This window comes from Sorex fumeus, unplaced genomic scaffold, assembly GCF_029834395.1.
Source record: "Sorex fumeus unplaced genomic scaffold, SorFum_2.1 ptg000131l, whole genome shotgun sequence".
Classification (NCBI taxonomy): Eukaryota; Metazoa; Chordata; class Mammalia; order Eulipotyphla; family Soricidae; genus Sorex; species Sorex fumeus.
The window spans coordinates 21757954-22046311 of NW_026606188.1; the positions used below are offsets into that span (position 1 = coordinate 21757954).

Genomic DNA, 288358 nt, shown 5'->3' on the forward strand with positions numbered 1-288358 from the left:
AGCGTGGGGCTCGAGCGCGCAGAGGAAGAGTCAGCAGGGACCGCGAGGTCCGCACCTAGGAGTCCCCGCGGGGCAGCCGCAGGTTTCCGCCGCGACGGCGCCGCCCGGTGACGCGCAGCTCTGGCTTTAAAAGCTCACACGGCGCGGCGCCGGCGCGCACGCGCGCCCCGCCCCGCCGCTGCGCACGCGCCCCGAGTTCCCGCCGCCCTCCGGGTCCGGCGCTGCGTGCGCGCCCCCGCGTGCGCGCGCGCTCCTGCCGTCCTGCTCGCGCTGGGCGCCGCTCGTGCTGCGGCGCGGCGGGCTGGGGGCGGCGGCGGCGGCGGCGGCGGGCGCGGGGCGGTCCGGCGGGTTCAAAGAGGAAACATGGCGGAAAACAAAGGCGGCGGCGAGGCCGAGAGCGGCGGCGGGGGCGGCGGCGGCGCGCCGGGCGCGGCCGGGGCGGCCGGGCCGGCGGCGCAGGAGGCGGAGCCGCCTCTGGCCGCCGCGCGGGCGGAGGAGGAGGAGGAGGAAGGCGGCCGGGCTGACGCCGAGGGCGGCGGGGCGGCCGCGGCCTCCTCGGGCCCGGCCGCCGCTGCCCCCGCGGTGCCCGGCGCGCCCGCGCCGCCCGCTCCCGCGCCCGCCCCGCCGCCCGCCCCGGCCCCGGCCGCGCCGCCCGCGCCGCCCGCGGGGGCCCCCGCGCCGCCCGCGCCGCCCGCGTCGCTGCTGGACACCTGCGCCGTGTGTCAGCAGAGCCTGCAGAGCCGGCGCGAGGCCGAGCCCAAGCTGCTGCCCTGCCTGCACTCCTTCTGCCTGCGCTGCCTGCCCGAGCCCGAGCGCCAGCTCAGCGTGCCCATCCCGGGGGGCAGCAACGGCGACATCCAGCAGGGTGAGCGCGCGGGCCCGGGGGGCGGGCGGCGGGGAGGGGCAGCTCGGGGGCTGGGAGGGCTTGGAGGCGGCGGGGGGCGGCGAAGCAGGCCTGCAGCGCCGGGGTCCGCCGCGGTCGGGGCGACTTCGGAGTTCGCTGTACGGTAAGGAGCCCCTATTGTTCTGGGCAGTGTGCTGGGAATGAATGAACTGGGGGCTGCGCACTGCCCTGCGCGAGGGGCACCGATGCAGAGGTGGTGCTCGGGGCCCCCGGGGAGAGGGCCCAAAGTGCCGGGGAGCAGGCTTCTCGCGGGGGAGACGCTCACGCCGGCCTGGGAAAGTGTTGGAGGGCACTCGGGGGCCTCGCGGGTCCCCGGAGCCAAGGGGGTGTGTGTGTGCTGAAGGTGCTGGGTTGAATTAATGGGGCTGGCTAATTACAGTGCCTTCAACCCCTTTTCTGGAACCTTTGGGACCAGGTGTGTTTTGGATTTTAGAGTAGTTTGGAAATTCTCGCTCTTTCTTGGGAACGTCTCTTACATAACACTCCAGCAGGTTCTGGGTTAATTTATTGTCAAGCACCTGAGTGTTTTGTGCAGTGAGACAGAAATACCAATGCTCGTGGGATACACAGCAGCCTCACATGGGTACAGGGCTCGAGTTGCGAATTCATAATAGAAAATTTCAGCGCTTTTACGTATTGGACCGTGACTGTGGAACTTTTTGTACTGAAGGGTCTGGGAACTCATCTGGTTGAATGGATTTTGCTCAGTGGAGACTAAAGGAGAGTTCCTGGATATAAAAGGACTTTATATCAAGAGGCTTAAAGGATCACATTGGTAATCCAGAACGATCACTTGGGATATCCTGTATGAGAAAGGAAGGCAAGATTGAGGGTAGGACCACATAGAATCTTGGTGATGGGGGTGAGAAATGTTTGGGGCAATCAGGGAAGGACTGAGAACTAGTATTAAAGAGCAGAACATTTGGGTGTCTGGTCTACCCCTCCTTATGGTTTGGACAGATTGATATTTGGTTACCCTCTTTTCTCATTGTGGAACAAGGATAAAATCCCACACATTGGAACCCGGAATGTGGTTCATCTCACTCTTGCATTGCATTGTGTCAGATCCTGAGTTTGATTCCTGGCACTGTGATAGACAAATTACTCACATAATAAGTAATTGTGAGACAGAAGTGTGTGAAGTGACTAGTTCTTGGTAGTTATTAAGGAAATGACAAACCAATTTTGGGGCCAGAGCGATAGCACAGTGAGTAGGGTGCTTGCGTTGCATGCAGCCGACAGGGGTTCAATCTCTGACACCCCAGATGGTCTCCCAAGTCCCACCAGGAGGGATCCCTGAGTACCACTGGGTGTGACCTAAAAACAAAGTAAAAGGAATGCAACCAATTTAGTAAGTGTTGCAGTTGTATTAGTAGGAACAAGTAAGAAAGTAACCAAGGACATGGAATGGGGATGGCTGAGCTTGGTGTGAATGAGACAGAGTTGCCCATGCTGAATTCTCGGCTTCCTGTTTGTTGGTTGCCACCTTATTCATGCACTCAAAACAGGTTTGTGTGTATGTGTAGGGTTGATGATGCTTTTAGTTTGGATTTGTTTTTGTTTTTTGGCTCACAGCTGGAGATGCTTAGGGGTTACTCCTGGCTCTGCACCCAGGGATGATCACTCCTGGTGGTGCTCTGGGAACTCTATGGCATCAAACCAGGGTCTGTGCATGCAAAGCAAGTGCCTTAGCCGATGTACTCTCTCTTTAGCCCCTAGTTCGGAATATTTGGAACTTGTATTATTGAGATACGGAGATGGGGATGTTAAGAGCGATGCAGAAGATACTGGTAATGGTGGTATATAGGGTGAATAATAGGCATATAACTGCTTAGGTCTCTTGGGCATAGTAACATATGGGATTTAGTGTTCTTGTGGAAAACCTGAATTAGGTGAGAGAGATAGAGGGAACACCAGGTAAAAACTTTTTGACAACAAAAACTGGCACACATCCAAAAGAAAAACACTCAGTGTTGGTGTAGATGAAGGGAGAAAGGGCTCTCCTTTATTGTCGGTGAGAATGCCGACTGGTCCAGCCTTCTTGGAAAACTATATGGACGTTTCTCAAAACACTAGAAATTGAGCTCCCATTTGACCCAGCAATACCACTTCTGGGAATATATCCTGGGGGCTCCAAAACACATAGCAGAAACGCCATCTACGTTCATTGCAGCACCATGGTCAGAACCTGGAAAGAACCTCAGTGCCCAAGAACAGACGAATGTGTAAAGAAACGGTGGCACGTCTATACCATGGAATACTATGCAACTGTTAGGAAAAATAAAGTCATGAAATTTGCTTATAAATGGAGGGACATGGAGAGTAGCTTAGTGAAATGAGTCAAAAAGAGAGGGACAGATACAGAATGACTGAATTCATTTGTGGCATATAAAAAATATGGAAGACTAATATCCATGACTAGGGATAAAAGGTTAGAAGGACTGGTCAGTGGTTGAATCTAACCACAAGTGTGTGGGGGCTGAGGGTAGATAAGATAGAGAAGAGACTGGTATGACAATAATAGCTGGGAATGATCACGCTGGACAAGAACTGAGTGTTAAAAGTAGGTAGAGGAATATTTTTGATAACCTTTCAGTGTCAGTATTGGAAATGACAGTGCTGAAAAAGGGGGTTGGAAAGAGAGGGAGGGGAGAGAGTGGAGGAGGGGAGAGAAGAGAAGCGCCTGCCATAGAGGCAGGTGGGGAGTAGGGGATGATGGGAGGGAACCTGGGGACACTGGTACTGGGAAATATATACTGGTGGAGGGCTGGGTATTGGAATACTGTATGATTGAAATCCAATCATGAGCGACTTTGATAGGGTCAATCACAACGATTTAATAAAGTTTTAAAAAGAACTGTGTTTGATGTGTCTGAGTGCCTGAGCTTAAGAAAATTGGCTCACAGATACGTAGGAGAAGATAGTAAATTTCCTTATCCCAGCCTTTGTTGAAGAAATAAGTAGATGGGACAGCATACTGGCAACCTTAAGGTAATGCTTTATTTTTGACTAGTATCTAAAATCAAGACTTTTTGTTTATTTATTTTTTGGGTTTTGATCCACACCTGGTGGCGCTTAAGACTTAATCCTGGCTCTGTGCTGAGGACTCACCCCTGGCAAGGCTTGAGGAACCATATGGGGTGCCGGGGATAGAACCTGATGATGTGCGAGGCAACCGCCCTCCCCGCAGCCCTCTTTCCAGCTCCAAAGCCACTATGTTTTTAGCCAGGGAATCTAGATTTAGATTTTTAGTTACCGTGAGTTACAGAATTATTCATGACTGAGTTTCAGTAGTGAGCACAGTGTTCAAGCGCCTATCTCTTCCCCAGTGTCCATTTTCCTCCCTTTGCCAGTGTCTCCTGTTTCTCTCCCCCACCCCACTTGTTTTTTTTCCTTTTTTCTTTTAGGCACTGTGTTTTGCAGCACGGTCACTGATAGGGTGTCATGCATATCATTTGACCTCCTTTCAGCACCCAGTTCTTGTCCAGGGTGACCACTTCCCTCCATCATTGTTATATTATCCCCCTCCCCCACTGTCACAAGCTTTCTATTCAGGACCAGTTCTGCCCTTCATTTGTATTGTCTTTGGGCATTAGTTATTTCCCTACTATGTTTTCTTTTATCCCATATATGAGAGAGATCGTCCTGTGTCTGCCCCTCTCCCTCTGACTCATCTCGCTAAGCATGTTACTCACCAGATCTGTCATTCATAGGCAAATTTCAAGACTTCATCTTTTCTAATGGCAGCATAATATTCCATTGTGTTTTTGTATCCTCGCATCTTTCAGTCATCTGTTCCTGGGCACTCAGATAGTTTCCTAGTTCTGGTTACTCTGAATAATGCTGCAGTGGATATAGGAGTGCAGAGGCCTTTCTTGCGCTGCTGGTCTGTGGTTCTCCAGACCTACTATTAACTTTGGTATGTATCCATTGCTTTACTCTTTAATTAATTTTTTGTTTTTTGGTGCCACACCCAGCGACGCTCAAGACTTACTCCTGGCTCTGTGCTTAGGGGATGACTCCTGGCGGGGCTTAGAGGACCACATGGGGTTCTGGGAATCAAACTGTGTTGAAGGTAGGTGTCTTTCCCACTGTATCATCTCTTTGGCCCTGTTCCTGAAACATTGAGCTGGGGTCTGGGAATAGAGCTCAGTGCTTACCTTGCAAGTATTTGACTTGATTGACATCAGTCTCTGGCATTGCACACAAAAAATAAGCAAGCCAGGGCTTGAGAGATAGTACAGTGGGTAAGGCAAGTAAGCGTATGTGGCTGTTCAATCCATGCCCAATCTCTGCCGCTGCCAGTAGTGATCCCTGAGCAGTTAAAAGTAATTCCTTGACATTTTTGGGTGTGTCCCTACCCTTTCGAATCTTCAACACCTCCCCACCCCGAAAGTAGTAAGTGTGCCGTTCTGGATGGAATTTTGGATTTGGAGTCAAGGGACATTTTTCTGCCACTTGTTTTCTCTAAAGTAGGTTCATGAACTGTGTCTGTTCTTCTGTTTACCTCTAAAAAATAGCTGATAATCCTTCACTTGTATCTCATCGAGTCACACAGAAATGATTGTGAAAATAAACTGAAATGCAAGGTATTAAACAACCTGTGAGTCCCGTCTGTGGTTTGGGGAATTCGATGTTATTTAATTTACCATCCTAAGAAGTTCTTAAATGGTAACATGAGCACATACCCTGCCTTCTAATTGGCTTTTTGTTGTTTCCTTTCTCTAGCACACAAGTTCCTTGCTCTTTGGGTTGTTTTCTCTCGGTCAGAGATCTCCAAACTTACTGGTCTGCTGTCCCTGTTTCAGGAAAACAAACAAACACCAATCAGTGCCCTCTGGAAATCTGCATTTTTAGCAAACAAAGGAGAGTGTCCCCAAGAGCCCCCAATGAGACTGCCTCCCCACCCACATGGTTCCAGTCACCCCATGGCAGCACCACCCACTGCAGAAACCTGCCCTGGAGATTTTCTGGAGTGGCATCTGCATCACCTGAGGTCTTCTTAGGAGTGCAGGTTTCTGAAGAGCTTTTGGAACAGGTTTTCCAGGTGATCTGATCCACACTTTGGTGCAAGGCCACCACGGCTCCTGAGTGAGGGGCTTCAAGTGTTGCTTTCTTAGAAAGGTGTTCTCTGGCATTAAAAAAAAATCTCTCTTTAAAGAGCAATTTCAAGTTTATAGTAAGATGAAAGGGAAGATATGGAGAATTCCTGTATTCTGTTCCCCGTGCTCCTCAGTACAGCACTCCGTGATCATTAAACCTCCCCAGAATACAAAAAAACTGCCTTTTTACAATTACAGATCACCCAAAGTTCATAGTTTATCACTGTACTATATAGAGTAGTATAACTGTCTAGAAATCCTCTTGACTTACTGTGTGTGTGTGTGTGTGTGTATTTTGGTTTTGGGTCACATCAGCGATGCTCAGGGCTAACTTTAGGCTCTGCACTCAGGAATCACGTCTGGTGATGCTTGGGCGACCATATGGGATGCCTGGAGTCAAATCTGATTTGCCTGCGTGCAGCTTCTTACCCACAGTACATGTTGATTTCTTCTTTGAAAGTTGTTCACCGCCGGCCCCCCCCCCCCCCCCTTTTGGGGGGTTATACCCAGTGATGCTCAGGAGTTACTCCTGGCTCATGCACTCAGGAATTACTCCTGGTGGTGCTCGGGGTAACTATAGGGATGTTGGGAATCAAGCCTGGGTTGGCCGCTTGCAAGGCAAACGTCTTACCTGCTGTGCCTCCAGCCCCTGAAAGTAGTTCTTCAGGTCACTGTTCGACAGATTACCATTTTGTCATAGCAGAGTGAAAATATCAATTGCTTGTTTGGTTTACTTGTCTCATATTTTCCATTAGAGTATTGTAGAGTGACTTCAATAAATGCCTTTTTGAATGAATAATGATCTGGAGAGTCTTTTAAAGTGGGTATTCCATTTGATATCGAGGTGACTCCAGGTGTTTATCTGATTTATTTTTTGATTTTTTGGGCCATACACTGCAGTTCTCAGGGGTTACTCTTGGCTCTGCACTCAGGAATTAATTCTGGCAGTGCTTTGGGAACTGTAGGTGATATTGGGGATTGAACCCTACCTAGTAAGGTGCCTGCAAGGCAGGTGCCCTACTTGCTGTACTAGCCCCAGATGTCTCTATTTAAGCAATGCCTTTTATGATTTGCTCTCTGGTACCTACCATGTTTTGAAACTTTTTTTCTTTTTTTTGCTTTTTGGGTCACACCCAGTGATGCACAGGTGTTACTCCTGGCTCTCCACTCAGGAATTAGCTCTGGCGGTGCTCAGGGGACCATATGGGATGCTGGGAATTGAAACCAGGTTGGCCGCGTGCAAGGCAAACGCCCTAACCGCTGTGCTATTGCTCCAGCCTCCAACACATGGATTTAACATGAGGAGAAAGGTTTCATCTGTGTGTTGGAGTGTTTAGAAATTCTGGACTAACTAGGTAATACTTTTTGAAACGCTAATGGGTCTTATTTTTATTTATTTTTGGAAACTACACCTGGCTGTCTCAGGGGCTACTCCCAGGCTTGAGAGACCACACAGTTCCTTGCAGAGATTGAACCCAGGACTCGAATTGGTCACCAGCATGCAAAGCATGTGCTTCAGCCTTTTGAACTATCTTTTTAACTCCTCAAGTGTGTGTGTGTGTGTGTGTGTGTGTGTGTGTACATAGATATATATAAAATTAAATACATTTTTTGGACCCCTCCCTTTTTTTTTTTTTTTTGAGAGGTGGGGGTAGGGGTCAGCCAGTGATGCTCTTAGGTTACTACTGGCTCTGCATTCAGAATTATTCTCAGCAGTGTTCAGGGGACCATATGAAATGCCAGAAATTGAACCCAGGTTGGCTGTGTGCAGGGCAAATGTCGTACCTGTTATACTGTTGCTCTGCCTCTCCATTAGTTAATATTTAAAAAGTGCTTTGTTGTTGTTGTTGGGGTTTTTTCCCCCTCAGTGCAGGTTGAGCCAGGACTAGTTCTTAGTAGCGAGTATCTATGAAACTATAACATACAATAAAATACAAATTTGTCTGCACACACACTAGAGTAGACAATAAGAAATGCAAATTTGCACACACACATACCCCAGAAGAACAAAAAAGGGACCAAGAACACAACCTGTGCTCAGAGGTATAGCACTTGCTTTGCATATGTGAGGCCCTGGGTTTGATCCCTGCCCCAGCAGAAACAAAAAACACATTTGTATGGAATCACCCAAGTAAATTTAGATGAGCATTTTTGTTTGTTTTTTACCATACCAGGCAGTGCTCTTGACTTCTGGCTCTGCGCTCAGGGATCACTCCTGGTTGGCTCATGGGACCGAATGGGGTGCTAGTGATTGAACCTGGTCTGTTTTGTGCAAGGATAGCATCCTAATTGCTGCAGTCTCTCTGGCCCCATCAGATCCAATCTTGATGAGACTTTTGTAGGAGAAGGCATTGGAAGCAGCTTAGTGATAAGGAAGACTTGATGAAGTGTGACTCGTGTTAAGGCTGTGCTACTAAATCACCTGTATAACCTCAGACATCCACGCCTCTTCAGATTTGCTACAGTACTACAGGTGGTGTTCCGTCCTGTAGAATTCTGATTTTACTAATTTTAAGCTATCTTAATATGTGTGTAAGCTTATTATTATTGTTCGTGGAAAAATCCACATGGTAAAACGTTTGTTTCTGAATCTTGAATTGTGGAAAGGCTGAGCTAAAAAGGCCTAGGAGAAGTTGGAGGGGTGGTGTATACGGTTACCATCCCCTCTCAGTGCTCTGCCTGTCTCACACCAAGGAAACGCTTTGGGTATCTTCTCTTTTAACTCTTGGGAAATTCTTCCTATTGGAGAGCATGTGCCTTGAATGGAAGTTTGCTAGTTTTATGCATAGTGTATTTGAGGATTTTTTTTCTTGTTTTTGTTCCTCATTTTTAATGCCTGTCTTTGACAGAAGAGAGTTTGAGGGTCTTTCTTCTCCCTCCCTCCCTCCCTCCCTCCCTCCCTCCCTCCCTCCCTCCTTCCTTCCTTCCTTCCTTCCTTCCTTCCTTCCTTCCTTTCATGTTTAGGGCTTGCTCCTGGCTCTGTATTTAGGGAAGTGAGTTGGGACCATATGCCATGCTGGGGATTAAATTTGGGTTTACTCAAATACAACTTCAAGGTAAGCACACTATCCACTGTACTCTCTCTCCAGGACTCAGCTTTCAGTTTTTTGTTTTGTTTCGTTTTGGGGCTATACCTGGCAATGCTCAGGAGTTACTCCTGGCTCAACACTCAGGAATCACTCCTAATGGTGCTTAGATGACCATTTGGGATGCTGGGGATCGAATTCAGGTCGGCCACCTGCAAGGCAAGCACCTTATTCGTTGTACTATCTCTTTAGCCACCCAACTTTGAGTTTTTGACAACAGTGATCTGTTGTCAGTCGCTAAAGCAGACCTATTTATTGCAGGGAGGGGGGTGATGCAGTTGTTTTGCTGGTGAGGGCAGTGCTCCCAAGCAGTGCTAAGAGGGCAAGTGGCTCTGCAGACCTAGTGGTTCAGTGGGGTCAGTACTCCTGGTAATGTGGGGATCCCAGGAGGGCCACACCTTGTCATGCTCTTGGGACTGCATGGAACTCAGCATGGAAAGTGTGTTACTAGCTATCTCACTGATAATGAAGTATTTTTTAAGTACTTATTTATTGTGTCACACCTGGCAGTGCTCAGAGATGACCCTTGGCTCTACACTCAGGAATTCCTCCAGGTGGTGCTCGTGAACCATATGAGGTGCCAGGGATTGAGCCTGGGTCGGTCGTGTGTGCAAGATAAACTCTACCCTGCCTGTGTTGTACTGTTATACTGTCTCTCCTGCCCCAAACCAGTAAAAAAAAAAAAAGAAATCAATTTCTAGCATTGTGATTAGTTATGCAAATATATTTCAGGGGTCAGACTACTTGAATCTACCCTATATTACTTGAATGGTTGTGGATAAATTTATGTCCGTCAATTGAAAATAATGATAACTATTTCATAATGCTGTTATGAGAATTAAATGAGTTAATTGCAAAGTGCTTCATATAGCCTGGCATATGGCAAATTCTCAGTGAACTGTAGTGCTTATATTGTCTTTTATTTGTTCCCCTAGTGTCTTGGTAACTTTCTCCCAGTTCGTGGAAGAAACATAAATTTTTGATGTTCTAGGCTTTTATGACATCTGTGGTGTATGCAGCATGTCTTTCAAAGTAATTTGCATGCCAAACCTCTCCAGCTACCTAAGCAGATTTTTACTTATTTATTCATTTTTTGGCCATATCTGCAGTGGTTGTGAGCTACGTCTGTTTTCGTTCAGGGATCACTTCAGGAGGTACTAGGGGATATGTGGTGCTGGTGGTTGAATGGGCTCAGCCATACTCCCACCCCTCCTGCCAGCTCTCTGGCCTGTGCTACCTAAAATTTATGTCAGACTTGTAAATTAGAGTGATGTAAAACTTGTAAACTAAGTCTTAAGTCTTTGCAAGATCTTTTTATCTGTACACTAAAACTTGTAGGCTACTCCAGCTGCTTTTTCTCATATGTACTTCTATTTTTGCACCCTTATAATAGTGATTCTCAAGGTTGGTCCTTGGAATATGGGGTTTTGGGGGGACAATCATCTGTGACGCCCTTTTCGGCACTGGCAAATTGAAAGCTGTTATTGTAGTAACAGTGATTCATTATTTGCTTTATTCACTGTTTTGACTTTTATATTAATGATGCAAAAGCAATGATGGATAAAACTTGGAATGCTTAAGACAATGCTTCCAAACTGCTGAAAGTTACTTCTTTACCAGCACACACTTAGAATGAAACCCAAAATGCGAGTAGATGATAGCTCAGACAGTAGAGCATAGGCCTAGCACATGTGAAGCCTTGGATTAGGGCCTTGCTTCTAGCACCACTGGATAATGCCTGAGCACTGATCTCACACACTATTAACAGCAAAAAAGAAATGCTAGCTTCAGTTGTCATTGATGAAACATCATATAATTATTTTACTAAATCTTGATCCTTAGTATTCTACATAATGAAATAGGAAGTATGCATAAATTGCTTTAGACCGAAGGGCAAGAAGAAAAGTACTTGTGCAGTTTGAATTCTAGGCCAAATCAGCTGCTCTTAAATATTTTTAATTTTGGGGGGGCTACACTTGTCTGTGTTTGTGGTTACTTCTGACTCTGTGCTAAGAGAATCATTCATTATGGGTTCAGAGAACCATGTGGGATGCTGGGGTTTGAACCCAAGTCAGCTCTATGCAAGACAAACGTCCTCCCTACTGTACAATTGCTCTGGCCCAACTGCTTTATTTTAATATGGGAAATAATTTTGCTGCTGAAAGAATAATTGACAAGCTGTGTTTTCAGTCTTAGGTGTTTGGCAGCCATTTTCTCAGAAGTGAATGAATTGAGCCTGTCATATAAGAAAAACTGACACACTGCACATGAGAGAGAAATTGAGCTTTTACATGTATATTAGAATTTTATGAAGTTTGTATTTGTTGATATGAACTTGATAAGCTACTCAGTATTTAAAGGTTCTTTGATGAGATTGGTAATGATATTAGTAGTTTTTAATGTGTAAAGAAATGTCAATAATTGAAAGATTTAATTATGGTGCAATATTTTTCAAATGACCAATGCATGATGTTATAACACCATGTGTCAGAAAAAGATTGACAGTGCAAAACAGATTGATAGATCTTAGTTGATGTAAGGGAATAGTAAGTCATTAATATGGTGTGAACTTCCATATTATAGTTGGCATTCAAGGAATATTCTTACATTTTGTTATTACATCAAGAATAACCACACATTACTCTCTAAAGGCTATTGAATCACTCCCAACTTTTTATTTTTTTTTAATTTTATTTTTAGAAAGTTGTTCACAATAATTGATTACATTCAATATTTCAACACCAATCCCACAACCATTACACCTTCCCACCACCATTATTTCAAGTTTTCCTAACACCACTCAAGTCTGCCCCACAGGCAGATGCTAAATAATTTATTTCGTATTGCTTGTTATTTATTATTTGTATTGGGCTGGAGTAATAGCATAGCGGGTAGGATATTTGCCTTGCATGCAGCCGACCTGGGTTCGATTCCTCTGTCCCCCTTCAGAGAGCCCGGCAAGCTACCGAGAGTATCCCGCCCGCAAGGCAGAGAGCCTGGCAGGCTCCCCGTGCCGTATTCTATATGCCAAAAGCAGTAACAACAAGTCTCACAATGGAGACGTTACTGGTGCCCGCTTGAGCAAATCGATGAACAATGGGAGTACGGTGCTACAGTGCTTGTTATGAGTATTATGAGAGTCGCGTGACTACGAAAATGGCTGTGTGCTCCTGTAATTCTAAAATTTTAAATAATTGGAGTCTGGAGGCATCCCTGAAGTGAGCTGCTGGGTTCTGAGATGCATTTGTGAGTCTCTGGATCATGGCCATTAACGCGCTTAAATGGCGTTGGAGGCAGTTTGTGGGCGTGCCTGCCAGGGCGGGAGATTGCGGGAGGAGCCTCTTCTGGACTCCATGAAGCCGGGGCTTCTCGGTCACTGGTCCCGCGTACCTGGGTCTTACAGCGGATTCATTGTCATATGTGGGGGGCTTGGGAGAGCCTGTGAAGATAGGCCATGAGTGTGGCAGTGATTGGGTTCATTTGGAGGCAGGCGGAGGGACTCCCAACTTTTCTTAAATACATAGCTGTATGAGGCTAGGTTTTCAATGTAGTTTTCAGTCAGCTTAATACAGCAGGTTAATTGCGGAAGCATATGTTCACCATTCTATCAAACCAGATAGTAACGAGAATTTAGAAAGGCTTTATTTTATTTTTTAATTGAGAATTATAGCTAACATAAACGGTAGACTACACATCTAATCTGTGTGAGACCTTGAGTAAGATTCCAGTATCATATTTCCCTCCCAGCCCTCCTCCCAGCAATACCTGAGCAGAGAGCCATGAGAGGTGGCTCCTCTTTCCCTCTCTCTTGCACACTTGTGTGCGCTCTCTCTCGCTCTCTCACTCTCTTTAATAATGTAGGAATACTGTTATTTGTTCAGCCATTGATTATCTCACTTTTTTTAAGTGAAGCAGGATCAGTTTTATTGGATGAAACTTTAGAAATATATGAGAGAGAAAGACTATGTATTCATTTTGTAGAACTTGGGCTTTCTCCAGAGTGAAAAAAATCAGACATAGAGTTAAGCAAGTGAGATATGTGCACAAGCTTTATTTTTAAAAAGTACAAGTGTGACGTGGACTGGGATTGGTGGGGAAAGGTACCTTCAGTTACTGCTGCTGGAAATGTTGACTGGTCCAACCTTTGGGAAAACAGTATGACTGTTGCTCAAAAAAAAAATACTAGGGATTCAGCTTCCTTAAGACCCAGCAATTCCACTCCTGGGAATATACCTGCTGGGCCCAGAAGCATAATGCGGAAAAGACCTCTTTTGTTCATTGCAGCACTATTTGCAGTAGCCAGTAGCCGTGACTGGGTAAAGAAACTGTGGCATATGCACACAATGGAATGGAAGCCTACGTCAGAAAGTTTGCTGGTAAATGGTGGATTCAGAGAGTATCATGCTGAGTGAAGTTAGCCAGGGAGAGGAGCAGCCACAGAGTGATCCCTCATGTATGGGACGTAAAGAGACAAAGTGAGGAAACAAATGCCCACAGGTCGTAGTGACACCGAGCGGAGAACTGGTTTCCAGTAGGAAGCAGAGGGGCAGTGGAGCATTGTGGGGGATGCATGGTCCCTGGTGGAAGGGTTTGTGTGGGACATTGCCTTACTGAAACTCATTCTTGAATAACTTAAGAACCTAGTGATTCAGTGAGGAAAAAAAAGTCAAAGCAGGGGCCAGAGAGAATGTATAGCTGATGTGGGGCTGGATTCAATTCAGTGTGACTTGGATTCAATTCCTGGCATAGCATATGTTGTCACTGTCGTGGTCTGTTAGGGAGCACCCTCCCTACCACCCCCAGCTTCTGCCAGGAGTTGGCTCCACAAAAGGTAAAATCAGCACCACTCTATTGAAAAAAGGTTTTGGAAGATAGTTATTTTTGATAAAGTGAACCTTTTGGGTTGGTTTTGTGTTGGTCACCCCTGACAGTGCTAAGGGGCTGCTCCCAGCTCCATGCTTGCTGGTCACTTCCAGCATTGCACAGGAGACCATGTGTTTCTGGGGATTGAACTTGGACCTCCTGTATGCAAAGCATATGCTCTGCTCCTTGAGCTGTGTTTCTGTTTCTTCTGATACAGTGCGACTCAACATGTAATGAATTGAAATTTAAAAAATTTGGAATTTCCCCTTTGTTCTTTAGTGACTAGGGATAGCACATTTGACGCGTCTGGCGGACACACATTGGTTGCAGTGGTTGCTGGTGATGCTTCTGTTTTATTAAACTTACTCTGTTCACAGTTTATTTATGTACTTTAGTTCTAGGGATCAAACCTCGGCTTCTCACACATGCCAGGGAAGTGCTCTGCCATTTAGTGACATCCCTGATGCCAGTGAATCTGCTTCTTCTCTTTTTTTTTTTAAATTATCTCATTCCTACTTTGGACAAACTGGCAGGCTGAATGTAACCTGCCCACACAGCAGAGTCTGGCAAACTCCCCGTGGCGTACCCAATATGCTAAATACCAGTAACAAAGATGGGTCTCATTCTCCTAACCCTGAAAGAGCCTTGAATATGGCACTTTTTAAAAAAATCTCAGGGCTAGGACAAAGGAAACATTACTGGGGTCTGCTCAAGGCAATCAACGAACAACAGGATGGTCGTGATTTCTTTCCCTGCCACACAAACTTGGAGTGCTCAGGCTTACGCTTGGCTCTGCACTCAGATCATTTCTGGTGGGGCTTGAGAGTTACATGGAATTCCACGGATTGAACCTTGGTCACTTTGTGTAAGGCAAGCACCCTATCTGCTGTACTATAACTCTGGCCCTGAATCTACTGTGTAAAAAATTAAAACATCTACTTTTATTTCATTATTATTAACTAATGAATATTTTTGGCCATACCTGGCGGTACTCAAATTTTGCCCTTGGCTTTGCATGCAGGGATCACTCCTGACAGCTGGGGGGACCATATTTGTGCTCGTGTTCAAGCCCAGGCCAGCTGCACACAGGGCGCGTACCCTTGCCCTCTATACTCTGGCCCCCAACATCTAATAAAAAGAGCAGACTACATTGCTACAGTATTGTAGTTTTATTTTATGAGTATTAAAATTTTTAGGGTTTCTTTGTGTTTTTTATGTTTTTTATTCTCTGGCCATACCTGGTGGTGCTCAGGGCTTACTCCTGGTTCTGTGCTCAAGGGATCACTCCTGGCAGTGCTCAGGGGACCATATGCTGTGATAAGGATCGTATCTGGGTCAGCCACATGGAAGGTAAGCACCCTGCCTGCTATACTATCATTCTGGCCTTAAAATTGGTAGTTTTTAATTTCCAATACTATAGCTTGATAAAATTTATGTAAACCAAAGCTCTTTTATGATCCTCAGAAATTAATAGTCGTTCTTTTTCAACACTCGTGGCAGAGGGTGACAGCCTTGAAATGAACCTGGATATCCCTCTACCACCCACTGGATGTACAAAAGTTCCCAGAGAAAACACAAATGTATTTTTAATTTTTTTGGTTTTGAGGTCACACCCACAATACTAAGGGGTTACTTCTGGTTCTGTACTAGGGAATTACTCCTGGTAGTGTTGGGGGGGGACCCTTTTCTAAGCTGGATATCAAACTTGGGTCGATCACTTGCAAGGCAAATGCCCTCCCCACTGTGCTATTGCCCTGGCCCACACTTTGCTTTTTAATAAGGATTTTCAGTGGTGCACTCAGCCACAGAACTCAACCATGGTCGCTTTTCCTGATGGGGCGCGTCTGTACACACTGGGTACACTGTGTCTAGTGCTCTCTGGGGGTTTTGTGCATCAGTAATGCTCACACATCTCACACAGGTCGCACTCCCTGGCCGGGCTCGTTCACACCTCTTTTAGTGTGTGCGCAAGGACTTGTACCTGTGGTGTGGTGCATCTGGCAGTAGCTGGTGGCACTAGGGAGCACAGGCTCCAGCAGTAGCAGTAGAGCCAGGATCTTGCTTGCTGCACGGCGGGTTCAGAAGCTGAGCTGGAGGCCTTAACGTGCAAGGCAGCTTCCAGCTATCTCCTATGCTCTCCATGAACATTATGATTTCTGTAAAGATTCTGCCAGGATGTCATTAACGAAAGGCCCTGAACAAACTAAGACTCTTAAAATCAAAGGTCTGGCGCGATTCAGCATCTTGTTAACCACGTGTCTGTCAACATAAAAGTGGTTATAACTCTGAAAGAGCAACATTTTTTTTTTTTTAAAGCAAGGAAGAGTTGGGTTAGAGTGATAGTACAGCAGTAGGGCACTTGCCTTGCCAGTGGCTAACCCAGGTTTGGTCCCTGGCCTTTCATATGGTACCCTGAACACTGCCAGGAGTGATCCCTGAGTGCAGACCAGGAGTCAGCCCGAGCATCTCTGGGTGTGGCCCCAAGCCAGAAAGCAAGTATTTAATAGCAGAAGTTGATGTTTTGTATCACTTGCTGTTCTAAGTTTTCTGTCTCTGTGTTTGTGGGGTGGGGTGGGGGGGCACACCTGCAATGCTCCGGTCTTACTCCTGGTTTTGCACTCAGCGATCACTCCTAGCAGTGCTTGGGGAATCTTAGGAGATGCCAGGATCGAACTGGGGTTGACCATATGCAAGGTAAACACCCTTCCTGCTGTGTTGTTGCTTCCCCGAGGTTTTTTTTTTTCCTCCTTGTATGGCTGATAAAATTTTATCGTTACTTACCTGACACCTAATTTATAATGTCCTTTACAGTAACCTCCATCTCTTTTGTGGCCACAAACTTTCCAATCTTACTTGGTCTACTGCCTCCTTTTCAGGAAAAAAGATTACTTAGCCTTCCTCACCTACTCCACCTCCCACCTACCTTCTCTCTGAAACAAACAGCCACCCTACCCCTTAACATCTCCAGCTGTACCCGAAGTCTTCTCATTGGTTCCAGGGCCATCCATGGGAGTTACTGCCCACTTCTGGAAGCACTGTTAATTGGACATTGGTCCCAAAAGAAGGAAGAAAAGAAAATAAGAACACAAATATATTTTGAGTGAAATATTAAAGTTGAAATCCTAATGAATAAATTATGTGACCAGGAGTAAGCCCTGAACTGAATATTTTAAAACATATGTTGCTGCTTATGTTACTTAGTATCTAGTTGTATTGTTTTTCTTTTCTTTTTTTTCCCCTTTTGCTTTTTTGGGTCACACCTGGGGATGCTCAGGGGTTACTCATGACAGCCTCAGGCATTACCCCTGGTGGTGCTTGGGGGCTATATGGGATGCTGGGATTTGAACCTGGGTTGACTGCGTACAAGGCAAACGCCCTACTTGCCGTGTTATCGCTCCAGCTCCTATTCTGTTTTTCTTTAGCTTGCTGACTTTAGTTTTGGTTCTGATTTATAAGGATTCTTGATTAAGTTTATATATGGATCTTTACTTGGTTTGGTGACCTCCTTCCAGTGTGTGTGTAGTGGTCTGTGGTGGGCCTTCCCTATCCAGTGCTCTGGCTCCTTAGTTGTGGGCTCTGGTTTGTGTTACAAGGGGAATGAGCTACATTAGACTGGGATTCTGAGGAGAAGCCTGAAGACGCAGACTCCCAACTCTTTGTATCTGTTGTTCCGGGTGAAAACAACTTTATCCAGCAGCCCTGCAACAGGCCAGTGTGGAGAACTGAGTTCAGCCCTCTGCAGCCTGTAATTGAGCTACTGGCAAGTGGGAGGAAGTAGATCCTTCAGCTTACTCAGACCCAGCTGACAGCTAATTGCACCTCCTTAGAGAGACAGCCAGGAGTCTTCTGCAGGTCAGTTCTCTCCCAGATTTCTGACCCAGGAGATTGTGAACCTTGGTGAATTGTTACTGTTTGAAGCTAGGTTTGTTACACAGCAATTGGTAACCAATACACTGACCTCCTAAATTGTTACTGTTTGAAGCTACTGTTATGCAGCAGTTGGTAACCACTGTAGTGACCTTGGGTGAATTGTTACTGTTTGTGGCTACATTTGTTACACAGCAGTTGGTAATCAGTACACTGGACTTTTTTATTCTCAAGAAAGCTATTTTTGGGGGCTGGAGCTATAGCACAATGGGTAGGGCGTTTACCTTGCTCGTGGCCGACCCGGGTTCGATTCCCAGCATCCCTTAAGGTCCCCTGAGCACCGCCAGGGGTAATTCCTGAATTGTTGGGTGTGACCCAAAAAGCAAATAAATAAATAAAATAACTTATCATTTAATCACTTAATCACTTAATCCCCATTATTCATCGATTTACTTGAGCGGGAGCCAGTAATGTCTCCATTCATCCCGGTTGCGTGCTAGTGTAGCCCAATGGCATCTGTTCGTTCTAGGAACATGCAGAGCCTCAAACCGATCATTCAGGGTCTTGACGAAGAAGTCTGACCATCTTGTAGGTGGGCGTCCACACGATCTTTTGATGTCCTGTGGAATCCAATCAGTAATGGCTCTAGTCCAGCGGTTGTCTGTAAACCTCATTACATGTCCAGCCCAGCCCATCTGATTTTTGATGCCTTGGCAAATGAGACAGCGTCCCTGATTCTTGAGCGTTGACGAAGATCAGAACTCCGGATTCTATCTCTCATTTGAGTGAATCATGATATTCCAAGCATAGCTCTTTCGATTCCTCTTTGAGAGACCCGAATAGCGTTCTCATCCTGTTTTATTTTTTTATTTAAAAAAAATAAAATAACAACAACAAAAAAGGAAGCTGTTTTTGGTATGCAGTTCGTTTCCCCCCTTTCAGGTTTTTCTGATTATTGTACTTTCACAGCTTTGTAATTAGTCATACCTTTTTGATTAATCGAGGTAACATTTCCTATATATATATATATATATTTATGTTGGTGAGGTTTTTTTTTGTTGTTGTTAGTTTTATTTTGGGGACTACACCTGGTGATGCTCAGAGGTGACTTCTGGCTTCTGTACTGAGGAATTACTTTGGTGCTTGGGGAATTATGGGATGCTGGGGGTTGAACCCAGGTGGACCACATGCAAGGCAAGTGCCCTGCCTGCTGCATTATAATTCACTGTGGCTCCCATTTTTAAATTTCTTTTTGCTCCTATGCATTTTAACACCATCTTGTGAAAGATTATTTTGAAAACTTGTTGGTAATTTTGTTGGAGTTGCTTTGAATATACAGATTAATCTGGGATAAAATGTTATCCATACAGCATGTCTCCTTTCTGTAAACATTGTATGGTTTTCCACATGCTTCACATTTCTTTGTTTTGAATGTTATCTAGATTTTTTCCCTTCTAAAGGTCCTTTTTATCTTTTGTTATTTTGGATGCTATATATTTTTGTTTTTGCTACTGTTCCTTGTTACATTTAGCTGCTTTTATTTTTTATTTTATTTTTTTTGGTGGGGGGAGGGTCATATCCTGTGGTGTTCAGGGCTTACTCCTGGCTTTGTATTCAGGGGTTCCTGGGATTGAACCTGCTTCATCCATGTTCAAGGAAATCGTCCTATCTGCTGTTTTATCACTCCTGCCCTGACATTCTTGAGGTCGTCTAACTGCAGGATTATGCCTTTTCTTGATTGTAGTAGATAGTGTTTTCATTTGCTTTGTAGTTTGGGGTCTGGGCATGTTCACCAATGCCTTATCTGTGAATCTTGCCAGATCTGGTTTGTGGGAATAAGCTAAAGAGTGATTTGCTTTTGCTTTTTTCAGTGTTACTAAGACAAAAGTCACTGAGTCAATTTTTAGTTTGACATTTCATTGAACTAGCAGATACTGACTTAAAGGTTTACTTTTACTCCCGCCCCCCCCCCCCCCCCCCAATGATAAGATGTTATTATTTGAAATGTAGGCTGAGCAACAAGAGTGGACCAGAGAGGTGAGTAACTGAGTGGCCCTGTCTCACCAAGGGCTGGCGAGCCTTGCAGAGCCTGGAGACTCCAGGGAGGATGTGCCCATCTGCAGTCCTGAGCAGCATGCAGTGGGCCTTGAAGCCCCCCTCCATGCATGTGGGGCAGCTTCACGGTGTACTTTCACTGTATGGGCTGCTCAGTATTAGAAATGCACTAAGGAGTATTTCCTCAGTATGCCAAACAGTAACAAGTCTCACAATGGAGATGTTACTGGGCTCGAGCAAATTGATGAACAGCGGGGGGCGGGGGGGGGGGGGCGACGGACACGACACAGGACTACCACCACACACGACACGGGACAGTGATTTCTCACTCTGATTCATTTACAGGGAGCTTTCCTTGCCTGCCTCCCTCCCTCCCTTCCCCAATTCCTTCCCTTCTCTCCCCTCCCTCCCTCTCTGTATTCCTCCCCTTACCTCTTCCTCCCTCCCTCCCTGTATTCCTCCCCTTACCTTTCTCCTCTCTTCCTCCCTTCCTCCTTCCCTCCCTGTATTCCTCCCCTTACCTCTCTCCCTTCCTTCCTCCCTTCCTCCCTCTCCCTCTCTCTCTCTCTCTCTCTCTCCCCCCTTCCTCTCCCTCCCTCCCTGCTGTGCTCAATAGAATCCACTGCCTCAGCATGCAAAACAACCCATGGCCAGTTCCCGTTCCATGCTCAGATTTGTTTTCTGTCAAAATGTTTCTAGTACATGTTTGGTGGGAGGTGGTTCTTGTTTACTGATGCACACTGAGGAGGGTATAGTCCTTCAGGTTTGCATTATGAAGTTTCTTAGTTCTAATCATTTTGTCCTCATCACTTTTTATCTTAGTATTTCCTAAGAGGGTAAAATTCCTTTTTTTGTTTCTGTTTTCAGGCCACACTTGGGGATGCTCAGGGGTTACTCCTGAGTCTGCACTCAGGAATCACACCTAGCAGAAGTGCTCAGTGGACCATATGAGATGCTGGGGCTTGAACCCAGGTTGACCATGTGCATGGCAAGCACCCACCCACTCACCCACTATACTATCACTTTGACCCCAGAACAAAATTTTTGAGTCTTCAATTAGATTTTTGTCATTCTCTGTTATTTTCTGCTTAAATTATAGCTTGTAGAGTAAAAACTTTTTCTCACAATTTTGTATGTATTAATGGTTTAAAGAATTTGGTGTTGCTTCTCTGGGTTTTATCCCCTTTTATGACTCCTTTTTTTTTTAAAGGGGGTCCACACCCGATAATGCCCAGGGTTACTCCTAACTTCACTCAGGAATCACTCCCAAGCCCCACTGACCATATGAGGTGCCAGGAATTGAACTTGGGTAGGCCACATGCAAGGCAAATGCTTTACCTGCTGTGCTGTCAGGTAGGGATTTGTTTTATTCTTCCTGGAGCCTTCTATTTATTCATAATTATTTATTTGTTGCCACACCTGGTGGTGCTCCAGGAGCTCCTCCTGGTTCTGTGCGTAGGTGGTGCTCCATGTTGCGCAGGGCCAGGAGAGCAGTGCTGGGGAACCTGCAGGCCCTGCTGCACTCCCTGGGTGCCCCCTCTTTAGACACGAAATGCAAACCCTCTTTTGCTCACTGCTTTATCCTTGTGTCGAAGTATAACCAGCCTTTTGATTTTTCATATATACATGTGGATGGCACACACCCAGTGATACTGAGGGTTACTCCTGGTTCTGCACTCAGGAATTACTCCTGGCCAAAATAATAAAGAGAATTACTTGGGGATCTATATGGATGCCAGGAATTGAACCATGCTTGACGTTGTTCAAGACAAATTCCCTACCCATTGTTTTACCATTCTGGCCGCAGGTTCTTCACATTAAAGAGTATTGTGCCCTTTATTTGCTTTCTAATTTCATTAGTTAAGAAAACTTCATGTGCAACATCTTTTCTGGAAGGATCCATTTTATCTCCATGCCTCGCTTCTGAGGCCCCAGGATATAGCGGGATGCTGAGGTCACCCTGGTAGCCCTAGAGGCTTTAGGACCATACCTGGTACTGCTTGGGGCCTTCTGGGACTACATTCTGCTGTGTTCAGGGGACTGTGGTAAAAGGAGTTGAACTAAGCGTGTGCCATTATATATCCCCAGATCCTTTATTATGCCATTTGATTTGCTGGCATGTTTGGTTTTGAGGGCATCACTGAGGAGTCAGGTTTATTTCAGAGAGGTGGACTCCCAAGCAGTGCTCAGGGACCATTTCCTGTTGTCTTGGCAGACCAGGCCAGATGATTCAGTGCTTGGGGCCAGCGCTGCTAGGGACCACACGTGGCAAACTGGATTGTGCTGAAGGATTGTAGGGTTATACCCAGTTTTGCTGGGTGGCCAGGTGGTGGCAGAGGTTGAACACAGGACCATTGGGTATGTGAGCTGTGGGTCCCATTGCTTTGCCCTGCGAGTCAGGGTTAAGGAATTTCTTTCCACTGTGTATCTAGGAAAATTCCTAAGATTTCTTCTGACATCGAGGATGACTGCAAAGTAAGGCTTTTGAGTGCTTCGACCTGTTATTTTGTGTGTGTGTGTGTGTGTGTGTGTGTAGATGCTTATACCAGTTGACTGGGAGATAACTTAGTGGTAACACACAGGCCTTGCACAAGTATCCACAGATACAGTTCACAAGCAGCACTGGGCTAAGATACAACCACAAGAACAGTAGCAACGCCAGACCACACTGTGCAACTTGATTGTTTCGTATTCTTTGTAGGCTATACCCAGCTCTGCTCAGGGGTCACTAGCAGGGCTTTAGGGACCATGTAGGATGGAACCTCTGTACTATCTCTCCGGCCCCCATTATGTTGCTTATTCTTGCAGAAGTTGAGGATATAGTGAATTGCTGTCACAGTTGTTTCAGTATGTAGGGCTTAAAGTAGTGAACTGCTCGCTCTTCAGGTCCATGTTAGGAGACACGGATCTCTTTTGTTTATGTTTCTTGCCTTGTTTCCACTCTGAAGAATCCTATGAACAAGTATCTTGGGCATATGCTTTCTCCTTTCTCTCCCCTCATGTTTTTCTAGGTAAGTTTCAACAAAACTATCTTGCTTAACCAAAGATTAAAATAGTAATGGACAGATTTTCTTATACAGAGGTAGTTTATGATGGGAGACAGTGAATACTCATTAAATAAACACACTCGTAAATTTAGCAACCAGAATGAGCAAACAATATTTACTATTAGTGCCTTATAAGCCTTTCGTATTCCCTTAGGTCCTGAGTTTTATAGTACGTTATGTTATATTAAGTCAATTTTGCCTATTTTTAAACTTTATATGGAACTAAGCAATTTGTATTACTTTGTGTCTGAATGCTTTTACTACTCAGTATTTTGAGATTACTCATGTTGGTGAACATTTGAGTCAGTGTTTTTGGCCACACTTAGTAGTGCTAAGTCTGGCTCTGTGCTCAATGGTGGAGTTGGGAACCATCCAGACCCTGGTCAGCTGCGTGCAAGGCCAGTGCCTTGCCCACTATACTGACTGGTCCTGAATTACTGTTCATTAGCTAATTGCTGTTTCTTACTCTGTATTTTTTGGTTTTGTTTTGGAGCCATACCCTTACTCCTGGTCTCTGATCAGTCTTGTTTTTTTCTTTCTTTCAGTGATCACACTTCGTGGTGCTTGTGGGAGTGTATGGGGTAGCATGATTAAACTCAGTTGGCTGCAGGCAAGGCAAGCACTCTGCCTGCTTACTCTTTGGTCCTTAAACCATGTCTTCGTGGACCTTCCTGTTGTATCTTAACATGAACTTGTTGAGACATAGGTTGTCTGCAAATTTAGTCTGGTAGAGAGACTATTGCCAAGCAGGATTCTGAACTGGTGGAATAAAATTACTCTTCTATCAGTAATATTTGAGATATTCATTCTCTTCATATTCTCGCTGATAAATACTTGGCATTACCTTTCTTCAATATTTTAGCCATTCTGATACAGTGTAGTGGTATAGCATTGCAATTGAATTTGCATTTCCTTGATGGTCTATAAATTGATTGTTTTGATTGTTTATTGACCTTTGGATATCTTTGACATGTCCAAATAGTGTCCATATTTTTGGGGAAGATGGGGGTGTGGGGTGGGGGACTGCCTGGCGGTGCTTCTGGGTCTTCCTGGCAGTGTTTGGGAAGCCATATGGGGTGCTGGGGATCAAACTTGGGTTGGTTGCCTTATAGTTGTACTATCTCTCGGGCACATTTTTTTTTCCTATAGGTTTTTTTATTGATTTACGGTATGTTTCAGAATACATCTCAAATGCGTATATTCTCGTCCTCAGTTACCACTGAAATTCTAGTACCAGTTATGCTGAAATTGACTCTCTGCCTCACTCACCCTGCTTCCTCTTCCTTCTGGTAACCGAGTCAAAAGTAATTTTCTCCACAGTGATATTTAATTTCTGATTAAAATGTTTTGGAGATGTTCTTTGCTCAGAAATCTTTGATGTTATTAATATATCCACTCTAAAAATACATGACAACTTTATTATTTCACGAGCCGTATGTATCTTTTACACATTTTAAGTCTAGTTTAATGGGTTTTAGTATAGTCACCCAGTGTGGTTGCATCACCACAGTCAGTTTTAGAGCATATTTTATTCCAAAACAGCAGAACGACCCTGTGCCTTTAGTAGTTCTTTCCCAGTCAGCCCCCAGGTCCCCTTCCTGTCCTCAGCACCTGCCACTCTGCCCTCTGTGTATGTGCTTATTCTAGAAGGGGGGCAGAGACTAGGTCACCCCCTGCTCTCTGTATGTATGCTCCTGTTCTAGAAGGGAGGCCTGGCGTTAAGTCACCTCTACTTTCTCTATGTGTACACACCTATTCTACAAGGGGGCTGAGGGCCAGGTCACCCCTGGCAGACTGGAGGATGGGGCTGAATGCTCTTAGGCCTCTGTGAAGAGAGTGCCCAGAGGCTGGAGATTGCTTAGTAATTCCTGGAAAAGGACTTAATCAACCATGCCTGCAGACACCCATGGGTCTGGAAACCCCTGAATTTGGATTTGGAGAGCTTCTGGTTGGTGCAGATGTGCCTTGCTGGGGGAGTTGGAGAAGGCTAGCTGGAGAGGACTTGTCAGCTCTTGGTTCCTCACATCCTCCCAATACTTTGTTCCTTGCTCTCCTCGATTGGGTTCTTTCTTTCTTGTATCTGTATAATAAACTGGTGGTAGTAGTAGAAAAGCACTTTGGTGAATTTTGTGGGCCATTCCAGTGACTTAAGATTCTGAAAAGGGGCTGTGGGAATTCCCTGAATTTTTGTACTTGGGCAATCCTGCAGTACCAGCCAGGACTCACTGCATGCAGATCGTGAGCTTCTCTTCAAGAGTTTCTTTGCAGTGTTTTTAATGTACTTTAGTATTCCCCCCTGGCTTTACTGTGTGTCCTTACACTTGTGCTCTAACGGTTATGAAAACATCCTTAACTTAATAATACAAGCTAATTTAGGTTAATACTGTGATTTCAAAAGCTTCACTTCATTTTTGTCTTCACCTCCCCTCATTGTTGGCATTGCAGCTCCTGATCAGGAGCTGTTCCATCTTGACTTGGCTGTGACGCTTGCACACTCGCCAAGTTCATAATCGGGGTTCAGTCATACAATGATCCATCACTGATCCCTCCACCAGTGTACATTTCCCACCACCAATATCCCCTGTTTTCCTCCCACCATCCCCCAATAGCCCACTCCCCACTCCCAGCCTCCCTCTATGGGAGGTACTTTCCTTTTTGCTCTCTCTCCTTTTCCTTTTGTGCATTATGATTTGCAATACAGGTGCTAGAAGGTCATGGTATTTGTTCAGGGCATTCGGTATTTTTATTGGGACTGTAAGGCTGAAGTAGCTTTTCAATTGGGTGGCAGCTTTGGGGTGTATGGGTACTGCCAAGGCTTCTGGAAGTACAGGGAAGTGGGGGGAGGTAGTCCATCCCAATCCCAAGAAAGCCTGGAGATTTCAGTCACAAAACTCGCATATCAAAATTTTCATCAGATTATATCTTGGTGAAGTTTGTCCTGAGAGGGTGGAGTCAGGCCAGGGGTATGGCAGTGATTTTGAATTGTGGAAGCAAGTGGCTGCTGGGGGCTTTGCTTTGCTTGAGCGGCCCCCAGGCCAATCCACTCCCTCCAGTTTACCCTGATCTATTCAGCCATGCTAAGATTAACTGCAGCTTTTGATCTCTTTAGAGATTTATGGGTCTCTGAAAGTAGGCCAATAAATGAGCTTATATAGCTGAGCTGGAGGTGGTTTGTGGATGTGGCTCCCACATGCCTAACTTTTGGCTGTTTAATTTCTTGGAAAACTTGACCCCAAGTTGTTGGGTCCAGCCAAAGGACAGCGGCAATTTTGGGGTATCAGGAAGCCTGAAGGCACCATCAGGCTGCTGATGCACTCACCCCACAGGTAGACATGATAGCGGCACCATACCCTCTATTTTAATTTTTTAATTTTTTAATTTCTTTTTGGCTTTTTGCGTCACATCTTGGCTTTGTATGCCGGATTTACTCCTGGTGGTGCAAACACCCTATCCTCTGTACTATCACTCTGGTACCTCCTAATTTTAAATGTGGAACGCTTTTCCTAATATTTCTAATGATTGTAATTGCATTTCTCTGAGAATTTCCCGCCAGCCCTTTTTTTCTTTTCTTAAAAAAAAGCCAAAACTCAGTTTCTCTGTTCCATTAGTTCTGCCTCATTAGAAACCAGTCAGGTAGTTTTGATTGTTTGCCTTGGTTTCTCTTAAGTTAATGAACCTGTTCAAATGGGATATGTTTGGTCTTGCCTATTCATGAGTATAATTCCCTTACAGGGTCAAGTTTGATGGTGTGTATAGCTAGAAGCCTGCCTCATGAGCAAAGGGGAGAAGACAACTGGAATAGAGAAGGGATCACTAAGAAAAAGATGGCTGGAGGAATCGATAGGGATGGGAGATGTGTGCAGAAAGTAGATAAAGGACCAAATATGATAATGTCTCAGGGTCTGTATTGCAAACCATAATGCCCAAAAGTAGAGTTTATGGGGAATCATGTCTCATGGAGGCAGGGGGAGGGTGTGAAAGGGAGGTATAACGGGGATATTGGTGGAGGGGAATGTGCACTGGTGGAGGGATGGGTGTTTGATCATTATGTGATTGTAACTCAAGCATGAAACCTTGTAACTATGGTGTCCTCCCGTTGTTCATCGATTTGCTCCAGCAGGCCCAGTCCATTTTGAGACTTGTTACTGTGTTTGGCATATTGAATACATCACGGGTAGTTTGCCAGGCTTTGCCGTGCAGGTGAGATACTCTCGGTAGCTTGCCCCAAGAGGGGTGGAGGAATTGAACCCGGCTATGCCGGGCTGGCTGTGCGCAAGGCAAATGCCTTACCACTGTGCTATCGGCTCCAGCCCATAACTATGGTGATTCAATAAAATTAAAAAATAAAAGAAAGAAAGAAAGAAAATTTGTTTCTGCTCTAATGGGGGGAAGGTATGGAACTGAAAAGAACCATTCTGGAGCCATGACCATGGAACAGGGTTGCATGGTTGCTTGGCTTCACCCACTGCACTGTGTCCTTTAGGAAGCCAACTGATTTCTGCAGAAGCTCCATCAGTCTCTGGATCATGAGAGAACTACTCCACCCCCAGCTCTGCTAGGGAGGAGAACAACAGTGTGGCTACTACAGGGAACTAGATGATTAACTGGAAAGTGCATCCTGGACCTGGCAGAAGAAACGAAGTTTTTCATGTCTTCCATGGTCTGCAAAGTTCCTCACTGACAATAAGCACACCAGCATACTTTTTAAAAATTTATTGAAATTTATCTCCTATACTGACCAGTTCCTCCAGCCATCTTTTTCTTAGTGATCCCTTCTCTATTCCTTCTCTGCCTTCTCCCCTTTGCTCCCGAGGCAGGCTTCCAGCTATGGAGCAATCTATCTGTCCCGTGCATCTACTAACCTTAGGTCAGAAACAAATTCTCATACAAGTTCATTGTATTCAGCACAGATAGGTGTAGTGACAAGTCCTCTTTCCTGTCACGTCACTTAGAAAATTTAGAATTCCTCTAATTTTGAATTTACCTGAATTCAAGGATAATGCTGCGGTTTTTGACTATAAAAAAATCTATGAACAACGGGAGGACAGTGACAGTGATAGTTACAAAATAATTTTAAAATGTTATTTGTACCCACAAATTTCTGTTACTGTTATAAAAACTATTTCAGATAATATTGAGTATCAGTAGCACAGGTAGGGCGTTTGCCTTGCACGTAACCAACATGGCAGACCCGAGTTCGATTCCTCTGCCCCTCTTGGAGAGCCTGGCAAGCTACCGAGAGTATCTCGCCCGCACGGCAGAGCCTGGCAAGCTACTCATGATGTATTCGCTATGCCAAACACAGTAACAACAAAGTCTCCGATGGAGACATTACTGGGCCTGCTCGAGCAAATTGATGAATGGGAGGACAACAGAGTATTGGATTTAGATAGATATGATTGCTGATTTAGTCATGATTTCTTTTTCTTCTTTTAAATATTTATTTTTATTAAAAAAAAACACCATGATTTACAAAGTTGTTCATTATACAGTCATTTCAGGCATTTAGTATTCCAACACCACCAGTGTGACCTTACTCTTGATTTCTCATTATGCAGATTTTCTGAATTTTATTTTATTTTATTTTATTTTTTTTTATTTATTGAATCACTGTGGGAAAAGTTACAGAGCTTTCGGGTTTAGGTCTCAGTCATGTAAATATCAAACACATTTCCCTTGACCAGTACTTATTTTTAACCCGAACCCCAATAGAACCCCACCTCCCACCCCTCCCAATTCCTGTGAGGCAGATGAGTTCTAGTTAATACTCTATCTACTTTGACTAGATACATTGTTTCGATAGAAGATGCACAATTATTGTTTAGAGTTTACGACCCCCCCCCCCCCCCCATCAGACATGCTGAAACAGCGTTGTGAAATGATTTGCTTTCTACAACTTGGTTTAAGAATAAAATGATGTTGCGCGGCCACAATAGCGGCCGCGCGGTTTTGGATTTCTGCTATTTTACTTATTAACCCTGGAAGAATTTCTATTAAAAGTTAGATAGTTAAGAGATTGGTTTCTGTGCTCTGGAGTCGTGGCCGTGCCGGAGAGCCGCTCGTGGGGGGCAACTGGCGACCTCGGTCGGGCGTGAAGGACGGCCCATTACGCCCCCCTTCCCATGAGGTCCCTGCCGCTCCCATCCCCGCCTCAAACCTGCTGTCCACAAGGCTCCCGTGCGGCCGCCATCTTTCTTTCCAGAGAGGAGCCGGCGAGTGGCTCAACACCCTTTCCCCTCCGGGCAGGCATGCTGGCGTGGTTTAACACATAGTCCATTTGCTTTTCTGCTCCAAGCGGGTGGCTCTCTGTGCTAAGTCCTTGTGCCTCTGGGGCCGTGGCTGTGCCGGAGAGCCGCTCGTGGGGGGCAGCTGGCGACCTCGGTCGGGCGTGAAGGACGGCCCATTACGCCCCCCTTCCCATGAGGTCCCTGCCGCCCCCACCCGCGGCTCAAACCTGCTGTCCACAAGGCTCCCGTGCGGCCGCCATCTTTCTTTCCAGAGAGGCAGATTTTCTGAATTTTAAAGGTTGATTTATCTTTAAGATTTAAATTAAACTTTTGTAATCAGTGCCAGGTTCTTTTTGTTTGTTTTGGAGCAGCTTGGCATTCCTTCTGGTTATGTGCTCAGGGATCACTCCTGGTCAGTTTGGGGGGCCATATATGGTGCCAGGTATTAAACCCAGGTCGGCCTGTGCAAGACCAGCACCTCATCTGCTGTACTATCTCACCACCCCAATCACTTAAATGATTATATTTGCAAATAAGAGCCCACAAATAACTATGACTTCAGTTTATTTTAGTGTTATGGTTAACGATAGCACTGTCCTCCCGTTTTTTATCAATTTTCTCGAGCGGGCACCAGTAACATCTCCATTGTGAGACTTGTTACTGTTTTTGGTATATCGAATACACCATGGGGAGCTTGCTAGGCTATTCCATGCAGGCAGGATACTCTCGGTAGCTTGCCGGGGTCTGAGAGGGATGGAGGGATTGAACCCGGCTTGTCTGAGTGCAAGGCAAACGCCCTACCTGCTGTGCTATTGCTCCAGCCCACTACTAAAGTATATTATAGAATTAGTGATTTTTATCTATTTCTAATTAATACTTCAACTCCATTGTTTTCATAAACAATGTGGAGTGATAGCACAGTGGGTAGGGCATTTGCCTTGTACGCCACCAAACTGGGTTCGATTCCTCCGCCCCACTCGGGGGGCCCAGCGAGCTTCCAGGAGTATCTTGCCTGCATGGCAAAGCCTGGCAAGCTACTGTGACGTATTCGATATGCCAGAAACAGTTACTGGTACCTGCTCGAGCAAATTGATGAACAATGGGAAGACAGTGCTACAGTTAAGGTTAGTGGTAAAATTGACCATGGAAGGAATTTTGCTGGATTTTTACCAGCACCATTTAAATACATATTACTGCATGGCATTATTTTGTAGGAGTTAAGATAATTCTGTTAAAAAATTTTATTTTCTGTATTTTTTCTCTGTATAAAAGTGTTTTTATTCTGCCCTGCATCATTCTTCCTTCTGTTTTCTTTCTTTATTGCATTCTTCTGTGTAAAACTGGCCACTGTATTTAATGTTTCATCTACTGTTAGTTACCCCATTGCCACCTTCTCTTGACAAACTCCATAATAGGTGCCTATCATATGAATGCTGAAAGGAAGAGAGATGAACAGAAGATTAGTGCCAAATGAAAGGAGGAATTTGCCTATACCTTTTGAACGCCTATATGTCTGGAGTTGCCTGATAATCTTATTCTTCCCAGACTCTCTCTTCTGCTTAAGTAGATGGGGCGGATGTGACTTTATCTTGGAGTTCCATCCAAGGGGGGTGCGGGGGGGAGAGGAAGGAAGGAGAAGGGCCCTCTCCTCCCCTGTCCCACAAGACTTGGGAATTTCTGTCACCGCCACTTGCACCTGTAGCTTCTTGCTGATTTCTAGAAAATGATGGCCGCCAGAGCTTCTAGAGGGCAGGTGGAGGGACAGCATCTGCCCCCCGTCTGGAGCGGCCTAGCAAAAAAGGCTTATTGCGAAGTCTCGGACCATCTCTGCAGCAAGTTGCTCGGGTCTGAGATTTATTTGTGTGTCTCCATTTTTATTTCTGAAACTTTAAACTTTTGCTTTTTCAAAGGCAGATGTGTATTTTTTGAACTCTGCTTTGATTATTTATGTTTTAGTCACTTGCGTGTTTGAGTGGGGAGACTGCTGGTCTTCGCACATTTGCTTACGTTCATTTTGTATGCCAGTCCACCGTCACCTTAATTCAACTAAATCATACTTTAAATATGTGGACATAGTTTGTGGGTCTGTATATATTGGACCTCTAAAGTATTTTATATATGAATTTATTAAAAAAAAAAAAACAACGTTCTGGGACCAGCGGGTAGGGTTTTCACTGTGCACACAGCTGACCCAGGTTCAATCCCTGAGCTTCCAGGAGTGATCCCTGAGCACTGCTGGTGTGATCCCAAAACAAAAACATCTTGTTGTTTTCTTTCTTTCCCCCAGAGATATAAATGCTAGTGAATTGGCACTTAAAGAAACTTAATAGATTTCTTAGAATTTCAGCTCTGAAGTAATGAAATCATATAATTTGGTGGGGGGGGGGGGCACTCTTGGCTCTCCACTTAGGAATTATTCCTGCTGGTGTTTGGGGGACCATATGGGATTCCGAGGATCTGGCCTCGTTTAGCCTTGAGCAAGGCAAGTGCTCTCCCCACTGTTCTGTTGCTCTGGTTCCTGAGATCAGATTTAAGTATATTATAGTTAAAATTTTTTAGCTTAGCTTTGGAATTCAGAATTTAGTTTTGTTTGTAATGAAGGAGAAACCTTGATGAGTAGCATCAAGTTACTGAGTTAGGAACAACAATCATTTGATACTCATGAACAGAATAATTTCAAAATTCATTGACAGTGAAATATCACAAAAAGATTCCCTAAGAAGCTTCAACTGTTCTTGACTTGGAAATAAGGTGTCATGGCTGCTGGGTAATCTGTTGGTTGTTATGTAGTCAACATAGGAATGGAGTGACTTTCATTGGTCTCTGCAGACAAGTTTATTCTCCTGTGTCTCATTGGAGTTACTTTTGTGTCTTATATTTCTGAATTCCAAGTTTCCCAGGAAATTGCTATGGCAATTTAGTCATTCTTAGATAAAACTCCATCATGTCATCCCCCTCCCCATCGCCATCTGTGCTCTGGGTTGTTTTTTCTTTATTCTTCAGGTATCCTTTGTGCCTGCATTTCTAAAAGTTGCTTTAGGCTGTACCCCTTCCACTTCAATTTGTTTGACTATTAGTCCTCTACATGTTTTGATATTTCAGTGGCAATTGATAATAAAACACTGTCAAACCGTCCTCCTGTTGTTCATCAGTTTGCTCGAGCGGGCCCAGTAACGTCTCCATTTTTTTTTGAGACTTGTTGTTACTGTGTTTGGCAAATTGAATATGTCACAGGTAGCTTGCCAGGCTTTGCCATGCGGGCGAGATACTCTTGGTAGCTTGCTGGGTTCTCCGAGAGGGGCTGAGGAATTGAACCCGGCTTGGCCGGGCTGGCTGTGCACAAGGCAAATGCCCTACCGCTGTGCTATCGCTCCAGCCTAGATAATAAAAATTTTATTACAAAATGATACCAGTTTTGCCATATTGAGTTAGAAAATAGAGAATCTATTTTGGGGGGGGGGTGGTAGGGGCCATATCTGGCAGTGCTGGGGATTACTCCTGGTTCTGTGTTCAGGGATTACTCCTGGCTGGCTTCGGGGACCATAAGGGATTCAGGGGATTGAACCCAGGCTACCTGCTGTGTGATATATCTCCCCTACCCTAGAATCGAGAATCAAGTTTTGCTAAATTAAAAAACAAAGCAACAAACCCAGACAAAACACTTAGTGTGGCTTACATCAGATTATTAGTTTACAGAGGTATACATGAGAACTTTTATAATATTTAGTATTCTTGCTAAGAACGGATTGTAACTCCATATTTTGTATCCTTCAAAAAATATTCCTTCATTTAAATGTTGCAGTTTTTAATTGTTCTCAGTATTTTATATAAATATGTTAATGCAGATGTGCTTGTAGCTGGAGGTTCTTTGTCCTTTTAGTTATTTCTTCAACGCTCTTGAAGGCATTCCAAGCCGCTCTCTTCCTCCTGCGCAGCTCGGGTGTCAGGTCATTTGTCATGTTGACTTCTCGACCTAGGTACACATAGCTATTGCATTCGGAGATGGTGGTTCCGTTGAGAGCGAATGGAGCATCAGGAACAAGGCTGTTTCTCATAAACATTGTCTTCGTAAGATTCAACTGTAGTCCAACCTTTCCACATTCACGGTCAAAGTCGTTCAGCATTTGTGCCGCTTGGCTAATGTTTGGTGTTATTAGAACGATGTCATCAGCAAAACAGAGGTGGTGTAGTTGCCGACCATCTATCTTCACTCCCATGCTTTCCCATTCCAGTCATCGCATGATGTTCTCGAGGGTGGCACTGAAGAGTTTTGGTGAAATGGTATCACCCTGCCGAACCCCTCTCTTGATATGGATGATTACTTCTTTGTAGAATGGTGAGATCTTGGTAGTGAATCCGCAATAGAGCTCACGAAGGATCCTGGTGTATTGAGTTTGTACGCCCTGATTGGCTAGGGCTTCCATAACCGCTTCCGTCTCAACAGAATCAAAGGCCTTCTTTAAATCAATGAACGTTAGACAGAGCGGCATCTTGAACTCCTGAGAAACCTCAATGAGCTTAGTAATCGTGTGGATATGGTCAATGGTACTGAATCCTTTTCAGAATCCGGCTTGTTCACATGGTTGTCCTTCATCTAGTGTTCTGCTAATCCTATTCAGGATGACTCGAGTGAACAGTTTGTAGATGACAGACAATAGGCAGATTGGGCGATAGTTGCCAATGTCGTGGATGTCTCCCTTCTTGTATAGTAGTACAGTCCTGCTGGTTTTCCATTGGGATGGAACCTTGCATTCAGACAGGTAGCGTGTGAAGAGTCGAGCTAATGTATTGATGAGTACTGATGGTAAGTTCTTCAGGTGTTCAGGTCTGATCTTGTCTGGGCCAGGTGCTTTTTGTTTCTTTACCGATGAGATGGCATGTTGGATTTCGGACGGGAGAACATTGGGAACGACATATCCATCATGTGGTATGTGGTATGTGGGCAAGTGGACGTGGCTATTAAAGAGATCTGAGTAGAAGTCATGAATAATCTTCTCCATTGCCCTTCTGGAAGATGTGATAAATCTATCATGATGTTGTAGGGCAGTCATCTTGGTTTTGTAGTTGGTGAAGGACAGGCGGGCATTACGAATGCTATTCCCAGCTTCTGCCGCATCTACCAGTACTGCTGCTCTCCTGTTTTTGAGGTCATCCTTGATGGCTTCTCTGCACTGCTTTGCCAGTTCGGGTGTTCGCTTGTGGTTGCCTGAGGCATGTGCCAAGCCACATTGGCGAATAAGTTCAAGGGTGTTTGAAGAAAGACGGTTTTTTGTGGTTATCTCTCTCTTGGCATTCCTCGCACAATCATGGAGGTGCTGAATCATTTGATCGTATTCCTCATTAATGTTGTCAATGACGGCATCTTCCCATGTTGCCGCAACAGAGCCAAAGAGCTCCCAGTTGGTGGTCGTTCTGGGAGTCTTCTTAAACCTTGCATTCTTTTCTCCTCGTTCTGTGAGGTAGAATTTTGCACGAAGAAGACGGTGGTCTGATCCCATTTGGAATTTTGGAACAACAGCAACATCGGTTAGGCAAAACCGCCGATTGAATATGATGTGGTCTATTTCATTGTGGAACCGTCCATCAGGAGACTCCCATGTCCAACGTTTAGATTCAGCCTTTTGGAACTGTGAGTTACCATGGAAGGTTTTGGTTGACATGATGAACTCAGACAGTCTGTCACCCTGTTCCAGAGACCTGGACCCTACGAAAACAGGATGAGAACGCTATTCGGGTCTCTCAAAGAGGAATCGAAAGAGCTATGCTTGGAATATCACGATTCACTCAAACGAGAGATAGTATCCTGAGTTCTGATCTTCGTCAACGCTCAAGAATCAGGGACGCTGTCTCATTTGCCAAGACATCAAAAATCAGATGGGCTGGACATGTAATGAGGTTTACAGACAACCGCTGGACTAGAGCCATTACTGATTGGATTCCACGGGACATCAAAAGATCACGTGGACGCCCACCTACAAGATGGTCAGACTTCTTCGTGAAGACCCTAAATGATCGGTTTGAGGCTCTGCATGTTTCTAGAATGAACAGATACCATTGGGCTACGCTAGCACGCAACCGGGATGAATGGAGATGTTACTGGCACCCGCTCAAGTAAATCGATGAATAACGGGGATTAAGATTAAGTGATTTAGTGATTTTATATAAATATAAATAAATAAATATATATATATATATATATATATTTCAGCGAGCCTGGCAAGCTACTGAGTGTATATCACCCGCATGGGCAGAGCCTGGCAAACTCCCCATGGTGTATTCGATATGCCAAAACCAGTAACTATAACAGGTCTCATTTCCCTGTAACTATAACAGGTCTCATTTCCCTGATCCTGAAAGAGCCTCCAACCATTGTTAAAGACCAGTAAGGAGCAGCTGGTAAAATCTCAGGGCTGGGATGAATAGAGACGTTACTGGCGACCGCTCAAGTATATTGAAGAACAACAGGATGACAGTGATACAGTGATATAATTAAAAATATTTCATAGCTTCAATTCTTTATTTTACCTTTCCCTTTGTTAGCTTTGCAGAAGCTATTCTTGGCTTGAGTGATGATTCTTTCTGAGTTGGCTGTTTCAGACTTAGTGATTCTCTCAGAGGTCTCGGCAGGAATTAGAATCTTGTCACTGCTCCTCGTGTGGTCGCACAGAATGCATGGTCCTCACTGGCAAGGAGAGTTCGCTCTGCTTCACCCCAAGGGGAAGGCATGAGGGGATCCCTCTAGTCCTCCAGTGTCCATGGTGTTTATTGAGTGGTCAGACCCTGGGAGTGCAGCCCCACCACAGAACTGACCACCACCTCAGATGCCTGCTCCACTCCCCAATCAGCATGTGTCGGCCTTGCTTTGGGTTTATACTGAAACCCTCTTTATCAGGCACAATATTCCAAGCATTTGAAGATCACCCGCCATGAACCAGTTCTGATGATGGTGAAGGGTTTGAGCGATTCAGACTAGTTAAGAAATTTCTTGCATGCTAGTAAATGCATGTTAATTTTTTAGACTATGTTTGACTCGCTTTTAATGAAAACTTAATTGATTGTCTGAAGTTACCTACTTTTGTATTTTTGCCCTTATGGTTTCATACACTTAACACCTCTGTGATTATTTTGTTTCTTGGTAGGTTTTAAACTCATACTCGAAATTATTTTAAAAATTGCAGTCTCTTTCCCCTTTTTACCATATTATTGCTTCCTTTGATTTGAAAAAGTACTTGAAAATTGTTTCATGTATTTCTCTTGAGTATTTTGATTATATTTTGCTTTCAAATATATAATTGTAAATTTGAATTTGCTGTAGCAGTGTAGATTTGTCTCCTGGGACAAAGATATTTCTGCTCTTAGGATTTTTTTTTTCCCCCATTTTCCATTAGGCCCACTGTAAGGTTCTGTATTTGTGTCCTTACGACTCTTGGGGATTGTTTTCTCTGTTACGGCATTTTTTACAGCTGTGCATGGTATAAACTAAAAATTTCAGGGGCCAGAGAAATAGTACAGTGGGTAAGGCACTTGCCTTGTTTGCTAACTGTGATTTGATCCCTGGCACCAGCATATTGCTCCTTGATCACCTTAAGGAGTGATCCCTGGGGTTGGAGCAATAGTACAGCAGATACAGCATTTGACTTCCATGCAGCTGACCCAGGTTCCATCACCAGCATCCCATATGGTCCCCCAAGCACCTCTAGGAGTAATTCCTGAGCACAGAGTTAGGAATAACCCTGAGCATCACTGGTGTGACCCAAAAAAGCAAAAAAAAAAAAAAAAGGCCAAAATAAAAAGAGTGATCTCAGCACAAACCAGGAGTAAGTCCTGAGTACCACAGGGTGGACGGAACCCTAAACATTATATACTAAGACTGGAGTGCAGCGGTTAGTATGCTTGCCTTGCACACAGCTAACCCAAGTTTGATCCTTGGCATCCTATATTGTCCCTTGAGACAGCTAGGAGTGATGAGTGCAGAGCCAAAAGTAAGTTCTGAGCACCATTGGCTCAAAACAAACAAAAATTATAGACTAGTCTTGAATGCCTTCTTGTCAGCAGGGGGGTGTCTTCTATGTTTTATGCTCAGTTTTGTGACTGATAATACGGTAGAGTCTTTGTTAGTTGACGGTATTCTTTCTTCGTTTGGGGGTGGGGACATACCAAGGATGCTCAGGGCTTATTCCTGGCGGGACTTGGGATCCTGTGTGGTGGCGGGGATTCACCTGGGTTGGCCTCATGTATGGCAAGTGCTCTGCCAACTGTACTTTTACTCCAGCGACGCCTCCCGTCCCCCAACCCCCCACCCCCAGGTGCCATAAACGTGGTGGCATTAAAAAAAAGTATAGTTATTTTATTTTCATACTGTTATGAACACTAGTGTTGGTTGACTCGCTAAGTTTTACTAGGTTGGAGCAAATGTGTAGTAGGTCTGATTCCTTTGGTAGGTTCTGAATAGAGGATTCATTTCCTAGTCTTTTTCAGCTTCCAGTGTATTTCCCATTCTTGGATCCAGAGTACATTGCATGAACCTTTGCTTGCATTATTAGCCACCCTCTTCTTCTTGTTAGTTTTGGGTCACAGCTGGTGGCGTTTAAGGGCTCCTGCTTCCAGGGTTGTGCAAGGTCAGGTTTCTACTTCAGCCCCCTGGCCTGCATACTGCGCACACAGGCCCGTGCAGCTGCTCCTAGCTCCTGAGAGGGCTTCTCTGGTTCCTTTTTAAGGGCTCCCTTTTGATAGCTGTATAGTCCAGTTTCAGAATCCTTAGTTTAATACCATTTTGAATTTATTTTATTGTCTGATATGACATGGAAAGGTGGGGTCTCAGGAAGTAGCACCCATACTTTTTGGGAATCTATTGTTCAGCCAACCAATAGAATAGAGAAAATCCTACCCCATATTTTACTGGTTATTTTCTTTCCCTAAATGCAGGGCATCATTTTCATTTTCCCCTAGTGGAATTACTCAGTAGAATATTTTACCTTTTTTTTTTTTTGGCCACATCTAGTTGTGCTTAGGGCTTACTCCTGACTCTGCACTGGGGTATCATTCCTGGTGTGTTGGGGAACCAACTCTTAAAGCCCATTTCTTTCATTATCTATAGTGTCTGTATGGTCATTATATGCACTTTTATTTTTTTCTGAATGGTATTTTCTCACAGGGCTCCATGCCAGGCTGTTTTTACTCGGGGCGCCCCAGAGCGGGGTGGGTGGGAGTCCTCCCTGCCCCAAGGGACCCAGCTCCGGCAGCTAACCTCCATTACCCAACCGCCGCCATGCTCCAGGCCGCTTTCCACACGCTCGGGCCGAGCCTCACATATGAGTGAACATATTTCTGGACACATCATAAGACACTCCTTACCCATTTTCCATAATTACTACACCATATTTGATAGAGAAACACACACACACACACACACACACACACACACACACACACACACACCACCTCTCAGAGAGCCTGGCAAGCTATTGAGAGTATCCCGCCTGCACAGCAGAGCCTGGCAAGCTAGCTGTGGTGTATTTGATATGCCAAAAACAGTAATAATAACGGGTCTCATTCTCCTGACCCTGAAAGAGCCTCCAATACATTGGGAAAGAGGAGTAGGGAGAGACTGCTAAAATCTCAGGGCTGGGACAAATGGAGGCGTTACTGGCGCCACTCGAGTAAATCGAAGAACAGCAGGATGACAGTAATACAGTGATTTTCTAATATGTCTGTTCTTTGTTGTAGTTGGTGTAATACGGTGTCCAGTATGCCGCCAAGAATGCAGACAGATAGACCTTGTGGATAATTATTTTGTGAAGGACACTTCTGAAGCCCCAAGCAGTTCTGATGAAAAATCAGAACAGGTATGCTTCTCGGATTGTCTTCTATATTTCTATCTCAATATTAGTATGTAAACTGTAGAAAATTGTGTTTGGATAGTTACATACTTTATGGTGGTTCTGCTAATAGTCCCACCTTTAAAATGGAAAATGAATGATAGTTTATTTTTTATACATTTATTAAATGAGACAAAGTCATTATTTAAAAGTTCAAATTTTATACAGCTTTTGTGTTCTGATACTTAGATGTTTACCCATCAGAATATTTAATTTGGATGAAAAAATATTAAATTTGGATTGAAGATAAAGGGATAACAATTTTATACCAAGTGCTTGAATTGGTAAATATTTGATAGCACATGGCAAATATTAGAAAGCTGTGTGCTTTTTTAGAAAATACAAATCTGTGTTTTATGAACTGTGTCAGTATTTATTTCCTTTTTAAGGTATGTACTAGTTGTGAAGACAATGCAAGTGCGGTTGGCTTTTGTGTAGAATGTGGAGAATGGCTATGTAAGACATGTATCGAAGCACATCAAAGAGTAAAATTCACTAAGGATCACTTGATCAGGAAGAAAGAAGATGTCTCAGGTAAGATAGAAGCAGATTTAATAATTAACAATTAGTTACTTTTTACTTCTGCAACATACCTACTTTATAAGCTTTGGATACCCATAGGAATTTGTCCCCAAATTTTATTTAGTTTAAACTGTCTTTTATTTTGCTGCAGAGTCTGTTGGAGCATCTGGCCAGCGCCCAGTGTTCTGCCCTGTGCACAAACAAGAACAGTTGAAACTTTTCTGTGAAACATGTGACAGACTAACATGTAGAGACTGTCAGCTGCTGGAGCACAAGGAACATAGGTACAGCAGGCACACTGCTCATGGAGATACTAAAACCTTCTTATGAAATGATTTGTCCAAGTGAAGTAATTGCTCCATAATTTTATTAACATTTTGATTCTTAATTTTACATATATTTTATTACTGACAACAGGATTTACTTTGGTAACTAATTGGTTTTCTCATTTCTAGTTATTAATATTTCTTAAAATATATCGTGGATTTTTGACTTCACAAGATTGTAGTTGTTATTTCTATGTTTGCTATGCCTCTGATTCATATAATCATCAACTGTACCTTAGTATTTATACTTTGGGCTGTCCCAAAGTGGTTCATTGATATGGCTAAATGGTAATCTCTTATTTTATCTTGTTTATTTATTTTGCTTTTTGGATCATACCCAGCAGTGCTCAGGGGTTACTCCTGGCTCTGCACTCAGGAACCACTCCTAGTGGTGCTCGAGGGACCGTACAGGATGCTGGGAATTGAACCCGGATTGGCTGCTTGTAAGGCAAATGCCCTACCCGCTATGCTATCGCTTCAGCTCCAATGATAATCATTTTAGCATCAAAGCATAAATATACTGTTTTTCATCTTAGACAATTTGTAGGAAAATGTGAATTTCTATTATCTAAGTTAGAATTGTACAAATTCTTTATGCATACCTTTATATTTCAACAGTTTACCCTCAATTCAATACTGTTCATTTGTTAATTCCAAAGTATTCTGAAATTACACAGAAATTTCTAGACATAAAATCCTTCAGTAAATTTTCAAGTTTTTATGACATCTGTTTCAAAGAAAGGGTAGACTAAGTTGAATTAACCACACTTCAAATATATTCCTTAACTGCTCTTAGAGCTTTTCTTTTGTAGACCCACTAATCCGTTGAATTCTCTTAATTGTTTCTAATAGCAAATAAATGGCAGATTCATAGTTGTTTCTGCCACTTTCTGAGTGCTCCATGTTCATTTACTTCATAGGAGAGAAGGTACAGGAGCAGGGAGCTTCTTACTGGCAACACGAACAATATGTACACATTTTCATTACTAGTGGTAGAGCTAGAGTTTTAGTCTATATGCTTATTTTCTGCTACTTATCATATACGATATAGAATATATGGAATCTCTCACAGTTCACTACATAAGGTAATGTTCTTTTTCATAATGCTTGTTATACAGAATATTTATATAGAGTGATGCTTTAAATGTCTCTGATTTGTTTGAAAATGTTCCATCTTACCTGAAAGTTGGCTGAAATTTTACTTGAAGTAACCAATCTAATGACTTTACCATAGGGCGAATTATATTTTCTTAAAATAACATTTAGAAAGCATATTAAAAGTTTTTATTGGGGGCTAAGCATGGTTTGTTTATCCATTTTTTTAAAAATTTATTTATTTATTGAATCACTGTGGGAAAAGTTACAAAGATTTCAGGTTTAGGTCTCGGTCATGCAAATATCAAACACCTTTCCCTTTACCAATACTTATTTTTCACCACGAAGAACCCCAATAAATCCCCACCCCCCCACCCCTTCCAATGCCTGTGAGGCAGATGAATTCTGGTTAACACTCTATCTACTTTGACTAGATTCATTGTTTCGATAAAAGATGCACCATTATTATTTAGAGTCGTCCCCCCCCCCCCCCCCCCCCAATCAGACATGCCGAAACAGCATTGTGAAATGATTTGCTTTCTACAGCTGGGTTCAAGAATTAAATGGTGTCCAGTCCAAGTTTTGGATTTCTGCTATTTTACTTATTAACCCTGGAAATATTTCTACTGAAAGTCAGATAATTAAGAGATTGGTTTCTGTGCTCTGGAGTCATGGCCATGCCACGAGAGCCACTCGTGGGGGGCAACAGGTGACCTCGGTAGGACGTGAAGGACGGGCCGGAACGCCCCCCCTTCCCATGAGGTTTTAGTCGCCCCATCACCCCCGGCTCATACCTGGCTCTCCACAAGGCTCCCATGCGGCTGCCATCTTTCTTTCCAGAGGGGGGAGGGCAGAAGGGAGCAACACCCTTTCCCCTCCGGGCAGACATGATGGCGTGGATTAACGCATAGTTCGTTCACTTTTCTGCTCCAAGCTGCTGGGTTCTGCATTAAGTCCTTGTGCTTCTGGGGCCGTGGCCGTGCCAGAGAGCCGCTCGTGGGGGGCAACTGGTGTACCCATTTCTTATAATGGCACCATGGTGGGGAATAAGGGGGTCTGGGCAGTCAAATCCTGTAGGAGAGGCCCGGATTTCCCCAGCCCTGGCTCTGGACTCTAGGTGCTTGGAAGCGGGCAGGGCAGTATGTGACTTGCAGAGAAGCTCTCAGTCAGACACTCACGTAGATGGTACCAGGAGTGGTGCGCCTGTGGCTCGCCTTTTACCTTCCCTTTTCCTGTCTGGGTTTTGGTTTGGAGGAACATTGCTTCATCATACTGATGGCATCCTGGTGCTGTGCACCTTGTGCCTGCAGATCCCCTTAGGGAAGCAAACCACATGCATGCACACCCACACACATGCCTCCCCATAGAAGCCAACCACATGCATGCATGCATGCCCACACACATACCTCTCCATGGAAGCCAACCACATGCATGCACATCCACATACATGCTTCCCCATGGAAGCCAGCACTCTCCTTTCCCTTTCCCTCTTCTTCTCTCTCCCTCTCTCCCTCTTTTCCTCTCTCTCTTCCTCTCTCCCCCTGTCTTCTTGGCTTCTGTGAAGGTAACAGCTGGGTGAGGAGGCTGAGTGAGACATTAGATTGATTATCTTTGTTTTCTGTTAGCATGGTTTTTCATCCGTTCCGTTGCTGTGGCTGCTGGGATGATGGAGGCTCTCTCACTGTGGGTTGTGAGGCTCACCCCGTATTCTCGGAACTCCTTCATGGCAGCGCCCCAGTGGGGGTAGCCCTCAGTGCACACACGCAATTGCTGAGGGTCGCATTCCTGGCTGGGGTGCTCAGACATCTTAGTTTTGATGCTCTCCAGGAGACACAGCTTCTGAGGATCATACGCGAAACATATGGTGCTGGCACACAGCTCAATGTGACATCCTAAAGATTGCATTCTCAGGTCATGCAGGCGGCAGCCGCTTCTCTTCCAGAGATTGACCTGATTCAATTCCTGGCACCCCGTATGGTTCCCCCAAGCACCACCAGGCTTAATTCCTGAGTGCAGAGTCAGGAATAAGCCCTTAGCCCACACCCCTTTTCCCTCATCCCAGAAAGCAGGGAGTCTGTATGGGAATCCTGGGGTGAATCTAAGGACCTTACATACAAGATGTGTGCCTTTACCTGAGCCACCCCTGTTCGCTTGAGCCGTGTGTGCACATGCAGTTTGTGCCCCCATTGATGGTCAGAAGCCAGAGAGTAAAGGAAGGTTTCCCATGTAACAATGTTTACCCTGGTGCTACTTCAAAGTTTAACTTTCAGTGTTTCCCTTTCTTCCCTTTACCATGTTCATGTTCTCCCGCCTTCCCAGTTATATGTAAGTTAGTAATTATCTCTTTTTGGTGCTGGTGGGGGAAGTTTGGCTTACACTAGCTTAATCCTGGCTCTGTGCTCAGAGATGACTCCTGGCAGTGCTCGAGGCCCATGTGTGGTTCTGTGGTTCCAGGGGTGTCTGCCTGAAAATTTCTGTGCTGTTTGACAAGTCTCAATAATTTTGAATATTTTCTTTAGTTTGACAGATAGATTATTGCTGAATTCATGGATAAATTTAAGAAATGAACTTTTTTTTTTTTTTTTTTTTTTGCATTTTGGGTCACACCTGGCAGTGCACAGGGTTTACTCCTGACTCTGCACTCAGGAATCACTCCTGGCAGTGCTTAGGAGACCATATGGGATGCTGGGAATCGGACCTGGGTTGGCCACGTGCAAGGCCAACATCCTACCCTCTGTGCTATTACTCCAGCCCCAGAAATGAACTTTAAATGAACCGAGGTTCCTGTTACTGTCTTTATAATTGGTCTCTGTGCTTTGAGATTTATTTTGCCAAATTAATAATCGAATATTGCCAGGATTATTTTGCTGTAGTTTACTCCTCTCCCTTTGTAAATACCCTTCAAAGGTTCCCTGTAATCCATCAATGTTTAAGTGTTCAGGACAGCATACTTTTTTACTTTTCCTAGCAGCTTCTTTCCTCTTCATTGGTGCACATATTACTACTGCGTCCAGAGATTTTCTGGTTAGAAAAGTCCAGTAGCTGCTTACCACAACACCCCAGGGGTTTTACTGTGTATTTTAGTCTGAGTGAATTGTAATACTGAAAATCATGTTTGAGTGTGGCACATAGGAGCAAAAGCTGAGGTGGGGGGTAGCTAATGATATTTCCTGATGTTTTAGAGGTAATATTTCTTTGGCAGCTTCTGATACTTTTGCTAAGATTTGTCAGTAGCGTGTGTGGGCCTGTATCTCCATTGCTTTAAGGCAATCACTTTCCTCTTCTGTTTCTGAGGACTGTTGTGCCTAGATAGTGTAGTGTGGTGTCTGTTCCAGCAGAGTTGACATGCAAGTCAAGGGGAGCACTTGTTATTGAGTGCTGTAGTGGGACCTTTGCTTTAGGGCCAGGGAGGTGACGGGCACATTCTTCTCATGCCCAAGCCCTAGTACTTCCGGGACTCACAGACAAAAAGGAAAAAGCCTTTATTTCAGTGCCTTAATGTCTGCTTTATTCACCCTGAAGTTTTTTATTTTTAATTTTAATAGGGGCCACACTCCTTCCAGCTTAGCCTGGTGGGGGCCAGCAGTGCTGGTGGTAGGTGGGGTTTTCTGCTCAGTGTCTGTCTGTGCTGTGCATGGTGGTCGGGAAAGGGGGGTATGTTGTACTGGAGATTAGCCTCCAAGTTTTATTCCTTTAGCTATTAAACTTGCCTTTCAAAAAGCCATCAGGGCTGGAGTGATAGCACAGTAGGTGGGACCTTTGCCTTGCATGCGGCCAACCTGGGTTCGATTCCCAGCATCCCATATGGTCCCCTGAACACCACCGGCAGTGATTCCTGAGTGCAGAGCCAGGAATGGCCCCTGTGCATCACCAGGTGTGACCCAGAAGCAAAAAAAAAAAAAAAAAAAAAAAAATTAAAAAAAATTGGGGCTGGAGCGATAGCACAGCGGGTAGGGCGTTTGCCTTGCATGCAGCCAACATGGCCAACCCGGGTTCGAGTCCCAGCATCCCATATGGTACCCCGAGCACCGCCAGGAGTAATTCCTGAATGCATGAGCCAGGAGTAACTCCTGAGCATCGCTGGGTGTGACCCAAAAAGCAAAAAAAAAAAAAAAAAAAAAAAATTAAAAAAGGCATCAAAGATTTCTTTTTTTTTTTTAAATATGATCATCTAGTTTGTAGCAAATATTTAGTTTTATTTATTTCTTTATTTATTTTGCTTTTTGGGTCACACCTGGTGATGCACAGGACTCACTCGTGGTTCATGCACTCAGGAATTACTCCTGGCGGTGCTCGGGGGACCATATGGGATGCTGGGAATCGAACCAAGGTCGGCTGCGTGCAAGGGAAACGCCCTACCTGCTGTGCTATTGCCCCAGCCCCAACATCAAAGATTTCTATCCTATTGGATAAATTCTTTGGCTTTGTTTATTTTTCCCTCTTTGGGGGTCATGAATCACCAGTTAGAATGTGTAAGGTCCATCAAGGATACCTAGACAAAAATTTTTGACCCTTACTGACCAAAAAATGTAATAATATTATTGAACAATAAATCTCAGATCTTTGTTAGACTTTGCAGTAGTACGGTTACACGGTGTGCCTGTTTAAAGGAGTCTTCTAATTGGAATTTACAGAGATCTATCCAAAAGCCGTGCTTGATATGTGAATATCCTGTCTTTGTAATGCTAGTGTATTGTATGACTTACATAAAAAGCTCATCAGCCATTTCTAGAGAAGGATAATCACCTATCTCAGGTTACAGGTTACAGTGACTTGTACCCAGTCCACTGGGCTCACTGCCCCTTTGGGAATAACTTGCTGCTTGTGTCTTGGGGCTGTTCATCAATCAGTGAGTTGCACCAATTTATACGTTGTTCTGTTCTATCATATTCGAGTGCAGAGTTACTGCCTTTTTGTTTTGTTTCATTTTGGGACCATATCTAGTGATGATTAGGTCTTACTCCTGGATCTTCTCTCGAAGATCATTCCTGCTGGAGCTGGAATATGGAGTGCTGGGGGTCTAATCTAGGTTGACTGGGTGAAGGGCAAGTGCTGTACCCAGGGTTACATTGCTCCAGCCATGGTGGTGTCTTTAAGCAGTAACTCTCACAAGTAAGGTTTATTACTGTTAAAGGTTCAGTTTAAAAGTGAGGCAGAATCTAGGAGAATTCCAAAAGTGATCTTTCTAGTTATCCTAGAGGAGTCCTGGATATACTTAACTCCTCCTGCAGTGGTATGTGAGTGTTTGTGGAATATTGCCAACCGGGGAGGTTTATCTGAGCCAGGGCACCCAGAATTTTTATTGAATCTTTGTTATCCAGTTAAGTTTTACCACCCATATGATTCCCTTTTCTCTGGCCCATCCTGAAGTTGAGTATTTGCATGTGACCTAAGGACCCCACTATAAATCACATGGTTACCATGGGGTCCACAACTCCATGTAAACAAAGATCTTTTATCAGGCAGTGCTCTCCAGGCTCCTAGAGTGCCTCTCAGTAGCCTAGTGCAGCCCTCTCTTTGGCAAGATGATTTTTTCTAACAAAAATTGTCAAATTGCAAAGCTGACTCAAGAGTAAGTAGGTAACTTGACTTAACAAAAAAATACAAGAAACTGAACCTATTAAAGAATGAGTCCTGGGGCTTGAGTGATAGCACAGCGGGTAGGGCGTTTGATTTGCATGTGGTCAACCCGGGTTCGATTCCCAGCATCCCATAGGGGCCCCTGAGCACCACCAGGGATAATTCCTGAGTGCAGAGCCAGGAGTAAACTCTGTGCATCGCCAGGTGTGACACCCCAAAAAGGGAAAAAAATAAATAAAGAATGAGTCCTTTGGGCTGGAGCAATAGTAGAGCAGAAAGGGTACTTGCTTTGTACATGGTTGACTTGGGACCCACTCCCAGCACCCCCTGAGCATCTCTAGGTGTGGCGCAAACACAGGACAAAATAAAAATCTCTCTCCTTCCTCTCTCTGTGTCTCTGTCTGTCTGCCCCCCACTTTCTCTCTCACACCCCCCCCCTAAGATTCATATTTGTAATAGGAAGAGAGCTGTCGTTTTATTCTGGTCATTTCTTTGTCTCTACTGGACTGCAGCAGTCACTGCAAGAGCCTTTTCTGGGAGGGTGTGGATTTTCAACCTAGAATTCCTTTGCTAAGCTACTAATTCGAGTAAAATGTAGACATTTTCCCAGCATGTAGGGATTCAGAAGTGTCTTTATGAGAGATGATAATCCACACAGATTGTTAAGCCATGAGAGTGTGTAGGGATGCCTGAGTGACACAAGTGAAGCCACTAGTTTAGATTGGAGCATGAGGACCAAGGACCCTGTGGAAGATATAACTAGAGAAGAAAATGCAAACATAAAAATACAGCTGGGAAATTGAGATGGCAACCCAGAGCATGTGGGTCTGTCAATTGGTATTTTTATTGGGGTGTCTCCTAAAGGCCTCAGTGATGAGGCAGATTTTGAGACTACGGAAGAATGAATGAAGCGAGTCCTAAAATGGAGTTTGTTTCTGGTATGAAGAAAAGTAGGTAGAGCACTTGACAGGCTTTAGAGACCCTTGTTTGAGAGAGGGAAGATTGGTCAGAGGGGCAGGAAGGGCTAAATTATTCAGTGCTTTGTCTGACATAAAAACAAGTGCCAGGGGCCAGAGTGGTAGTACAGTGGGGACAGCACTTACCTTGCACATGACTGATTCGATCCCCAGCATCCCACATACTTGAACATCGCTGGAAGTGATTTCCTGAGCTGCACCAGGGGTAACCCCTGAGCATCGTCCCCCACTCTGCCACCTATGTGTAAGATACTGAGCAGTGAGGTGATGTTACACGTTATTGTTTTATGCCGACTGTGGTGAGATGATGATGATGATGATGATGATGATGATGATGATGATGATGATGATGATCTTTGCTTTTTGGGTCACATCTGGCGATACACAGGGGTTACTCCTGGCTCATGCACTCAGAAATTATTCCTGACAGTGCTCGGGGGACCATATGGGATGCTGAGAATTGAACCCAGTTGACCGCATGCATGGCAAACACTCTACCCACTGTACTGTCACTCCGGCCTCCAGCCCCTGGTGAGGAGAGATTAAAGGCAGTGTGAGGACAGAACCTGGTGACTACTAGGAGACTTTTCAGTAATTGAGACAAGAAGTAATTGGTCTTGATTAGCCTTCTGACATTGGAGATAGTAAAACGTAATCAGGTCCTCTGTATTCTGAGTGTGTATTTGCTGTCTGAAACCATGATGTAGAGATCTGCTAATGTATGGGGTTTGAGATAGAGATGCATCAGTAAGGCAGGGGTTTTGGGTTTTCTGGGAGGAGAAGCATGAATTTTCTGAGAGAAGGTTATGTGAAGGCATGTTATTCAGGGAACCTGTAGTTAAGTTTTGAGGCCTCATAGTAATATAAAAGCTGATTTACGATAGTACTAGGTTACATATGATAAAGAAATATGGGAAGAATGGTAATGTAAGTGTTGCATTATTGTGTATATGAGTTTTGGGGGTGAAACGGTGTGGGGATGGGGTATGCTGAGCTAACCCAGGGTCTCATACGTGTGAAGCATGTGCTCTACCGCTGATCTCAGGTTCTCAGTCTCTGAGATGGCTATTTAGGCCTGCAGTTTAGCAGGTGGACCAAGGCCACTCCTGTTCTCACCAGAGTGGGAGAAGAGCAGGTCCTCAAGGTCTGTTATCTTATTTATCCTGGGGCAGGATAGTACTCATATTGTCACTTTTTGTTTGTTTTGTTTTGGGGCCACACCTGGTAGTGCTCAAGGGTTGCTCCTGGCTCTGCACTCAGGGATTACTCCTGGTGGTGCTCAGGGAACCATATGGGGTACTAGGGATCGAACCCAGTTGACTCTCTGCAAGGCATGTGCTGTACTATCTCTGCTGGAGCCCACCTTCCACCCCCGCCCTCCAAGTGAGCTCAGGCTATTCCTGGCTTTGCGTTGCAGACTGAGGATTGACCCTAGTGCTGGTGGTACCTGGGGAACCATGTGTGGTGTCAGGGATTGGAAAATGGGTTAGCAGGATGAAAGGCAGGCGCCCTCCCTTCTGTGTCAATTTCTCCCCCACCCCAAAATACTCTTAGTGTCTTTTTTCCTGGCAATTTTAAGATACACAGATTTGATCTTTCAGTAACCCAGTTTTGGTGTTTGATCGCTTTTGTCCTTTATACTACCACGGACAACTGTGGCCATACACTTGGTGTGATTTCTGAGATCACATTCCCTCTCAAGCCTTTCTCTGCAAGCACCCTCTGCAAGAAACTTTTCACTGTAACTCAGTTTATTTAGTGCTACAGCTCCACAGTTACTTCTTAATTTGCAGTGCCTGGGATCAATCCCAGGACCGTACACATAAGGTGTCCCTCTGCTTCTGAACCATGTCCCCCTGTCTCCATGACTATAGTTTTGATCATGATTGTACTGCCCTTTCACCAAAATCCATTCTTTATGGCTTCACCTAGCCCTTTATCCATTTAAATTTCATTGCTGGTCATTTCCCCTCCCTTGTGTTCGAGTTTGACTCCTGTATCCAACTTGGTTGAATTTGCTTTTGGAAAATCCAGTGAACTCTCCCCACTTTCACCAGTTTTACCACTTGTATCATGCTATGCTTATGTAGGAAGAATAAAATGCATAATAGCACTGACTTACCTTATCCTCAGTTTATATATAGCACGTATCTCAAGTGGACCCTAAATGTGGCTGACAGTCATACTATGCATTCACACTTTTTTTCCCTTTTTTTTTTAATAATGTAGGAGTACTGCTATTTGTTCAGCCATTGATTAAGCTCATTGAATTGGGCATGAAGTCCACATTACTTTTTTTTTTTTAATTGTATCACCATGAGATAGTGGTACAAAGCTTTCATGTTTGAATTTCAGCCATACAATGATGGAACACCCATTCCTCCACCAATGCGCACTTTCTACCACTCACATCCCGGTCCTCACCCTGCCTCTATGGCAGACAATTTCCCCAATACTCTCTCTCTACTTCAGGCATTATGTTTTGCTTGAAATTTCCCACCAGCATTCAAGTCTATCTGCCAGGGCAGATGCTAGATCATTTATTTTCCATTGCTCATTTTGAGTATCATGAGCTCGCATGGCCGCAGTTGTAAATGTAAATTTCTAGATTGTAAATGATTGGGTTCCAGAGACATCTCTGTATGGCACTAAAACATTTTGGGATTCAGTTGGGAGTGTCTGGGCTAGGGCTGTTGGTGCGCTAAGTTGGAGCCCAGAGGCAAATTTTGGGTGTGACAGCTTGTCTTCCAGAGGCTGGGGCCTTGCGGAGGGAGCCCAGGTCCTCTGCTGCCATGCAGCCTGGAGATTCAGTCCTGCACCCGAATACCTGGGCCTTGCTTGTGGAAGCTCTTGGTCACTGAATCCCATCTCGAGTAGGTGGTGAGACTGCACCTTCTTCATCTTGGGTTCCCTGGTGATATTGACCCGGTATGGGGCCTGGAGAGATCTCCAGCTCTATGGTGTCTTCCAGAACTTGCTTCTGTGTCTCTGGGCCAGGACTGTTGGTGCACTAAGATTCACATTACAAAATTTTCAGCAGGTTATATCTTGGTGAGGTCTATCCTGAGATGGTGGAGTCAGGTTGGGGGTATGGCAGCGATTTTGGATTGTGGAAGCAAGTGACTGCCAGGGTCTCTGTTTGGGCAGGCACAGGCCAACACTTCCCCCCCCCCCAATTTAACCCGGTCTGTTCAGCCATGTACAGGTATGAGCTTTCTTTTCTGTGGCTTTTGATCTCTTTCGAGATTTCTTTATGGGTCTCTGAAGCAAGGCCAGCAGTAGAGCTTACAGGGTGGCACTGGAGTTGGTTCGTGGGGGTGACTGCCAGTGCTTCTACATGTATTGGGAAGTGGGGGAAGGTAGCCCATCTCAATTCTGAGAAAGCCGGGAGATTTCAGTCACACAACCTGCATACCTGAATTTTTGGCAGATTATATTTTGGTGAGGTCCGTCCTGAGATGGTGGAGTCAAGCCAGGAATATTGTGATTTTGGATTGTGGAAGCAAGCAACTGTTGGGGCTCTTCTTGGGCAGGCCACCAGCTCAACCCGCTCCCCTCTGATTTACCCCTGTCTATCCAGCCATGTGCGGGTCCGAGATTAATTGTGACTTTTGATCTCTTTTGAGATTTATCTATAGGTCTCTGAAATAAGGCCAATAAATGAACTTGTATAGCTGAGCCGGAGGTGGCTTGTGGGTGCGGCTCCCATATACCTAACTTTTGTCCGATTAATTTCTTGATAAAATTGATCCCAAGTTGTTGGGGTCTGGCCGTAGGCATAGTGGCAATTTTGGGGTAGCAGGAAGCCTGAAGACACCATCAGGCTGCTGATGCACTTGCCCTGCAGGTACAGGTGTACAGGTTGACCTGCTGGTGGCACCATACCCTCCTGTTTTTTTAAATTTTTTTTTCTCTTTTTCTTTTTTTCACACCCTTTCTTGTTTCAAGTGTTCAGCTGTTTTTGTTTTTTTTAATTTAGAGGATGGATATTGACATTGCTTTATACTTCACTGAGAATATTATTTGAAACTTATCTGAAGAGATCATTTATGGACTCCCTCTATCTACTTTTCTACCAAGCACCTGTACTTAAAATATAATCCATATGCTGATTATTTCCAAATTAACATTTTCAGCAGAGTACTCTCTTAATCTTTCAGGTTATTTGATTCTTTCTATGCACCATCTCTACTTGAGTGCGTCTTCTCAAATTGAATCGAATTCAGACCAAAATTGAAACTATTTTCATCAACAGTCTTACATTCTGTCTCATTTTGTAGCAAGTGCTTTCTTTATCTGTCTGTTGTATGGGCCAGAAAAGTTGACACCATTCTCAACATTGATGCTTTCTCATTCCCAACTCCAAGACTGATTCCAAAACATCATTTGACTTCACCTTCAAAATCCACCAGTTTTACAACTTACTGTTCTCTCGCTGTTAGTTTCATTACCGCTGTTCCTCAATCATTTCTTTGCTGGGTAACTGAGTCTCTCTTAAACCTCCTTTCTTCCAGTATTACCCTATTTCATTTCGTTTTCTAGTACAATCACTGAAGTCAGTCACAGTCACCTCCCATATTTAAACTAACAGTTTAGTCACAGTAGGAGTTACTGCAGCCAAATACTAGTGAACTTGGTGTCAGCTAGTCTCCCTCTTGATGCTGCACAGGCTTCCTGGCTGTGGGCCAGGGGGCTGCAGCTCTCCCTTTGTGTGGGAAATTCCTTGTTCCCCTTGTTTGCATATCTGCGTCAAGTTTCTGTTACAGTGGAGCTTTGTAAGTGAGTCCAACTCTGATCACTATATGAAAAAGGGAAACTTGTTCCTTAACTCCTAGTTATCTTTATCCTTCTTATTCTCTTTAATGTAGCACTTAACACTTTTTCAACATTCTGTAATTTATTAAATGCATCTTTTTGTGTTCTTCCCATTAGAACATATTTGTGTGGGTAGGCATCTTTGTTTAATCTATTTTTGTTTGTGTTTGGGTCACATCTGGCAGTGCTTAAACCTTAACTCCAGTGCACCTGGCCTTATTCCTTGTTCTGCATTAGGGATCACTCCTCTTGGGCTTAGGGGTACACATTACTCCCTGTACTATCTCCTTGAAACTCTGGACTTCTTTGTTTTATTCATTGAGTTCCAAGAGCCTGAAATAGTATTTGACACAAAGTTAGACATTTATCCATTTCACAAATATTTATTAGATATGTGGAAATTAGATATGAGAAGTAGAGCATCTAAATATAGGAGTTATCAATTGTGTGCTGATTTTTATTAAATCCTGTTTTAGATTGTGTGCATAATCAGTGACGTGCTGTCTCTGATATTCTGAGGAATGTTTGTGTGCTTATTTGGTTTTGGTGCCACACCTGGGCTCACTCCTGGAGGTGCTTTAGGGACTTGGGGATGGAGGAAGTTCTCTGGGGAGGAGTCAGGGGGCAGCATCCAGGGAGTTGCTCAGGGGACAGTCCTGTGTCATGTGCTCAACCTGTGAATACAGGGGGAGGTACTGTGAGACTGAGTGACTCACCAGTCTCTTCTTCTCTTCCTCAATCCTCTGCTCCCTTTCCCTACCCTTTGCTTCATTCACTGCCCACTCCCACCCCAAGCGGCGGTCAGGGCTTACTCTTCACTCTGCTCGGTCACTCATAAAAGTGTTTTGAAGGGAATCATATTTGGTGTCAGGCATTAAATTGCTTGAAGGCAGACACTTTAACCCCTGTACAACAAGATCTCTAGCCCCCAAATTGCTGTTTCTCAATTGGAAGCACTTGCTGTCAGTTGAAACATTAAGGTTATGGTGGGGGGGGGGGGGGCGTGCACACTGGTAGATGCTCTGAGGTTACTCCTGACTCTGCACTCAGTAATTGGGGGATCAAACAGGATGTCAGATGAAGCCCTGGTTGGTCACAAGTAAGGATGCATCCCCACGCACTGGACTACCTCTTTGTCCATTGAAATAGTATGTTCAGTGTGATCATTGTTTTGGTTAGGTTTAAGCCTATGTTTACATTTTGTGTTTCTCATTTGCTATGTTTGTTCTGGCATCTTTGAAGTTAGGAGGATTTTTAGATATTTCATTCCATATTTGCTTTTGACCTTGCAGTGGCTATGTTAGGCTGCACCTGGCTGTGCTCTGGGCTTACTGCTGGGATTCTGTGCTATGCAGGGTTGAACTGAGACTGAACCTTCATCTGTCCCTTTTACCCTATTTTAACTTTTATATTCTATCTCTTTGTTGTTTTAGTGATTGCTCTAGAACTAATCATATGCAGATATGTAGTCTGCTTGAAATGTAGTGTCTTGCTTCATAAAAACAGCAGTCGTATAAAAGAATATTTCAGTTTATTTAGCCTTCATCCTTTGTACTAATGCTCGCTCTTTTTTTTTTGTTTTTTTTTGGGGGGGGGGCTGCACCTGATAGTACTCAGGGGTCACTCCTGGCTCTGAACTCAGGAATTACTCCCTGGTGTTGCTTGAGGGACCATATGGGATTCTGGGAATTGAACCTAGGTTGGATGCGTGCAAGCCCTAACTACTACTGTACTATCACTCTGTTCCCTACAGCATATTTTTTTTCTTTTTCGGTCATACCCAGCGATGCTTAGGGGTTACTCTTGGCTCATGCACTCAGGAATTACTCCTGGCGGTGCTTGGGAGACTATATGGGATGCTGGGAATCGAACCTGGGTTGGCTGTGTGCAAGGCAAATGCCCTACCCGCTGTGCTATGGCTCCAGCGCCGCCCCCCCCGCCGCCCCCCCCCCCACCATTTTTAGATAAACATTATCCTACCATACTTTTTGTTGTGTTCTCTACCCCTCATCCACAGGGGGTCACCCTGCCAATTTGAGGGAGCTATTCACAAAGGTGTTTGTTTGTGGTACCATGTTGGGGATTTGATCAAGGCCACCAGCATGCGAGGATTGTGCTCCAGTTTTTTGAGTTACTTTCTAAACCCCCTTTTCTGTTGGTGTTGTTTTGTTTTGGTTTTGTTTTCGTTTGGGGACCACACCAAGAGGTGTTCAGGCTTTCTCCTGGCTCTGCACTCAGGGATCACTCCTGATGAAGCTCAGGGGTTCACGGAGTGCCAGGAATCAAATTTGGGTAGGACATGTGCAAGTCAGCCTTCTTACTGCTGTACGATCATGTCTCCCCGTAATGTTCATTTCTGTTATTTAGTTATTTATTTTTGAATAATGAAACCCAACAGGGTTTTGGGGTTGTGGGAGTTGCACTCCTGTTTTTATTTGACCAGCTGGCTCGACAGTTCAGTGCTAGGTAGGGAGGCCTGGGCATGCACGGTTGCCTGGCTCCTGGGCCACACTGGGTCAAGGCTCACCTGTGGCTTGGGGCCGCCAGGGCTGCACTTGTTGCTGCTTGGGACCATTTGACAATCTTGTAAGGATGTTATGCGATGGGAAAAATTAGAGCCCAGCGTGTTTTTACACATGTCTCTATTGACGTTTATGTTTGTCATTGTCCCTTCCTGTACGTAAGTGATCGTCTCCTCATTTCCTGAAGAACATCCTTTGGCTTTTATTATTTTGCATAGGTTTGCTTACAGTGACTGTGCTCAGTTTCTGATTAGTGTTGAAGTACTCAGATTTAGGTGGGTTTTTATATTTATTACAGGAGTCTTTGTTGGCAGTTTTAAAATATTTAAAAATCATTATTACTTTGTATTCTGATCTCGTTCACTGATTTCAGTCATATTGTCCTTCCTGAAATACTGTTTGGGGAATCATTACCTGCTTTTAACATTTTCTCTAAATTGTGTCTTATGATTTGATGGTATATAAACATATATATTATTATATTGTGTGTGCTTTACTGAACTGCATTTATCTCTATCATTTCATCAAAATTAGAAAGTTGACTTTTTTTTTCTTTTAAAGTTCCCCCTATATTCTCCCCCCCCCCATATTCTTAATGACTTTTCTAGTTGCACCACTGATTTCACATTACACAGGTTTTGAAGGTTCTTTTCTTTCTTTTTTTTAAGAGTTATTGCCTTGCATTGGCCAACCTGTTTAATTCTTTCTTTCTTTCTTTCTTTCTTTCTTTCTTTCTTTATGTAGAAGTACTGCTATTCAGCCACTGATTAGCTGATTGATAATTCTTTTTTTAATTTGATTTTATTTTGATAAAGTTGTTCACAATTATTAACATTCAATATTCCAACACCAGTCCCACCTTTATTACACCTATTTTGAATTTTCCCAACCACCACCTAAGCCTGCCCTGATAGCAGGCCCTGAATAATTTCTTTTGTATTGCTTGTTATGGATAAGGTAAGGTAAAAGGTAAAGGCCCTCCCATTAATCGTCGATTTGGTCGAGGATAATTTGCAAAAAATGATCAAAAAAGATTTCCTTAGAAGAAAGCACATGAAGATTGTTGTATCTCACTATGAAGCCATTAATCCCTTGTATAAGGGATTACTGATATGTTGTTTCAGGTTAAGCCTTGGGTGCTAATATTTTCTTAATCGAGATTGGTAGCCTTCTATGTTACATCTCATCCAGTGTGATGTGCTATTCCTGGTACATCAGTGGAGTAGAGTTTGAGATGTTGTGGCTATGCGCTCCAGGAATTTTAAAAATTTAAAAAGAGTGATACAGCTGGAGTTAATTTTTAACTGGATGGTGACTTTGTGATCCAGAGGCATTTCTGCAGCTGTTGCTCTCTTTCAAGATTCATTAGTCTCTGGATTTTGGCTGTTAATGAGCTTATGTGGCACCAGAGGCAGTTCGTGGGCATTACTGCCAGGCTCCCAGAAGAACAGGGGTATGGGAGGAGGTTGCCCACCCCTGAGAGTTTAGAGGGATTTGGCTGCCGTGTGGCTCTGTTTGGCAGGTGGGGGTCTCCCCCTGCCCCTGGGACGCTCTTTTCTTTTTTATTCTGTTTCTTCTTCAGACCTTGCATACTTTTTCATTTGTATTCATTTTCACTTGCCCTTTCTTGAAGGTATCTCCCAGTTGTAACAGAGTCATTTACTGAATCTTTAGGTTAAGTTATTGTACTTAACAGGAATCTTCTTACTTCATTTTTCATAGTTTGAATTTCTCACGGATTTTATGTCAGCTTACTAATTGAGTACATGTTTGCATGTACATTTTGATTAAATATTCATTAGCACATTCAAAGTCTTTTTTAAGTACAGTGTCTGGCCTATCTCCTTGTCAGTTTCTGTATGTTTCTGCCGAGTTGTATTACTGAGATTTGGAATCATTGAACGATACATTGGAAAACCTTCTTTTATCATCCACTGCAGATCATTGATTATTCTCAGACATCGTCTCTCATCACTTTGCTCTTAAGTTTTGACTTCATTTTGTTAGGGAATATCTGTGCAAAGTCCAAGATGTTTCCTGAGCCTTTTTAACTCGGTGGGATCTAAACTCTGTTTCTTGGAGGATCTTTGATGGCTTGGTGTTCTAGGCATTGTGAGGACAGGGAGGTAGGCTGGAATTTACTCCAAGTACAGTCCTTTTCTTTAAGGTGTGGCCTTTCTGGTTTCTCAGGTAGATGCCCAGGGAGGTGAGCAAATCTCCATCCCCACTGGCTCAGCTGGAACTCTCTCTCCAGACTGCTTGACCTCTAGTTTCTCTCTTCCAGTGTCTACCTCATAGCCGCTGCTCTCTGGTAAGCCTTGCATAACCCCATCCTGTGCATGTCCATCCCAGACGCTGGCCTCGGCTTAGGGGAGCCCCTATTCTATATTTTCCCATTCCTCTGCGGTCCTGCTCCCAACTTTCCCCTCTCAGCCACTTCCATTCCAGAGCCCTGATTACAGCAGCTCAGTGGACTTACACCTTGATGTCATTCTCAGCTGCAGAGACTTTTGTGCTGTGCCTATTTTCCCGCCGTGTGTGTCAATTATGGGTATAAAATGGTGATTTTTGGTACTCTAAAGATTACAGAATTTCTTTGCCTGTTTATTTTGATCTTACTTTGTAGTTGCTGATGGAAGTAATATGATGCCAGTTATTTTGTTACAGTTGATAAGGAAAATTAGTTTTGTTCCACCTTAATATCTGTATCCAAGATTGCAGTTTTGTGTAATGTTAGGGTATTTTTAGATTGTTTTTGAAGAACTTTATGGTTTAAGAATACTTGCTTGAAATCTACAAAAGAGCCTGAGAGATAATACAGAGATTTAAGCCCTTTGCCTTGTATGTAGCCAGCCCCAGTTGGATTCCTCAGCATTGCGTGTGGTACCCTAAGCAATTCGGTAATGGTCCCTGAGCTGGAGCCGGGAGTAGCCCAGAGCACTTCTCTCCCCCAGCCCTTCCACCTCATCTAATAGAAAACGTTTGTCTAAAAGAATAAGATGTTAATGTTCATGACTTGCATATTGCTGTATTATTAAGGTTTTCCTAAACTGTATCTATGAAGTATCAGCTTTCTTGAAATTATATTTTTAAATAGAAGGTTAATGTACAGGAAGATAAGCTTTAGAGCAGATATTCTCAGTTCTTGTTATTACTGTGTTTTGCATATCAAATACGCCACAGTAACAGCAAATCTCACAATGGAGACGTTACTGGGCCCACTCGAGCAAATCAATGAACAACGGGAGGACAGTGCTACGGTGCTATTCTCAGTTCTAGATGTAGAGTAGATTCACCAGAGAGGTTAAAAAACACTTGTCATACTCTACGCTGGTTAAATAGGAATATTGAATTTGGATATCCAAAAATTTTACAGAATTTTAATGGTCTGGATTTAGGATTTCGCAGCTTTTTGATGGTGTAAAAGTACTATAAATTTAGAAGAAATGGTCCTTCAATTTTTGATTCTTGGTCATTTTTCGGGTGAGGGATGCAGGGTAAGTTTCTTGTGCGATGCTTGGGCCACCTCACCCCCACTGTTCAGTATCAGACAGTTGCAGAAGATAGCCCAACACTAGACTCTGTATGCGATTGTTGTGTCCAGCTATCTGACAGGCAGGGGTTTCTGAATATACTTAAAGTAATCTAGATCAAAGTATGATGTGAGGAAGGATAGCATTGTAGCACTATCCTCCCATTGTTCATTGATTTGCTGAGTGAGCACCAGTAACGTCTCCATTGTGAGACTTGTTCCTGTTTTTGGCATATTGAATATGCCACAGGGAGCTTGCCAGGCTCTGCCATGCAGGTAGCTGCTCAGTAGCTTGCCGGACTCTCTGAGAAGGGGCGGAGAAATTGAACCCAGGTCTGCTGCATGCAAGGCAAACACCCTACCCGCTGTGCTGTCGCTCTAGCCTGTGAGGAAGGGTAGCACTGCACTGTAGTACTGTTCTCCCATTGTTCGTCGATTTGCTTGAGCGGGGCCAGTAACGTCTCCATTGTGAGACTTGTTACTGTGTTTGGCATATCGAATATGTCACGGGTAGTTTGTCAGGCTTTGCTGGCGGCCGAGATACTCTCAGTAGCTTACCGGGCTCTCCTGGAGGGGCAGAGGAATTGAACTTGGGTCGGCCTGGTCAGCCGGGTGCAAGGCAAACGCCCTACCCGGTGTGCTATCGCTCCAGCCTGTAAGGAAGAGTATTAAGTAGCGTTTCTGACATATTGATTTAATGGAACTTCATCCCATATTTTATATCAAGGAGGATGATCTGTAAACCACCCTGGGTGGATTTTGTTCCTCAGTATAGGTAGGGAATTAAGACTTGGGAAGAACCATTGCCAAACTCAATTTTTGGTTTTCCTGTAAAGCCTTTTGAATTGAATCATTTTGAATTCTGTTCTTGCTTCTCATTTTAGCCTTGAAAGCTGTTTGTTTGCCAGCTGTCTTTTGGTTAGTAATTGCAGGGTTTACATATTTTTCTTTCTATTTCTGCTTAATACTTTGCTTTTCTACTTATGTTCTGAATTTGTTGTTTGTGAACAAATATGGTTAGGTTTAAAAAAAAAAACACTCAGCCTCAGTCTCTTTATCTTTAAACCAAGTCCTTTGACTTTTATAAATTACTTAGATACTTTCATTTAAATCTAGCATTTCTCCTATTTGCAAGTTGCAAAATTACCTATTTTTCCAACCTATTCCGAGGAACAAAACCCACCCAGGGTGGTTTACAGATCATCCTCCTTGATTTAGTTTTACTTTAGAAATTACAAGGGAAGCACCTATTCACTGTACTCTCTCTCATCCTTTTTTCTTGCAAGTAATCTCAAATCATGATGCTTTTCTTTTTGTTTTTGGGCCACACCTGGCAGTACTCAGGGCTTATGTCCAGGTTCTGCACTGAGGGATCATCTTCCTGGTGGTACGGGGGTATACCACCCCACTTCCTGGGGTGCTGGAGATCAAACTTGGGTCAGCTATATGCAAGGCAAGTGCCCTACCTGCTGCACTCTTTCCAGCCCCTCACAATGCTTTTCTTAATAAAGGATTGAGTTTCTTTTCGCTTGCCAGGGTATTTAGTCACTACTAGGTTGAGACCATAAAGTTTCCAGAATAAAGTTGTTTTAGATCATGTGGTTGATGTGAACTTGTGTTAATATCGGTGTATTTGTTGTTTTGTGGCTTTGCAACCTCTAAGGGTTTGTTACCTTTCTTCCACAGCATTAATATAATTCCCTCCTCCTCAATGTAGCCCGTCTTAACTAATTCTTTTTTTAATTTTGACAGTAATTTACAAGCTATTAATAGAGTTTCGGCATATAGTGTTTGGCATACAGTGGTGAGCATGTGTTGGTATTCGTCTACCAGTGCCCGTAGGACCCTACTTTACACCTCTTTCTCCCTCGCAAATTCATTTCTTTAGATTTAATTGTTCTGGTTGAAAACACATGTTTACAGTGGTATTGGCTCTATGCTTTGATGTATACTGTTGTAACTTTAGTCCTCTACAAGTGGTAGAGGAGCCCATTATCCTTACTACATATTTATGATTATGAATACTTTAGATTTTCTGCTTTATGGTCTTAGAGGTATATACTTGTGAAACCATGATTATAATCAATACAGTGAGTATATTTGTCATCTCCCAGAGTTTCAACGTTGGATGATAATATTTTTACTTGATCTTGGCTTTTTTTGTTTGTATGTTTTTGTACTTTAAAGATGTTCACAATTGTCTTATTTCCATTGAAAAGTCCACTGTTTTCTCCATTTCTCTGTATGCAGCACAGCTTTTTATGCTCTGATTAATTAAGGTCCGTATTGGGTAGGTGCAGGCTGGTGGTCCCTTCCCCAGGGTCCTAACCTGTTGGTTAGGTGTGGACAGGGACAGGGACAATGGCAACGACAACAGACTCCAGGCCTTGTCCTGCCAGTCACGAGCTGTACAGTCACATCATTTCCCCAGTGCTTCTGGCCACTCGAAGATTTTTGTTTTTATCACTAGTTTTAAGCAGTTTGAAAAGAAGCTATCTTAGGTTAGGTCCCATGTCCTATGCTGGTCCCCCTCGGTTTTTAGCATGGTTGTTCATCTCTGTAGCTCTTTCTGAACTCCCTGTCTGCGATTACCTCCCTTCTGGGACATTTCATGTTGAAACTTTCCAAAATTCTATCGAAAGAATATAAAGTCTTTATGCACACAGTAAGCCCCCCACCACTTTAATTGAATCACAGTGAGATACCTGATTGGGTTTCAGTCATACAATGTTCCAACATCCATCACTTCACCAGTGTGCATTTCCGACTACTAGTGGCCCTATTTCCTTCTCACCACTCCTCCTCTTCCCCTAAGCCTGCCTCTATGGCAGACTCTTCCTCCCTCCCCTCCCCTTTTCTCAGTTTCTCTGTTTCTCTCTCTTCCTTGTCCCCCTCTTCTCCCTCCCCTTTAGGCATTGTGGTTTGCCATTCTGTTAATGTTACTGAAAGGTCATCTTATCACTTTTCCGCCTTTTAGCACCCAGTTCTTTTCAGAGTGTTTCCAACTACTGTTATCATAGTGGTCCTTCCTCTGTCCTAACCCCACCTCCTTTCCCTCACTTGTGGCAGCACATAGTAGGAATTTTGTGATGGTTGAAAGATTGAGGTTTTTACTTTTTTTTTTTCCTTTTTGTGGATCATACCTGATGATGCTCAGGGGTTACTCCTGGCTCATGAGCTCAGGAATTACTCCTGGTGGTGCTTGGGGGACTAAAGGGGATTATTTAAGAAAACTGCTAAAGACAGTGGTGATGACTAGCATTTTAATTCTTTATAGTTAGCAAAATACTGTTGTATGTTTTGACCAACTTAATTCTTGCTACAGCCCTATAAGACAAATGATTATTACTACATGTTTTACTGAATAAAAACTAAGGATTGTCTATCCATCTGGTCATCATTGTGAATATCATAATAATATTCACATCTTTAATTTATCTAAGGATAAATCCTAATATATATCCTTATTAGGGTATCCAAAGAATCCTAGGAAGTCTTATTTAGTACAGTGCCTGAAGACATTGAGTATATATATTCAGGCCAACCACTGCTACATGGATATTTCAGCTGCATCCTAGGTAGATGCCCTGCCCATTGTACCTCCTCTTTTGTTCCTCCACCCCCTTTTTTAAAAGGGACTAAACCTGGATCGACTCTACCTCCTGTGCTATCCCTCCATCCTTCCTAAATGGACCCCATTTTTAATAAGTGGGTAATGGTTTCAGTGGAAACGAACCTCTAGTATATACATGAAATGTTTCATAGCTTTAAAAATGGAATAATTGAATTTTAAAAAGTGATTGTCAGAGTTACTACATATCAGTTTAAAAAGTGTTTCCCTGGATACTCAGTTTGGATATAAACTACTGTGATGTATTTTCTTAGAAGTGTCAGAGTAAAATCTGACTAATTGTTAGACACACTGACAGTTTATAACAATATACTATAATTACTTGACAAGTACAATAGCATTCCTGTAGCTCAGGACCTAAGAAAACTTAAGTGAGCATTCAGAAGTAACAGTTTGAAAAGAGTTGCTGGGTGAATTTCAATCTTTTGGGGGAATTGTGCAAGTGGTACTGAGGGACAACTCCCCTCCCTCCCTCTCCCCCCCCCTCCCCCACACACACACCCCTTCTGTCTTGGCCTGCAGGGCCAGCTGCAAGGGAACGAGACCATGATGCTGATCTGACCCTGTTTAACCAGGGACAGCTCTGGCTGGCCTAACGGTTCTTGGAGCCTCTAGGGCTGACCCAGCAATGCATGGGGGGGACCTGTGGGGGTAGGAATTGGTGCAGGGTCATTCCTGTGCAAGGCAATCCCAACAGGTACCTTTCTAACCATGATTTTCAACCCTTTAGGAAACATTCTGGTCTTTTATGTATGAGCCATCTTTTCAATATTTTAAAAATCGGCCTCACAGTTTACAGTAGCATTGATACTAATGTTTCACCCTTCCACTGCTACTCTGCCACACTTAACCACCAGAGTGAGGGTGCCAGTGTCTCCTTCGTGTCCATCTTCCCCACCCCGTGTTCCCCGTTACTGTACGTACATCTCTTCTGGTCAGTGCCAGCCTGTCTCTTGTTGACAAAAATTAATTATCAGTGATGACACAAGCATGATAATTATTTCAAAATGAGATCTCATTTTTTTTTAAATCCTCTAATACATCCTGTATTTTTTTTAAATTGAAGATAAAAATCGCAGAAAGTCTTTCTTAATGTGTCCCAACTAAATCGAGGGTATACTTTACCTGGACATACTTGGATACTATAAGTAGCTCATTATGATGAGAAGTTCATGCTGTGACAGGGCTGGAGAGATAGTATTGCAGCTGGTCTTGCATGCGCCTTACTGGGGTTCAATCCCCAGCACTACCTGTAATCCCCTTAAGCACTGCCAGAAGTGATGCTTCAAAGCAGAGCCAGGAGTAAGCCTTAATCAAAACTGGGTATGCCCCCCCCCCCAAAAAAAAAGATTCATGCTAAGAGTCACCATTTTATGTACAAGATTATCGCCTAAGATAAGCTGCTTCTGTAATTCTGTATATTTATGCATTTAATTAAAACAGCCTAATCTAGGAAACATTGGCTTTGAAGAAGAAATAGAAGAGAAAGGGCCTATAGACCTATACAGGGCTTTACACCCCCAAAAGAAAGAATACACATTCTTCTCCAGTGCTCATGGAACATTTTCCAAAATAGACCATGTCCTAGGCCACAAAACATACCTCAATAGAATCAGGAAGACAGAAATAGTATCAACAATCTTTTCAGACCATGATGGACTGAGAATAGAAGTGAAACACATACAGACACAGAGGACCAAATAAAACACATGGAAATTAAACAACTCAATGCTGAACAACGAGTGGATCAGGAAGGAAATCAAGGACGAAATCAAAAGATACTTGGAAACAAATGAGAATGAAGACAGGAGCTACCAGAACTTATGGGATGCAGCAAAAGCTGTTTTAAGGGGAAAATTTATAGCTCTGCAAGCATATCTCAGGACAGAAGAAAGGAAGCAGATAAACAACTTGACTTCACAGCTCAAGATCTTAGAAAAGGATCAAGAGAAAGAGCCCAAATTGGGCAGAAGGAAAGAGATCATAAAACTTAGAGCAGAAATCAACGACATGGAAACCAAAGAAACAATCCGAATAGATCAATGAAACCAAGAGCTGGTTCTTCGAGAAAATAAATAAGATAGATAAACTACTAGCAACAGTCACAAAGAAACAGAGAGTGAATCAGAAATAAGAATGGGAATATCACAGCAGAAACCAAAGAAATTCAAACGATCATCAGAGACTGCTTTGAAAGTCTGTCTGCCACGGAACAAGAGAACCTAAAAGAAATGGATAAATTCCTAGATTCCTATCATCTCCAAAAGCTGAATCAAGAAAATACAGAGTACCTGAATAGACCTATTCACATCAAGGAAATTGAAACTGTAATCAAAAGTCTTCCCAAAAACAAAAGCCCAGGTCCAGATGGATTCACTAGCGAATTTTTTCAAACATTTAAAGAGGACCTACTACCAGTTCTTCTCAAGCTTTTCCAGGAAATTGAAAAAACAGAAACTCTCCCAAACAGTTTCTATGAAGCCCATATCTCTCTAATACCAAAAGGAAACAAAGACACCACAAGAAAAGAAAACTACAGGACGATATCCCTGATGAACACAGATGCGAAGATTCTCAACAAAATACTAGCGAATAGAATTCAGCAACTTATCAAAAAGATCATACACCATGACCAAGTGGGATTCATCCCGGGGATGCAAGGATGGTTCAACATTCAGAAACCAATCAACATAATCCATCATATCAATAAAAGAAAAGATAAAAACCATATGATCATATCAATAGATGCAGAGAAAGCATTTGACAAGATCCAGTATCCATTTATGATGAAAATCCTCTCCAAAATGGGGATAGAGGGGCCATTCCTCAATATAGTTAAAGCCATCTACTACAAGCCTACAGCAAACATCATCCTCAATGGGGAAAAACTGAGAGCCTTCTCCCTAAGATCAGGGACGAGACAAGGATGCCCACTCTCTCCACTACTGTTCAATATAGTGCTGGAAGTACTTGTAATAGCGATTAGGCAAGAAAAAGATATTAAGGGCATCCAGGTAGGAAAGGAAGAAATTAAGCTCTCACTATTTGCAGATGATATGATGCTATACTTAGAGAACCCTATAACCTCCACCAAGAAACTCCTAGAAACAATAGACTTGTATAGTAAAGTTGCTGGCTATAAAATCAATACCCAAAAGTCCATGGCTTTCCTATACGCAAATAGTGAAAGAGAAGAAAGTGACACGAAGAAAGCAATCCCGTTCACAATTGTGCCCCAGAAAATCAAGTACCTAAGGAAGTAAAGGACCTGTACAAAGAAAACTAAAAAACGCTTCTTTAGGAAATAAAAGAGGACATGAGGAAATGGAAAAATATCACCTGCTCATGAATGGGGAGAATTAACATTGTCAGAATGGCAATACTTTCCAAAGCACTGTAAAAATTCAATGCGATCCCTATAAGGATACCCATGGCATTCTTCAAAGAAATGGAGCAAACAATCCTGAAATTTATATGGAACAATAAGCCCCCACAAATAGCTAAAGTAATTCTTGGGAGAAAGAAAATGGGAGGAATCAACCTCCCTAACTTCAAACTCTACTACAAAGCAGTAATAATTAAAACAGCATGTACTGGAACAAAGGCAGAACTGTAGACCAATGGAACAGAGTTGAATATACTGACATCTCCTCCCAAGCTGGAGCGATAGCACAGCGGGTAGGGCGTTCGCCTTACAAGCGGCCAACATGGCCGACCCGAGTTCGATTCCTCCGCCCCTCTCGGAGAGCCCGGCAAGCTACCGAGAGTATTCGATATGCCAGACACAGTAACAACAAAGTCTCCAATGAAGACGTTACTGGGCCCGCTCGAGCAAATCGACGATCAACGGGAGGGCCTTTACCTTTACCTTACCTCCGCCCAAGCATGTGATCATCCAATCTTCTATAAGGGGGCAAGAAAAGTGAAATGGAGCAGGGAAAGCCTCTTTAATTGTGCTGGCAAAACTGGACAGTTACATGCAAAAAAGTGGACTCAGAACTCTCCCTAACGCCACGCACAAAAGTAAGATCAAAATAGATTAAAGACCTCAACATCAGACCAGAATCCATAAAGTTCATTGAAGTTCATAAAGTTGGCAAAACCCTCCATGATATTGAAGCTAATGGTATCTTCAAAGATGTCACTCCACTGGCCAAGCAAGTGAAAACAGAAATAGACAAATGGGACTATCTTAAGCAAAGAAGCTCCTGCACGTCAAAAGAAACAGTGACCAAAATACAAAGACAGTCTACAGAATGGGAAAGGATATTCGCCAAATACACATCCCACAAGGGGTTGATAACAAGGATATATAAGGTACTAGTTGAACTCCACAAGAAAAAAACACCCAACCTCATCAAAAAATGGGGTGAGGAAATGAACAGAAACTTTCTCAGAGAAGAAATCGAATAGCTAAAAGGCATATGAGAAAATGCTCTACATCACTAATCATCAGAGAGATGCAGATCAAAACAACAATGAGATATCATCTCACACCACAAAGACTGGCCCACATCCAAAAGAACAAAAGGAATCGGTGCTGGCGCGGATGTGGTGAGAAGGGGACCCTCCTTCACTGCTGGTGGGAATGCCAGCTGGTTCAGCCCTTCTGGAAAACAGTATGGACAAGTCTCAAAAAATTAGAAATCGAGCTCCAATTTGACCCAGCAATACCACTCCTGGGAATATATCCCGGAGAGGCAAAAGAGTATAGTCGAAGTGACTTCTGCACTTGTTTATTCATTGCAGCACTCTTTACAATAGCCAGAATCTGGAAAAAACCTGAGTGCCCAAGAACAGGTGACTGGTTAAAGAAACTCTGGTACATTTACACAATGGAGTACTATGTAGCTGTTAGAAAAGATGAAGTCATGAAATTTACGTACAAGTGGTACTACATGGAAAGTATCATGTTAAGCGAAATGACTCAGAAAGAACGGGATAGTCACAGAAAGATTGCATTCATCTGGGGAACATAAAGTAACAAAATGGGAGACTAACACCCAGGAGTGGCTGAGATTAGTACCAGGAATTTTGCTCCATGACTTGGAGACCAGCCACACGTGCTAGGGGAAAAGGACGCTCAGATAGAGAAGGGTGCACCAAATAAAGGGTGTTGGGAGGATCCTCCCAGGATGGGAGAAGCATGCTGAAAGTAGACTATAGACCAAACTTGATTGCCACTCATTGCCTCTCTTGCAAACCACAGGATCCAAAAGGAGAGAGAGAGAGAGAACAAAAGGGAATGCCCTGCAACAGAGGCAGGGTGGGATGTGGGGACGGGGGGTGGGAAGGATGCTGGGACCCGCGGTGGTGGAGGATGGGTGCTGGTAGAGGGATGGGTACTTGATCATTGTATAACTAAAAACCACGCACAAATATTCTGAAGTCTATAATTGTACCCCATGGTGTTTCACTAATAAAAAATATATATATGTGTAAAGGGAAAAAAAAATGAAACAGCCTAATCTAGTGACTGGAGAGATAGCATAGTGGGTAGGGCATTTGCTTTGCATGCGGCTGACCCAGGTTCGATTCCCAGCATTCCATATGGTCCCCTGAGCACCGCCAGGAGTAATTCCTGAGTGCAGAGCCAGGAGTAACCCCTGTGCATTGCCAGGTGTGACCCCCCCCCCCCCAAAAAAAAAACAGCTAATCTAATCTATTTTTTGCTTATTCTTCCCATTTCTTTTGGTCACAACTTGCAGTTCTCAGGGGTTACTCCTTGCTCTGCACTCAGGAGTTACTCCTGGCGGTGCTTGGGAGACCATATGGGATGCCGGGGATTTAACCTGGGTTGGCCGATTGCAAGGCAAAAAGCCCTACCCTTTGTGCCATTTCTTTGACCCTCTTCCTATTTCTGATTTATTCTCCTATCATTGCTTCAGTGTGGGGGGATCACATGGTTGTTTTGCCAAGAGTCACAGTGTTGTGAAGCAGGACGGAGGGTGGAACTTGGCATCTCACTTGCATGTGCCCCTCACTGGCCCCTGGCCCCTTTCTTCTGGACTAGGTTAATGATAATTTAGATTAGTGAAAATAGAAAGTTTAATGTTAGTTTATTCTGTTGGCTAAGAGAATTAGAAGTAGCTACTAACCAAAACCCTTTGTATTAATGTATAACCTCCAGTTAGAATTTACTCAGGTGAATGGAGATAAATCTATTGATAACTTTTCCATCTTCCTTGTTGATTCACCATTATTGTCTGAGTTAAATTTCAGCAGAATTCATAGAGCCTCTTAGCGTCCTCTTGCTGTCTCCTTACTCTTCTAACTTGCTTACTTTACCTTTGTTCTGAAATGACAGATGGTGTTAGAATTATAGATTTTTTTTGTATATTCAGATTTAATTTTCCCCATTGAAAGCACTGAACTGTTTCTCAAGTTTGTCTGCCTAGATAGCTTTTATTCATCTATTAACATTTACCTCAGATGTCACCACCCAAATAAAGGAAGGAAGGACACATTTTCACCCCGTGTATATTGGGCTTAATTGCCTCTTGTTAACACAAAGGTGATAAGACTTAAAAAGTTTTAAGTTATAACTGGTTAACCAAGTTCATAATACAGTTATTTCAGTCATTCATCAATACCATCCCACCACCAGTGTCCCCAGTTTCCTAGCAGGCACAAGCAGATTTATATGATATTGCTTGTTACAACACAAAGGCAAATGGAATTATCAAGTCTTAGATCAGTGAAAGACAATTTGTGATCACTGTTTCATCTCCGTGGCTGACTGGGCTGGCTGATGCTAGTTGAGGCTGTGTTGCTGTTTCCGCTCCCTGAGCACGGTGGGCTCCACGCAGCTTTCACACCTGACGTGCTGTGATCCTACTGACTGATAGGACAATGGAATTTGGAGGTTTTGTGGTTGTGTAGTTCAGGATCTAGGAAGCTGAAATGGTTTGGTCGCTTGGAAGTTCTTTGAGGTTTCGTTATGGAGCTGGCCTGTTTCTTTATTGACACTGCAGTGTGTCAGGCAGCTGTGCCTTCAGGCAGAAGGGGGTATCTGCCCATCCACCCCCCCACCCCCCTAATCCTGAGAAGGCCAGAGAGTTTTCAGCCAGAACTTGCCAAGCTGGAAGATTTAGCAGCACTATGTTCTTTTGAGCTTAGTTGTAATGACTTTTTAATTAAAAATATTTTTCTTTAAACTTTTATTTTTTGACTTTTTAGGTCACACCTGGTGGTGTACAAGGGTTGCTACTGGTCATTCCTCCAGTGCTTGAGGCACCATATGAAATGCTGGGAATCAAACCTATTCAGCCACATGGCAAGGCAAATGCCCAGCTGCCCTATCACTCCAGCCCCAAGATTTTTTTTAGAAATACGGTTCTAAAACATGTATTTTGAGGTGCTATACAAGGTAAATCATGTTGAAAGGATCAATTTAATTTTTGTTTTACTTCTGGGCCATACTTGGCAGTGCTCACGGCTTACTCCTGGCTCTTCACTCAGGGGTCGGTGACTCCTGGCAGGGATCAGGGAACCATCAGCAGTGCTGGGAATGAGCTCAGGTTAGCTCTGTGTAAGGCAAGTGCCCTCCAAGCTATTGTTCCTGCCCTGTCTAGCTAATATCCTATTCTTTTTTTTCTTTTTGGGTCACACCCGTCGATGTACAGGGGTCACTCCTGGCTCTACACTCAGGAATTACTCCTGACAGTGCTTGGGGGACCATATGATATGCTGGGAATAATCGAACCCAGGTCGTCCACTTGCAAGGCAAACGCCCTACCTGCTGTGCTATAGCTCTAGCCCTAGTATCCCATTCCATTTTTGAATTTATAACTGTAAGGGCCCGCACTGTCAGTGCTCAGGGCTTTCTTCTGGCTCTGTGCTCTCAGGTTCACTTCTAGTGGGACTCAGAGACCTTGTGTGGTGTGGTGCCAGGGGTGTAACCCAGTTGCTTGTAGCAAGCACCTCACCTGCTGTACCATCACTCTGGCCCCTGGTAACTCCTATGAGGTTTATTCTAACTTGTCGTTTTTAGTTGCATTTTCTTAATGATACATGATGAGTATCTTCATATTTCTCTGGAGCATCTGTAAGTCTTTTTTTGGAAGGTGAATTATCACTTCGGTTCCTCATGCCACGGGGGAAGAGTTTGACTCCCAGGAATGCTGAGTGCTTGTGCCTCTTCTGTGCTGCCGTCTGTGCTGGTTATGTGCAGAGGCCCTGCTGCAATGCTCCTCAGGCAGTGCTCTCCAGAACAGGCGCACGCCCCAGCCCCTGGGGTTCTGTTCAGTTTTATGAGCTGTTCAGCGTGCATTTTGAAATGTATAATAAAAGTCGAAGGAACTTTTTATTATAGTAATAGCAGTGATTTTTATGATGTCTAAACTATGGATAGTTTTCTTTTGGAAGTTGACTATAAAATGTCATTTTAAAATTTAAAATGAAACCAAGTTATCCCAGCATTTAGAGTATAATCCTAAATCAGAACTTTTATGTATGGTGCTTAAACAATTTTTGACAATTTTTTTAAAAAACCATTTCTTACAATGGTTTCTTAATTTGGTATCAGTGGGATAGATTGGCAGTTAAAAGTTGCGATTGAGGTAAAGCATGAGTGAATAGCATAAGCACAAAATATTAATTACTTAAGATGGGTTTAAATTGACTCATGATTTGGTTCTTCATTTCCAAAATCGTATTAGTGATTTTTTTGTTTTAAATTCAGTTTTCTGTTTTATTTGAAGGTACCAGTTTTTGGAAGAAGCTTTTCAAAATCAGAAAGGTGCAATTGAGAATCTACTAGCTAAACTTCTTGAGAAGAAGAATTATGTTCATTTTGCTGCTACTCAGGTGCAGAATAGGTAAGTATGTTGCCTGAAAGCCATAATTTCTCCATAAAGATTAAACACACAGATAAAGTTTGTTTTCCTTCTATATTAAGCAAACAGAAACCATTTAGAAGGTAGTATAATCTGAGTTTGGATTTTATTATTTAATTAGGTAGATTTAATTGACCACAATTCTGACTATCCTGAAATATACATCTTTCACTATTTTAAAATTTATAGGCTCTAGTATTAATAAAGTCTTAGTTAAATGTATAGAATGCAATGTAAAGAGGGTTGAATTAAAAAATTTAGGTTCAGAGACTTCATGGAAGACACTGTATAGAGGAGAGAGCTTGGTGAAATACTTCATCAGCTTTTAAATAGCATTAAGAACATTTAATACTCTTAATTATGGAAATATACAAAAAATTTTCTGTTAGTAAATTCTCAAATTTTAAATTGTTGCCTTTAAAAAGTAAACTTCAAAAACTTCTTAAAAATTGGTTTATATTTTTGAGTAATATACATTTATTGAATTTATATGTGAAAGTGTGTTTTATAAATAACTTAATATACGGGAACTCTCACATTGAAACAACTTGGAGCTATTATAATTTGAGTGGAGGATTGTGGGAGAAAGTGTGTTTTGGGGATCAGACCTAAGCCTCATATATAAGAGGCATGTGTTTCAGTGCTGAGTGGCTGGCATGATGGAAATTTGTACATGTTATTCACTAGATTCACAAATATTGGTACTTTTAGATATTGTCAAGATGCATTTATTTATTACCTACTGGAACTCATTTGAGAAGAAAAAGAAAATGAATTTATGAATGAAATGAAAATAGTTGTGTTATTCAGACAACAAGATGTAAAACTTAACATCTTAAGAGCTACTATAGGAAAATGCAAGCTTCTTAAAGGCAGTGGATCATAAAACATGGAAATTTGTATGTGCATGTGCACACATGCATGCATGATGCTATGGATGGTTCTGTAGAAATGCCTGGTTGTTTTAATTTATGTTGCTATTATGTATGGGCCATGGTAGAGTGGATAACTGTAGCATTTTGTGCATTACAAATGGATTCCCTTTCAGAGAAGTGATAGTGAGTTGATTCATTTTGACTGTCTCCTGTTTTTGCATGTTTTATATATATTTTACACATAATGTTCCTAAATTTGTGTAAAGATATAGAGCAAGAGTTTTATTCGTTACAAAATTATAGAGGTTTGAGAGAGAATGATTTATGATGCTTTCCCTTTCACAGACATTCCTTAGATCTCTATCCCAATTTTGAAGCATACATTAAAAAATTCCTTACAGCTAAACATACAAAGGCTTGGTAAAATCCACTGAGAGTTGAGCTTTAGTTGTTGTCTGCTTTCAGCAAGCTTTATGATTTCAGTCTTGATCTAAACACTTTAAATTTGAGTCCTAAACTTTTTAGTACCTGAAATCAGCTCTGTTATTGAAAAAAAAAATTATACTCACTTTAATTAGGACAGTACTGACCAAAATTTTCAAGGAAGAACTTCAACATTGAATTACAAAAAGGAAAGGAAAACTTATTATAACTTGTGTGTTAGAATTATTCATTAAGATATAGAAAACGAAATCAATTTAAGGGTTGAGAGTATTGGCTATAGTTTATACAGAAGTAGAATATATAACAGTTGAAATGGCTCTCTACTCTTTTGGTGGGAGCCACATCTGAATGTACCTAGGACTTTTTCTTGGCTCCTTGCTTAGAGGGACCATCTGGGGTGCTGGGAACTGAACCCGGGCTGGCCGCAAGGCAGGCGCCCTACTGGTTGTACTATGGCTCTGTCCCTGGTTGTCATCATTTTATTTAAATGCTCTTCCTGTTTTGCAAGTAGCAGGGTATTAACTATTACATATTTATAACCTAAGCTTTCAATGCCCCTTGATCTTACAGTTATTTCTTTAGCATTTAACATTTTTACTCCTTCTAAAGTGAATTGAAAATGTTTAATGTCCTTAGCTGTTCATAATAGGAAACAATTTTGAGAACAATTATGGAAAGTGGGTTATATGATAACCACATTTGAGTCATTGTTATAAGTGATAATAAATGCTTTTAAGCTTAATTCCTATTTTAAAAGATGATTATTGGTTGCAGAATTATTCTTTGCACATCATTTTTAAAAAGCATTAACATTAAATAGGACTAATATACCAGATTTGACATTAATCAGCAGTAAGTGATGCCAGATATTTCTATATTATGTTCATGTCATAGGAACTAAAGGAAATTGCCATCTAGATTAATAAATAAGCCTTTATTATCATAATTTTTTTTAATTTTTAAGTTTTGTTTTTACAAAGTTGTTCATAATAATTGATCATATTCAAGAGTATCTCGCTCGCACGGCAGAGCCTGGCAAGCTACCCATGATATATTCCATATGCCAAACACAGTAACAACAAGTCTCACAATGGAGACATTACTGGGCCCACTCAAGCAATCGATGAACAACGGGAGGACAGTGCTATTCAATATTTCAACACCAATCCCACCACCATTACACTTCCCAACACCATTATTATTTTGTATTGCTTTTGTGAATAGTATGAAATGTCTATAAGGGTTTGTCACAGTGATTCAATTAAGAAGTAAAAAATAGTTTGCGACGTTGCTCAGCGAAAGCGGCTGCGTGTTCCTGGATTCTAAAATGTTTTGAATTCTTAAATAATTGGGGTCCGGAGCCATCTCTGCAGAGAGCTGCTCTGTTCTGAGATTCATTTGTGAGTCTCTGGATCAAGGTCGTTAATGCGCTTAAATGGCGCAGGAGACAGTTGGTGGGCATGACAGCCAGGACCCTGGAAGGGCAGGGAGATGGGAAGTTATGGGCAGCTCCTGCTCCTTATGGCCTGGTGTTTTCAGTCATGGTCCTGCAGAGCTGGGGTTTTCAGTGGATTCATTCTCTTGCATGAGGGCTCCAGACATCCTGTGAAGGTCAGCAGTGAAGGTGGCGGCAATTGGGAGGTTTGGCCACCCGGGGTTCATTTGGAGCAGCAAGGGACAATGCCTGCGCCCCTCTGAGGTGCCCCAGTGAAGTCAGCTTGGTACACAGTCTGTAGACAGCTCTGTTGTGAGCTGCTCTGTTCCGAGATTCATTTCTGAGTCCCTGGATCATGGCCATAATGTGCTTAAATGGCCTATGATCATTATTTTAAATTATTTAATACGTAGTTCATTCTTTGCATACATTCTTGTTTGGGCCACAGTGAATGGTCAAGTCCACTGAAACACAGGTGTATGTTTTGATAGGTTTAATTTTAATTTAATTTTAATTATGGTTAAGTTCCCACTTGAATGAATTTCTGCTACAGTTAATGGTTCTGAGACATAGGATAAGTTGATAACCTAATGATGCATTTCTCTTATTCAGGATAAAAGAAGTAAATGAGACTAACAAACGAGTAGAACAGGAAATTAAAGTGGCCATTTTCACCCTTATCAATGAAATTAATAAGAAAGGAAAATCTCTCTTACAGCAGCTAGAGGTATGGTTCAAAACCAAAATAAAACCAAAACTGCTTCTCTTGCTCTTTAGCTATTTTTAATGTTTATGAAACTATTTTTAGATTGGTTTGAGGGTGGGGGGTGGAATTAAAGGCAATTACAATTTTTAAAATTTTAGATACTAAAGCTTTTTTAAAAGTTATTTTTCAGGCCTACTTAATACTGATTTTAGCTGTATAAATTAAGATAGTGTCCTTAGGAATGAAAATTCTTGGTTAACTGTGATGTTAGACAACAAAGCTCCAAGATAGGAACTTAATTTAACTTCTACAAATGAAAGTCTATTGGGACTCTGCTGGAATCATTTGTGTCTCACTTTATTCCTAAAATATTCCACTAATTTGCTAATAAAAATCATGCTCATTTTCAAATTTTAAACTTTAAATTTATGATAATTTGATTATATTAGGTCTTTCCGATTTAGAGGTTAATACTTAAGTGTAAATTTCTGGATGGGAATGCAGTCAACTTGTGAATAAGTTTTAATTGAAGGATTATTATATTCTGAAGTAGGCCCTATGACATGGGGTTAAATATTCCATAACAATGAATAGAAACAGTTCAAACTATGTAAATTATTTTACATTTTATTACTGTACGTAATTCTCATCTCCAGGTTTTTCCCCTCTTCCTTTACTTCCTAAAATGTTTTAGAGAGGCTGGAGAGATAGCACAGCGGTAGGGCGTTTGCCTTGCACACGGCCAACCCAGATTCGATTCCCAGCATCCCATGTGGTCCCCTGAGCACCGCCAGGAATAACTCCTGAGTGCAGAGCCAGGTGTACCTCCTCTGCATCGCCGGTGTGACCTAAAAAGCGGGGGGGAAAAATGTTTTAGAAACATTCAATATGATTACATCTAAATAAAATTTGGAAAATATTGACTTTTTTTTTTTGAGACACAATTATGCTATTAAAAGTACTTGTATATATTGTTGAAGTTGGAATCTCTTTCCTGTTGTACACCCAGGCAGCTGTATTTAATTGTAGTAGATTTTTGTCTTCAAAAAGGGGTGTAGATGAAACATTTAGCAGCAACTCTCTTGTACTATAAATACATTTAAACTAATGTTCTTTTTTGTTTCTTAGGGTTTTTGAGCCACACTCAGTGGTGCTGGGGTCACACTTCCCGGGGAAATTGAGGGAACATGTAGTTTAGCCAGCAGGTGGTGCTGGGGTAGAACCTGGGCTTCCACATGCTAGCCATGGTCTCTAGTTCTTGGTGCTATAACCACAGACTGACCTATTTGATATTCTTAAATCTTTCCAAGTATTTTTGAATTAAAAGATGCCCCTTAACAGTATAAATATGTAGTGGTTAGTTAGCCTCATGCTTCTAGCATGCTGATAATTTAAATTTTTTCCTATGTAATCTGTTTTTATATTATAAAATAGAACCTTTTTTATGCTTTTTAATAAGACGGATAATTTCCGGGAACATCATAAATTCAAATATGTAAATCAACTGACAGGTCAGTTGAATACTTTTTATACATTACCGTTAATGCATAAGCAACTTGTTTCATTCGGGAAAAATCAAGTTGAGTTAGTTTGTAAGAAATTGGCCAAGTCACATGTTGAGTGTCAGAGTTCATGCATCTGCCCTGGAAGTCATCTCCAGAGAGCAGCTTATTTTCCTGCTGCAGGATTTCCTCCCAAATTGGTCTTGCCTCTGGCCCTTGTTTATTTACTTGTTCATTACGAATTTGTATCACATCATAGTTTCCTCACCCCACTCTGAGAGCCCTGTAGTTAATTTTTCTGACTGTAGTGGAATAAAGATGAGATGTTTAACTTCATGCCACACCAATAGGTGGCACTGCTAGCACAAAACTTCCTGGGAAACTGTAGTGAGAGCAAGGTTACTCCAAAGGTTTCTGAAAGTTAGGTAACTATGCAACATAGCTTCTGTATTAGAAAAAGTTGGTTTTTTCTTTTCCTTTGCTTTTTGAGTCACACCTGGTGATGCTCAGGGCCTACTCCTGCCTCTGCACTTAGGAATCACTCCTGGCGGTGCACAGGGGATTGAAACTAGGTTGACTGTGTGCAAGGCAAATGCCCTACCAGCTGTACTATCTCTGTACCTCTCTAATTAATGAAAAGATCTTAAGCTTAAAGTTTTTGTTTTTTCTTTAAATGATAGAAGAGAGAGACACCAACTAACACTAATTTCTTTATGTGTAATGGCTTCTTCAAGCTAGAGAATGGTTTCACCTTTGTCACCAAGCTCTCCTTTGATCATAGACTCATTAAATAGCCACAAGCTGGTCGACTTACCACTTCTTAGAAGAATATGGGCATCTGTTTTGTAAAATGTTGAATAAATGTGTTGGAGATGATAAGTTTGTTATTATCCTTTATATAGAGAACTCTCCAGTGACCCTCCTGCTGTTTTTCAGAACGTGACGAAAGAGCGACAGATGAAGCTGCTGCAGCAGCAGAGTGACATCACCGGGCTTTCCCGGCAGGTGAAACATGTCATGAACTTCACCAACTGGGCCATCGCCAGTGGCAGCAGCACAGCGCTCCTGTACAGCAAGCGGCTGGTGAGCCTCCAGCATGTGCTTGCTCATGCATCGTCTGCATTCACCAAGGGGATTTTGAATTTGGTGACTAATTGGCAGCACACCAAGTTATAAAAAATTTCTTCCATTCATAAAAATTTTCTTGCCTCCCCAACCTGGACTTTCAATAATTGGTCTGATTTCTGTCTTTTTGTAGAATATCATATAAATGTAATCATGGTGCTTATCACTGTGACAGAATGCAAGCAGGTCATTTAATTTAACTAAGTTTTCAATCACTTCTGTTTCCTCAGACACTGGGGCTACATGAGGTTTTATATCTTTACCTTGTATGTTTTCTCAAGTGATGCTGAATTTTAAGACTAATGAGACCTTACTTTTCCCTTTAAGATTACTTTTCAGCTGCGCCACATTCTGAAAGCACGGTGTGACCCTGTCCCTGCTGCTAATGGAGCCATACGTTTCCATTGTGACCCCACCTTCTGGGCAAAGAATGTAGTCAACTTAGGTGAGAAATGTTGAGTTTTATGAGTACAGCTTGAAATAGTTATAAGAAAAATTCTAAAGCAAACTTCAGAAGCTTAGGTTCTCTAAGTTTTACATAAACTTCTGTCTTCAGTAAAAACTCATCAAAGCTATATTTATTGTATTTTTAAGAATGTTGAATATCTTGTATAGTTTTATTTAATGTATATCATAAGCAAGTAAAACTTTATTCTCTCAGAGAATTTCCTAGCCATTTAGCAGTTTGTATATTGTACCACATTGTCCTCTAGAGGACCCCCTTCAAGATGCTGATGGATAGCCGAGATAAGTACCAGGCGGATTACTCCATGGCTTTGAGGACAACCGCACACGCTAGGGGAAAAGGCAGCTCAGATAGAGAAGGGAGCGCCAAATAAAGGGTGTTAGGAGCTTCCTCTCAGGATGGGAAATGTGTGATGAGAGTAGACTATAGTCTGAACCAGATTGCCACTCAGTATCTCTTTTGCAAACCACAGCACTCAAAAGGAGAGAGATAACAAAAGGGAATGCCCTGCCACAGTGGTAGGGTGGGATGGGGGATGGGGGCAAGGGGGGTGGGAGGGATACTGGGACTGGTGGTGGTGGAGAATGGGCACTGGTGGAGGGATGGGTATTCAATCATTGTATAACTGAAACCCAAGCACAAAAATTTGTAAGTCTACAACTGTACATCATGGTATTTCACTAATAAAAATTTAAAGGGGGGAAAAAAAGATGCTGATGGATCTGAAAGTCAGGTTCAGAGAAATATTTGAACTCCTACTCTTCAAATGGAAAGAAATGGACATTGCTTTTGTTACTTCACAGTGTGGACCTAAGGACCAGAGGTATAAGTTATGGAGAGGCAAATGGAACCATTTAAGACAAAACAAAAGCTTCCCTACAAACTGAAACTGTATACAGCTTGAGTAAACTTACTTTCAGAGTAGTCAGGTTCTCAGCATTGGAAATTCTAAAGCAGAACTGTCTTTGTATTTTGTTTTCTAAAACAAAACAAAACCGACTGAAAATTCAGATTTGCCTATAGCTTTAGAACACCATCTGGAAACTTTTTGTATGCCTGAAGTGTAGCTTTTATATTTTGTAGGCTTGTAAAACAAAAAAGCAAAGAATAAAGAAATTTCAGATCTTTTGTGGTCTGCACAGTAAATACTTAACCTTCTGTCCTGTTGTAGATATGATTTACCAATTCAGTTTTACCTCAGCCTTCCTGAAATTTGCCTCTTGTTTTAGAAAGCCGTTTTCTCTGAGCATTAAAGAAAACTGCTACTTCTAAGAATTGAGGCCCTTAAAACATTCAACATTTTCAGAAAAAGAAAGTGTTGTGGCAGTGCAGTACTCTGCCATATACATTTGGCAATTTCAAGGCACATTAGCAATCTTGAGTATCCTTGAATTTTGTTAGAGGAGAATCAGTTTGGACTGACTAAATGGACTGCCTCTAGTATCTCTTAGGCTCTGTTTTTCTTTAATTTTCTGTACAGTAAAGAATAGGTACAGGTAATATTAAAGTCAGTATAGCACAGCTGTAGGGCGTTTGCCTTGCACGCAGCCAGCCCGGCTGAGCGGGTTCGATTCCTCCGCCCCTCTCGGAGAGCCCGGCAAGCTGCCGAAAGTATCTCGCCCGCACGGCAAAGCCTGGCAAGCTCCCCGTGATGTATTCGATATGCCAAACACAGTAACAATTGTCACAATGGAGACATTACTGGGCCCGCTTGAGCAAATTGATGAACAACGGGAGGACAGCGACAGTGACAATCAAAGCTTAGCTATTTGTTATGGGACTGTATTAAGTTTCTGTTACTTGTCATATTGAAAACTTTAGTTCACATCCCGACTGTACTGTTGGAAGATATTACTGCTGGTAGTTTTGGGGAGGAAAATAGTGAATATTCCATAAACTAGTTGATTTTGTTATTTGTATGTAAATTATTTTTATGTCTTGAATCTTTCAGGTAATTTAGTAATAGAGAGTAAACCAGCTCCTGGCTATACTCCAAATGTTGTAGTTGGGCAAGTTCCGCCGGGGACAAACCATATTACTAAGACCCCTGGGCAGATTAACTTAGCCCAGCTTCGACTCCAGCACATGCAACAGCAAGTGTATGCACAGAAGCATCAGCAGCTGCAGCAAATGAGGATGCAGCAGCCCCCTGCATCTGTGCCCACCACTACCACCACCACCCAGCAGCACCCTCGGCAAGCAGCACCCCAGATGTTACAGCAGCAGGTGAGTGCTGGCCTCAGAAAACCTCAGCCTCTTTCTAGAGGTGAGTCTGAACAGTGGTCTTGGGTTGGAGCAAGAACACTGTGGGTGAGTACTGTGGGTCTTGCATACTGCTCGCCTGCCGTGACCACCAGCAATGCCTGGAACGACTCCAGAGTTCAGGCGTGACCCAGGCAGAGCTGATGGCTGTGGGCTGGCTCGTGTCCAGACTTGTTGGTAAAACCATGGCAGTAGACAGTGACTTTCAACCAGCTCCACCTGCTGACCACCAGCTCTGGTCAGATGGGCAGCGAAAGAATGCTATATAAATGTTTGCTCCCGGAATGGGAGAGGTCAGGGCAATAAGTACCATGCTAAACAAGATGAGCTCACTAGAACTTTGTCAGTATGTAACTTTCTACTCTATCAGTTCTTCAAATTGTTAATGTTATGCTTTTTGGGGGGGGGGGGGTGCAACACAGTGGTGCTTGATTTGAGTCACTGGTGCTGCCACGGGTGAGGCAAGTGCTTACCCAGTGTCCTGTCTCTCCAGTCTGCTTATGTATCAACTCTGTTTTGTTAGTCACATGGTTCTTTTGGACCAAAGCATCAGGTTTTTTCATCCTAAAATTTATCAAATTCTTCAGATTAGGGTTTCTGAAAGTTCACTTGATTACTTTTTATTTTATCTATTTTTGGGCTATATCAGTGCTCAGGGCTTACTCTTGGCTCTGCACTCAGGCATCACTCCTGTAGACTTGGAGGACCATATGGGGTACAGGGTATCGAGCTGTGGTCAGCCGTGGGCCAGGCAAGCACCTTACCTGCTGTACTACCTTTTTGGCTCATCACTTGACTACATTTGACCTGAGAAATTTTTATGCAATTTTAGTTTTATAAAGGTAAAGGCCCTCCCGTTGATCGTCGATTTGCTCGAGCGGGCCCAGTAACGTCTCCATTGGAGACTTTGTTGTTACTGTGTCTGGCATATCGAATACTCTCAGTAGCTTGCCGGGCTCTCCGAGAGGGGCGGAGGAATCGAACTCGGGTCGGCCATGTTGGCCGCTTGTAAGGCGAACGCCCTACCGCTGTGCTATTGGTGTTCAAATCAGATGTTTACTTAACAATAAATAATAAATTTATTTTAAAACTAATTCCCTGATACTCCATATAAGGTTGGGGCCCATAGTTTAAGATGTGGGGACTTATAAATCACTCCCATCCCTGCATCTCTCCTGCTCTCCTCTGCTCTAACCAAACCAAAATATCAACCCAGTGTTGGATAAGAACATATTGATAGGCTTCAAATAAATATGAATATACTTAGATGAAAAGAATCTTTGCCACTCTGTCCTGACAATTTTTTTATTTTTGCCATGGCATTATAATTGAAAGATAAATTTATTTTTAAAATACTGTTTCAGAACTGGGGGATGGGTCGGAGGGATAGTGCAGATGACCAGAGTTTGATCTCCATGGACTCTGGCCCCTGGCCCCTGGGCCCTATCAGCTGTGTTACTAATACCCCCCACCCCCCCAGCAATGCCTTATTGCTTTTGTTGCCATTATTGCTCCATAGCTAGACCTGAGCACTAGACCGTCAGGCCTGTGTGGGTGACCTAGAATCTTGGGGTCTCGCTGTGTCTCTGTCTTTCACCCCCTCACCTTCCTACTTAAGAACATTTCCCCTCCCTCCCTCTTTGTAAGATAATCAGTGCCTAAGTGCGTTTTCTCTTTTGTAGCCTCCAAGATTGATAAGTGTGCAGACAATGCAGAGAGGGAACATGAACTGCGGAGCCTTCCAGGCGCATCAGATGAGGTTGGCGCAGAACGCCGCCCGCATCCCGGGAATCCCCAGGCACAGCGGCCCACAGTACTCCTTGATGCAGCCGCACCTCCAAAGACAAGTATGCCTAGAGTTACATTTGTAAGAATCATGAAATTTTCAAACTCAAAAGACATCATCTTTTGTTACTGGTGCACACGTGCGTGCGTGTGTGTGTGTGTGTGTGTTTTGATTGGTGAGGGGTGGCTCTCAGGTTCACTGCTACTCAGACTTTATTAATGTCTTGTGCCTCAAGTACATATACACATACAATTTATATTCCATTTTTAAAGAACTTTGTTCTGATTAAACCCATATATATGCTGATAGAGAACTTCTGAATCTAATCCAATCAATTCCTTTTGCAAAAGTGGAAGACAAAGGTGCATATTACTGACCCAGTATCATGAATTAAAGGAAATATCAAGATTAGTTTCCTGGAATTGCTTCTGCTCTTTAGTGCTAGATTTTGAGTCTAATTAGGGGCACATAGGGTTATGTTATATACTTATGCCTATTCTTAAAAATAAGAGTAACTAATGACATGATTCATGTTTTCTCTTATTTTGTTTTTTTTTTTTTTTTTTTTTTTTGTTTTTTTTTTTTTTTTTGATTTTTGAACCTCACCCAGTGTGTTCAGGGGTTACTTCTGGCTCCGCATGCAGGAATTACTCCTAGTGGTACTCTGGGAACCACATGGAATGCTGGGGATCAAACCCGAGTCAGCAGTGTGCAAGGCAAATACCCTCCCTGCTGTACTACTGTACTATCACTCCAGCCCCTCATGTTTTCTCTGTTTAAAATAGATTCTGTTTGTTTACAATTGGCTTGCAAGAAATTTTTTGTGTTTTTGTTTCGGGGCCATACTTTACTGTGCTAAAGGCTTCCTCCTTGCTGTGCTTAGGATCATGTAGAATTCCGGGGATTGGCCCGTCAGTCGTGTACAGCAAGCGCCTTGTCTGCTGCACTGTCAACTTAGCCCCTCAGGCATGTTGCCTGATCTTTGAATATATTATTTTTATAGAGAACATATAAATATAGGGGTTGAGGCAATATTACAATGGCTAAGGCTCTTGCCTTTCATAATGCAGCTAATCCAGGTTTAATCCCAAGCACCACCAGGAGTAATTTCTTTGGCTTTTTTTTTTTTTTTTTGGCTTTTTGGGTCACACCTGGCAATGCACAGGGGTTACTCCTGGCTTTGACTCAGGAATCACTCCTGGCGGTGCTCAGGGGACCATATGGGATGCTGGGAATCGAACCCGGGTTGGCCACGTGCAAGGCAAACGCCTTACCCGCTGTGCTATCACTTCAGCCCCACCAGGAGTAATTCTTGAGTGCAGAGCCAGGATAACCCCTGAGGACCACCTCTAGGTTGGTTCACCCCAACCCCCAAAAATAGAACGAAAAAAGAAGATTTAAATATAACACGAGCCTATTTTTTAGGTAAGATTCTACTTCTAATGTACTGAAGTTCATTTTGTAATCGTTAGGTTGATTCTTTTTAATTGAATTACTGTGTATTACAGAGTTACAAAGTTTTTATTTTTTTACATATTTAAAATACTTTTCTTTTATTGTGAATTATGGAGCTACAAAGTTATTTATTATCTGGTTTCAGGTATACAACATTCCAACACAAAATCATTCACCAGTATCTAGTTCCCTTCATCAATGTCCCCAGTTTCCCTCCCTCCCTTGGCCTACCTCTATAGCAGGCACTGTTTTCCTTTTCTTTACATAGATATTTTTGATTGAGTTTCAGGCAAGCACTCTGCCTGATTTACTGTTTCTCCTGGACCCTTGATATATCAATTATGTGATGTTTGGTTTTGCTTTTTACTTTGTGATCATTGGAAAATTTGATTTATGAATGTGTAAATTAAGTATTAGAAGTAAAATAATTGTTTTCAGTTCTTTGAAAATTTTCTAGGTTATAAGCTGAACTTGAAATGAACCATATATCCTGATTTGTTCACTTTTATGATCATCAAATATCAAAATCTATTCAAAGACGCTACCTAGCTTTTAGAGCCATTTTTTCTTTAATTTTTCATCTTTATTTGCAGCTGCATCTCCTTTGCTTATTTTAAATGCTTATTTTCATTCGTATTAGAATCTGACCAGGAATGGGTCAGAAGTGTGTTGCTGTTTCTTCCAGGGGAACGGGCAGTTGATAAAGTACTCATAGAAAATCACCTGCAGAACACTGTACGCTGTTCAGGATGTGGGTTTTTGTTTATAAAAAAAGTGCACCTTCAGGCCAAAGCACTAAAACCACGTTGTCTTGCTTGCGGTTGATCTGGGTTCAATCCCTGGCACACCATGTGGTCCCCTGACCACCACCAGGAGTGATTCCTGAGTGCAGAGGGAATAAGCTCTGAGCTTTCGTGGGTAAGGCTCCAAAACAACTAAATAAATAAAAATTTAAAAAAATAAAAGAGGTACGTGTCTGGGAACGTGCAGAAACAGAATCAGAACTAACCAATTATCTAGGAATATTGACATTAGGCTTCTGCATATATTGCTGAATATTAGCAAATTCAATTTGTATGATTTTTATACGTTATAGTAATGTCCAAAGGTTCTCATCTTTGTTGTCTTAATGTTGAGACACAACAGTCATAGTGAGGATGAAGTGTTACATTTCTAAGTCACAGGCATTGTTTTGCCTAATGTGACACAGTATAGAGTCAGTAATTATTCAGTGTCATTGGTTCCATTTGTAAGTTCATTGCCCTTCCCCCCCCCTTTGAACTAAATCACACAGTTACATGACTTTTTTTAAGTTTTATTTATTTTAATTTTTTATGTTTTGGTTTTGGGTCATACCCAGTGTTGTTCAGACTTACTCCTGGCTTTGCAACCAGGAATCGCTTCTGGCTGTGTGTGGGGACCATTTGGGTGCTGGGGATGGAACCCACGGCAGCCACACCCTACCTGTTGTGGTTGCACCTAAGCCCTAGAACTGACATTTTTATTGCGGCATATTTGACATGATTATAATAGGATTAAGTGTGCAGTATAATGGTCCAGTGTTTGTATATAGCAGAATGGCCACCACGAGTGAGTCTAGTGAGTGTCCATCCATTCCTCCACCCAGTTCCAAAAACATCTTTGGGGTTTGTTATTGTTGTTGTTCTTGTTCTTGTTTTGATGAGGACTTGGCAACTTTTTGATGTGCAGTCAAATTTTATTAGTGTAGTCACCATGCTTTATATTGCATATCCCATGCCTTACCTCTTTTATAAATGTAAATTTGTGGGCTGGAGTGATAGTATAGCAAGTAAGGCATTTGCCTTGCATGTAGCCGACCTGATTTTGATCACTGACATCCCATGTGGTCCCCAAGCACCTCCAGGAATAATTCTAGATTGCAGAGCATTGTTGGGTGTGGCCCAAAAACCAGTGTATCATTTAAACTTTAATTTTAGAATGACAGAAAAAACAAAGAGGAATATATGCAGAGGGTGGCTTTTCTGGGCTAACGTTTGAAGCTTAGAGCATCTGTTTAAATATGTCTTGTACTGAAATAAGAGGTTAGCCACCACATTGGCAGACTAGAAATCACGGGCAAGATCATTTTTCCATGAATACTACCCCAAAACGACTAGGTTCCGTTTGGCTGCCTCTTTTCCTGTCTGCGTCTAAGAAGGCCTGCTGCTTCTCTGCCGCCAGATCTGGTAACGCCATCTTCTGTCCTTCCAGCACTCGAACCCAGGCCATGCCGGCCCCTTCCCTGTGGTGTCAGTGCACAACACCACCATCAACCCGACCAGCCCCACCACAGCCACGATGGCAAACGCCAACCGAGGGCCCACCAGCCCGTCTGTTACAGCAATAGAGCTCATCCCCTCCGTCACCAACCCGGAAAACCTCCCGTCTCTGCCAGATATTCCGCCCATCCAGGTTCGTGTTTGAATTGTTCCGAGTGCATAGCTGTTTCTCAGCAAGACTCGGGAACAGCACCTTTGTGGGATATTTAAGTGCACAGGGCACAGCTGTTTGGAAATTTTAAAAGTTTTGTGTACTGGTACCAGCTCTGGACAGGATACAGATCCTTGAATTTTCAAATGTTCCGTGTGTAATAACAGTTCTCATCAATATTTATAAATTATGGGGTGTCAATTCCTCCCTTTCTCAGACTTGCCAACAGGTGAAACTTGGGTTAGATTAGAAGTCCCTAGACTTAAATGTCCTGCTACCTCTTATCAGAAAAGCAAATTTCTTGGTGCCCTTTATGGAGATCAACCTTAAGAGACAGTGTGTATATATACCTCTCATTTCATTTGAACCCAAGGTGGCTTCTAATCCTGGGTGATAGTGTCCACTTGGGAAACCAGGCTTAGACACACACTCAAGGTGCGAGCTGAGATCCAGAGCAGAAGTCCAGGACTCAGGTGGAATCTCTGCCAGTCTGTCTAGAAAGGATCACCAAGCCGGTGTGGAAAGAAGGGGGATGAGAAAGGAAGAGATCAGAAGGGCTAGGGATCAAGCATTTGGGGAAGAAAGACAGGAACAGGAGAAGGAGGTGGAATGTGAAGGCATGCAATCCCTTTCACCTGGAATATTTTCCTGAAGAAAAGTATCTTTCAATGCATTATGGAACGCCATGAATTCATTTGAATTCAAAGCATTTTATTTTTAAATGTCTTAAGTCTTTGAAGGTTATTATGAGTCATCTAATGTTACTGTATGAGTTACAGTTACTATGAGAACCAAGTTTAGTGATGATATCTTGACTTTATATGACTGGGGCTTACTGTTTTAAATTTTTGTTAAAGTATAAATACATATTTTTTTTATTTTTATTTTTATTTTTTTGCTTTTTGGGTCACACCCGGCGATGCTCAGGGGTTACTCCTGGCCCATGCACTCAGGAATTGCTCCTGGCGGTGCTCGGGGGACCATATGGGATGCTGGAACTCGAACCTGTGTCGGCCATGTTGGCTGCGTGCAAGGCAAACGCCCTACCCGCTGTGCTATCGCTCCAGCCCCATAAATACATATTTTAATTACATAAATACTTACTTTCATTTAATTTAAAATATTTTTAAATTAAGAATATTAAGCCCCATAAAAAGGCTTTATAGAGTTGTAAAGGCTATTTCTGTAACTTAATACTGTTTGAAAATTCTGAACTCCTTGATAATATCTCATAATTTGACCATGTTCCTGATACTAGGAGAACTCTACTTTGGCTGCTGTGTACCCATGTTTTTACAGAGAGAACTAGACTAGATAAAATGAAAAAAATTAGGAATGTGTCCATAAACTATAAAATTTCTAGTCTAGAAGATTATTAATTTGCAGAACTCTTTTACAGGCAGTTTAATGCTTGAAAGCATGTCATATGCTTTTCAGTATCCCTCTGTAGAATAGCACAGCGGGTAGGGCGTTCGCCTTACAAGCGGCCAACATGGCCGACCCGAGTTCGATTCCTCCGCCCCTCTCGGAGAGCCCGGCAAGCTACCGAGAGTATTCGATATGCCAGACACAGTAACAACAAAGTCTCCAATGGAGACGTTACTGGGCCCGCTCGAGCAAATCGACGATCAACGGGAGGGCCTTTACCTTTACCTTACCTTTACTCTGTAGAATGGATTAGTGATTTTATCAGTTAACCAGTAAATAGAAAAATAAGAATGCAAATTATCAATCTAGTTCTCTCAAATATCCACTAAGATAGTTGGTTTGAATTACATGCCTGGAGAGTTACGTATCTAGAGTATTAGGGAGTCGTTTCTGTTTTAGAAAGCCCTAATTGTATGTTGGAAGCCTTGGGCTTGAGGACGAGAACAAGGGCCAGACACAGCGCTGCCTAGGACATTCGCCTTGAGCGCAGGCTCTGGTGTTGGATTTCCGGCCCCACATATGTCTCGCTCCACTGCAACTCCCCAGAAGCACTGGGGTGCCCTGAGCTATTGGGTCTGCCCCAGTTGAGGGGGTACCTGAAGTGAACCCCTGTCCCTACCCTTAACACTGGGGCAGTCCTTAAAAAAGTAGGGATAAGAGAATTCTGTCTTCCCTCCCTCCCTCCCTCCCTCCCTTCCTTCCTTCCTTCTTTCCTTCCTTCCTTCCTTCCTTCCTTCCTTCCTTCCGCAAAAGGGTGTTTCATTCCTCTTTGCTATATTGAAATATATTTTACATACCCTAAAGTTGGGCTGGAGCGATAGCACAGCGGGTAGGGCGTTCGCCTTACAAGCGGCCAACATGGCCGACCCGAGTTCGATTCCTCCGCCCCTCTCGGAGAGCCCGGCAAGCTACCGAGAGTATTCGATATGCCAGACACAGTAACAACAAAGTCTCCAATGGAGACGTTACTGGGCCCGCTCGAGCAAATCGAGGATCAACCCTAAAGTTGAATTACTTCAAAGCATACAGATTGTACAGGGCTGTGGCGTTTGCCTTGCATGCCACCAACTCTAATTTGATCCCTGGCTTTGCATATGGTCCTCTAAGCACAGCCAGAAGTGACCCCTGAGCATAACCAGCTGTTCCCCGCCACCTATTTAAAAAAAAAAAAACGCATACAGTGTGAATAAGTATATTCAGAGTTCTGCAGATGTCGCTGCAGTCTACTTTAGAACATGATTAGGGGCTAGTGAGATAGTACAATGGATAGGGTGATTGCTTTGCATGTGCCAGTGCAGGTTGGACTTTGGCAACCTGTATGGTCTCCTGAGCACAGAAACAGGAGTGGACCCTGAGGACTGTCAAGTGCTGCCCAGAAACAAAACCATGTTTATCACCCCAGAAAGAAACCTGTGCGTCTTATTTCCCATTTCCACTCACCCTCTCTCTCCTTGAATGTTTGCATGGTTTGCTTACCTAGTAGTCATTGGTGAAACTACTTCATGTTTTTATTCAATGTTTTTATACACCACAATTGCAACTAGGATAAAGTTACTGTTGCATTTGAGAGGATATAAAGAGCTTCAGATAAGGCATCTCAATGTTGTTGCAGTTTACTTTTTCATAGTATTTTTTGAGCTTTCACTATCACAACAAATTAAAACTGTTGACAGCACATCCCTTAATTTTTAAGATGCATATTTTAATGCATTAATGCTCCTTAAATACAGTGTGGGTGTTTTGGACAGTAGTGGGGGCATACCAGCGATTGCTCCTGCCTCTCTGCTCAGGAATTACTCCTAGTGGTTTCAGGGGACCATGTGGGGCCAGGGGTTGGACCCTGTTGGCTGTGTGCAAGGCAAGTGCCCTACTCACTGTAATATCAGCTCCAGCCCTAAAATACATTGCGGTGTTTTTTTTTTTCACATTGCGGTTTAATAAAGCAAAATCTATTATAGCACATAATGCCAAATGAAGTAAAAATTCATTTAAATATAATGCAATTGACAGCATTAAAATAAAAAATACTTTGAGTATGATATGAAAATGTTAAATTTCACATTTTGGCAGTGTGATAGGTTACAGAATTAGATTTCATTTTGGCTGCAGTAATTTTTCTTCCTCTTTTTTTGAGTGGGAAGCACACCCAGCGATGTCCAGGGCTACTCCTGGCTTTGCACTCAGGACTTGCTCGTGGTGGGCTCTCGGGACCATATTGATGCTAGGCCAGGGGTTGAACCAGGTCAGCTGCATGTAAGGCAAATGCCTTGCCTGCTGTACTATCTCTCTAGCCCCAATGGGCTGCATTTCCGTGCCAGATTATTATACCTTCTCTTTGGAATATTGAATTGTGTCTTTCAAATATTTCCAGCTATTTTGGGAAATATTTTTATCAAGAAATAGCAATACAGGAACCAGAGATACAGTACAGGAGGGAGTGTGCTTGCCTTGTACGCGGCCAGCTGTCTTTGATCCCCACTACTCCGTATGGCCTGAGCGCTGCCAGGTGTTGACAACTCCCCAGCCCCCCAGCAAAAAGCAAGCCACCACAAAGAAATGTCAGTACAGTAAGATTCCGGAAGTTTATTATTTTGGCATATAAAACAAATAGCAGGTACTGTCACATAACTTCCCTCAAGCTAGGTCTATCACCTAGCACATGGAGAGTGATTAGTCCATTTTTAATTTTTTGTGTGTGATTATAAAGGTTTGTCCAGAATCACTCTTTGCTAGTGTCTGTCCTGTTTTCCAAACACCACTGTTGAAGAGAAACTTGTTTCTTTACTGTATAGTCTTAGTTTCCAGTCCTTTGTTGTAAATTAAATATTGATAAAGATGTGAGTTTATTTTTGGTCTTTCCTGTTTATCTGTCTGTGTGTGTGTGTGTTTATCCCAGTACCATATTGGTCACTTTGTAGTTTAACTTGAAGTCAGGTAACTTGAAGTCTTTGTATATTTTAGTTCTTACTTAGGTTTGCCATTACCCACAAGACTTTTATGATTAAGCATTAGTACTTTATTTTCTTAAAAGGTGTCATTGGTATTTTGATGGCCTTGGAGAAAGTCAGCACAGGCACATAGATGACACTGATTCCCCATCAGGGTAGATGCTGTGTCTTTTGTCTGTTACCTTGCTATGTTTCTTTTTCACTTGTTTATTTATTTATTGTTTTTTTGGGTCACAGCCAGTGATGCTCGGGGGTTACTCCTGGCTCTACACTCAGGATTCCCTCCGAGCAATGATGGAGTATCACGTAGAATGCTGGGGATTGAACTCAGGTTGGCCAGGTGCAAGGCAAGCACCCCATATATTGTACTCTCACTCCGGTCCCATTTTTTTGTATTTTAATTTTTATGATTAACACTTTTTTTTTTTTTTTTTTTTTTTTTTTGCTTTTTTGGGTCACACCTGGCGATGCACAGGGGTTACTCCTGGCTCTGCACTCAGGAATTACCCCTGGCAGTGCTCAGGGAACCTCTGTGCTATTGCTCCAGCCCCAACACTTTTCTAATAACTTTGTACTGTAGTCTTTAAGTACTTTTATTTATTTTTGGTATATAATATTGTATCTGCAGCAGTGATAATTGAAGGGATTGTTGGGGTTGGGCCATGGTACCTGATTTTGCTCAGGGCTTCCTCTGGCCTCTGCTTATGGCTTCCTTCTGCCAATACTCTAGAGACCATATGTGGGGCCAGGGATCTCATTGGCATCTTTAGTGAACAAGGCAAGAACTATAATAACCCTGCCATCCTACCATCTGGTCCTACATAATAATTTAACATTTAAAAAAATTTAAATTCTCTTATTTAAAAATTACGCCTCCTGTAATAAGAAGTAGATGTGGTAATGTGGAAAGACTTATTCCTAATTTAAAGAATTTCAGCTTTTTGCTATTGGATATATTAGCTTTTTTGTTTGTTTTTGGGCCACACCCAGTGGTGCTCGGGGCTTACTTCTGGCTCTTCACTTAGGAATTCTGGGCGTACTCAGGGGACCATCTGGGGTACAGAGGGTTGAACCTGACTTGGCCACATGCAAGAGCAAGTGCCCTACCTGCTGTACTATCTCTCCAAACTCTGAATATATGAGCTTTCAGTTTATGTTATTTGGCCTTTATTTTACTGAGATGTTCATAGATAGGTTTTTTCATTTTTTTATGGGGGTTGGGGGGTGTACTCCCAAGCAGTGCTCAAGGAAGTAGTCCAAGGGCCACTCCTGCTAATTCTCAGCCAGCCTGGCTGGTAACTCCATGCAGGGCCCAAGGATGTGGTGTTGCTTTAACCCTGTCATGCCAGGGACCAGCGGGGACACAGCACAGTGCTCGGGAGGTGCTGGGTGCTGAGAATGAGCCCACAGTCTTCCTCTAGCGCCTGTGCTCTCCCAGCCCTTGAGGAGAGGGTTTTGGTTTGGTGAATGGGTGCTGAATCATATTAGGTGCTTGCAGCCTTTAGGAAGGTAAGCTGAGACATTGGCTCACCTGCACATGATGCTCAGGGTGGGAGCCAGCCTAGATGGTTGCCGTGCCACGTCCACTGCCCTGCGATGGCTGTGGGTTTCCTTTTTGGATCACGTCAGTCTTTATGTTTCCTTTCCTGGCAGATTCTTCTGTTGTTTTGGGGGGACCCTCTTGCTGTCGGTGTTCATGAGACTATGTGGTGCCGGTAACTGACCCTGGGCCTTGCAGGTGCCAAGCATGCTTTCCCGCACTATGAACTCCCTCCCACTCGTGTGGCAGCTTCTCAGTGGATGAGGCAACCTGAAGTTTCCTGCCTTGACTCTTCTTTCTGTGGGAGCTTTCTCTTTTGCTGGGTTTTGATAGTATTTAACCCAAAGTAAAATTTCTTTTTCAAAACAGCTGGAGAGAGAACTGTCACTGTCACTGTCCTCCCGTTGTTCATCGATTTGCTCGAGCGGGCCAGTAACGTCTCCATTGTGACAACTGTTACTGTGTTTGGCATATCAAATATGTCACGGGTAGCTTGCTGGGCTCTCCGAGAGGGGTGGAGGAATCGAATTCAGGTCGGCCATGATGGCTGCGTGCACGGCAAACGCCCTACCTGCTGTGCTATTGCTCCAGCCCCGGAGAGAGCTAAATGGGCTTATGCTTGCTTTGCATGCTGGAGACCTGGGTTCAGTCCCCCACTGCATAGTCCCCTGCACACCTCCAGAAGTGACCGCTATTGTAGTACAGAGCCAGGTGTGGCCACTTAAACCCACATTACTATTTGTAGTGCATTTCTTTCTCTTCCTCTTTTTCTCTCTCTTTCCTTTCCCCTCCTTCCCTCCTTCCCTCCCTCCTTTCCTCCCTCCTTCCCTCCCTTCCATTTGTATTTTGTCTGTCTCTGTCTCTCTCTTCCCCATTTTAAAAAATTCTTAAACCCTGCCACAACTACTTTATTAACTAAACTTAATGTAATATTTTACATCCTTTTTTGTCCTTTAGCTAATTTCCCAGTATCTCTGCCGGTAGATTCCATTTCAAGAAGCCATTTTCTTTGCACCTTGATAAGAGGCAACTCCTTATTCACCCAAGTTTGATAGATTGAGATTGCAGCAGTTCAGTTTCACTTTTCGGTACTTCTTCCATTGCCTGTTCTTCGTTTGTGTGTGTGGCATTTCTGGGGATCAAGCTCAGGTCTCGTGCATACACTCCATTGCTGGACTATAAGCCCAGCCCCTTCACTGAAGTTTTAAACCCTTCAAAATTACCAGTATAGGTTAGAGTGAACTTCTAACTTATATTATTGTTGATATTTTGACCTATTCTTATGAATCTCAAAAAAAAATACTTGAAATGCTCATTTCCAAAAGGTTTTCAGTTGACTGCTCAGATTCATCAGATGAAGCACCATTTTTGGTAGCTTTGCCTATGAAATGTGTTTTCTCATTTAATATTTTAATGCTAAAATGATTCTTAGATCTGTAAGCTACAGTAGGGACAATGTGACCAGGTATAAAAGTGACATTTACTTCCTTATACTTCTCTGCTTTGGGGTTACTATTTGTGTTGTCAGTGAGCAGTAATATTATGTAAAGTTTCCTTAGCAGTAGGTCCCAACAGTGGACCTGAACTAACACTGTTCATCAGTAAACTATGCTGTAGTAGATGTTGCTGTCATCAAGTTTTACTATCATATATATATATATAGACAGAGACAAAGTAGGGATTGAGCATCATTCTTATGGACCCTTGGATTTTTCAGAATTGCAAATGGTCTTGTACTTCAACTTGAAGCCCCCAGTGCAATAGCCATTGTCAAGAGAGCAAGCCTGTCCTGCGTGGTTTTGACGGCCAGTGCTGACTTTCCATTCCACTCTCAGCCTGTTCCATCTCCATTGATAATCTGTTTAACTGTCTTTGTCAATTGCCTTACTTAGATCTTGTCTGTAATCTGCTATGCTTCCAATATCAGCACCTGTTGCTTCATTTTACACTTTGTTATTGTGTCTTACCTTTATCCCTAGGAACCACACTCTATTAACTTCAAACATTTCTTGCACTTCTTTATTTCTCTGCCTTTACAGATTGTAGTCAGGGTCACATTCTGAATTAGACTTGACCACTGAAACTGTCTCCTCAAGCAGTGTCTGTTTCACTGTCTTGATCTTACGTCTTGTCGAGTAGCAACCCTTAAATTCCTTTAGGAACATTTTCCTCTGCCTTCCCAGCTTGACCGTTAGCTAGCTGATGGGCACAGGAGGCCTAAGTTATGCCATGACTGCATTTCCATCCACCATCAAAATGCCAGGATCCCTCCACTCCAGTCATCTCGGCCCTCCCTTGCTCCCAGCCCTCGACTCTCTCGGGAGCCTAAGTTTTGCAGTCAATACAGGGGTTTGGCTTTATCTGTACCTTCGCTTTATTTTGTATTCCTTTATATCACATGAGTGAAATTATTTGGAATGTTTCTTCCTCCTAATTTTTTTGAGCACCCTCCATGTTGTTGCAAATTATTTTTTTGGGGGGGCCACACTTGGTGACGCTAAGATTACTCCTGTCACTGCAACTAAGAAATTATGCTGTGGTGCTTGGCACTACATGTGATGCTAGGTCTCGAACCTGGGTCAGCTGTATGCAAGGCAAGCACCCCACTCGTTTTCTATCGCCATGGCCATGTGTATTCCTTTGTATTTAATTTTGTTCTGTTTTGTTCTGGGGGTCACACCTAGTGATGTTCAGCGTATCATAGAGTGCTGGGGACAGCTGTGTGGAAGGCAAATTAATTCTTGTTCAACCTTGTACACTCCTGTGGAGTTTATTTGTTGTTGCTAGGTTTTCTTTGGGGGCTTAGGGGGTGTAGGGAGGAGACCGTGTTGGTCCATACCCAGAAGTACAAGGGAATCAGCCCCAGGGTCATCCACATGCAAGACAAGTGCTCTCCTTGCTGTATTATCTTTCTATCACCTGCGTCCTTTTTATATCTTAAATACTAACTCCTTATCAGATGTATAGTATGTAAGGGGGTTTTTTTGTTTTGTTTTGTTTTGTTTTGTTTTGCGTTTTGGGCCACACCCGGCGATGCTCAGGGATTACTCCTCATTCTTCACTCAGGAATTACTTCTGGCAGTGCTCAGGGGACCATATATGGGATGCCGGGAATCGAACCCGCTTGCAAGGCAAACGCCCTACCTGCAGTGCTATCACTCCAGCCCCTGTGTCAGCATTTTCTGCCTTTCATTAGGTTCCCTTTTCATATTTTACTCTTAGTAGTTTTTACAAAGTTGTACATAGTTGGGTTCCAGACTCACTGAGTGGCAGCACCATCCCCCATCTGTGTCTTCCCTCTCCAGGCTTCCCAGGATTCTGCCCCTTCCCCCCATCCCAGCCAACCACCCTGAGAGGCCCCCTTTTTTAAAATTATTAGTAAAACAACATGAGGTACAGTTGTAGACTTACAAATTTTTGTGCTTGGGTTTCGATTATATAATGATCGAGTACCCATCCCTCCACTTATGCCCATTTTCCACCACCATGGATCCCAGTATCCCTTCCACCCCCTATCCCCCCCATCCCACCCTGCCCCTGTGGCAGGGCATTCTCTTTTGTTTTTTCTCTCCTTTTGGGTATTGTGATCTGCAAAAGAGGCATTGAGTGGCAATCATGTTCGGTTCATAGTCTACTTTCAACATGCATCTGAAACATGCATCTCCCATCCTGGGAGGATCGAGAGGCCCCTTTTAAAGTTTGTTCTTTGGGGTTCAGATCTCTTGTTCTCATTGTGTTGACCCTGGCTTGGCTCTATCACCCCTTTAACCACCGAGGAACTCGGATCCCCTTGGCCCCTGCTCCCCGTCCTCTCCGTCTGCTTCCCCCTCTACTATTTTCCTTCTCTGTTCTTAGTTTGGTGTGATCCTCTTAATTATCTAGTTTTGTTTTAGTTTCCCTTAGTTTTGGAGCAGAGTGAAGGTATCGCTCAAGATACTGTCAGTGCATTACTTATGTTTTCTCCCTGATTCTCAACCCCCATCCCTGTTTCTGCAGTGACCAGGGGGTGTCCACACTTTGGCGGAGGAGTTTCATATTTGGTAATTTTTGCATACAATTTTTCCCCTTTTTGGTCATGGCGCTCACAGGGGCCTCACGGGGGTTGATGTGATGCTCCACGCTGTACTCATGCTGCCGTACCTTGTGCTTGGCAGGGCTCACAAGCTGCAGGCCACAGGGGCACCAGCAGGTACCTCTTGCCTGTTTCCTCAGGTATTTTGTGGCTCCAAGACTTACATCGACGTCCTTCATGTGTTTTTGTTGTTTTCTGGGCTGGGGGCCACACCTGGTGTTGTCTGGGACCCGACTACTCCCCAATGGTGCCGGGGACCCCCTGGTGCTGTGGATTGACCTGTGGCCAATTAGCAGGCACGTGCTCTAGCTCTTGGAGCTATTTCTATGATTTCTCTTAAATGCATTGTGAATTAATTTTTGTGAATGGTGTGAAATGTGGTCTAGTTTCTTTTCCTAACTTTTGTTGAGAGCCACTTACATGCTTTTTGACTTCTTTGTCATAAATAAACTTTTCATGTATGTTTGGTTTTGTATTTGAGCTCTCCCTACTGATTTGTGTGTGTATATCCTCTCCCCTCCATTATCATATTTCGATTACTATGCACTGTAGTCTTGCTTTTTATTTAAAATGAGAGGGGTACTACTCTTCCTTTCACTTAGACCTCAGTAGGATTGTTAATTGGCTCAGTTTCAGTATCGTTGTGAAGGAAATATCATGGTTTTGTTCTTGTTTGGGGGCCACCGTCTGTGGTACTTGTGTTGCTCCAGGTTGTACACTGGGACCATCGGGTGCCAGGGATCATACCTGAGGTGTAGTGTGCACTACAGCACCTTGAATCGTCTTTCAGTCTGTCATTACTTCTTCCCAAGGTAATGTCTATAGAGTGCAGTAAAATGAAGTTTCTATATATGGAAAGAATTCAGTTAAGAAGGACTCTCAGTTTCTCAGACCACGTGTACTCTCTTGAAGACAGAACCTCTCAAAGAGTTCAGTTGGGTGCTAATTGCTAATTAGTCGTTTTTTTGTTTTTGTGTTTTGTTTTTTTTTCCCCCCTTTTGGGTTACACCTGGTAGTGATGCTCAGGGGTTACTCCTGGTTCTGCACTTAGGAATTATTCCTGGTGGTGCTTGGGGGACTATAAAGGGTGCTGAGGATTGAACCTGGGTTGGCTCCACGCAAGACAAACAGCCAACCCACTGTAGTATCGCTTTGGCCCTGTAATTAAATTTCTATCTAAGAATATAATTTTGTCAAGACAATGGATGCTGATATAAAGGATCCTCTATAAATTTGAGAAGTCAGAAATGTCAGTGTATCAGAACAATTTTTAGTGGAGGAATACAAAGGGTGTAATAGATTATTTGGTTTTGTCAGAGTGGGTGGATGGATATTTGTTGAATAATATTAATTATAGATTTGCTCACATAAAGTTTATATTGAATGACTGCTGGGGAGACTAAGAAGCAATTGTTAATATAAACAAGTATCTAATAAAATTGGTAACTACTTTTGTGCTCTAATCAAAGTAAATGTTGTCTTTTCTTGTTTGATTCTGTAGTTGGAAGATGCTGGTTCAAGTAGTTTAGATAATCTACTAAGTAGATACATCTCAGGCACTCACCTACCCCCCCAGCCCACAAGCACCATGAATCCCTCCCCGGGACCCTCTGCCCTATCTCCAGGATCATCAGGTAAAGCCATCCAAGGTACAGTAAGTCCTCACTTAAGTCATCTATAGATTCTCAGATACTGCGACTGCTCTCATGACACCAGCCCTCGAAACATACCATTCAGTTTTGTACTTCATTTAGTGCCAGTTGAGATCTTTTTTTTTTTTTTTAACCACTGCCCCCACTCCCCCCTCCACCCACCAGCAATGTTATACCAAATGGTACTTAGTGGAACTACTGTATTTCATTAATGTCTTAAAATTACCTTTGAGTATGTGTGTTAGTCAGATTCTCTAGAAAAAGTAAACTGTAAGGGGAAGAGGCTGGAGGAACTGGCGTAGGCAACTGTCCACTGGTAGAGCCTGAAACGGGCAGTTTGGGTAGACAGTAGCGTTATGGCTCTCTGCCACTGGAAGCCAGAAAAATCTGTTCTTTATCTAGGTACCTCGGCTTTTTTCCAGAACTTTCCACTGAGATTGGAAGAGGTCCACTTTCATGGAGGCCGAGCTGCTTTATGCAAAGTCTGATTATAGTTTTAGTTGCAGCCAAGAACTAGCTTCCTCCAGTAACGTGACTGTATGTTTGGGCAAAAGCTGGCAATGTGTTCTAGCCAAGTGGATGCATAAATCAAACATCAGTGACATCATTTCTTCTTCCTTGGCTGCTCTTATTATTAATACTCAAATTCTCTTGGCACCGTTCATCTCATTGAACATACCTAGTTACCCATACATATACAAGCACATATCTTGTTTTATGCTGCTCAAACTCGAAAATATTCGTCCCCGGACTCCCAGCTTTTTTTTCTTTGTTTTTGGGTGCATTTGCTTCCCATGTCTTTCCCCTCCCTTAAGCAAACACTTCTCATGGTTCTGTCAGGAACCAGCCTGGGTGCCAACCTGATCTTACTCCTGAGAGGGGCCTCTTCTCCTCTTCTGGTTCTGTCTGCATCGGGCCTTCTCATTTGGGGCACTCAAAAAGCAAAACTGCCTCTTTTTTGGTTTGTTTTGGGGCCTTACTTGGCATTGCTCAGGATACCGAAAAAGTGGTGCCAGGAATCAAATCATGGTTACTGGCATGCAAGCCAAGTGCCTTGACTCTTGTCTCCAGCCCCTCATCCTCTTTTTTTTTCTCTCTCTCTCTCTCTTTGGGTCACACCTGGCGATGCACAGGGGTTACTCCTGACTCATGCACTCAGGAATTTCTCCTGGCGGTGCTTGGGGGACCATATGGGATGCTGGGAATCGAACCCAGGTCTGCCGCATGCAAGGCAAATGCCGTACCCGCTGTGCTGTTGCTCCAGTGCCCTTCATCCTCTTTTTAAAAAAGCATTGGCCCCCTTCATGAGTTCCCACCCTCCTGACTTTAATCCTAATCATCTCAAATTCAGTACTCTTGTATTATTCAATACTGTCAGGATTGGGTACCGGGCTCCTATTTCTGATATTTTATATAGATGAGAATTTCTTAATATTTCTTAAAGAATTTCTTAATATCAATCCAAGTTTAAAACTTTAAAATAATTTTTAAAAATCTATAAACAAGCACTGAGGGACTGGAGAGTTAGCACAGCGGTTAGAACTCTTGCCTTGCACACGGCCATCCTGGGTTTGATTCTTGGCATCACATACAGTCCTCAAAGTCTGCTCAGAGTGAGCCCTGAGTACAGTCAGGATTGAGTCCAGTCTGTTGGAAGGCACTGCAGGATGTGGCCCCCAAACCAAAAAAACAAACAAACAAAATAGCCCCAAGCAATGATGAACAGGCACGTGGCTCAATAGTGGGGGCATTCTTCCCTGAGCTTGAGGCTCTCAGTTTGAGTCCTTGTCCTGGGAGAGGGGTAAGGAAGGCAGGACAGAGAGTTTGGGAAAGGAAAGTGAATTCTGTAGTGTAGTTTTGTTTGCTTGTCTTTTGAGCTGCCTCCACTGGTGTTCAGGGACTGAGACTGTGAGTGTGGAATTGCTTTTGGCAATAAGGGGGGTGAGCCCACTCCTCTATGGCTAAGCGCTCATTACAGTCCCTCGCCTCAAATTGCAATTTTAAATACACATCTAAATTTAATTGTAAAATATCAAAAATGTGTCAGATGATGTCTTTGAGATATAAATGGACATCTCTTGAGATGTCCTGTCTTCTAAAATTTGTTTTATTGTTCCTATTACATAAATAATTATTAAGCAAGTCCAGACAGATTGACAGGTATAAAAATAATTATGGAATTTTTTTTTTTGTTAAGGTGAAATGTTACTTTGTTATTACTAAAATAGAATATTTTTAAGGAGCCCAAATTTAAATGTTGTATGTGTGATGTTTTTAGTTGTATAATTTTTTGAGGTTTAATATACATATTCCAGGACTTAATGATAGAATAATCAGCAACACAAAATAAGGTATTTAGCAGAACAGAGTAGGTGGCAGATAGCTTTCTGGTGATCTGGTAGTGCTCGGTTGAATAGTGTTGCTCTGGAGGGATTCTGAGCATTGTGTCTGGGATTGCCCGAGAAATGGATAATGGCCTGTAGACACGATGTCATCCCTGACTTGGAGACTGAGACCAGATTTGACTTCCAAGAACTTGCTAAACTGTTATCATTAACTTTGAATTGGGCAACTGATATGCAGAATTGTGACTGTTGTTAACAAAAGTGATGGGAGGGTGGCTGGATGAAGATTGGACACAAAGACACTGGTTGGAGGGGTGCAGTGAGGCTGTACAGATTAAGTATTAAGCTCTGACATAATCGGGAACTGTACTACATAAGCTAGCACTGAAAATGACCTAAATTAAGAAGTATGACACTTGCTGTTTCCACTGATAACTCATTTTGCCTTGTGTTTTAGGTTTATCTAATTCACACACGCCTGTGAGACCTCCCAGCACCTCCAGTACCGGCAGCCGTGGCAGGTGAGAATCCCATCACAGAGGGCTGCTCTCCACTCTCTCCTCTTTGGGCTTTTGGACCACATCTGATGCTACTCAGGGGTTACACCCATGAGTGTAACCCCTGGTAGCACCCATCTAATGCTTCTTAGTGGTTAGGAGGTGGGCTAGCGGGGCATATGCAGAGCCAGGGATGGCCAAGGTATAAATAAGGCAAGACAAATGCCATGACTTGCATGCTCTCTGACCTCCCATTTTTTTTTCCAGTTAAGAAAAAATTTAAAAATGTATGTAGCACTGTAGCACTGTCCTCCCGTTGTTCATCAATTTGCTCGAGCGGGCACCAGTAACATCTCACAACAAATTATGAGACTTCTTGTTACTGTGTTTGGCATATCAAGTACGGCACGGGGAGCTTGCCAGGCTTTGCCGTGCGGGTGAGATACTCTCGGTAGCTTCCCGGGCTCTCCAAGAGGTGAGAAGTAGAATTATTGGTTCTAGAGAGATACTACAGCAGGTAGGGCTTCTCCTTCTCTCCATCCCCAGCCCCTCCATCACCCAGGGGGCACACCCAGCAGTGGTCAGGGCTTACTCCTGGCTCTGCACTCTGGAATCACTCCTGGCAATATTCAGGGAACCATATGGGATGCTGGGGATCGAACCCAGGTTGGCTGTGTGCAAGACAAATGCCCTCACCAATATACTGTTACTCCAGCCCAAAGGCATATGATTTAGTATGGTTTTTGTTTGTTTTGTTGTTTATGTTAGCAGCCAGTAAGATCATTCTGTAATTGTATATTTTTTTAGTGGTTGAAAAATGGTAACATAAATGTTACACATTTTAAGTACATTAGTTTAGAATACTTAAAGGAAAACTTTATCGCTGTCACTGTCCTCCCTTTGTTCATAGATTTGCTTGAGTGGGCCCAGTAATGTCTCCATTGTGACACTGTTACTGTGTTTGGCATATCGAATACGCCATGGGTAGCTTGCCAGGTTTATCCGTGCGGGCGAGATACTTTTGGTAGCTTGCCGGGCTCTCTGAGAGGGGTGGAGGAATTGAACTCTGGTGGGCCAGGTCAGCCATATGCAAGGCAAACGCCCTACCTGCTGTGCTATCGCTTTATCATAAACAATTATAGAAAAGCCATTATTGGATTTTTTTATTGCCTATTTTCATATGGTATCAGCATCCTCTCTTGACCATGAAGTTTTATTATTACTGCCTTTATGGATTTCTGTTATGTTAATAAGTTAATGTGCCTGGAATTGACCCCAAAGTCTCACATATTCAAGGTAAATTCTCTATTGCTGAACCACATCCCTGGTTCCAAATTCATATATTTAAGCATTTTTATATGCTCTAAATCAGAGATTGCCAAATTCACTTGGCCTGCAGCTCCAGTTTCAGGGAATGATACGCATCAACTTGCTGGACTTGGTCTTTAAGTGAGCCAAGCAAAAGTCCGCTCTAAATTGTACTCAAGGCGGTATCACCCTCTTTAGAAACTATTGTTTTAAACCATCAAATATGTTTCATGAAGCTTAAGTTGTTCTCTCCTTGGGGGAGGACCTGTCAAAGCTTTTCCAAGGTAGCTTATATCTTTTTGCTATCACCCATTAAAAGTGCCCTGGTTTTCTATTATCGAAGAATGCTGTAGGGTTGGGTATGTTGCTCAGTGGTAGAGCTCATGCTTCATATGTGTGAGGTCCCGGCTTCCATCTCTGGGAATGCATGCCCTCTTGACATTTTTTAAAAAACTTGTTTTGTTGTCTGCGTTTTGGGCGCTACATGTGGTGGTGCTCAGTGCTTACTCCTGGCTTTGCACTCAGGCATCACTCCTGAGAGAGTTTGGGGGACCAAATGGGGTGCTAGGGTCAAACCTGGATGTGGATGCCCCTGTATATTCAACACGTGATAGAATAGTCCTGGCGGCCCCAAGTTTTGGCCGTGGCCCTCCTTACAAAAGGAGGTTCCGGGTTAGCTTATGTGTTTTTTCCTTAGATCTTGGACTCAACCAGGTTCCTGAGAATCTCTGGTCGTGTAACTGGGGATATGGTGCCTGGAGGCCGTGCAGGTGCAGGGGCATCCATGACTGTGGAATCGTCCTTTGTTTCTTGACTTACAGCTTAGGAATAGTGGGGAAGGGGGAATAAGGAAGTGTGGGAAGAAATGATGTAGGAGGAGCAGTTGTACAGCAGGTCGGGCACGTGCTGGCCCGATTTGGATCCCCAGCACCTCCTGTGCCTTTCCTGCCCTCCAGGAGTGAGGCCTGAGTATAGCTGGATGTGCCCCCAAAACAAAACAAAACAAAAAAACACGTCAGATAAATTAACTGATTTTGCTCTGAATCAAAGTACGATACAAGAAAGATTTTAGTAATTATCACTGTTCCACATTGCATTATAATGACTAGTCTCACTATGTGCTTGGCTTTTGCAGAGTTGGGGCACGCACAGTGTTGGGGGCCTGCTCTTGGCTCTGTGCTGAGAGATTGTCCCAGCCGGGCATCGAGCCCAGACTGCCCTGCACAGAGCAGCTCTCCAGCCTTGCTGACTGTGTTCCTCTCTGTGCTTCATCCCTCAGCCTGTCAGTGTAGTGATTCAGATAGGACTTCTGAGATACCTGCTTGGCTTATCCTTCTGATCCCCACCTGCAAAAGCTATTTCAGTCTTTGCTTTGAGGAGTCTTGTTGAAACCACTGTTACTGATACTATATTTTTCAGATTTGGGGACAAAGAAGAATTGGAACAAACAGCGAGAATGAGTCACTGACAGTCTGTACAACTTGCTGGGGAAAATTATTGTCTCCATAAATACTTGAGACCAATCCCTCAGACTCTAAAATACTTGGCTAGGGTCTTCTGAATAACATATACTCTTAATGAGTATGACACTAATTGGGTTGCATTTATGTGGTTCTCTATTTTTTTACTTCAGTGAATGTTACTTTTCATTTAATTGGTATGTGCACGGTATAGTTAAGTGTATTTCAACCTTTATTTTCTGTTAGCTGTGGGTCATCAGGAAGAACTGCTGAGAAGACAAGTCTTAGTTTTAAGTCTGATCAAGTGAAGGTTAAGCAAGAGCCTGGGACTGAGGATGAAATCTGTAGCTTCTCGGGGGCCGTGAAGCAGGAGAAGACGGAGGATGGAAGGAGGAGCGCCTGCATGGTGAGTGCCCACTAGGTCGGTAGGGAGTCACGTCAGTCACGTCACTGCTTCTCTCCCTGAGCAGTGATTCTCAGAATAGTTCTGGGGATGATGGGGTTTCTTTTAATAAAATCACTGTGAATCCTTAAAGTTACATAGATACTCCTGATTTCTTTTCCAGCATGCAATGTTCTCACACCAGACCCTTCACTGGTGCCCACGCCCCCTCCTGCCCTGCAGCCTCTCTTATGGGCACTTCACCCCTACCGCTTCCCAGCATTTCCTTTCCTCGCTTAACCCCACCCCAGTGACAAACTTCCTGCTAAAGATTAGTCCTTATGCTCTTGTTTCTGCTGCCTTCGAGCATATTCTCCTACGAAGTTCCTTTACATCCCACATATGAGAGATCACTCTGAATCTGTCCCTTCCCACTGGTTAATGGCACTCAGCATGCGACTCTGCAGGTCCATCCCTGTAGCAGCAGATTGCATGGCTTCATTTTTTCATATAGTTGAGTAGTATACAGTTGTGTATATTTGCCAGAGTTTCTTTAGCCACTCATCTGTTCTGGGACGCTTGAATTGTTTCCAGATTTTAGCTGTTGTGAATAGTGCTGCAATGAACATAGGAGTGCAAGCTTGTTTTTTTCTGTATTGTGTTTTTGGGCCCTTCGGGTATATTCCCAGGAATGGGATTGCTGGGTTGCATGGAAGGTGAATTCCTGGGTTTTTTTTTTTTTTTTAATTTTTATTAGAGAAACACCATGAGGTACAGTTGTAGACTTACAAATTTTTGTGCTTGGGTTTCAGTTATACAATGACCTATCCCTCCACCAGTTCCCATTCTCTACCACCAATGATCCCAGTATTCCTCACACACCCCCATCCCCCCATCCCACCCCACCTCTGTGGTGGGGCATTTCCTTTTGTTTTCTCTCTCCTTTTGGGTGCTGTGGTTTGCTAAAGAGGCATTGAGTGAAAATAATGTTCGGTCTATAGTCTGCTTTCAGCATGCATCTCCCAACCTGGGAGGATCCTTCAAACACCCTTTAGTTGGTGCTCCCTTCTCTGTCTGAGCTGCTTTTTTCCCTAGTGTATGTGGCTGGCCTCCAAGCCATGGAATGAAACTCCTGGTACTTATCTCGGCTATTCTTGGGTGTTAGTCTCCTATTTTGTTACTTTATATTCCCCAGATGAATGCAATCTTTCTATGTCTGTCCCTCTCTTTCTGACTCATTTCACTTAGCATGATACTTTCCATGTAGTACCACTTGTATGTAAATTTCATGAATTCATCTTTTTTTTTCTCTTATTTTTTTTTTCTTTTTTCAAAATTTTTATTAGTGAAACACCATGAGGTACAGTTGTAAACTTACAAATTTTTGTGCTTGGGTTTCAATTATACAATGATCAAGTACCCATCCCTTCACCAGCGCCAATTTTCCATCACCATGGATCCCAGTATCCCTCCCACCGCCATCCCCCCGATCCCACCCTGCCTCTGTGGCAGGGCATTCCCTTTTGTTCTCTCTCTCTCCTTTTGGGTGTTGTGGTTTGCAAAAGAGGCATTGAGTGGCAATCATGTTCAGTCTATAGGACTTCATTTTTTCTAACAGCTACATAGTACTCCATTGTGTAGATATACAAAAGTTTCTCTAACCAGTCATTTGTTCTCGGGCACTCAGATTTTTTCCAGATTCTGGCTATTGTAAAGAGTGCTGCAATGAATAAACAAGTGCAGATGTCACTTCGACTATATTTTTTTGCCGCTCCGGGATATATTCCCAGGAGTGGTATTAGTGGGTCAAATGGGAGCTCAATTTCTAGTTTTTTGAGAATCGTCCATACTGTTTTCCAAAAGGGCTGAACCAGTCGGCATTCCCATCAGTGAAGGAAGGTCGCTTTCTCCTGCATCCTCGCCAACACCAGTTGCTTTTGTTCTTTTGTATGTGGGCCAGTCTCTGTGGTGTGAAATGATATCTCATTGTGGTTTTGATCTGCATCTCCCTGATGATTAGCAATGTAGAGCATTTTCTCATGTGCCTTTTAGCCATAAGGATTTCTTCTTTGAGAAAGTTTCTGTTCATTTCATCACCCCATTTTTTGATGGGGTTGGATGTTTTCTTCTTGTGGAGTTCAACCAGTACTTTGTATATCCTTGATATCAACCCTTTGTCGGATGGGTATTCCCATACTGTCTTTGTATTTTGGTCACTGTTTCTTTTGAAGTGCAGAAGCTTCTTAGTTTAAGATAGTCCCATTTGTCTATCTCTGTTTTCACTTGCTTGGCCAGTGGCATGTCATCTTTGAAGATCCCGTTAGCTACAATGTCGTGGAGGGTTTTGCCAACCTTGTCTTCAATGTACCTTATGAATTCCGGTCTGATGTTGAAGTCTTTAATCCATTTTGATCTTATTTTTGTACATGGTGTTAGGCAGAGATCTGAGGCCCCCCCTTTTTTTTTGCATGTAGCTGTCCACTTTTGCCAGCACAATTTGTTAAAGAGGCTTTCCTTGCTCCACTTCACGTTTCTTGCTCCCTTATCAAAGATTAGATGATCATATGTTTGGGGGGAGATGTCAGTATATTCCACCCTGTTCCATTGGTCTGTAACTCTGCCTTTGTTCCAGTACCATTTTTTTAAAATTATTATTGCTTTGTAGTAGAGCTTGAAGTTAGGAAAGTGCTTTAGCTATCCGTGGGACTTTTCATGGAGGCTTAATGTTCCATATGAATTTCAGGAGTATTTGCTCCATTTCTTTGAAGAATGTCATTGGTATCATTATAGGGATTGCATTGAATTTGTACAATGCTTTGGGTAGTATTGCCATTTTGACCATTTAATTCTCCCAGTCCATGGTCAGGAGATATCTTTCCATTTCCTTGTGTCCTCTTTTATTTCAACATTGAGTTGTTTGATTTCGAGGTGTTTGATTTGGTTCTCCATGTCTGTGTGTGATTCACTTTTATCTTCAGTGCATTGTGGTCTGAAAAGATTGTTGATACTACTTCTATCTTCCTGATTCTCTTGAAGTATGTTTTGTGGCCTAGCACACGGTCTATTTTGGAAAATATTCCATGTGCACTGAAGAAGAATGTGTATTCTTTCTTTTGGGGGTGTGAAGCCCTGTATAGGTCTATAAGCCCTCTCTTTTCTATTCAAAGCCAATGTTTCTTTGCTGAGTTTTGTTCTTATTGATCTATCCAGAGGTGATAAGGCGATGTTGAAATCTCTGGCTACTATTGTGTTGTTAGCAGTGTCCTCCCTAAAATCTGTTAGCAGTTGTTTTAAATATTTAGCTGTTCCCTCATTAGGTACGTGTACATTTAAGAGTGTGATTTCTTCCTGTTGTATCTATCCCTTGACAAATAGAAATGGCCTTCGCTGTCCCTTCTAATCTTTTTCAACCTGTAATTTATGTTGTTGGATTTTAGTATAGCCACCTCAGCTTTTTTGAGGGAGCTGTTTGCTTGAAGGATTGTTATCCATCCTTTAACTTTGAGTCTGTGTTTGCTGACTGTTGAGATGAGTTTCTTGTAGGCAACAGAATGTTGGGTTCTGCCTCTGAATTCATTTTGCCACTCTGTGTCTCTTAATTGGTGAATTTAGGCATTTACGTTGAAAGAGATTATTGTTACGGTGTTTTGTGTCATCTTTCTGTAAGGGTCTCTTGTGCTTGTAGGGTTTGTCTTGTCTTATAGTAGCCCCTTGAGCCCTTCTTTTAGGTTTGGTTTTGAGTCTATGAAGTTTCTGAGCTGCTGCTTATCCACAAAATAGTGTACCATTCCTTCAATTTTGAGTGAGAGTTTAGCTGGATAGAGTATTCTTGGTGAAGCATTCATTTCAGTGAGTTTTTTCACTATATCCCACCATTGCTTTCAGGCTTGGTGGGTTTCCTCTGATAGGTCTGCTGTGAATCTAAGGGGTGCTCCTTTGTATGTAATTTCTTTCTTTGACCTTGCTGCTTGCAGTATTGTGTATCCACAGCATCCATCATTCTAACTATGATATGTCTTGGAGTGTTTTTGTTAGGATCTCTTTTAGCTGGTACCCTTGAATCTGAATGGCTGCATTGTCGAGCTCTGGGAATTTTTCAGCAATGATTTGTTTAACCGTGGCTTTTTCATTGGAATTGTTTCCCTGAGCTTCTGGTAGTCCAATGATTCTAATGTTGTTCCTCTTGGAATCATCTCCTAGGACCCTGATTTGCTCTAGAGCTATTTGAGGTCTCTTACCATTGTTTGTTGTTGCCTGTAGGCTTGGTGCAGCTGATCTTCCAGCTCACTGATTCTGTCTTCAGCTGTGGCCGTTCTACTGTTGAGGGCACAGACTGAATTTTTTATTTCATCTATGGAATCTTTTATTCGTGACATTTCTTTGCCTAGCTTTCCAACTTCTGCTCTCATTTCTTCCCGTATTTTCTCAGTTGTTTCTTTCATGTCCTCCTCCAATTTACTAGATATCTGTCTCACTGTTTCATTGAGTTCATTGAACATCTTCATTACTTCATACCTGAATTCTTTCTCAGAGAGGTCCCTTAGGTGAGTAGCACCTACTGAGGCTTCTGGACTCTTTTCATCGTCCTCCCCTTGTGGTGGGGATTTGCGTTGTTTCTTTATGTTGGTGTGGAGTTATAGAGACTGAGATGTTACACAAGATTGCTAGGTATGAGTAAACTACCTGTGGTTGCTTGGTGGCTGCAGTCCCAAAATTAGGCCACGCCCACTTCTGAAGAGGCCACACCTCCTACGGGTACCTGGTGGGGGGGGGGGGTTAACAACCTGGGGGAGGAAGAAGACCCAGCACAGCATTGGGGAAAAACAGGAAGAGGCTCAGGGATGGTGGGCGTCCCAGGGTCCTAGAGGATGCCTGGGGCACGTAGGTGGAGAAATCCATGTCCCGGGTTTGAGCACGGACTGACCTGGTGTAGGAAGAAGACTGGGCACAGCGTTGGGGACGGACAGGAAGAGGCTCAGCAATGGTGACCCTCCCAGGGTCCTAGAGGACGCCTGGGGCACATACACGGAGAAATCCAAGCCTCCGTTCGAGCACGGACTTACCTGGAGTAGGAAGAAGACTGGGCACAGCCGTTGGGGGGATAGACAGGAAGAAGCTCAGGGATGGTGAGCGTCCCAGGGTCCTACAGGATGCCTGGGGTGCGTACACGGAGAAAGCCAAGTCCCAGATTCGAGCACGGACTGACCTGGGGGACGAACAGCGATGAATTCCGAGTTTTTTGAGGTGTATTCATATCTGAAAAAAATATCTTATATATCATAAAATATATCATATCTTCCAAAAAGGTCTGACCTCAACATTCCCACTAGCAGTGAAAAAAATGTATTTAGGGTCACTTGAAATTATTTAGTTTGTGATTATTATTATTATTTTTTTTTTTGGGCTATGATTCTAAATTGGGCTCACACGGTCTTCTTTCTTCCTCTATTGCTCTCTCTCGTTCTCTCGCTTGCTCTCGCTCTTGCGCTCTCTCTCTCTCTCTCTCTCTCTCTCTCTCTCTCTCTCACTCTCTCATCTCTCAATGGTCACATTCTGTCTTAGCCATATTCTTGGACTCCTGATTTAAGAATTAAAAGTACTGATGAGGAATTTTTGTGACCAAAGAACTTTGTGTTAGAAAGATTGCTTTTTTTCTCATGTATTTGAGTTCTTCACCTAATACAGTTTATATATTATATTGAAGGAAGGCCCAAGTCGTCTTTTTTTTTTAATTGTTTTGGCTTTTCAGTTCAACTCAGGGTATTGATATATTCAGTATAGTATTTGTACACTAAGCAGTGGATTTTTTGTTATTTTTTACCCAGTGATGCTTGGCGGTTACTCCAGGCTCTGCTTAGGAATCACTCCTAGTGGCGCTTGGGAGACCATATTGGATGCTGGGACTGGACCTGGTGGGCCACTTGTAAGGCCAACTCTTACCCCTGTGCTGTCACTCTGGCTCCATTGTAGCCAGAAACTTACCAAGTCTTGGATTTAGAGTATTTTCATCTCTTCATCAAAACCTGGTTTGGAAAGTGCTGCCAAAAATTGAGTATGAAAGGTGATAAACATTTTCCCTACACTTGACATCTTTTTGCATTTTTTCTACACTGCATAATTTTCATACATTCCAATAGAAGAATGTTTCAGAATGTTTCTCAGATGCTTTGGAATAGATTCTTGTGCATAAATAAAGGCTCTGAAGTCATTTCTCTTTAGGAAATACATAGTTCTGCGCTCACGTCCCAATCAGGTTCTTAATGGTTTGATTAGTTCTGATCAGCCTGAGTTTTAAAAATGTACACAGTGCACATTGCTGACAGTGACATTCAGAGGGTTCTTCAAGAATATCTGTTTTTGTTTTGTTTTAGTTGAGCAGCCCTGAGAGTAGCTTGACCCCACCTCTCTCGACTAACTTACATCTAGAGAGTGAGCTGGATGCATTAACAAGCCTGGAAAACCATGTGAAAAGTGAGCCTGCAGATATGAATGAGAGCTGCAAACAATCAGGACTCAGCAGCCTTGTGAACGGCAAGTCCCCCGCTCGGAGCCTCATGCACAGGGCAGCCCGGTTCGGAGGGGATGGCAGCAGCAAGGACGAGGACCCCAATGAGGACTGGTGTGCGGTCTGCCAGAACGGAGGGGACCTGCTGTGTTGTGAGAAGTGCCCCAAGGTCTTTCATCTGACTTGTCATGTTCCAACACTGCTTAGCTTTCCAAGGTACCAGAAAATATGCCTTTTCTTCTTTATTTGTATAAGCTTAAAAGAATAATTATTCAGATAGATGACTTTGACAAATAAAGTTGCCTCTGTAGAACAGAAATTGGAGCATGTTACTCCTTTGGTGTATTACTTTCTAGGGAGAGAGTAGCCGGATGATTAGTTGTTCAAAATGTAAGTGGTGTATTAATGACAAAATAGACTTTCCTGACCTGGAGTTATACTTAGTGTAAGCATACGAGGTAGGGACTTTAGTGTAAGCATACGAGGTAGGGACTTGAGCGGTAGTATGGCAGGGATGGTATGTGCATTGCTCACAGCCAAACTGAGTTCGATCCCTGGCATTGCAAACATCCTGAGCACTACCAGGAGTAATTCTTGTGTGCAGAGCCAAGAATAACCCTAAGCATCGCCAGGGCAACACCCCCAACCTCCAACCTCCCCATAAGTTCTTATTGTAAGTGATGAAAGAGCTGCTGGATTTTGGGAGAAAGTTGACTTAACATGAGTCTCAGGGTATAAAATCTATTGCCATCAAGACGGATAGGGTCTTTGAATAAGTATATTTAGTTTCAGACACCTATGTCTCTTGGAGCTTAGCCAAATCTTACAGTGTTTGAAAGCTCTCAAAAGGCAAATAGAGGAAAGAAATACTTCATAGTCAATACCTTGAATGAATACTTCAATGCCTTGATTATAGAAATAATTTGTCCTTGATGGCTAGAATTTTTTTAAAAATAATAGTGTTTATCTGGAGATCTTTGTGCAGATTTCTCAGACTTTCACCTTTAATTGTCTAGTTGGAATGTTCTTTTCTTATGGGAAGTACTTGGGATAAACATACTGATTGAGGGGCTGGAATATGACCGTTGTCCTTAGATTCTTTGACAGCATGATTATTGAATCTGGTTTGAAACTTTTTTTTTTCTTTTTGAGTCACACCCAGTGATGCGCAGGGGTCACTCCTGGCTCATGCACTCAGGAATTACTCCTGGCAGTGCTCAAGGGACCATATGGGATGCTGGGAATCCAACCTAGATTAGCCACATGCAAGGCAAATGCCCTACATGCTGTGCTACTGCTCCAGCCCCTGGTTTCAAACTTTTGTTTCAAACTTTGTTTCGAACGAGGCAGACTGATGAGAGTAGTTACTGCAGTGGAATATAGATGACAGACTGGGTTATGAAAACCCTGGTCTGACTGTAATTCCTCAGTGAACTAACTTGAGTAGCTTGAGCAGTTCACTAATTTTGGAGGATTAGTTTCTGTCTCTACAAGTGATGGAGTTTGATTAGAATTCATTTAATTCCCTTCTACTTGACATTTCTGTGTTCCTGAATTCTCATTTTGGGTTAACTTCAGAGATGGAAAGTAGCAGTCATACCTCTTTCTACCTTCCCTACTCCATATCCCTCATTTCTTTCTGAGAGAACTTGGTTTTCTACTTAGAGATTTTTGTTAAAAATCACATTTATTCTTGGGGGGCTGGAGCGATAGCACAGCGGGTAGGGTGTTTGCCTTGCACGCAGCCAACATGGCCAACCCGGGTTCGATTCCCAGCATCCGGTATGGTCCCCCGAGCACCGTCAGGAGTTAATTCCTGAGTGCGTGAGCCAGGAGTAACCCCTGAGCATCGCTGGGTGTGACCCAAAAAGCCAAAAAAAAATCACATTTATTCTTTACCAAAGGAATGATGTTAGTTTATTAGTGCTATCCATTTTGAAAATTTTGATCTTCTTTGAATTTTAAAAATCAGGCATATGTATTAAAGAGCGAGAATATATTTCTGAAGAATTTTAATTCGTACCTAAATCTTTGAAAGAGTCATTTCAGGAATTGTCACTGTCACTGTCCTGTTGTTCTTCGATTTGTTCCAGTGGGCCCAGTAACATTGTGAGACTTGTTACTGTATTTGGCATATCGAATACATCACAGCTAGCTGTAATGTCAGGAATTAACGATGAGACTTCCTTTTAGAAAAGAAAGGCTTTGACATTTGGTCCTGAAATTAAAAACCTTTAATACTTTTTAGTAAAATCTGCTACACAAAGCAGAGTTTACTTTGTCAATTTGAGGATTTTCCATCAAATGCTTTTAAAAGCCAATATTTTGGAAGAAATTGAAACTTGCCACAGATAGTTACTACAATAACTAGACTTGGGGGCCCGAGAGGTACTACATCGGGTAAGGCTTTTGCCTTTGCATGTGTGTAGATGACCCAGTTACTTTCCCTGGCATCCCACTTGGCCCTCCTAGCACCATCTAGAGAGATTCCTGAACACGAGCCAGGAATAAGCCCTGAGCACTGGGTGTGGCACAGACAACAACAATGAAAAAAGTTACAAATCCTAGATGAAAATTTATATATGGTGGGGAAAGGGAATAGTAATCAGGTTGGAATTCATGGTCTGATGTAAAAAACTACAGATGATATGTTTTAAAGATACAAAGTCTTTGTATTTTTGCACCATGCGTATGTGTTTACATATTTCCTAGACTTGTGACTATCTGAAAAATTAAATAATATTTATCTTTGTTATATGCCTTGACATCTGAGGTATGGATCTCTGAGAAAGCTATGAGTATGGGTCAAGATGGTAATACTGGGCTTTGAGAGTGGTGCTTACTGGGCTTAGAGAATGGGTCTTACGTGGCAAAGAATGGTCATCAGCTCTGTGCTTTGAAGAGACTTCTTTGCGGCTACAGACTTACTATTATTTGTTTTGTCTTTGCTTCATTTTGTGACTACACCAGCAGTGCTCAGAGGCGACTCCTGCATTGTACTTGGGGTTGGCCCTGTGGTACTCAGAAAACCTTACAGCACAGGGATTGAAGTTGGGCCTCCATTGCAGAGCTTGTGTCCCAGACCTCTACGCTCTCTCTCAGTTCAGAAATGTGTCTCTTACATTTTTCAGATGGCAATAAATTTAAAAAAAAAAAAGTTTGGGAAAGTTTTTATCATACCCTTTCATTTTATGGGTTTGACAAGAATAGAAATTCTCTTGTCCTCAAAGCCTGGGAAGGAAATGAACAGGAGATGTAGGCCCAGCCGCTAGCTCTGTGGATGGGTCTGGGTACACATATGTCATGTGTAGTGGAATAACTGCCTGTTTCCTTTCTAGTGGGGACTGGATATGTACATTTTGCAGAGATATTGGGAAACCAGAAGTTGAATATGATTGTGATAATTTGCAGCATAGTAAAAAGGGGAAAACTGCACAGGGGTTAAGCCCCGTGGACCAAAGGGTAAGTGTCAAGTACATTGATTCATTTTTTTAGTATTTTGTAGTTGCAGATTATAAATTTTTTGGTGCATTGTACACCAGAATGAATATTTCCCCCTCACATACTCATTCCACATTGGTAACAGTCATTTGTCACCTCAGATCCAGACTCACATATCTGGTTTCTTGTATTTGTGTGTCCCACTGAAGATCTTGATTTCCAGTCCTTGATTTGTTTGATTTTGTTTTTCTTTTCTTTTCTTTTCTTTTTTTTTTTGAGCCACACCCAGCAGTGCTTAAAAACTCCTGGCAGGCTTTGGGGGCTATATGGGATGCCAAGAACCAAACCCAGGTTGGCCACCTGCAAGGCAAGCTCCCTACCAGCTGTACTATCTCTCTGACCCCAAATCTTTGTCTTTAAAAAACAAAACCAAGGCTGATGATATTGCTTCTTTTTAGAGCTTCATGCTATTCATGTAAGTGGCCCTAAGTTCCTAACACTACAAAAAAAGAAGAAAAATATATATATATTTAGGTTAAGTGTGCACTTAAATGTGTGAGACCTGGTACTGCGAAGAGAAAATAAATTTTTTTAAAGGACCCCACAGTTAACAGATACCACCCATGTACCTGTAGTTCCCGTTGTTCACATCATTATATAGCACCAACCTGGCCTGAGGTTCCATGTGAGGACCCTGCGTGCTTTGGATCCCTGGGGGCAGCTGCCCCGTGGTGCCCCAGGGCCAGACCTGGTCTGCACAGAGCCTTGTCCTGCTCCTGCTGGTGTTGGGCTCAGCTGTAGCACTCACCTGAGAGACATGGACATCTCTCCATGTCTGTCCACTGCCCCACACACATGGTTTGTGTGTGTTTGTGAAATGAAGTTTGATTGAGGGTAATTATCTTATTTTGAGGAGAATGTGTGGTTGTCTAAGAGACCAAAAAGTTAAGGAGACGACCAGGGCAAAGGTACAAGGGATAAAGGCACTTTGTGTCTTGTCTTGCTCATATCTGACCTTGCTTCAGTTTCCAATACCCCTATGGTTTCCTCAGCCCCTATGGTTTCCTCAGCCCCACTGCTGTGCCCCCAACACAGAGATGAGAGGTTCAGGAGAGATTGGACCGCCTCGAATTTTGGTGCAGGAAGGGGGCTGTGCTCTCCGGCTGCTCGGGGTCGCTTTGTACAGCCAGGGTCTAGGAGCTTCTATTGTGAGCACTTTTTAATGATCAGGTTCTTGTTTCAAGATTGTTTTGTCAGGAGAACGAACATTTCATGGGATTTTCTTTCTTTCTTTTTTTTTTTTGGACAGAAATGTGAACGACTTCTGCTTTACCTCTACTGCCATGAACTAAGTATTGAGTTCCAAGAGCCAGTCCCTGTCTCGGTAAGTTGTTGACCCTAGTACCTCTAGATGGTTTATATGAGTTAAATCTCAGGTTTCTTGGATAATCTCAGCTCCAGGGCTCAATCAGTTTTGTCATTGGGTTATTCCAAGAAGTGCTTATAATAATTTGTGTAAAATGTTTTAGCCTAATACTAAGAGCATTTGTAACTCACTGTTGATCCGAAATTTTATTAGGGCTAAGTGGGTATGAGATTCATTTGCTAAAATTGCAGGTAATTTTTTTTCTTTTGAAGGGGTGGGGGGTGCTGTGGAACTCAGGGTTACTCCTGACTTTGTACTCAGAGGTCACTCCTAGCAGGGCTGGGGACCATATGATGTGCTGGGGGTAGGTTGGCCATTTGCAAAGCAAGTTCTCTACCTGCCTTTCTGTCATTCCAGTCCCTGAATTTAATTTCTGTGTCCTCTTTTAATTTTACAGTGAACAGAAATGCAATGGATCTGATGAAAAAAATCTTGAGCCTAGGAGTCAAAAGACTTCTAGTTCTACCATTAGCCAATCTTATAGTTTTGGGGAATTACATAATATTCTGCCTCTTTTTAAAATTGTACAGTAGATGTATTGAATTATATTTATGAAATTCCAGTTCTATGATTCTAGAATCTGTTTATTAAGGTAAAAATGTCAAAACATTAATTCTAATAAAAGCTTAAAGTGATATCTTTCATACTGGCTCTGCCTTCATAGGTCTTTCAGGAACTTATTACAGTTGGAAATAACTTCCAAGTATTTTCTTTCCACAGCGATAGCGATTCTATGTTCAATTGTTTTTTCCTTCGTTAGTATATATAAATAAATATTTGGCCAGGACTATTGCTGGAACTCTTCATGATCACTGTGGTTAATAAAAAATTTTCCATTTTCTTGTACTTTGTTGTATCCAGGAACCTTGTGACTTAAAGTCATAACCACTAAGACATAGCATATTTTAATAGCGATGCATTTTGTAACTTTATCTTTTACAAAAATAAAACCAACCTCAGGAATTAGATGAATGAACCAGATACATGTATACTTAACACTGGTACTTGATGATTGCTTTCTTTTAAAATCTACTTCTTAAGGATAGGACTTTGGTAGCTGTGAAGACTGACACATTCTGAACAAGATCCTATGTTTGTAATGTGATTAGTGCAGCTCCCGATGCCTTCCACGTACCAGCTATTTGTAGGCAGCTGACTCCGTGATAGCACAACTGCTTCTCTTAAGATTAATACGCTCTGCATTTTCAGATTATGGACTTGGACAATTCTGGAAAATCCTTATCTATCCTTATTTGTTTCTTTAGATACCAAACTACTATAAAATAATAAAGAAACCAATGGATTTATCCACAGTGAAAAAGAAGCTTCAAAAAAAGCATTCCCAACACTACCAGATCCCAGATGATTTTGTGGCTGATGTCCGTTTGATCTTCAAGAACTGTGAAAGGTTTAATGAAGTACGTTCACTTTCAAACTGTAGACTTTAGTATTGTGAGTTTTTGTTTCTTGTTTTTTGTTTTGTTCTTTTTGTTTGTTTTAATTTCATTTTTTCAACCAAGAGACTTGTTAAAAATTCAGTTGAAAGAGTTACTTCTATCTTGGTTTTAATTCAGAATTTAAATTTGATTGCATCTACAGCTTTGTTGAGGAAAGTTTACTATATAATTTGAAATATATGTGTAAATAAAATAAATTAGTCTTAAATGCCTCTTGTTTAACATGGTGAGAGTGTTGTGATAAATAGAGAAAGCAGTTAATTATGTATCATGGAAAAATGATTAGCAAACATTTAGGCCATACCTAGAGAAAGTATTTCAGTGTCCTATGGTGCTGTTGGGACCATAAAAATGGAGAACCTTAAAATCAGAGAGTAGTCTCTGGTAACTCTCGAATAGTAATCCAAAGTGCATAATGTTTGAGTTTGCTGATCTCAGCAATGTGACTTTCATTAACTTTGGTTGTTTTTGTTTTTGTTTGTTTTGTTGTGTTTTTGAGCTGTCCAGACCTTGAGAAGAAATATGTATACCTCCTTCAAGGAAATTAGTTTTATCATCTTTGTGAGCAGTATTTAACTGCTAAGAAAATTTTCATTATAGAAAAAGGAAATGGAACTGGATGGAAACTCAAAAAATCTTTAAAAAGCTGATTGTAATGCTAATGTTTTTATTGATGGTGAAATTTGGGTGATGTGTGACCATTGGAAATGTTCCCATAAATGATCCTGGGAGCTCCAGCTGGCTTTTCTACAATTTAATAATAATTATAATTCTTGTAAAGATAGAAAAAGCAAATTGCCTTTATAATGCTATGCCTTCATGTAATAAGACTTCACTCACTTGAAATTAAATTCATACAGTCCTTAACTTTGTCTTGATTTGTAATTGATGGATTATTTTCAAGAAAATACTCTGAGCTATGTGTGTCAGAAAGAGGACCATTTATCTGCTTTAGTAAAAGTTAAAAATCACTTATAATAATAGATTCCCTTACATAAAATTCTGATTAGATGGTTTATTAAAAATTTGGCAGTTTTTTTAAAGCAACTTTTCTTACGTTTGCTTCACAGATACTTTGGTCTGACAGACCAATTTCTATTCAGATTGACGCGCCCCCCCCCCCATTCAAAATTTGCGACAATTAATTGAGCAATTCATTCAATTATCAGAGCTTTGTAAAGAAAGTGTTTCGTGTTTTGTAGAAGTTGAGAAAGCACTTAATCTGGTCATAGCAGTTTGTTCCCACTGTAGTGTGGCTGACTTTTTGTTGCCAATCCTATGCAGTCTCATAACTTTAGAAAGGATTATAATTTCCCTTTTTTTTTTTTGACTCTGGTATCCTTTTTAGATGATGAAAGTTGTTCAAGTTTATGCAGAAACACAAGAGATTAATTTGAAGGTAAGCTTTTCAGACCATGCACACTTGATGAAGGAATATGCATTACCATTAGGTGAATGTCCCTATCTTTTGCTTGCAGGCTGATTCAGAAGTAGCTCAGGCAGGGAAGGCAGTTGCATTGTACTTTGAAGATAAACTCACAGAGATCTACTCAGACAGGACCTTCGCGCCTTTGCCAGAGTTTGAACAGGAAGAGGATGATGGTGAGGTGACTGAGGACTCTGATGAAGACTTTATACAGCCCCGCAGAAAACGGCTAAAGTCAGACGAGAGACCAGTCCATATAAAGTGAAATGACAATGAACGGGATTGTTTTTTAAAAAGCAAGCAAGAAAAGGAATAATAGTAACTTTTATTTAAGTGTTGCTGAACTGCCCGGTGGGCGCCTCCCTGAAGAAGCTAATAGCTTTCACACAGTGTTAGATTGAAGTGATGGACAGAAAACACAATCTTGTCACAATAAGGACAGAGAACTGTAAAAACAGAGCAAAAGTGGAATGATTTCTGTTACTAAAGAAGATGTTTTAATTGTTAGACCAGACAAAGATTGGTGAGCTGTGGTATCTATTGGTGCCAGATACTGGGTGTCTAGTGCTTGATACATTGTCTCTGTACATTTGCAGTTAGAGAAGCAACTGGATCCTCCCACACCTGTGTACTGGCACGCTTTCTCATTAAAATCAAGGTTGCTCAGATTCCACTCTTGTCAATGCATGTATGCATTGAATCATGCTCCCCTTCCTCCCCCCTCATTTTTATGCTGTGGGCCTTAGTTTTTATATTGCTTTGACAAACTCTCAGCAGTTTTATTTTCTATTCATACGTAGTCTGGAAAACATGGCCATCGATCATTCCCTAAATTTTAGCTTTCTGCTGAAATTAACATGGTAATTTTTCTCACTAGCAGATCTTATCGTTATCATTTCCAGAAAACACGTCGACAGAATTGCACTTCCCGATCAAATCATCTGATCATATAGTTATTCCCATGAAGGGCAGAATGTTTGTTTCAAAATTAATCTAGTTTTCTGTACATTTAAATTTGATTGAGAAGGTGATAACTGACTCTTACCCAGTTTTCCTTCAGAGCAGTTTCCTGATAGACCACTATTGGCAAACAGTAATCTGTCAACTACCAAATGTGTAAAATTTTCTGTATTTCACTTTGTCTTATTTGTAAATAGTGAACTAAAACTTCTGGCAGATCAGCAACATTTGCTGAGCCTGTTTTTTTAAGCTAATGTGTATTCTTACTAATGTTTATCAAGAATGGATTTGTAATATATGCTGTCTATTTCTAATGTCACATTCATATTTTAAGGTTCTATCTTATTTTAATAGAGAACAGACTTCTCAGAAAATCTTCAGAAGCAGCTTATTAAAATAACAAAATATTGAAATAAACCCGGTGGGGTTAGTTACGCATTCGTCCACCAAGTGGGACATTTGCATGGACTGGGGGCTTACAGGACTTTAGTAGAGACCCATAAGTAAACCTTAAAAAATGAGCCAATCCCCACTTGAAAGGCTACTGGATAAAACCCACTGACTGTCCTTATCTCAGCACAGGGCGGATAAATACCCTTGACTCTGGTTCATTTTCCTTCTTGTTTGTGACCCCCAGCTATGTGTTCAAGGCTATGGACAGTCTTCATGTTGGGTTGAAATTTTTCATCCCCCTTTTGTATGAACCTAATAGATTATAAAGTGACCAAAATAGAGAACTTATAACGAGATGTTTTTCAGACTTCAGCAGATTTCTGGCAAATTGCCCATTAAAAGCTTCAGCTTCAGCAGTCCAGACCATAAGCTCAAAAAAAAAAGACGCTAATTGTCTAAGAAGAATTTTTTTAGTGCATATTGAATCAAATAAAGTGCTCTAAAAATTTATTATATAATATCTTTGTTTGGGTTGTTTTCTTTTCTTAACAAGGGGTGGGGTAGAAATGGATATGATTCAGACCTCATGATGTCTTGATTTGATTATTGATTACTATTGACTGACTTTATTCTGTGACTTCCTTTTTGCCTTTTCAGCTGGAATTCAGTACACATACCCAACTGTTACTTTATTTGAGTTTCAAATTTCTGAGTTCTCTTATAAAGGAGAAAAAAAATTATTCTATACTGTGTCTATGTACATTCTCTCTTTCCCAAACACTGATGATTTTTATCAGGAGCCATACTATCTTACACAATTTAGAATGCATTGGGTTAAATACAGAATTTAATTTTGTCAAGCCATTGAGCTTTAAGTTTTTTTTCTTAATCATATGGATCCTTTTCAAAATTCTAATTAACAAGTCATATATTAGGTTCATTTATAGGGGAATAAAATTTTTTTATGTCATTCTTGATATTTGGGGCCTTGAGAGGTATGTGTTCCCTTCAAAATATGTCCATGTTATACGGAGTTTTTAGTGTTACTGTTTTAAGATTGTTTTTTTAAAATGTACTTCAGTGCAAAAATTTTGCAGCTCAATTTTTTTAAAAAAATGAGACAATTCATACTGTTGGGAAATTGCTTTTAATAGCTATCAGCATACCATCAGTCAAGGATTTGCTTTCGATCTCATTGAAGCTATTTTTCTTATTGATCACTTTATTTCTAAGCTGATTTGTTTAGAACTGTACTACAGCTGGGTTCATTGACAAAACTTAAATTCATATTCAGGTATTTTGTTTTTCTGCTAGTTTTTTTTGTGATTTTACTCATATTTGTATTCTTGGTAGAAAGGGCAATATTTTAGATTTGGAGATGTTAATGTTTCCTTGAGATTGTGCAGTGCATCACTTTGTATTATCCATCAGTAAGACACTAAGAACAAAGTGTTCCGCTGTCTAAATTCACTTTGTTGTGTTTCGTTTTCACATGACTCAGCTGATTAGCATAGTGTGAAAGAATTATTTTGCAAAATGAAGTGTGACTTTTGAGAGCATGAGAAGGTTGTAGGTCATGCTGTATAGAAAAACAACACCCCCCACCCCAAAAATAGATTTTAAAGTTCACTGATTCTTTTTATTGTAACAGTTTCAAGAAATTTTATTTGATCCAGTGAAGTAATGTTTTCTCAAAAATGAAAGGTTTATGGTGTACAAATTATAGCTCTGTCAATTTCCTCAGCAGATACCCTGCCACGTGCGATTATTAGTGATTAATGTTAATAAACGGTAGTTTTATTAACACTAATAATAACTGCTCTTCTGACTGTGGCCTTGGATTATGGGGGTAGATGCTGTGCTCTGCTCTCCGTGACCTGCAAGTTCCCGCCTGGCTTCTACACTGCAGTATAATGGTCTCTTTCTTACTGGAGTTCTTACTGCGTATTTGCAGACTGGGCAATGCATCGATCAGTAAGTAGTTTTAGAAGACTCCACCCCAGCTCTCTTAATGAAAATGGACTCGTCACTGATAACATAGATTCATATTCATAATCTGCTGAAGATGATTCCATTTTTTTCTTTGTTGTCAGTGCCAGGGGTCAAACCCAGGGCCTCAGATGTGAGCCACGTCCCTGTTCTAAGCCCGGGTCTTAGATGTTCATCACACTGGGCCTGATGTCTCTCTCATTTCCCTCACACTTAGCTCTTCCTGGATGAAGCAATAACACTGCTTTAAGTCTGTTGCCTAATAACATATCATAATCCTCTCCCAGTTGGTGATTTTATAGGAAAGTTTGTATGCATATCACCCAATCTATCTTTTAAAAATTAATAAATTTAAATGTATGCTGGAGTTAATGACAATATATTGTGGCATTTTATTTTACAAATTGGGGAAAGTTGCATATTTTTTTAAAAGTAGATGTTTGAGTAAAAAAAAATTGAAGGTACTTTTTTAAGAAAAATTTATATGCCACAGTTTACATAGACATTTCACATTTCAACATATACTCTTGGATATGATGGTTTCTTTCACTTGGTCAAAAATGCATGTATTACGTTTCTGTATTATGTTTCTTCCTCTTAGTTTCAACTTGTATTTGCCTCCGTGGTCTTTTTTTTTTTTCTGAGAAACAATTATCTTCAAAGATATCAATTTGAATATAAGCTGTCGTGATTGAACTAGAAAATGTACAAAATTAGGGCCAGAGCGATAGTACAGCGGGTAGGACACTTGCGATGAATGCAGATGATCCGGGTTCAGTCCTGGCATCCCATACGGTCCTCCCAGCACTGCCAGGAGTAACTCCTGAGCAAGGCTGGGTGTGGCCCAAAACTCAGAAATAATTTTTAAAAAATGTACAAAATTAAGTTTAGCCCTTTCTAGCAAGTGATCTTTAAAATTAAAGATGCTTTCCTTTTAAATTCACCAAATTTGTCTGTGAAAAGGCACTGAAATAGTTTTTTAAGTGCCACTGCAAAATTCCCATTCAAATGTAGCCTAAATTTAATTTTATAAATGGAAATGCATGTCTGCTCCTGGTCTGGAAAAGGTAGGCATTTACTTAGTTTCACGTCACACGAAACATGTACATATGCCTCTGAAGGAAAGATTGTACAATCTTAACGCCTGTTAATTTTCTGCATAGACAAAAAGGGTTAAATTCATAGCCGTACCAGTTCCTTGCTTCCAGTATTTAAACTGGTGGTCTCCTCATCCCGTCATCATTGTCATTATTCCTATTCTTCCTCCTCCTATTATTTTTGCACATAGTTACTACCCTTCAATATGATTCTTAAAGAAAAAAGTGCTGTTTCTGTGGTATTGTATTCTCTAAATAATCATATTTAATTTTTTAAACAAGGTTGCAGTTTCTAATTGTTCTGTTCCTGTGTTTTTTGCTGGTGTGTAATAAAAGCAAGATTTTTCTTTTAATGGTTATTTAATACATTAGCTGCCTGTAAATATTTCTCGTTATTATGCTCTGGAATGTGTTGTAGAAGTTGTATTAGATTAGTTTAAAGCCTTGTTTGAAAGCCACATTGTTTTGGTTATTTCTATTAAATTAGAAAATTGAAAAAGTTTTCAAATGAATTTCTTCTTTTCTTCCTCTTTGAGTTGAGACATACTGATTTAAATTCACTTGAAAAAAATGTGTACAATGTACCATGCACTGAAGGGTTAGTAATTATTAAGATAAATTCTGATTGTTTTAGAAGTAGAGAGGTAGTGCAGGGGGCATGGCACTTGCCTTGCATAAAGCTGACCAGTTTTAATCCCTGGCATCCTGTGTAGCCCCCCAAGTACCACCAGGAGTAATTCTTGAGTACAAAGCCAGAAGTAACCCCTGAGCATTGCTCGGTGGGACTGCCCCTGCAACCTCTTTAACTCCCCTCCCCTCTCCTCCCAAGAAAAAAATCTGATTGCCGTATTAGAGTAATATATCAATGTGGTAGGAGCACAGAGGAAGGATTTAACTTCCAACTTCGCTGGGCATGGAAGTGATCTCTACCTCATAAAAGGTAGCACCGTGGACCAGACTAGAGAAGGTACAAAGGAATACAAGAGACAGAAGCCTGAAAACGAGAACATGTCTTTTTGGGCCTGAGGGTTCGGCTCGGCTGGTACGGAGTGTCAGCTGGAGCAGTAAAACATCAGGTCTGGAACTCCAAGTACACCGAGTGTGCTTTTGCTTCTCAGAAGTGCAGTGTTTTGACCAGAGCGGGGAGGGTGCTTGCCTTGCTCATGACTGACCAGGTTTCAATCCCCAGCACCCTGTTTGGTTCCCCAACCACTGCCAGGAGTAAGCCCTGAGCATTGCCAAATGTGGCCCCCAAATACATCCACTCCCCCTCCCCAAATCTGCAGCATGTTTTGTCACATAAATGGGTTTGGAGCTTACAGTGAGAGCTGTGAGTGGTATTATAAGCAGGATAAGGGGTATGAAGAAGTGGCATGGTCACCCTTGCCTTTTTGAACCACAAAGGGTTGCAGAGGGTCCTGAGAGTAATGTAGGGGTCAAGGCACAGGCCTTGAGTACAGATAACCTGAGTTCAACACACAGCACCACGTGGTCCCCTGGGCCTTGCCGAGTGCACCCTAAATGTCCTCTGTACCTTCTGCGTGTATGGCTCAGATAATTCCTAGTGTGCGGATGCCATAATAACAGGCCACAGACCTAAGCAGTGCTTGGGGGACCACTGCCACACCCCGTCCCCCAAGTTCAAGGATGGGTTACAGAAAAGAGAAGCTTGTAGGTGGAGACCATGGACTCTTGAGTGGTCGCGACAGCTCCAGTGGCAGGAGAAATGGGGAACAGTGGTCATATTTCAGAAGGCCAGCCACTTTGTTATCCGAGGCATATTCATTCACACAGGTAAGGTGCTGGAGAGGGAACTAGGTCATGAAGGAGAGGAGAGCATCAGCTCGGTATGAGGATATCTTGAGTTACAGTATCTTTGGAAAATTAAGGTATTGATGTTCATGTTGCTTATGCTATTAAAAAGTTAAAAAGGAAAATTGTAAAAGGAGAATCTTTTTTGTTTTTTTCACCCCCCATTTTAGTTATTCTAGTGAAGCAAAGTTGTTTCTCTTGAACAACTTAGTTAGAAGGATAAGAGAGAAAAAGGGGAAGAGTGCTTGAGAGAGAAAACAAGCCTCTCCAGAATGTAAATCAGCAAAGGCAAGCACATGAGACATGTGCAAAGGAGACATGTAAAGCAAAGGACCGCATCTTTGGCCACATGTAAAGCAAAGGACCTACCCATGGTGCTATTGCTCTAATCTGCATGTTGTTATATTTTCTGATGTATTTTGTGTAGTGGGGAAAGCATGGATTTGGGCCATTGGGTTCCAATGCCAGATCTTTCTCAAGCTTCTTATATCAAACTTCAAATTACGATGACAGTATTGTAAAGACATTAAGTTTTGGTGATAATGAAAAAGCAGTAAGGACATTTGTTTCTAACCCCCCCCCCAAAAAAAAAAAATCTGAAATGCTGACTCAATTAAAACAAACACCGTTAAAATGTGTTTAAATGTTCGAGTTCAGGTGGGATAAAGAGACTAAAATCTCACTCTGTAGCATTTTTTACATAGATGCTTGACCTGGAACTAATGTGGATTTCTTACAAATGGGAAGAACATAAAACAAGACACCTGGTGTTCATTGTTAACTGCCCTGTAAGACACGTGGGAAGATCCTTCTCAGATTTGACAGACATGCGAGGCATGAATTTAGATTTGATTTTAATGATCGGATCTAATTTAATCCAGCCATTAAACTTTTAGAGGAAAGTTTTAGAGTCAAACTTTCTTGGAAAAGGCTCTATAATTTTTTTGTGTGTGTGCTTACAGTTTTCTTTAATTTTTTATATTTTTTTAGCTTTTATTTTTATAAAGTTCACAATGATTTATTACATTCAATATTCCAGCGCCAATCCCACCACCATTACACCTTACCACAGCTATTATTTCCGATTTTCCCAACCACCACTCAAGCCTGCCCCAACAGCAGGCCCTAAATGATGTATTTTGTATTGCTTGTTATGATGAATTACCTAAAAATGACCCAAAAAATTTCCTTATAAGAAAGTGTATGAAGATAGTGTATCTCACCCTGGAGCTATTAAGCCCTTGTATAAAAGATTACTAACCTGTTGTTACAGATTAAGCTTTGTGTGTCTATATATATATGTATATGTATATATGTATATGTATATATATTTGAATCACCGTAAGATACAGTTACAAAGCTTTCATGTTCAAGATTCAGCCGTACAGTGATCAAACACCCATCCCTCCACCAGTGCACACTTTCCACCACCAGTGCCCCATCCCAGTCCTCACCCTGCCTCCATGACAGGCAATCTCTTTCTCCACTTTGGGGCATTGTGTTTTGCTTGAATTTTCCCACCACCATTCAAGCTGCCTGCCAGGGGCAGATGCTAGGTCATTTATTGTCCATTGCTCATTTTGAGTATCATGGGTGCCACAGCCACATGCTTTTGGAATCCTAGATTGTAAATGGTTGGGTTCCGCAGACATCTAACTGTAGGGCACTGATCCAGTTTGAGATTCATTTGGGCCTTTCTGGGTCTTTCAGGGATGCTGGTGTGATAAGATGGTGCCTGGAGGCACATTGGATGTCACAGCCAGGCCAATGAATGGGTGGGGAGCCGGGAGGGACTGACTGGCGCCTCTGCTGCCATGCAGCCTGGAGATTTAGTCCTGGAACCTGCATGTCAGGGCTTTGCTTGTGAAAGCTCTTGGTCACCGGGACTCCATCTGGAGTAGGTGGGGAGACTGCACCTGCTCCATCCTGGTGAAATTGGCTCAGTATGGGGCCCGGAGAGATCTCCGGCTCTGTGTGTCTTCCAGGACTTGCTGCTGTGTCTCTGGCTTTTGATCTCTTGAGATTTATTTATGGGTCTCAGAAACGAGGCCAGTAATAGAGTTGACAGGGTGGCACTGGAGTTGGTTTGTGGGGTGACTGCCAGTGCTTCCATGTGTATTGGGGAAGTGGGGGGGGGGAGGTAGCCCATCCCCACTCTGTGAAAACTTGGAGATTTCAGTCGCAAAACCTGCATACCCGAATCTGCAGCAGATTATGTCTTGGTGAGGTCCGTCCTGATACGGTGGAGTCAAGTTGGAGCTATGGCAGCGATTCTGGATTATGGAAGCAGGTGGCTTCTGGGGGCTCTGCGTGGGCAGGCACAGGCCAATCTGCCCCCCTCTGATTTACCCTGGTCTGTTCAGCCATGAATAACTGTCCAAGATTAACTGTGGCTTTTAGTGTCTTTTGAGATTTATCTATGGGTCTCTGAAATAAGGCCAATAAATGAGCTTGTATAGCTGAGCCGGAGGTGATTTGTGGGTGTGCTCTCACATACCTAACTTTTGGCCTTTTAATTTCTTCGTAAACTTGGCCCCCAAGTTGTTGGGATCTGGCCAAAGGCACAGCGGCAATTTTTGGGTGTCAGGAAGCCTGAAGACACCATCAGGCTGCTGATGCACTCGCCCCGCAGGTACAGGTTGACCTGTTGGTGGCATCATACCCCCTTATTCTTAATCGAGATTAGTTACTTTATATTCTACAGCCCATCCAATGTGATGTGTTACTCCTGGTACATCAGTGGTGTAGAGTATGAGATGTTGCGCAACTGCTCCAGGAATTCTAAAATTTTAATGAAAATTTAACAGCTGGGGTAAAATTTTTACCTGGGGTCTGGAGTGATAGCACAGCGGGTAGGGCATTTATTTGCCTTCCACAAAGCCGACCCAGGTTTGATTTCCAGCATCCCTTACGGTCCCCCAAGCACTACCAGGAGTAATTTCTGAGTGAATGAACCAGGAGTAACCCCTGTGCATCATCGGGTGTGGCCCCCCCAAAATAACTTTTTAACTGGATGGTGACTTTGGGGTCTGAAGGCATCTCTGCAGGTTGCTGATCTCTTTCGAGATTTTTTTGAGTCTCTGGATCATGGCTGATTAATGAGCTTATGTGGCGCCTGAGGCAGTTCATGGGCATGACTGCCAGGCTCCTGGAAGATAGTGGGAGATCGCCCATCCCTGTGAGATCCTGGAGATTTCAGTCACAAAACCCACATCCTGAGTTTTTCAACAGATTCATTCCTGGATAAGGCTTGTTAAGCCTGTGGAATCCAGCCATAAGCGTGGTGGCAGTGGGGTTCTGGAGGTTTCTGGCTGCTGGGGCTCTGTTTGGGGGGGGTGGGAGATTCATCCACCCATTCCCCCTCCCGGGGTGCCCTGGATATAGAGCCTGCTGAGGGGTCTGGAGGCATCTCTGCTGGAATGTTTAATTTTCTTGAATGTGACAATAATGTGCTTATATATAGAAATTACATTTTATTTTTTTTTTTAGGGAGTGCATGTTCAAATTGCTAAGGATGAAGTACATTCTTATTTCACATAGACAAAAGAGTTTGTATCTTTTTTTTGGGGGGGGTCACACCCGGCGATGCACAGGAGTTACTCCTGATTCATGCACTCAGGAATTACTCCTGGCAATGCTCGGGGGACCATATGGATTGCTAGGAATCAAACCAAGGTTGGCTGCGTGCAAGAGAAACGCCTGACCCACTGTGCTATTGCTCCAGCCCCAAAAAAGTTTATATCTTTTCCATTAGTTAATACCAACAAAAATCATGGTCACAATCACTGTCCTCCCATTGTTCATCAATTTGCTTGAGCAGGCCCAGTAATGTCTCCATTGTGACACTTGTTACTGTGTTTGGCCTATCGAATACACCATGGGTAGCTTTCCAGGCTTTGCCAAGGGAGCGAGATACTCTTGGTAGCTTGCCGGGCTCTCCGAGAGGGGCGGAGGAATCGAACCTGGGTCGGCCAGGTCGGCCATGTGCAAGGAAAATGCTCTACCCACTGTGCTATCGCTCCAGCCTACCAACAAAAATATATATTGAAAATATGTATTTGAGATACTGAAAATGTGGCAGAACAAGGAACTTTTCTGATGACTTAGTGAAAATAGTGGAGTGTTTAATGCTTCAACTTTTGTTGAAGTGAAAATGTTTTAAATAACATAAGGACTTAGTGAAGGGTAGGACAAAGTGTTAAGTACATAGAATTAACAAAGCTAAAGAGGACGGTAGCTCTGAAGACTGCTGTTTGGGCCAAACTTGAAAAAGTGGACAAGACATACAGCTAATATGAAGTTACATGCAATATACTTCCAAAACCTGGGCTCTCCGTGGTAGGAGCCACTCAAAGAGTGTCCTAGAATACCTTACCTCACTCAAAGACAAGAAACCTGGGTATAAAAGAAAAAAAACAAAACTCCTTAGTATTTGATCCCCAATCTGGCTCTTATAATAGGTTATTATGATCCTTATAATAGCTGTTAAGTATTAATACTTTTAAAATCCAATATTAATAAGTAATATACCAGTAATCTGATTTTCAAAGTCACAAAATGAGAAATGAATCTATCTCTAAAAATTCAAAATGGGAAAGATAGTATAGCAGGTAGGGAGTTGCCTTGTGCGTGGCTGACCCGGGTTTGGTTCCCCAACACACAGAGAGTCCCGCATACACTGCCAGGAGTGATCCCTGAGTGCAGGACCAAAAGTAATATAATTTTTAATGTTTATATTGGGGCTGGAGTGATCGCACAGAGGGTAGGGCATTTGCCTTGCACTCGGCCAACCAGGCTGAACCGAGTTTGATTCCTCTGCCCCTCTCGGAGAACCCGGCAAGCTACTGAGAGTATCTCGATATGCCAAACACAGTAACAACAAGTCTCACAATCGAGGCGTTACTGGGCCCGCTCGAGCAAATCGATGAACAACAGGAGGACAGTGACAGTGACGTATTAGGTTTGTGGTGCCTGTAAAATTCTAGAGCATAGAATAAATTTAGATACTACAGATGGGGGAGGTGAGAGTGGTATGCCTAAAAAGCAGACTCAAAAATAGAGGGCCAGAAAATTAATAAATAAATAAACCAAACCAAAAACCCAAACACCCCAGAGCTGTTAGAAGAGGAAGGCCCTTACTGCAAAGCGCCAGTGAGCGCTAGAGGGGGAGCAGTGGGAAGTGGGGACTGTCACTGCTGTGGTGCTGGGGGACCACATGGGATGTCAGGGTTCAAACCCAGGTCAGCCACATGCAAGGCCAGTGCACTCCCCTCTGGACTATTGCTCCACCCAGACAAATATTTTACATACTGAGAGACAGCTGTTCCTTGTGGATTATAAGAAAGGACACATAAAGTGGATTACTGGGGTTGGAGAGACAATACAGTGGGTATGGCACTTTCCTCGCATGCTGCCAACCCCAATTTGATCCTTCGCACCTTATAATGGCCCCCGAGCTCAGGAGTGATTCCTGAGCATGGCCGGATGTGGTCCTAAGACCAAAATAATAACAAGGGAGCTTACGGCTATCATATTAAATGAGTTTTGGCGGGATTATTTTAGGAGACGAAGTTTTAAGGACTACGCATAAATAAAATGGTTAATAATGGTAAACGAATCTTTCTAGAACTTGAAAGTAGGGGGAACTTGGAAATGGGGTGGAAACAATGGATGGGACAGGGCCTCTTTAAATGGCCCCAATTGCAGACAGATGGCAGACATCTCTGAGGAAATAGGACAGTTTTGTGGGAATGGTGAACTCTGGGGTACTCAAACCCTTGCACTCCACTCCTAGCTGGGCAGCGTGGAGGCTTGTGCTGTGGTGTGAGTCCTCTGCCCTGGTGTAGACTTGCCTCATCCTAACCCTGATGTTAGGATGTGAGAGTGGCATGCCTAAAAAGCAGACTATTTTTGAGTCTGCTTTTTAGGCATATCACTCTCACTTAAGACTCCTAAGTTTTAAGCGAGTGGTCTTGGGAACAGTGGCCTTGCCATGTTGCCCCCAGATCGAGGCTCTCCTTTGAACACTGTGACCCCCGTTCACATTTGCCCTGACTGGTGAGAGGGTTTCTGCTCAGAAGACAGTGCAGGGACCTCAGGCAGTCTCACGCCCTCATCACCACACTACAGGAGTGTCCCTCAAAACTTGCACTTTGTCTCCAGCTAGCCCTTGGCTAGAGATTTGACCAGAAGGGAGAAGTAGTTTACAAAACCAGTCGCCACTAATGTCTTCAGAAAGAAACGTTTCATTTGCTTCAGCTTGGGAACCTTCAAACTGTGAGGACACAACAGTTTAAGGTTTAAGGTACAGTCTTTTTACTTGGGGTGTAGCTAGTTTGCATGAGAATAAAACAGTTTAAAGGAGGCATCCTGAAATCACAGGAGATACCAAAGGCACCTCTTTATGTCTGCCTTTAAACGAATGTGATTCAGGTTGGAGAGAGAGTGTACGGGGCTCAAGGCATTTGCCTCCCACTTACCCTGTTCAGTCTCCAGCATCACATAGGATCCCCCATTACCACCAGGGTATGAGCATTTCTAGGTGTGTCCCAACCCCTCACCACCCCTCACCCCAAAGATTGTGATTGGTTTCAATTGTAAAGCACTGCATGACCTATATTATTAGGTATAGTAAGTGACTAGAGTTTAATAGCTGGGCATGGTTACACACACACACACACACACACACAGCATTATACCAAAATCATTATCTGTGTGTTTTCAAAACGACAGCAGTGGTGGTGGCTTTGTCTCTCCTTCTGCCCGTGTTTGGTAGTCTCACACCAGTTCCCCCACCCCAAGGAGGTCGATGGTGATGGGCAGGCGAAGGAAGGAACGAGGGCCAGGCTGATTGGTCTTAGTTGCAGTTTATTCCATTCCCATCTCCATTCTCCTCTGATTCTCCTCCTGCTTCTTCCTCTCCCATGCTACTTCATTCTCCTTCTCGATCCCCCTTCTCCTCCTTCTGGAGTCTCGATTCTGAGCCCCAGCCCACTCTTACAGTACAGTTAAATCCCAAAGCATGAGGGGTTGGGGTAACAATTACACATAGGTGTGGTCACAATCAATAGGGGTAGAATTCTTTCCCTTGGGGAAAGCCGCTTCTAGGACAGATACTCTCTCAGCAGGACAACCCACCCTAGAGCAGAATCCCATGGGTGTGCTTCTCCTCTCCTTGTCCAACAAGCATATAAGCATTTATAATATAAATCATTTTGTATGGATACAGTAAGAAGTACCTTAAACTTATAGAATTGCTCTCCTAGGGCCATCTCGATCTCAGACTGCAGTGCTCAGACCAGATAATCTTTCCTATCCCTAGCAGGGTCCTAGTCTCGTCGTTACTTTTTTTTGTAATTTTTTTTTTATTAGTGAAACACCATGAGGTACAGTTATAGACTTACAAATTTTTGTGCTTGGGTTTCAGTTATACAATGATCAAGCTGGTGGTGGTGGAGGGGGCAGAGGTCTCGTCGTTACTTTTGGATCATGACAGCATTTGTCTGTGATCAAGCTCTTAACTTATAGTTAAGAATCGTGGCACTTTGGCCTGGCCCATTTCGATGCCAGGGTAGCTCATCGCTTGCCCTGGGTCCATTCAGTCCCTCGTCGGGACCCTGCTTTTGGGGTGTTAGGAACCAAAAGCAACTGAGGCTTAAGTCGAGAAAGCAGATGCCCGGGAGTGAATAATATTCAAAGCCAATTAAATCCTAAGTTACAAAGCGTAATATTAACGGTCTTCCTGTATCTATACAAAAAGGATGGTCATGGTCACGGTCCTCCCATTGTTCATCAATTTGTTTGAGCGGGCCCAGTAAGTAACCTCTCCATCGTGAGACTTGTTGTTACTGTGTTTGGCATATCAAATACGTCACGGGGAGCTTGCCAGGCTTTGCTGTGTGGGCGAGATACTCTTGGTAGCTTGCCGGGCTCTCCGAGAGGGGCGGAGGAATCAAACTCGGGTCAGCCATGTTGGCTGCGTGCAAGGCAAATGCCCTACCGCTGTGCTATTGCTTTTATTCAAAAGACATAAGGAGAGGAGAGAGGCAATGTTAACTTACAATACAATTTCATTGTCCTAGAAGGATCTGACCTTACAAATTAACAGATTCTGATTAAGGGGAAAAGCTGGTTAACTGGTTGGGGAGGAGAGCATAGGGAAGAATTTACAGATAAACACAATGGAATGGAAGTGCCTCAGAATCACTGTAATAAACCTGAGTTCCTCGTGGAGAAAGGGAGAAAGGACAAAGCAATGTCATCCTACAATTATCCACAGACACTGGATATATCCAAAGCCAGGCTTTCTTAAGAAACATCAAGTTTTGATATTGACAGGAGAGAGCACACTTCACTAAAATAGTTCAATCATTAAATGACAATAAGATAAAAATAGCTCGATCATTAAATAATAATCCCAGGAGGTACTATTACTATTATCTCTAAAACCTCTAGTCTACAATGAATAGAGATGGTGCAAAGAGGATTAGGGAAGCGTGACATGAAACAAACCAGAGAGGGCCAGGATGTAATGCATACATTGGATTTTAAAAGACTTGAATGCAGGGCTGGAGAGATAGCACAGTGGGTAGGGCGTTTGCCTTGCACGCGGCCGACCACGCATCCCATATGGTCCCCTGAGCACCGCCAGGAGTAACTCCTGAGTGCAGAGTCAGGAGTAACCGCTGTGCAACACCAGGTGTGACCCAAAAAGCAAAAAAAAAAAAAAAAAAAAAAAAAGTAAAAGACTTGAATGCTATTGTAAACTTGCTCCCCAAACAGAATTTGAATAGTAAATAAAGGTCTGATGACAGTGTCACCACAAATGGTTGTGGCTGGGAACAGCAGGTAGGTCATTTGCCTTGCATGTGGGTGACCCAGGTTCAATCTCCAGCACATCATATAGTCCCCCAAGCCCACCAAGAGTGATCCTTGAGTGCTGAACCAGGAGTAAGCCCTAAAAGCCCTGAGCACCTCCATGTGGCTCAAAGACCGAAAAAAAGAACCAAATCATAGTACTGAAGTTGAAAAGCAAATTCACTGGAAAGGCATAAACAGTCGACTTGAACTGGTGGTGGAATAAGCTAACTTGATGACAGACAAAAAGTCATAAAAAGGGGAAATTCCAATTTTGGTGGGGATAATGTTTAAGATTAGTCCAGAGCATCTTACCCCACAAGAGAATCAGGCAGTTGGCCACTCCTGATGTCATGTTATATGCCAATATGGTGTCAATGGCTCCAAGTCGTGTGGTGCCACAGTCGTTGTGATTAGGATGGGAGCAAGAGCTCAAAGGGCAGGTGCACATGCTTTGCATGTTTGAAATCCGGGTTTAATCCCCAGCCTTACATGGTCCCCGGAGCACCCTCAGGAGTAACACCTGAACACAGATCCTGGGGGAATAGCTCTAACCGCCACCACGTATGGTCCTGAAAAACAGCCGAACAAATCGTGGTTAGCTTGGCAGAAGTTTTTGGGATGTGGGGCTCGGGGTGATACTACGCTTGGTAGTGCTTGGTAGGGCTTAACTCCTGCCTCTGTGCTCAGAAATCACTCCTGGCGGTGTTTAAAGAGCCATATGGGGGCCCACCTACTCGAGACACCGCCCTCCTCTACAGGTTCGTCTGGGAGCCGGGGAATGTCTCTCTGCCCTGCGCCCCGCGGGCATGCCTCCCTCCACGCCATGACCCCCACCTCTGAGCAGCTGGAGGAGACTTTGGGAAACACCTGCCTACAGTTCTGTTGGACCACCCGCCATCCTCCTTGCAGCGCCGCCCCCCTCTACAGGTTCCTAATCCTTGGCGTGGCCTCCTCAAAAGTGGGCGTGGCCTTCTCTGAGGCAGCCTCTCACCGTGAGTGGCTGCAGTTCTATTTCCCACTCCCAGGGCTTTCAACTCACATCCCAGCCTTTATTATCTAATTCTGTGGGAAAAGTTCTGGCTGCCTCAACTATAATATAATAATAATCCACTGGCCTACTTCAATTCCAACAGAAGACCAGTACACAAAGAAGCTATACAAGCCTGATGTAAAAGAGCACCTCCTCCAATGCTTCATTTAGATGCCCGTCATAAGCCACAGAATAATGCCTGAGAGGAAGGACATATTCTAGAAGGGAAGAAGGCTGACCACCGTCAACCGACCTTATTCAGAATCCTTTCCCACAGCAAGAGTGCTAGTGAATTCCAACGTTTTACCTCTAGACAACCACAACAACATGGGGAAAGAGCACAAATCTCTACTACAAGAAGAGGACAAAGAAAAGAGTCCTAAATCCTCAATAGGGGTTACCCACAAACATGGTCTCTCCAATAAAGAATTCAGAGATGAAATTCTGAGGATGTTCAAGGAACTACTCAAAGAATCAATGGAACAGACATCCAGAAAATTAAAGGAAGAAATGAAAGAAACAGTGGAATGAATAGTTGAGAAAATACAGGAAGAAATGAGAGCAGAAATAAAAAAGCTACAAAAAGAAGTGTCACAAATAAAGGATTTGGTAGATAAAATTAAAAACTCAGTGGGAGGGGGTATGGTGCCGCCAGCAGGTCAATCTGTACCTGTGAGGCAAATGCATAATCAGCCTGATGGCACCTTCAGACTTCCAGATACCCCAAAATTGCTGCTATGGGTTTGGCCCAACCCCCAAAACTTGTAGCAAAGTTTACCAAGAAAGTAAATAGCCAAATTAGTTATGTGGGAGACACATCCACAAACCACCTCTGGTTCAGCTATAAACTTGGAGGTATGGCCTCTCTGGTTCCTGATCAAACTGCTTAACGGCCATAATGCCAGAGACTCAGAAACAAATCTCGAAACCCAATGGCTTTTGGCAGAAATGCATTCAGTCCCTGCAGTAAGTTACCAGCGTTGGGCTACCCCAGGTGGGAATAGGTTTCGTGCCTTGGCCTGTTCCCCCTGGTGGCCCAGTGGCTGCCATCCTCCAGAGGCCACTGGACAGTCAGGTTGGGCCCTCAGTGACAAGACACGTGGGTCTTCACAAGATGGGGTTGGAGCTGGCCCTTTCCTCCCTGTCCCAACGAGACCCTGAGTCACCACCCACAAACGGCCTCTCTGGCTCCTGATCAAGCTGCTTAATGGCCATGATCCCAGAGACTCAGAAACAAATCTCAGAACCCAGTGGCTTTTGGCAGAAATGTGTCTGAACCCGCAGTAGGTTACTGTTGCTGGGCCATTCCAGGGGGGAAAGGATGCTGTCCGTCTGCCTGCTTCCCCTGGGAGTCTCGGTGGCCGCCATCCACCAGAGGCCATTGGACAGTCAGGTTTGGGCCCTCAGTGATGAGACACGCAGGGCCTCACGGGATGGGAGTGGAGCCGGCTCTTTCCTCCCTGTCCCAATGAGACCCCGAGTCGCTGCCCACAAACGGCCTTTCTGGCTCCTGATTAATCTGCTTAATGGCCATGATCCCAGAGACTCAGGAACAAATCTCGGAACCCAGCAGGTTTTGGCAGAAATCCCTCCAGATTTAAGTGTTAAAATTTTGGAATTTCAAAATCGCGTAGACACGACTGCAGCCGCGCAACATTATATGTTATTCATAACCAGCAATAGAAAAACAAATTGTCCACTGTTGCCTTTTCAGCAGATCTGAGTATTGGGGTAAAAATCCCAAATAATAATGGTGGGTCTGGTGTCAAAATATTGAATGTAATCAAAGTAGAGAGTAATGTGGAAATCATCTGCCCCACAGGTAGGAGGAGGGTGTGGGATGGGGTATACTGGGGTTTTGGGGGGTGGAGAATGGGCACTGTTGAAGGTATGGATATTTCATTGTATGACCGAGACAAACTTGAAAGCTTTGTAACTGTTATCACGGTGATTCAAGAAATAAAGTTATAAAAAATGTGGGGAAAAGTAAGGTGGAGGTCATGCCCAATTCAATCAGCTAATCAGTGGCTGAATAAATAGCAGTACTCCTGCATTAAAAACAAAAACAAAAACAAAAACCTCAGTGGGTGCCCTCAGCAGTAGAATATCTACAGCCGAAGACAGGATCAGTGAGTTTGAAGATGAGCCTCAGAAATCGTATAGGGAACAACAAACAATGGGAAAAGACCTCAAAATAGCTCTAAGGCAGATCAGAGACTTAGGGGATGACACCAAGAGAAAAAACATTAGAATCATCGGAGTACCAGAAGGACAGGGAGGCAACCCCAATGAAAAAGCCACAGTGAAAGAAATCATTGCTGAAAAGTTCCCAGAGTTAAAGAATACAGACGTCCAGAACCAAGGAGCCAGAAAGGTGCCAGCTAAAAAAGACCCTATTAAAAGCCCGGCAAGCTACCGAGAGTATCTTGCCCACACTGCAGAGCCTGGCAAGCTAGCCCTGATGTATTCGATATGTCAAACACAGTAACAACTAAGTCTCCAATGGAGACATTACTGGGCCCGCTCGAACAAATCAATGAACAACGGGAGGACAGTGACAGTGAAGGTATATCATAGTCAGAATGATGGATGCTGTGGATAGAGACAAAATACTGCAAGCAGCAAGATCAAAGAAAGAAATCACATACAAAGGAGCACCCCTTAGATTTACAGCACACCTGTCAGAAGAAACCTTCCAAGCCCGAAGACAATGGTGAGATATAGTGAAAAAAACTCAATGAAATGAACACCTCACCAATAATACTTTATCCAGCTAAACTCTCACACAAACTCGATGGAACAATAAACCATTTTATAGATAAACAACAGCTCAAGAGCTTCATAGACTCAAAACCAAACCTAAAAGATAGATTAAAGAGGCTCCTGTAAGATAAGAAGGAAAACACTTATAAGCATAACCAACCTCTACAGAAAGATGGCATAAAACCCCATGACAATAATCTCTTTTAATGTCAATGGTCTAAATGCACCAATCAAGAGACACAGAGTGACAAAATGGATCCAGAGACTGAAACCAACATTCTGCTGCCTACAAGAAACTCATCTGAACAGTCAGAGCAAACACAGACTCAAAGTTAAAGGATGGAAAACAATCCTGCAAGAAAACAGCTCCCTCAAAAAAGCTGGGGTGGCCATTCTAGTATTCGACAACATAGATTTCAGGTTGAAAAAGATTAGAAGGGATAGTGAAGGCCATTTTCTATTTATCAAGGGGTACGTACAACAGGAAAAATCACACTCTTAAATGTATACGAACCTAATGAGGGACCAGCTAAATACTTAAAACAGATTTTAAGGAGGACATTGCTAGCAACACAATAGTAGTCGAAGATTTCAACATCGCCTTATCACCTCTGGATAGATCAACAAGAACAAAACTCAGCAAGGAAATATTTGTTTTGAAGGAAAAAATAGAAGAGAGAGGGCTAATAGACCTAAACAGGGCTTTACATCCCCAAAAGAAAGAATACACATTCTTTTTTCAGTGCACATGAAACATTTTCCAAAATAGACCACGTGCTAGGCCACAAAACATACTTCAAAAGAATCAGGAAGATAGAAGTAGTATCAAAAGTCTTTTCAGACCATGATGCAACTGAAGATAGAAGCGAACCACACAAAGACACAGAGAAACAATCAAACCCCTGGATATTAAACAACTCAAAGTTGAACAACGAGTGGGTCAGAAAGGAAGTCAAGGATGAAATAAAAAGATACCTGGAAACAAATGAGAATGAAGATACGAGCTACCAGAACCTATGGGACACAGCTAAAGCCATGTTTAGGGGAAAATTTATAGCTTTGCAAGATTTCCTAAGGAAGGAAGATAGGGCCTACATAGATAACCCGACCTCACAGCTCAAGATCTTAGGAAAAAAACAACAAAAGGAACCCAAATTAGGCGGAAGGAAAGAAACAATAAAACTTAGAGCAGAAATTAATGACATGGAAACCCAAAAGATAATTCGAAAGATCAATGAAACCAAGAGCTTGGTTCTTTGAGAAAATAAACAAGATTGATAAACCACCAGCAAGACTCACAAAGAAAGAGAGAGAAAACCCTAATAAACTGAATCAGAAATGAAAAAGGGGACATCACAACAGAAACCACTGAAATTCGAATTCTCATCACTGAAATTCTATCTTTTGACAAGATCCAACACCCGTTTATGATGAATACTCTCATCAAAATGGGTTTTGAAGGAACTTTACTCAGGATAGTCAAAGCCATCTACAACAAACCCACAGACTAGTTCGAGAGTCTGTATGCCACGAAACAAGAGAACCTAGAAGAAATGGATAAATTCCTGGATTCCAATAATCTCCCAAAATTAAACCAAGAAGACTTTGGATACCTGAATAGACCCATTCATATCAAGGAAATTGAAACTGTAATCAAAAGTCTTCCCAAAACAAAAGCCCAGGCCCAGATGGATTCACTAGTGAATTCTCCCAAACATTTAAAGAAGATCTGTTGTCAGTTCTCCTCAAGCTTTTCCAGGAAATTGAAAAAACTGGAACTCTCAAACAGCTACTATGGGGCACATATCTCCCTAATACCAAAAGCAAACAAAGACACCACCAACTATAGGCCAATATCTCTGATGAACACAGATGCGAAGATCCTCAACAAAATATTAGCAAATAGAAGCCAACAACTCATCAAAAATATCACACATCATGACCAAGTGGGATTCATCCCGGGGATGGAAGGATGGTTTAAGATTTGGAAATCAATCAGTATAATCCATCATATCAACAAAAGTAAAGATAAAAACCATAAGATCATATTAATAGACGCAGAGAAAGCATTTGACAAAATCCAGCACCCGTTTATGATGAAAACTCTCACCAAAATGGGTTTTGAAGGAACCTTCCTCAAGATAGTCAAAGCCATCTATGACAAACCCATGGCAAGCATTATCCTCAATGGGGAAAAACTAAGGGGTTTCCCTCTAAGATCAGGGAAAAGAGAAGGATGCCCTCTATCACCACTTCTGTTCAATATAGTACTGGAAGTACTTGCAATAGCGATTAGGCAAGAAAAAGACATTAAAGGCATCTAGATAGGAAAGGAAGAAATCAAGCTCTCACTATTTGCAGATGATATGATACTTATCTCGAGAATCCTAAATCCTCTACCAAGAAACTCCTAGAAACAATAGACTTGAACAATAAAATTGCAGGCTATAAAATTAATGCCCAAATATCCATGGCCTTCCTATACACAAATAATGAGAGAGAGGAAAGTGAAATGAAAAAAAAAAAACAATCCCTTCACAATTGTGCCCCCAAAAATCAAATACCTCAGAATCAGCCTAACTAAAGAAGTAAAGGACCTCTACAATGAAAACTGCAAAACGCTACTCCATGAAATAAAAGAGGGCACGAGGAAATGGAAACATATTCCCTGCTCATGGATAGGAAGAATTAACATTGTCAAAATGGCAATACTCCCCAAAGCATTATACTGATTCAATGTGATCCCTACAAGGCTACCCATGAGATTCTTCAAAGAAATAGATCAAGCACTCCTGAAATTCATATGGAACAACAAACACCCAAGAATAGCTAAAGCAATTCTTGGGAAAAAGACGTGGGGAGGCATTACCCTCCCCAACTTCAAACTCTACTACAAAGCGGTAATAATTAAAACAGCATGGTACTGGAACCCAAGACCGCAGACCAATGGAACAGTGTGGAATATTCGTACACACAACCCCAAATGTAAGAACATCTAATCTTTGATAAGGGAGCAAGAAATGTGAAGTGGAACAAGGAAAGCCTCTTCAACAAGTAGTGCTGGCATAACTGGACAACCACATGCAAAAAAAAAAAGGGCTTAGACCTCGACCTAACACCATGCACAAAAGTCAGATCAAAATGGATTAAAGATCTCAATATCAGGCCAAAATCCATACGGTACATTGAAGACAAGGTCAGCAAAATCCTCCACGATATCGAGGCTAACGGTATCTTCAAAGACGACACTCTACTGACCAATCAAGTGAAAACAAAGATAAACAAATGAGACTATCTTAAATTAAGAAGCTTATGCACCTTAAAAGATACAGTGACCAGAATACAATCTGCAGAATGGGAAAGGATATTCACCCAATACCCATCTGATAAGGGGTTGATATCAAGGATATACAAAGCACTGGTTGAACTCCACAAGAAGAAAACATCCAATCCCATAAAAAAAATGGGGTGATGAAATGAACAGAAACTTTCTCAAAGAAGAAATCCTTATGGCTAGAAGGCACATGAGAAAATGCTCTACATCGTTAATCATCAGGGAGATGCAGATCAAAACAACAATGAGATATCATCTCACACCACAGAGACTGGCCCACATCCAAAAGAACAAAAGCAACTGGTGTTGGCACGGATATGGCGAGAAAGGGACCCTCCTTCACTGCTGGTGGGAATGCCGACTGGTTCAGCCCTTTTGGAAAACAGTATGGACAATTCTCAAAAAACTAGAAATTGAGCTCCCATTTGACCCAGCAATACCACTCCTGGGAATATATCCCGGAGCGGCAAAAAAGTATAGTCAAAGTGACATCTGTACATCTATATTCATTGCTGCTCTGTTCACAATAGCCCAAATCTGGAAAAAACCTGAATGCCCGAGAACAGATGACTGGTTAAAGAAACTTTGGTACATCTACACAATGGAGTACTATGTAGCTGTTAGAAAAGATGAAGTCATAAAATTTACATACAAGTGGTACTACATGGAAAGTATCATGCTAAGTGAAATGAGTCAGAAAGAGAGGAACAGACATAGAAATATTTCATTCATCTGGGGAATATAAAGTAACAAAATAGGAGACTAATATCCAACAATAGTCGAGATAAGTACCAGGAGATTCACTCCATGGCTTGAAGGCCAGCCGCACATGCTGGGTGGGGGGTGGGGGGGAAGGCAGCTCAGATAGAGAAGGGAGCACCAAGTAAAGGGTTTTGGGAGGATACTCCCAGGATGGGAGTTGCATGCCGAAAGTAGACTATAGACCGAACATGATTGCCACTCAATGCCTCTTTAGCAAACCACAGCACCCAAAAGGAGAGAGAGAATAAAAGGGAATGCCCTGCCACAGAGGCAGGGTGGGATGGGGGGGATGGGAGTGTGTGAGAAATACTGGGATCATTGGTGGTGGAGAATGGGCACTGGTGGAGGGATGGGTACTCCATTATTGTATAACTGAAACCTAAACTTAAAAATGTGTAAGTCTACAACTGCACCTCATGGTGTTTCACTAATAAAAATTCGGTCACGGTCCTCCCATTGTTCATCGATTTGCTGAAGCGGGCCCAGTAACGTCTCCATCATGAGACTGTTGTTACTGTGTTTGGCATATCAAGTACGTCACGGGGAGCTTGCCAGGCTCTGCCGTGCGGGCGAGATACTCTCGGTAGCTTGTCAGGCTCTTTGAGAGGGGCGGAGGAATCGAACTCAAGTGGCCATGTTGGCTGCGTGCAAGGCAAATGCCCTACCGTTGTGCTATTCACAAATCACAAATCATTCTGTTAATCGTTGATTGCCTCGAGCAGGCCCCAGTAACGTCTCCTTCATCCTAGCCCTGAGATTATATTCAAGGATCTTTAGGAGAATGAGACCCATCATTGTTACTGGTATTTGGCATATTGGGTATGCCACGGGGAGTTTGCCAGACTCTGCCGTGTGGGCAGAATACATTTGGTAGCCTGCCAGTTTGTCCAAAGTAGGAATGAGATAATAAGATGTCATAATAGGGTGTTGCACGGCCGTGAATGCAGCCGCGCGGTTCCGGGAGCTGGTTTTTATAGTCTCTGAGTCTTGGCCGTTGGTGGGATTACAGGGCGCCAGGGGGACAGTTGGTGGGTGTGACCCCCGCCTACTGGAATTTGGAGGATCTGGGTGGAGGATGCTTGGCCCAAATCCGAGTAGCCTTGGAGATCTCGGCCCCAGAACCCGTGTGACTTTGTCCCTCTGCCAGTACCTTCATGTGTGCGGAGAGTGGTCTCAGCATGGTGGTGGCTGGTCCTGGAGGTCTTTGGCTGCTGGAGCCCTGGTCGGGGCGGGGAGGAAAGCTCAACCCGCTCCCCTCCAAGGGGCCCTGGCGGCGAGGACAGTCAGGTACGGGGGCAGGAGACTGCACTGTTCTCTTCCGGGAGCTGGTTTTTATAGTCTCTGAGTCTTGGCCGTTGATGGGATTACACGGCGCCAGGAGGCCAGTCTCCTGCCCCTGCACCTGACTGTCCTCGCTGCTGGGGCCCCTTGGAGGGGAGCGGGTTGAGCTTTTCTCCCCACCCCGACCAGGGCTCCGGCAGCCAAAGACCTCTAGGACCAACCACCACCATGCTGAGACCACTCTCCGCACACATGAAGGTACTGGCAGAGGGACAAAGCCACGCGGGTTCCGGGGCCGAGATCTCCAAGCCTAGTTGGATTTGGGCCGAGCATCCTCCACCCAGATCCTCCAAATTCCAGTAGGCGGGGGTCACACCCACCAACTGGCCCCCTGGCGCCGTGTAATCCCACCAACAGCCAAGACTCAGAGACTATAAAAAAACCGCTGTGCTATTAAAAAAAAAAAAGAGCCATATGGAGTGCTGGGATTGAACCCAGGTCAGTAGCATGCAGGGCAAGTGCCTTGCACATTGTACTGTCTTTCCAGCTCCAAGCTGCGTGAATCTTAAACCGTACATTTTCCAGCACTTGAATGTGTGTGAGATGTCTGATGGGGTTAGAAAAAAAATGAAGGCGTTCTTCTTGGGGCTTGAACAGATAGGGAAAGGGCCTCAGTTGGGAAGCAGTAATGGCTGGGGGCGGCAAGAGGAGATCGTCTTCTCTTACTAGACTGTGTGATCCTCTGTCTCAGAGAACTTTGGCCACAGCTCAGCGTAGAATACGGGCTTCGGGTTGGGTCATGTGCTGACCCCTTGTGTGGCAGGAGAACTCCGCCAGAACCACGGGACTGTTCTCTCCTGGAACTCTAGAGCGACTGTTCTCTCCTGGAACTCTAAAGTCCTTTGAACTCGGAGTCTCATCCGGTCCTGTTCGTAATGAGGGTATTTTTAGGCTACGGCAAACATTTTTCTGGGTTTGGGAGGCAACAGAAACAGGGAAGAGAACCCCTGAAACAGCTCTGATCTGGGAGGGTTCTGTTCCAAGTGGAGGACCCGCCCCCTTCATCATCTTCTGGGGCTGAGAGGGGAGGGAGCATCCCTGGGAGATTGAAATACCTGCTGGGAGGTCATGTGGCCCTCAAACACTCACACACACATTCACATACACACACATGCTCACACACACAGACACACACTCACACATTCATACATTCATACATATATACACACATGCTCAGACACAGACATGCACTCACACATTCATACACACACACAGGCTCACACATCTATACGTACACACATTTTCATACACACATGCTCACTCACGCACAGACACACACATTCATACACACACATGCTCACACAGACATGCACTCACACATTCATACACACACATGCTCACACACATTTACAAACACACACAGGCTCACCCACACTCAGACACCCTCACACACATTCACACACACATACTCACACATAGACTCAAACACGTTCACACACATACACACTCACATGCTCACACATACATTCACACGTTCTCTCTCTCTCTCTCTCTCTCTCTCTCTCTCTCTCTCTCTCTCTCTCTCACACACACACACACACACACACACACACACACACACACACACGACCAGCACCAGTGGTCTCGGGACGGCGGAGGCTGCCGGTCAATGTGAGCTGGTGACACTCAGGGTGGGGAGAACCGGCCTGTGCTGGCCCAGGTGCCTGGGCCTGGCTGGGCGGCAGGAGAGCAGGGCCATGTGCTGGCCTCTGTGTACCCGGTGGGTCCGGAGGGTCAGTCTGTGCTCGAGCCTCAGGGTTAATAATACGGGGTAGACCTTGGGCTGCTGTACTTACTTCCTATTTCATTTTATTTGGATTCCGGCCGCTCTCCGTGGTCCTCTGGCTCAGTGCTCAGGAATCACTTCTAGACGGGCTCAGAGAGCCCTGAGAGTGCCGGGATCAAGCTTGGTCAGACGTGAGTGAGCAACCCCCCTGCCCGCCTCCGTGCTCTCCCCAGGCCCTGAGAAGTGGCCCGTGGGGCTCGGGGGCAGGGACTGGGCTCGGGGACGGCGACCTCTCCTGGAGCACGCGCGCCCTCTGCCGGGCCTCGGCGGCAGGGCCTGAGTTTGGGACGGGAACCGGCGACCTCTCCCTGGAGCACGCGCGCCCTCTGCTGGCAACGCTGAGCGCCGCAGCGAGGCGGCCGAGAGAGGCCAGGTCCAGGGTCGTGGGCGCTGGAGAGTCGCTCTGATCCCTTCGCGATCACGCATAGCTGCATTATTCAGGCCTTCACACAGGTGATCAAGCCTTAATTTGTTCTCAGGGACCACTCCTGGGGGGCTAGCCACGTGCAAGAAGCAGAGAGAGGGACAAAGCGGAAGTCCCGGGGCCTCCTTGCATGCCCCCTCCCCTCCTGGCACCCCTAGGTGCGCCCCAGAGGGCCCCTAGCAGTGCGCTTTCCTGCCGAGGCCGGCAGCTGAGTCCTTCTCTCAGTAAACCCCTCTCTGAGCCAGCAGCTGGGCCACTAAAGTGCTTTGTCAGTCTCCTGGCACCCAGGGACTCCGGCTCTGGCTCTCACTGTCACAAGGACTCGGATGGGCCACGATGGACTCAGGAGCACCGTGGATGTGGGCAGCATTGATGACAGGGGCATTTGAGACCGTGGCTGCCACTCTGCTCTAGGTTTCCCTCCCCTTCCCTCCCTTCCCTCTCCCCCTCTCTCCCTCCCTCCTTCCCTCCCCCTTCCCTCCCTTCTTCCCTCCCCCCTCCCTCCCTCCTTCCCTCCCTCACTCCTTCCCTCCCTTCCTTCCTTCCTTCCTTCCTTCCTTCCTTCCTTCCTTCCTTCCTTCCTTCCTTCCTTCCTTCCTTCCTTCCTTCCTTCCTTCCTTCCTTCCTTCCTTCCCCTTGCTGTTTCTCTCTGCACCATAAAAACCTCACTTTTCCTCCTTAACGAAGAGAATCACCACCACCACCAGATTTACAGCATATTTTCAATTTTTTCTAAACAGTAATTGAAACTGATCCTTTTGAACTACACTTAATAAAAGCAGTCACTTTATTAATAGAGGAATTAATGTATTGAGAAAAATTTATCAAGTCTGATTTTAAAAAAATAACAGTAATATGGCTGGAGTGGGTAGGCTGCTTGTCTTGCACATGGCAGACCTGGGCTCAGTCCCTACCACCCCATATGGTCCCCTGAGTACTGCAGGAGTGATTTCTGAGCACAGAGCCAGAAGTAGCCCTGAGCATTGCTTGGCGTGGCCCAAAACTCAAAAAACGTAAACATTAAAAGAAAATTCACAATTGCAGAGTTCTAGCAGTAGGATAGATGGATCAGAATTTCTTTTAATGGATTCATGATTTAATGAGAATTTGTAAGAATGTTAGAACACCAATTTGTGAGGATAAACTTGGTTTGTGAGTGCACACGCAGAGTGCAGGTAGACCTTGAGCTGAGGACAGCTTTGACCTTGGGCAGAATCTGAGTCCACACCCTCCCGGTCAGCTGCGCTGCTCTGCAGGATTGTATGTGGGAGATCTCGCCTGCTGATTGCTTCCCTAGCGGCTTCTTTTGAAGTTAGCATCAGTGAGATGTTTTGGGATTTTCACACCACTTGTGTCAACTTGGGTGGAGGTGGCGAAGATAGATTTCTGGTGTATTCTAGCTGAAGAACTCAATTGAGGCACAGAGATCCAGTCACAAGCAGGAAGCCACAGTCCAGATGCTTTAGGAAAAACATCCTCTTGCCTCTGTAGTGCCTGGTGAGGATGACCTGGGCTGGCCCAGGAGTGATGCTGGCCACAGTTTCCCCATATGTCGGCTGAAGGAATTTTTTTTCATCTTTGAAATTGAATCACAACGAGATACACAGTTATAAGGTTGTTCATGATTGGGTTTCATTTATATAGCGCTCCAACACCTGTCCTTTCACCGGTGTATATTACCCACCACCAATCACCAATGTGCCCAGTTTCCCTTCCCATCCCGCCCCGCCCCGCCGCCTGCCTCTGTGTCAGATACTTCTCTCTCTCTCTCTCTCTCTCTCTCTCTCTCTCTCTCTCTCTCTCTCTCTCTCTCTCCCCCCCTCCATTTCCTTTTGGGCATTATGGATTTTAATACAGATGCTGAAAAGTTATGATGTATGACAGTATGACAATAATCACTAGAAATGATCCCTCTGGACAAGAACTGATTGTTGAAAGTAGGTAAAGGGATATACATGAAGGCATGAAGGGACTTTTTGTTGTGGCTCTGTGTTTTGGGGCTCATCCTCAGTAGTACAGTACCTAAACATCTTGTGTGGCTTCATCACCCAGCTACCGCCATGCTCGTTGCCACCCACTGGCCGTTTTCTTCTTTTTCTTTTCAATCTTAGACTTGGTGGCCGAGTACTCCCTCTTGTACAGGGAATACATAGCAGACTTTGGCTCTGGGGGTAATAGTTCTTCTGAACTTTGCCATCTTCTCCAATAATCTTGGGTTCTAGTTTCTTATTCTTTTTGGAAGGTGGGGCGGCCTTTTTGGGTCACACCCAGTGATGCTCAGGGTCACACTTGGCTCTGCACTCAGCAATTACTCCTGGCAGCACTTGGGGAACCATAAGGGATGCCGGGATCAAACCCAGATCAGCCATGTGCAAGGCAAATGCCCTCCCTGCCGTACTATCTCTCCAGCCCGGTTCTAGATTCTTCTGAGCAGCTTGCTTCGCCACCTTTTCATCTGCCATCTTGCTAGACTGGAAAAAACTGAATCAGATGTTGATGGTGAACTAATCACAGAAATAATTTATTAAGGGAAACAATCTTTTCAGGTTAAGTGGAAGCGAATTGTTGCCAGCACAAACTGGTTAATTGCACAACAGAGAAATGTATTAGGAAATTAAATCAGGACTGGAGAAGCAGCACAGGGGTTAAAGCACTTTCCTTCATGCATTCAATTCCTGGTACCACACATGTTCCTAGAGCATCACTAGCACTGATTTCTGAGCACCACTGGGTCTGGCCCAAATACCAGAGAGGAAAAAAGAGAGAAGTATGTTTGCCCTGTGAAAATTTATCAGTTTCTATCTCTGTAGCCTCCTATGCCTATATAGCACTCACCCTCACTGGCCTTTGTGGGTGCTGCCACTGACGTGCTCCTTCTTCCTTTGTGCCTTATTCTCACAGAACAACCCCAGATCCAAACATCGAACTTAGAGCCCCATCTCTGCTCACCATCCTTTAATTTTCCAGTTGCTCCATTTTTCTGTCTCTCTCTGCTTTCGTGGACCACTCTCCTCTGCTGGGTGTTTCTGTTCCACGGGGTTTATCTTCAGCAAACTTCTCTGGCTCCAAGCTCTTTCCCAGAAATTTCAAATGATTGCTGAGATTTACTGCTACAGAATAACCACACAGAAGAAAACCTTAACTGCCACAGGTATGCTGCTGAGCTTCAAACAATGCAAAGACCAATTTATGCAGGAAAAAGAATAGATTGGAAAGAGAGAGAGTCTCAGATATTGGCCAGAAGCTGGAGACTGGGCTGAGAACATGAGCAAGGGGAGAAGGGAAGCAGGGCCCAGCGCCTGGGCAGGGCCCCAGCCAGCCTGGTCTGCTCACCCCCTCATGTCCAGAGGGGATTCTAGTGTTACTTTCTCTGCTTTCCCAGATGAGCGGAAAGCAAGAAGCACGATCTTTGGTTTCTGGTCTCTGTGTGCATGTGTGTATGTGCACGCATGTGCACATGTGCTTTGTTATGTGTGTGCGTGTGTGTGAGGCGCTCCTCACCAACCTTCACACCGCAGCAAGTTCTGCAGACACAGGCCATGAGACACGAGTGGCCTCCACCGTCTGACAGTCGGCTTTGTAGTCAGCGCGCTGTTGCAGAGGTTGAGTGGTCAGACATGCATGTTTACTGGTCATTAGCTTTTCATGTCAGCTGTGTATCAACTTTGGCCTCTGTTTGCTTCCAGTTGGTTCCCGGTGCAAGTCACAATGGCTACCGATGCTATCTAGACATAGTGGCCGTTCCCAGTGACAGGGCAGGGTGGTGTGCATCCTGTTCCCACGCAAGCCCTGGCTCTAAATGTGGAGCTTGGAGCAGGAAGGCTCCCGGCATTCACTTGCTGACCTTCGTGCTCGATTCCTTTCTCTTCGGTTTCTCTTGATTGCCTGCTGGGATGGTGGGGCCGAACCCCGAGCCTCACAGTGCAGCTGCTTCTCTGCCTCTTGAGCTGTCCCACTGACCTTTGCCTGGTTTCCCCAGACACCCCAAGTGCAATGGCAGTTGTCTTGCCACTGTGGAAAGGCTGGCTGGCAGGGAACCAATGCCTGGCACCCTTCCTGGCCTCCAGTGTGGTGCGCTCCCTCATGCTGGAGGATGTTGAGACGCTGGAGAAGTCAGCCCATGGCTCACCGCTCCTCTACCAAACTCTGTGGCAGCCAACTATGGACTCGCAAAGCCCGATTTAGTTACTCATTTTTTTATTATTATTTTTTAAAATTTTTATTAGTGAAACACCATCAGGTACAGTTGTAGACTTACAAATTTTTGTGCTTGGGTTTCAATTATACAATGATCAAATACCCATCCCTCCATGAGTGCCCATTTTCCACCACCATGGGTCTCAGTATCCCTCCCACCCCCCATTCTCACCATCCCGCCCTGCCTCTGTGGCAGGGCATTCCCTTTTGTTCTCTCTCTCCTTTTGGGTGTTGTGGTTTGCAAAAGAGGCATTGAGTGGAAATCATGTTTGGTCTATAGCCTACTTTCAGTATGCTTTTCCCATCCTGGGAGGATCCTCTCAAAACCTTTTCCTAGGAGATGATTCCAAGAGGAACAACATTAGACTCATTGGAGTACCAGAAGCGCAGGGAAACAATCCCAGTGAAAAAACCACGGTTAAACAAATCATTACTGAAAAATTCCCACAGCTCGACAATGCAGCCATTCAGTTTCAAGGAGCCCGAAGGGTACCAGCTAAAAGAGACCCTCACAAAAACACTCCAAGACATATCATAGTTAAAATGATCGATGTTGCCAATAGAGATACAATACTGCAAGCAGCAAGGTCAAAGATAGAGAAGGGAGTACTTACTGATTTTTGTTTAACTTCCAAGTGTTGGAGTTTTTTCCTGTTTCTGTTTAATTTCCATTTCCAAGACATTGTGGCCTTAGGAATAGTTGATATGATTTCTATACTCTTGGTTTTATGGAGATGCATTTTTGTTTGGGGGCTACACAAAATGGTGCACAGGGCTTCCTCCTCACTCCTTACTCAGATCACTCCTGGCAGGGCTTGGGGACCATATGGGATGTCAGGAATTGAACTGGGTTGGCCACGTGCAAGGCAAAACCTATGTCTGCTGTATTATTGCTCTGGCCCTGAAGATGTCTTGTGACCCAGCATGAAGATGCATGTACATGGATGCTGAGGCAGCTGAGAGGGCGGCTTCAGATAGAGCTGTCAAGGGTGTGTGGTGAGCTGATTTCCCACACCTTCAGGTACTGTCACCCAGCCCCATCTTCCGATCAGCTTCTCTGACATTCTTTTGATGTGGATTTTATTTTGTTGGTAATTACGCTCTCTTCCTACCCGATTCCAAGTTGCGCTGGACTTAGGAACAATAGCATGGGGAGGAGTGTGGAACTGGCTTCCCTCGCAAGGGTGCGTGTGAGGGAAGTTATGGCATCTTCAAAGGAGGCATCAGGCAGGAAAGGAATATTTCATCTCCCGTGGATCAGGGTCCTGGGGCTGGGGAGGTAGTTCAGGGCTCATGCTTTGTTTCATCATAGCATAAAGACAAAAAAAAAAGGGATTTACCAGCTCTCTGGATCATATTTGCAGGGAATGGGCTGGAGGGATCCCAAGGAGCATTCAGGGAGGGCTGTGATCTCCTTTTGGTGAATTTTAGCCATGTAGGCCTGTGATGCTAAGTGAGGCCTGGAGGGTGTGGGGCTGCTTTGGCCCTGTGGGTGCTGGGGATTACTCAGATCACCTTACCTGTGATCAGGGGCCTCCTAACTCATACCAAGGGATGCTCTAGGGACCATGTGGTGCTGGGGATTGAACAGAGGTTAGTTGCATTTGAGATCTGGGCCTCAACCCCTGTACTACCTTGGGGCCCCTGGGTGGCATTCACTCCTAAACAATGCCCTAACCTTCGCGTAATGTTGCCTAGGGAGTTTATCTACTCCGTGAGGGTTGCACTTTGACAGTGTAGCTCTGCCTTGGGTTTCCTTAACTGCTCTAAAAACTGCATATATTCAGATAAAGCTTTAGAAATTACTAGAAAGTCTTTGGGTTGAGTGTACTGCCAGGATGGATCTCAGTTGTGCCCTTCTTCACAGTATTTACTAAGGAAACAAAGGAAGCAGAGGGGTGAGGCTGGAGCTGAACTCGGGGCCTTGATATCAGTAAGGTATCAAACTGGGAAGGAAGGTGCTTTTGTCATTGAGCTCTGCCTCTCTCTCTCTTTCTCTCTCCTCTCTCTTTTTCTGTATTTATTTATTTATTTATTGCTTTTTGGGTCACACCTGGCGATGCACAGGGGTTACTCCTGGCTCTGCACTCAGGAGTCACTCCTGGCGGTGCTCAGGGGACCATATGGGATGCTGGGAATCGAACCCAGATCGGCTGCGTGCACGGCAAATGCCCCACCCGCTGTGCTATCTCTCCAGCCCCTCTTTCTCTGTATTTAAATGAGAAAAGTATGAGAATGTATGAAAAGATATTTTCTAATTTTCTGGTTGGCTGTTTCACTAGCTTCAGCTCTTGCCCCTACACATCACTGTTTATCCGCTTCATCTTGAAGAACCAGCAGTGGTTCATAACTACAAATAAATGTGTCATTGTGGTGTTGTCTCCAAACTTTTGTTCGTACCATTCCTTCTGCCTAGGTCACCTCTGAACCCTTGGTTCCAGCCTTGATTTCTGTGACACACCTGCAAGGTCACTTTCTTCCTATACCCTTGTCTTTGTTGCTAACCCTGTTATGAGTCAAGTATCTCTATGACACTCTACCCTCCAATTTCAGGCCCCAATAATGTTTTACCTAGAGGTGGGCCATTTGGAAGTAATGTAGAGCATGGGGGCCTAATGTACGGAATTACTACTCTTACAAGACAATGAAGGGAACCGGAACAATAGTACAGGGGGTAGGGCGATTGCCTTGCATGTGGTGGACCTGGGTTTGATTCCCAGCAACCCATATGGTCCCTTGAGCACTGCCAGGAGTAATTCCTGAGTGCAGAACTAGGAGTAACCCCTGAGTATGCTGGGTGTGACACTCCCTCCCAAAAAGGACAATGAAGAGATCCTCTCTCTCTCTCTCCTCTCTCTCTCTCTCTCTTTCCCTCTCTCTCTCTTTCTCTCTTTGTCTCTCCTGCCCCCCCACCCCCTTCCCCCCTTCTGAGAATATAAAGTAGTCAGCTACTTGCAGCTCAGAAGAGATTCTTCTGGGTCCGAGGTACAGTTCTGTGGGCTAAGTGGATTCCTTGCATGTCAGAGAGAGGCCCAGGTTCCACCTGAGCACCCGTAGTTCTTCTGGCAATGATAGGAGAGACCCTGAGCATACCAGGGAGTAACCCCTGAGTACTGCTGCTGTGTCCACTCTCCACTCTGAGTAAGAACTAGAGCACTCTCAATAGAGCCTGACCATGCTGGCACCTGGTCATGGACCTGCAGCTTCCAGATAGCCATCCATTCTCCAGAGGCCCTTGGCATGTTTGTGCTCAGGTCGGTGTCTCCCCAGGATGTTTAGTAAATGCTGTTATGTATCCATGCTCTCTTATTTGGGGGTGGGGGTGAGCCCACTAGATTGGGAAAGGAAGAAAAGAAGTTTTCCTTTCTCTCCTCCAAGAGTCCAGCGCAGTGTTTGGGAGAGATGGAGACCCATCGGATTGTCTGCTTGGGAGTGACACTAGGCTGCATGAGACCAGCCTGAGCAAAGATACAGGTGTGGAGGAGACTTTGTAGGCCAGACAGGCAGTGCCAGGGGTCATCGAGGCTCTGTGAGAGGGACCCGCCTGCCAAATGAATATGTAATCCCACTGGGTAGTAGACTATAGTGGTCCTGTTTAGTGGTGGTAAGTGAGTAGGAGCATGAAGAAAATGTTCCACTTGAAGAAGAGGCTTCTGCAAACAGCCCACACGGGTCCCTGATAATAGGGAATGATGTCCAAACTTTATGCTATGTAGAAACGGATTTTGCTTTATTTATTTATTTATTTGGGTCAGACCTGACTGTGCTCAGGGTTTATTCCTGGCTCTGTGCTCAGGGATCACTCCTAGCAGGGACCAAGGGACCCTAGGATGTGCCAGGGATCGAACTCATGTCAGCCATGTGGAACACCCTAATCTCTATACTATCTCTCCAGCTCCGTATTTTGGTTTCTGCTTAATGAATTAAAACTTCCAACATGAACATTTAAGAAGGAGAAAAATCTCAGACTAATACTATTTCGTCCCTCAATTGAGTCATAATCACTTATTGAAAAAATAAGGCCTGGAGATGGTATTGCTTTGGAGAGGCCCTGAATTTTCTGGGCCAGAGTAGCACTGTCACGGTCACTGTCCTCCCATTGTTCATCGATTTGCTTGAGCGGGCCCAATAACGTCTCCATTGGAGACTTTGTTGTTACTGTGTTTGGCATATCAAGTACGTCACGGGTAGCTTGCCAGGCTCTGCCGTGCGGGCAAGATACTCTCAGTAGCTTGCCAGGCTCTCCGAGAGGGGCGGAGGAATCAAACTCGGGTTGGCCATGTTGGCTGCGTGCAAGGCAAACACCCTACCGCTGTGCTATTGCTCCAGACCAGAGTAGCACTGTATTGCTGGCTATTACCCATACCAGGAATAGAATTTGTTCTGAAAGTTCAAACGTAGAAAAATCACAGTTAACCTTGCCCTTGATTTCCTTGGAGGGTCATGAAATTCTCCCCTGGATCTATACTAGATGGAAGTGCGTGTTAAAGTTGCCTGGATTGTGTTTAGAGTTTGATGCTGTAGTGAAAAATATTTGTCCACCAACCCTGCTTTATTAGCCATAAAATGATTCTTCTTTCATGCATTATTGAAAGCTACAACCTTAATAAAGTCAAAGGCATAAAAATGTTTGGAGTTGGCAGAGTTGCTTGGAATGTTCTGGAGAGAAGTGATATTTTACTTCAGCTTAAGAGAAAGGAAAATAAGTAAAACAGACCCATGCAAAATGTATTTTAGATATAAAAGAGATAACATTTCACAATGGCAATAAGATCAACTCAATAATAAGATCTTAAGGAGACTTAAGATCATAAATGTTTAGATGTCTAATACAAAGTCTCAAAATACAAGAAAACTGGGATAGAGAGACAGCATAAGGGTAAGGCGCTTGCCTAGAGGCTGCCTTGGGTTTGATCCTCAGCGAAGGCCCCACTGAGCACAAAACCCTGAGTTAGCCTTGGGCACAGCTAGGTGTGGCTTAAAAACTTGGACCAAACTAAACTGAAACAAAACAAAAACAAAATTAAACAAAAATTACAGGAAGTGTAACTATCTCTTTCAACAATTGCTTGAACTGCTTAACAAGAAAGGGGCTAGGGATTTTTTTTAGCTCACTGGGGAAACACTTGCCTTGCGTATGCGAGGTCCTGGATTTGATCACTGGCAATAAAAAAAGCAAGAGAGACTTAAGTGATCAGATCTCCTCTTTCCACCACCTTGAGCTTGTTGCTACAGGGAAGCATTACAAGTGCTGGATGCACATACTTTCATACTTTCCAAGTGTGCATGTAAAGTTCAACAGAAAAACACCATAGGCTTGGGAAAAACCAAAAAGCTCACTAAGTAGCAAAGGGTTTTCAAAAGAATCAGAGAAAATATATTTGCTGACCGTTAAGAAATTATATTAGGGGCTGGAATAATAGCACAGCGGGTAGGGCGTTTGCCTTGCACGCGGCCCACCCCAGTTCGATTCCCAGCATCTCATATGGTCCCCTGAGCACCGCCAGGAGTGAGTCCTGAGTGCAAAGCCAGGAGTAACCCCTGTGCATCGCCGGGTGTGACTCAAAAGGCCACGATCACCATCACGATCACGATCACGATCATCCTGTTGTTCGTCGATTGCCTCGAGCAGACACCAGTAACGTCTCCTTTGCCCTAGCCCTGAGATTTTAAAAAGTGCCATATTCAAGGCCCTTTCAGGGTTAGGAGGATGAGACCAAATACCATCACTGTTACTGGTATTTGGCATATTGGGTACACCACAGGGAGTTTGCCAGACTCTGCAGTGTGGGCAAGTTACATTCAGTAGCCTGCCAGGTTGTCCAAAATAAGAATGAGAAAATAAGATGTTGCGTGGCTGCAAATGTGGCTGCACACTGCCGGGAGCTGGCTTTTATAGTCTCTGGGTCTTGACTGTTGATGGGATTACACGGTGTGGGAGGGGGTGGGGGGTGGTTCAGGGGGAAGGGGGGAAGCAGTTGGTGGGTGTGACCCCTGCCTACTGGAAGATGGAAAATCTGGGTGGAGGATGCTCAGCCCTGATATGAGCAGGCTTGGAGATCTCAGCCCCGGGACCCACATGCCTTTGTTCTTCTGCCAGTACCTTCATGCATGTGGAGAGTAGTCTCAGCATGGTTGTGGTTGGTTCTGGAGGTCTTCAGCTGCCAGGGTTCTGCTCAGGGCGGGGAGGGAAACTCAGCCCGCCCCACTCCAAGGGGCCCTGGCGAGGACAGCCAGGCGCGGGGACAGGAGACTCTGCGCTGTTCTCTTCTGGGAGCTGGGTTTTATAGTCTCTGGGTCTTGACCATTGATGGTATTACATGGCGCAGGGGAAGGGGGACAGTTGGTGGGTGTGACCCCTGACTACTGGAAGATGGAGGATCTGGGTGGAGGATGCTCAAAAAGCCAAAAAAATTATATTAAAGTCAGTAATAATATAACAGCTAGGAAAACTCAAGATATTTGAAATCAAACCACATACTTCTAAATAACTTGAATAAATCAAGAGTAGCACTGTAGCACTGTCCTCCCGTTGTTCATTGATTTACTCAAGCGGGCTCAGTATCATCTCCATTGTGAGACTTCTTGTTACTGTGTATGGCAAATCAGGAGTAAAGTTAAAAAATATTTGGGGTGACATTATAATGAAGTACAACCTAATGATGTGGGATGAGGACTGCAAAGACAGGACAGAGGAGCAGGGAACTGGCCTTGCACACGGGCCCACATGGATTTGATCTCCAGCATCCTGGAGACTGCTAGGAATGATCCCCGAGGGCAGAGCCAGAAGTAGACCCTGAATGCCACCAGGTATGATCCCCAAATCAAACAGCAACAAGAAAAAAGCAAACCAGAAACAAAGCTCAAGGAAGCAGCAGAGATAAAAGGTCAGAGGGAAATCTCTGGTGATTGCATGCAGAGTGAGGTTTTCTGTTATCAGAGACAAGTTCAGATCAGCTTTTTAGGAAGAGTCAATTTGGATGGGTGAGGAAAATGTGAGGGGACCAAGGGTCTTGTTAGAGGCAGAAAGTTCTTCGCTTACAGGATCCAGGTATGGAGACTCAGAGCTTACTAGGGCACAACCCCTCCACAGTGGGGGACCAACTAAACCACAGGCTGGTCCTTATCAAGGATGGGGCCCCAGGGACGAATGTGAAGTCAGTCTGCAAACGTTTTGGTCGGCAGAACCTCTGTACACTCTGAAAAAGCATTTGTTGATGAACTGTACCCATAGTAAGGCTTCCAGCTAAAATGCTGGACACCTAGGGAAATGTGAATTTTGGGTAAATTACTTTTTAGTGTAAGTGCAGTCCCTGTAATGTTTTATAACTTGGCTTGTTAAATCTAGCAACTCAGATTTTTAGAAAGCCAAACTAAGAAATTGAAGACATTATTTATTCATTTAAAAGTAACAATAGTAAATCTATTACATGTTAACATAATGATATATTCATTAGAAACCTATTTCCTAAAGAAAATTTGAAAAGGAAAATGATATTTTATATTTTTTGCAAATCACTTTCATGTTTAGTTTGATAGAAGACTATTGGATATCTGCTTCTGCATTCAATATCTTCAGTTTTATCTTTACAGCATACAGCCGAAGAGAAGGGCCACATGGAGGGCTGGCTCCACAGTCCCCGGAGAAAAAACCAGGTTCCAAAAAGAGCCGAGATCATTGGGAAGTCCCAGATGGGGTAGGTGCCGCATACTGCCTCCCCCAGATGGAACCCCAGTGACCAGAAGCCTCTACAAGCATAGCTCGAGTATGCGGGAACTAGGACTTTTCCTCCAAACCGTGCGGCCGCTTATGCGGCCGTGCAACATCTCTCTATATACAAAGTGATCAATGGGAAGTAAATAACACAACGTTTCTCCCTGAAAATCAGAGTTAAGTTTGGAGCACAACCACAGCCCCAGAAACACAAGGACTTAATGCAGAACCCAGCAGCTTGGAGCAGAAAAGTGAACAGACTATGCGTTAATCCAGGCCATCATGTCTGCCCGGAGGGGAAAGGGTGTTGCCCTATTCGCCCTCTCTTCTCTGGAAAGAAGGATGGAGGCCGCATGGGAGCCTTGTGGACAGCAGGTATGAGCCGGGGGTGTGGGGGCGACTAAAACCTCATGGGAAGGGGGGCGTTTTGGTCCGCCCTTCACGCCCTACCGAGGTCACCAGTTGCCCCCCACGAGCGGCTCTCCGGCATGGCCACGACTCCAGAGCACAGAAACCAATTTCTTAATTATCTGACTTTCAGTAGAAATACTTCCAGGGTTAATAAGTAAAATAGCAGAAATCCAAAACCAACATTTAATTCTTGAACCCAGTTGTAGAAAGCAAATCACTTCACAATGCTTTTTCAGCATGTCTGATTTGGCGGGGGGGGGGGGGGTAAACTCTAAATAATAGTGGTGAATCTTTTATTGAAACAATGAATCTAATCAAAGCAGATAGAGTGTTAACTAGAATTCATCTGCCTCACAGGTACTGGGAGGGGTGGGGGGTGGGGTTTTATTGGGGTTCTTCATGGTAAAAAATAAGTATTGGTAAAGGGAAATGTGTTTGATATTTGCATGACTGAGACCTAAACCTGAAAGCTTTGTAACTTTTCCCACAGTGATTCAATAAATAAATAAATTTAAAAAAATAAAAAAAAACCAATATCTTCAGTTTGTTGTGTCAGCTGAAGAATATGACGAAAATCACATTTGCATAGAAAACAGGAGCATATCCCTCTATATAATATTTAAAATTTTTTTTAAATAAACCTTACATTTTGGAAATTTTATACATCATTTATTGTTGATTTTTATTGAACTCAATTTGCTAAATATTTTGTTAAACATTTTTGCATTGTTAAACATCTGGGGACCTAATTATTGAACCTAATTATTGGACCTAAACTTTTTATATTCTTTTTAATTTTCATTTGTTTATTTTTATTTATTTTTTATATTTTTTAATGAATCACCATGATCTATGGTTAAAGACTTACAAACTTACGTGATTACATTTCATATTCTTGTCACAGTTTTATAAGGTTTTGTTTCATGGGTAATGCTGCCATCATAAAACACTGTCCTCTTGTTGCTCATCGATTTGCTCCAGTGGGTCTAGTAACGTCTCCATTGTAAGACTTGTTGTTACTGTGTTTGGCATATCGAATATGTCACAGGTGGCTTGCTGGAGCAATAGCACAGCGGTAGGGCATTTGCCTTGTGCACTGCTAGCCCGTTGAATGCAGGTTCGATTCCTCCGCCCCTCTCGGAGAGCCCAGCAAGCTATGGCAAATATCTCGGCCTGCACCCCAAAGCCTGGCAAGCTACCTGTGACATAAAAAATTATCCTTTATTTTTTGTGAGGGGGATTTGGGCCACATCCAGTGATGCTCAGGGTTTATTTCTGGCTCTGCACTCAGGAATTACTCTTGTGGTGTTCAGGGAACCATATGGAATGCTGTGAATCAAACCCAGGTTAGCTGTGTGCAAGGCAAATGCTCTATCTATCTGCTGTTTTATCACTCTGGCTCCAAAGGTTTATACTTTATTAAACATTAGTTACACCCTGGAATCTGAATATAATATATATATATAATATGTAATATATATATATATACTTATCTTTCTCAGCAACATTAAAATCTACTGATCATTTTGCACTGTGAATAATAAGAAGCAGTCACCCATGCATGGTTTTTCATTTGTTTTGGTTTTGGGACTTACTCCTGGTCCTATGCTCAGGGGTCACTGGCGGCAGGCTCAGGGAACCATGTGAGCTGCTAAGGATTGCTCCGAGCTTGGCCCCGAGCAAGGCAAGCACCCTACCCTATTTCCTATGGCTCCAGCCTTGCATGATTTTATTTCAACTTGTTCTGTTTGGGGCCCTCCCAGTGCTGCTCATTGCTGCTTGGCAGAGGGTGCTTGGGAGTCGCTCCTGGCGGTGCTTATACAACACGTGCTTCTGAGGATTGAGCCCAGGGTCACATGTACAAAGCATTTACACATTTATGCCTTTTGCATTTTTGTTTATTTGTTTTGGGGCCACACCTGGCGTTGCTCAGGGGTTACTCCTGGCTCTGAACTCAGGGATAACTCCTGTCAGGGCTCCTAGGATGATATGGGGTGCCGGGGATCGAACCCGGGTTGGCCCTGTGCAAGGCAAATGCCCTACTCTATCGCTCTGGCTCCTTTTTGCATTTTTCTTTGCTTTTTAAAAAAATTATAAATAAAATAAAAAACCTTTGTATTAATAAATAATAGTGATGATTTTATTAGAAAAAAATTTTTGGAGGCACTCCTGGTACTGAGTGCTAAAGGTGCTACTTGGGAACTATCCTTGGTGCTCAGGCGACTCCGAAGTGCTGGGATCCAATCTGCCCACTTGAAGGCAGAACATGAGCTCTAGCCTTTTGAGCCATCCCCAGCCATGATTTAAATTAAAAATATTAATTAAAAACCTTATTTGGCTGACAAGATGGTATATATTTCAGGGCTACAGTGTCACCATACCATACCCACCCTAAGTGCCAGGAATCCCTTCATTGCCCTGCATGGATCCATTTCAATCTTTCAGTGAATAAGGGGTGTTGCCCCTCTTTCCCCCACCCTCACACTATGGTAAACTCAGTTAGGGGTCTACGGGTTTGTTTCTACTGAACTTTATTCTCTTGTTGTTTTTTTAATATCTCACAATTGAGTGATATTATCTTGAGACATTTCTCTTTCTCCCTCTGAGTGATTTTCCTTAGCATGATGTCCTCTAATTCCATTCATGTCAGAGCAAAGGATAATATGTTAATCCTTTTATATTCTGATTTTTGAAGAGAACCCAGGGGTGTTCAAAGATTACTTCTGACTTGTGCTCAGGGGTCACTCCTGGTGCTGCTTGGGGACTGTATGTGGTGCCAGGGATTGAACCAGCTTGTTGTATGCAAGGCAAGTGCCCTACCCATTATACTATCCCTCCTAGTATTCACCATTTCTTTTTTGTTAGTGAGGGGCTACCAAGTGGGGTTGATAGCCTCTCCAATGATACTCTGCCAACCAGGCTGCTGATTCGATGCAGGACCTGAATAAGTGGGGCTGCTTGGGCCCTGCAAAGCTGGGGATGACCCAACCACCCTGGTGGTGCTCAGGGTCCTCCAGGTCGTACTCCGCGGTACCTGGGAGACCTTGTGGTGTTAGATATTGGATCTGGGTTGACACCTCCCTCAAGGCTACCTCCTTGCTCAACTTTCATTTCTTAGAGTCATATAGTATTCCATTATGTCTATATACATTTCCTTCCTTCCTTCCTTCCTCCTCATGATCTTCTCCAACTCCTCCTCCTCCTCCTCCTCCTTCTCCTCGTCCTCGTCCTCGTCCTCGTCCTCCTCCTCCTCCTCCTCCTCCTCCTTTTCCTCCTCCTCTTCCTTCTTTTCCTAAATGGGCCACACCTGGTGGTGCTCCAGGTTTACTTCTGGCTCTGCACTCAGGGATCACTCCTGGCAGGCTAGGGGTATCATGCTTGGGCTTGACCCTGAGTTGTTCATGTGCAAGGTAAATGCCCTACACACTGTTCTATTGCTCTGGCCCCCTAAGTACATTTTCTTTCTCCTTCCTCTGTCACTAGGCACTTGGGTTGTTTCCATATCTTGGCTATAGTAAAAGTGCTGTGATGAACATAAGGGAGCACACATCTTTTTTGGATTAGTGATTTAAAAAAAATTTTTTTTGGATAGCTACTAGAATGGAAATGCTGGATCATATGGTAGAACTATTTTAATATCGTCAAAATCTCCATCCTGTTTCTCACAAGACTGGAGCTTTGTCAGCAGTGAGTGAGTCCTGGTTCCTCACACTTCACCAGGCTGTTTCTGGAGCTTAGGGGTCTAGGTCACTCGCAGGTATGAGGCAGAGCTTTGATTTTCATTTCTATGGAAATTGGTAACAATGATCTTATTTCTTCTAAATGTCTCTGTTGATCACTGTCTCTTTTGGTCTATTGCTCTTCCTAGTTCTGGCTGGAGTTGTTTTGTGGTTGCCTTGTGTTTTGTGAATTCATCACACATCTTGAACATTCAGCCTTTGTCCATTCTTTTGTCATGCGAATATGTTCTCCCCATTCTGTGTGATATCTTTCATTTCAATAGTGGTTTTATTTTTTCCTTTTACTGTGAAGAAGTTTTACTTTGATGTAGTGTCACTTATTTGTTTTGGCTTTTATTTCCCCTGTTGTTGAAGCTGATGTCCTCAATCACTCCCTGAAGCCAATATCTTGGAATGTCTTGCCTGTTTTTTTTTCAAGATATTTTATAGTTTTGCGTCAAATTTCAAATTAGACCACTTTGAGTTTACTTTTGTGGCTCAATATTAATAATAATATCGATAGTGACTCATATTATTATTATTATTATTGTGTCTGGAATTTTGGGTTATACCCAGTGATGCTCAGGGTGTACTATTGCTCTGGCCCTAAATTTTATTACTTTGTTAGGCATAATTTTGTAAAACCATACTTGTATTTGGAAAATATCAGTTTGCTTAATTACGAAGATTTCCCATGGGTGGACACATTTTATTTTACAATATTGAAAATATGATTTGTAAAATTTTCCCATCGGTTTCTTTTCAAAATTTTAAGTGAAGTCAGAGAAATAGCTGAGGGGTTAAGGCGCTTATCTGCCCACAGCAGCCTCTGGACTGGGTTTCTCAAACTCTGCCAGAAATGATCCTTGAGCAAAGGGTCAGGAGTAAACGCTCTTAGTACTGTTGGATGTTCCCGCCCCCTCCGCAATTAACAAAGCAAAACAAAAGTCTTACATACCCAGAAGCTATCAAACCCAAGATGAAGAACACACATTTTCCCAAATACTAGTTTTTAAATTTCAAAAATTCAAATACTGTCATTAGCTGCAAATAATGTTTTCATTGAGGACCAGGGATGTGGCTCAGTTTAGAGTATATGCCTTGCCTGTGTGGGGTCCTGGGTTTGTTCCCTGTGGTGTGTGTGTGTGTGTGTGTGTGTGTGTGTGTGTGTGAGAGAGAGAGAGAGAGAGAGAGAGAGAGAGAGAGAGAGAGAGACAGACAGACAGACAGAGACAGAGACAGAGACAACTCATTTCTTTAATTAAAAAATGATGATTCTAGGGACTAGAGTGATAGTACAGGGGTAAGGCAATTGCACACAGCCGATCTGGGTTTGACCCCTGAACCCCCATATGATCCCTCAAGCCTTGCCAGGAGTGATCTGAGTACAGGGCCAGGAGTAAGGCCTGAGCACTACCAGGTGTGGCCCAAGAAACACAAACAAAAAGTTACTCCAAATACCCAATTCTGACAAACTGTAGTTTGTCAGTATCATTTTTTTTCAAGGAAAATTGGAATTTTATGAGAAAAAAAAGTTTAGTTTGCAACATGAAGTGCTTTGCTTGGAAACAGTCGTCATTCTTCACAGGGTGTGATCAGAAGTGCTGTTGAGTGTTTCCTACTTTAACATATACTAACTGAAAAATGTGTATGTGAGAAGTAAGATATAATAGAGTTAATCAATTCATTTCCTCTGCCCCTCTCGGAGAGCTTAGCAAACTACCGAGAGTATCTTGCCTGTACGGTAAAGCCTGGCAAGCTACCCATGACATATTCAATATGCCAAAAACAGTAACAACAAGTCTCACAATTTGTTGTAAGACGTTACTGGTGCCCGCTCGAGCAAATCGATGAACAACGGGAGGACAGTGCTACAGTGCAATCAATTCATACTCTCTTTAAAAGGGTAGTGTGTGTGTGTGTGTGTGTGTTTATGTGTGGTGTATGTGTGTATGTATGTGTATGTTTATGTGTGGCGTATGTGTATATGTATGTGTGCATGTATGTTTGTGTGTGTGTGTGTGTGTGTGTGTGTATTGTGCTGGGAGCTGAACCCAGAGCTCCATGTTTAAGGCACGCTTTCTACCTGGAACTACATCTGCAGACCCCTATAAAGGAAATATTTCTGCTGCAACTGGCCTGTTTTACTGCCAGGTGGGAGAGAGGTCAGATGTTGTCTGGGGTGTGTTTGGCCTTAGAGTGCAAGTCACCATCACTTTTGTACCATCAGTGACAATAGCAACACCATGTAAAAGACAGTGTCTTAATAATTTTTTGTGTGTGTTTGATTTATTTGTTTGTTTTTGTTTTGGGGCCACACCTGACAATGCTCAGGGGTTAGTCCTGGCTCTGCACTGAGGAGTGACTCCTGGCGGTGCTCGGGGGATCATATAGGATGCCGGTGATCGAACCTGCATGTAGGGGAAATGCCATAGCTGCTGTATTATCACTTAAGCTCTATGTTGGTGATTTTATAAACATAATATTGACCTTTTAGGCTTCCTGAGGGCTTCTCAACAACTTCCAGGTGCAAGGCGGATGACACTTTCAGAGACATTGATTTCTGGTAATGAGAAAGCTGTGGTCACTGACCAAAGGGAGGAGCCAACTGGAAGCTTTCCTGAGTGGGATCATGGATTCACACATCAGGACAGAGAATGAATTTGACTTATTGAAGCCTAAAGGGGATTTATGATCCGATACTGGTGAGCTCACAGCACCAGGAGGGGCAGAGGAACAGGAGGAGGCCGGCTCTGATTCCTGGCACTGCGTGCATGGTCCTGCAGAACGGCAGGGAGTCGTCCCTGAGCACACTTAGGTGGGCTCCCTGGCAGCCAACAAGGGGCAGCACTGCTCTTAGGTGTCTCCACCCCCAATCCCCTAGGCTGCTCCCTGGCTTGCAGCCACAGACTTGGTCCTCCCCTTTGTCACCAGAGAAGATTTTGACTGAGTCATAGCTGACCCTGGTCACTTGCCTCAGCCTTCACTGCTCAGTAAGCCGGGACACCAGCTCCCTCTGCAGCTGTCTCTGCAGGAGGCCGCTGGCTAACTAGCCTGGCCACTCCCACATGTGGAGGAAAGAGATCTAGATGTGAAGCACTTTGTTCAATTTAAAAGTTTGTTCAATTTAAAAATAATGACATTAGGAGCTGGAGCAATAGGACAGCAGGTAGAGTGCTGGCCTTGTATGTGGCTCACCGGGGTTCGATTCCCAGCATCCCCTATGGTCCCCTGAGCCTCACCAGGAGTGATTCTTCAGTGTAGAGCCTAGAGTAATTCCTGAGCAGCACTGTGTAAGGCCCAAAGACCAAAAAAGGGAAAACACCCAAAGCCTGTATTAGTGGGAGGTGCCTACATGATCATTGTCAGGTGGATGATGGAAAAACGTTGCAAGTGGGAGAGCTTGGATGGAGAACCAAAAGCAGCCAGCAGCCCTCTCAGCCTTTAGAGGTTGGGCAGAAGATGAACCCACAGAGTTGCCTGGAAAGAAGAGCAAGAAGAGGAGCAGAGAGGGCAAGGACTCTAGTGCCCAAAAGTGCAGAGTCAGAGTGATGGCACAATGGGTAGGGCGCTTGCTACACAGTTGGCTGACCCCAGTTCAATTTCCAGCACCTTGTGTGGTCACCACGGCCAAGTGTAATCCCTGGGTGCAGAGTCAGAAGTAAGCCCTGAAAACCAAAAACAAGAAAAAAGAAAAAGAAGAGAGGAATGAAGGAAGAAAGGAGGGAGAAAGGAAGAAGGAAGAAAAGGAAGGAAGGAAGGAAGGAAGGAAAGAAGGAAGGAAAGAAGGAAGGAAGGAAGAAGGGAGGGAGAGAGGAAGGAAGAAATGGAAGGAGGGAGGGAGGAAGGAAGGAAGGGAGGGAGGAGGGAGGGAGAGAGGGAGGGAGGAAGGAAGTAAGAAAGGAAGGAAGGAGAAGAAAAGGGAGAGGAGCTCTGGGAACGGTGGAGTGAGTTGGGTGCTGCCCAGAGGGCTGGGGCCGAGACCAAGAAGTGTTCTGTGAGGAGCTCTGAAATGTGCCCTCAGCAACAATCCTTCCTCTCTCTGTGGCCCAGGAACATGACTTATTGTTTCCAAACACAATCGCAGCACCTAACTTATGGGGGTACTTAATAAATATTTATAAAGTGTATGAGTGACTCAAGATTGAGGGAATAAAAAATTTTAAGTGTGTGTGTGTGTGTGTGTGTGTGTGTGTGTTTGTGTGAAAGTCAGGGGAGGCAAAAGATGTTACTGATTTAATCAGTTTTAGTCCAGAAAAAAATACTGTGAGCCCCCTTTAGACGTTATTCTCTCAGCACTGAAGGATCCCTGGTGCAGCGGTCCCTCCTGGCTGAATGTGTCCTCCTGGAAGCATGTGAGACTGTCAGGAAACTGACAGAGTGAGAGCATCCGGCGAGACGTCTGGAGCTTGCACACTGCCTGCGCTTCCCAGTCGCATTCAGAGCTGGGGTGTCCGGTGATCTCCCTCCAACACGGAGTCTAGAGACGTGGTAAACATAAACAGTGGCCAATGCTGGCAGACCCTGAATGCTGTGTTCAGAGCTGACTTTGCCAAGGAGGGGGCAGGGTCAAGGGCATGAGAGGGACCTAGACAGGGGGAGAGGAATGGAGACGCTCTGCTGGCAGCGTGGTGCAGCAACATGGTACTCTAGGAACACTCAGATGAATTGTATTGTAAAACAGTTAATCTGAAACGTTAAAAAACAAAAAAAGAAGTGAGTATATCAGAGAGCATAGACAATGTAGTGAGGGACACAGACATAAATGCTCAGACAAAGCCATGTATTGGGGCTGGCTGCTGAGCCTCAAGGCTGCACTCCAGTGCTTGCTCGGTTCTGCAGGCCTGGCCTCTGGGGACCTCCGTAGTGCCCAACCTATGGCATTCACACCTCCCTTCACTCCCCTGGTCCTGCTTGGTGCCAATTTGCTCCTACTTCTTCTTTTGGCCATACCTGGTGGTGGTCTGCACTTGGTGGTGTTTTAGCAGTATTTGGAGGACCGTAATTGGTGAGGCTGGCCACATGCAAGGCAAGTGCCTTCTCCCCGCCCCGGCCCTCAGGCCCTAACACTCACTCAATTTAGGCTTTAGTGAGATGCCACCTCCACTCTCTGTCCCTGCAGTGGAGACTCTTGCACTTACTCATCTGCATTGAAATCTTGGTGCCCTGAACGGTTTCATTTCTCTCACCTGAAAGTTTCCCTGGCCGATTGTTTGAGCTTCCTGATGGGGTGCAAAGTCTCACAGAGGAACCTCATTGGTCATCTTTGCTGGTACTGGTTCTGCCCCGATTCCATCCCCATGCACCTGCCAAAGAGTAGGTGCTACACAAATAGTTTCAGGTGATTGAGTGAACCAATGGGTAACTGTCTAGGGTTAGTCAGTTCTGATGAGCTTTGTGTGGAAGAGTAAGGGAAACTGGGGAGAGAGGCCAGGAGAACATGTGGGAGGGAGGTTCTCTGGCAGTTTCGGGAGGCTGGTGGGCCCAGAAAAGCAGGGACTGGAGATATTGGGGGTACGGCTACTGCTTTGGGAGATGCTGGGGGAGGATTTGCACTGCTGAAGGGCGGGTTCTCCTTGGATAATGGCAGGAGGTTGCTGCACATTCTTGGAGCTGCTGGGAGCACATGGCCAGGCCACAGCACTGCTGAAGGTGGGCTTGCTCTGTTCCCATCCTGCTCAACCAGATGCCCGGGTCAGCACTGCAGCTCCGCGTGGCAGGGAGGTGGCTGGGGCAGGACACAGGTGCCCTAGAGGGGGACAGCAGCTCCATTGGCTGAAGGGGCCATGATGTGAGGGACTCTGCCAACTTCTGGCCACATGACAGGAACACCATCTGCACCCGGGCACCTCGATGACACAGCTGCCACGGCCTACTCGGGCACGCTTACACCAGCTTAGCAAATAGCTTTTCCTGGAGGTTCATACATTTCCAATCTGCTGTGCTAATTTCCCCCCCCTTCAACTGCTACCCACCAAATGTTAACTTGGATCTGAAGATCATCAGCAAATGGATTGGTTCATCACAGAACTAAAAAGGAGCTTGGGACTCAGCTGGTGCCTCTGAACAGACCATTTCTAGAAAAAAATCTGTATAATATGGTACATATGTATGGTTAACATGATATATGTTTATAATATATGTGCATATTATATCACATACATGCCATTTTCAAATCTTTAACTGGAAACATTGTACAACCTCTCAGATATTGTGTCTAGCTTGAATTTCTCTTATTTTGATTTAATTTTTAGTATAAAATCAATGCACTCTGAAAACCATTATACAACCAGTAACTATTTTACCAAACTTTTAAAAAAATGACCTGTAATTTGTCTTTTATATTTATGCATTATAGTATAGATGTTCCTGCATTTGTGTTTGTGTGTTTCATTTTTCTTGTGTCTGCATGGAGGTTCTTATCTCTCTTGGAAAATGCCGAAACTGTTGGCTTTAGAAGAGCTTTAAGATCTTTATGCTTAATTTAAGAGTGAGGGGAGAAGGTTGATTTATATACACAAGGCAGCAGGCACAATGACTTTATCTCTAGTATCTTCTACACCATAAAGGACTTAAATGCAAAGCTGCACAGCCTAATGGGATGAATGCATCAGACCTTAGAGCTGCATTTCAAATGCAGGTAGTTTTTTTTATTTTTAATACTTAGTCCCCGCAGGGGGTTATAGTATTATGAATTCAAGATCTAAGGGCCTTATATATTATAGAAAAGTCACATTTAGGGATGCCGGGATAGCTGGATGCAGGAGCTTCTGCCTTGCAGGCCTGGGGTCCCAAGTTTGATCCTTGGCAGTGCCCCACAGACTGAGTGGGAAGCAGCTGGCATGGCTGTTTGTGTTCCCCACAGACACACAGTGTGTCATCTCCAGCATGCTGCCACCCAGTGTGCAGACATCACAATAAAATGAGCAAGCCTGGCTCAGCCTTGGCTTTGATCTTGGATGTCCCAATCACGACAATGACAACGACAACAGCAAGAGATGGGAAAGGGACAACTGATCAGGAAGAGGACAAGCTTATAAATATGCAATAGAAAGGACCTGAAATGACTGAAGTGTCCCTGGTCCCCATCCTGTCTGACTGCAATAACTATTCTTCCCTCATGACTCTACCAGTTATGAAACTTGATGGAATTGGTTTTTCAAATGCTAGTGAGTGGAACTTTGGGAGCCAGAGTAATGATGCCTGAGAGTAAGTGACTAAATGTCCTAATTCATGCAACGGTTTGGAGGCACAGAGCAGCTCAATCGAGCCCCAGAAAATATGGGAGCGTCCCTATAAGTTGTGAGCCCCCTAAAAGTGAGCATATTTTGTTTTTCTTTATTTGACCTCTATTTGTTTTTTGAGCAGGCACAATCAGCAGTGCTCAGGGTCTACTATTTTGTGTTTGGGGTTCTCAGGGGAACGCATGGCACTGGGGAGGGAATTGGGCTTGGCTGTGTGCCAAAGCAAGTGCCTTCACCCCTGTGCTAGTTCTTCAGTCCCAAAGTAAGCATACTGTGAAGTGCTTGGAGGAGTACGCTCCAGGAAGTACCTTTACTCTGAGATTCCTCTCTGGGTGGTGCTCCTGAGGTCTGTGAGTACCCGTGTAAGAGAAGCTTCTTAAGCCAGTGTTTCTCATACTTTTCCCAACCATGACTCCTTGTTTCCTTCCTGCGGTCCTCCCTGTCCTACCAACTGGCTCCATTGTCTTGTGTTTTGATCCCCCCATCCCAGTCCCAGGCACCGGATTTTCACCTGGAGCATTCTGGGGCATTGTGATTGACAGTGTCACCTTAAACTCTAGGCAGCCCTTCGGCTCAGAGGTTGCCCTTGGCTCTATGCTTGGATCCTTGACATAGGGTAGACTGCTTGTTGTGGAGACGCATGAATCAGCGACTCTGAAGATGAGTTTAGGCTGTGACAGTGAGATGACGCTCTCTCTATTGACAGGAGGCAATGAACTTGGTCATTGGTACTTTAATACCCTGACTACAGAAAGGGATCAATGTACTTACTCGACTCGGGAAGGACCAGATCGTTACTTTTTCTTGGCCTGACATGAAAGTTTTAGAAAAAATGTTTGCTTTATGGTGAAGAAATGTGATGCCAGGTGGTCTGGACACTTGTAATGTCAGGTAGTTAGGTCAATGGTTAAAGGTCGCCAGGTAGGCCTAAGGTCAAAGGTAGCCTTCACCCCTCTCCCACCCCCCATGTACTGAGGGGGAGTGAGGAAGCAGGTGGTGCCACTGCAGCCTTGGGTGAGCTTTGGGTGAGCTGCAAGCTAGCCCAGCAATCTTTAGTTTGGTTTGGGGGCCACACCTAGAGGTACTCAGGGAATCCTTGGTGGTGGGGCAATTGCTCCTGCCACGCATATGAGAGACCATATGTGCTGCCAGGGATCAAACTCAGGCCTCCTGCATGCAAGACATGTGCTTGCTTAAATTTGTTGAGCCCGCTCTCCAGTCCAACAATTTAATTTGAAATTTTTTTTGTTTTGTTTTGGGGTTAGGGGAATAAGACCCATTGTAATTACTGGTTTTGGCATATCGAATACACCACAGATAGCTTGCCAGGCTCTGCCGTACGGGCAGGACACTCTCAGTAGCTTGCCATGCTCTCCGAGAAAGATAGAGGCGTTTAGGGTGGCCTCTAATCGCCCTTGCAGGTGTTCCCCTGGTTCAAACCATATTTGAACCCTATCAAATATGGTGCTGTAATCCTGCAAGATGGGTATCAAGTGTCTTATGATGTGTTGCTTAGCAGCTTTGCTGCTGCACAGTCTGGAAAGCGTCCTGGAGCATGGCGGCAGCTGGGTAGTGGAGGTAGTGGAGGTCTGCTGGTGAGGTATTTATCTGGTACCGGTAGGGTGGGTCTTCTGTGTGGAATCCCTGGGTCTCGGTTGGTGGAAGCAGACAGGGCAGGGGAGGGTGGGACTCCTGATTTTAATCCCTTGGTCACCTGAGGTTGGTGGGAGAAGGCAGAGGATCTTCTTTCCCTGAAAGAGCTACCAATACAGCAAGGATGAAAAAGGGGAGGCTGATAAAATCTCAAGGCTGAACTAGGCTGCCAAAATGAAGAAAGACAAAAATGACTGTCTGTACTTTCAATGCATGTATGCTGGCATCAGATGCATCCATCGACCTGATGGTACAAGCGCAAAAGATCAAGTACGACATCATTGGTCTGACGGAGACCAGAAGGCGTCAATCACATTATGCCGTTTTCAACACTGGAGAAGAACTGTTCCTTGGAACATGTGACAAAAGAGACGTCGGTGGTGTCGGTGTCCTTGTCAACACGAACTTGGCCATAAGCATCGATTCATCTGAATGCATAACAACCCGATTCAGATGATTACACTTGAATAGATGTGGCTCACTGCCACCAGTTTCTATCTTCATTGTATACGCACCAATTATGAAGAAGGAGAAATTGAGAAGTTCTACATGGAGCTGGAGAAGTTATATAAAGAAGACCGCACCTTCTACAATATCATTGTCAGTGATTTTAATGACAAGATAGGACCAAGAAGATCAGTCAAAGAACACATCAGGACCCATGGCCTAGAATGGAATAAACAGGGTGAGAGACTGTCTGAGTCAATCATGTCGACCAACACCATCCATGGTGACTCACAGTCCCAGAAGGCTGAATCTAAACGTTGGACTTGGGAGTCTCCCTGTGGACAGTTCCACAATGAAATTGACCACATCATATTCAATTGACAGTTTTGCCTGACCAATGGCACTGTTGTTCCAAAATTCCAAATGGGATCAGACCACCATCTCCTTCGTGCAAAATTCTACTTCATGGAGCAAGGAGAAAGGGCTGCAAAGTTTAAGAAGAGAACGACCACCAACTGGGAGCCTTTTGGCACTATTGCGGCAACATGGGAGGCTGCCGTCATTGACAACATTGACAAGGAATACAATCGACTGGTTCAGTACCTCCATGATTGTGCAAAGAATGCCAAGAGAGAGATAGCCACAAAAAGAGGCCTGTCTTTAAAAACTCTTGAGCTTATTCACCATCGTGGCTTGGCACAAGCCTCAGGCAACCACAAGCGAATGTCCAAGCTCACAAAACACTGCAGAGAAGCGATAAAGGAAGACCTCAAAGAGAGACGAGCAACAGTGCTGGGAGATGCAGCCTGGGAGATGCAGCAGAAGCCGGGAAAAGCATTCGTAACGCCCGCCTGTCCTTCGCCAACTACAAGACCAGGATGACTGCCCTCCGACATCCTGATGGATCTATCACATATTCCAGAAGGGCAATGGAAAAGATTATTCATGACTTCTACTCGGATCTCTTCAATAGCCACATCCACCTGCCCACATACCAAATTCTGCAGGATGAATATGTCGTTCCCAATGTTCTCCCTTCCAAAATCCAACATGCCATTTTGTCGGTAAAGAAGCGAACAGCACCAGGCCCAGATAAGGTCAGACCCGAACACTTGAAGAATCTGCCATCGGTACTCATCAATACACTGGCTCGGCTCTTCACATGCTACCTGTCTGAATGCAAGGTTCTGTCCCAATAGAAAACCTGCAGGACTGTAATACTGCACAAGAAGGGAGACATCCACGACATTGGCAATTATTGCCTGATCTGCCTATTGTCTCTCATCTACAAGCTGTTCACTCGAGTCATCCTGAATAGGATTGGCAGGACACTAGATGAAGGACAACCATGAGAGCAAGCTGAGTTCCACAAAGGATTCAGCATGATCGACCATACACATGATAACCAAGCTCATTGAGGCTTCTTGGGAATTCAAGATGCTGCTCCGTCTAATGTTTATTGATTTAAAAGAAGGCCTTTGATTCTGTTGAGATGGAAGCTGTCATTGAAGCCCTAGCCAATCAGGGCATTCAAACTCAATACATCAGGATCCTCCGTGAGCTGTATTACGGATTCACTACCAGGATCTCACCATTCTACAAAGAAGTGATCATCCATGTCAAGAGAGGGGTTTGGCAGGGCGATACCATTTCACCGAAACTCTTCAGTGCCACCCTCGAGAACATCATGCAACAACTGGAATGGGAAGGAATGGGAGTGAAGATAGATGGTTGGCAACTACACCATTTCCGCTTTGCTGATGACATTGTTCTGATAACACCAAACATTAGCCAAGTGGCACAAATGCTAGCCGACTTCGACCATGAGCGTGGAAAGGTCGGACTACAGCTGAATCTCACAAAGACAATGTTTATGAGAAACAGTCTCGTTCCTGACGTTTCATTCGCTCTCAACGGAACAAAAAAGGTGACGCATTTCTGCCAAAAACCACTGGGTTTCGAGATTTGTTTCTGAATCTCTTGGATCATGGCCGTTAAGCAGCTTGTTCAGGAGCCAGAGAGGCCGTTCGTGGGAGATGACTTGGGGTCTCATTGGGACAGGGAGACCAGGACCGGCTCCACCCCCATCCTGTGAGGCCCAACAAGTTTCATCACTGTGGGCCCAGACCTGACTGTCCAATGGCCTCTGGAGGATGGCGGCCACCGAGCCACCAAGGGGGAGCAGGTGGAGGGACAGCACCCATTCCCCCCTGGGGTGACCCGGCGACAGTAACCTACTGCGGGGTCCGGACACATTTCTGACAAAAGCCGCTGGGTTTTGAGATTTGTTTCTGAGTCTCTGGGATCATGGCCGTTAAGCAGCTTGATCAGGAGCTAGAGAGGCTTTTCGTGGGTGATGACTTGGGATCTCATTGGGGTAGGGAGGACAGGACCGGCTCCATTCTGATCCCGCGAGGCCCAAAATGTCTCGTCACTGTGGGCAAGCTCAGCAATTTTGTCCTCAGTTCCATGACAAATATATATTTTGGAGCATTTATCAAAGTTTTATTTTGCAGACTTCTCTGCAGAGAAGACAATAGAACAATTCTATAAATCTAAGAATGCTTTAGAATGCTCACAGTAAAAGATCATATGACAGAATTGTCAAGGAAGGTTGCTCCATTTTTTAACATGCAATTTCCTAAAATACTCAGAAGTTGACCAGAACATACCATATTTTCAAGATTTCCATATAACTTTAGGATATACCCACTCTAGTACCTGTGGATGTTAAGAAAGTTAAACATGTCTCCTGTGGCAATGCCACATTATAGTGCTCATCAATCTTCAACATATCAAATAGCCTAAGCCATATATGTATTTCTCTTTATGTCAGGGCAAAGTGATGGTTATGATATGTCTTAGGGTTTCTCCTAAGAACTCCCATATTTTCTTTACCTTCAGGCATTTAAGATTTTTTTTTTCTGGGGCAGAGAGATAAAACAGGGGTTAATCTAGTATCCCACTGCACATGAGTAAGCCTCAGTCCAATCCCTGGCAATACATGATACTCCAAGCACTGCCAAAAAGAATCCTTGAGCATAGCCAGGCATAACCCAAAATGTTTTAATATTTTAAAACTTTTAAAAATGATTTACTTTGTTTTCTTAGAATTTTGATTTCTGAGTTTTTCCTCAGAGGCATTAAAAGGCTTAAAACACACTAATTACTATGAAAGCATACTTATGTGAAATGAAAGCTAGGAAGATGCCCTTGAGAGAATGTTACTGCCTCCCTGCTCCATGCACCTCAATCTTTTAGGGAGGTAGGTGTGATCAGGTCGGCTATGACACACAGCATGGGCACAAATATCTCACCAACTTCACTGGGTCATAGTCAGACTCCACCTGAAGTCCAGGGCTTGGGAACAGGTTCCCAGCACCCGAGTTCTTGGGGATAGTGGCCCCAGCCTAGTGAGGAACTGTTCTTTGCAGGAGAAGGACAGTCAGCCAGAACCTCTGCTCAGGTTCCTAGGGTCGTTGTCTTCCCTCACAGAAAAGAATTCCTGGAGGAGGTATATAGTGATGTAAAAATCATTCTGTTGAGAGAAATATGAGAGGGAGAGACAGAGACATACAGAGATTCTGTGCTTGAGAGAGTGAGCTTCTCCGAGGGGAGAGTCACGAGGACACGCTCACGTTGAGGTGACCACCATAGGGAGAAAGCTGCCACTTTTGGAAGAATTGCAGCGGCAGTAGGTCAGAGTCTGGCGCTAAGGTGTTGTTGAGGGGAAGCACCTTGGACTCTTAAGGGCCTGTTTTCATGTTCCCATGGCCTTTTGTTTCTCTTGGAACTTCTGTTCTGAGAGGGTATTCCCTTCTTTCAGTGCTGCCTTCTTTTCTGTATCTCCAGGGAGAAAATTTGCATCTCTACAGGGGTGTTGTCCTTTCCTCTAAGGAAACCCTTTTCATCATTTTTAGTGGATTATTAATAGCAAACAATACAAAAGACATTATTTAGCATCTGCCTTTGGGGCAGGCTTCGGTAGTAGTGGGCAAATTAGAAATAATGGTGGTGGGAAGGTATAATGGTGGTGGGATTTGTGTTGAAATATTGAATGTAATTACACAGCACCGGGAGCAGTTGGTGGGTGTAGCACCTAGCTACTTGAAGATGGGAGATCTGGGGGGAGGAGCCCCAAGTCCCAATCCGAGCAGCCTTGGAGATCTTGGCCCTGGGTCCTGCACACCTGGGTTCCTCTGCAGGTTCCTTCATGCATGAGGCTCATCCAAGAGTGTGGAGAGTGGTCTTAAGCATGGCTATGGTTGGTTCTGGAGGTCTTCAGCTGCCAAGGCTCTGCTTGGGGCAAGGAAGGAAACTCAACCCACCCCCTTCCAAGGGCCCCCAGCGCCGTGTAATCCTATCAATGGCCAAGACCCAGAGACTATTAAACCAATGCGGCTGCGCAACTTCTTATTGTCTAGTTCTCACTCTCGGAGAACCTGGCAGGCTACCAAGAGTATCATGCCTGCATGGCAGTCTGGCAAGCTCCTCGTGGCGTATTCTATATGCCAAAACCCAGTAACAATGATGGGTCTCATTCCCCTGACCCTGAAAGAGCCTCCAATGTGGCACTTGCTAAAATCTCAGGGCTAGGACAAATGGAGACGTTACTGATGCCTGCTCAAGGAAATTGATGAACAACGGGATGACAGTGATACAGTGATTGAATGTAATAAACTATTGTGAATAACGATAAAAATAAAATAAAAAAAACTTTTAAAAAGGGGTGTGCCCTTTGTGGTTTTGGGCTACCTCAGGGCTGGTGACTAAGCAATTTCTTGAAATCACATCTTGGTTTTGTCACTTCCCCCAAAACTCCTACCTTCTTGCAACAATATCGAAACCAACTAATCAGGAGTTCAAAGGACTCTAAAAAAGAATAGTTTGCTTGCTAGACTCATATACAGCTTATTATGAAAAGATACAATACAGTAAGAATCAAATAAAAAAGATATCCAGGCTAAGGAATGGGGAGAGGTTCCAAACCCCTCTGGACACACCATCACTGTAGGGCCTCCTTGGGTTTACTAACCAAGTTTCCTTTTTTTTTTTTTTTTTTGCTTTTTTGGGTCACACCTGGCAATGCACAGGGGTTACTCCTGGCTCTTCACTCAGGAATCAGTCCTGGCAGTGATCAGGGGACCATATGGGATGCTGGGAATCAAATCTGGGTCGGCTGTGTGCAAGGCAAACGCCCTACCCACTGTGCTATCGCTCCAGCCACTCAAGTTTCCTTTTTCCCATGCCCCATTGGCTTTTTGTAGAAGCTTCATGATACAGCCATGTTTGATCAAATTAGTGGTTGCTGGGGCTCATCTGAACCTGCAGTCCTTGTTCCCTTCCTCTGAGGTTGGAGAGTGGAGCTAAAACTTTCAACTCTCCGATCATCTGTATGATGGTCCTGGCAGCTATATGAAGGGACTTTCCAAAAGGCACTTATGAACCTAAACTCAGGTGTGGTTGAAAGGGACTTGCTATAATTTCTATGATTTTGGCACCACTTTATCACTCTATTTCTTAGGAAATTCTGTAAGTTTTAGAGTTCAGGAAAAAGACTAAAAATAAAATATTTTTAAATTTTATTTTGTTTTTTGGTATTGGCATCACACCTGGTAGTGCTCAGAGCTTACTCCTAGCTCTGCGTTCATGGATCACTCCTGCGGCTCTGTGGACTATATAGGGCACCAGAGATTGAACCTGTGTCAATTGCATGCAAGGTAAACACCCTACTTGCTGTGTTATCACTCCAGTCCCCAATATTTTTCTTATTTTAGGTCACAATATCACGGGTTATAAACTAAGACAATGAACTCAACCCTATTCACATAAGAACCAAAGGAGGACAACAAACAATCTCCTATCTTGTTCCGAAACACAGGTTCTAACAATTCTTCCTCTATGTCTTATCTTTATACATTGAAGCAGATTACTCAGAGACAATTCAGTGATACTAGTTATGTTCTTAGGATGTGGTGTGAGGTTAAACAAAGCACACCAACCCACTCATTGCAGGGTTTGGACACTGGATGTCTCTAGGAAGGCCACACAATGTGAGCAATTTCTGAAACATGCTATATCTTGGAAGGCTTTATTTTTAGAAAGTCTAGCATTCTGTGAATCACACTTTGTGTTAGATAGTGCTAAGCTCATGTACAAAATGAACAATAAGATTTTGGCTCACAATTCATCTGGCCAGTCCCTGACTTTCATGAAGGGAGGTATTGTAAAAGACCCGACTCCAGACATGTATAGGAACTGAAAGACTGAAGGCAGGAGAAATCTTTTCATTTTCTTCTGTATTAGTCTAGACTGGATAACAATCACTCAAATATCATCCAGATTGACAGGAGAAAAAATAAAGAACATTTATGTCTCCTCTATACATCAAAAAGATTGGGTAGCGCAACAAAATTACTTTACCTACTACCTTAAATACCTTTAGCTAGAGACAAAGGATGGTGATGGTGTCATTCAGATTTAAGTTGTGTCCTTCTCCAGGGATAAGACTTAAAACAGGTGGTCTCTTTTCAATACAGTGAGTGCCATGCCTATCACAGAGAACTCTTTTATATTAGGTAGACTCTACTTGCTTCCACTGTCCTATAAGATAGTTCTCTCGGGAAATGGCATGTTTTGGGGATGGAGGATTTTGCTCCCTTGCAAGACCAAATTAGGATCTTGGTCTTCTTTCATGTAGAATAGTATTCTATTACATGTGATATTTTCTCTGAATGCTTTAATAATGACCGAGAAAATGGTATTAACTGTACCCTTACAAGTCTCACATATAATTTACAATATTACATTTGATGACACTTTAAAAAATTTTAAATAGTTTTATTTTTATTTTATTTTTGTGTTTTGAGTCATATCTAGTGGTACTCAGAGCTTACTCCTGGCTCAGGGATCATTCCTGTAGGGATCATGGGGCCATATAGGATGCTGGGGATTGAACCGGGCCAGCCAACTGCCCTATCCACTATACTGTAGCTCCAGCCCGGAATAGTTTTGTTTAAAGAAATTTACTTAGAGAATTGTGAGGGGGAAAGAGAGAGCGAGAGAGCGAGAGAGCAAGAGAGAGCGAGAGGTGTTCAAGAGAGATATAGGCTTCTCTAGAGGGGAATAGGTCTTATTGTACATATGTTATAAAGACTTTTGATTTCATTTGAAATAATAAGTATAAGTTGGCAGTATTTATGATTGAAATTTATCCTCTTTTTGTATTATTTTCCCAAACTATAAGCTTTCCCAGTGCTGAATGTCTTCTTTTGAGAGGAACTCAGTTTGTTACTCCTACACAGAATTGACCTGAACATATTTTATGTGTTAGCTCTCTATTTTTCTTCTATCCTTCTGTGAATTCCAGAGGACAAAAATACAAAAAATGGAAATATTAGTCCTATCCAAAGCAATAACTCATGGCTATCTTAAGAAGGGGGGAAAGGACAAAATTATCAGAAAATGCCTCCTATGAATATTGTGAGGATTAATGGAGTTTGTAGGGAAGGATAATACCATTTGGGTTCTTCTCTGAGACATTCCATTAATAAAAGGCAGATCAGCAGGAGAAAAAGAAATCAAACTTTAATAAGATTATACTTCCCGCAAAGGGACTAAGTCATCACCTTAAATACCATCTCAAGACCAACTGAAGACAAAGCATGTTGAGGGAGAGAAGAGACAGTCAGTTGGGGGGAGGCTACCAAGAAAGGCACAATAAACAGGGTGAGACTGGCACACAGATGAATCACTGCCTCTGGCTTTGCTAACAGTGAATTATATTTTATCTTCAACCCCCACTCCATCAAACAGTTTTTCCTTTACTAAATGCCTTTTACCCAAAGGCAACTTCCACCCAGTTTTCAAAGCCTCTCCTACATGTAATTTTTCTCCAAAATAACCATCTCCAACTAATCCTTATGCCAAAGAGACATAGGATGTCAGTTTTTGCTCTCCTATATGTTAATACACATGAAGTATTTGGAATGGTGCTTAGCACAAAGTAGATGTTATATAGAAATGTTTGTCAAGTTTATGAACTAAGAACTTGATTCATTTACTTAGTTTTGATTTGGGGGCCATAGGTGATTGTGTGTTGAACCCTTTCCTGTCTCTGTGCTCAGAAGTGACCCCCTGGTGGTGCTTGGGGGACCATCTGCAGTGTCAAGGATCAAATCTAGGTGGGGCACATGCAAAGCAAGTGCCTTCACTTCTGTACTGTCTCCCAGGCCTGAAACAGAAAACCTAAGAAGCACTCAGATGTTGAAGAAGTGATGAAAGTCTTTATCTAATGAGTACAAGTTCCACAGAGGACTCTGGCAGATAATCAGTTTGCCCCTTTTATGGTGATGAAGTAAGAGTTTTTAATGCAAAAAAAAGTATGTGTGTGTGTGTGTGTGTGTGTGTGTGTGTGTGTGTGTGTATACATGCACACGCATGCAAATGGGGCCATAGTATAGTGAGTACTGCATTTGCCTTGCACATAGCCAACCTGGGTTCCATCCCTAGCATCCCATATAGTCCCCCCCCCCCAGAGCATAGTAAGGAGTAATTCCTAAGTGCAAAGCTGGGAGTAACCCCGGAGCATTGCCTGTACCCAAAAGACAAAAAATAAATAAAATACCAAGGGGAGAACTTCCAAGAGTCTCAAAGCTTTAAATAAAGCTAGTTTATTTGAATAAGACTTGTTATTACTGGGAAGGTAAAAGCAGGTGGCTTTGTTTACTCACCAGCAGAGAAGCCACATGATTCTATGGCATAAATTTTGCCCCCTAATAGTGAGCTGTAAGTTTGGCTTGCAGCTTTAAAGATGTTGAGTCAGTCCGTTTTACAAAACACGTCTTGCATCAACCCTATATTTTCTTCATTTGTAAAAATGATGTTGCATGGAGACTTTCTGGAGTTTTCGCTAACAAATTTTGCAGACTATACCCTAACTGTCCTCTGTAGTGAATTATCATCTAGAATACTTTATATTTCTGACATAAGTAGTATGAGAAGGAAGAAAACTTCAGTGGTCATTGCTATATAAACAACAAATATTGGAAGGGGAATGAAAATCAGTGTAAATCAGTTATTTTTGCTATTTCCTGGAAACTACTTTTTGGCACTGTAAGATATTTGATAGCAAGTTTTCATAAATAGATGTTGGGATTTGGGGAGGCGACTTTTGATGAATATTTTATTCTGTATCCAAATAGACATCTTCAACTACCATTTTTTTCTGAGAAAAAATTCCATTCAACCAAAAAGATCATATTTCAGAGAGAATAATTTAAGGATTCTAGGAAACTCAGAAACCATCAAAAGAGGGAAAACAGAAACATAGCGGCCACCAAGCTTCTTATTGTCTTGGAGAGGAAGCAGCAAATACATTTTATAAGGAAAACTAATTTTAATATATCAAGTTCTACCTCAGTGCATCTTGATATTTTTTAAAAAATAATGCTTTATGGAGCTAGTATTTCAAAAAATCATCTTGTAAAAATCAATATTTCCAGAAACTTTAAAGAGACAGATAAGTAATTTATGGTCCACAGAATCTTGGTCAATATTCACTTTCTTATATTCTATCAAATGTGTTTTTTAAAAAAATAGATTGTTGGGCCTGGGCCCAAAATAGATTGTTGTACAGCACTTAGGATGCTTGCCTTACCAGGAGTAAGCCCTGAGCATCACTGGGTGTGGCCTCAAAAAAAGCACAAAAAACAAAAACAAAGATTGTTAATATTTCTGGACATAAGTATATCTGATTGAAGTGTTGGTGCTTGAATCTAGGCCTTGGTGAATCCAAGCTGTAGGGTAGTAAAATAATTTACCAAGAGTGAAATGGTTAAGCAAGAGCAACACAAGTTTATTAAAGAGATATAGGACACTGGAGGCCTCCAAAGAAAGAGTTATGTCTGGCATCGTTTTGTTTTGTCTTTTGGCCACACCCAGGTCTTGTCCTGGTTCAACACTCAGGAATCACTCTTGGTGGTGCTTGGAGAAGCATAAGGGATACTGAGGATTGAATCCAGGTCAGTTGCATGCAAGGCAAGCGCCCTACCCACAGAACTATGTCTCTGGACCCCTCTCTGGCAGTCTTCAGGGCTACTTTATGCAAAAGGTGGCTTTTTAGAGATTAGTTAGTCCTGGGAGTGGATGAACAGGAGACGTGGACCCAATTTGGGGAGAAAGTAAACTATATGTAAAATATTCTAAGTCAATAAAAAGGAGAAGAAAGACATAGTAATTAGGATCAATGGTGACATGTTCTGAGTCAATCACATAGGGATAATAGATTGTACATGAAATAATTTTAGCCTATCCTGGGAAGGAGTAGTGTAGCCAGTTCTAGGAACCTGGGTGGAAGCAACATAAAATGTATGTCTTGCTGCATCTAGTTGATAAATCAGGGGTGACTGGGCCAAATATTCTAGGAGATGTGGGGTAGGATGGAGCAATACTGGCGCCTCTAGAGCATCCTGAGCACAGTTGATCATCTTAGCAAGGAGGGCTGCAGTCTGCCAGGTCTCTAAACTGGGGACTTAAGCTTTGGCATCTATTTAGGGGGCTTTTGAGAGAACACTTCACTAATCAATTGATTTTATATAAATACTTCATAGAAATCTTCTCTGATAACTGTTTGATAAAATGTTTGTGGGTGGGGGACACCCAAGCGATGTTCAGGAGGCCCAGGGTCCTGGGCTGGTGGCTCAATGCAAGAACTCTGTAGTGCTGGGGAATCAGTATCTTGGGACCTCAAGGCCCTCCTGGGGATGCTCAGGAGAAGGTGTGGTGTTGGGATGGAGCTGAATTGAGCCACATGTGCCTTAATCCCAGCACTAGCTCTGTGGCTCTTTACCTATATTCTCACTCACTGTCTTCCAGCTTAGAATTCGTACTTAGCTCAGTCATCTGATTAGCTTACCGAGAATATTGTTTGCATGTTAATGGGCTCTTGTCTACAGTTCTTACTCACAAATTCACAAACCTTTGGAATGTATTTATTTATTTATTTATTTATTTTGGGAGGGGGATCACACCCGGCAATGCACAGGGGTTACTCCTGGCTCATGCACTCAGGAGTTACTCCTGGCGGTGCTCAGGGGACCATATGGGATGCTGGTAATTGAATCCAGGTCAGCGGTGTACAAGGCAAACGTCCTACCCACTGAGCTATCACTCCAGCCCGGGAATTTTTATTTTTAACTTTTGATTTTTGTTATATTTTAGATAATACTTTATATTGTATTAATATAAAACATAAGTGCCAATACTTTTGTTAACATAGAAAATTATAAGATTTCATCTTATGTTGGTAAATATTTCATTGTTTATATATACCCACATCTATTATTTTTAGATTTTCATATGCCTCTTTATTATTGGGGGGTGTTGGGTCACACTCAGGTGTGCTTAGGGCTTACTCTTAATTTTGTGCTCAAGGCCACTTTTGGCGGTGCTCAGGGGACCATGTGGGCTACTAGGGATTAAACCTGCATTGGCCATGTGCAAGGCAAACACTGTACCTTCTGTTCTATTGCTCTAGTCTTACACAACTTCTTTATCTATTCATATGTTGTTGTATATTTGGATTCTTTCTTACTCTTATTATTATATTTAGTTATTCAGAAAGCATAAGTGTTTCTATATCTTTCTGAGTTAATGATTTTATATTCCGGGGGTAGATGCCAAGACATGGAATTTCTGGGTCATATGGAAGCTGTTTTTATTTATTTATGTATTTTTTGAGAAATTTCATACTGTTTTCCTTGGGACTGAACCAGATGGCCCCCACCTTTCGTTGGAAACAACAAACCCTGTTTTTTTCCAGGGTTTTTTCATGTTGATATAGACAGTCTCACTGTTGTAAGGTGATATCTCACTGTTGTCTTGATTTGCATTTCCCTGATAATAAGGTGATGATGAACATTTTTCCCTCTGCTTGTTGGCTTCCCATATAATCTCTTTGGAGAAGTGGCTGTTCATTTTCTCTCCCCAGTTTTTGATGGGGCTAGGGAAGCCCCAAACCTTGGGAATTTCTTAAATGTTAAGCATGGTAGAGGGTTTTTTTTTTTTTTTTTTTTTTTGTCGCGTGAATGAAGTGACTTTTGGAAGTGCCAAAGGATGGGTTTCCTGTTTTCCAGGAAACTCAACCATGGGGTTTGAGATTTGGATTTACAATCTTACCCTCTGATCTCGGGGTAGTGGAGAGAGCCTGGAGGTTGAATCAATCACCAGTGGACAATGAGTTAATTAGTCATGCCTGTGCAATCAAGCCTCCATTAAAACTAATGGGCTCATGAAATCTTCTGATTTGATGAACTCATGATAATTGGGAAGAATGGTACACCTATAGAACAAAGAATCCTTGTATTCTTTTCCTATATCTTGTCCTATGCATCTCTTCCTACTGGCTATTCCAGAATAATATGATTCATAGGAAATAGCGATGTGGATTGTAAAAGGATTTCTTGAGTTCTCTGAGCTACTCCAGTAAATTATTTAAATCTGGGGAGAGGGTCATGGGAGCCTCTGATATATATTTACAACTTTCTCCCTCTCTCTCTCTATAGATGTATCTAATATTATATATAATATGGGCTGGAGTGATAGCACAGCGGGTAGGGCGTTTGCCTTGCATGCAGCCAACCTGGTTTCGATTCCTCTGCCCCTCTCGGAGAGTCTGGCGAGCTGCTGCGAGTATCCCACCCGCACAGCAAAGCCTGGAAAGCTATCCGTGGCATATTCGATATGCCAAAAACAGTAACAACAAGTCTCACAATGGAGATGTTACTGATGCCCGCTCCAGCAAATTGATGAATAACGGGACGACAGTGCTACAACAGTGCAGTGCTATTATATATAATATATGATATATATTCCCAAGAAATCATACATAATAAGTAAGCTTTAGGTTTTCTTTGGGGGGTGGTAGTTGGGCCAAACCCAGTGCTGCTCAGGGCTTACTCCTGGTTATGTGCTTAGGGGTCTTTCTTCATGGTACTTGGGGGATCATATGCAGAGCTGTGAATCAAATACATGTGAACTGTGTACAAGCAAGCACCTTAACTCCTGTACTGTCTCACCTGTCCAGGTAAATGAGCTTTAATGCTCACCTTCCTCTTTTTCATTTTGATTAATCTGAGAGTAATAAAGCACTTAACTTTCTTTGCTATTACTAGTCACATAGGTTATTCTTCTTCAATTTTTTTTGGTGGGATATTTCAAATACCTTTTGAAGATGGAGACACTATAAAGAGAGGTTAAAGTGTTTTGCTTTCAGCAGACCCCATGCATTCAATCACCAGCACTTCCAGGAATGACCCTTGAGTACAGAGCTGGGAGTAAATACTGAGCATAGCCAAGCGTGGCCCTAACCTCCCGCCCTAAACCCAGTACTTTTGGAAAAAGGTACCTGGCATGCGATAATCTTGATTTTGCTTCTTTCAGTGCTCATCCCTGCTACCTCCTACTGAGATGACCAGCTTTTCTTATCCTTACTTTGCTCCTAGAGAAACTGCTCAAAATCCACAGCATCCATGATTTCATCTTCTCTAGTATGGGGCAGCCCAGGGTGAGCTCTAGGTTTCATTCTTTTCTTTTCTTTTTTAGAATTTATTTATTGAATCACTGTGGGAAAAGTTACAGAGTTTTCAGGTTTAGGTCTCAGTCATGTAAATATCAAACACATTTCCCTTTACCAATACTTATTTTTAACCGCGAACCCCAATAGAACCCCACCTCCCACCCCTCCCAATTCCTGTGAGGCAGATGAGTTCTAGTTAACACTCTGTCTACTTTGACTAGATTCATTGTTTCGATAAAAGATGCACCATTATTATTTAGAGTTTATGACCCCCCCCCCCCCAAATCAGACATGCTGAAAAAGCGTTGTGAAATGATTTGCTTTCTACAGCTGGGTTTTAAGAATTAAATGATGGTTTTGGATTTCTGCTATTTTACTTATTAACCCTGGAAGTATTTCTATTAAAAGTTAGATAGTTAAGAGATTGGTTTCTGTGCTCTGGAGTCGTGGCCGTGCCGGAGAGCTGCTCGTGGGGGGCAACTGGTGACCTCGGTAGGGCGTGAAGGTCCCTGCCGCCCCCACCCCCGGCTCAAACCTGCTGTCCACAAGGCTCCCGTGTGGCCGCCATCTTTCTTTCCAGAGAGGAGAGGGCGAATGGGGCAACACCCTTTCCCCTCCAGGCAGGCATGCTGGCGCGGTTTAACATATAGTCCATTCACTTTTCTGCTCCAAGCTGCTGGGTTCTGCATTAAGTCCTTGTGCTTCTGGGGCCATGGCCGTGCCAGAGAGCCGCTCGTGGGGGGCAACTGGTGACCTCGGTAGGGTGTGGAGGATGGACTGGAACGCCCCCTTTCCCATGAGGTCCCTGCCGCCCCCACCCCCGGCTCAAACCTGCTGTCCACAAGGCTCCCGTGCGGCCGCCATCTTTCTTTCCAGACAGTTTCATTCTTTTCTTCCCTCATCCATTTATCACAAGTTTTTTCCACAGGCATCATGGTGGCAGTGGAGTTACAAAATCAGGAGCCCCTGTTTTACAGCCATTTGGTGAGAAGCACCATAATAAACTGGGCACGTCATTGTGCTTTGAATAGAAGGGAATACTTCTCCTCCCCACCCCCATCTTCTTGTTTGAACTCTTCTCTATATTAGCTCAGTGAATTATTTATCAAAGTTTCAAGACATTTCTGATAAACAGTGAAGAATAACTTTACATAACTTTACATTACATATTGTTATCAATAATAACAATATCAGTAAAGTAATTGGAAAAAACTCAAATGTCAGGGGTTATTCACTATTTTGTTTGTACAGTATTGAACCAAGCCTTCACAGACCCAAGATATTTTAAGCTATATTACATAGGAATGAATAATTATGAAATACTGCAACAGCTTTTTTTGGTTTTTTTTTTGGACCACACTCGGCAGTGCTCAAGGCTTACTCTTGGCTCTCTGCTGAGGGATCACTCCTGGTGGTGCTCAGGGCACCATATGTTGTGCCAGGGTTGGTTATTTTTTTTTCATTTTTTATTAGTGACTCACCGTGAGGTACAGTTACAGACCTACAAACTTTCATGTTTGCGTTTCAGTCACACAATGATCGAGTACCCATCCCTCCACCAGTGCCCATTCTCCACCACCAATGATCCCAGTATCCCTCCCACCACCCCCACCCCTTCTCTCCCACCCCATCCCGCCTCTGTGGCAGGGCATTCCCTTTTTTCTCTCTGCTTTTGAGTGTTGGGTTTGCAATAGATGTATTGAGTTGCCATCGTGTTCAGTCTATAGTCTACTTTCAGCACGCATCTCCCATCCTGAGCGGGTCCTCCAAACACCCTTTACTTGGTGTTCCCTTCTCTATCTCAGCTGCCTTTCCCCCCAGCATGTGGGGCCAGCTTCCAAGCTGAGGAGAAAACTTCCTGGTGTTTATTTCTTCTATTCTTGGGTGTAAATCTCCCATACTGTTACTTTATATTCCACAGATGAGTGCAATCTTTTTATGTCTGTCCCTCTCTTTCTGACTTATTTCACTTAACATGATACTTTCCATGTTGATCCACTTATATGCAAATTTCATGACTTCATCTTTTCTAACAGCTGCATCGTATTCCACTGTTTAGATGTACCAAAGTTTCTTTAACCAGTCATCTGTTCTTGGGTACTTGAGTTTTTTCCAGATTTTGGCTATTGTAAACAGTGCAGCAATGAACATACAAATGCAGATGTCATTTCTTCTATACTTTTTTGCATCTCTGGGGTTATTACCAGAAGTGGTATTGCTGGGTCAAATGGGAGCTCAATTTCTAAATTTTTGAGAAACGTAGGGATGGTTACTTTTTGTGGAGCTGGGAGGGGGGGAGGGTTGGGTTTTTGGGCCACACCTGGCAGTGCTCAGGGCTTACTCCTGGCTCTGTACACCCAGCAGTGCTCAGGGTTAAGTTCTGGCTCTATGGTCAGGAATCACTCTTGGCATCAAAATAAATCCAAAGTGAACTATTTCTAGGCTATTGGTTTTTTGTGAGTTTTATTTCAGTATGGTAATCTTCCTATAAGTTTCTCTCAGAAATAATTTTTTTGTTTTTGGGTCACACTTGCTGTTGCTCAGATCTTATTCCTGCCTCTGCTCCCATGGATCACACTTAGTAGGGCTCAGGGGACCATATGGAGATCTGGGGATTGAACCAGGGTTGACTGTGAGGATAGAAAGTGCCTTACCCTCTGTGCTATTTCTCTGGTCTCCCTGCCTTGGAAGTTTTATAGTACCAACTTCAACATTTTCCACATAGTATCTTATTCTTCTCCAGGCTTTTTGTAGAATGTCAGATTTATAGTGGTATATAGTTCCCCTGGGCATAACCTGCCAAAATATGACAATTTCCTTGGAAGGCAAAAAGCAGTGAGTTTTAGTCATATACATGAACTGGCAGACATCTAAATGAATCCTCTATATGAAGAAAAGGTTTGTGTCTTTTGAAATATGAATGTCCACTTTCATTAAATTCAAACAGATGCCAATATAAACATCTCCAAATTTGATGGGGTTTCAGTGACTCATCATTTCGCAGACTCTTGGCACCAAATTTCTGAACATTACATAACCCAACTCATTGCAGTAAGGAGGGAGCATTTTGAAGAAAAACTCCTGCTAGGAAGTATGGGGTTTGGGTAGAATCCTCTAGAGGAATAATTATCAGGTAGAGTATAATCTGTGAAAAACTTTTCTGAGTGGTTTAAATTTAAAAGCTGCTTTCACAAAATTTCCAGCATTGTTGAAAACAGCATTGTCTGTTCTCATGAAATCTTTGACTTTGGAACAGAACTCAAATGCCCATCTGAAAAAAGCCATATTTTAAAAATTTCCTTTCTTTTTAATTTTTTGATTTTTGGGCTACATCTGCTGTTGCAGTGTTTACTTCTGGTTCTGCACGCAGGAATTATTGTTGATGCTGATTGGGGAACCATATGCTTGGGTCAGCTGCATGTAAGGCAAATTCCCTACCCACTGTACTATTGCTCTAGTCCTCAAAAGTTACACATATTTTCAAGGTTAAGTTGTTACAGGTGTCTAAAAATATCTTGTATTTGTATTAAATCTACATAAAGAAGACCTTTCAGCTTTACCAGCTGAAAATTTAGTCCTAAGTAGCAGCCCAGAGTTATGTTTGAAATTTCTACTAAAAAACAAATTCTCGGATTGGTTTCAAATTCTGCCATCTAGTGCATACAAGAATGTAGACTATCAGGTGAGAAGAAATCACTAGTTGAAGATTCTTTGTTGTTTGGCATACTCTGTGCTTTAGTGAAAATGGTGTTGTGACTATCCAGGTGTGCTTTCTGGATCTTTGCCATCACTTTAAATGTCAAGTAGGAGATGGCATTATGTACTAAAGTGGAAGGCAGTGTTGGAAGACTGAACACCTGATCTATGGATTCTGAGTCTATAGGTGGATTGATGACATGAGAATAGAATGGAACTGGGTTGGAGAAATACTACATCAGATAGGACACTTGTCTTGCATGCAGCTGACCTGGGTTCTATCCTTGGCATCTCCTATAGTTCGCTGAGCTTGTCAGAAGTGATTCCTCAGTGCAGAGCCAAGAGTAACACCTTAGCACTGCCAGGTGTGGTTCCAAAACAAAAAACAAACAAACAAACAAAAAACAAAAAACAAAAAAAGAGAATGATTTAATGGAACTGAGTTGAATTTTCACTCTGACGATATTTGAGAATTGCTGTGGTGAAGAGAAGCCTCACCCAGACCCATGCTGAAATTGGGTCCAGCGGATTATTCAGCAAGAGTGGAGGAGTGTAGTTAGTTTTCCCCTATTCTTATCCAGGCCGGTTTCTTCAGCGGTCTCTCTGTTTCCACCTACTTCCTTTCCTGCTGTAGTTGTCACTGCGATGACCAGGGCACACACGCTCCTATATGTTGTGTTAGCTGTGGTGCTGGCTGGGGGCTGCACTCTGTAGTTGGGTTGTTCTAGTATATTCTAGTGCTTGCTGGGAGGCATGTGGCTACAGTGCTCACACAGGTGCTCCCCAGAAGCTCTGCTTCCTGGCACTGGGGCTCACATATCTTTTAGGGGTGCTCAATGTGGGTTGCACCCCATTCCTTATATTTGGTTGTCATGCAGCTGGAAGGAAGTAATATTTTTTGTCTTTTTGGCTAACACCTGGAGATGCTTAGGGGTTACTCCTAGCTCTGCACTCAGGTATTATTCCTGGTGATGCTCAGGGGACCATGTGGGATGCCAGGGGTCAAACCTGGGTTAGCTGCATGCAAGGCGAATGTCCTACCTGCTGTGCTGTTGCTCCGGCCCCAGTTGGAAGTCATTTGTGCTGCCACAATCACAGGCAGCAGAGCTGCTAGAATAACTCTAGACACATATGTTGGCACCAGGGATTGAACTGTGACATTCTGTTGCAAAGTAGCTGTCCTAAGCTCCTAAACTACCCACTCTGCCCCACTGGGCTTCAGCTTTATTCACCTGCCTATTTTTCTATTTGTGAGAACAAATCGGGTAGCATTTAAACATATTTTTGAAAAGAGAATTTTTTGAGTGAGAGTGACTTTCTTTTTCTGTTTATGAGGAGAGCAGTGGAATAAGAATGTTCATAGGAGTGAATATGTTTGTATGTATGTGGAGTGTGTGGTGTGTGGTGTGTGTGTGTGTGTGTGTGTGTGTGTGTGTGTGTGTAGAATCAGGCTTCAGATAGGCCTTTTATGTCCAGCCTTTTTTAGTCCATACACTTATATATGATAGTGGGCCCCAAATTCTACTTGTTTAATGATGTCATAGTCATTGTAACGCAACATTTTACATGGCCAGCAGCTCCATACATCCTGTTCTTACTGAATATCTTGAGAGTGTCATTTCCCCTGGGGCTTGATTTAATCTCATTTTTTGTTCATCGCGGTCCATGCGTCTACAAAATTCACTGTTAATGTTTTCCAGTAAGAGGCCACATGGAGTGACTGACCTGGAAATGAAATTCAAAGTGATTAAGGACTACAAAAGTGGAAAATCAATGACTGTTATTTCTCACTAGTCAGGCATAACCTTTTCTGTTGTAGCTACAATCTAGAAGCATAAGGACAAAGTGACAGGAACTTTTAAAGAGTTGCTTTATTGAAAGCAAGGATGCTGACAAGAATTTGAGAAACTTCTACTAACCTGGGTTGGAAATTAGGCTCCCAAATGCAACCCCTTCAGTACCATAATCAAAAGCAAAAAGTATCGTGATCCAAAGCAGTGACGACACATGCCCCCATCTGTGGCACCCTGTTGAAGTCGGCCTGGCATAAAGACCGGAGGCATCTCTGCAGTGAGCTGCTTGGTTTGGAGATTCTTGTGTGTGTTTCTGGATCATGCCCCTTGTTTCCATCTTTTCCAGAGAAATAAATTATTGGCATATTCCCTGCAGGGCATGCCCACTTGCCCACAGCACACTGTGCTGCTGGCCCTAACTGTGGCTTTTGGTCTCTTTCATGGTTTATGGGTCTCTGAAATAAGGCCAATGAATGAGCTTGTATAGCCGAGTTGGAGGTGGTTTGTGGATGTGGCTCCCATATGCCTAACTTTTGGCTGTTTAATTTCTTGGTAAACTTGGCCCCAAGTTGTCATGTTCTGGCCAAAGGCACAGCGGCAATCTTGGGGTATTAGGAAGTCTGAAGGCACCATCAGGTTGCTGATGCACTCACCCTGCAGGTACACGTTGACCTGCTGGCAGCACCGTACCCCATACGGTGGTATACCCTTTTATCTTAAAACATACGGTGGTATACCCTTTTATCTTAAAACATGACCAAAGGAGATATCTAAATACTTAGTATAATGTTTAACAATATTATTAATCATTATACCTTGAAAATGGAACTATGACAATCTTTTGGAAACTTTCTTTGGTGTACAATGGCATTTTGTTCAAACTGCTCACAGGTATCACTTGTTTGTCTGCCTTTAAGCCTTTTTAAGGTACTGGAGAGTAAACTCAGGGTCCCATGATGTGAAACAAATGATCTATTACTAAGCTATAGCTTCAGCCCCTTAAAATTTTATTTTCTAGAGTTTTAGGTAGGTTCATGAGAAGGTCGAGAGGAAGGTATAAAGAATTTTATAAAACCAGTAAAGTTAATTTGCTAAAACCTAAAAGGAATTGAGGTGGAAAATAAATGTGCTCCTAGTTAAACGGGCAGCCCTCACTGTATCAGTGGTTTGATGTGACCTCGTGGGCATCTAGTGACAGCAGGAAATGGGGTGCAAGGCTGCCTGGCCTCAGCTCACAGTTGCAGTCTTCAAGAAACAAGCTGAGTGACTCAAGTCCTCAAGTTGGAGAAACACCTTGGCTTGTGGTTTACCTAACATGAATATGTATTGGGGTACAAGACGCTGAGCCATAAATATGTATTTGAGACAAGAACAGAAGGGGAATTTAGGTATCAACTTGATTTGGGGGGCATTTCAGCAAATATTTGGAAAAATTTCTCCCCACTTTTCTAATGCAGGTTCCTTTCTGCATGTTTCCCAAATGCATGACCCATGCAAAGCATCAGGCCCGGACACCCCCATGACACACTGATGGCCAGTCCCAAGGGGTGGGACTGAAATATTCCTTTGAAAATGGGGCCTCTGAGGTAGGAGGTCTGGCCAGGCCTCCTACCTCAGAGCCCCCCCTTAAGGTTAATCCCCTCCCTCCCCTTAACCTCAGAGCCTTCAGGTTTAATTGATCCATTTCAAGGGAAGTAGTGGCTCATGGCTGCCGCTCCGCTTCCATCTGTCTTTGAGCAGAACACTCTGTGAGTTCTATGGGTCATTTCTGCATTAGAATACCTCCCCTAAAGTCCAGGCTTCTGCTATGGTTGAATTTCTGGTTTTAAGGGTGCTCTGGAAGAGTTTCAGGTTCTCTCCTAACCTCTGGAGCACCCAGGCTGGCTCTTGTCCTCCCTGGATTTGTGTGAGTGAGCTCCAATAGCTCTGCTCCTTACGGAGGGAGGCCACACTGCCCATACCCTTCCCATTAAATCTTCCTTGACATTTTGCTGAAGTTACTATTTCCCAGTGCACCACAACTCTCTGGTGACCTTAATGGGAAAGGAGCCAGCCTCCAGCAAATCTCTTTTTAAAAAAGAGGGACATGGCCCAGAAGCAGGTAATAAATAAGGCCGGGGGCAGTGAATGCAGCCAGAGTGAAAACTGCTGTCTTTGAGTAAACACACAAAAAGGACGGGCAAAGGGACGGCAGTGACCTATTATTCCCACTGCCCGAGTTCGGTAGTCTCAGGCTGTTTCCCCACTCCAGGGAGGTCGATGGTGATGGTCAGGTGAAGGAAGGAAACGAGGGCCAGGCTGGTTGGTTTTAGTAGCAATTTATTACATGGAAGAAATGTATGTCATGGAGACCCCAGGATCTCTCAAGCAAATGCTCACCTGTTCTTTCAGCTTCTGTCCCCATTCTCGCAGACCTGTCTCTTCGGTTCTCTCAACCCCTGTGAGGGACAGGCCCAAAATGGACCACCAGAAGTAATTTAGCTTAGCTTAACAGGAACCCGTATTGCAAAATAACTGGTTTTTCTGCCCCTGAGCAAGGGCCCTTGAGCGAGGAATTCAGATACAGGTGCCCTGAGTTGCAAGTCATGAGAAGGGGGAGGGGGGTCAGATCAGATAACCAGATGTCTCTCACAAGCCCCATGTCACAAGATCCAGGACTGCCCTAAAAAACAAGACGTTCCTAAGCACTGAGGCAAATGCTGATCTTTAAACTATAGGCTAAGAAGTACCCTTAATTGGATTGGTTAGGAAAGTATTTGTTATTACAAATCTATTGGCTATGAAATGTGCGGGCTCTGCTGTAACGGTCGGTGAAGGCCTATATAAGATCTCCTTTGGAAAAGCTCAGGGTCTTTACCCAACCTGGACCTGCATGTCTGTGTAGGCGGTTGGACCCTGGCTAGCCAGTCTTACTGATGTCGATGGGCCCCATGGGTGACTTATGTGAAGCGGGGAGGAGAAAGACGGCCACTTTCTACCCACCCACCTCTGCCACCCGGGACCCAAGGATACTGGGTTCTTGTGCGGGGTGGGGGGGAGGGAGGGAGGGAGGGAGAGACAGAGAGAGAGAGAGAGAGAGAGAGAGAGAGAGAGAGAGAGAGAGAGAGAGAGAGAGAGAAACGTACTCAAGAGAGAACATGGGCGTCTCCAAGGGTGGAGAGAGAACCCTTACACACATCCTAGCATTAGACACGAAAGCATGAAAGCACACATCTCAAGAGGGGAGATGTGGGCAACACATGTGCTCAGCCCACATGTGCTCGGCCACGTGGGCATAAGCAACACATGGGCTTAGGCAGCATATGCGTGCTCTTCCTTTGTTCAAGGTGGCTTTTTTAGGGTTTCTCCAGCCTGCCCCCACGTGAAGCTTCTTCCCAAGTAAAAGACTGTTGCTAAGGAGGTTACCAGGGAGGTTGGGAGCCGTGATGGTCTTCTTTGGGCTGAATCACTAAAGTTAATCAGATTAAAGGGGAGGTCCAAAAAGAGGAATTTCATGGGGAGGACTCCTATATCCTCAGGATCTGCAGATGGTCTTGGTGGTCTTATCAGGCCTTTGTTTCTGTATCCACAAGGTGAGTCATTCCTAGAATAATTCTTCCATGAAACTTTTCATTGCAAAGGGCCTTTCCCTATCTACCTGCCTACATCATTACAATAAACCCTGCTTGCTGTTTGCAGTCTCTTTGTCCTTAAAGGGAGATTTCGATCTGTGCCCTAACACCCCGTCTTCCCAGGTTCTCTAAAGCATGTGTTCCTCAGATTCTCTCAGCCTGTGTTCCCCATTCTCTCAGGCACTGTTCCCTCAGAAAGCCCTGAAATCTCCCTTATATAGATTATGGTACCTCTAAAGGGCGCAATACAGTGATGTCATCAAAAGGAGTTACAGAAAGAACACTGAGGCAGCAAAACATACATTGTTTCTTTACATCTGCAGACCAGTAATTTTGGCCTCTGGAAAGAAGATACAAAGCCAAGACTGAAACCTTTCACAAGCACTTTCACAAGCGACAAGCACTTGGATTTGCATCCCAAAGAGCAGTCTGCTACATCCCAAAGACAAGTATCTTAGCTTTGTATCCCAAAGACTAGCCTGGCTAGAGCCAGGAATCTACATCCCAAAGATCAGGCCTGGCTAGCACCTGAGATCTGCATATCTAAGACCAGCTAGGTTTCTGTGAGAAAAGGGAAACTGCCTCTTACTATATACTGAAATTATTTACTGAAGGAAATTGAAGGGGAGAAATGTTCAGTCTTATCCAAGCTAGTCAGGACACATGGGAAAGCTGCTTCTAGGACAGATTCTCATTTAGCAGATTAACCCACCCTAGAACAGAATTCCCTGGGTGTGTTTCTACTCTCCTTATCCGACCAACATATAAGCGTACATAATATAAATCATTTTGTATGGACACAGTAAGAAATACGTTAAGTTTATAGAATTGCAGTGCTCAGGCCAGATATCTTTCCTATTCCTAGCAGGGTCCTAGTCTCGTCGATACTTTTGGATCATGACAGCATTTGTCTATAATCAAACTCTTAACCTATAGTTAAGAATCGTGGCACCTTGGCCTGGCCCACCTCGATGCCAGGGTAGCACATAACTTACCGGCTTGCCCTGGTTCCATCCAGTCCCTTGTCGGGACCCTGCTTTTGGGGGCACTAGGAAGGAGGGCAACTGAGGCTTAAGTTGAGAAAGCAGATACCTGGAAGTGAATAATATTCAAAGCCAATTATCTCCTAAGTTATAAAGCATAATATTAATTGTCTTCCTGTATCTATACAAAAAGGACATTGCATTAAACTATTCAAAAGACATAAGGAGAGGAGAAAGGCAGTATTAACTTACAGTACAAGTTCAGTGTCCTAGAAGGATTCGCCCTTACAAATTAGTTGGGGAAGAGAGCGCAAAGAAGTAGTTATAGACAAAGTAATGGGAATGACTCGGGAGCACTGTGATGGGTACCACCTGATATACCTAAGCTCCTTGTACTCCAACAGTCTTGTTCTATTGTATCAAGCAACAGAGGTGTGCTGGAATCTTATTTGGTTGCAGTTGTTTTTCTAGAACATTCCACACCTCCCTCCCCTGACTCTTGTCATCTCCCCCACCTCCCCCAAAGGATAATTCTCTTCTGTTTGTGTTCTTTCATCCTTGCTTCTTGCCACTGCCGCCAGAGGGTCGGGGCAACGGGTCAGGGTGCCTTCACCTCTTTCTACCAAGCCGGAGATTATTTCTGGTGTCAATATGCTGTTGTCTGAAGTGCCTGATTCAGAGTTCATTGTGGAGCACGACAGGAAACGTGAGTGGGAGTTTGAGAGAACCAAGGGAACAATATTGGTGACAGTTTATCCAGCACTTTCTAGGAACCAGGTGTTATATTCGCTTGCAGCCCAGGGAGAAGAGCAGGGGGAGAGGTGGGAAATTGATTGCATTTGGGGGACTTGCAAGTCATTTGGAATGGTAGTTCAGAGGATGCCTATGATTTCTCACTATTTTCAAAGACACAAACGCCTTTTTCTCCAGGAGTTCCCATTGAAATGAAAAGGACAGAGAAGAAAACAACCAATATACTGCATTCTTTAATAAAAGTAGGAGTCATGGGAGCTGGAGAAGAAAGGACAGAGTTTAATCGGCAGGAGTGGTGGGGCATCTGAGTGGGGGTTGAGGGTGGGAATGATGGCGGTGGGGGGGGGTGACTGGAGAGGGCAGGGAGGGCTTTGCTCTGTCCTTTCTCTTCACCTTTCCCTTTATTGTCCCCGTCATGTCTGGGGGTTGCACATTTGGCTGTGGAGCGAGGGGGTTGGCTTCAGGGATTCTAACAGCGGTGCCGCTGCTGAACTCACAACTCTCATGTGCAGGTCACGGACTCTTCCCTCTGGGCCACGTGGCTGCCCCAAGATGTAGAAGCATGAATATGGTGCTGAAGGGAAAGCAGATCTTTCTCAGGAAGGGCAGATGGTGGTAATGTTGGGATCGGGAGTTCCCTAGCCCTGGGAGGCGCGGAGAGACCAGATAGACACAATTCCTGCAGGAGTAAAAACGGGGTTTATTTAGACCAGCATGCTGGGGCTCCGCAGCATACCCCAAAAATGGGCAGTGGCTGAGCGCCCCGAACTTCTTCAAAGGGGATCTTATATAGGCCTTCACTGGCCATTACAGCAGAGCCCGCACATTTCATAGCCAATAGATTTGTAACAACATATACTTTCTTAACCAATCCATTTAAAAGTACCTCACTCCTTAGCCTAAAGATTCAAAGATCAGCATTTACGTACATTGATTGTCAGCACAAGCAAGGTTATAGCCGGAATCATTAAGCCTTAGGTAATCTCCCTTGACCATCCTCGTTTTGAGTTACCCAAGTCTGCAGGGTGCTTTAGAGAGACAATACACTCCAAGAAAGGGCAATTTCCCCCAAACACCGCATCCTGAGTTATCCTTTACCCAAGTCTGCAGGGTGCTTTACTGAGACAATACATTTCAGGAATACACCTGAATCCTGTCACATTTGGTTTAGAAAGAAGTTATGCCCTGTTCACTTTCCAAGTCCCCTCTCCCCCAGGTGCAAAGCAGCCAAGCAGTTTTACAGAAAGCAATGTTGCAAGTTAGCTGAAATACACAAAAATTTGATGCCCTAATATGGATTCTTTCAGGAATAGGACATGCAGATGCCTTTGGGGTGAAGAAAGCTGGCATGGGGCAGTTTAACATAACACAATAGTCTAAACAGGGTTAGCCTGGCGCCAGGCAAGAAGAGGCAGGACTGGGGGCACACCCAACCCTGCAGCAGAGCTGCTGAGAGATTTGGCTCTCAGACAGTCTTGGAGCTTGAGCTTCATCCCTTAGAGAAAGGGGACAATTAGATCTACCTCCTGGTCAAGAGAGGTCAAGGAGGCTCTCAAGTGATGATGTTGTGCCCAACTCAAAGCATGACTTCCATCTTGCCCTGCCTCTGACAGATTGGGGAGTGGCGGTGGTTCAGCTTTCTTCTGGTGAAGGACTGTTCTTGCCCAGCAGGCTCCGGGCTTGACCTGCAGTGGGGAGTGCTTGGCTGGCCGGTCCACCCTGGGGACTAGAGGTTTCATCAAAACTCCCAGTGATCCCCAGCACTGATAGGTCCAAGTAAAAAAAAATCTTTGGTATAAAAGAGTCTCATAGAAGAACCTCTCCAGGGGGAGGTGAGTTACCCTCCTTGCTCCAATGGAGCCAGCTCCGATAGCTGAAAACCTCCAGAACTCAATCACCACCATGCTCGTAGTTGATCTCCACATGCTCAGATGAGCCTCATCTATGAGTGAATCTATTCCTGGACTGCGCAGCCATATCACGTACTTTACACCACTGACATACCAAGAGTAACACACCACATCTTATGGGCTTTAAAGTAGAAGGCATTGCTGGGTGTGACCCCAAAACAACAATCTTCACTTAATCACTTACTATATATATAAGCACACAAGGCTCATCCTTTAAGAAGTTACTAATCTCTTAAAGAAGAGCTTAATGGCTCCTGGTGAAATACAACAATCTTAACACACTTCCCTCTAAGAAAACTTTTTTGGATCAATTTTAGCAGATTATTCATAATGAGCAATACAAAATAAATTATTTCAGTTCTGCTTTGGGTGCAGGATCAGGCAAGTGAGATCCATGTTCAAGGGAGAACAGGGTTTGAAGAGAAAGCCGAAAGAGGCTTTTTTTTTTGGCTTTTTGGGTCACACCTGGCGATGCACAGGGGTTACTCCTGGCTCTGCACTCAGAAATTACACTGGTGGATCTCACTTGCCTGATCTGTTTCTTTGCTTGCCCATTTCCATTCTGGATAAGCCTGGGTTCTCTCTTCAACACATATTTCTCCCTTTCTCTCCCCTTACATCTTTTTGCTTGCTTGCTTGTTTGTTGTTTGGGGGTCACACCCAGCAACGCTCATGGGTTACTCCCAGCTCTGCACTCAGGAATTACTTCTGCTGGTGCACAAGGAACCATATGAGGTGGTTGGATCAAAACCGGGTTGGCCAGCTCTGGGGACCATGTGGGATGCTGGAAATCGAACTTGGGTCGACTGCGTGCAAGGGAAACACCCTACCCGCTGTGCTATCACTCCAGCCCCCAAAGTTTAAACGTTTGATGGGTCTTATTTCATATTCTCATCACTACCTTTTTTTTTCTTTTTGGGTCACACCTGGCGATGCACAGGGGTTACTCCTGGCTCTGCACTCAGGAGTTACTCCTGGAGGTGCTCAGGGGACCATATGGGGCTCAGGTTCTTTTTGGGATAAAAGGAAGTCACTTTTCTCATTCCAGAAAACTTCACACTGACACCCAGCCTGGTGAGCCTTGCAGCACCTGCAGAACCCTGGGAATGAGCACCAGGCCCCAGGTTAAGAGTGAAGCTTGACTCTGGCCTGGAAACATGAGGAGAAGCCAAGCCTCTGTCCCCAGGGGAGGCAGTTGTGTCTTCTGAAAGCAAACACCTTCCAAGAACCACAACTTAGCTTCCCATCTCAGTTTCTTGGGTTTTGTCACCCAGGAAATGCAGAGCTGGAGACTGCATATTCTTCTGGCCTCATCTGCTGCTGCTGCTGCTGCTTCATCTCTATGCAGTTTTCTGAGTGGCAGAAGTGCACATTCGTTCATCTGAAGTGATTTTATTTGTGTCTAGCAAGTGATAGGCAAGAAATCGCTGAGCCGGAGGTGGCAGCCAGCACCATGCTGACAGATCGATCCAGAAGATTGAGGCAGAATGACCTCCCTTCATGGATGATGACTCTGTGGTGAAGGAGTTTTAATTATAACATCGAAGTATATTTGTCTTATGAAACACATCAGAGATAAAATATTAAAGGGGCAAAAAAATCTCTTCCAAGAGATTGTGTTTTTCTGCCAATATATTTTATTGGAACAATAATCCTGAAAAAAATCAAAGTAACACCCAGATCCTGCCAGAGACAGTTGATGAAATTTGTCATAAAGACAACCCTTGTTCAGCACTGACGCTGCACCAGCTGTCACTGCTTTCGTTGGCTCATTACACCCTTTGAGGGCCCTCCCTGGATCCATCTGACACATGGAAAGACTGAGGCTCAGAAGTTTGTGCAATGTCACGCATAGTCAGTGGGAGGTGGTGAAAGACTTTGAGCCAAAACTACCTGGGGCTGGGGTGGGATTGTTGGAGAGATATTGCAGCAAATAGGCACCTCCTTACTTTGCACACTATAGACCCAGTTTAGATTCCTGGCACCGCATAGGAGTAATCATTTCAAGTCTCGCCAGGAGTAATCACTGAGCGCAGAGCCAGTAGTATGCCCTGAGCACTGCCGAGTATGGCTTCCAAGCCCCACCATTCTCCCCTCTACCCCTCACCCTCGTCCACAATAAAAGACTGCCTGGTTACAAAGAGCATTGTCTCTTGACAGAAACTCTTTGTTGACAAGGTCTGTCTTTGTTTTAATACCTTGGGCTCATTGTCTGAATCCAACTTATGGCTATCTTTTTTACTCAAAGCTTACCGATTTAAATGTTTATCTCATATGAAGAACTCTCCTAAAATCTTTGAATTGGGGGGTCAGAGTCATGGGACAACAAACAGGTAGGGCGTTTGCCTTGTATGCAGCCCACCTAGGTTCAATCGCCTGCATAGGTTCGATTCCCTGAACTCAATCTGGTCCCCCATCCCCTTCCAGGAGTGATCCCTGAGTACAGAGTTAGGGGAATAAGCCCTGAGAACCACTGGGTGTGGTTCCACACCCCCCAAAAATCTCTGATTAAATATCTGGGCATTGTAACTGAGTCAAGTTGACAAACTTCAATTCTGAGTGTTTGAGTCAAATCCTCCTTAGGTCTTTAAAACATGCTAATTTTCCTTTATACTTAGTTTTTAAATGTTTTACTGCTGCACCTGTGGGTTTAGCTTGCTAACACTCCCCGTAAAGCCTGCCTCTGTATTTTCCTTTCAACACTGTTAAACTGCTCTTTAAATTAATGCTCAAAGTTTGAAACCACCTCATGTGAGGCTGGAAAGAGATCTTAATGGATTGGAACACATGCTTTGCCCTCAGGAAAATATAGAGGTAGGTCTTACGGGTAGGTGTGTTAGCAGGTTAAATCCACAGGTGTGGGAATGAACCCTCAATATCTAATATTTTATGTAGAAAAACAGAGCCAAACAATCAAAGCAATCAAAGTTTGCATTATTAGGACTATTAGTCACAGCAGAGTTGCCTGTTAGATTCCAGATACATTTCCATTCTTGTTCTTTTTGTTGTTGTTCTTTGCTAGAATTCAAAACCACCTCATGTGAGGCTGGAAAGAGATCTTAATGGATTGGAACACATGCTTTGCCCTCAGGAAAATATAGAGGTAGGTCTTACGGGAAGATATGTTAGCAGGTTAAATCCACAGGTGTGGGAGTGAACCCTCAATATCTAATATTTTATGTAGAAAAACAGAGCCAAACAATCAAAGTATGATTTTTTAAATTTGTTTTTGGGTCATACCCAGCCAGGGGTTACTCCTGGCTCTGCACTTAGAAATTACTCCTGGTTGGTATCAGGGGACCATATAGGATGCTGGGGATCAAACTTGGGTTGGCCACTTGCAAGGAAAACATTCTATCTGCTGTATTATTGCTCCAGGCCCAAAAGCATGATTTTAAAGATGTATGGAAGAGCCAGTTCAAATACCTACCTGCCAGGAGTTACCCTGAGCAGAGAGTGAGGGGTAAACCTAGTTCACCACAGAATGTGGCCTCTGATACTAAGAACAGCAGCACCCTGCCCCCTGCCAAGAAACAAAACCACTTCATGTTTTGTTTGCTTAGTCTGCTTTTGGCACCTCGGAAGCATTTCTAGGCTTTCACATGCCAACAAGCACCTCGCAGATCCAGCAGGGGCTGTGGTCTGGGAAAGCACAGAACAATGAACTGGAAAAGAGATCCTTCTGGACACAAAAATAGATTAAGTGGGGGAGGAAATTCATCAGCACAGTCAGGAGAGCAAGCTTGGAAGAGAAGAAGTAGAGCCCAGAAGAGCTAGGGTGCACTAATAGTGTGTACATATTCTAGTTTTTTCCTTTAAAAAAAAAGAAAACGCATGGATATTCATTAGGGAGAATGGTGAACATGTGTAGGAGCAAAGCCCAAGAACATATATCGGCTGTCTAGACAACGGTGGGTGTGTTTGCGGCCTGATGGTGAGCAGAAAGGTGAGTGGAGGTCGAGGAGGTCTCTGTATGCAGATCCCACAAGACTTGAGTTCCACTCAGCACAAAAGTGTTTTCCTTGGCTTTATTTTTTTAATCCTGCACCTGTGGGGGTATCAAATAATGCTGGGGCTTGAATCCAGGCCTCTTGCATGCAAAGTATACACTCAGTCCATTGAGTTGTCTATGAGTCTCTCACCCCAAATGTTTTCAGGGCTGTGTTTTGACCCAACCAGAACTGAAAAAGCTAGCCTTTCCAGGTTAGAAACTCTCCAAACTAGACAATTTTAGTTTTTCCTAACTCTAGAGGGTTCTGTCCCTCTATCCAAGGTGGCATGAGGAACTTTTGCTCCCCAATCTGTAAACTCTTAGGACTTTTATGGGCTTTTCGATGCATAGTCATGATGAATTTCATCATTGGCTCCTGGCGTAGAACTTAGCTCCTCTTCCCTGATGGAAAATCAGGGTTGGCTTTCTCTGGCATTCAGCAACCCCCTACTCCCCTGCCCTGCCCCCTGCCACGTGTTTTCCAAAAGTTATATTCACTAACACAGAGCTGTTAAGAATCACAGAACATCTGGACTTAGGCTTCTGTGGTTATGAACTTTTTTCAGGAAATGAGGACAAAAGAGCAAATGCTGAGCCAATCGATATCTCCATCGCTCTAATGACCCAGGATATCCTAAGGAGTTTGGAGCTGTGTATCTGAGGCTGTGGATGAAGACCATAAACACACGGAAATACACAGTGGTCATTTGAAAGATGAAATATAACTGTCATTTTGTTTGTTTTGGGGCCACACCCAGCAATGCTCAAGGGTTACTCCTGGCTCTGACTTAGGAATCACTCCTGGGGGACCATATAGGATGCCAGGGATCAAATCTGGGTTGGCAGTGTGCAAGGCAAATGCCCTACCCACTGTACTATTGCTCCGGCCCAAAACATAATTATTATTATGCATGAGGGTGTCTGGGGCGTGAGAATGCATGTCCCCCCACTCCCCAGATTTGGTGGAGAGCATATAATAGTTAAGGTAAGCATCTATGTCAGAGGTAGAGAGATAAGCAAAGGATGCTAGCACCTGGTTGGAATAAAGTCAAATTTTTACTGAAAGAAAAGCAAAAGCAACAGCAAAGGCATTCCCACAAGAGCAGGGAGTAGGGTCCAAAGTGGGGATCAAAATTTCTTTGCTTTGTCTCTCTGGTTTTAAACTTCTGACCTTTTTATTCCTCTTTTCTGAATGAGTGGGAAATACTTGAGGTCTGAGGACCTGATGGTGTCAGGCTAGGTTCATGGGTTACCATGGTAACTATAGACTGTCATGACGCATGGTTTTTATGTTTAAGTATTTTAATGAGGGTAGAATGAGCTAGAGTTCACTCAGAGGTCACCTAGGACTGACCTACACTTGCTTGGCCCTGATTATAGCAAAATGAAGAGAACTCGCAGGAAGTCATAAAGGGCTGATGACATTTTTTACCATCCTAAATTAGGACTGGATTGAAGCCTTCTTTCAGGATAGTCTATTTGCCTTGTTTATCCTTCTCCAGCCTCTCATGACCTCACACATACCCTTACTAACTACCTCCCTAACACTCCAGATCACAATATTGAGGGGTCTATTGTGGTTAATCCCCACATCCTCTGTCAGTACAGAGAAATCTCTCAATCCCCTGACTTAGGGTTGAACATTCTCTCAGTTTCTCCCTCTCTCCATCCTTTTCTTCCTTCCTCTCCCCTAAGCTCTGGTCTGCACAGCAGTGACCTTAAAAAATTCTTAGCTCTGCTTTCTGGAGTTCCTTTTGTTTCTTTCTGCAACTTTACCCTAGGTTTTCTTCTTTCTTGAATCCTTCGTTTTGCTGGAGCATATTGTCTAATGTCTTCTTCAGAATAAGTACTTGAAAGTACACTTTAAAAAAATTTTTTTAACTGAACCACTGTGAGATAGACCTGCACAAAGCTGTTCATGATTAGGTATTAGGTTTCAGTTATACAGTGTTCCAAAACCCATCCCTCCAACAGTGTATATTTCCCAATACCAGTGTGCCAGTTCCCCCCATCACCTTCCCCCTGCCCTTTCTCTCTCTCTCCCTCTCTTTCTCTCTCTATCTCTATCTCTTTCTCTCTCCACTTCTTGAAAGCACAATGAGTTCTCTTGTTCTGCTTTAATATGCTAATCTCTTGATTACTTGGATAGTGTAGAGTATATATTGAAAATACATACATATTTTTTTTGAGCAAAGGGGAGAAGGCAGCTGGAATAGAGAAGTGATCACTAAGAAAAAGATGGCTGGAGGAATCGGTTGGGATGGGAGATGTGTGCAGAAAGTAGATAAAGGACCAAACATGATAACATCTCAGGGTCTGTATTGCAAACCATAATGCCCAAAAGTAGAGAGAGTTTATGGGGAATCATGTCTGCCATGGAGGGAGGGGAAGGGTGGGAAAGAGGGAGTATACCAGGGATATTGGTGGAGGGGAATGTGCACTGGTGGAGGGATGGGTGTTTGATAATTGTGTGATTGTAACCCAAACATGAAAGCTTGTAACTATCTCACAGTGATTCAATAAAAAAAAAAAGAAAATACATACATATGTTTTACAGGAGTTTTGTTTTATTTTGTTGATGGTAGCCACATTCAGCAGTGTCAGAGCTTATTCCTAGCTCTGTGCTCAGGAATCACTTCTGGCAGGCTTGGGGGACCATGTGGGGTGTTGGCAATTGAACCTGGATTGGCTACAGTCAAGGCAAACACCCGACCTGGTGTACTGTTGCTCTGGCCCTTTACAGAATTTTAAATTGATATTCTGTTGTCTTAGCTGTAACTGTGAAGATGCCATTCCATTGCTGCTTCAGGGCCACGCAGTCAAGAGAAACAGTAAACCTAGAGAGAACTTTATTGGAGACGAGTCATCTGGTTGGAATATGGTAGACCCAGGTCCTCAAAGCAACCATCTTGCCTGCAAGAACAGGTGTTTGTAGTGGAAGCAAACAGGGAAGCGCACTTTTAAAAAGAGTAGAAGCAGCCCCATGGATGCCAGAATGATGGATGAATTCCCTCTAGGGCTGGTCCCAGGAAGCACATTCTCTCATATATGCAACCCCAAACAAAGCAATGGTTTGACTTTTGGGACGATAACAAACTGAGAACAGAAGTCCTTCTCTTATTCTTGTTTTTTGGTTTTGAGGCCACACCTGATGGTGCTCAGGAGCTGGTTTGATGCCTGGGGTTGGTCTCTGTGGTGCTTAGGGAACAGATGATGGGATCAAACCTGAGCCTCTACCATGAAAAGCCTGTGCCCCAGCCCTTTGGGCTGAGCTATCCCCTGGCTTTTTTAAATTCCCTTTTTAATTCACATCTCTCTCTCTCTCTCTCTCTCTCTCTCTCTCTCTCTCTCTCTCTCTCTCTCTCTCTCTCTCTTCCCCCCCACCTTTCTCTTAACACAATAGTGCTTATGGGTGGGAAGTATTCATAGTATTTTTTTGGAGGGGAGCACACCCAACAGTGCTCAGCAATCACTCATGGTGGGCTTGGGGGTTCATATGGGGGTTCATATAGGGTGCCAAGGATAGAACCTGTGTTGGCTGAGTGCAAGGTAAGCACACTACCTGCTGTACTATTTCTTCAGCCCTGACCCATGCTAGCGTTTGGGGGGTTACTCCAAACCTGGAGCTCCAGGGTCACTTTCTGCTGTGTGGGGACATTGTGGCAGCAGGGGTCAAACTCAGGGCTCTAGCAGGAAGAGTATGTACTCCAGGCTTTTAAGCTGTTTCTCCAGCCCATCTGTCCTTGGTGGAAGGTTGAGATGAGGAAAATTATCATGTGTCTAGTTTCTGATCAGCTTCAGAAATTGGTATGTGAATTCTTTTATAATTTCCTTTTCTGGAGATGTTCAGTATTTTCTTTTATTTTTTCCTTGTCCTCAAATGTAATGATTATGAACTCTAGGGTGGGCACTTTTTTCACTCATTAGATACTTAAGAAACCCTTTTTGAAGAAAAGTTCAAATCCTTGTGTTTGGTGGAAATTTTCTTGTTTCTTAGCTATGTCTTCTCCTGTATCTTCTTTTCTTTCTGGAATGTCTATTATTCGAATGTTGATCCTCTTTGAAAAATAAAACTCTTATTTTATTAGTTTTCCTTGTCTGTTTTTATTTCTTTTGATCCAATTTTCTAGAAATTTCTCAGGCTTTCTTGGACCTACCAGGTAGTGATGGGCATGGTCCAGGGTCAAATGGTCGATGTCAAGATCTTGTACTGTGCTGCTGCTCAGGCCATAGGTGCTGGGGTCACCAGGGCCAAATCTAGTGATGCATAGGGGCCACCAGGGCTACACACAGAGATTCCTGTGAGGTCACACAGTGCTGGGGATGGAACCTAGGTCTTTGCACATACTAGGCATGTAGGTTAGGAAATCTCTGACCCCTTAGTAGTCTCTCAGCCCTGAGTTTATTTCTTTTTTAAATGTAGGAGTACTGCTATTTATTCAGTCATTGATTAGCACTGCACTGTAGCACTGTCCTCCCGTTGTTCATTGATTTGCTCTAGCGGACCCAGTAACGTTTCCATTGCGAGACTTGTTACCATGTTTGGCATATCGAATACGTCACGGGTAACTTGCCAGGCTTTGCCGTTCGGGGCAGATACTCTCAGTAGCTTGCTGGGCTCTTCGAGAGGGGCAGAGGAATCGAATCTGGCTCTGCTGATTGAATTAGACATGAACTCCACATTATTTTTTATTCAGAATGTTAATTTAATTTTATTATTATTTTTTAATTACCATGAGATAAAGTTACAAAGCTTTTCTATTGGAGTTTCAGTCATACAATGATCGATCACTCAACCCTCCACCAGTGCACATCTTCCACCACCAAGAACACCAGTATCCCCCCCTTTATCATGCCCCTCCCCCTGCCTCTATGACAGACAATCTCCCCTGTACTCTTTTTTTGTGTTGCTTGTTATGAATCACCTAAGATGTCATGCACCGCAAGAGCGACCATATGCTTCTAGATAATTAGGAGATAATTCCAGATAATTAGGGTCTGGAGAAGTCTCTGAAGCAAGCTGCTCTGTTCAGAGATTCTTTTGTATGTCTCTGGATCATGACAATTAAGGAGCTTAAGTAGCATCAGGAGGCAGTTTGTAAGCATGACCTCCAGGGTCCCATGGGGACGGGGGGGGGGGGATGGGAAGGATTGGCCTGTCCCCTATCCCTTGAGGCCTGATCTTTGCCATCACTGAAACTGCATACCTGCACTCCTCATTGGGTTCTGAAAGTTGGAAGCAGTCGGGGTGTTTTAGGGGGCAGGTGGAGGGATGGCACCTACCCCCGTCTGAGGCACCCTGGTAAAGTCGACCTGGCTTAAAGTTCGAAGGCATCTCTGCAGTGAGCTGCTCGGTTTGAAGATTCTTTTGTATGTCTCTGGATCATGGCCCTTGTTTCCATCTTTTCTAGAGAAATAAACTATTGGCATATACCCTGCAGGGTGCGCCTGCTCTCCCACAGCACACGGCACTGTTGGCCCTAACTGAGACTTTTGATCTCTCTCATTAATTGATTGATTGATTCTCTGTGAGGTACAGTAACAAAGCTTTCATGTTTGAGCTTTGATCATACAGTCATCAAACACCCATCCCTTCACCAGTGCACGTTTTCCACCACCAAAATATCAGATGTTCCCCCCACCCCAATCCACACGTCCCCCTGCCTGTGTGGCAGACAATTTGTAAAATACTCTTTGTCTACTTTGGTTACCTTCGATATTTTGAGACCAGTCCCACCACCACTCATACCTGATGAAAAGTCAATGCTAGACAATGTGTTTTGTATTGCTTGTTATGGATACAATATAAAGTTGCACGGCTGTGAGAGCAGCCACACGCTCTAGGAATTCTAAGATTTTAATAATTAGGGTCTGAAGAGATCACTGCAGCAAGTTGCTCAGATTTGAGATACGGTTGTGTGCCTCTGGACCATGGTCATGTGGGAGCTTAAGTAGACGGTGGCCGGATGTGGTATCATGTCAGATTCTCATCGGGGTGGGAGGACGGAGAAGGGCCCACTCCTCTCCTTTCCTGTGAGGCCTGGCGTTTGCCACCACCACCACTCATACCTGGAGCTTGTTGCTGACTTCTAGAAAATGGCAGCCTCCAGGGCTCCTAGAGGGCAGGTGGAGGGATAGCACCTGCCCCTGTCTGGAGTAGCTCAGCAGAAACATCTATTGCAAAGTCCAGGGCCATCTGTGCAGCAAGTTGCTTGGGTCCGAGATTCGTTTGTGTGTCTCTGGATTATGGCCGTGTGGGAGCTTAAGTAGACAGTGGCTGGATGTGGCATCATCTCAGAGTCCCATCAGGGCAGGGGGAAGGAGAAGGATTTTGATCTCTTGAGATTAATGGGTCTCTGAAGTAAGGCCAATAAATGAACTTGTATAGCTGAGCTGGAGGTCGTTTGTGGGTGTGACTTCCACATACCTAACTTTTGGCTATTTAATTTCTTGGTAAACTTGGTTCCAAGTTGTTGGAGTCTGACCAAAGGCACAGTGGCAATTTTGGGGTATCAGGAAGTCTGAAGGCACCATCAGGCTGCTGATGTACTCGCCTTGCAGGTACAGGTTCACCTGTTGGTGGCACCATACCCCCCTGAGTTTAATTAATTAATTTATTTTTTGCTTTTTTGGGTAACACCCGGCAATAAACAGGGGTTACTCCTGGCTCTGCACTCAGGAATTATCCTTGGCAGTGCTCAGGGGACCATATGGGATGCTGGGAATCGAGCCCTGGGTGGGCCACATGCAAGGCAAATGCCTTTCCCACTGTTCTATTGCTCCAGCCCCCCGGAGTTTAATTTTTAAAATTCTATTTTATCTTTCAAGACTTCTTCATTGAATAGTTGCTTCAAACAGATACATTCATTTACTTGATTCAAAAAAGTATTTGTAGACTTTAGAACATTTCTTCTTTTTACTCTATGTTCTTCATCTAGGCTTCTTTGATCAACCGATTTCGATTTGTATAGATCTTTTGTACATTGGTAGAACATTTGTACAGTGCAATGCTGTGTCCACTTTCTTCTTATCAAAACTGTAACGGGGTCTCTAGGATTAATTTAGAAAGCAGCAAATTATGCTGCCCAGAGACTTGTGAGTGGGACTGTGTGAACTCCTTTCTTTGGAGCAGTCACTTATTTAGCTTTTTTTTTCTTTTAGGTTTTGGGCCACACCCAGCAATGCTTAGGGGTTTCTCCTGGCTCTGTGCTCAGGAATTACTTCTGGCAGTGCTTGCAGGACCAAATGAGACCCTGAGGATTGAATCTGGGCCAGATAGTGCAAGGCAAGAGCCTTACCTTCTGTACTACTGCTTCAGCTCCTCTTCAGGCTTTTATTGCATTGATACAGAGTTTCACAAATCCCCCTGGATTGATAAAGACTTATGTGGAACAGAGCTGGTGGAGGAGACTACAATGGGATCCTTGTCCTATGACTCATTATCATACTATGAAAGCATATGATATATGTTCATGTATGTACCATGTATGATATGTATGATATGTTCATGTATGTACCATGTGTATTCCTCAATGGTTCAGTTCACCAGGCCCTCTCATAAGTTGCCATGATTTTCCCTTTTCATTTTTCATGGAAATATGTATAGACATATTTGTCTATGACATCACCTGTATTGTACTCAGTGTGAAGCCGGACCCCCAGTTTCTCTTACTGAAGCTTGTTCTGAAGCCTCTGCTGGCCAGGGGAGTTTTCTCACTGAGACTTCCCTCTTGCTGAGGAACCCTTCTTTGATATTCAGCTGTTCCTGTGGTTTTCAAATGATGGCGAGACTCCTACAAATGTCTCCAGTTTCTCAATTGCTTGTTTTACTTATTTAATTTTATTTATTTGGGTTTTTTTTGAATTAAGCTGAGGTGCTTGGGGACTGAGTGCAGTGCTGGGATTCAAATCAATGTAGTTAGTATCTCTAGGCATTTTTCCCTAGAGGTGGTCAGTCTCTGTAGGAAGAACCTCACCTGACGATTATCAGCCTGTGCTTAGCATCTGGGAGCAGATGAGGGAGAATGCTTAGGATCACAGCATGCTTGCTTGCATGCAATCTTGTTTTTCAGACAGATGCTAATATTCATCCAAAGTTTGGCGCCTGATTGGGCTAACCTCTCTAAATGTCAACCCCCACTGTTCTGCTGGGCTGCAAAGGATTAATTGTCTGCTGGGGAAAGGAAGAGAACAGATGGGTGGGAGAATAGCTTAAACTTGGCACCTCCAATTCCTGAACCTCTCTAGGATCTGTGGAACAGAGAGGTTTGGTTGATTTTTCACTTCCTTCTTTTCTGCTAACTTGATCTCAAGACATTTTGGTTCATCTGCTTCTTAACCTCTAAAATTGTACAGACTATTATTTTTTGCTGATTTTTCTCCCTTATTTATTTTAATTTTTTCTGGTTTTTAAAATCACTTATCACTTAATCACTTAACTTCCCGTTAGTCGTCGATGTGCTAGAGCAGGCGCCAGTAACGTCTCCATTTGTCCCTGTCGCGTGCTAGTGTAGCCCAATGGCATCTGTTCGCTCCGGGAACATGAAGGGCCTCAAACCAATCGTTCATGATCTTGACGAAGAAGTCTGACCATCTGGTAGGTGGGCGGCCACGCGGTCTTTTGACATCCCGTGGAATCCAATCAGTAACAGCTCTAGTCCAATGGTCGTCTTTAAATCTCATTACGTGACCTGCCCATCTGATTTTCGACACCTTGGCAAATGAGACAGCGTCCCTGATCCTTGATCGTCGACGGATGTCAGAACTCCGGATTCGTTCTCTCATTTGAGTGAAACGTGATATTCCAAGCATAGCTCTTTCTATTCTTCTTTGGGAGACCTGAATAGCATTCTCATCCTGTTTGCGTAGGGCCCAGGTCTCTGAGGCATATGTTAATGCAGGAAGAACAGTGGAATCAAAGAGATGTGCCCGGAGCCGGAGGTTCTTCGTCCTCTTAGCTATTTCTTCGACGTTCTTGAAGGCGTTCCAAGCCGCTCTCTTCCTCCTGCGCAGCTCGGGTGCCAGGTCATTTGTCATCCATGTGAGCAAGCAGGGTTCCGCAAAGGATTCAGCACCATCGACCATATCCACACGATAACCAAGCTCATTGAGGTTTCTCGGGAGTTCAAGATGCCGCTCTGTTTAACGTTCATTGATTTAAAGAAGGCCTTTGATTCTGTTGAGACGGAAGCGGTCATTGAAGCAATACATCAGGATCCTCCGTGAGCTGTATTGTGGATTCACTACCAGGATCTCACCATTCTACAAAGAAGTGATCGTTGATGTCAAGAGAGGGGTGCGGCAGGGTGATACCATTTCACCGAAACTCTTCAGTGCCACCCTCAAGAACATCATGCGATGACTGGAATGGGAAGGAATGGGAGTGAAGATAGATGGTCGGCAACTACACCACCTCTGCTTTGCTGATGACATTGTTTTAATAACACCAAACATCAGCCAAGCGGCACAAATGCTGGCCGACTTTGACCGTGAGTGTGGAAAGGTAGGACTACAGCTGAATCTCACGAAGACAATGTTTATGAGAAACAGCCTTGTTCCTGACGCCCCATTCGCTCTCAATGGAACGACCATCTCCGAATGCAACAGCTATGTGTACCTAGGTCGAGAAGTCAACATGACAAATGACCTGGTTTTTAAAACAAACGAACAAAACATATTTTCATCTCAGTGACTTTTCGTAGGACCAGGGTGTTCTAGCTGCCTTGGTTAGCCAGAGTTGCTCAGAGCAGCCTCTGTTGACTGCAGGGTTTAGAAAAAAGCAAATGGAAGAATATCTCCTGGTTGTAGAACAAGAACTTGTGTTATCTGAAGGTTAGTCACTACCGCACAACACAACACAACACAACACAACACATGACATATATTGTATTAGGTTATTTCTTAGTAATGCTTTGGTTTTGGTTTTTAAAAGTCCACACCTGGTGGTGATCAGGGCTTACTCTTGACCTTGCACTCAGGGATCACTCTTGGCAGGGGTCAGGGGACCAAATGTGGTGCTGGGGATTGAACCTGGGTCAGCTGCATGCAAAACAAGTGCCCCTCCCACTTTGTTTTGGGTGGGTCTCTCAAGAAGTGCTCAGGAGGTTAGGAGATTCCATAGGTGATTCTTGTTCAATTGGACTGTCTGTTCAATGTGAAGACCCAAGGAGGTGATACTCTATTAGCCCTGGGTACCATCTGGCAGTGCTGGGAAATCTTGATGCTGGGAATCAAACTTGCATCAGGTACAGTCTAGGCACTGTAGCATCCCCTGGCCTTTACTTGGAACATTAAAAAAATAACATTAAAAAAAAGGCACAAAACCCCACCACAGCGGTTTCTGTGGTGCTTGGATGAATGTAATATCTGGAGAATGGAGCAGTGTTTTACCAGAGAAAGGAGGTCCATGTCGCTCTTGGCATGAAGCTCAGAGACATAAAGCCCAGCAAAAGGATCCAGAGACAAGAAGTGACACAGTGCATAAATCTATTTTTATGAAATTGCCCCAGAGGGCAGATCTATGATGGGTCAGAAGATTAGTGATGCCTGGGGCTAGGCTGAGGCAGGAGGGGGCATTGGCCATGTATGAACTGCTCCTACCCAACAGCTATAGAAACGAACTCAAAAGCATTACATGGTACACTTACAACCAGGAATGGCATGATGCATGAATTATATCTCAACAAAGCTGCTAAGCATGATAAAAAAGATGACAGAGAGGGAAAAAAATGATTAGTGAGATACTCCTCAGCTCAGGAAATGGGTGGAAAAGAATAGTTCTGCATCCCTGTTCTCTGTTGACCCAGATTTTAACGTGCATCAGGCTCTAGAATCTTTCTTTTTTGTATGTGTGTGCTTTTTGGGTCACACCTGGCGATGCTCAGGAGTTACTCCTGGATCTGCACTCAGGAATCACTCCTGGCAGTGCTCAGGGGACCATATAGGATGCTGAGAATTGAACCTGGTCAGCTGGATGCAAAGCAAAGGCCATACCCACTGTGCTATCGCTCTAGCCCCCTCTAGAATCTGTTGTTGCTAATCTACCTACTCTGTCGTTGTGCCCTTGGACAAGAGGGAGAGGCCCAGAGTCCTTCTCACTCTGAAAACAGTGAAATCAGAAAAGCCAAATGAGAGGAGCCCCTGACTCTTTTCTTGAGCTAGCTCTCCCATAAGGACCCTCTGCCACCCACCCAGCCCAGTCGCCTCTTCAGCTCCTTTTTAAGTTGTTGCTTAGTTATCCAAGCACAGAGCACAAAGACCTAAAATTTCAGTGTGAGCAAATTCAACCTACACATTCCAACTGCAGCTCCAGAAGACGGTGTGCTTACTCTGGAGATGCCTTGATCGATGATCGGGGTGAGGTCTGGGGTTGTGGTGTGGGTGGGCTAGGAACGCGGATTAGGGGTTTGGCTGAGCAGCTACTGCTATTAAGGACCCGGACTATGGAAATCCAAAATGCAGAAAAATCCAGCCCCAACTAGTGGGGTGAAGAGAGTTAAGGAAGGAATAGAAAATAGGCTTGGGGCTAGAGCAATTGTTCAGTGGGTAGGACATTTGCCTTGCACACAGCTAACCTAGGTTTGACCCCTGGCACCCCACTGAAGTCTCCTGAGCATTGCCAGGAGTAATCCCTGAGTACAGAGTCAGAACTAAGCCCTGGGAATTGCCAAGTATGGCCTCCAAACAAAAAAAGAAAAATAGCCTTAGGAAAGGCAGAGTATAGAGAATAAGGCATGCAGGGATCCTGGTTCGAATTCTGTACCCTGAGCATGTTGGGAGTAGTCCTTGATGATGATCCTGGGTGTGGTCCAAAATGCTTCCTGCAAATAGCTTCTTAACAATAACACCCACAAATATATATTTATAAATAGCTTTCTTATTTCTGCTCTCATTTCTTTCTATATTTTCTCGACTATCTGTTCCACTGCTTCTTTCATTTCTTTAATTTTCTGGATGCCTGCTCCATTGATTCTTTGAGTTCCTTGAACATCCTCAGCATTTCATCTCGGAATTTGCGGGGGGCCCGCAAAACCACTCTCTGGCCCGTGGAGGTGGCCCTAGGATCCGTAGGTGCTGGGAAGGACCGACCGAATGAACACGAGACACAAGAGACAGAATGCAGCTCAGAAACAGAGAGAAAAAGGGACAGACTTTATTGGGGGCAATCAGGGTATATATCCATTAGTGAGGCAGCTACACTAAAGGTCGTGCCCATATATGGTTAGGAAGGTTTGTTTTCACCTATCATGCATTACAAGGTTTATGTGTATCTGGTACCAGACACGAGGTGATTACACAAAGGGCCATGTCCATATGATTTACCAGACATGAGGTAGATACACAAAGAGCCATGTCCATATGATTTATAAAATTTACATGCATCACATACCAGACACGAGATAGTTACTTCTTGTTATTACTAACAGCCATGACAGATATTCTCTCAGGATAACCATACATCAAGATAACCATACATAGCACTGGTTTTGCCTGTTGCGGGGTCACGTAGGTCAAGATGACCATACATAGCACAGGCTGTGCCTGCTGTGGGGTCGTGGGTCAGGATGACCATACAGGCACTTAGGCCTTGGTCAGTTAAAGGGCCAGCTTCCCACAGGAATTCTTTATTGGAGAGATCATATTTGTGGGTAACCCCTGTTGAGGATTCGGGACTCTTTTCTTCATTCTCTCCTCGTAGCGAAGATTTGCGCTGTTTCCTCATGCTTGTGTGGTTGTAGAGAGGTAAAGCCTTCACGTTCACTAGCACTGTTCCCTCTTATTGTGGGAAAGGATCCTGAATAAGGTCGGTCGATGGTGGTCACCCTTCTCCTTTCTAGAATATGTCCTTCCTCTCAGGCATTATTCTTTGGCTTATGACAGGCATCTGGTGAAGCATTGGAGGAGGTGCTCTTTTATATTGGGCTTGTACAGCTTCTTGTGTACTGGTCTTTTGTTGGAATTGGAGTAGGCCAATGGATTATTAACATATTGTGTTTGAGGCGGCCAGTACTTTTTTCACAGAATTAGGTGATAAAGGTTGGGATGCGAGTCGAGAGTGCTGGGAGTGGGAAATATAACTATGGCCGAGTGGCCAACAGCCACACTGAAGGTCACACCCACTTTTGAGGAAGCCATGCCTCCTACAGTGGAGGCCACACCCTCAGCCAGTCCCAGGGACCCGCTGTCCAACGAACTGCAGAGGAGGGCAGCACTGTGACCAGGTGGGCGAGTGCTCTGGTGGAACTCGGGGCAGGTGTTGCCTAAAGCCTCCTCTGGTTGCCCAGTGGTAAGGGTGTGGCGTGGTGAAGGGGCTCGTGGGGTGCAGAATAGGAACACGCTCAGCGACAAACCTGCAGAGGAGGATGGCACTGTGACCTATATTTATAAATAAATATTTATATTTTGCAGGTATCTCCTATACAATCTTGTTTCATCCTTACCACTCCAGGTTAGATTGCCCTGAAAACTGGAGGAGAGAGATAAGATAATCTAGAGAGAAGCTGGGAACCTGGCCAGTCCGTGTTGTGTATGTGTGATTGTTGTATTTCACCCTGGAACCATTAAATCCTTGTCTTGGTACATCAGTGGTGTAGAGTATGAGATGTCATGCAGCCACAAATGTGGCTACATGCTCCAGGAATTCTAAAATTTTAAATACGGTGATACAGCTGAGGTTAATTTCATATTTTTTAAAAACTGGACGGTGACTTTGGAGTTCAGAGGCATCTCTGTAGCATGTTGCTCTCATGTTTCTCATTGCCATTAACAAGCTTATATGGCACCAGAGGCTGTTCATGGGTGTGACTGCCAGGCTACCAGAAGCACAGCCAAGCTACCAGAAGCACAGAAAATGGGGGAGGTTGCCCATTCCCAACTCTGTGCAAGCCTGGAGATTTCAGTCATAAGTCCCACATAGTGGGTTTGTCAGCAGATCCATTCATGGATGAGGCTCACTGGCCAGTCCTTTTGACTTAATTTATTCTACACACTGTACTAAGTGTCTAGATAATCTATTTTCTATGCATAGATATGTACTGTGTATAGTAGGTGTGTACATGCATGATTATATGCATGCACATGCATGTGATATGTACATATATGTGCATATATATAGATCTAGTCACTGATAGCATGTATATGTTGATTACAGTGATATCTACATCTTTCTGTATTGATGCTACCAAGTGTCTGTTGTGTGCTAGTTTTAAGTTGTAAACAATGCCCCTCACCATGATCCAATGAAGCTGACACTTTTTTGGGGGGTGGAAATTCCCAAAATACAGGCCTCTAGAGACCACCCTTGGGATACTCTGTGCCACATATGAGCTGGAGGGTGCTGAAATCTGCCTGGCGGGGCTCACAGGCCTCTAGGGCTCCATCTGGTTGTAGTGCTGGGGATCAGATTTTTGCACATACAGGGCACATGGTCCTCCCTCTGCACTGTAGTCCTGTCCCTGGTACTTTTCAGCTGATGAGGAATTGGAGACATAGATGCCCACCCCACCATCCTGCGACTTTTTACTGTGCAAGATTTAGAGTTAAACCCTCTGTGTTGGCCCTGATGCATTTGTGGGTCTGGACTAGGCACCGAGGCCCAGGTGGCACTCAGGTACCAGCTTCCAGATGTGCAGTCTGCTTCGTCTTAAGTCTCTGTGAGGACTTCACTGCCTGCTCTCATGGCAGAGCTGCTGCCATCGGCTTAGTGCTCCATACTTTCTATCCCTCCCAGGGTCTTATTTGGCTTCTGTTCCTGCTACCACTAGCCTCGTGGTACTATCCTAGGGGGACTGCTAAAGCATATGGTCTTTATAGATCTTTGTAGTTATGAATAGACAGGAATGTTGATATATTATCTTCTCTGCATGTTAAAAATGGCCCTCTAAAGACTTTATGGATAGATTTACATGAAAATCTTGCAGCTTAAGAATGTACTACAATGCAAAGAAATTTGTTGCCAATATTGTTTCCTTTCTAAACCGACATTGAATCAGGTCTAAGTAAATATTTATGATTTCTCTTGAAATGTGGCAGACTCATGACGTGGTAATTAATTTTACTGTGGGCTGAATTCAGAATGACTTTGATAATATATGAGTAGGTGTGTAAAATGTTTATAGGGCTTTCAAAAATAAGCCCTAGGCTTAAATGAAACCTTAATCAGACAACCGAGGAGGAATAAAATTGCAATTCTAATTTTGCTGATAGAATTTCAGTGGGAAGCAAAAAGTTTTAGAGATTTATATTCCTTTCAGAGAATCTTTTCTTGGGGGAAGTATGGTTAGAGTATTTGGAAACTTCCAATACATTTACTTTACAAGAAATGCATGCATTGAGCAGTGGTTAAAAAAGAAAAGCTAAATTTAGAAAACTGGCTTTGGTTCAGGGCAACAGCTACAAGAAACACATATTTCATAACTCTCTTCTGAGAGACCAGAGCACTGCTGTGTCATCCACGCCTCCATTTCCAGCTTCTTCCTCTCACCTCTTATTTTAAATCCATCAGCAAATTATATGTGTGTGTGTGTCTGTGTGTCCGTGCGTCCGTGTGTGTGCGTGTGTCTGTGTCTCTGTGTGTTTGTTTCTTTTAGCCTTAAAATACATCCAGTACCTAGTTGCTTCTCACCACAACCACTGTTGCCACCGACCACCACCTCATCATCTCTCTCTTGGGTCACGGTCCCAGGCCCCCTACCCGCTCTCTTTCCCCACAGAGACTATCTCCTGCTATCCTCTTCCCCACGCAGTGATAACTCACACGACAGCCAGAGAGACCTGGGTGAGAATAATGGTTGAGAATATCATGTGCTCATATCACTTCTCTGCCCCCGGCTTGCCCTTTCCCTGACACAGGAAGCCAGATGAATGCAGAGCTCAAAGCCCTGCCAGATCTGCTTCCTTCCTGCTCTTCCTGGCCCCCACTCCTGCAGAACACAGGCATCTACTGGGTAAGGCCTTCAGCTCTGCTGCCTGTTGGCCTGGCCAGCTCTCCCCACCTCATCTTCTGGCTGCATCTTCTCCTCCTTTAGGTCTTCATACTCATATGGCCTCATGGAGTCCTCACCTGCCCACTTCTAACACATACACCCACTTCCCAGACTCCATGTCTACTTGGGGTTTATCTTTAGACTCATTACCCTGGAACACTATACTTGCTACTTATTTTACTTTAGGCATAAACTCTATGAGGTCAGGAATTTGCATTTATTTTATTCATGGCATAAAAATTTAATTATTTGGGGGACACTTTGGGTCACATCTGGCAATGCTCATGTTTTATTTTTGACTCTACACTCAGAGATCATATGTGATGCATATGTGGAGATTGAACCTGGCAAGTGCCTCACCTGTTGTAATATTGAGCTGACTCCATGGTTATCCCTAGAATCTAGAGTAATGCCAGGTATGTTGTAGACATACAAGGAAGCATTTATTGATCAGAAGGATGAGTGAACAAATGAATGATGGACAGATTTATGTTTGTATGTATGTATGAATAGACAGATGAACAATAGATGGAGAGGTGGATGGTGGGTGGATGGGTAGGTGGAAGGAAAGATTTTCATCACTGTGCTGTAAAGGATCGGGGGTGGGGGGAGTTAAACATTTTAGTTTCTCCAGGAGGAACTATTGAAGAGATATGGAGATCCCTGGAATCTCAGAATAAAATGTTGCTGAATAATGGGCCAGTGGTAAGATTATTTCTATAAAACAAATATATTTCCAGAAAGTCTTTCTCTAAAAAAATATTTTTATGAAAAAATGGTCTATGTAGCAGCACCAAATAAACTAGGAGCACTGAACCCAGAACTGGGGTTATAAGGATTAAAGGAATATAATTATCTAGCTTATACTATCACCTGGCTGACATGCATTCCAAGGAAAAATGTTTTTCTAAGTACAGAGACAAGCTGGGCCTCCCCCAGCCTACAGTGTGGCCATGAGGTGCAGGGCTCTTGAGGGTTCCCTAGAACCTCATTTTGACAGTGGAAATGGAGGGGTATGAAGCCATAAATCAATGCACTATTTTGCAGTGCAAAGTGTACTTTGAGCAATATATGCTCACTGCTGGAGCAACTATATTATTTTATGCCATAACATGTATATTTATTGAGCAGTTACCGTGTGTTAAGTGCTGTTCATACAGTATCTTTTTTGATCCTTTTGGGCATTATTAACGTCCCTTAGAAAATATTCAGTCTCAACAACATTTATTGAGCTTTTACTAAGTGACAGTCAACATGCTAGGCACCAAGGCTGCACAATTGTGTTGAATCTCAGGGAACCTGCAATTGAACAGAGGTATCCCAGGAACATCAGCTGTCCAGTCCCTGTGATAGATGGAGTGAATATGGCACAAGTGCAACACCAAACTGGGAGGAAAAATGAAAAGTGCTTAAAAAACAAAAAGAATCCCCATTTCCTTGTACTCAGTTGTGCATGGCTCTTTAAATTTCTTCTTTGCCTGCCTGAAGAGTAGTTTTTCCAGTGAAGCCATTTCATGCACTGCGACTATTTGTATTTACAATGACTGAAAACTGGGTTCATCAGATTAAAAGCTGTCCTGGGGTTGGGTCAAGGGAGGGGAATGAAAATTCTGGGGTCTCACTTCTTTTCCAGTCTACAGCTTTCCCTATGAAGATTTGTTTCTATGAAGCAAGGTTTGAAATCTTATAGGTGGCCTGCTTGAAAGGTTCAAGACACTCCCAATCAACCCGCAGATGGGCTCCAAGAGCACTATCAGCCTATGAGGAGACAGCCCCCCAACCCCCAAACCTTAGTGGACAGAATGAGAACAAGGTAAGAGAATCTGTAATGTCCGCTAATACCTTATCTGAAAATAGAAAGGGAGTCAAACTTCTCTTAAATTTAATTTAATGTATGTGTGTCTGTTAGTGCCATGTTACATATAAACCTGAGGGGAACTGACGCACATCTAGTCTCTCTCTCTCTCTCTCTCTCTCTCTCCCTCTCTCTCTCTTTCACTCACTCCCTTTGTCACACACATACATATTTTTCTTCTTTTTTTTTTGCTATTGGAGTGTTTCTGCTGCCAATTGTGTTACTTCATTTTAACTAATAAGTACAACCTGACAAAATGTAGGAGTGGCTTAAGGAGAGATCTGCAAAGAAAGAAAGATTGTGTTGACAATAGCAGTCAATTCAAGTAAACATGAAAATGGCACCGTCCCTAATTTGTGTAAACACATTTTCAAATGTATTATGAGGTTAAATACAATGACCAGTTAATGGGATCATACATGAGGTTTAACAAATAAATTTAGAACTTATTAAGTGGACTGGGCCTTTACCTCCACTGGCATTTCTGATAACCTCCACAGAGTATGTAAAAGCCTTGAATTATGAACTAATGATAGAATGACATGCCTGTCATTTGTAGGTAGAAAAGCACACTCCTATGGGGTACATACCTATACATTTTTCTTGCTAGGGCTGAGATAAAAATCACACAAGACAAGGTCAAGCATATTTAGGGTGGTATGGCCATAGACAACATGACAATGATAGTTGGAAAAAATCACTCTGGACAAGAACTGAGTGCTGAAAGCAGAAAAAGGGACATACATGATAACTTTTTTGTACTGTATTGCAAGTCATAATGTCCAAGAGGAGAGAGAGAGAAAGCGAGAGAGAGAAGGAAAGAGAGGGGGAAGAGAAAGAGGGAGAGAGGGGGAGGAGAGAGAGGGAGAGAGAGGGAGAGAGAGAGGGTGTGTGTGTGTGTGTGTGTGGGGAAGCGTTTACCCTAAAGGTAGACTGGGGTGGGGTGGCAGAGGGAAACTGGGGAGGACATTGGTGGTGGAAAATGTACACCAGTGAGGGTGTTGGAACATCATATGACTGATACCAGATCATGAACAATTTTGTAACTCTGTATCTTACTGTAATTCAATTAAACACACAGACACACACACAGACACACACACACACTTAAGGCCTCTGTCACATACAGACTACAAGCTTTAGTAGCTGTAGTCCTTTTTATGGGGAGTGGGGAGTGTTTGGATTTTCCCCCCCACACCTAGCAGTACTTATGGACTGTTCCTGGCTCTGTGCTCAGGAATTACTTCAGGTGATGCTTTGGTGGGTACCATAGAGGGTGCTGGGGATTTGAACTGGGGTTGGATGAATGCAAGGTGAATGTCTTACCCCCTATACTGCCTCTCCAGTCTCCTAGTACTGCTCCTTTCAGATGATGTTCACTGTTACTTGCACAGAATGGGGTGGCTAATCTGAGGTGAACTAGGAGCAAAGACTTGTTGCTTGTGCACTTACAAGTGCTTTTTCTTTTTTCTTTTCTTTTCATTTCTTTTCTCTATTTCTTCTTTCTTTCTTTCTTTCTTTCTTTCTTTCTTTCTTTCTTTCTTTCTTTCTTTCTTTCTTTCTTTCTTTGTTCTTTCTTTCTATGTTTGGTTCTGACAATTTAGCCCATAAGATGCATATGCCCTACCACTGAACTATGTTTCAGGCCCCTGCTGTGTTTCTCAAACAGCACTAGCTGCTGCTTGGGGTTCTCCAAAGAAACTTTCTGTGGACTCTGTGCCTTGGATCAACAATTTCATTTTTTTTTTAATCACAAACATCCATTTTCTACTGCGTAGTATTGGGAAGTGTAGTTTCATCTATTTTTTCTTCATTTGGTGAAATTGAGTTTATATTTCTAAAATTCCCTGTCTCCTCTGTGCATCATTTTTGCTGTGCCTTTTCCTAGTCTGACAATGCTTTTTCTTTGCATGGACGTCAATTTGCATAACTGATCCAAATGTATAGTGTTGCTTGGTGAGTCATGACCCTAGACAATCCCCCGAGAACCTGTGAGTGCATCTGCCTCAGCCAGATTCTCCTGCTTGACACCCCAAGTTCAGAGGTTCACCTGAACCTCTCTCCATGCTCTTCTTCCAAGGCCCCAGCAAGGAACTGGCTTCTCGTGGGAGGGAGCACTGCTCAGCTGCTTACAAGGCCCTGGGGTAGGGGACCGAGGACAGACTGTGGAGGATAGAGCCCAGGACCTCTTCCTCAGCCAACTCCAGGCTTTGTGAGGCAGGAGCCACTTGGTCTTCCAGCTTGGGGTGGGAGATCCTGCAGTGGGCTCCTGGGCTTGTGTCCAGCATGAGATTCTGGTTGGTGGCCACCAGCCAGGCCTCCATTTTCACTCTCATCTCCAGATTGGTGATGCCTTCAGGATCAGGAGAATGAGACCCATTGTAATTACTGGTTTTGGCATATCGAATACACGACGGATAGCTTGCAAGGCTCTGCTGTGCGGGTGAAATTGAGAACGCTATTCGGGTCTCCCAAAGAGGAATTGAAAGAGCTATGCTTGGGATATCACGTTTCACTCAAATGGAGAAAGAATCCGGAGTTCCAACCTCCGTCGACAATCAAGAATCAGGGACGCTGTCTCGTTTGCCAAGGCGTCAAAAATCAGATGGGCTGGTCACGTAATGAGATTTAGAGACGACCACTGGACTAGAACTGTTACCGACTGGATTCCATGGGATGTCAAAAGACTGCGTGGCTGCCCACCTACCAGATGGTCAGACTTCTTCATCAAGATCAGGAACGATCGGTTTGAGGCTCTTCATGTTCCTAGAATGAACAGACGCCATTGGGCTACACTAGTATGCAACAGTGACAAATGGAGACATTACTGGCACCCACTCGAGCAAATCAATGATTAAAGGGAAGTCAAGTAATCAAGTGATCTCCTCCAGATGCCTCTGCACAGGAGACGGGTGCTACGGGGTGAGTCTTTCTGTTCACACTTAGCTGTTTGGGAAATCACTTTTTTTTTAGTTAGTTTGTTTTTGGGCCCCACTCAGGGGTTATTTCTGGGTCTGTACTCAGGAATCACTTCTGGAACATCATATGACTGATGTCATATGTGTTGCTGGTGAGTGAACTCGGGTGGGCCACGTGCAAGGCAGAGACCCTCTAGCTGAGCTATCGTTCCATACGCTGGACACTTTAGTTAGCTGCAATGCGTGAATGTTGGAACTCTCATTTGGAGAGGAGGATAATAATGCCTAATTTGTGAGCTTGTTGTGAAAGATTAAATGAGAATCTATAATCCAAGTAATGTACTTAGCCCAGTATTCAGTAAGTTATCCAAAACTGTAAACCCAGTTATTTTCATCCTTTATTGTTCACTCAGACTCAATCCCTAGGGAACTTCTCAGCTGAGAAATGGGACTTGGGTCACAGCACTATTTAGAGAGATGAGTGCCCCCACCCTAAAAGTAACAGAACAGACCCTCATATTTTTTCTTCTACTTAAAACAACCCAAATAGAATTTACAGAAATGGGCGCTGGGAGCTGATGTACTTGGACTCAAATCCCAGATCTGCCTTGAACATGATCCTGTGCAAGCCACTTAGCCTATGTGGATCTTATCTGTGCGATGGGTGAGATCCACACAGCACCATTGAGTTGTGGGGATATGCTGTAATCATCGCATCTAGAAATACTGGCATTAAGGTTATTCATATAGTGTTCCTCCTTTCTGAATAGTCTACATTGTTTAATATATACTCAGGCTGTGAGGAACTAGGTTAACTTTATTGTTCTGGAGACTGAAGTTTATTGGGACCGAATAAAAATGATCTATTTGGGTTTTGTCCCTGATAATGTGTTTCTCCAAGTCCAGTGAGTCATGATAGCACATTGTTGGGCCTGCGGAGGGGATTGTGTGAATTGCTTCCTTGGAGTCAATCGGATTGAAGAGTGGGTTCATCTGGGGCTCCATTCCTTGTCATTGGAATCTCAAGTAGGGGTATTTTTGTGAAACTAGTTCTTGCACTAAGAAGTCTGGCCCCACTGTTTTTAGTGAGTATCAGAAGTGCTTCAACAGCAGGACATGAGCTGGTGCCCACAAAGAACTGGAGAATTGCTTCCCGAGGATAAGCCACACATCTGGGGTCAAGAGTATTGTGCATGGAGGTAAAGAGATAAAATCTCCTTCTGATTAGACATGATAAAAACATCAACGTATACTGTTTCTCATCTATCTTGCATGCATTCTAGATTTTGAGGTCTCTGCATTCTTTAAATTGCATGGTCTGTGTATCGAAAGGAAATTTTATGGATGGTGTACCAAAGTTAAGAGAATTTTAGACTTGTTCCAAGTCAGTTTGAGAGTGGGAGCCCACACTGCCCCAACTTCCCATCAATCCTCCCAGCTCACTCTCATCTTCAACCAATAGATACTTTTCCTTTAATTAAAACTACTTTTTAAAATTGAAGAACTATAGTTTACAAAGTTATTGACAATTGTATTTTTAGGCATATAATATTTGAGCACCAGTCCCACCACCAGTATCAGCCTCCCTCCCAAGTGTTCCCCTATTCCCTCCCCACCCCAACCTTCAACCCAGCCCACCTGTCAACTTCACAGGCACATTACAAAGTTCAGTGGTTGCCGTTTTAGATCTCATGTTCTCAGTGTTGTTGAGTCTCTGTTTTGGATTTATGGCTATACCACTCTCAAATATTACCAGGATAACTGAAGCCTGTTCACTCATTACTGCCTGTTTTCTTCTTCCTCCCTTGATTTCTCTCCTTTTCTGTCCTCCTCTTTAAATGGACCTGTAGGTACTTTTTTCCTAAAGGAAAATACCTGGTGTTCCCTCCATTCCATGTTTTGGTAATAAAACCAAAACCAACATGATGAGCTGCTGTGTGGAACCCCTGCACAGACCTAGTGTACAGTATCCCCAGTGAGGCCTTACCCCTAAGAAAAGGGGGATCTGCCTCAGTTTCACCCAGTCCTCAATTTTTGTGATAGCCAAAGCATTTCAGCCAATGCTCCTAGCTGCCTCCTATACCAACCCAGACACGCCATGTCTATTTGATCCATTAGAGGTGGAATATAGTTCAATCTTCCCACCGGGACACAGAATTTTGCTGTTGGACCTTGAGACAGTGGTTCTTGATGAAAATTCTCTTGACAATCCATGGCAGTCTTCAGTAAGAAGAAAGATGGAAAGATAAACCCCTGTAATGACTGCTGCCTATTAAAGTTGACCGCCACCTGAAATCAATACCCACTCAAGTTAATTCCAGACTGGCTAGATCAGTTACAGGCAGTTCTGATTTATGTCCCATGCCCCTGGAAAGGGACAAAAGTAGGGTATGGGGTGAGAAAAATGAGGGCAAAACCATGGCAAACTCAAGCAGGTCCCTGATGTCTGGAACTGCTTCTGGTGTGTTGCAGACTGGAAACCTCAGGAAGCATCTTTTTTTTTTTAAAAGATGGGGAAAAGGGGTCACACCTGGCGATGCTCAGGGGCTACTCCTGGCTCTGCCCTCGAGTTACTTCCAGCAGTGCTCGGGGGACCATTTGGTATGCTGGGGATAGAACCTGGGTTGGCCACATACAAGGCAAATGCCCTACCTGCTGTATTATTGTTCTGGCCCCTGAAAGCTTCTTTTTAAGAAATTAAATGACCCTTTAAAAAAATTTTTAAAATAAAACACATAGTTTTGACTGGGATTTAGTAATCAATAATAATTATCATATAATTAATATGTAACACAATGCAATTCATATTAATACTCAAAATATCTATTCTAATAAATTATAACATTAACATTAAAATTAAATTTTAATTAATAATAAGATATTATTAATAGACACGAGCTAAATGATACATATAATTAGCACGTATAAATAATATAGTCTTGTTACCTAATAATTAACAACAATTATAGATGAAATATTTCTGCCTTTGGATCAGAAAAGATTAGAAGGTTTGAAGAAGAAAATAAAAATGCCATCCTTTTTTTATGTAGAAGTACTGCTATTTATTCAGCCACTGATTAGCTGATTGAATTGTGCATGAACTCAACCTTACTTTTTCCCCCTTATTTATTGAATCACCGTGAGAGCAGTTACAAAGCTTTCGGGACTAAATCTTGGTCATACAATGAAACACCCGTGCCTTCACGAGTGCCCATTCTCCACCCCCAACAACCCCAGTAAACCCCCATCCCACACCCTCCCCCTACCTGTGGGGCAGATGATTTCCACATTACTCTCTCTCTACTTTGATCACATTCAATATTTTGACCAGACCCACCATTATTATTTGAGATTTTACCCCAACACTCAGATCTGCTGAAAAGGCAACAGTAGACAATTTGTTTTTTCGGAGTGATAGAGTAGCGGTAGGGCATTTGCCTTACACGCAGCTGGCCCGGATGAGCTGGGTTCGATTCCTCCGCCCCTCTCAGAGAGCCCGGCAAGCTACCGAGAGTATCTCGCCCGCACAGCAAAGCCTGGCAAGCTACCCGTGACTTATTCTATATGCCAAACACAGTAACAACAAGTCTCATGATGGAGATGTTACTGGACCCGCTTGAGCAAATCGATGAACAACGGGAGGACAGTGAGAGTGATTGCTGGTTATGAATAACAAATGATGTCTTGTGGCTGCAGTAGTGGCTGCGCGATTTTGAAATTCTGAAATTTTAACACTTAAATCTGAAGGGATTTCTGCCAAAACCTGCTGGGTTCCGAGATTTGTTTCTGAGTCTCTGAGATCATGGCCGTTAAGCAGCTTGATCAGGAGCCAGAGAGGCTGTTCGTGGGCGATGACTTGGGGTCTCGTTGGGGTGGGGAGGACAGGACCCGCTCCATTCCCATCCCGTGAGGCCAGGCGTGTCTCATCACTGAGGGCCCAAACCTGACTGTCTAATGGCCTCTGGAGGATGGCGGCCACCAAACCACCAAGGGGGAGCAGGCGGAGAGACAACACTCTTTCCCCCCTGGGATGGCCCGGTGACAGTAACCTACCGCGGAGTCCGGACACATTTCTGCCAAAAGCCACTGGGTTTCGAGATTTGTTTCTGAATCTCTGGGATCACGGCCATTAAGCAGTTCAATCAGGAACCAGAGAGGACATGCCTACAATTATATAGCTGAGCCAGAGGTGGTTTGTGGGTGTGTTTCCCACATACGTAACTTTTGGCCGTTTACTTTCTTGGTAAACTTTGCCCCGAGGTTTTGGGGTCTGGCCAAAGGCACAGCAGCAATTTTGGGGTATCTGGAAGTCTGAAGGCGCCATGAGGCTGCTGATGCACTCGCCTCACAGGTACAAATTGACCTGCTGGCGGCACCATACCTCCGAAAATGCCATCCTTAATCCTGCCTGTTGGTCATCACATTCTCTGTAAATCCTTCAAGCATTTTTATGTTCATAAACTTATAGACATTTTTATACAATTGTTTTAAATTTAGGCTTCTATTTTTAAATTTTATCATCTCCAACACATCAAAAATATTTTTACAAAAGAAAACTAATCATTTCTGCTATTTTAAAAGGAATTATGACATGTACCATAATTTGCTTAGCTATTTCCCTCTTTTATTTGCTTTTATTTTGTTTTGTTTTGGTTGTTGGGTCTCACCTTAGGGCTTACTCCTGTCTCTGTGCTCAGGGGGACCATATGTGGTGCCAGGGATTTCAACCAAGCAAGTGCCTTTCCTTCTATACTATCTCTACATCTCCCTTTTAAATTATTTTCAGTTTTCTATGATTAAAAAACAAAACTGCCTCAAATCCCCTAGTACATTTTTAGTAAGAATTTTATCCTGCGGTCATTAACCCTTTAATTGAAATTTCACAAAATGAAGTCTTGTGTACATATTCCCTTGATAAATCATAGCCAGAGCATTTATTCATCCATTCACCAAGTGTTATTTGGGGAACTATAATATTGCAGACACAAGCCTGTGTGCTCTGTGAATCTTCAGAAAGTAAGACCAACAAGCTCTTTCCTGAGAATGTTCACATTTCAAGGGAGGAGTTAAGTGATAGAATGTAGTATGTTAGAAGGTGACAAGCATTAAAGAAAAAATTAAGGGAGGAAGGGGAAATAAAAAGAATTTATTATATCATTATGCTGCTCAGTTCAATTCATAAAACATCTATGCTAAGCCATCAGCTCTTTAAGGTATAGAAAAGTGGAACTCAGGTTTGAATGAAGTATGAGCCCCAGCTCACCTTTGATTGCTTTCTTGCTTTGGATTTTTTAATTGCCTCTATGTATATTTCGTCTTCACTAATAGTTTACAAAGTCATCAAAAGCAGGATTTCATGTTTTATTGCTTTTTGTGTTTTCCTAATTGTATACAGAGTTAATACTCATAAATGTTGTATACTCGTGAGACAGAAATAATGGCGGTGCTTTTGAGAGATGGCAAGATGGGCTGTGATAAGTCACTAAAGAGTTAGGGTGAGTTGGTTCTACCTAAGCTTCTGGTGAACCCCCCCCCCCCAATGATTAATATCTAAGATTAATGAGAATGCTACCTAGTTAGATCATGGTGTTGACATTTTAAAGAAAACTTGCTCTAAATCATGTATCACTTAATTAAATATGGATACACTAAATATATTACTTCTAGGAAACATTGTACAAAGTTGGTTGAGTAAGTCCTACAATCTTCAATAGAAAAATAAATGGAGTGGAAAAGTGTTGAGTTTTCACTTAGCTCTTTTAAGCAGCCCAAATCATAGTAACACTCTACCTGTAGAGGGCGTTCTTGCATTCACTTGCGATTCAAGGTCTTGATTCTGCAGATGCCTTCCCAGTAGACCCTGCTTCATGTTCCTTCCCCCCTACCTGGCCCTCAACCTACTTTAAAAAAAAGATGGTTTTCTATCTCATTTAAAAATAAATCCTTGATATACAAATGTTGGTAACTGAAAAGTGTGTACACCTGATTTTACACCTACTGCAATGAGCTGCCTGATATTTACTAAGTGTTATGTCCTGCGTATTATATATGGTATTTCTCATGCTCAGAATGACCTTGTCAGAGTTCTGTGCTAACCACACTGTGCAGGCAAGAACTTTGGGGCTGAGAGAGGCTGCAGTGCCAAGTGGTGGGGCTGGTCTGTCCACTGCTCTCTGCAGCTGCATGTGTCTGTTCACTTAGAATTATTCTAGTAGTGGCATTGCTTTTATTTATTCATTTTTCAAAAAGTGAAGCAAGATAGTGTCCTTTTTTTTCTTTTTTCTTTTTTTGCTTTTTGGGTCACACCCGGCGATGCAAAGGACTTATTCCTGGCTCTGCACTCAGAAGTTACTCCTGGTGGTGCTCAGGGGATCACATGGGATGCTGAAAATCGAACCCGGGTCGGCCGTGTGCAAGGCAAATGCCCTACCTGCAAGATAGTTTTCATTAAACAAAATTTACTTAGAAAGGTGTGAGGAATGGGTCTGGAGCAACAGTACAACAGGTCTTGACACTTGACTTGGCTGACACAGATTCGATCCCTGGCACCCCTATGATATCCTGAGCACCTCCAGGAGTGATTTCTGAGTGCAGAGCCCAGGAGTAACCCCTCAGCATTCCTGGAAGTGGCCCCGCACCAACACCAGAGAGAGAGAGAGAGAGAGAGAGAGAGAGAGAGAAAGAGAGAAAGATGTGAGGAGCAAGAAAGAGGAATACGTGTCCAAGAGAGCACACAGGCTTCTCCAGACTGGAAAAAAAGAGAGAAATATTGTGTTCCAGGGAGACCATGGACTTGAAAGAGCAGCATGGTATCACTGATGGCATTCTGGTAGAAACCACACAACTAGAAATATTTCTCTAGGCGTTCAAAACTCAGGTCTTCCCCTCCCCGGACCTCCCCATGGTTCTTCTTGACAGAGAATCTGCTTATTCAAGTCTGACATTGGTGAAGGCCTTTGTGTTCTGTTATTTCCTGGTCTAGGATCTTTGGAGTAGAGAAGACCTGGAACAGGTAACATATCATCAGGCAGATTCTGCTGCCCGCAGTACCAGGAAGCGCTCTAGTCTCATTTCCCTTATCAGCAGGACATTCCTGGTTTGAAAAACAAAATTCTTTTCCTAGTTGTATTTAGCTATAGCAACATTGTGTAAGTTGGTGTAAGTTGAAGATGCACTGCATGAAGTCTTGTACAAGATATATGTCATAAGAAGGTGATTACAGGAAGCCAAGATACCACCATTCTAATAACTATGTGTGGGGGTGAGAAAATTTTCATGTTTTCAGAAAGAAATTTCTAGAAAAGATGAATACTGAAGGAAGTAGTTTGATTTAGGAGATATAAAGAGAAGGAAAAGAAACCATGTGACCAGGGGTGTTGGAGAATGGCATGGAAAATCATTCCCCCCCCCCCCCCCCGTTTTATATTATTTTGGGGAGGAGCTGGGACCTGAATCCAGGTCTCCTGCACGTGAAGCATGTACCACAGAGCTCCATTCCCGGCAGTACTGATCCTTTGGAACCCCAGAACTTAATTCGCCTTAGAACTGTAAGCTTCTACCCTTTGGTTCACATCTCCTCATTCTCCCCTCCCCCACCCCTTCTTCACTGAGTGAGTTTTTATATGTTTGGTTTTTGAGATCTCACATGTCAGTGTATTCATTCTCATCCGACCCTGGCTGGTTTATCTTACTGAGCTGAGTGCTCACTGTCCATCTCTATTGGTTCAATGGCAGGACTTGCTGTCCTTTTATTGAGCTTTCCTCTTGTTCTCCCCCAACCCAGCTCTGCGGAAGCATCCGGGAAGAAAGAGCACCAGTGAAGTCCCCAACTACAGAACAACATAAAGACCTCAAGATGAATAGACCTTTCTCTAGTGTCCTCGCAGCCCCGGGCGCCAGCGGGCAGATGATTGTTGAGTGAATAAATGGCAGTGATGATAGAGTGGATTAAGCTCTGTAGAAATCTTTTCTGCAGAATGCAGAGGTACATTTCAGAGCTGCTGCAGCCTGTGCTAACATGGAAAGCCGTGAGGGCTGAATCACTGCATGATATCCAAAAGCCGCGAGTATTGGCCAAGGGAGAAAGAAAAACAATCTAGCAAAATCTAACAAAAAGCATGTTGTCTTTGGCATCAAAACATCTTTTGCTTTTTTCCTAGAGCAGATTGTGGCACCAGGGAGAATCTATTTACATGTTTCTATTATCTCTCCTCTGTAAAAAAAAAGAAGCAACTCTTAAAATTGTTGTATAAATAATACATGTGCTATAAAATAATAGAAAATACTGAGACAGATAAAGAAGAATTAAACATTGTTAACAATTCCACCACCCAAAAATAATCATAACGAATGTTTGAAGTATTTTCTGATGGCATTTTACCATGATATGATCTTATAAATTCATTAGCAAAGTGGGGATATGCCCATATTTTGTATTCTTCTTTTCCACTTAAAATTATGTATTATTTATCTTTGTACATTTAGTGGAGGGCTGGAGCAATGGCATAGCAGGTAGGGCATTTGCCTTGCATGCGGCCGACCCTGGTTCGATTCCTCTGTCCTTCTCAGAGAGCCTGGCAAGCTACCGAGAGTATTCTGCCTGCATGGCAAAGCCTGGCAAGCTACCCATGACATATTTGATATGCCAAAAACAGTAACAAGTCTCACAATGGAGACATTACTGGTGCCCACTCGAGCAAATCGATGAACAATGGGAGACAGTGCTACAGTGTTACATTTAGTGGAAACATTTAGAATATTAAATTATAGACTGATACATAATTTACAGTTATTATTTTTCTTTGAATATCTCACTGTGGATAAATCTGTGGTTCTACATATAACTGTGACTATTTTTTTTCTTTGTAGGAGTACTGCTATTTATTCAGCCACTGATTAGCTGATTGAATTGTGCATGAACTCCACCTTACTTTTTTTCATTTTTTATAATTTTATTTATTGAATCACCGTGAGAACAGTTACAAAGCTTTTGGTTCTAAGTCTTGGTCATACAATGAAATACCCGTACCTTCACCAGTGCCCATTGTCCACCACCAAAACCCCCAGTATACCCCCATCCCACACCCTCCGCCTACCTGTGGGGCAGATGATTTCCACATTTCTCTCTCTCTACTTTGATCACATTCAAAATTTCAGCACCGGACCCACCATTATTATTTGAGATTTTACCCCAACACTCAGATCTGCTGAAAAGGCAACAATAGACAATTGTGTTCTATTGCTGGTTATGAACAACATATGATGTCGCGTGGCTGCAGTAGGGCCATGTGGTTTTGAAATTACGAAATTTTAACACTTAAATTTGGAGGGATTTCTGCCAAAATCACTGGGTTTCGAGATCTGCCCCTGAGTCTCTGGGATCATGGCCATTGAGCAGCTTGATGAGGAGCCAGAGAGGCCATTCGTGGGTGATGACTTGGAGTCTCATTGGGGTGGGGAGGACAGGCCCGGCTCCACCCCATCCTGTGAGGCCCAACAATTTTCGTCACTGCGGGCCCAACCTGACTGTCCAGTGGCCTCTGGAAGATGACGGCCACCGAGCCGCCAGAAGGAAACAGGTAGAGGGACTGGCCCCTGGGGTGGCCCGGTGACAGTAACCTACTGCGGGGTCCGGACACATTTCTGCCAAAAGCCACTGGGTTTCGAGATTTGTTTCTGAGTCTCTGGGATCAAGGCCGTTGAGCAGCTTGATGAGGAGCCAGAGAGGCCGTTTGTGGGCAATGACTTGGGGTCTCGTTGGGGTGAGGAGGATAGGCCCGGCTTCCCTGCCCCCATCCCATGAGGCCCAACAAGTTTCATCACTGCGGGCCCAAGCCTGACTGTCCAATCAATGGCCTCTGGAGGATAACGGCCACCAAGCTGCCAAGAGGGAGCAGGCGGAGTGACAACACCCTTTTCTCCCTCGGGTGGCCTGGCGACAGTAATGTACTGTGGGGTCCGGATGCATTTCTGCCAAAAGCCACTGGGTTTTGAGATTTGTTTCTGAGTCTCTGGGATCATGGCCATTAAGCAGCTTGATCAGGAGCCAGAGAGGCCATTCGTGGGCGATGACTTGGGGTCTCGTTGGGGTGGGAGGACAAGCCCGGCTCCACCCCCATCCCGTGAGGCCCCATGTGTCTCGTTACCCAAATGTGATTATCCAGTGGCCTCAGAAGGATGGTGGCCACAGGGCTGCCAGGGGGAACAGGCCAAGTCACGAAACCTATTCCCACCTGGGTTGGCCCAGCACTGGTAGCCTACTGCAGAGACCGGACGCATTTCTACCTAAAGCTGCTGGGTTCTGAGATTCGTTTCTGAGTCTCTGGGATCATGGCCATTAAGCCGTTCAATCAGGAACCAAAGAGGCCTTGCCTACAATTATATAGCTGAGCCAGAGATGGTTTGTGGGTGTGTTTCCCACATACGTAACTTTTGGCCGTTTACTTTCTTGGTAAACTTTGCCCCGAGGTTTTGGGGTCTGGCCAGAGGCACAGCAGCAATTTTGGTGTATCTGGAAGTCTGAAGGCGCCATGAGGCTGTTGATGCACTCGCCTCACAGGTACAGATTGACCTGCTGGCAGCACCTTACCCCCAACTGTGACTATTTTAAGCTCTTCTTTATCTCCCCTCCTCCTTCCCTCTCTCCCTCCCTCCCTCCCTTCTCTCTTCCTTCCTTCCTTCCTTCCTTCCTTCCTTCCTTCCTTCCTTCCTTCCTTCTTTCCTTCCTTCCTTCCTCTCTTTTTTTAGTCGAATCTCTGTGAGATACACAGTTACAAAGTTGTTCATGATTGGGTTTCAGTCATTCATTCAACATCTGTCTCTTCAGTGTACGTTTTTCACCAGCAATGTCCCCAGTATATCTACTGCCTTCCATCTGTCCCAGCCTCCTTCTACTGAAGACACTTTCTTCTTTCTCTTTCCTTCTGAACATTATGGTTTGGACTACAAGCACTGAAACGTTATCATGTATATCCTTTTACCTACTTTCAGCAGCGAGTTCTTCTCTAGAGTTATCATTTCTAACTATTATTGTCAGGGCTGGAGTGACAGCAAAGCAGTAGGGCGTTTGCCTTGCATGCAGCCAACATGGCCGACCCGGGTTCGATTCCTCTGCCCCTCTTGGAGAGCCTGGCAAGCTACCGAGAGTATCTCGCCAGCATGGCAGAGCCTGGAAAGCTACCCGTGATGTATTCAATATGCCAAACACAGTAACAACAAAGTCTCCAATGGAGACGTTACTGGGCCCGCTCGAGCAAATCGATGAACAATGGGAGGACAATGACAGTGACAGTGACAACTATTATTGTCATAGTGGTCCCTTCTGTATCCTATCTGCTCTTGCTCCCCCAACTTGAGGCAGGCTTCCAACAGTGAACTGTCCCTCCTGACCCCTGTTTCCACTGTCCTTGGGTATGTCTCATACTATGTTTTTTATATCCCCCAAATGTCTGCAGTCATTTTATGTCTGTTCCTCTCCTTCTGACTCATTTCGCTCAACATGATAGGCTTCATGTCCATCCATTTATAAGCAAATTTTATGACTCCATTTTTTCTGGTGGATGCATAGTATTTCATAATGTAGATGTTCCATAGTTTCTTTCTCTAGTCATCTATTCTCGGGCACTCAGGTTGTCTCCAGAGTCTGGCTATTGTGAATAGTGTTGAAATGAACATAGAAGTGCATTTGGCATTTCTGCTGTGCGTTTTTGAGTCCCCAGGGTATATTCCCAGAGTGGTATTGCTGAGTCATAAGAAAGAGGAGCAATCACTTTTGTGTCGAGACAAAAAACAGCCTAGGTTGAGTTCTTGGCACACAGTATGCCCCCCTAGATAGTAATTTCCTTCCACCTTTCTATCCTCTCAGAGCTGATTTTCACTGATATTGCTGCAACTCACACTGTAACCCCATGCGCACATGGTGCTTTTCTGACCAGAGGTCTTCAAAGCCCAGAATCGTTTCATCATTAACACTCTCTAAGCTCAAACCAATGTGATTCGATTGTGAGGGTCAGTAATATATGGATGTTGAGTGTCCTGTGATTCTGGGTGGTAGGCCTCATATAAGGTGTTCTCTTTAAAATGTTTCTTTTGTTGGGGTCATCCCCAAGGTTAGGGGGCCCATTCCTGACTATACTTGACTCAGCTATGTGGGAAAGAGGGTTCAATGCTTAGACCCAATGGTGCTGGGGTGCATTAGAGACACACCAGGCGGTGCTTCCCAGATTGAACTTCAGGCTTCCCCATTTAGGCTGTGCTCCAGCCCTTTTTGTATATCAAGATTCTCTCTTGTTTGGGGGAACAACTTTTCATAACATTAAAAGAAATGTGAGTACTGTGGGGAAGGTGTAAGAATGATGGGTGTTGGGTAAGGTGGGATGATGAATTCCTCTTCCAGTTAGAGGCCAGCTCTTCTGCTCCCCCACAGAACTACAAGACTATTTGAACAAGGAATATTTCTAGTGTGAATTCTGTTTTCCTTTTTTGCAAGTGTGGAAACCATCTGTTTTCTCAGAAGGGAACTGGTCTCCTGTATAAGTTGGCTTTCAGTAGGAAGTCTCTTCCCCTAACCCAGATGGATAACCAGGAGCCCCACAGAGGTTGACAGAGCCAGTTAAGGGCTTACTTTGTGAAAATTCTTCATAGCCCTGTTGACCCATACTTTCTAGAAGATCTCATCCTGAAAGATTTAAACTTTCTAACTTAATTTTCCAGACCACAGAGAAAGGCTGGAGAGCTAGAGAACATACCTGATATTTTCAGGGTCTGGGTTCCATGCCTGGAACTGCCTGGTCTTCTGAGTACCCTCAGACATAGCCCGGGTAACTCCTAGCACGGCCAAGGAGATATCTCTGCACCAGTCATTTCTGGAGACAGGAAACAGTTCAAAGGGCAGGAGTTATGTGCCTTGTGTGTGTGAGGCCTTGGGTTCCATCCCAGGATAGCATGGCCTCTGCCAATACCTTTGGGTATCTGGACACCCCCAAAGCACTATTGGGCGGAGCACAAACTATATGGGCTGTTCTACCACATCAAATGTGGTAGAAAGTGGTCTCAGAACTAAATACCACCAAAGAGATCCCTTCAAAAAATAATTTTCTGGCCTAAATAAAATGAAACAAAGACATCTTTAGAGAGATTGTTGGACTCTAGTTCAGGAATAATGTCTTTTATTCTCCTTACTTCCTACACTACCCTTGGTATCTTTTCTGACTGGTTATTTTTCTTTCTCTCCAAGACATTTAAAAAATTTTAGGGGCTGGAGTGCTAATACAGCAGGTATGGCTTTTGCCTTGCACACGGCTGACCTAAGCTTGATCCCTGGCACCCCATAATGTCTCCTGAGCCCAATAGGAGTTATCTATGAGCACAGAGCCAGGAATAAGTCCTGAATCCCACTGAGTATGGCCCCAAACAAAAGGGTGAATTAAAGATATTTAAAAATTTTAGTCTTTTTTTGAAAGCTCATTATACTACCATGTTTCCTAAAGGAAATATAATGTACCAGGACAAAATTATTAGCCAAGTTATTTATTTATTTTATCCACAGCAAAGAGTATTTGATTTCCTCCCCTCCCCCAACAAGAGACCTCAAGTCGCTGCCCACGAATGGACCCTCTGGCTACTCAACAAGCTGCTTAAGGCATAATCCCAGAGACTCAGAAACAAATCTTGGAACCCAGCGGTTTTTTTAAAAAATTTTTATTGAGTCACCATGAGATAGTTACAAGCTTTAATGTTTGGGTTATAATCACATAATGATTAAACACCCATTCCCAGCAGCTTTAGACAGAAAAGTGCCTGGACTCCGCATTAGATTACCAGCCTTGGGCCACCCTAGGCGGGAAAAGGTGCTGATCCACTGCCTGTTCTCCTTAGTGGCTTGGGGTTCGTCATCTTCCAGAGGCCAATGTGCAGCCATGCAGGGGCCCCCAGTGATGAGACACATGGGACCTCACAGGATGGGGGTGGAGCCAGCCCTTTCCCTCCCCGCCCCAATGAGAGACCCCGAGTCACCTCCCATGAAGGGGCCCTCTGGCTACTGAACAAGCTACTTAAGCCATGATCCCAGAGACTCAGAAACAAATCTCAGAACCCAGCAGCTTTTGGCAGAAACCCCTCCAGATTAAATTATTAAGATTTCAGAATTTCAAAATCATTCCAAAATCATATCCTATTCATAATCAGCAATAGAAAACAAATTGTCTAATGTTGCCTTTCTGGCAGATCTGAGTATTGGGGTAAAATCCCAAATATTAATGGTGGGCCTGGGATCAAAATATTGAATGTAATCAAAGTAGAGAGAGAGTAATGTGGAAATGATCTGCCACACAGGTGGGGGTGTGTGGGATGGGGGGTATACTGGAGTTTTTGATTGTGGAAAATGTGCACTGGTGAAGGGATGGGTGTTTCATCATTCTATAATCAATACTTAAACCCAAAAGCTTTGTAACTGCTCTCATGGTAAATATATATATATATACATATATATATATATATATATATAGTATTTGAAACATTGATCTCTGACCACACTTGATAGATCTTGGTTGTGTGATAAGTTTCCAAGTATGGATTCACTGCTGGTTGACACATGATGGATGCCAAACCTCAATAGGGCAAGATCAGATATACACGTAGCTGCAGTGGAGAATGAGGCAGGGGGATTTATGTGTCTAATTAAAGGCAGTAGGCTCTCAAATACAGCCTATAAAACTCACTTGGAGAGTTCTGATTACAAATAAAAGCAATCTGAGGTGAGAGTTCATCTTTTTTAACTCAGGTGAGCTTAGAGCTTTGCAAATAGAAAGCTTTAACTCAAAATTAATTTCACTTACAGTAAGAGTATAGATGTAATCAGAATTATATGAGGACATATAAATATGATTGATGAAAATCTGTTAAAGCAATCAGATTCTCTCCAGAATCATTGCAGCCACAGCCTGAGTTGGAGACTCCCAGCTTTTTTAGCGAATAAACCCTGGAGCATAGTTGACAAAATTTCAAATGTGTTGTGTATAAACGTTAAAGGAATCTGGAAAAATACTAGATTCTAAACAAGAGTGAGAGCCTAAATTCACTAGTGTCAGCCACACAGGACCAAAGTAAACTTTTTTTTCTCTATCATTTTGTGGTTCTGAAAGTGTTTTTTCCTGAATTGATAGCTGGTTATCATGTCCTGGTGTCACTCTGTTTAATTATCATTCTGAGTATTTCAGAGAGCATGAAGTAGATTTTTAATCATGTCACCAGCATAAACCATAATACCATGGTTGTTTTTTCTTCACAAAAGCCTTAAGGGCAGGCACTTGTCCTACTTTGCCTTTATGTTTAGTACACAGCAAAATGAGAGGTTCTAAATGCATGAGTCCGGGAATGCCGACTGGTTCAGCCCTTTTGGAAAACAGTGTAGATGATTCTCAAAAAATTAGAAATTGAGCTCCTATTTGACCCAGCTATACCACTTTTGGGAATATATCCTGGAGAGATAGAAACTGCCGGCAATGAGCCACATCTATTCAAATGTAAACGTCCGATTCGGGTTGTTAGGCATTCGAATGAATCAAGGCTCATGGCCAAGTTTGTGTTGACAAGGACACCGACGCCTCCGACACCTCTTTTATCGCATGTTCCGAGGCACAATTCTTCTCCAGTGTCAAAAACGGCATGGTGAGATTCGTGCCTTCTTGTCTCGGTCAGACCAATAATGTCGTACTTGATCATTCGCGCTTGTACCATCAGGTCCTCGATGGATGCATCTGATGCTAACGTACGTTCATTGAAAGTACAGACGATCATTTTTGTCTTCCTTTATTGTGGCAGTCTAGTTCGGCCTTGAGATTTTGTCGGCCTCTCCTTTCTCATCCTTCTCAGTGCTGCCATGTCGGTGAAGCCTTCAGGGTCAGGTGGATGAGACCAGTTGTAATTACTGGTTTTGGCATATTGAATACACAACGGATAGCTTGCCAGGCTCTTCTGTGCGGGCGGAATACTCTCGGTAGCTTGCCAGTCTTTCCGAGAGGGATAGAGGCTTTTGGGGCGACCTCTAATCGCCCTCATAGGTGTTACCATATTGGAACCCTATCAAATATGGTACGGCAATTCCGGAAGATGGGTATTTAGTGTCTTATGATGTGTTGCGCGGCCACTTTGCGGTCGTGCGGGTCCAGAAAGCATCCTGAAGTGTGGCAGTGGCTGGGTAGTGGAGGTAGTGTCTTTGTCTACGCACCAACATCTCATTATGGTGAAAGAGAAATCGAGAAGTTCTACATGGAGCTGGAGAAGTTCTATAAAGAAGACCAAACCTTCTACAAGATCATTGTGGGTGATTTTAATGCCAAGATAGGACCGAGAAGATCAGCTGAAGAACTTCACATCGGGACCCATGGCCTAGAATGGAACGAACAGGGTGAGAGACTGTCTGAGTTCATCATGTCGACCAAGACCATACATGGTAACTCACAGTTCCAGAAGGCAGAATCTAAACGTTGGACATGGGAGTCTCCCAGTGGATGATTCCACAACGAAATAGACCACATCATATTCGATCGACGGTTTTGCCTGACCGATGTCGCTATTGTCCCAAAATTCTGAACGGGATCGGATCACCGTCTCCTTCGTGCAAAATTCTACTTCACAGAGCGGGGAGAAAGGGCTGCAAAGTTTAAAAAGAGAACTCCCAGAACGACCACCAACTGAGAGCTCTTTGGCACTATTGCGGCAACATGGGAAGATGCCATTGTTGACAACATTGACGAGGAATACGATCGACTGGTTCAGCACCTCCATGATTGTGCGAGGAACACCAAGAGAGAGATAGCCACAAAAAAAACGGCTGTCTTTGAAAACTCTTGAACTTATTCACCAACGTGGTTTGGCGCATGCTCAGGCAACCGCAAGCTAACGTCCGAGCTCGCAAAGCAGTGCAGAGATGCGATCAAGGAAGACCTCAGAGAGAGGAGCAGAAGTGCTGGTAGATGTGGCAGAAGCTGGGAAAAGTATTCGTAACGCCCGCCTGTCCTTTGCCAACTACAAGACCAAGATGACTGCCCTCCGACATCCTGATGGATCCATCACATCCTCCAGAATGTCAATGGAGAAGATTATCCATGACTTCTACTCAAATGTCTTCGACAGCCATGTCCACTTGCTGACATACCAAATTCCACAGGATGGATATGTCGTTCCCAACGTTCTCCCTTCCGAAATCCGACACGCCATTTCGTCAGTAAAGAAACTAACAGCACCCAGCCCAGACAAGATCAGACCTGAACACCTGAAGAACCTGCCGTCAGTACTCATCAATACACTGGCTCGGCTCTTCACACGCTACCTGTCTGAATGCAAGGTTCCGTCCCAATGGAAAACCAGCAGGACCATACTACTGTTCAAGAAGGGAGACATCCATGACATTGGCAACTATCGCCTGATCTGTCTATTGTCTGTCATCTACAAGTTGTTCACTCGAGTCATCCTAAATAGGATTGGCAGAACACTAGATGAAGGACAACCATGCGAGCAAGCCGGGTTCCACAAAGGATTAAGCACCATCGACCATATCCACACGGTAACCAAGCTCACTGAGGTTTCTCTGGAGTTCAAGATGCTGCTCTGTTTAACGTTCATTGATTTAAAGAAGGCCTTTGATTCTGTTGAGATGGAGGTGGTCATTGAAGCCCTAGCCAATCAGAGAATTCAAGCCCAATACATCAGGATCCTCCTTGAGCTGTATTGAGGATTCACTACCAGGATCTCACCATTCTACAAAGAAGTAATCATTGATGTCAAGAGAGGGGTTCGGCAGGGTGATACCATTTCACCGAAACTCTTCAGTGCCACCCTCGAGAACATCATGCGACGACTGGAATGGGAAGGAATGGGAGTTAAGATAGATGGTCTGCAACTACACCACCTCCGCTTTGCTGATGACATTATTTTAATAACAGCAAACATCAGCCAAGCGGCACAAATGCTGGCCGACTTTGACCGTGAGTGTGGAAAGGTAGGACTACAGCTGAATCTTACGAAGACAATGTTTATAAGAAACAGCCTCGTTCCTGATGCCCCATTTGCTCTCAATGGAACGACCATCTCCGAATGCAACAGCTATGTGTACCTAGGTCGAGAACTCAACATGACAAATGACCTGGCACTCGAGCTGCACAGGAGGAAGAGGGCGGCTTGGAAAGCCTTTCAGAACGTTGAAGAAATAGCTAAGAGGACGAAGAACCTCTAGCTCCGGGCACATCTCTTTGATTCCACTGTTCTTCCTGCATTAACATATGCCTCAGAGACCTGGGCCCTACGTAAACAGGATGAGAATGCTATTCGGGTCTTCCAAAGAGGAATTGAAAGGGCTATGCTTGGGATATCACGTTTCACTCAAATGAGAGAAAGAATCTGGAGTTCCGACATCCATCGACAATCAAGAATCAGGGACGCTGTCTCGTTTGCCAAGGTGTCAAAAATCAGATGGGCTGGTCAAGTAATGAGATTTAAAGACGACTGCTGGACTAGAGCTGTTACCGACTGGATCCCATGGGATGTCAAAAGACCGCGTGGCCACCCACCTACCAGATGGTCAAACTTCTTCATCAAGATCATGAACGATCGGTTTGAGGCTCTTCATGTTCCCAGAGCGAACAGATGCCATTGGGCTACACTAGCACGTGACAGGGACAAATGGAGATGTTACTGGTGCCCGCTCGAGCAAATCGACGACTAAGGGGAAGTTAAGTGATTAAGTGATCCTGGAGAGGCAAAAGCGTATAGCAGAAATGACATCTGCACTTGTATGTTCATTGCTGCATTGTTTACAATAGCCAAAATCTGGAAAAAAAAACCCGAGTGCCCAAGAACAGATAACTTGTTAAAGAAACTTTGCTACATCTACACAATGGCATACTATGCAGCTGTTAGGAGAAATGAAGTCATGACATTTTCATATAAAAGGATCAACATGGAAAGTATCATGTTAAGTGAAATGAGTCAGAAGAAGAGGGAGATATATAGAAGGATTGCACTAATCAGTGATATATAAAGTAACAGAATAGGAGACTGACACCCAAGAATAGTAGAGTTAAGACAGGAGGTTTACTCTATGACTTGGAAGTCAGCCTCAAATGCTGGGGGAAAAGGCAGCTCAGATAGAGAAAGGAATACCATGTAAAGGGTATTTGGAGAACCAACTCGGGTTGGTAGATGTGAGCCAAATGTAGACTATAGACCGAACACAATGGCCACTCAACGCCTCTAGTGAAAACTACAACAGCCAAAAGGAAAGAGAGAACAAAAGGGAATGTCCTGCCTAAGAGGCAGGGTGGAGTGGTGGGGTGATGGGGTGGGGTTGGGGGAGGGATACTGGGATCATTGGTAGTGGAGAATGGGTACTGCTAGAAGGAGGGGTACTCAATCACTGTTATGACTGAAATGCAAGAACGAAAGTTTGTAAGTCTGTAACTGTACCCCACGGTGATTCACTAATAAAAAAATTTTTAAAAAATGCATGATTTTATAACCTGCAACTTTACTATACAAGTCTATTGTTTCTAGGAGTTTTTTGGTGGAGGTTATTTGGTTCTCTAAGTATAGTATCATATCATCTGCGAATAGTGAGAGCTTTATTTCTTCCTTTCCTACCTGAATGCCCTTAATGTCTTTTTCATTGCAGCACTCTTTACAGTAGCCAGAAACTGGAAGAGACCTGAGTGCCCAAGAACAGATGACTGGTTAAAGAAACTTTGGTACATCTACACAATGGAGTACTATGTGGCTCTTAGAAAAGATGAAGTCATGAACTTTACATACAAGTGGTACAACGTGGAAAGTATCATGCTAAGCGAAATGAGTCAGAAAGAGAGGGATAGACATAGAAAGATAGCATTCATCTGGGGGATATAAAATAATAAAATATGAGACTAATACCCAAGAATAGCTGAGAGCAACACCAGGAGAATTACTCCATAACTTAGAGGCCAGCCGGGTATTCTAGGGGAAAGGACAATTCAGATAGAAAGGGGAACACCAAGTGGAGGGTGTTTGGAGGATTCTCCCAGGAGGGGAGATGCAGGTTGAAAGTAGACTGGACTGAACATGTTCGCCACTCAATGCCTCTTTGGCTGATCACAACACCCAGGATGAGAGAGAAAACAAAAGGGAATGCCCTGCCACAGTGGCAGGGGGGATGGGGGGATGGGAGGATGGGGGGGGGGAGGGATATTATCCTGGTGGTGGAAAATGGGCACTGGTGGAGGGATGGGTATTTGATCATTGTATAATTGAAACCCAAGCACAAAAATTTGTAAGTCTACAACTGTACCTCATGGTGTTTCACTAATAAAAAAAAAATGCATGAGTTCTTCCTGAATTTAGGGGACCCAACACACTGAGCCTTGATGACCGCTAATCCTGAGGAAAGCTATGATAGGGGAGTGACAGAAGCCAAGGGGTCCTCTGGGGAGTTTGCAGGTTTCACCTCTTCAGTCTCACAAGAACTGGATTTTTTCACTGCTATTTTTGGACCACACCTGGCGGTGCTCAGGACTTGCTTCTGAGCTCAGGGATCATTCCTGGAGGTGCTCAAAGGATCATCTGGGTGCTTGGGATAGAACTCAGGTTGGCCACATACCAGGCAAGTGCCGTATCTGCTGTACTATCTCATGAGCCCAAGGACTGCATGTGACTCAAAACGAAATAGAGATTTGGAAGCAAAGACACCGAGTAGAGAAGATATGGAACCCAGGAACAACCTCTGAAGAGTCTCCCAACTTTTTTGCAGAAAAGAAAAGAGGTCTTGCTGCTGCCCTGAAAGCCTCCAGTTGTTCTTCAAGGTTGAGCGAGTCTCTGCCTGCCAGAGGGAAGAATGATGATGAGAGGAGCTAATGGGCTCCCTATTATCAGCCGTAAACTAAACGCTATTCACTTCTATAAATATTGGGCATGCGAGTAGTAAGCAGGGAATAATGATCAGGTCCGAATTACTCATTAGTTACTCTGTACCACAAATTTAGTGTCAGCGGATGCTTTCTGCTGCAATTGCAATCTGGAACAATCAGCAGGGGACAAGCCCTCCGTGACAGAAAGAAGAGGCTCAAGGTGAACTGTTGGGAGTGAGGAGTCAATCTTAGTTGCCCTCTTATCTTCAGCACTGTCCCCGCTGCCCACCCAGTGTTAACCCTCCAGACTGCTGCCTGCGCCTTGAATCATTCTCATAGTGCTGCCAGCCACTGATCACATGGGCAATTTTTTTAATGAAAAAATTGTATTTACTTAGAAGCATTCAGAATGTCAACAAAACAGCTGCAACTTTTTTCTTTTTATTTTGCAATTACAGAGTGGTATTCAGTTAACAGAACAACACTTATTTCGTATAAGCTGTATCAGAGTCAACTGAAGATGAAAAAAAACTACATCCCTATATATAACTAATGTGTGCTGTGCACCAACAAGAACCTGCTTTAAATTTCCATGCCAATTTACAACCCCTATACTGTACCAGGCAAGGTTAGTGGCTATTGAAAATACCACCGGGATAAGGCTATCTAAAGACACATTCGGTAGTGTGTTAACTATACAAAAAAAAAAAAGACACTGTACAGTTTAAAAACAAATCTTACACAGCTTTACATTTCAATTTTTTTCTTTAAAAGGAGTGAGTTGTGTACAGGGGGGTTAAGTGCTTTATAGACGAGAAAAAAAACTGCACTAAAACTGACTTACTCATCATCATCATCATCATCATTTTCTTCATCTTCATCTTCTTCATGGGCTGGAGTGATAGCATAGTGGGTAGAGCATTTGCCTTGCAAGTGGCCACCATGGCCGACCCGAGTTTGATTCCTCCGCCCCTCTCGGAGAGCCTGGCAAGCTGCCGAGAATATCTCGCCCACATGACAAAGCCTGGCAAGCTACCCGTGATGTATTCGATATACCAAACACAGTAACAACAAGTCTCATGATGGAGACGTTACTGGGCCCGCTCAAGCAAATCGATGAATAACAGGAGGACCGTGGACCGTGAACCATCTTCCTCATCTTCTTCATATTCTTCATCTTCCTCCTCTTCCTTCCTTTTTTTGCTCTTTTCAGCTTTAACAACTCCCTTGTTGGCCACATCAGGCTTTTGGGCCCGCTCGAGCAAATCAATGAACAACGGGAGGACTGACCATGACTGATGATTTTTATTTAGCTCGGTATGCAGTAATTTCTTATTTCTAATTTCTCCTTCAGCTTGGCCTTCGCAAGGCTGATTATCATCTGCAGCATTGTTGTTCCACATCTCTCCCAGTTTCTTTGCAATAATCATCAATAGACAGGCCAAGATGCTCTCCTTTGATTTCTGGGCGATACTCAGAACAAAACAAGAAAAAGGTGGAAGGAGGCCTCTTGGGTGCATTGGGATCCTTGAACTTCTTTTTTGTTTCCCCTTTAGGAGGGATATAAGTTTTCATTTCTCTTTCATAACGGGTCTTGTCAGCCTTTGCCATGTCTTCAAATTTTTCTTTCTCTTTAGCAGACAAATAGTCTTCCACCTCTCTGAATACTTCTTAGAAAACTCTGAAAAGTTGACGGAAGCATCTGGGTGCTCTTCTTGTGCCACTCCCGGCAAGTTTGCACAAAGAATGCATATGATGACATTTTGTCTCTTGACTTCTTAGAATCTCCTTTGCCCATGTTTAATTATTTTCCTCAGTGAGGCACAGAGTCGCCCAGTGCCCGTCTGGCTCTCACGTGCCCCGGCGCTGTCTCTATGGAGCTCAATGTACTGCAATCACTGTCACTGTCATCCTGATGTTCATTGATTTACTCGAGCTGGCGCCAGTGAATTTATCTTTTTTTTATTTGCTCGAGCGGGCCCAGTAACGTCTCCATTGGAGACTTTGTTGTTACTGTGTCTGGCATATCGAATACTCTCGGTAGCTTGCCGGGCTCTCTGAGAGGGGCAGAGGAATTGAACTCGGGTTGGCCATGTTGGCTGCTTGTAAGGCGAACGCCCTACCGCTGTGCTATCGCTCCAGCCAGTAACGTCTCCATTCGTCCCAGCCCTGAGATTTTAGCAGCCTCTCCTTACTCATTTTTTCCCAATGTTGCTGTATTGGAGGCTCTTTCAAGTTCAGGGGAATGAGACCTGTTATTGTTACTGTTTTTGGCATATTGAATATGCCATGGGTAGCTTGCCAGGCTCTGCCATACCAATGGGAGAAAAGCAAATTTTAAGTTATCTTGAATTGAAACACTGAGTCCATGAATGAGAGAAGTTAATATAGATTTTAACCTAATTATATCCAATTTTAGGTAGCTCTGGGTAGTACCTCCTTTTTTTTAAAGAGTATTCATTGTAAGGGGAAAATCTGAAAAGTCATTTAAAAAATTCAACTTTGGTGCAAGTGTGGGTGATGAAATACTACAATTTAATACAAGGGAATCCTGTCAGAATGCCTGATATGAAAGGGATGTTAGGGATAGAACCTGAGGGTATTGGTAGAGGGATGGGGTCACAAGATTGAAAGTGAGAATATTGTATAACTGAAATCCTATTGCAAACAACTTTGTAAATCTTGATATTGAAGAAAAACTTAAATAAAAAATATTAAAAATATTAATATTAAATAAAAATATTAATGAAAGAAAAATATCAAGTCTATTTCTATAGTTATTTATTTACTTGCTTTTTGGGTCACTCCCAGCAATACAGAGGGGTTACTCCTGGCTCTGCACTCAGGAATTACTCCTGGCGATGTTTGGGGGATCATATGGGATGCTGGGAATCAAATCTGGGTCGGCCACATGCAAGGCAAACACCCTACCTGCTGTGCTCCAGCCCCCAATCTATAGTTTTTTCTTTTACATTATGAAAGTGACTGCTTTTCTGTTTTTTCTCCTCTAATTTGCATTAGGATGCAACAGATGTTTGTATATAGGTTTTGTAGCCTACAACTGAGTATAAGAATATATTGTTTCAAACAGATGGTTTTTGGTGAAGTTTTTAAGAATTATATATATCATATATATCATCTGCAAATATTAATATTTCACTTCCTTTCCAATTTTCTCCTCTATTGTCTTTTTTTAAATTATTAGCCGCAATTAATGTGGCTCGGACTTCTTTTACCATGTTGCTTAATACTGGTGAGAGTGCACTCTCTTGCCTTCTACCCTACCTGACAGGAAAACATTTATCTTTGTCATTAGAATGTTAACCATTTGGTTTTGTGTATTTTCATCTGATTATTATGGGTTTGTGTATATTGTCTTTATCTGCTGAAGTATATTTCTTCTATACAATTTTCAGAATCTTTGTTAGATATAGATGCTGAATATTGTCAAATTCTTTCAATTGATCTATTGCTGTTTTTATATGTATGTATGCTTTCCTTTTGTTTATGATGGAATACATTAATTATTCTCTATATGTTGGACCATACATGAATCTCTAGAAAAACCAACCAACCAACCAACCAACAAACAAACCCCCAAATACTTTTGCCTTCAAAGTTCTATGTTGGTGTTCGGGCTGGAAAGAGCTCCAAGGGCTCTCTCCATTTGCATGTCCCCCATTCAAAGACCTGAGTTCCAGTCCCAGCACTGCTGGGTGCAGCCCTGGTGGTCTTTACAAACCGAGATGTAATGAAGCGTGGTGCAAATACTCCAAAGGTACACACACACACACACACACACACACACACACACACACACACACCTGTAAGTTAATTTCAATGGATTCTAGAGTTTTCTGCTGTTACACAGATCGTAAAGAGCCCAGGACCAAGACAAACAAAACAACCAAAAAGAGCCCCACAGATTCAGATGTTTTTTAAAAAAACAAAGGATACTGAGCAATCGAAATTTTAAAATATCACCATGCAGCTCACAGCATTTACTGTTTTATCTCTGTATTTATTCCTCATACCCCAAAAGTCTTAGAGTCATTTAAAAAAAAAATCTAGCGAGATAGTTTACTCCGCAAAAGTGCGTGCGTGTGTGTGTGTGTGTGTGTGTGTGTGTGTGTAGGTAAGTCGAAGATCGGTAACTTTCAAAAGGAGAGCTATGAACAGTGTGTGTGTGTGTGTATGTGTGTGTGTGTGAGTATAGGCAGGTCAGACAATCAATAACTTTCAAAGGGAGAGCTATGAACAGTCGTGTGTGTGTGATCAGTAACTTTCAAAGGGAGAGGGTAGATAGCTATGAACAGTCGGGGTATGTTGTGTAGTGTGTTCCTTGTGTGTGTGAACGTCACTCCCAGTCTCTGTGTGTGTGCGTGTGTGTGTGTAGGCAGGTCGAACAATCAGTAACTTTCAAAGGAAGAGCTATGAACAGTCGTGTGTGTGATCAGTAACTTTCAAAGGGAGATGGTACAATAGCAATAAACAGTCGGGGTGTGCTGTGTTTTGTGTTGTGTGTGTATGTGTGTGTGTGTGTTTGTGTGTGTGGTGCAGAACTAGAACATGGGTCAGTCAGTCCTGAGAGATGGGCAAGCGCAGTTCTGAAGGGACCGGCAATGGCCTTTGTTGCCCCTCGGCTGATAGAAAGGAAGTCGGGTTCAGATATCCGAATGCAGAGTGGTGGAGACTGCGAGGAGTCCAGTGCGGTAACAATCGATCCCAGAGAAGCTGGGGGAGCCCTGGGGAGAGTTCTCTTTTCTTTGTGAAGGGCAGGGCGCCCTGGAATGGGTTGGCCCTGAGAGAGGGGCCCGTGCCTTGGAAAGCCTCGCAGTTCCCGAGGTATCTGGTGAGCTCTCGCTGGTCCTTGAAAATTCCGGGAAGAGGGTGTAAATCTCGCGCCTGGCCGTACCCATATTCACATCAGGTCTCCAAGGTACCGCAATGCACATGGGCAATTTTTCCTGGGAGCCACTTCCTGGGGTAAACAACCCACCTTTCATTTTCTCCAATGCTTCGATTTGTCCTGATAATCCATTAGTTCGATATAGTGTTTCCTGGTGGGCAGTTAACTACCTAATCAGTGAAAGTGTGTTGGGCTAGTAACTTCAGGTGCAATTTTCAGGTGCTTCTGGTTTGTTCACTTCAAGAAGGTAGGGGAAGAACTGAATATTTTTTCTTTTTCTGAAAATGGGGGTGGTTGGCCAAATCAGTTTGAGGATCTGTGAGTATAGATAGAGCTGGATTGGAACTTGTAAAACAAACTACAGAGAATGTTATCTCTAAAATGTAGGACACCCAAACATTTCAGATTTGCCAAGGAGGCAGAACTTTTAGTTTCCAAACTGAGAATGTCCTGAGCAAGTAAGAATGAGTTTGTCACCCTATTAAATGAGCAAGAACAATGCTTCATTTCTTGTGTGTATGGAATGTCAACTTGTTTGTAGGGTGTCTGATAGGGAGAAAGAACTTAATAGATGCCAGCTCCCATTCTTCTTCAATTAAAAATATTTGTAGAATAAGGGTCTACTGAACACCTGACAGGCATCCGCCTCTGTATCAAGGAAGGCTGGGATACAGTAAAATCTGAAACACAAAGTCTATCTTTTAGGTACTCACCCTCTAGCTGGGGGTGGAACATGAGTCCATAGAAAACTACCATCTTATTTACTTTCCTTCCCTGAAAGATGGGAGGAAGCCAGAATAAATGATAGCTACACAAAAATAAGAGGTGAAGGACCACAGCTACGTAATTACGGAGGCTGTGGTGGCATAATTATCCTAGAAACCACTGCTAAGGAAAGCTACTCTAAGAGAACACAAAACAGTCAAGAATAAAACAAGAATAACACAGGGCAGACTAAAACTAAACATAAAATTATATGGTATCTGATTCAGAAGTTCAAGGTCATATTCCAGTAGTTTCAGGTAGTTTTCCTCAATCCAGCTATATTCTTGTGGGCAGAATACCCCCTACATGCCTCAGTTTCCTTTTCTAGAAAACAGGGAGAATTCTTCCTGTGAAAAGACATCAGCTATTGATGGAGATGTGTTCCCAAACTCTTCCCTTCACCTTCACCACCTCCCCTCACCCCCCTTTAAGTATGCTGGGTCATCAAATTTCTCCCAGGGGACAGAAAGAAAAGCTGGGGAAAGGAATTTTTTGTTTGTTTTTGGGCAACACCTGCTGGTGCTCAGGGGTTAGTCCTAGCTCTGTGCTTAGATATCATTCCTGGTGGGCGTGGGGGACCATATGGAGTGTTGATGATCAAACCTGGGCTCAACAGTGTGCCCTATCTGTTGTACTCTCTCTCTCTCTGGCCCCAGGAAAGGAATTTCAGAGAAAAATTTTCTCAAGTAGTTGATAAGACAGTGAATGTGGTGAACTGTGAAGAGTGCAGGGAAACAGAACGGAGAGAAAAAAGACTTTTAAGGAAGTTTTTAGAGCCATATGTGCCCTTTGATATGCTTGATAAATGCAAGTTAAGTGTTTGAATAATCTTGTTTCCAATTGGATGGAGGGGTGGGAAGGTAGGAAGTGGTGGACTAGAGGTGGCATAAGGACAGTAGCAGAGGGTCTTGGGCATGATGGTGTCGGGGAAGGTGCAGAAACTTTGTACAAAACTATAAATGTTTACACTATTATAACTATTTTACCTAAATTACAATAAAATTTTGAAGAAAAAAGAACTTGCATAATCTTAGAACTTCTTTCTATCTGCTAGACTCTTTCTTTGATCTGAATCCCACTCTGAGAGTAATAGTGAATAACGGAAAAAGTACTTTGCAAAGGCCAAGTGGAATCTGTGTCTAATCCTTTCCCAGGACCTCTGACCATTCACTTGTTGATCTTTGGTGTCAATAGAAAAATGTTAAAGACTTAGACCTTGAAATACCGACTTAATGGTTACATAGTTGTACTTCCCCAAACATGTTACTGGCATGGTTAGCCATTCAAGTCCCTTATCTTCAAAGTGGATTGTTCAAAGATGAATGAGATAATAAATACTTCTACACAGTACTGGACACATAGCAGGTCCTTGGGAATGCTAGTTTCCTTCTTTTATTTCTCTTGAGATACCAGCTTTCTCATGAAGTGTGATTGACAGTAGGCATAGAATTCATTCCGCTGGACTAGTCCAATGCAAAGGTGCAAATACTATGCCTCTTTCTTTGCTTCCTTTTTATACAACTACCCCCCACACCTCCCTAGTGGAGAGTTTACTTATCAGGAATCTATATTTTCTTTCCCTTGAGTTTTTGATGGAGTGATAGCACAGCGGTAGGGCGTTTGCCTTGCACGCAGCCAACATGGCCGACCCGAGTTCGATTCCTCTGCCCCTCTCAGAGAGCCCGGCAAGCTACCGAGAGTATCTCGTCCCCACGGCAGAGCCTGGCAAGCTACCGGTGATGTATTCGATATGCCAAACACAGTAACAACAAAAGTCTCCAATGGAGACTTTGCTGGGTCCACTCAAGCAAATCGATGAACAACGGGAGGACAGTGACAGTGACAGAGTTTTTGATGGTCCCTCAGGCCCAAATCCCCGCTTCTTAATGTCATGTGAAGCACAGAAGTCAGACAGATGCTACCATGGAACCACTCCCTTAACCACTCCTCTACCATTTTATGCTACTCAGCCTTGCTCTGCTTTATTCCCATTACCTGGATCCCACATCTAGAACTGCTCCCACTTTGAAGGTTAATATCCAAATTACTTAATGTCCAAATATTCAAAGGTTAATATCTCAGGGACTGAATTGAGGGCTTCTATATGCAAAACATGCCCTCAGACAGTAGAGTCGTCTCCCTGACCCCCTAGTTTCTTTTTTTTTTAAACAACATTCTGCTCTTGTCACTCCTTCACTACCTGAACACATGCTTTAATTCTTTAAAAATTTTAGTTTTTTTTTAATAATACCATGATTTACCAAGTTGCTCACAATACAGTTGTTTCAGGAATTCAATATTCTAACACCAATCCCACCACCAGTGTGACCTTCCCTCTACCAATGTCCTCAGTTTCCAACTGACTACCCAGTGACCCAAGCCTGCCCTGCCCTCTAGCAGACACAAATGTACTTAATATTCCTTATTATAAAAAATAGATCAACCACAGTTCACCTATCAAAAAATAGATCAATACTAGTCAATTTTTAATAACTGTTATATTTCACACTGGTGTTACTAAAGTTATCTATGGATTTATTGGACTGGTTGGTGTTAGTTTTGCCTTCTCTGCTACTGTTTTCACTCACTGAGCATGGTGGTCTTCTATACAACTTTCCCATCAGCTTTGCTGTGATCCTATCATGCTGACAATACTATCAAATTTGGAGGTGTCTTGCAGATGCATATGCAGCCATGCATTCCAAGAGCAATGGAGCTGTAATGATTTGGTGATTTGGTGGTTCAGTGAAGTTCCGTTGTGGAAGTGGGCTGTTTCTGGGTGCTCAGGTGTGGTTGTGGCCTGCTGTGTCTTCAGGCAGAATCGGGAAGCTACCTGTCACAATTCTGAGAAGGCCCCTGACTTTTCAGCCAGATCAGGTCTATCTGGGGAGATTCAGTGGCACCATGTTCTTTTTGAGATTAGTTGTGGAAGTAGGCTCTTTCTATGTTGAAAAATGTCAGGTGTGGGCAGGAGCTTCTGGGCTTTCTGATGAGGCAAACGGTGGGTGGGTAGGGTGGTGGAATTTGCCCATTGGCATTACAAGAAGGCTTCAAGATTTTCAGCCCATACACTGGTCCCACCTGCTAAGATTCAGTGGCTTTCAAGAGTGTGGCGAACACACATTTTCTTTTCTTTACTCTTTCTTTCTTTCTTTCTTTCTTTCTTTCTTTCTTTCTTTCTTTCTTTCTTTCATTGAATCGCTGTGAGATACATTTACAAATCTTTCATGTTTGAGCTTCATTCATCCAATAATCGAACACCCATTTCTCCATCAGTGCACATTTTTCACCACCAATGTCCCCAATATCTCCCCCACCCCATAATCAGTCCTCATCCTGCCTCTATAGCAGACAATTTCCTCAATACTCTCTCTCTACTTTAGGACATTATAGTTTGCTCAAATTTTCCCACCACCACCATTTAAGCCTCCCTGTCATGGGCAGATGTGAGATAACTTATTTATTTACTTATTTATTTTTCATTTTTTATAATTTTATTTATTGAATCACCGTGAGAGCAGTTACAAAGCTTTGGGGTCTAAGTCTCGGTCATACAATGAAACACCCGTACCTTCACCAGTGCCCATTCTCCACCACCAAAACCCCCAGTATACCCCCATCCCACACCCTCCCCCTACCTGTGGGGCAGATGATTTCCACATTACTCTCTCTCTACTTTGATCACATTCAATATTTTGACACCAGACACACCATTATTATTTGAGATTTTACCCCAACACTCAGATCTGCTGAAAAGGCAACAGTAGACAATTTGTGTTCTGTTGCTGGGTATGAATAACATATGATGTCGCGTGGCTGCAGTAGGGCCATGTAATTTTGAAATTCTGAAATTTTAACACTTAAATCTACAGGGATTTCTGCCAAAAGCCACTGGGTTTCGAGATTTGCTCCTGAGTCTCTGGGATCATGGCCGTTGAGCAGCTTGATCAGGAGCCAGAGGGGCCATTCGTGGGCAATGTCTTGGGGTCTCATTGGGACGGGGAGACCAGGACCAGCTCCACCCCCATCCTGTGAGGCTCAACAAGTTTCATCACTGTGGGCCCAGACCTGACTGTACAATGGCCTCTGGAGGATGACAGCCACCGAGCCACCAAGGGGGAGCAGGCGGAGGAACAGCACCCTTTCCCCCCTGGGGTGGCCTGTTGACAGTAACCTACTGCGGGATCCGGATGCATTTCTGCCAAAAGCTGCTGGGTTTCGAGATTTGTTTCTGAGTCTCTGGGTTCATTGCTGTTGAGCAGCTTGATCAGGAGCCAAAGGGCCATTCATGGGTGATGACTTGGGGTCTCGTTGGGGTGGGGAGGACAGGCCTGGCTCACCCCCTATCCCGTGAGGCCCAGCAAGTTTCGTCACTCTGGGCCCAAGCCTGACTGTCCAATGGCCTCTGGAGGATGACGGCCACCAAGCCGCCAAAGGGGAGCAGGCAGAGTGACAACACCTTTCCTCCCTGGGGTGGCCCGGTGACAGTAATGTACTGTGGGGAACGGACACATTTCTGCCAAAAGCCACTGGATTTTGAGATTTGTTTCTGAGTTTCTGGGATCATGACCGTTAAGCAGCTTGATCAGGAGCCAGAGAGGCAGGAGCCAGAGAGGCCGTTCGTGGGCAATGACTTGGGGTCTGGTTGGGGAGGGGAGGACAGGACCGGCTGTGAGACCCTACATGTCTTGTCACTGGGGGCCCAAACCTGACTGTCGAGTGGCCTCTGAAGGATGGTGGCCACTGGGCCGCCCGGGGGGAACAGGCCAAGGCATGAAACCTATTCCCACCTGGGTTGGCTCAGTACCGGTAACCTACTGCAGGGACCAGATGCATTTCTGCCAAAAGCCGCTGGGTTTTGAGATTTGTTTCTGAGTCTCTGGGATCATGGCCATTAAGCAGTTCAATCAGGAACCAGAGAGGCCATGCCTCCAATTATATAGCTGAGCCGGAGGTGGTTTGTGGGTGCATTTCCCACATACCTAACTTTTGGCCGTTTACTTTCTTGGTAAACTTTGCCCCAAGTTTTTGGAGTCTGGCCAAAGGCACAGCAGAAATTTTGGGGTATTTGGAAGTCTGAAGGCGCCATCAGGCTGCTGATGCACTCGCCTCACAGGTACAGATTGACCTGCTGGCGGCACCATACCCCCGAGATAATTTCTTTTCTATTTGAATATTATGAGAGTTTCGTGGCTGTGTGCTGGAATTCTAAAATTGTAAACAGTTAGAGTCCAGAGACATCTCTGTAGGGTGCTAATCTATTTGGGGATTAAATTGGGAGTCTCTGAACCAGGGCTGTTGGTGTGCTGAGATGGCGTCCAGAGGCAGATTGTGGGTGTGACAGCCAGGATCCCAAGTGGGCGGGAGAGAGCGAGCAGAAGACGGGGAGGGATGGCCCAACTCCTCTGCCACCGCTGTGCAGCCTGGCGTCTTAGTCCTGGAACCTGCATACCTGGGCCTTGCTTCTGGAAGCTTGTGGTCACTGGAGTTTCATCTTAAGCAGATGGGGAGAGCACAACTGCTCTATCTGAGGTGCCCTGGTGAAATTGGCTCCGTACAGCATCTGGAGAGATCTCTGGCGATGTGGTGTCTTCCAGGACTCATGAACACACATTTTCAGGCTTAGTGTGATTGCTTGTCTCAGAAGTGCTCACAGACCCCCAAATCTTGGCTCTCATTGACTTTACTTCTTTTTCAACTACGGCTTTAATTTCAGTTGCTCTATCTCCATGCCCTTTTATTGTCTCTCTCCGTTATCTTTTTGTTCATTCAACCCAGAGTACTAAGAAAATTGTCTCACTATAGCAATTCATATTTTTGTACTCTCCAGCGCTTAGTGGGACCTAGAAATACTCAGATATGTCATATTCTTCCAACTTCAAAGTAACTAGGTCATAATTTTAACCTCTTTCCTTAATCCACACTTCATCTTCCTCTTTATCTTCTGTCTTCTAGTTCTAGAATGGTGGAACCAAAGATATGTTTTCAATGTCCTCTAAAGATGGTCCTCAGCTCTACAGTGATTTTAACTTGGGGTCTGGAAAAATATTGCAGTGGGTAAGACCAGCTTCCATATGACCAACCCAGGATAAATCCTTGGGCCACATATGGTTGGTCCTCCGCACACCACCTGAAATTATCCTTAAACACAGAGTAAGGAGTTAGTCCTACTCACAGAGTCAGATGTGGCCCCTAAACAAGCAAAATAGAAACATAAAAACAGAAAACCCCAGAGATCTCAGACTGTATTAACCGTTTCCCTTTTCTTACTCTGTCAGAGAACATGTGGCTTTTCTTCCATCATAAATTGCTCCTCATTTCTTGGTTGATCCTCATTTCAGACTGCACTACTGTAAACTTTACCCTCTGATCACATACCACCTATTACTTCAATGACTTGGCTCCCAACAATCATCTTAACTTTAACAAAAATAAAATTCACATTGTTCTATTCTATTGGCCATTTTCCTCAGTGAATACATATACTCACATTTTCTCCTCAAAAATTCCTGTCACATTGTAAAGTAACAGAATGGGAGGTTAACACTCAATGATAATAGAGATAAAGGTCAGGAGGATTGCCCCATGGCTTGAAAGCTGGCTTCATATGCTGGGGGAAAAGGTAGCTGGGATAGAGAAGGGACCACTAAGTAAATGATGATTGGAGGGCTTGCTTGGGATGGGAGATGTATGCTGAAAGTAGACTATAGACCTAGAATTATGGCCAATTAATACCTGTATTGGAAATCATAACATCCAAAAGGAGAGAGAGGAATGTGCCTGCCACAGGTGGGGGGGGGATAAGGTGGGGGTGGCAGGAGGGATACTGGGAACATTGGTGGTGGAGAATGGGCACTGGTGGAGGGATGGGTACTCGATCATTGTATGACTGAAACAGAATCACAAAAGTTTGTAAGTCTGTAACTGTATCTCATGGTGATTCATTAAAATAAATAAATAAATAAATAAATGCAAAATAAAAAGAGAAGCATTGAAAAAATAAAGTAGTAGACACACACACAAATTTTTTGTCACATTATTACCTATTCCCAATGACTTAACTATGGGTCAAAAGTAATACTTTTAGCAAATGAACATCCATAGACTCTTGCCTAAATCTATTTTCTGTAATGAGAATTTGTATTCTGCCCACACAACAGAGCCTCACAAGCTATCCGTTGTGTATTCGATATGCCAAAACCAGTAATTGCAATGGGTCTCATTCCCCTGACCCTGAAGTGGTCACCAATATGGCAGCGTTGAGAAGGATGAGAAAGGAGAGGCTGATAAAATCTCAAGGCTGAACTAGACTGCCAAAAAGAAGAAAGACAAAAATGATCGTCTGTACTTCAATGCATGTATGCTAGCATTGGATGCATCCACCGAGGACCTGATGGTACAAGCGCAAAAGATCAAGTACGACATCATTGGTCTGACCGAGACAAGAAGGCATCAATCACATCATGCCATTTTTGACACTGGAGAAGAATTGTTCCTCAGAACATGAGATAAAAGAGGCTTCGGAGGCGTCAGTGTCCTTGTCAACACGAACTTGGCCATGAGCATTGATTCATTCAAATGCCTAACAACCTGAATCAGACGATTACACTTGAATAGATGTGGCTCACTGCCAGAAGTTTCTATCTTCGTTGTCTACGCACCAACATCCAATTATGATGAAGGAGAAATTGAGAAGTTCTATATGGAGCTGGAGAAGTTCTATAAAGAAGACCACACCTTCTACAAGATCATTGTCGGTGATTTTAATGCCAAGATGGGACCAAGAAGATTAGCCAAAGAACTCCACATCGGGACCCGTGGCCTAGAATGGAATGAACAGGGTGAGAGACTGTCTGAGTTCATCATGTTGACCAAGACCATCCATGGTAACTCACAGTTCTAGAAGGCCGAATCTAAATGTTGGACATGGGAGTTTCCCAGTGGACGGTTCCACAATGAAATAGACCACATCATATTCAACTGACAGTTTTGCCTGACTGATGTCGCTGTTGCCCCAAAATTCCAAATGAGATTGGACCACTGTCTCCTTCGTGCAAAATCCTACTTCACAGAGCGGGGAGAAAGGGCTGCAAAGTTTAAGAAGAGAACTCCCAGAATGACCACCAACTGGGAGCTCTTTGGCACTATTGCTGCAACATGGGAAGATGCCATTGTTGACAACATTGACGAGGAACACGATCAACTGGTTCAGCCCCTCCATGATTGTGTGAGAAACGCCAAGAGAGAGATAGCCACAAAAACAGCCTGTCTTTGAAAACTCTTGAGTTTATTCGCTAATGTGGTTTGGCGCATGCTTCAGGCAACTGCAAGCGAATGTCTGAGCTCACAAAGCAGTGCAGAGATGCAATCAAGGAAGACCTCAAAGAGAGAAGAGCAGAAGTGCTGGCAGATGCAGCAGAAGCTGGGAAAAGCATTCATAATGCCCACCTGTCCTTCGCCAACTACAAGACCAAGATGACTGCCCTCTGACGTCCTGATGGATCTATCACATCTTCCAGAAGGGCAATGGAGAAGATTATCCATGACTTCTACTCAGATCTCTTTGATAGTCATGTCCACCTGCCCACAAACCAAATTCCACAGAATGGATATGTCATTCCTAATGTTCTCTCTTCCAAAATCCAACAAGCCATTTCGTTGGTAAAGAAACGAACAGCATCCGGCCCAGACAAGGTCAGACCTGAACACCTGAAGAAACTGCCGTCAGTACTCATCAATACGCTGACTTGGCTCTTCACACGCTACTTGCAAGGTTCCATCCCAATGGAAAACCAGCAGGATTGTACTACTGTACAAGAAGGGAGACATCCATGCATTGGCAACTATCGCCCAATCTGACTATTGTCTGTCATCTACAAGATGTTCACTCGAGTCATCCTGAATAGGATTGGCAGAACACTAGATTAAGGACAACCATGCGAGGAAGCCAGGTTCCTCAAAGGATTCAGCACCATTGACCATATCCACATAATAAGCAAGCTCATTGAGGTTTCTTGGGAGTTCAAGATGCCACTCTGTCTAACATTTATTGATTTAAAGAAGGCCTTTGATTCTGTTGAGATGGAAGCGGTCATGGAAGCCCTAGCCAAACAGGGCATTCAAACTCAATGCATCAGGATCCTCCGTGAGCTGTATTATGGATTCACTACCAGGATCTCATCATTCTACAAAGAAGTAATCATTGATGTCAAGAGAGGGGTTCGGCAGGGTGACACCATTTCACCAAAACTCTTCAGTGGTATCCTCGAGAACATCATGCCAAGGCATCAAAAATCAGATGGGCTGGACACGTAATGAGATTTAGAGATGACCGCTGGACTAGAGCCATTACCGACTGGATTCCACAGGAAGTCAAAAGACCACGTGACCGCTCACCTACCAGATGGTCAGACTTCTTCATCAAGATCATGAACGATTGGTTTGAGGCTCTCCGTGTTCCTAGAACGAACAGACGCCATTGGGCTGCACTAGTATGCGACGGTGACAAATGGAGACATTACTGGCGCCCACTCGAGCAAATCGATGATTAACGGAAAGTCAAGTGATCAAGTGAATGAGAATTTGATTGTTGCCATCTTACCCTTTCTTCCCTGTTCTTGCCCATCCCTCAGTAGGGAAGAACTTTTCTTGTCCTTGCTCTGGGAAATGAGGCATTTGGAAGACAGAGAGAAGTTAGTGTAGCTGAGAGTATCCATATGCTTAAAGTGCCATGCCAGAGGGAGCATAGTATGACACATGCCAGCCATGCCACCGGACCCCGTGGAGCACTCCAAATGAGGGGGCAGGTGAGACCCCTCCCTGCACCAAGGGACCCATCCCCGGCAGCTGAAAACCTCCAGAACTCAACTGCCACCATGCTCACAGCTGCTCTCCACACACTCAGGCTGAGCTTCAGCCATGAGTGAACCTATTCCTTGACTGTGCAGCACATTTGCAGCCACATGACAATGCATACCTCACACCACCCATACTCCAAGAGTACTGCACCACATTTTGATTGGGGTTTAAACCAATCAACTTGTTAGTGATCCCTTAGAGAAGGGCTTAATGTCCCCTGGGTGAAATACAACAATCTTCACACTCTTTCCTCTAAGGAAATTTTTTGTAGCATTTTCAGAGGGGTTTTCATTTAAATGAAAATTAAATCATAAAAATACATAATAAATTATTTCGGTTCTGCTTTGGAGCAAAGTTGGGGTTCAGAATGGGAACATTCAAAATATGGTTGTGGGAAAGTGTATTGGTGGTGGGATAGGTGTTCAAATATTAAATGTAATCAAATATTGTGAATTACCTTATTACTAAAAAGATGGGACAGAAAAGAAGAACGTTGGCTTGAGTTGGATTTCCATAAGTAGTTTAAGGCTGCCTTATAGGTAGCACAGCTCCCAAGTAAAACTGTAGACTTACTGAATCAAAATTCATGTTTCCTTCAGGATATGAATTTAACAAGCTCCCTAGGTAATTTGTACATTAAGTTTTTAGAAGCATAAAGATTACCTGAAGATGAGTCATGAACATGAATGTGGAAATCTAAGAATACCAAACCTTTACAAGAAAATATAGGAGAAAAATCTTAGGACCTTGTGTTGGACAAAGAACTCATAGGTGTTACCCACCAAAAATAAGAACAAGCTATTTAACTTTATCTATCTGAAAATCTTTACACTCCCATGACATAATTGAGAAAATGGAAAGACATACCTTGCCACAGATTGGGAGAAAATATTGGCAAATAACATATTCGAGAAGGGAATTATATCCAGAATGCATAAAGAATTCTCAAGACTCAATGAGAAGATAAGCAGCCCAATTTAAAGATGGGAAAAAGATTTGAATATACATTTCATTAAAATGATACATAAATGGCTATAAATAGCATAAAAACATGGTCACCACCATTAGTCACCAGAGAAATAAATGGAAATTAAATCATAATGAGCTGCCACTAGAATGTTTGCAACGTAAACAATACATAAGATGTTTTATGCTGATGAGAAATAAAATGGTCCAACCACTTTAGAAAACAATTTGGCAGTTTCCTTTAATATTAAACATAAACTTTCTATAGAAGCCAGAAATTACACTTCTGGTATTTAATCCAGGAAAAGTGAAAACATAAATCAACACAAAGATATGTATGAGATTGCTTACAGTTGCACTTTTCATAATAACTGAAAACATGAAAAATTTGTATATCAAGCAGAAATGAATGGGCAGAAATTACTCTAGATGTCACTATGGTCAGTAGTGAGTACTAGACAGGTGTCCTGGTGTCCAGTGGTTTCAGCATGCCCTTGTTCTCCTCCCTCCATGTCCATCTAGCCCCAACTGCTAGAAATGATCAACGCCAGGTCCATCACTAGACACCCATAGGAGCAGAGATCGCTACCCTGCCCTCTAACTCCCTTCAGAGGTGGCTGTATGGATCTGGCATTTCTGATTGAGCAACTGATCATCCAATACAAACTTCAGTCCTTTATTTCCCCAGCTCTTCCTACAGTTAGGGAAGGTCTGATTCCCAGAATAAGTCCATAGCCCAGGACACTTACGGAAGTTATTTCCCAGACTGAACATACAGTTAGTGGTTCCAGGGGAACAGAATCTTAAGAGGGGAATGTAGACAGCATTCAGCCGAAGAGAAGGACAACATGGAGGGCGGGATCCACAGATCCCGAAGGAAAAAAAAAACAGGTTCCAAAAAGAGCCGAGATCATCGGGAAGCCCCAGATGGGGTAGGTACCGCATCCCGCCTCCCCCAGATGGAACCCCGGTGACCAGAAGCCTCTACAACCACAGCTCGAGTATGTGGGAACTTGGACTTTTCCTCAAATCTGCCGGGACTACAACTCCCAGGTAACCTCAGATTCCGGAAGTCACGCCCACAGCCCGCCCCCCAGCGCCATATTTACAGCATTCAGCCGAAGAGAAGGACAACATGGAGGGCGGGATCCACAGATCCCGAAGGAAAAAAAAAACAGGTTCCAAAAAGAGCTGAGATCAACGGGAAGCCCCAGATGGGGTAGGTACCGCATCCCGCCTCCCCCAGATGGAACCCCGGTGACCAGAAGCCTCTACAAACACAGCTCGAGTATGCGGGAACTGGGACTTTTTCTCAAAACCACGCGGCCGCTCATGCGGCTGCGCAACATCTCTCTATATACAAAGTGATCCATGGGAAGTAAACCAGCCAACGTTTCTCTCTGAAAATCATAGTTAAGTTTGGAGCACGACCACAGCCCCAGAAACACAAGGACTTAATGCATAACCCAGTAGCTTGGAGCAGAAAAGTGAATGGGCTATGCGTTAATCCAGGCCATCATGACTGTCCGGAGGGGAAAGGGTGTTGCCCCATTCGCCCTCTTCTCTCTGGAAAGAAAGATGGCGGCCACATGGGAGCCTTGTGGACAGCAGGTATGAGCCGGGGGTGTGGGGGCGACTAAAACCTCATGGGAAAGGGGGCGTTCCGGTCCGTCCTTCACGCCCTAACGAGGTCACCAGTTGCCCCCCGCGAGCGGCTCTCCAGCACGGCCACGGCCCCAGAAGCACAAGGACTTAATGCAGAACCCAGCAGCTTGGAGCAGAAAAGTGAAAGGACTATGCGTTAATCCAGGCCATCATGTCTGCCCGGAGGGGAAAGGATGTTGGTCCCTTCCACCCTCCTCCCTCTGGAAAGAAAGATGGCGGCCACATGGGAGCCTTGTGGACAGCAGGTATGAGCTGGGGGTGTGGGGGCAACTAAAACTTCATGGGAAGGGGGGCGTTCCGGTCCGTCCTTCACGCCCTACCAAGGTCACCAGTTGCCCCCCGTGAGCGGCTCTCCAGCACGGCCATGGCCCCAGAAGCACAAGGACTTAATGCAGAACCCGGCAGCTTGGAGCAGAAAAGTGAACGGACTATGCGTTAATCCAGGCCATCAGGTCTGTCCGGAGGGGAAAGGGTGTTGCCCCAGTCGCCTTCTCCTCTCTGGAAAGAAAGATGGCGGCCGCATGGGAGCCTTGTGGACAGCAGGTATAAGCCGGGGGACTGGGGGCGACTAAAACCTCATGGGAAGGGGGGCGTTTCGGTCCGCCCTTCACGCCCTATTGAGGCCACCAGTTGCCCCCCACTAGTGGCTCTCCAGCACGGCCATGACTCCAGAGCACAGAAACCAATTTCTTAACTATCTGACTTTCAGTAGAAATACTTCCAGGGTCAATAAGTAAAATAGCAGAAATCCAAAACCAACATATAATTCTTGAACCCAGCTGTAGAAAGCAAATCACTTCACAATGCTTTGTCAGCATGTCTGATTTGGGGGGGGGGTAAACTCTAAATAATAGTGGTGAATCTTTTATTGAAACAATGAATCTAATCAAAGCAGATAGAGTGTTAACTAGAATTCATCTGCCCCACAGGGACTGGGAGGGGTGGGGGGTGGGGTTTTATTGGGGTTCTTCATGGTAAAAAATAAGTTTTGGTAAAGGAAAATGTGCTTGATATTTGCATGACTGAGACCTAAACCTGAAAGCTTTGTAACCTTTCCCACGGTGATTCAATAAATAAATAAATTTTTAAAAAAAGAGGGGAATGTAATGGGGCTAGACATATAGTGCAATGGCTAACATGCTTGCCTTGCACATGGCAGACCAGGGTTCAATCCCTGGCATTATATATGGTCCCCTGAGCCTGCCAGGAGTAAATCTGGACTTCAGAGCCAGAGCTGGGAGTAACCCCTAAGCACAGCTGGGTGTGGAAAAAAGAAAAGTCAGGGAAGGGGCAGGAAGAGAGGAATGTGAAATTTAAAGAAATTAAATAGTATTTCTAATGGTTTTTGGACACCGGAAACCATGAGATTTTGTTTATTTGCTTTTAGACCATATCTAGCAGAGCTCGGGCTTACTTCTGTTTCTGTGATCAGGGGTCACTCATGGCAGGGCTCTGGGGACCATATGGAGTACTAGAAAATGAACCTGGTGATGGCATACATAAAACAATCATGTTACCCAGTGTTGTATCTCTCCATCCCAAGAGAGTCATGAGATTGAAGTAAAGTGGCAGCTACTGAAAGGCCCACCTGTAAGCAACTGTGATAAAGTTCTTGAGAAGCAAAGGCACTGAGAATCAAGGAGCAGCACCCACAGAAGTTTTCAGAGCAGACACAAATTTGTAGCTTTTGGTTGTAGCTTCTAAGTGTATTGGGGAGCTGAATAAAGAAAATAATGAGTTTTGGGGATCAGAGAGATAGCTCAATGGGCTGGAACATATCCTTTTCATGTAGGATACCTGAGTTTGAGCCTTTGCACCTAAGGGTCCCCCAAGACCACTGGGATCATCATTGAGCACTGTAGGTATGACCCAAAAACTAAAAAGAAAAGAAGAAAAAATAAAATAAAGCAAAATGATGCATTCCATCATATCCAGATTAAGGTCCAGACATATCCTTGACATATCCAGATTAAGGTCCAGAAGGTAAATCAGGAAGTTGCTCTGACAGCCTGAAATCCAGGGGGAAGTGTGCTGAAATCCTAAAGTCAAATCTTGAAGATGACTGAATTACATTGCAAAGAGACTATTGGACTGTGACTGTACAAACTTTATTTACTTAACTTGGATTGCACACTTCAAATGGGTGAATTATAAGGTATATGAATTATATCTCTTTATTAGGGCCATATCCAGAAGTGCTCAGGGGTCACCAGGGCTACACACAGTGATGCTCAAGGGATCATGCAATGCCAGGTATCCAATTCAGGATCTCCTGGGTGTTAGGCCTATGATATACCATAGAAGCTATCTCACCAACCCTGCGAAATATATCGTTAAAAACTATTGCCCAAAATAATAAAATGAGTCAGGATCTTGACTGGGAGGAAGAGGAAGCTGAAAAATTGGGAGGGGCTATAGAGGTAGTTTCTGTTAAGATGAGGTCTTGGAACTTTCAATTATGCAAAGCATTTTTTTTGCTCTGTAGAAGTAATTCTTCCAAGTCTGAGGTTAGTCTTTCTTCCTTACAGAATATGGGGTGATTTCTCCTGATGTGAGTGACTGGTAACGCACCGTTGATTTCCCTCAGGATGCAACCTGCCCTAGACCCTTTCCCTGTCCCATCCACAATCATCAATGAGCTCATCCATGCTTAAGTGCCACCTCCAAGCTGGTGAGTTCAATTTACAGCTTTAGCTGAAACCTCTCTCTTGAACCCCAGACTTATTTATTCAGCAGCTTTATTTAAAGCTCTGCTAGGATGCGGAACAGGCAATTCAAGTCGCAAATGAGCCTCTTTCCCTTCCTTTCCCTACCTGTACCTGTTCCTCCATGGTAAAGATTCTCTCTCTCTCTCTCTCTCTCTCTCTCTCTCTCTCTCTCTTCCTCCTCCTCCCACCATTCATCCCTCCCTTTCTGTCTTTCACATGTCATACATTAGTCACACACTGTAACCAATGGTCCAAAATCATACCCAAAAGTTAATCCTTCCCAGGGCTACCACGACCCCCAGACTAAGCCACTTTCTCTCATCTGTACTGCTGGAGTGACTGCTGAGTTAGTCTCTTAACTTCTGGCTTTGCTCATCCGGAATCTGTTACTAACAGAGAAATGAGAGAGATCCTGTCCAAATGCACATCAATCACTCTGATGCTTTGTTCAGAGTCTTGCAACTGTTTCTCCTCTTAGGGTAAAAGCTAGAATTTTCACAATGGCGAGTGCAATCTCTGATGATTCCAACCCCCTCAGCTCCACTTCCTGACTTATCTCCTCCTATCTCCATTCCCATAGCTTTCCATCCACTGCACTGGGCAGCCGCAGCATAGTTGTCTCAAGCCTCAAGCCTCACTGCCATATCCCCTCCCCCATGAAAGACTTTCCCTGGCCAACCTATTAAGCCTTTCAAACTCTTACCACGCAGGATGGTCTCATCACTCTTCCCTGAAGAAAGTTTTCTTTTTGATTTCATTTTTGACCCAATCATTGTTCTCTAGTGAGCTGTTTAATTTCTGAGTATTTGACTTAATTCTTTATTTCTGTTTGTGATTAACTTCTATTTTCAGTTCATCTTAGTCCTAGAAGATAGTTGATACAATTTCTATCCTGTAGATTTTATGGAAATATGTCTTGTAATCCAGCATGTGATCTATCTTGGAGAATGTCCCATAGTGGAGAAAATGTATTATTTGGTTTTGGGGGGATAAAAAGCCTACACACATACACATACACACACACACACACACACACACACGCACAAACACGATCAAATGTGTGACCCATTCAGTGGCCAAGAACTGCCTCGCCAGGCCTCCCCAACAGAGGAACAAAGAAATGGGAGACTTGCGGCTATATGGTCAAAATGGCCCATTAATTCCAGAGCTGAATAGCCCAAATAGACAACCTGTGGGTTTGAGGTACAGGGCTGCATGTAGTGTGATCATTTACAGAGGTAAAGCATTTTGATGGAGGCAATTCTCTTGGGGGGGATTAATTTTTTTCTTTTTTTTTTCCTTTTTTTTTTTTATTAGTGAAACACCATGAGGTACAGTTGTAGATTTACAATTTTTTGTGCTTGGGCTTCGATTAGACAATGATCAGATACCCATCCCTCCACCAGTGCCCATTTTCCACCACCATGGATAATATCCCCCCCACCCCCATCCCCCCATCCCCCCATCCCCCCTGCCTCTGTGGCAGGGCAATCTGGGGGGATTAATTTCAGCACCATCGACCATATCCACATGGTAACCAAGCTCATTGAGGTTTCTCGGGAGTTCAAGATGCCGCTCTGCTTAACGTTCATTGATTTAAAGAAGGCCTTTGATTCTGTTGAGACGGAAGCGGTCATTGAAGCCCTAGCCAATCAGGGCATTCAAGCCCAATACATCAGGATCCTCCGTGAGCTGTATTGTGGATTCACTACCAGGATCTCACCATTCTACAAAGAAGTGATCGTTGATGTCAAGAGAGGGGTGCGGCAGGGTGATACCATTTCACCGAAACTCTTCAGTGCCACCCTCGAGAACATCATGCGACGACTGGAATGGGAAGGAATGGGAGTGAAGATAGATGGTCGGCAACTACACCACCTCCGCTTTGCTGATGACATTGTTTTAATAACACCAAACATCAGCCAAGCGGCACAAATGCTGGCCGACTTTGACCGTGAGTGTGGAAAGGTAGGACTACAGCTGAATCTTACGAAGACAATGTTTATGAGAAACAGCCTCGTTCCTGACGCCCCATTCGCTCTCAATGGAACGACCATCTCTGAATGCAACAGCTATGTGTACCTAGGTCGAGAGGTCAACATGAGAAATGACCTGGCACTCGAGCTGCGCAGGAGGAAGAGAGCGGCTTGGAACGCCTTCAAGAACGTCGAAGAAATAGCTAAGAGGATGAAGAACCTCCGGCTCCGGGCACATCTCTTTGATTCCACTGTTCTTCCTGCATTAACATATGCCTCAGAGACCTGGGCCCTACGCAAACAAGATGAGAACGCCATTCAGGTCTCCCAAAGAAGAATAGAAAGAGCTATGCTTGGAATATCACGTTTCACTCAAATGAGAGAACGAATTCGGAGTTCTGACATCCGTCGACGATCAAGGATCAGGGACGCTGTCTCATATGCCAAGGTGTCGAAAATCAGATGGGCTGGTCACGTAATGAGATTTAAAGACGACCGTTGGACTAGAGCTGTTACTGATTGGATTCCACGGGATGTCAAGAGACCGCGTGGCCGCCCACCTACCAGATGGTCAGACTTCTTTGTCAAGATCATGAACGATCGGTTTGAGGCCCTCCATGTTCCCGGAGCAAAGAGATGCCATTGGGCTACACTAGCACGCGACAGGGACAAATGGAGACGTTACTGGCGCCCGCTCGAGCAAATCGACGACTAACGGGAAGTTAAGTGATTAAGTGATTAAGTGAATTTAAGGAGATGGTCTGTCTCCCAGGGACATCTATATAGTTGTTCTATTCTCCTTACTTCTAGTACATATTAAACAATTAAGTTTACTTCTTATTAATCCTTGCAGCTATTTGGATAAACACAATAAGAAATATAGATTCCACAGCTTAGCTCTCTGGGCTCCGGGGGTGGGGGTGGGGGAGCCCACTAGACTTTTACTGAAAATCCCAGAATAAGTCCTCAGGCCAATTCAGCTTTTCCTCATGAGGATCTGTCTCTAAAGTCGTAACGGCTTGCATCAAGACCATGATTTATGCTTTCTAGACTGTTCCATTTCAATACCAGGGTAGTTTTGCTGCTTGCCCCGGGTCCACCCAGAGATCTCTCAGTGGGATCCATTTTTGGGGGTAATAGGAACTATGGTGACTGAAGTCTGAGTCAATTATAATGGATGCCAAAGGGCAGATACGTTTCAGAGTCAATCAACTCCCAAATATTAGAAGAACAGCATTAATGGTCTTTCTGTGTTTAAGCAAAGAACAATTGCTCTATAGTAAAATATGAAAAGGTTAAAGGAGAAAGAGAAAAGCAAGTAATTCAATACAGATACAAAGTTCAGAGTCACCAGAAAGTTTAACTTTATAAGTAATGAAGCCTGATTTGGGAAGTTAGTAGCTAACAATGAGACATAAAGCACAAGGAAACGTTAAAGATAAACTCAAAGGTTAGGAGTGCTCATAAGAGCACTGTAAGCTTCTCTAGGGGGAAGAAAAGGGGCAATTTACTGATGAGGCCTAAAAAAACTTAGGGTTAATATACAAAATTAATCTATATATTAGTATATGTATATTAGTATATATATGTATAAATACCTCATCTTTCATTTCTTCTTTCAAAGTCAGGTTAAGGCTTCTTCCTAATGCTCACACATAGATGAGCTACAAGTTTTGTCTCCACCTACCCCACACCATCATCCTATCACTGATGTCTAAAACTGTGCCTGACACATAGGCTTGTGATAAAAACATTCTATACAATGAAAGTATGCAAAAACACCCTTTTGTCTAGTGGTACTCGATTATTTTAGTATGTCGCTGATTATTTCAGCCACAAAATAAGGAACAATATTATTTTTTCTTCATTTTTATTCTCACTCGCGTATCAGAAGAGCCATAAAGTTCTAGTATCTTCTTTAGCTTCATACCTTGTCATTTCTCCCCTGATTATTGTCATGGTCTCCAGACAGATGCCTTTCTTTCCCCTCCTTCTGCTTTTTTCCCTGTTTCTGAGCATTGCTGCCAGAATTTCAAAATCATAAGTCTGATCATGTGCATCCCTTTCCTTAGAAATCTTCCACAGTCCTCAGACCTGTCAGGATCATGTTTACTACTTTCCCTGAGTACACAAATCCTTAGTTGACTCAACCCTCTGACCCCCTTCTGACCTCTTCTTCAGAGATTCTCCCTTGCACCTTTTGCTCCAACCAAACCAAGCCATTTTGTTCCCCGAGTCATGCTCTCTTATACCTCTTGGTAGAAGAGGTATTCTATCCCCACTGCCTGCGATGATCTTTTTCCTGTCTTAGAAACAAAAAAAATCCTACTCATCTTTTGTAACCGAGCATGACAAAAAGATTCTAGAAATCCCCACTGGACCTCTTAGCTTGTAAGGATAGCATTTTTCTGTGTGTGTCTCCGCCAGAACATGCAGTTCTGGGATGGAATCACTAGGGTGCTCCCCCACTAGTGAATGTAAGCAGGCCAAGAGGAGTCATACCACTGTCTGCCCTGAACAGAAAGAACAGAGCCAGGTATTTTCTTTTTTTATATTTTTTATTAATTTTATTGAATCACCGTGAGACAGTTATAAACTTTCATGTTTGATATACAATCACACAATGATCAAACACCCATCCCTCCACCAGTGCACATTCCCCACCACCAATATACCCAGAATAACCCCCCTTTCCCACCCTCCCTCTGCCTCCATGGCAGATATGATTCCCCATAGACTCTCTCTACTTTTGGGCATTATGGTTTGCAATACAGATCCTGAGAGGTTATCATGTTTGGTCCTTTATCCACTTTCCTCACACATCTCCCATCCTGACTGATTCCTCCATCCATCTTTTTCTTAGTGATCCCTTCTCTATTGCTGCCTTCCCCCCTTTGCTCATGAGGCAGGCTTTGAGCTATGGAGCAATCTATCTGTCCTGTGTATCAACTGTCCTTAGGTATCAGCCTCATGTTATGTTGTTTTATACTCCACAAATGAGTGCAATTCCTTCTATGTCTGTCCCTCTCTTTCAAGCCAGGTATTTTCTGGTCCATAAGGGTCCTTCCTGCATTTTCTTAAAACTTACTCTGCTAACTTCCTGAAGCTGCCTTGGCTAGGAGTAGAGAGTCTGGAAGCTAGGAAACAAGCCATTCCTAAGAGAAACCTTTCAAGTGAGTCTTCTCTTGGGGTTACAGAGTGAATGCTTTATCAAGAACAGGAATGTGCCAGGTTCCTGAAAAAAGCAGCGCTATGCGCAGCACACTGTAATCTGTGCTCTTGATTTGAAAAAAGTTTCTGGTGCTTTCTTTGTGAGCTTCCTTCTTATGATCCTTTAGATTTTTCTGTGTCTAATGGAAAATTCCAGCCTGCTTTAGCAGTTCTAAGATAATTCAGAAGAAGCAGTTTGGAGAGATGATTGAGCCAGAGTCTTAAAGGGCTAGCCACATCCTTCCTGGTCACAAGCCTCTATTCCAAATAGAAGAATTGTGAGTGCTCCATCACTGTGGAGATTTAAGCTTTCTATGCCTTCTACAAAGAGAAGGTAAAGTGTGTTGTTAGCAGTCTTCTCCACCCATAAGTTCTCATTCCTGAGCTGAAAACTTGAATTTCTTTTTTTTTAAAATTCCTCCACACCCTTCCAGTTGCATAATAAATACTTGGAATAAGGATGCTCTCTTATTGGTTGTCCAGGCGCAAAGGTATGTTGATTGGGTGAGGGGTGGTGTATGGAAAGGCAATAGAAAAGTCTGAGAGCCCTCTCTGCTTACAGAAGGCACCTGGCAAAACTGCTGGCATGCACAGAGACACATATTCAACTTCGAGAGTTTCATTTTTTGGACATAGGGGACAAATCTGTAATTAGCAGTTGAGTAGTGGGACTTCCACTACTTACGAATTTAAGGTGGTGAAAGGGCAGTGGTGAACATTGGCTCTTAGAACAGTGTTGAGACTGTGGTAATAGAAAGCAATCTGTTCAATGCAAGGTCTTGGAAGGCATGGCAAACAAAAGTGAAACCAAGCGGGTGAAGTGGATGAATAATGGAGAGAGGCGAAGAAGAACCATTTTGAAATCATGAAGAAAATGCCACTACCAATAGCTCTGTAAGACTGACACAGGATGCGGGGACATAAGAAAGGGACTCGTGCTTCAGAACGGACAGTAATGATGGGAAGAGGAAAGGTGGTGGTGGGGGGCGGGTGCAGCAAGAATAAAGTGTGATGGAAAAACTCTCATATGCAAACCCGTTCCTTGTTTTTCCAGGGATCCAGCCCCTGTAGACTCCTGCTTTAGAAATTGGGATAAACGTTCTTCTCCAAGTAGCAGGGAGAGAATGATTTTAGACTCATAACATTTTAGTGCTGGGTTTTACAAGCCATCTCTACTGACCTCATCAATTTACAGGTGAGGACTCAGTGGTCTGGTGAGGGCACTGAGTGCGTTCAGGGTCACTAGCGCCCCCACCCCAGATTATACTCCTGCCTGCCTGTTCGGGGTTCTTTCTATGACAGCAGGAGTTGCCAGGTGTTTAAAGTATGAAAGATTCCCTTTTTAAAAAATTGTCAAATATGTAAAACATGTTCAAGTATGTGATCAAGCTTGCTTTTAGCATCTACTGATTACAGAATTCATACGCAAGCAATAATGATCAAAGCTACCTGAATTCAGCAAAGCATAAAAAGTATGATATATTGCAGGATGGAATACTACTCAGCTGTTTCAAAAAACAAGAGGAGGATGAAATTCTCCCATTTGATTCAGGGAATATGTCTAGAGTATATCATGCTCAGTGAAATAGGTCAGCGAGAGGAGAGATTCTTTTGTTTTGTTTTGCAGCCACACTCAGCAATATTCAAGGGTTACTCTTGGCTCTGCATTCAGAAATTACTCCCAGTGAGGCTCTGGGGGGAACATATAGTGTGCTGGGGATGAAATCTGGTTTAGTCATATGCAGGAAAGTGTCTTACCTGTTCTACTATGTGTCCAGCCCTGAGAATAGATTCTGTATGCTCTGACTCACATGTGGTGTATAGAGAAATGAACGAAATACATGAACCAAATAAAACCTCCTCAGGTTCTAGGAGCTTAATAGTAATTACCAGAAAGGACTGTAAGGGAGGAAGGAGAAATCATGCAAGAGCAATTGGTTGTCTGGTAAATAATAAAATAGAACTTTTAGTGAGGAAAGTAATGTAGTCTATACAGATTTCAGTACCACAAGGCATACCTGAAAGTCACCTTATAATACAATAGTGGGTTTTATTTTTTGGGCCACACTTGTTGATGCTCAGGAGTTACTCTTGGCTCTGCACTTAGGAGTCCCTGCTGGCAGTGCTCAAGAGACCATATGGATTCTGGTGATTGAATCCCAAATAGCTGCATGCAAAGTGCCTTAACTGCTGTACAATCTATCCAGGCCAAATGCAATATTTAAAAATATTTTATTAAAGAGTCATGATTTACAAAGTCACTGATAGTTGAGTTTTAGGAAAACAATGATTCAATACCAACCTCTCCACCAGTGTCAACTTCCCTCTCCAGTGTCCCCAGATTCCCTCCCCATCCCAACCCCCACTCCACCCCCACCTGCCAACTTGACAGGCACAGTACAAAGCTTCATGGTTGCTGCTTAGAGATCATGTTTTCAGTTCTGTTGAATCTTTTGAACATTTGGATATATGGCTATCCTCCTCACTCATATCACTGGTATAACTGAAGTCCTGATATCTGTTAACACATTACTTCTCATTTGTTTCTTTCCCCATTGATTTCTTCCTTTCTCTGTTTGCCTCCCTCTAAATACTGGGCTCAAGGGTGTTCTAGACCTCCTCCTTTAACTGTAATACATTTCCTCATTCATATTCTAGTCCACAAATAAGTGAGATCATCCTATGTTTGTCTTTATTCTGGTTCACTTTCAGTTCCAACCATGTTTCAGCAAATTGCAATATTGTTTTAATAAAAATTGTTAAAAAAAAGCTATGAATTACATGTGGGTGTCTCTCTGAGTGACATGTGATAGCTTTAGTCACCAGGCAGCCTGTGTTCAGATGGGACATCGCAAACACACACACACACACACACACACACACCACCACCACCACCACCACCACCACCACCATCACTACCACCACCCCCACCCCCACATGCATACACTCACACACACATGCCCCACAAGACTGGTAGCTTCCAGGTTGAGAATAGGGCATGACACCAGGATGAACTGGTGCTTTCCAAACCAAGAATAAAAAGACCCCTGTCTCTCAGATCAAAGACAGCAGCAAGTGAAACCAAATGCTTTCCTTGGAAAAGAATTTTATAAGCACTTGGGGCCAGGAATATAATGTGTGGCCTTCACATGTGTGAGGTGCAATTACTGACACTGAAACAAAACCAAACAAAACAAGCCATCAAAAGGACTTTGGATAAATTAGCCTAGAGAAGAGGGGCCTATTCAGTGAGGCCCACCTAGGCTTTCGTCTTGGCAAGATTATTATTGGGGTCTATGTTAGCAAGATATATTTCATATGTACATTGGTGAAGGGATGGGTGTTGGAACATTTATGACTAAAATACAATCATGAAAAACCTTGTAACTGTGTATCTCACTGTGATTAAAAACATTCTTTTAATGAGATATTTTATAGGTTGGAAGGAAATTTATTCTGAAATGGAAAGAATTTGAAGTTTTTGTTTTGTTTTGATTTTTGTTTTTTGGGCCACAACTGGAGGTGCTCAGGGCTTAGTCTTGGCTCTGTATGTAGGGATCACTCCTGATGAGCTTGGGGAACCTATATGTGATGTTGGGGATTGAATGTGGGTCAGCCATGTGCAAGGCAATCATCCTATCTCTTGTACTGTTGCCCAGGACCCAAGTTGAAGTGTTTAACTCAGTCTTAGGAACTGAAGGAGCCTTGAAATCAGAGAAAGGACTACAGGATTCCCAGACCAGATATAATTGCTGAATGTGGGGAATCTGGGTCATCCAGAATCGGCAGGGGGGTACACCAACGAAAAAGCTGAATAAGCTGCTATTTATCAAACTCCCACTGAGTGTCAAGCCTTCTGCAAGGTTCTTTGCAATCACTCTGAACAAATAGTACTTGGAGGGAGTAGGAACTATTGTCCCATTTTGTGGCTGAGGACAGATAATTTTCAGTGGTTTTGTAAGTGGCCCAAGATCTCTCTGGGTTGGAATTGGAACCCAGTCAGCTAGCCACATCCCTTGCAAGCAAGCAAGTTGGAAACCTTGGAGAAACTCAGTAAAGATGGTTATTAGATGCTGACCACTGGTCCAGGTATCTAAGAATGTGTGGTGCCATGGAGGTTCATAATTTTCAACTTAGGAAGTTGCACTTCTTAAGTGCAACTCACTTGAAAATGCGGAAAGCACTGGGTTTTGTTAGAAAGTTAGAGTATGGAATCCTCCAAGATTTCATTTAAAAAGAATCATGGCCTTGGATTTAGAGAGTAAAGTGGGACCCCTCTCCTAATGTGGTGATTGAGAGCCCAGAGGATGGAGGTGCACATGGACACCACCAGCGGGGCTAGGGAGCCACTACAATAAAAAGCATCATCGCCAATACAAGGGATAAGCTTGAACCATTTAATGCAATATGGAGTAGGACCCTGAATGGAAAAGTGTGAGGGGTTGGGGTGCTCCAGGATTTGGTTGGTGGGGTCCAGGCACAAGATGATTTCATCACCATTTATTGCCTTTTTCATTATGTTCCACTTATATGAGGGGATCACTGGTGGGCAGATGACATAATTGGAAAAATAGAGACACGGCCAGGACCCTGAGGAATGGAGACTTAACAGTAGGGGGGTTTGGGATAAAGCTTTGATGCAGTTAATCTACTTGTTAACTCAAGTATGACCTTTTGAAACTGATTCAAAAATCTCAATTTTGAAAAAAAAACAAAACCAGAATTCTTTTATAGAGAGTTTTGCCACGGTCTGTAAGCAAGTGGACAAAGTGTAAGAGCTCCAAGTTTCCAAATGTATGGCTTCATCTTTGCAGAAATATTTTATATGAAGAAAAAATAACTTTTTTTACGTTTTCAAGCCAAACTTTCAAAACCTCACATCTAGTTGATTTTCTTCATTCTCCGGAGAGAAAAGTTCTTTGGCAGACAGCAGTTTAATCTGTGAAACTGGCTGATACAGGCCTTGTTAAAGGATAAGATTTTCTACTTAATTTGACCAAATGATTGAACAAATTTTGTGGAATCTGGCAAATTGTCCTTTTGGAAGTTGTCATCTTTTTCTTTTTTGTTAACTGAAAACAGGAAGGTAGATATGATCATATCTCCAAAAGAAAACATTGCTTCCTGTAATTGTCTGGTTAGAGGAAGCTCAGATGGGGTGTTCTCTCAAAAATTGCTACAAAATGAGATTGGTTTATGTTCGCAAAACTGATGAGATGGGAAGGAAACATCACAAAGACGTATATGGGGCACAATGCCTAAGGTGGGGTGGGGGCAGGAAGGGTGGAGAAGCATGGGAACATATTGGTATCTAGTTGACACCAACACTAATCCTCTGGAGAGGGATAAGATCTGGCATAGCATAGAAAGGCCCATTCAGATTGCCAAATAGCAAAGTGCATTGCAGTGACAAATGTGTGCTAATAACCTCAATAATTGGGGACAGAAACACCACTATTAAAAGTTATTGTGATTGGGGCCAGAGAAGGAGTACAGCAGTTCGGGCATTTGATTTGCACGGGTCTGACCCGGGTTCTGTCCCTGGCACCACATATGGTTCCCCAAGCCTACCAGAAATGATCCCTGAGCTCAGATTCAGGAGTAAGCCCTGAGCCCCCTGGGTGTGATCCTCCCCTCAAATGTCACATAGAACCTGAGTAGGCTGTCAGACTGGTACGGATGGAAAAGAGTTTCAGTTCTTCCACATTTTGAGGATGGGAAATTTGTCCAAGGAGGAGTTGGCTGGGGGCAGGGTGTGTGTGAGGGTGGGGTGGGGGGGGGATGTGCATTTTTCTCAAAGGTGGAGTCAAAATCTGGAGTCCACTTGTAGAACAAAAGCTTCTCTTGTGATTTAGTCTGACTTCATTGATATTTGCCAGGAGGATTTCTGTTCTATGCATACATGAAGAAGAGACTTTTGAGGCATTCACTCACCAGAGTATGGATGTTGAGATGTTGCCTGTTTTGGTTTGTAAGGAGTTTGTGATGTGATTTAGTGAAATGTGAGAGCCTATGAACCAGTGGAGCAGTGAGTATAGGTTTCAGTCTAAGGCTGAAACCTGGTTGAGAGGCAGGAGTGTTGAAGGCAGGAAAAGATTGACTTCTCAACTCAATTAGGCCAAATCACTTGATTAAGCCCATTCACACAGTGAAGAGAAAGGGGAATTATTTAGTCCATTGATTCAAAGGCCAATTTTAACTGGTAATATCTTCACAGAAAGACTGGTCTGCCCAAGGTCTGGATATTTCATGATTTAGTCAAATGGACAGATAAAACAAGCCATTACAAAGTGTGTATCACCTGGGTGTGAAAGTGATATCCCATTTCCTGTTACAGAAACCCAGGAGTTGGTTGGCTGTAGGTATGTGAGTTGTGATGACCCACTCAGGTGATCCTGTGGAGACCAGCTCAGGAGAGGGCAACCCAAGAGAAAGTGACAATAAGGTATCACTTCTGAAAGTGGCAGTGAGGGATTACTAAGAACGGATGATTGGCCCCTCTGATAAAATGCTGTTTTTTTCATCACATTCTAAGCCTGGCTCACCCACCATCAGTGGATGCCAAAAGTCCCCTCTATCATGAAAAATGTGCTTTTTTCCCCTTCTTAAAATTTTTTTGAATCTTATTTTAGACACCATGATTTGCAATACTGTTACTAGTAGAGTTTCATGCACAAAACATTCCTGCACCACACCCTCCACCAGAGTGTCTGCTTCCTTCTACCACTAATCTCCCACCATCCTATTAACCCCTTCCTAACCCTTTCCCTGAAAATGGGAAGCTTCTTACTGAAGATGAGTCTCTGGGCATTTGCCTCTGGGCATTTGTTACTTCCCTGTTAGGGTTCTTTATATCTGATGTATGAGAGAGATCATTCTGTGATATCTCCTTCAGACCAACTTCAGCATGACATTCTCCAGATCATGTAGCAGCAACTTGCACGATTTTATCTTTTCTTCCAGTGCCCATTCTCCACCACCAATGATCCCATTACTCCTCCCATCCCCTCCATCCCATCCCACCTCTGTGGCAGGGGATTCCCTTCTGTTCTCTCTCTCCTCTTGGGTGCTGAGGTTTATAAAAGAGGCATTGAGTGGCAATCATGTTCGGTCTATAGTCTACTTTCAGCATGAATCTCCTAACTTGGGAGGATCTTCCCAACTCCCTTTACTTGGTGTTCCCTTCTCTATCTGAGCTGCCTTTTCCCTGAGCATGTGCGGCTGGCCTTCAAGCCATGGAGTGAATCTCCTGGTACTTATCTCGACTATTCTTGGTTGTTAGTCCCCTATTATATTACTTTATATTCCCCAGATGAATGAAATCTTTCTATGTCTGTCTCTCTCTTTCTGACTCATTTCACTTAGCATAATTCTTTCCATGTAGTACCACTTGTATGTGAATTTCATGACTTCATCTTTTCTAACAGCTGCATAATACTCCACTGTGTAGATGTACCAGAGCTTCTTTAACCAGTCATCTGTTCTTGGGCACTCGGGTTTTTTCCAGATTTTGGCTATTGTGAACAGTGCAGCAATGAACATAGAAGTTCAGATATCATTTCGACTATACTTTTTGCCTCTCTGGGATATGTTCCCAGGAGTGGTATTGTTGGGTCAAATAAGAGCTCAGTTTCTAATTTTTTGAGAATTTTCCATACTGTTTTCCAAAAGGGCTGAACCAGTCAGCATTCTCACCAGCAGTGAAGGAGAGTCCCTTTCTCGCCACATCCATGCCAACACTGGTTGCGGTTGCTTTTGTTCTTTTGGATGTGGGCCAGTCTCTGTGGTGTGAGATGATATTTCATCATTGTTTTGATCTGCATATCTCTGATGATTAGTGACGTAGAGAATTTTCTCATGTGTCTTTTAGTCATTCGGATTTCTTCTTTGAGAAGGTTTCTGTTCATTTCATCGCCCCATTTTTGATGGGTTGGATGTTTTCTTCTTGTGGAGTTCAACCAGTGCTTTGTATATCCTTGATATCAGCCCCTTATCGGATGGGTATTAGGTAAATATCCTTTCCCATTCTGTAGATTGTCTTTGTATTCTGGTCATTGTATCTTTTGAGGTGCAGAAGCTTCTTAATTTAAGATAGTACCATTTGTTTATCTCTGTTTCCACTTGGTTGGTCAGTTGGAGTGTCATCTTTGAAGATACTGTTGGCCTCAATATCGTGGAGGGTTTTGCTGACCTTGTCTTCAATGTACCTTATGGATTTTGGCCTGATGTTGAGGTCTTTAATCCATTTTTATCTGACTTTTGTGCATGGTATTAGGTCGAGGTCTAAGCCCATTTTTTTGCATGTGGTTGTTTAGTTATGCCAGCACCATTTGTTGAAGAGGCTTTCCTTGTTCCACTTCACATTTATTGCTCCCTTATCAAAGATTAGATGTTCATACATTTGGGATTGTGTGTACGGATATTCCACCCTGTTCCATTGGTCTGCGGGCTTGCCTTTGTTCCAGTACCATGCTGTTTTAATTATTACCGCTTTGTAATAGAGTTTGAGGTTGGGGAGGGTAATGCCTCCCCACGTCTTTTTCCCAAGAATTGCTTTAGTTATTCATGGGAGTTTATTGTTCCATATGAATTTCAGGAGTGCTTGATCTATTTCTTTGAAAAATTTCATGGATATCCTTATAGAGATCGCATTGAATCTGTATAATGCTTTGGGGACTATTGTCATTTTGACAATGTTAATTCTTACTATCCATAAGCAGGGGATATGTTTCCATTTCCTCTTGTCTTCTTTTATTTCATGGAGTAGCGTTTTGCAATTTTCATTTTAGAAGTCCTTTACCTCTTTAGTTAGCTGATTCCGAAGTATTTGATTTTCTGGGGAACGATTGTCAACGAGATTGTTTTTTTCATGTCACTTTCCTCTGTCTCATTATTTGTTAGCATACAACTTTCTGTCTGGGAGCAACCTCAGAAATTCCCCAGGTCAGGAGATTTTAAACTAGTGTGCAGGTACCTGCAGTTCTGGCAGTCTTCATAGATTGTCACATGATTGGGAGAAGGTAGGGAAAGGTCACAAAATTGCTTTTGGTTTTTGGGGATCAAAACTGGCTATGCTTGGGATCTATGCACAGCTTGGGTTTCTCCTGGAGGTGATTGGCATGCCACCTGGTATCCCAGAGCCCCACACTATGCAAGGCAAGTGCTCTACCACTGAGTCAACTCCTCTCTGGCCCTGAACTTTTTTTTTCTTTTTGGGTCATGCCTGGTGATGCACAGGGGTTACTCCTGGCTCTGCACTCAGGAATTACCCTGGCAGTGCTCAGGGGACCATATGGGATGCTGGGAATCCAACCCGGATCAGCTGTGTGCAAGGCAAATGCCCTATTCACTGTGCTATCACTCAAGCCCCTGGCCCTGAACTTTTATAAGCCTGTTCTGATGAGTTCCAGTTCTGGGATTTAAAAGGAAGAATTTGAAAATCATTACTAATGTTTTCACGTGATTAATGAGAGACAGGTACTCAAAATGCAAATTCCTTGCTGACAGTCACAGAGTCAGTGAATGGTAAAACAGAGCAAAACAAGGACTTTTGGTTCTGGACTGGTACACTTTCCTCCATGGCCCACAATGTCTGAAGGTATCTCCATCACAATGGCTTTTGCCAGGATATTCTGGATTTAGCAGATATGATAAGAATGACCGGGTTTCACCTTACACACCATCACTCCATAGAAAGTTCCTGGGTTCACCAGGCCACGCTGGTTTCCCTGTCAGTAGTCATTCTTGGAGCCTATATTTCTACCTTGTAGCATTCAGCATTTTAGAATGAAGAACTTAATCACTTTATAGTTCAGTGTCTGTCTGTCTTGATAGAATGTTCAGTTCCCTGAAGAACTTCATCTGTTTAGTTGATTGCTTAGCTCCAGACACACATCTTATAAAGAGCAATCCAAAGAGAGGGGAATGTGGGGCAGTTAAGTCTAAGTTCTGTCCATGGTAAGGAGCAGTGTTGTAGTATGAACATAGACTGAGGGCTGAGAAGACCTAGGTTCAGTCAGTCTGCATCTCTCTTTCATCTATTAAATGGGTGTCAATTCCATTCTCCTTTGCAGCTGTGAGGAGAAAAGGAGAGAATGATTGAATGGTGAATCTGAACCTGAATACCGATTCCCTATGCTCAATCTATAGTAGAAATTGTAATTTATACCTTGTATTCTGAAGCCAATGGAAAAAATAGCCAAGAATGTGAGGTTTGAAAATGTTAATCTTGGAACCTAGCATTTCTGTTTTTATGGGATTTTGATTTCCACAATAGATTGACAGAAAAATAAATAGGAAAAATATAGAGGTAATTGCAAAATAGAAAAAATGCAATCACAATGATCTAATGACCTTTTATTAATACTGTGGCATGAATTTTTCATCCTAGCTTTTTCACAACCACAAATCACAAATCATCCTGTTAATTGTCGATTGCCTCGAGCAGGCCCGAGTAACGTCTCCTTCATCCTAGCCCTGAGATTATATTCAAGGCTCTTTAGGAGAATGAGACCCATCCTTGTTACTGGTATTTGGCATATTGGGTACGCCACGGGGAGTTTGCCAGACTCTGCCGTGTGGGCAGGCTACATTTGGTAGCCTGCCAGTTTGTCCAAAGTAGGAATGAGATAATAAGATGTCATAATAAGGTGTCGCGCGGCAGCGACACACCCTAGCTTTTTAACGTTCATATTTATACTTAATGAGAATAATCCGCCCGTATAGCAGAGCCTGGCAAGCTACCCGTGACGTATTTGCTATGCCAAAAACAGTAACAGTAACAGTAACAATAATGGGTCTCATCCCCCTGACCCTGGAAGAGCCCCCAATACGCTATTGGGCTACACTATCACACAACAGGGACGAATGGAGATGTTACTGGCGCCCGCTCCAGCTAATCGATGAACAATGGGATGACAAGTGACAAGTGATTTATACCTTATTGTATACTAATACACTATGTATTAACTGCATCTTACCTTTATAAATGTTTGTGAATATTTGTATGTTCTCACATACCAATTTTTGCTATATTTTCTTTTCTTACTTGAGAATTTTCTGTTTTCAAAATAATTTGGAGGACCACACTCAGCTATGCTCAAAGCTAACTCCTGGCTCTGTAGTTGGGGATCACTCCTAGAAGTACCCAGGGAACCAACAACAGTGATAGGATTGAACCTGTGTCATCTGTGTTATGCAAAGTAAGCAAGTATCTTACCTGCCATACATCTCTTTGACCATTTTTCTTTCTTTTTAAAAAAATATAAACATGTAGTACTGTCACTTCTTTAGTATTGCATTGGCTGATATTTGGCCTAAATCATAACTTTTGCATTTTATTTTAATTTCCCTTCAATGTTTTGTATCTTTATTTTCTTTTTGAAATATTTTACTTTAAATAATATTTTAAATTATAAAATTTGTTTATTTATAGTGGCTGGAAAATAGTAAAGAAGGTAAAGCATTTAACTTGCATGACGCCAATCCTGGTTTGATGCCCAGCATCATATATGTTTCCCCAATCCCAACCAGGAATGATCCATAAATGCAGAGCCAGGAGTAATCCCTGAGCACCACCAGGTGTGGCATCAAAACAGCAACAAAAATTTTATTGATATGGTGAAATAATTCAAAGAATAGTGTCAAAAATAAACCAACCCCTTTCTCATTCTATACTGTAGGTTTTTATTTTTCACCAACCTAGCCACAATGACAAAGTTTTCTGCACTGTATAGAAATTTCCCACTTACTTCGTGTTTGTGTGTAGACATTGTGTGGGATCAATTATGTGTCTCATATTCCATTTAAATTTTATTTTATTTATTTATTTTTGCATTTTGTACCCCATCAGCTGTACTCTGGGCTTACTCCTGACTCTGTGCTAAGGTGCTCAGGGATCACTTCTGGTGGTGCTTGAAGGACCATATGGGGCTATGGGGATTAAACCAGGGCTGACCTGTGCAACACAAGTGCCTTAACCCCTGTTCTATCTCTCCAGTCTATCATGTTCTATCTTTCAGGGAAGAAATAAGAGCAGACGGCATTCTGGTGTAGACTTTGAATATGTGGTCACTGTCACGCTGTCCTCCCGTTGTTCATCGATTTACTTGAGCGGGCCCAGTAACGTCTCCATTTTTTTGAGACTTGTTGTTACTGTGTTTGGCATATCGAATACGTCATGGGTAGCTTGCCAGGCTTTGCCGTTAAGGCCAGATATTCTCAGTAGCTTGCCAGGCTCTCCGAGAGGGGTGGAGGAACCGAACCCGGCTCGGCCGGGCTGTCTGCACGCAAGCAAACACCCTACCGCTGTATGGTAGATAGTCTATAAAAATGGCCCCAGTTATTCATCCTCTTCTCATGGTTCTTGCACTATGGCTTTAAAATTACTCCCACAAGTAAGAGATATTCCCCTGCCCCTGGTGTCTGCTTTTGCTTTGGTCAGTAGAATGTGTTGGAAGCAGTGGTATGCCAACCCTAGACTTGAGTCTCAAGAACTCTTGTGTGGCAGAATGCAAATCCAAACATAACAAACTCTCCTCCCACACCAGTAAGACAGGCCTATATAAACGAGCGCAGAAACAGTCAGTGCTAATAGGAATGTGGTGAAAAAGGAAGCTCCAGTGCCTGTTTGTGGGAATGTTGTCAGTTACAGTGTCTATGGGAAAAGTATGCAGACTTCTTCAAAAATTAAGAATACAGGACCTAGTGATCATACAGTGGTCAGCATGCATTCCTGACATGCTCCTGGCTCTGGTCGAATTCCTGGTACATTTCTCCCTGAGCACCACAACATGTGGCCCTGGAGACCCCCAGCACTGTTGGACTGGCCAGTAATCCCCAGCACTGCAGGGTCCGAGTGGTCTCACCTCACATTCTCAGGTCCTTGCATTGAACCAACTGCCTCGTTGGTGAAATATTGCTTCTGGGGCTCCAGATCTCCTGAGCACTGCTTATGAGACACACAAAAAATACATAAGGTTAAAACTACATACAGAGGAGGTATGGTGCCACGAACAGATCAACCTGTATGTGCAAGGCGAGTGCATCAACAGTCTCATGGTGCCTTCAGGCTTCCTGATACCCCCAAATTGCTTCTGTACCTTTGCCAGACCCCAGCAACTTGGGACCAAGTTTACCAAGAAATTAAATGACCAAAAGATAGATATGTGGGAGCCATGCCCGCAAATCACCCCCAGCTCAGTTAACCAAGCTCATTTATTGGCCTTATTTCAGAGACCCATAAATAAATCTCAAAATAGATTTAAAAATAACAAACCATAGTTAATCTCTGACCCACGCATGGCTGAACAGACTGGGTTAAATTGGAGGGGGTGGGTTGGTCTGGTGCCCACCGAAGCAGAGCCCCCAGCATCTGCTTGCTTCCACAATCCAAAATTGCTGCCATACCTCCAGTCTCTCACTCCACTGTCTCAGGACAGACCTCACTGAGATATCACTGTCATGGTCACTGTCCTTCCATTGTTCGTCGATTTGCTTGAGTAGGCCCAATAAGGTCACCATTGTGAGACTTGTTGTTACTGTGTTTGGCATGTAGAATACGTCATGGGTAGCTTGCCAGGCTTTGCTGTGCAGGCAAGATACTCTCGGTAGCTTTCCGGGCTCTCCGAGAGGGGCGGAGGAATTGAACCTGGGACGGTTGGGCTGGCCACGTGCAAGGCAAACGCCCTACCACTGTGCTATTGCTCCAGCCCCACCGAGATATAATCTGCTGAAAATTCGGGTCTGCAGGTTTTGTGCCTGAAATCTCCAGACTTTCTCAGGGTCAGGGTGGACTACCTACCCCCCACCTCCCTGTACTTTCAGAAGCCTTAGCAATCACATACACACCCAAAAGCTGCCACCCAGTTAAAAGCTTCTTCAGCCTTACTCTTCTGATAAAAATACTGAATGGCCTGAACAACACGATGACATCTTAGTATCTGTATTGCAAACCATAAAGCACAAAAGGAAAAGGAGAGAGAGTGCAAGAAGAAAAGTGCCTCCCATAGAAGAGGTTGGGGATGGGGGGTGGGGTGTTGGGGATGAATGGAGGGAAACAGAGGACATTGATGGTGGGAAATGTACACTGGTAGAGGGATGTGTGTGACTGAAACCCAATTATAAACAGCTTTGTAATGGTCTATCTCACTGATATTCCATTAAAATTTTTTTAAAGTAATGTGGAGTTCATGCCCACTTCAATCAGCTTAATCAGTGACTGAATATATAGCAGTTATCCTCATTAAAAAAACTACATATGGTCCAGTAATTCCACTTCTTGGCATCTGTTCCAGAAACATAAAAACATTAATTTTAATAGATATATACACATTTGTGTTTATTATAGCACTATTGTATAGTCAATATCTTGAAACAATGCAAATGTCCACTGAGGAATAAGTGGATAAAGAATTTGTAGTGTAATTGTTATACCTAAATCATTAATACACTTAATAAAGAGTACTTATGTTAATTAGTCTTGATAAACCATCTACAGAAAAAATTGTTCAAGTATTGGATATCAAAATAAATGCTATTAGTTTCACAGAACTAATCATGTTTTTTAAACAAAGTATTACGAAAAGGTAAATTATAGTATACATTACTGCTGTAATTATATAGAAAATGCAATCTTATGCATAATCAATACGTTTAGAATTTTTACATGGCTTCACAAGAATGAAGTCTTAATATCAACAAATTCTTTTCCCACTTAAAAAAATGTATCCTTGGCAGTCCATATGGTCCCCTGAGCTCCCCAGGAGTAATTCCTGAGTGCAGAGCCAGAAACAAGCTCTAAGCACCATCAGGTGTGCCCCTACCACTCAAAAAAAAAAAGAAAGAAAGAGGGGACAGAGTGATAGTATAGTGGGTTAGGCACTTGGCTTGCATGCTGCTGATCTGGGTTTGATCCCTGACACCATACACCAGGAGTGATCTCTGAGCACAGAGACAGGGGAAAGCCCTGAGCACAACCAGACAAAACAACACTCAGATTTTGACTGACTGAAGTGACAGAGTTGTCAGGTGGTGAGGGAGGATAAGGGATTAGGTGGACTAGAAGTAGATAAGAATAGTGGTAGGGGGTTTGGGTTCTTTGGAGGTGGAGGAGGTGTGGTAAACTTGTACTCCAAAAGCATAAACAATAACATTCCTGTCAAGCACGTTACCTCAACTACAAAAAATATATAAAATTTTAAGAAAGGAAGGAAACATTGAAAATTTTTATTCTCCTATTTGAAATTCTGCCACAGGAACAGGATCAGCCTGTGGAAATGAATGCCCAGGCTGATGGAGGTTCATGAACTCTGTCAATCAACTTGTACCCTACTCAGATGCAGCTGACCTGTCTCACCCACCCTGAAGCATATCTGCCCACAGAGTCAACCAAATAATAAAGACTTACTTGGTTTAAGCCATTGAGTTTGGAAGCAGTTTGTTTTATAGCAACAACTGGCACATCCAGGAATATTTTCACAGCAGTACATAGAATAGATTTACTATATAAAAGCACTTAGAGGAGGCCCCAATACTGCCACGGTGGCCCAGATATCCCCAGAACTCTAGGGTTGGAGCAATCTGTCATCCTTGGGTCCATAAACTGAACAGGGCCCTGGTTGGCCAAGGATTGTTGGTGAACCCTCAGGGCCTCCTGAGCACTGTTTTTGTTTTGTCTGTGTGGGGAGTGAGGAGGGAACACCTGGGAATGCTCATGGCTTACTCTTGACTCTGAGCTCAGGAATTTGTCCTGGAGGTGCTTGGAGAACCATATGGGATCCCAGGGATCAAACTTGGGTTGGCTGCGTGCAAGACAAGTGTCTTCCTACCCACTGTACTATGTCTCCCCCTGAGCACTGTTGGAAGGTTTCTCTCAAATTGTGCATGCATGCAAGAGCGCGCAAACACACACACACACACACACACACACATACACATACACACGCACATACATCAGTGCCTGGGTCATAGAAAGCTTTAAAAAAGTTTACCATTGATTACACTATTAGATACAAATAATGCATACAAAGCTGTGTATGATATACCATTATTCATTTAGCCACTTAATTTGTTGACCACATTTTTTTTCCCTTTATTGTATTTTATTTTTTTTTAAAGTTGTAGATTTACAATTTTTTTGTGCTTTGGTTTCAATTATACAATGATCAGATACCCATCCCTCCACCAGTGCCCATTTTCCACCACCATGGATAATATCCCTCCCACCCCCATCCCCCCATCCCCCCTGTCTCTGTGGCAGGGCAATCCCCTGTGTTCTCTCTCTCCTTTTGGGTGTTGTGGTCTGCAAAAGAGGCATTGAGTGGCAAACATGTTCAGTCCATAGTCTACTTTCGACATGCATCTCCCCTCCTGGGAGGATCCTCCAAACATCCTTTATTTGGTGCTCCCTTCTCTATCTGAACTGCCCTTTCCTCTAGGATACCCGGCTGGCCTCTAAGTTATGGAGTAATCCTCCTGGTGCTGATCTCAGCTATTCTTGGGTATTAATCTCTTACTTTGTTACTTTATATCCCCCAGATGAATGCAATCTTTCTATGTCTATCCCTCTCTTTCTGACTCATTTCGCTTAGCATGATACTTTCCATATTGTACCACTTGTATGTAAATTTCATGACTTCATCTTTTCTAAGAGCTACATAGTACTCCATTGTGTAGATGTACCAAAGTTTCTTTAACCAGTCATCTGTTCTTGGGCACTCAGGTTTCTTCCAGTTTCTGGCTATTGTAAAGAGTGCTGCAATGAACAAACAAGTGCAGATGTCACTTCGACTATACATTTTTGCCTCTCTGGGATATATTCCCAGGAGTGGTATTGCTGGGTCAAATGGGAGCTCAATTTCTAATTTTTTGAGAATCGTCCATACTGTTTTCCAGAAGGGCTGAACCAGTGGACATTCCCACCAACAGTGAAGGAGTGTCCCTTTCTCGCCACATCCACGCCAGCATCGGTTGCTTTTGTTCTTTTGAATGTGGGCTAGTCTCTGAGGTGTGAGATGGTATCTCATTGTGGTTTTGATCTGCATCTCCCTGATGATTAATGATGTAGAGCATTTTCTCATGTGCTTTTTTGCCATTCGGATTTCTTCTTTGAGAAAGTTTCTGTTCATTTCATTGCCCCATTTTTGGATGGGGTTGGATGTTTTCTTCTTGTGGAGTTTAACCAGTATTTTGTATATCCTGGATATCAACCCCTTGTCAGATGTGTATTCGGCGAATATCCTTTCCCATTCTGTAGACTGTCTTTGTATTTTGGGTTGACCACATTTTTTCATTCTAAAGATTGCCCTAAGCTTCTTAGGCTGTGCATTTTTAACTACTAAAGATAGAAAATTCTTAGGGAACCCAAGGAAAGGTGCAGAGGGCTAAAGCACCTACATGACAAAGGTGCAGCTGGGGCTTCCTTCTGGTCTGCCATTTGGGTCAAGAGTGGTCCTGACTGCTCTGCACACTGTAATCTCTGGTGCCACAAGCAATTTCTAGCAGCACAGCAGCTACATGTGTGGGAACACCTGTAACTAAAAGGTGCAAATCATGGGGAGAACCACATCTAAAATGTATGAGCGCACCATGGCCAGGAAACACTAGGTAAGCTATGTGTGTAGTCCTCAGCAATCCCCATAGTCAGGTGTGCGTGTGTGTGTGTGTTTGTGTATGTGTATGTGTGGGGGTGGTACACACACCCATGCATTACTCAACTGCAGATCATCACCACAACAATGACGGGGAGGAGGGTTAAATTTGAGAGAGAGAGAGAGAGAAAGAGAGAGAGAGAGGCCCTATAAAATCTATTAAAAGTTCTTAGATGTTTACTTGCTTGGCTGAAGAGACAGTACTGCAGGTAAGGCACTTATCTTGAATGCAGCCCACCAGGGTTTTATCCTAGGCATCCCATATGATTCCCCAAGCACTGACAAGAGTGATGCTTGTCTGCAGAACCAGGAGTAACACTGAGCATCAGTGGGTGTTTGTTTTTGACCCCACCCTTGCCCCACCCCCCACCCCCCAAAAAAAAACCACCAAAATGTTTACTTGCTTAGTCAAAGACTGTGTATGTTTCTAAAAATATATATTTTAGTTAAATAACTATGATTTACAAAGTTATCAATAGTTGCATTTTAGGCATATAATGTTTCAACACCAATCCCACCACCAGTGTCAACTTCCCTCCACACATATTCCCTCCCCACCCCAATCCCTACTCCATCCCCACCTGTCATCCTAATAGGCACAATACAAAGTTTAGGTGGTTCCAGCCTAGATCTCATGTTTTCAGTATTGTTGAGTCTGTATTTTTGGATATATGACTATACCACTCTCCATATCACCAGTACAACTGAAGCCCTGATGCCTTACTTCCTCTTCTCTTCTTTCTGCCTTGATTTCTTTCCTTCTCTTTTTCTTCTCTAAACACCAGGTCCAGGGTAATCTAGAATCCCCATTTACTACAATACATTTCCTCAAATAGTATTCTATATACCACAGATAGGCCAGATCATCCTGTGTTTGTCTTTCTTCTTTTGGCTTATTTCACCTAACATGATATCTTCTGGTTCCAACAAATTGCATGATTTCATCATTCCTTGCAGCTGCATAGTATTTCATTGTGTATATAAATAATAAATAAAATAAAATAAAAAGGCCCTCCCGTTGATCATTGATTTGCTCGAGCGGGCCCAGTAACGTCTCCAGTGGAGACTTTGTTGTTACTGTGTCTGGCATATCAAATACTCTCGGTAGCTTGCCGGGCTCTCCGAGAGGGGTGGAGGAATTGAACTCGGGTCGGCCATGTTGGCCGCTTGCAAGGCAAATGCCCTACCCGCTGTGCTATATAAACATCTTCATAATATGTTTATCTGTCATTAAACACCTTAGGTTGTTCCAATATCTTAGCTATTGTACTAAGTGGATATGTCTTTTGAGAGAGTGTTTTTATGTTCTGGAGGTAGGTGCCCAAAAGTGGAATTGCTGGGTCATATGGCAGTTCAATTCTAAGTTTATTGAGAACTTTCAGTACTGTTTTCCACAGGGGATGGATATTTCAGACAACAATCCCACCAGAAGTCATGAGAGTCCCTTTTCCACCACATCCCCGCCAACACAGACTGTTACTACTACTTTTGAAATGTGTCATTCTCATTGGTGTGAGATGGTATGTCATTGTTATCTTGATTTCTATATCTCAAGAGAAGTGATGCTGAATATTTTTTCATGTGCCTGCTTGCCATCCTCTTGTCTTCCTCTGAGAAGTAAATATGTGCAGTTGCGCACACTTTAAATGATGATGGGTAAGGGGAATTTGCATCCCCCAAAGTTACTCAATGTGTTTTTACTAACAGAGTCGATATAAGTATTTCTCTTCTCAGCATAAGACTTGATATGATTTTAGTGATTGAATAATGATCTATTCTACTATGTTCCATATTTTATTTAACCAGTCTTTATTATTGAACATGTAGGTTATCTTTTTTTTTCTCCCTATTATAAACAAGACAGTAGCAAACATTCTGATAGATAAATTCTTTTCACACATTTATGATTATTTCCTAAAGAAAAATTTCTGGAAATAGGATTTCTGAGTCAGAGGATTTACACATATAAAAGGTTTTGAATATATATTACTGAATTATTCCTCAGGAAAAATTAAACCAGATTACACTCAAAAGCAGCATTTATTAAAAACACTTTATCATGATAAAGTTTGAAACTATTTAAAAGAATGGAGAATATTTCATGACTTTCCCTGTAAAATCGTCAATCAGATTAAGTAATGATCAATTTATGGTCAAACTGTCTCAGCTACAATTCCCCAATAGGGCTAAGTTGTTTCAAATCAGATCTAGAAGGGGTATTTGCAGCGTACTTCTACTGCAGCTGAGGATTTATCAGACAAATGGCAGGACATAATGGGACACACACAGGATCACAGCCTAAAGCTCTTAGCTAGGGGAGACCTTGCCCAGACAGGCAAGGACAAATGGGAAGCTCTGATTTGCTGTGCTCATTCTCTGCCCTGTCTGTGCCAGTGATCCTGAAGGCCAAGATAAAATCTGGTTCACTTCTGAAGGTTTCCAAGCTTTTTCTAATCATCTCTTTCCCCCAGCTGCATGTGCTTCCTTGTTGGAATAAAACAGAGGCAAAAATGTGATCCGTCCCTGGCTCATGTAAGTGCCAACTTGGTGAGGTGTATTTACAGTGATTGCTGCTCAGTGGGAAGTTCTTCCTTGTCCCTCCACACATATTCCCTACTGAAAATTTCCAGGGTTGAATTTTCTAATGCTAGTTAGTCACATTGCATCAATAGTAAGTCTCCATAATCTAAGGACAGAAAATGCAGGTAATTTCTTTGAATAAAGAGGTACTGTACGGGTTGGAAAAATAGTTCAGAGGGAAGGGTAGGGCATTTGTCTTCCATGCAACCTACCAGGTTTGAACAAAAGCATCCCATATGGTTTCCTGAGCATCCCCAGAAATAATTCCTGAATTCAGAGCCAGGAGTAACCCCTGAGCACCACCGGATGTAGCCCTAAAAACAAAACAAGGTTGGTAATGGTGCAGTCTCTTCCCTGCTCTTGAATATCTTACATAGTATTCCCTATCCCTGAAGCAGTGCACTGAGGGCAAAGAAAGGGGTAACCTGAAGACATAAGTCACTGCAGATTGGCAGACCTGTCTTCTCGACTAGAATGCTTAAGTAGGTATAAGGTGAATACTCAAAGCTGATTCCAAAATGCCAGATTCAAAGCATCCTCTGGAGTCACAGCAGTTACTCCTGAGACACCATCAAGCTCAGAGGTCACTCAGCCTTGCTTTAAATTATCCATCCACATGATGATGCTTGTGTTATCAAACTTCCTAGGAAAGGAAAGTCCATAGGCTTGAAGGCAGTTAGGATGGTGCTTGAATCCCAATATCACCTCCCAATTGCTGAACAACTTCAGATAAGGTAACCCTGTGTGGGTTCTTACTTTCCTGTGTGCTACAAGAATGTTTTCAGTATGTGTGGTGTGCTTGATGTCGTGGCCAGGAGCTGGAACCAGAGAACCAGTGGGAGTGTCAGCTGACATGAGGTGAAGAGGGACCAACTCTTGTGGGTTCTAGACAGAGGAAAGAGTCTCTGAAGGTATGGAAAAGAAAATAAGAAGTGTCTT

At 43.5% G+C, this 288358-nt stretch overlaps 1 protein-coding gene and 1 pseudogene across 2 annotated transcripts; one reads left to right on the forward strand and one right to left on the reverse strand.

The window, feature by feature from the left end:
- Positions 1-338: 338 nt before the first annotated feature.
- On the forward strand, positions 339-122201 carry TRIM33 (tripartite motif containing 33). Of its 2 annotated transcripts, XM_056139022.1 has the most exons (20): positions 339-865; positions 38878-38996; positions 39419-39563; positions 39703-39835; positions 70732-70848; positions 74233-74347; positions 76765-76911; positions 77281-77398; positions 79371-79645; positions 81364-81528; positions 85155-85355; positions 96863-96995; positions 99816-99879; positions 102870-103029; positions 109377-109726; positions 112849-112972; positions 114261-114335; positions 115643-115795; positions 117183-117233; positions 117313-122201. In XM_056139022.1, exons 1-20 carry the CDS (start codon positions 364-366, stop codon positions 117523-117525), a joined length of 3360 nt encoding a protein of 1119 aa, XP_055994997.1. In that variant the 5' UTR covers positions 339-363; the 3' UTR covers positions 117526-122201. The 2 variants fall into 2 exon arrangements, with proteins under 2 accessions (XP_055994997.1, XP_055994998.1); XM_056139023.1 differs by lacking the exon at positions 117183-117233.
- A 59255-nt stretch (positions 122202-181456) lies between these two features.
- On the reverse strand, positions 181457-186424 carry LOC130046089 (UDP-GalNAc:beta-1,3-N-acetylgalactosaminyltransferase 1-like; annotated as a pseudogene).
- Positions 186425-288358: the final 101934 nt, after the last annotated feature.

Bases quoted from the DNA above. Each gene is read 5' to 3' on its own strand.
- TRIM33 (XM_056139022.1), top strand. From the start codon at position 364: ATGGCGGAAAACAAAGGCGGCGGCGAGGCCGAGAGCGGCGGCGGGGGC. The intron at 99,880-102,869 runs GTGAGAATCCCA...ATTTTCTGTTAG, and splicing joins AGTACCGGCAGCCGTGGCAG to CTGTGGGTCATCAGGAAGAA. The intron at 109,727-112,848 runs GTACCAGAAAAT...TTTCCTTTCTAG, and splicing joins ACACTGCTTAGCTTTCCAAG to TGGGGACTGGATATGTACAT.